General features: G+C 42.8%; 2 protein-coding genes and 3 pseudogenes across 2 annotated transcripts; all 5 read right to left on the reverse strand.

The window, feature by feature from the left end:
* Positions 1–18,723: 18,723 nt before the first annotated feature.
* On the reverse strand, positions 18,724–226,034 carry ARHGAP28 (Rho GTPase activating protein 28). The gene is made up of 18 exons (XM_053571840.1): positions 225,816–226,034; positions 92,615–92,817; positions 85,930–86,147; positions 75,346–75,438; positions 66,620–66,709; positions 61,199–61,283; positions 58,850–58,992; positions 55,417–55,582; positions 55,216–55,307; positions 52,386–52,463; positions 46,752–46,914; positions 41,635–41,717; positions 38,463–38,660; positions 38,001–38,114; positions 35,522–35,578; positions 33,166–33,290; positions 24,458–24,522; positions 18,724–22,232 (listed from the first exon to the last, which is right to left on the reverse strand). The coding sequence occupies exons 1-18, from the start codon at positions 225,989–225,991 to the stop codon at positions 22,138–22,140; spliced, it is 2,244 nt and encodes a 747-aa protein (XP_053427815.1). The 5' UTR covers positions 225,992–226,034; the 3' UTR covers positions 18,724–22,137.
* LOC128572210 (uncharacterized) lies at positions 197,597–197,710 on the reverse strand (annotated as a pseudogene).
* A 32,987-nt stretch (positions 226,035–259,021) lies between the features above and the next one.
* Positions 259,022–261,193, reverse strand: LOC128571951 (death domain-associated protein 6-like). Its single transcript, XM_053571818.1, has one exon. The coding sequence runs from the start codon at positions 261,191–261,193 to the stop codon at positions 259,022–259,024; it is 2,172 nt and encodes a 723-aa protein (XP_053427793.1).
* A 6,192-nt stretch (positions 261,194–267,385) lies between these two features.
* LOC128571905 (peptidyl-prolyl cis-trans isomerase A-like) lies at positions 267,386–267,721 on the reverse strand (annotated as a pseudogene).
* A 7,702-nt stretch (positions 267,722–275,423) lies between these two features.
* Positions 275,424–276,907, reverse strand: LOC128572122 (kinesin-like protein KIF2C; annotated as a pseudogene).
* Between the last annotated feature and the right edge of the window lie 11,451 nt (positions 276,908–288,358).

Here is a 288,358-nt window from a genome sequence, read left to right on the forward strand (position 1 = left end):
TACTGGGCATATACCCAGAAGACCAAAAATCACACCATAACAAAGATATTTGTATCAGAATATTTATTGCAGCCCTATTCATAATTGCTAAGTCATGGAAAAAGCCCAAGTGTCCATCGGTCCACTAATGGATTAATAAATTGTGGTATATGTACACCATGGAATACTATGCAGCCTTAAAGAAAGATGGAGACTTTACCTCTTTCATGTTTACATGGATGGAGCTGCAACATATTCTTCTTAGTAAAGTGTCTCAAGAATGGAAGAAAAAGTACCCAATGTACTCACCCTTATTATGAAACTAATGTAGGACCTTCACATGAAAGCTATAACCCAGTTACAACCTAAGAATAGGGAGAAGGGGGAAAGGGAGGGGAGGGAGGGGGGAGGTAGGTGGAGGGAGGGGGATTAATGGGATTACACCTGTGGTGCATCTTACAAGGGTATATGTGAATCCTAGTAAATGTGGAATGTAAAGTTCTTAGCAAAATAACTAAGAAAATGCTACGAAAGCTATGTTAACTAGTGTGATCAAAATGTGTCAAATGATCTATGAACCAAGTGTATGGTGCCCCATGATCATACTAATGTACACAGCTATGATTTAAAAATAAATAAATAAATAAAAACAAAATTGCAAGCAACCCTTATGATTCCCGCTGGTTCCCACCTCTCACTACCCATCCTGCTACTCCAACCTCCCCCAACAACCCCTCCATTCTCTCAATCTGACCTCCCTGTAGATCCTATTGTAACACTACACCCTTTTCCAAATATTTCTCTTTTTCCCTTGCCTAATCCTGAAGACACCTAGTTTATTGATGACAGTTCTTTTAAGCCCACTGCTTATTCCATTGCCAAGTCTGGTTTTGCTATTCTGTCTTCTTCCCACATTATCACCTCTGTTACTCTGCTCCCAGGCACTTCCTCACAACAAACAGAGCTCTTGGTCCTCACTAAAGCCTTACAACTCCACCATGCAGCCATACAGCAAGAAAGGGGATTCATGACCACCCAAGGCTCCTCTGTCATCAATGCCACACTCATTAAAGACCTCCTAAATGGAGCTACACTTCCAAAGGAAATTGCCATTATTCACTGTAAAGGTCACCACAGTATTCCTAGATTCAGTCGCCCCAGCTCTATTCAGAGTGACAATGGCCCAGCTTCCATTAGCCACATCACTTCCAAAATCTCACAAGCCCTACGAGTTCAGTGGTGTCTACATGTGCCTTACAGACCCAATCATCAGGAAAAGCAGAACAGATGAACAGCGTCCTTAAACAGCATCTCACAGAATTAGTACTCCAGCACAAACAAGATTGGATTAAGCTCCTCCCCATCTCTTTATTCTGCATTCGCTCCACCCTTCACAAACCCTTCTTTCATACCCCTTCTGAAATAATGTATGGTGGAACTATTATTCTAGACTCTGGCCACCCCCAGACTCTACCATAGGAGACAATTTTCCCATCCTCCAGGAAACTAGAGATGAACTTAGAAAAGCAATCAATCAGCAGAGAAAGTCACAGACCAATTGGCAGGGCAGCAAGTTCTCCTCAAATCTCCCTTGCCCCACAAGACTTTATCCCTTCCTGGACAGGCCCTCACATGGTTCTTTACAGCACCCCCACAGCTGTTCACCTTGTGGACCCCCAGTTTGGATTCACCCATCCTGAATAAAAATGTGTCCTACAGAAAAACTTCCAACGCTGAAGACCAATCACCTTCATTCTTTTAATGTCTCCGACAGATGCAGGGCAGAGTGGGGGAGGGCTCTTTTGCCTATTGCTTCAAGGTTCATTCTCACTTTCAATGATTTAAGGTTGGCTTCTGTGACTTCTTAAAGAACGTTGAAGTTGCGATTTCAGATCCATTCAGAGTTCATAAGGAGGACGGTGGCCAAGACGATGCGTTCATCTGTAACCCCAGGGGAGTCTAAAGGAAAGCCTTTTTTCCCCTCAAAATGTCCCTGTTGCATATCCAACAGGAAAGGCTGAAGTGAAGCCTACTTTGAAGGTTGTATGTCCAGGGTCCGAGGGATCTAAAATCATTTCTGTTGTCACTACCATCTGGTGGTAACTGTAACCTGGCACCTGTGATCCAAATAACTCTTGTCGTACATACTGAAGAAGCATCGTGAAGGTGGCACGCTTCTCCTGTCATACCAGCTTTGAAGTCGTTAGCTGGAGGAAACTTGGAGATCCTCCAGAGAGATCCAGGTCCTTTCCTGTAATTTTTCCACTGGAAATTGTCATTCTGCACATTCTGAGTGTCCTTCTCAATAGTCTGCATACCTTAATGCTTTCCCCATGACCACCTTCCTGATGTTTGGTTCTCAGGCAATGGCAGGGGTCAGAGAATGATTCTCTCCGCAGGTCCCCATGGGCATGGGGAGTCAGGGTACTGCCACCAAATATCAAAGCCCAAGCACAGACCCCAAAACTAAGTTGTGAGGTTTTTCTAAAAACAGCTTTATTGAAGTATAATTGACATACAATAAACTTTGCATATGTAAAGTGTGCACTTTGATGAGTTTGGGCATTATATACATTACTGCAACCGTCAACCACAGTCAAGGTAGAGGACATTCCCTTCACTCTCAAAATTTCCTCATGCTCCTTGGCAGCCCCTTCCTTCTACCTATCAAAAATTTAATGTACTTTTCCAAAAAGACAAAAATTCAGAAAGCTACCCCGCCTATCTAAACACAGCTGGCTGATAGAACTTTGATTCCAAAAAAAAAACAAGGTAAGGAAATCACAAGGCAATTTTATGTGACTTTTACTCTTGGGCTTTGATGTGAAAATTCTCGATAAACTAAAAAGTAACCAATTAGCTAGTTAATCAAGTATGCAAAAACATATGGCCAATTACCATTGAACCCAATAGACTCCCCTTTTTGTGGTCTAATGTGTTGTATTTTTCACTAAATCTCTGTCCGTCTTGCTGCTTTCCTTTCCATTTCCCTGTAGCTTTCACTTTGGTTGATGTGTTTGAATATTTGACCTTTCACACCTCATTTTGAAACTTAATCCCCAGGGTTGGAGATGGTGCCTGGTGGGAGGCATTTGGGTCATGAGGGTGGATCCCTTATGAGTGGCTTGATACTATTCTCAGGTAATGAATGATTTCTTTGTTTCTTGGAGAGGTGGCTGTTAAAAGGAGCCTGGCACCGCCTGTCTGTTGCTTCCCCTCTGGCTGTGCAGTCTGTGCACACGCCAGCTCCCCTTCCCCTCCCACCAGGAGTGGCAGCATCACCAGAAGCAGATGCTGGTGCCCAGTTTCCTGTGTAGCCTGCAGAACCATGAACCAAACTTCTTTATAAGTTACCCAGCCTCAGGTATTCCTTTGTAGTAATACAGATGGACTAATACATTTGATATTCTCACGTTATCCTGACATTGCAAGCAGGCTGGCTGTCTTCTCACAGGCTCCTGGAGTGGAACTGTGTGCTAGATGAAATGAGGGTGCTAAGAGCTCCTCCCTCACTTTTTTTTTTTAGGGCCCTCAGTAGAGTGCCGTGGTGTCACAGCTTATAGCAACCTCCAGCTCCTGGGCTTAAGCGATTCTCTTGCCTCAGCCTCCCGAGCAGCTGGGACCACAGGCGCCCGCCACAATGCCTGGCTATTTTTTGTTGCAGTTTGGCCGGGGCGGGGTTTGAATCCGCCACCCTGGGTACATGGGGCGGTGCCCTACTCATTGAGCCACAAGTGCCTCCCCCACATTTTTAAAGGAAAGGAGCAGAGCAACAACAAAAAGAAGTTGTATTTAATTATGGTTTTTTAGTCCCTCCCATTCTGTGTCAACCACTTGAATAGGTCCAGAGAAATAGCACAGGAGGGCCAGGAGTAACTGCACTTCATTTCAAAGCTCCTGAAAACAAAGACTCCTTCTTGGACTTGGAGGATAGGGCCCAATAAATGGGTCTTCTACAGTAAGGCATTCATTTTCCATTTGGTCTCCCTAACATGATTCATGGTCTTTAGGAATGATGCATGACTAGATGTTGAGGTGACAATGGAAAACATACCTTATAAAAATTGCTAGGGTTGGCTCAGCGCCTGTGGTTCAAGTGGCTAAGGAGCCAGCCACATACACCTGAGCTGGTGGGTTCGAATCCAGCTCGGGCCCGCCAAACAACAATGACGGCTCAACCAAAAAAAATAATAATAAATAACGGGCGTTGTGGCGGGCACCTGTAGTCCCAGCTACTTGGGAGGCAGAATTGCTTGAGCCCAGGAGATGGAGGTTGCTGTGAGCTGTGATGCCATGGCACTCTACCCAGGGGGACAGCTTGAGGCTCTGTCTGGAAAAAAAAAATGGCTAGGGTCCACAGGCATATGTGTTTTTACCTTAAAGCATTATAAAATTAAGGGCTAACATGGGTTACACTGGAGGAGAGTGGTATGGACTGATGTTAAGAAGGCCACTGTACAACTTGGATGGGTCTCGATCATTACCTTAAGAGAAGTAACTTAGGAATAGAAAAACAGTGTGTATGTCCTCAGTTACAAGTGGGAGCTAAGCTATTGCTATGCAAGGACGCCCAGAGGTTGTGATGGGTGCTGGAGACTTAAATGGGGAGAGGTTGGGAGGGGCGAGAGATGAACTAATTACCTGTGGGGTACAGTGTACACTATTGAGCTGATGTGTACACCGAAGCCCAGACCTCACCACTGTGGAGTAAATATATCCACGTAGCAGAATTCAACTTATACCCCCAAATATGTTGAAATAATTTTTAAGAACCATGCTCTGCAGAATGTGTAATGGCAGCACTTGTGGAATAAAAATAGCCCGGTGGGCACAGTGCTGGCATGTGGGGAGAGCACTCTGGGCGATGGAGATTGAGCTGGGCACATTGTAGATCTGATCTGCCTGGCTGAGGCACAGGACCCTGCTGTGGTGTGATGGGAGAGGGAAGGGAACGGTGATGGCTGGGTCTGACCAGGGTGCCCTGTGGGGTCATTGCCTGCCACACCCAGTCCCTTCTCCAAGGGGCCCAACTGTCTGACATCTATCTCCATAGATTAGTTTTGAATTTCTTATAGGTGGTAGCATTTTTATAGAAAAATTATTCATGACACTCATTGCAGATAGTGAGGCAGACTTTCAGCAGGGGGACTACTGTACTGGGCTTTGCAGTAGGGGAGAAAGACGGAACTCAACTCCAAAACAAGGGCAAGTGAGGATTTATAGCCACTAAGCAAGGCGGGGCTCAGTGGATGGAAAGTCACTATGGCAGAACGGCAGGCTAGGAAGACTCTTGTTAGAGGGACCCCCAGGATCATTGCTGATGGCAGGCCAGGTGATATGACCTGGAGGGTGGGGAATGAGGAATTTGATCAGATATCAGTGGTGGGGGATTTTTGCTTAACTGACCTAGCAGAATTCTTGCCAAAATTGGACCAAATGGGCCAGTAACATAGTCTAAAATTAGGGGTTTGAGGGCTTAGAAGAGCTTTGCTAGAGTCAGGTTAAGAAGAGCCTTTGTCAGTATGGACTGTTTCATGTTTGACTTTTTTCATGCAGCATGTTTTTGAAATTCATATTGTTGCATGTATTTTTTAATTTATTTTTATTTACATATTTTTTGAGACAGAGTCTTATTGAGTCACCCTCGGTAGAGTGCTACGGCATCATAGCTCACAGCAACCTCAAACTCCTGGGCTTAAGCAATTCTCTTGCCTCAGCCTCCCAGTAGCTGGGACTACAGGTGCCCGCCACAACGCCCGCCTATTTTGCTGTTGTTGTTGCAGTTGGCCCCGGCCGGGTTAAAACCCGCCAGCCTTAGTGTATGTGGCTGGCGCCTTAACCACTGTGCTATGGGTGCCAAGCCAGTTGTATGTATTTTAAATTCATTCCTTTATACTGTTGAGTAGTACTCTATCATATGAATTAACTACATGTGTTTAAATCTTCTCCAAGTTTTGTCTACTATGGATAAAACTGCCATGAACATTCTTGTGCAAGTATTTGTGTAGGTATGTGTTTTAATTTCTCTTGGGCAACACCCTAGAAGTTGAATTGCTAGGTTGTAGGATGGATATATATACCTTTTATTGCCTATATTGCCAGTTTTCCAAAGTGGTTCTACTATGTTACACTCCCACCAGCAGTGTATGAGACTGCCAGCTGCTCCAAATCCTTGCCAAAATTTAGTATTATATTTCTTTTCAATGTTGAGTATTCTTACTATTATGTAGTGTTTAATTCATTTTTCCCTGATTACTGAAAACTGTCAAGTACCTTTTTATTTATGTTGATTACTTTTGCACTTTTACAAAGTGTTAATTCAAGTCTTTTGCCCATTAAAAAAATTGAGTTGTCTTTTTAATCATTGAGTTGTTAGTTCTTTAAATATTCTGGGTATTATACACACACACAGACTTTTCTCCCAATCTGTAGCTTTCCTTTCTCTTAACAATTTTATTTGCTGAGTGTAAATCTTAACTTGTATGGATCCAATTTATCAATTACTATTATTTCCGGTCATGACAAAGGTTTTTGTTGTCCTTTTGAAGTGTGACACAGGGAGGGCTATGAGGTAGAGAAAACTGTTTCCAATCTGCCATCTAAGGGAATGGAGCTAAGGACAACAGCAAAGTTCACTGCTGTGCAGTGATTAAAATTTTATACAAATGCAGAGCAACTACTGAGAATGCGCTATATTTGTTGTATGTTATAACAAAAAAATTCATAAATAATAACAGTATCTGTAAGAGCATGCAATGACGTGATTGTTAGTTAATAAAATTCATACGAATCTTTCCAGAGTGTCCTCTCCCTAAACACCCCGTCCTAAATTCTGCCTGATGGTTAGGAAAGATGAGATTTACTGCGGGAAGAAGAGAGAAGGTGTCTTACAAGGGCCCTGGCATCCCTGGAGTGCCAGATTCTTTCCCATCTGCGGTGGGCTGTGCTGTCAAACCACAGTTTGCAGAGGTCTTTGGAATTGAGATAATGCCTGCCTTGCTTTGTTTGGTACAGTGAAAAGGGTTCCAGGTTGATCCAGTGGAAGAGACTGCAATCCAGCTCAGGGTCAGAACCTTCCAGTATGGCCAGAAGGTAACAGCAGGCATTTCCTGGTCAAAAACCCGGGAATAGGCAACCTAAGTATGCCCTTGAAGCTATTAACTAGGCACCTGGGAATGACAGTTTCTCTAGCCATGAAACAGAAAAAATACCATATTGCAACAGGGCAGGAAAGTGTGTCAGGGGGTGACAATTTCCATGACCCCCCAAACCTAGTAATTGGATCCACCAAGAAAGAGAAAGGATGAGGATGGGGTACCAGCTTAATTATCATTCAGCGTCCATTCTCTGTGCCAAAGCCAGGAAGTAAATTAACAGTATGAGAGTCATTTTTGTGGTGGCGGAGCGTGTGAACAAAATTTCTCTGCAAAGGAATTTGGAGGAAAGAGACATTATTCCAGTGAACAGTTTTCAAACAGGGAGACACAGCTTTGAAGGTGTGTTCCAAAGAACACATTTATAGTGACGGTGCCAGCCCAGGTTCCCAGTCAGGTCTGTTCACGCAATTGAATGATTCAAACTCTGTTTGATTGGTTCAGGTGAGTTCTGAAAGTCCCAAAGTCGACAGAGGTGAGGCGTCCCTGGGAAGTCCGAGTCCATGGTCACCTCTATGGTGACACAAATGGCTGTGTGCCTACATTAAAATGGAAGCCGTTAGCCACTCGGGATCTGTCTTGAAGCACTGATTCTATCAGGTTCTCCTTTGTGTGCAGGTGCAAGAAAGGAAGAGACCCAAAAAGAGATGCCCTGCCCAGCTCACCTTGGTGAAGACCAGGAGACACTTGGGCTGCAAAAGACACATGTGCCCCAGATGAGCTCAGCGCCCACATTTAGGACCGAGTCTAGGCAGTGAGGACTCAGACACGGTGCCCACCCCGCGGGCTCCCAGCCACCAGGGAGGCGAAAGCAGCCCCCGGGGGTGCCCCAGGTGCGGGGGAAGGAAGCCCGGGGCGCGGGCGCCTCCACTCCCTGTGGTCCCCACCGCCGCCCAGGTAGGGGGACGATCGGAAGCGCTTGTTCCCCTCTGTCCGCCAGAGAGTTCCAACAACAAAACTGCAGCAGCGACGCGGGATAACACACCACCCCCACCAGGCCTCCGCGCAGCTCAAACCGCTTTAATCAAAGGCTTTAGAATTGAGTCAAATCCTCTGCTGCCTTCTAGTGGCAAACACTGAGAAAGCCGAATACGTTTTCTCATAATTAAAGGCAAGCTGTTAAAGAGGGAAAAAGCGACAGAGCCTAAATGTTTTAAAGTGCCAGCGAAGAACGCCTCCGCGCCTGCGCCCTCTGTGAGTGTGCGTCCAGACTTCCCAGTGGGCTGGTGTGTGTGTGTGTGTGACATGTGTGCCTGTGCCCTCTGTGAGTGTGCGTCCAGACTTCCCAGTGGGCTGAGGGGTGTGTGTGTGTGTGTGCGCCTGTGCTCTCTGTGTGTGTTCAGACTTCCCAGTGGGCTGAGGGTGTGTGTGTGTGTGTGTGCGCCTGTGCTCTCTGTGTGTGTTCAGACTTCCCAGTGGGCTGAGGGTGTGTGTGTGTGTGTGTGCGCGCGCGCGCGCCGTGTGCGCCTGTGCTCTCTGTGTGTGTTCAGACTTCCCAGTGGGCTGTGTGTGTGTGTGTGACACGTGTGCCTGTGCCGTCTGTGAGTGTGCGTCCAGACTTCCCAGTGGGCTGAGGGGGCTGTGTGTGTGTGCGCGCGCGCCGTGTGCGCCTGTGCTCTCTGTGAGTGTGTGTTCAGACTTCCCAGTGGGCTGGAGGGGTGTGTGTGTGTGTGTGCGCGCGCGCGCGTGTGTGTCTGCACCTGTGCCCTCTGTGAGTGTGCTTCCAGACTTCCCAGTGGGCTGGGTGTGTGTGTGTGTGCGCGCCATGTGCGCCTGCGCCCTCTGTGAGTGTGCGCGCCATGTGCGCCTGCGCCCTCGGTGAGTGTGCGTCCAGACTTCCCAGTGGGCTGAGGGGGTGTGTGTGTGTGCGCGCGCGCGCCGTGTGCGCCTGTGCTCTCTGTGTGTGTTCAGACTTCCCAGTGGGCTGAGGGGTGTGTGTGTGTGTGTGTGTGTGTGCGCGCGCGCGCGCACCGTGTGCGCCTGTGCTGTGTGTGTTCAGACTTCCCAGTGGGCTGAGTGTGTGTGTGTGTGTGTGTGCGCGCGCGCTCCATGTGCGCCTGTGCTCTCTGTGTGTGTTCAGACTTCCCAGTGGGCTGAGGGTGTGTGTGTGTGTGTGCGCGCGCGCGCGCGCGCCATGTGCGCCTGCGCCCTCTGTAAGTGTGCGTCCAGACTTCCCAGTGGGCTGGTGTGTGTGTGTGTGTGTGACACGTGTGCCTGTGCCGTCTGTGAGTGTGCGTCCAGACTTCCCAGTGGGCTGAGGGGTGTGTGTGTGTGTGTGCGCGCGCCGTGTGCGCCTGTGCTCTCTGTGAGTGTGTGTTCAGACTTCCCAGTGGGCTGGAGGTGTGTGTGTGTGTGTGTGCGCGCGCGCGCGTGTGTGTCTGCACCTGTGCCCTCTGTGAGTGTGCTTCCAGACTTCCCAGTGGGCTGGGTGTGTGTGTGTGTGTGTGTGCGCGCGCCATGTGCGCCTGCGCCCTCTGTGAGTGCGTGCGCCATGTGCGCCTGCGCCCTCTGTGAGTGTGCGTCCAGACTTCCCAGTGGGCTGGAGGTGTGTGTGTGTGTGTGTGACATGTGTGCCTGCGCTCTCTGTGAATGTGAGTCCAGACTTCCCAGGGGGCTGAGGGGCATGGGTGGGTGGGTCGGTGGTGTGGTGGGGGGTCAAGTCAAAGGTGTCAAGGGGACTCCAAGATTGTTGACTTGAGGAACTAAAAAGACAGAGTTGCTATTAACTGAGATTTTATTTTAAAATATGGATGGAATGGGTTTTGGCATAAGAATTTTAAAATCCAGTTTGAAGCATACCAAGTTTGGAATGTTTAAAATAGGACAGAAACCTGTGCTAACCCGTTTAGAAGGGTTTCATTGATTCCCACGTACATTGGTATCAAAATATATTCATGCGAGGATTCTTATAACAATAAAAATTGGACACTGTGATTGTAATCTGTGGCTCTTTCTTTAGCAGAGAGAGAGTTCAGGAAGTCAACAGACATGACGTTTTTTAAGATTTTGACCCATGCTGCTATTTTGCCAAAAGATCTGTCACAACGAATTATTATTATTATTATTTTTTTTTTTTTTGTAGAGACAGAGTCTCACTTTATGGCCCTCGGTAGAGTGCCGTGGCCTCACACAGCTCACAGCAACCTCCAACTCCTGGGCTTAGGCGATTCTCTTGCCTCAGCCTCCCGAGCAGCTGGGACTACAGGCTCACAATGAATTATTTACACTCTCAAAAAAAAAAAAAATAGAAGGGTTTTATTATTATTATTTTTTTAGGCGGAAGGGAACAAACTAACAAGTGCGGGGGGACAAGTCTGGAGATGGAATGGCAAGGGGAGGCCTACAGTAAGTTACATGATACTGTATTCAGCAGTTCTGCCAAATGACTAGATTATAGCCACTCTTGCAATGAGAAAGGAGTAATGTGAGATGGTGGATATGTTAATTTGTTCCACTACAGTGACTATTTTACTATATATATATATATTTTAACATCATGTGGTACACCTTATATATACACTATAAAATTTATTTTTTTGTTTTTATTTTTTTGAGACAGAGTCTCCCTTGGTCACCCTCAGAAGAGTGCTGTGGAGTCTTAGCTCACAGCAACCTCAAACTTGGGTTCAAGCGATCCTCTTGCCTCAGCCTCCCAAGTAGCTGGGACTACAGGCACTGCTGCAAGGTCCGGCTATTTTTAGAGGCAGAGTCTTGCTCTGGCTCAGGGTGGTCTAGAACCTGTGAGCTCAGGCAATCCACTTGCCTCCACCTCCCAAGTGCTGGGATTACAGGTGTGAGCCACTGTGCCCTGCCTTAAAATTTATTTATTTATTTTTTTAAATAAATGGAGCATGACTTGAAAGTCATGGGAGGAACATAAAAATTGTGCTGAACTATGATGTGATGTGTTAAACATTGTTGTGTACTAGTATTTGGTGTGAATATGTCTGTAACTTCCAAGATAAAAATACTAGAGTCCGATTAAGATTAGCTGGGCATAAGGTAATTAGATTGGTCAAGAGCTGAAAGGGAAATTACCATCCCTTGGGGAAAAACACAGCCTGATGCATATTTATATATTTCTTGGAATGTTTGTATGTTGAATAGATTGTGATGTAAATAGGGCTTTACCACAACCCCTTCTCCATCTCTATGGAAATCTGACTTTAGGCTTTCTAGCTCCTTTGCCCTGTGAACCTGGTAAGACAGAATGTTAGCTGGAGAGCATTGCTTTTAGTAAATAAATGGCAGATCTTGTGATTCACGTGTATGCTTTTAAACTATGGTTTTTGTAACTGCTTCCACCTGAAATGTATCTTTTCCTCAACTTGATGGGTAGTACAATGTATTGACATGAGGTTCTGGTTCTAGTGGGCACAGAAAGACCGTTGACAATGATTTCCCCAACTTGTCCCTCTGTACAAATTGCTGAGGAAGACAGAAACTGCCCCTGGCCCTGCAGGCTCTAGCACAGGCCTGCAGGTGCACAGTGATAAACAAACAAACAAGCTACTAGATGGGAGAGCAAATGCTCAGAATGCATTGTGGTTAGGTGCAAGTCCATCAACACATGGGAAGAGTATGTCTGTGCTAGAGAGTTAATAAACCTCAGGCCAGACTTCAAAAGAATCCCCCTCATGTTCTTCTGGCTTCTCACCTCCATCCAATTTTTAATCTGAAAATAGTCAGAGAAAATTTAATTTACTGTGAGGAAGAATAAAAAGAAAATAATCCAAGAGGAACCCCAGCACCGCCCAAACTCATGACTCTCTTCAATCGGCTTCTACAGGTTGTCATTAAACAAATTATAGTTTGAAGAGACCTTTGGAACTGAGAAAATGTCCTATAACGTTGTCTGAAAAATATTGCGTATCTAAAGATATTCTCCAAAGTTTCTTCCACAAGACTTGTATTATACTTTTAGCTTTCATAGTTAGGTCTGTGATCCAACTTGCATACTATGTTTTTTTTGAAATAGGGGTCAAGTTTCTTTTTTTTCATGGAAGGGATATCCCAGTGTATTAGGCTTCTCCAGAGAGATAGAACCAATAGGGTATATAAGAGGGGATTTATGGGTGCAGGGGCAGAGAAAAGCGGGCTCACAGGATCACTGAGGGGGAGAGGCTCCAAGACAGGCTGTCTGCAAACTGGAGCAGCAGAGAAGCCCACAGGCTCAGTTGGGTGTCCCAGAACCAGGGAAGCCACAGTGGAGCCAAAGTCTGAGAGTCCCAGGAGGCCACTGGTGCAAATCCCAGAGTTCAAAAGCTGAAGAACCTGGAGCCTGGTGTCCAAGGACAAGAGTAGAAACACCCTGCTCTAGAAGGGAGAGGGAGCAGAGAGAGAAGATCCCAGGGCTGGATGGTGCCTGCCCACACAGTGAAGGCAGGTCTTCCTCTCTCAGCCCACTGGCTCACAGGCCAACCTCCTCTAGAAACACCCTCACAGCTACACCCAGAAACAATACTTCAACAGCCATCTAGTTGTCCTGCAACCCAGTCAAGCTGACACCTAAAATTAACCATCAAACCTGGTAATTACATCATTGTATTTTAAAGACTTCCGAGTCCCCACTGAATTGCCTTGACAGTTTGTGAAAAATCAACTGACTGCTCATGTGTGTCTCTGTTCCTCCGTTCTTTTCTGTTTCATCGGTGTTTCTGCTTATCTTTACACCAATACCACACTGTACTGATTACTGTCGCTTTGTAGTAAGTCTTGCAACAAGTAATGTAAGTCCTCCCACTTTATTGTTCTTTCTCAAGAGTGCTTGACTATACAAATCTTTTGAATTTTCATATAAATTTTAAATCAGCATCATAATTCCTACAAAAAAAAAAAAAAAAGACTTCTAGCATTTTGATTAGGATTTCATTGTCTCTATAGGTTCATTTGAGGAGAATTCTCATCTTACCAGTGTTGAGTCTTCCAATCCATGAACATGGACTGTTCATTTATTTGTCCTTATTTAACTTCTCTTGGAAATGTTTATAGTTTTTAGTAATTAGGCCCTACATATCTTTCATTAAATTTATTTTTAGATATTTTATATTTGTTGCTATATTGTGACTGGTGTTGCTTTTTACAATTTTATTTCCCAGTGGTCCTTGGCTGATATGCAGAATTAAATTAATTTTTGTGATTGACCGATCCTCTCATCTTGCTAAATGTACTCATTAACTCTAGTAATTTTAACTTTCGATTCCTTAGGATTTGCTTTACAGAATTATATAGTCAGAGTGCCTGCAAAAATTTAAGAGCTTTTCTTCTTCCTTTCAACATTTTTTTGCCTTTTCTTTTTCTGGATTTGCTACAATAGCTAGGATACTCTGTACAGTGTTGAATAGAAGTAGAAAAAGCAGCTACTCTTGCCTTGTTTGTGATTTTATGGCAAGGTTTATTGACGTTGGCACTACAGACATTTCAGGCACGACGGTTCTCTGCTGTGTGGCGGTCCCGTGTCGCAGCTTGTTAAGCGGCATCTCCGCTTCCCGCCCACTAGAGACTGGTAGTGTCCTCTCGTCCCCCAGTGGCAGAAACTCTTTCAGAACAAGAATATCTGGAGATAATATCCGTTTGTAGGAATTTCCAAATATCTCCATGAGGCAAAAATCATCCTTAGTTGATGAAAATCATCCTTTGTCTTAGGATAAAATGTTTAATACGTTATGATTAAGTATAATATTCATTGTAAGGATTCTATTTTAAAAATTCTATTATGGGGCGGCGCCTATGGCTCAATGAGTAGGGCGCTGGCCCCATATGCCGAGGGTGGCGGGTTCAAACCCAGCCCTGGCCAAACTGCAACAAAAAAATAGCCGGGCATTGTGACGGGCGCCCAGCTACTCGGGAGGCTGAGGCAAGAGAATCGCTTAAGCCCAGGAGTTGGAGGTTGCTGTGAGCTGGGTGAGGCCACGGCACTCTACCAAGGGCCATAAAGTGAGACTCTGTCTCTACAAAAAAAAAAAAAAAAAAATTCTATTATGAAAAATTTCAAGGATAGAGAATATTACATTGAACATTACTATACCCACCACCATTCTACCATAAATATTTTACTATTTCTTTTTTTTTTTCTTGTTTTTTTTTTTTTTTTTTTTGGCCAGGGCTAGGTTTGAACCCGCCACCTCCAGCATATGGGACCGGCACCCTACTCCTTGAGCCACAGGCGCCACCCTACTATTTCTGATCTGGTACATATCTGTCCGTCTATCCTTCTGCCCATTCATCAAACGATTTTATTTTTAAACACATTTCAAATTAAGTTCTGGGCACCAGTATTTAAATACTTTAAAATACCGTAGCATGCATATTATTCCATAAAGTTCAATATTTATATATTATTTGCAGATTTTTTTCTTTTTAGGTAACATTTACATATAGTGAAATGCATAAATTTTAAGTGAATATTCTCATGTCTTTTTTAAAAAATTGATACGTAATAGTTGTGCATATTTATGGGGTGTATATGTTTTTTTTTTTTTTGGTTTTTTTTTTTTTTTGTAGAGACAGAGTCTCACTTTATGGCCCTCGGTAGAGTGCCGTGGCCTCACACAGCTCACAGCAACCTCCAACTCCTGGGCTTAAGCGATTCTCTTGCCTCAGCCTCCCAAGTAGCTGGGACTACAGGCGCCCGCCACAACGCCCGGCTATTTTTTGGTTGCAGTTTGGCCGGGGCCGGGTTTGAACCCGCCACCCTCGGTATATGGGGCCGGCGCCTTACCGACTGAGCCACAGGCGCCGCCCGGGGTGTATATGTTTTTTATACATGTATACAATTTATAATGATCAAAGCAGGGTAATTGGGATATCCATCACCTCAAACATTTATAATTTCTATGTGTTGGAAATATTCCAAGTCTTCTCCTTTAGTTACTTTGAAATATACTATAAATTCTTATTAACCATGGTCCCACTACTGTACTATTGAACACTATTCCTTCTATCTAACTGTATTTTTGTGAACATTAACCAAACTCTTAATATCCACCCTACCCTCTACCCTCTGGTAACCTCCAGCCTCTGGTAACCATCATTCTACTCTCTACCATGAGGTCAATTGCTTTTTAGCTTCCACAGGTGAGTGAAACATGCAATATTTGTCTTTCTGTGTTGGCTTATTTCACTTAACATAATGGCCTACAGTTCCATCTATGTGGCTGCAAATGACAGGATTCCATTTTTTTATGGCTGAGTATTATTCCATTGTGGATGTGTACCTCAGCATTCATCCATCAATGGACGTTTAGGTTGATTCCTTATCTTGGCTATTGTGTATAGTGCCATGATAAACATAAGAGTGCAGATCTATTCAACATACTGATTTCCTTTCTTTTGAACATATAGTCAGCAGTGGGATTATTGAGTCAAATGCTAGATCTATTCTTAGCTTTTTGAGGAACCGCCATGCTGTTTTCTGTAGTGGCAGTATTTATATTTCCACCAACAGGATATGAATGTTTCCTTTTCTCTGCATCATCACCAGCATCTATTATTTTTTGTCTTTTTTATTTTTTTGACAGTGTCTCACTATGTTGCCCTTGGTAGAGTGCTGTGGTGTCACAGCTCACAGCAACCTCCAACTCTCGGGCTTAAGTGATTCTCTTGCCGCAGCCTCCCAAGTAGCTGGGACTACAGGTGCCCACCACAACACCCGGCTATTTTTGTTGCAGTTGTTCTTGTTGTTTGGGCTGTTATTGCTGTTTGTGCATGTGGCTGGTGCCATAATCACTATGCTATAGGCACTGAGCCGATTTTTCGTCTTTTTGATAACGGCAATTTTAACTAGGGTGAGGTGATCTCATTGTGGTTTTGATTTGCATTTTTATGATGATTAGTGATGTTGAGCGTTTTTCACATTCCTGTTGGCCATTTTTATGTCTTTTGAGAAATGTATATTCGTATCCTTTGCCTCTTTTTTCCTGTTGAGTTCCTCATCTTTTCTGGTCGTTAATCCCTTGTTGGATGGACATTTGCAGATGTTTTCCGTCATTCTGTAGATCGTCTCTCCACTCTGCTGATTATTCGCTTTGTTGTTCAGAAGCTTGTTCACTTGACATAATTCCATTTGTCAATTTTTGCTTTTGTTAGCTATGCTTTTGAAATCTTATTCAAAAAATCTTTGCCCAGACCAATGTCCTGTAGTATTTCACCAATGTTTTCTTCTAGTAGTTTCAGGTCTTACATTTAAGTCTTTAATCTATTTGTTCTTTGATTTTTACACAGGGTGAGAGATGGAGATTTAGTTTCATTCTTCTGCATATGGGTATCTAGTTTTCCCAGCACTGTTCATTGAAGAGGTGTCCTTTCACCGGGTATGTTCTTAGCACCTTTGTCACAAATGAATTGGCTATAAATGCATGGATTTATTTCTGGGTTTTCTATTCTGTTTCACTGGTCTAGGATCATTCATTGAGTTTTGACAGATGTATACGTCTGTATAACCCAAACGCCTACCAAAATATAGAACAGTACTTTCCCACAGACATATCATGCAAGCCTCATACATCATTTCAAATTTTATAGTAGCCACATTAAAAATAGAAAAAGAACTGCTCGAATTTATTTTACTAATATGTTAGTTAAGTGAGTTTTCTAAAATATCTTAACAGGTAATCAATAGTAAAATAATATTAGATATTTTACATTCTCTTTTCCCTAGTAAGTCTTCAGAATCTAGGACTCATCTTAACTCAAACTAGTCATATTTCAAGTGCTCAGGCCCATGTGGCCCATGGACCTGTACTGGACAGTGCATCCATAGGACATTTCCAATTCCCCAGAAAGGTCATTTTGAAAGAACCAGACCAGCGCCATCATAGGAGTTAAGTTTTGCTCCCCCCCCAACTCCCATTTCACTCAGTAAGTTAACTTTCCAGGCAAGCCCAGGCAATTCCCCGAAATCATGAGACAACTACCCACCAATCAGGGACCCCCCCCACCTGACCAATCCAGAAGCGCCCCCTTTGTTGCAAGCTGTGCACGCCCACCTGCTGCGCAGGACCACAAGAACCCTCTGCTCCAGAGCTTGGGGCTCCTGGCTTGGATCCGTTGTAGCAGAGACCCTGGGAGCCCAAGTTCAAACTTGCAATAAACGGCCCTTTTGCTTTTGCATTGGACTCGGCTCCCTGGTGGTCTTTGTGGGGGATTTCAAGATCTGGGCACAACAATTTGAGCACCTTCCAATCAGTCTCCAAACGAACCCCGCAGCACCTGTTGCTCTGGTTGCCCCTCCTGTTAACTGTCTAGCTTTTCCTGCCTAAGCATTCCATACAGATGGAACAGTGCAGTAGGGAAACTTTTGCTCTGATTTCTTTCACTCAGCACATTTCTGAGATTCATTCACATCTTTGCCTTCTTACTGCTGAGTCATGTTGCATTATATAAATATAGTGCAAGATATACTTAACATATTTAACATTTAACGTCAAAATTCATAAAGGGTATTGAATTTTGTTGAATGACCTTTCCGTATTTATTTTTAAAATCTTTGATTTATTCTACCTCTAAGCAAGAGATATGAACAGAAGACTGTCTTCCCGTGAAGACAGACGAATGGCTAACAAGCATGTGAAAAAATGCTCATCGTCCCTGATCATCAGAGAAATACAAATCATAACCGCCTTGAGATATTACCTAACCCCAGTTGAGAATAGGCCCACATCAGAGTCTCAAAGCTGCAGAAGCTTGTGGAGAGAAGGGAACACTTTTACACTGCTGGGGGACTGCAAACTACCTTCTGGAAGGAAGTTTAGAGAATCCTCAAAGAGCTCAACTTAGACCTCCCATTTGATCCTGCAATCCCATTACTAGGCACCTACCCAGAAGAAAAAAAAAACATCATTTTATCATAAGGATATTTGCTCTAGACTCTATGGCAGCTCAATTTACAATTACCAAAATGTGGAAACAGCCTAAATGCCCACCAACCCAGGAATATTTACAAGCTGTGGTACATGTATACCATGGAATACTATTCAGCCGTTAAAAGAGGGAGACTTTACATCTTCTGTATTAAGCTGGATTGAGTGGAACACATTCTTCTCAGTAAAGCAGCACAAGAATGGAGAAGCAAGAATCCAATGTACTCAATTCTGATGTGATGGCAGTAGGTGATCTAATACATAACCTCACAAAAGAAAAACTCAATTCAAGGTGGGGGGCAGAAGAATGAGGGAGAGGGGAGGAAGGAGGAAGATGGGGGTTTACGGTGTATGCACACCTCTTGGGTGTGGGACACGATTCTAAGAGGGACTTTAACAAATGCAATCAGTGTAACATAATTCTTTGTACTCTCAGTGAATCCTAAACAATAAAAAAAAAATACTTTGGCTTATTTACATATATTTTTTAGAGCATGGTCAAAACAACAACTCAAAACAAATTTAGGAGTCTTTGCTTATTTGCTCTATCCTTCCCCACAGCCATCACCATGGCACCAAATGGTTTTTGCACAAGGTCACCATCTGGCTCATAAGTGGCACAGACGGGCTCAGCCACAGACTTTTTACTTTAAAGCTCCTATTCTTTGACCAGCACCCCTGTCTCCTTGGACTAGTCAAATAGAAGAATTCTCACACGTTTTTAGTTTTTTTTTCTCTTTATTTTTATGGATAAAATGCAACATACATATTCTACTTAACAATACAAGATGATGGGACAGACCGACCAATATTAACTTTTGAGACTGGATAAAACATAAAACAATGACATTTTCTAGTAACATGATTTTTCAATCAAATTAGTTTAAACAAATAGTTGGAAAACGCTGTTAATTTTAAATTATGTGTGTGTCAAACTGTTGAAAATGCTTGAAGAAACATTTGAATTTCATGTCATTATTTTTTATTAAGTGACATTTTACAGCAAGCAGTTAAAAACTGCCTATCAGAGGAATTATCTAATCCCACAACATATAGTCTGTTAAGGCAAGTGAACCGTTTGTGAAGAACAGTTGAAATATGCCTGCTAGGAAGAAGGGACATTTTAACCTCATGTGACTTTCCAGTCAAGTGAATCACATGGACAGCAGTGGGAAATACCCAAATGAGAAGATGAGTTTTAATTTCTACTCCTAAAAACCTGCATCTCCACATGGTTAGAAACACATCACAACGACTAAGGGACGTGAATTCTATCAGCATATATACCACAGATCACAGTGTCGGAGTATTTTTGGTTTTGAAGCTTTGGCTAAAAATATTTTACATCATTAAATGTATATTATTAAATGTACATTGAAAGCTAACTTAAATGACTTAAATAAGACTCAGGGACAGTTTGTAACAAAAATTGTTAAAGTCTATTAATTTTTTTTTTTCCCAAGAAGAGCAAGTGAGGTAGTTTAGACTGTGTATGTGTTGTAAAGTGTTGGTATTCCAGTCTGTTCAAGGAGTGTTGACTCCAAGAATCATATTCCCAAGTGAGCTGCTTAACAAAGGGGTCCTCTTCTGCAGAACAGAGGTAAAAATGAGCCAGCTCTAGGACTTTTTATGAATAAATGTTTCTGAATACTTCCTCCAATACTTCCCTAGGCACTATTTTCCCAGTTGTCTACGAAGAGCACTAGAGATGAGAGAACGAGAAATTCTAGAATAGCATGCGGAAATACGGCATCTGCCCTTCTGTTTGCAAATGTATGATTCATTTTTGTGGATTATCGAACTTTCAAAAAATAAATCTTGAGAAGGCAAAAATTCATTCAACATCTAGGTGATGGGCATTTAAAGTTTTTTATTTCAGGAGTTTGTTTATTCTTAAGAATGAAGTTAGTAAAAATAGCTTCTTTAACCACACTGATGAGTCTGTGTGTCTATTAATTTTTTTTCTCTAATCAATTAGGTAACCCCTATGACTGAGTAGTTACATCCAATATTGGTACTGACATAGCCTTCCATATTTTATAGTTATTTGAAAGCTGTCACACATTCTTGAATAAACCAAAGTGATTATAGTTACTGACTCAGTTAAGTCAGTGGAAAAGAAACTGTATTTTTACCTGTAACCTATTATCCATTTATTTGAAAATGGTGATAAGTTGCAGTAAATCTTAAAGCCTTTAGAACTTATGAATAAATTCTAACATATTTTCAGTCAATAGAAATAAAAACCCTCAAATAAAGGAAACAGATCTATGAAATTTTGATATGAATGCAAAAATATTTTACTGTTTGAATGAAATGATACATGAGAAAAATTCGTTGGTTTTTACATAGAAGTATAAGGTGGCTATTCGAAGAATTTCTTCCACATATGGGCATAAATTACTGCCATCATATAGGATTGGCAACTACATAAAGTAAAATGTTTATGTTGTTTAAATGGAAAAAATGATAAAATCATTCTTTTCAGACTCCAGAAATTCATTATGTAAACCTCACATGCCACCAATTAGCCATTTATTAAGAAGTGATGAAATGTAAGAAATAAATAGAAACCTTTTAATGAGTTTTCAGGCGAAGAAATAAAAATAATCAAATAAACAAATCCAATAAATGGATCTTTGTGTTTTCTATAAAAAATATAACAAACTCCTAGAGGCCAAAACCACAATTATCTACATGTTGAATATAAGCAATGTTTGTATAGACATCAAAGCATAATCTAGCATAGAAGAGATTTTTTTGCTACATATAGACTTAAAATGTTATCACATTATGTTTTGAGACTGGCTAAGTAGGCAAAAGATGTATTCTGGATTTGTGAGCAACTTTGTTATTTGAATTACGAGAGAATCATTTGGGCCTTGGATCTCATTAAATGTGACATAAATTTATCGACATCTCAATCTGTGGATTCCAAGCTGAAGTATACATAAAGGGTAAATGAGAGCTCTGTCCTTACTTCTAACTATCTGTATCTGTAGTCTCAATCGCTCAGTACATTTTGGATTTGCTCTACATTAGAATATGAGGGCTATGTGTTCTGGCTAATTGCAGGTCTAGAGAATGTCTCTGCAGGCTTTGACAGTGACCTGGTTTCAGCTTATCCAATATGCATCTGATTTTAAAGCCAGACACTAATCCACAGGGGCTAGCCATGTGGATTTATGGACAAAAGCTTGGATAGAACAGTATTTTTCAGCACTCTTGGATAAAAACAGTTTTGCTTTTTTAAATTGGGGCTGAAGAAGTAAATATTCTACAGTTATGAAATACACAAAAAATGACACATTTGATAGAAAGGACATCTGTGCCTGGTAGATGGAAGGACAGTCACTGAGCACCACAGCCGTGATGAGAAAATAGAAGCTGTGTGAATGCTGACTGCAGCGGAGGTCAGGAGGACGCAGGGACCCTTTGTCAAACTGAGCTTCACTGGAGGGACCTGTGAGAATAGGTTTTTAAAAATACCAGTTGTCAATGGGTGACAGAGACAAGTCCATTTGCAGCAGAACGCGCATAGTCCTAACACAGCATAATGCACACCGTTTTCTTTACACAGAAATTCTTGCTCCTCTAGTTCAGGAGTGAGAGAGTAAATGCCGTCCGTTTCATTCTAGAAACCGTCTGATTCTCTTTGGAAAGCAGATCCAGATTGTTCTGCAGGGGAGAAGTTAAGGCTATTCTGGCATTCTTGCTCAAAAAGGTCAATATATGCATATAACATAAGCATAAAAAAAGGGCCTCTTTCACCTCTAGTGTTCACAGCATTGGCTATAGAAAGAAGCGTTGCTGATCCCCATGTATATGGGGCCAAGTTCATTTCTGCTATGAAGTCAAAATACTAGAAATGATTAGAGTTCCATGTCCTAGACTGGCCTTTCTTTTGGAACGACCAAATCCTCTTTCCTTTTCTCTTATCAAAGAAATGTCACGAGGAAACTTCAGTTGAAATGGAGAACCACGGTGTTCCCATTCCATAGTTCACATTGGCGATGCCACCACGAAGGGTCAGAAACAGGGAGAGGGCCTTGGGGACAAACAGGCCAAAGCAGTGCTGTCTTCTCCCCACTAAACGGAGGAGCGGTGGGTGAGCGATCCATGACAGCTGCCATTGTGAGGGTGTTTCAAAGACTTGCTTGGGGCTTAATCACCCACTCTGCCTGAGGATTTACATGATATACGTCCAATATATAAGCGTCGGGATCCAAGCAATGCTGTCCTAAAAGAAAGACAAAAATCATTATTTTGAAGAATGTACGTCACTTTGTGTTTGCACGTGAGCACACAAGTTTCTTTAAAAATGTTGTTTTGTTTTGTTTTGTTTTAGTTTTTTATTTCAAAAAATAAGGGGTACAAGTGTTTTTTGTTGCCTGGATAAACAGATCATGCTGAACTCTGAGCTTTCAGGGTACCCATCATCAGAATAGCGTACATTGTACTCTTAAGTTTTCCTCCCCTCACTCCCCTCCTTCCCCTCTCTATCTTTAGGACTGTGAAGTAGAGGCACTTCAAATAAATCTTGTGTAAATGTGAGAAAAAAACAAAACACAACAACAAAACAGACATACTAACCACAGGCAAATTGCTTCCCTAGCTTCATTATGTCAATTAGAAAAATATGGCAAGAACTGTTTTGGGTACAAACTCATCACATCAATGCAAACACATCCTCGAATGGTTTTACAGACAGTCACCTGACTGGGGCTTAGAGATGACCCAAGTCAAGCTCGTTTTAGGAATGGTCATTTGGTTTTTTTGTTTACTTTGGTTTTTTTGTTTACATCTAGGCAGGAGATCCAAAATGTTAACAACAAAAAGACCGTTCCACAGGACAAGTGTATTTTGAAAGCCTTCGTGTGCAAGCGCACTTGAAATGTAAAGTCGCAAACAAAACTACCAAGGTTTGCTTGCTTGATTTATTAATTTATTTGCTTGCTTGATTTATTAATTTATCGGAAATAAACTTTGTAACTTACTATATGCCAGGCCCTACAGCAATGTATCAGACAGTCAAAAACATTCTACAGGGGCTAAAGGCAAGTCACAAATAACACAAGTACAATATAAAGTTAAGTCCAGCAGTTGCATAAGGATGGTAGAAAAAGCAAAGGGAGGTCTCACCAAGAAGGTGACCTACTGACAAAGACCTAGAAGAGGAGTGAGAAATGGGGCTATCTGGAGGCAGAGCATTCTGGGAAAAAGAGCACATGCAAAGGCCCTGAGGCCTAATGTGCCTAGTGGCTGGATCCGGAAGTGTGGGGTCTGAGAACACCAAACATGCTTGGTTGGGTGTGGATGTGGGATCTGAGAGAGGCAAACAGGCCTGGTGGCTGGGTGTGGATGTGGGGTCTCAGAGAGGCAAACGTGCCCATTGGCTGAGTCTGGAGGTGTGGGGTCTGAGAGAGGCATCAGTGCTCAGGAGGATTTAGGAAGAGCAGTGAGATGCACTGAACCCACCGTGGGAGCTAAGTGTAAAAAGGAGGGAGGTCCACAGACTCAACCCTGCAGCTGCCCAGCTGTGAGAGGCTGAGAGGACAAGAAGCAGTGGGTGTGAATGGCTCCCAGGGAGCAGCAGTGAAGTGGAGCGAAGGCAGAGCTCAGGATGTCCCCGAAACCAGAGAGAAGGAAGTTGTTTCCTAAAGAGGGATACGATCTACTCAGGCAGCTCTAAAGACACATGAATGACAGGATTTCACAACGTGGGAGCCTGGTGACCTCAACGAGAGAGATTCCAGTCAAGTGTGAAGGGGCAAATCTCGGCTGGAGTGATTTCCGGAGAGAAAGCCCAGAAAGTGCAATGTAGACAACTGAGTCAAGTTTCTGCTTCAGAGTGAAACAGAGAATTGGGAGTAGACTGGAAGAGGGGGTTAGGAGAGAGTTTTGTAAAGATGGCAGAAATTACCAGAATTTTTTTGCAGATGAAAACACTGCAGTTGAGAGAGCAATGGAGGGAGCAGAGGCCCTGTCTGGGCAGGGGAGGTGTGAGGGGAGGCAGGGCCCTGGGAGGGCTTCCACGGATGGGAGAGCTATCTCGCACTCCTACCCCCATCCCTCGTCAGGGATACACGAAGAATGAACTTGGGTAAAACTAGACAGTAAAACTAGAGAAAGTAAAAAAAAGACTGCCACACTTCTGGAAGTTCTCCTAATGTCCTCTGCTTTGCTTTGCGTGTGTCTCTGGGAAGAGCCTTTCCAACTTAACGGTCACACTGAAAAGGCCCCATCGTCCACTCCATTACACTAAAATATTCTCATTTAAGTTTTGAAAATATTTTAGAATAGTCATGTTACTGTTCTTATCTCAAATTAAAAATATCTGAAATGTATTGATTTTGAATTATCTAAGAAATGTGCAAAATATATACAGTATTTTTAATAATAGAAGCATATTTATTTTAGGGTAAGCAGAAACTTTAGGAGTAGAAGCTACCACAGAAAGCTTACCTATATTTCCTCCAATCTCATAGAGCCTGTGGTTCTGAATCTTAATACAGTCTGATGGACCATGACTAGAACAAAAGAGAAAGCATATAATTTTAATCCTCTTTCATGATCTGACAACAATTCATTCTGCCTTGACAAAATACCCTCCACAAAACCTTTTTATGACTGAAGTTAGGATAAACACAATTGTCTTGTTTGCCACAGCTAAGAAGCTGAGGTCCAGAGAGAACGGAACTGTTCCATGTGACCTGGGTTGCTGCAGTGGTCCGTGACAACCTAGGGCCCGTTCAGGCCATGCCATCAGCTCCGTCTGGGGAGGTAATTGTTACTTACCCATTAAGGCCAGCCGAGGAGCAGCTGGGTGTTTTTTGTTTATTTGTTTTCTTTTTTAAAGAGACGAGGTCTCACTCTGTTACCCAGGCTGGAGTGCATTGGCCTAATGATAATTCATTACTGTTTCCAATTCCTAGGCTCATGTGATCCTCTGCCTCAGCCTCCCACGTAGCTAGTGCTACAGGTACCTACAGGTACGTGGCACCATGCTTGGCAAACTTTTCCTTAACTTTTTTGTAGAGACAGGGTTTTGCTATGCTGTCCAGGCTGGTCTCGAACTCCTGGCTTCAAACAACCCTCCAGCCTCAGCCTCCCAAGTGTCAGGATTACAGGCTGAGCCACCGCACCTGGCCAACAGCTGCATATTTAATATTGCTTTGTCATTGGACACATTACCCTTAGGTTTCATTTCTGCATTTGCCAAAAAATTGAATGTAATTCTCTCTTCAGCCCCTGCCACATTTCAAAGCTTGCCTAATGCTTTGCAAACTGGCCAAGACTGACTTCATCTCAAGTCTATGTTCTACAATAAAAGCCAAGTCAGAGAAAACAATTGGCCAATTGAATTTGTCCACTCCAGACTAGAACGCTGGGGCAGGAGAGGCCGTCACTGATTTCCATTCCAATTCAGGAATGACTTTCAGCGTGGGTCTTCAAAAAGATTGTCGGGAAGAGGCATGTGTGCCTCGCCTTTTTAAATTCTTTTTTTAAATGTTTGCCATTATTTTATTAGTTTTTAAGTTCAAATATGCAAATATCCATTGCATACCATTAATAATTAGAGAAAGTTAACATACAACACAAAATATGAAATACAGATACAGTATTTTATAGGGTGAGTAACCTATTTTAAGTTTTTTGAACCAGATTATATTGCATGCATTTGTTAGGTAAAGCCTCTCTTATAACTGTGTCCCTGTGACCCCCAGCCCCCCCTCCCTTTCTCTGCTCTCCCCCACCACGTACTAGGTCATTAATTGTCCTCATATCAGAATTGAGCGCATAGGATTCATGCTTCTCCATTCTTGTGATGCTTTACTAAGAATAATGTCTTCCACTTCCATCTAGGTTAATACAAAGGCTGTAAAGTCTCCATCTTTTTTAATGGCTGAATAGTATTCCATGGTGTACATATACCACAGCTTGTTAATCTGTTATGGTTTGGTGGGCATTTAGGCTGTTTCCAGATTTTGGCGATTGTAAATTGAGCAGCAATAAACAGTCTAGTGTAAGTGTCCTTATGGTAAAAGGATTTTTTTCCTTCTGGGTAGATGCCCAGCAATGGAATTGCAGGATCAAATGGGAGGTCTAGCTTCAGTTCTTTGAGGGTTCACTGTACTTCCTTCCCAAAAGGTTCTATTAGTTTGCAGTCCCACCAGCAGTGTAAAAGTGTTCCCTTCCCTCCACATCCGTGCCACCTTTTTTTGTTTAGTTAAGCTTCTTATTTTACATAACTGTCGATTCACAGGTACTTGTAAGAAATAATACATGCAGGAAATGTGTGTCCCGTCTTGCAAAGCTCTAGTGTCAGGACCAGAAGGTTGTCACAGATTCAGTCAAGACACAAAGTGCTTCCATCACAAGGGTCCCCCGTGGTTCTCAGGTAGCCACATCCACCTCCCCTCGTCCACCCTGGCCCCATCCTTTAGCCCTGGCAACCATTACCCTTTTCTGAGGCTTTTCCCCAACTCAGCATAAATCCGTAGAGATTCAGGGGCATTGATGCATTTTTATTGCTGAGTCGTATTCCACAGTACGGATGGACCACAGCTGATTTAGTCCCTGACCTGTTGATGAGCACCTGGGGTTTTTCCTCCCCAATTTTTGACTCTGTAAATAAAGCCACCATAATCGTTTGTGTACAGGTTTTGTGAGAACCCAGTCTTCACTGTTCTTTGGATAAATACCCAGGAGTATGAATGTCATATGGTAGCTGGATATTTAGTTTTATAAAAGAAACTTCTGGCCTGTTTTATGGAGTGACTGTGCTATTTTCCATTCCCGCCAGCAACAGGGGTTCTGGTTTCTCTACGCCTTCACCAGCACGTGGTATCTTGTAAGTTTTTCTTAATAACAGCCACCCTAACAAGTGTGAGAATTCTCCTTCAGTTCCTTGGATACAAATCACACTAGTTAAAGGAGGACCAGTGATGCATGTATAGATTTCATTTTTAGCGTAGAAAAATAATCCTGATATTTTAGTGTAACTACAACTTATCTATTTTTCTCTAAAATTATTCTTTTCCCATTAAAAAGTGATGATTTTTTTAAAAAAATTGTGGGACCCTAGAAAAATGTTTTAAACACACTTTTAATTTTAGAATGCTTTTAGATGTACAGAAAAATTATGAAGTTCATGCAGGTAGTTTCCATACACCCCACACCTTGTTCCTCCTATTATAAACATCTAACATTAATGTGGTTAGAATTAATGAACCAATATTGTTAACAGTATTAAGTAAAGTCTGCATGTTATTTGATTACTTTCATTTTTACCTAATGTCCATATTCTGCCTAAGGGCTCCATCCAGGGATTCCACATTTAGTAATTAAAGCAGGTTGAACAGTAACCCCTGAAATTACACTTGCCTGGAAGTTCATAACTTGGCTATAGTTTGAAAAGGGGTATTTGTCATTTGTTAAGTATTCTGAGATGAAATCATCCTGGATTTAGGGGGTACCTGAGTACAGGTGATGATAAGGTGTAGGGAGAGATTGGAGTGATGGGTCTTTAAGTCACGGCAAATGCCAAGGTCACCAGCAACCACCAGAAGCTACAAGACAGCCACAGAGATCCTCCCTCAGAGCTTCCAGAGGGAACCCACCGTGCCAACACCGCTATTTCAATCTTCCGGACCCTGAACTGTGAGAGAACACATTTCCATGGGTTTCAGCTGCCCAGTTTGTGGGGAAACTAACACCGTAGTCGTGTGTCCTGAGACTGCTCTTGGCTGCCACCGTGTCTCACACTGACCTTGGTTTGGGTGACCTGGATAGTTCTGAAGAGCATTGCTCAGGTATTCTGTAAGAAGGTTCCTCATCTGGGGGTTGTCTGCTGTTCTTCTCATGTTTAGGTTGGAGTTATGTGCCCTTGGGAGGAGGATCATAGAGACAATTTTCATCATGTCTTATCAAAGGCACCACCTATCATCATGACTTGCCATTGGGAATGTTAACCCTGATCACCAGGCTGAGGTTAGAATTCTTTAATAGAAAGTTATGTTTCCCCTTTTTACATACTGTGCCATAGAAGGATGTCACTCTGCATAGGCCACCTGTTAGGACTGGGGGCCCCACCACCATTTAAAAATGTAATTGTCAAGCCTACAATCCTAGCATTTGGGTGCCAAGGCAGGAGGCTTGCTTGAGGCCAAGAGACTAAGACCAGTCGGAGCAACATGGTGAGACTTTGTTCCCATAAAAACGTAAAATGGAAAACAGTAGCTGGGTGTGGCGGCTTGTGCCCGTAGCCCCGGCTACTTGGGTAGCTGAGGCAGCAGGATTGCTCAAGCCCAGGACTTTGAGGTTGTGTTGAGCTGTATGACAAAGCCACTGCAGTCTAGACCAGGCAACACAGCAAGGCCTTGTCTCAGCAAAAAGGCAGTTGTCTCAAGTGTGTCTTCATAGACATTGAGTTCCAAATATTACTAAGATGGTACAATTTTTGCTCTACCATCAAATGTGATTTAAGATATGAATGCAAAGTAAGATAGTTTGTTGTATTTAGACCTATGTTCACCCATTCTGAAATTCTTTTCTTTTTTTAAAATAGTACCTTGAGTTCCTGTTTTACTCCGTTTTCCCTGATGTTCCAAGGCTTGCTGTCCTCCCTTTCTCTTTAGGGAACTTTCTTCCCCCATTCTCTGCAGGTAGTTTTGTTAGCAGCAAATTTTCTTCGTTTTCCTTCATCTGAGAATGTCTTTATCTTCCTTCCATTCTTGAAAAATTATTTCCGCTGAACACAGAATTCACAGTTGACAGTTCTTTTCTCTCAGTACTTGAAAAATGTTGTATTATTTCCTTCTGCTGTTCATGGTTCCAAATGGGAAATTCACTGTAATCGGAATTTCTCTGAATACTGTCTTTGTCTTTAATATTTACAAGTCTAATGATACTATTTTGGGCATGGATTTCCCATGTGGGTTTGCTTAGCTTCTCGATGATGTCGGTTTATGTATTTTCCTGACCTGGTTAAGTTTTCAGTCATTAGTTATTTGAATTGGTCTTCAGTTTCACTCCGAGTTTCCTCTCCTTTGGGGGCTCTGATATGAAATGTAGCTCCCTTGTTACTGCCCCACAGACCCCTGAGGCTGTGTCCACTGTTCAAGTGTAGGTTGTTTCTGTTGTTCAGGATATTCCATTGACATATCTGAAATTTGCTAATTTTGTCCTTTGTTCTCTCTACCCCACTACCATGCCTATTTAGCAAGCTTTGTATTTTGATTTCTGCATTTTTTCAGTTCTATGGTTTCCGTTGGGTTCTTTTTTATACTACTATGAGATTGTGCACTTTTTCGTTTGTTTCAGAATTCATAATTGCTTATGGAAACTTCTTTTGTGTCAGATAATTCTAACATCTGATTGAGATGACTGTTGGCATCTGTGGATTGTCTGGTCTCATTCATATTGTGATTACTCTGCCGTGAGGGACTGTACATTGTACCGTGGACAGACATCTTAGCTATCATGAGACTGTGGGTTTTATTTCCTCTGCATTTCAGGGCATGTGGGGCTCCTGCTGAGGCTAAGCACATGGGTCATGTATGTTTAGCTTCTTGTGGGGCTCTGGTGAATAGGGGCACCAGCTGGTGCTGCCTCACTGCCTTCAGCTGGGGCATGACATCAGCTCCCTGCTGGGCTCTGCTGCCACCAGGTTGGGGAAATAGAGGCTGATTGTCACTGTTGTGTGGCTGCAGGGTGAGGATGAAGCTCATCTCCTCACTGGGTCCCACTGATCACAGAAGAGAGGAGGGAAGGAAGCAGCATCAGCTGTTACTGCCTCCTGCCACCACTTCTAAGAGGTAGTGTTAGGAGTTAACTGGATACTCGACTCCCTGCTGAGCCTGACTGATCCCAGGGGGAGGGCGGGAAGCTCCACCTTGTTCAGTTTTGCTCCTGAGGGTGGAAGCTCAGCTTGCAGTAATAGCCTGCCCCGTGCTGCCTCTCTGCTGCTAAGTGTCACTGCTGCTGTGTAGAGGTGGAGACTCAGCTCACTGAGTGGGACCCTGCAGTCACCACCCAGGTTGGGGATCAGATCACCACCTGGTTCTGCTGGGAGCCAGGAGGCAGATCCATTCCCTGCTTGCCCCCGCTGAAAACATGGGGGTATTTTTTTTCTGTTGGTATTTGGCTGGAGCAAGGAAGTAATTGTCACAAAGGTTTGTATGGTTGGGCCACCCCCTTTTCTAATCCTTTGGCTGGTGGGAATAGACTTTTCCAGAGCTCTTTTTCATCTATGTCTGTTGTAATCCCATCAGGGATAAACGGGAAGTGACAAGGAGGCTCTGGGGGCTCACCTGCATGGGGGAGGTGACAAGGAGGCTCCCAGGGCTCACCCGCATCGGGGAGGTGACAAGGAGGCTCCCAGGTCTCACCCGCATCATCTTTTAAGGTCTCTTCTTCCTCTCAGTCTCCCTGGGCTTTTTGTTGTGTCAGCTCGAGGGTTTTTAGGTTGTAAGAGGGAGGACCAAGAAAGACCAGGACTCTCACACCCTTTCTTTTTCTTTTTTTTTGAGACAGAGTCTCAATCTGTCACCCAGGGTAGAGTGCTGTGGCGTCACATTTCACAGCAACCTCCACCTCTTGGACTTCAGCGATTCTCTTGCCTCAGCCTCCCAAGTAGCTGGGACCATGGGCGCCCACCACAATGCCCAGCTATTTTGGCAGGCCCGGGCTGGATTCGAATCTGCCAGCTCCTGTGTATGTGGCTGGTGCCCTAGCCTCATGAGCTACAGGCACCGAGCCACCGTTTTTTGTTTTTTTTTTTAACTTAAACTCAAGGAGCTATGAGCAGGTGGCCAGAGAACAAGCACCTGGTGAAATAGGTAAACTTGGGAGCAGTTTACATTTTAACTGAAGTGGGCCACAGTTCTAACGAGTAAAGGGAACGGGCAGGGCCAGATCTCTCTCACTGTTATAAAGGATTTGGGTCTATCTGCCAAGTCATTGGTTCTAATTTACTTTTACTGGAAACAATTTCTTTCAACAAAAGGTCTACTAGAGAGTACAGAGCCAGCTTCACAGCACATGTAACTAAGAAGCTACTGGATGCCCAAATCCCTCAAATGGTATTTCAAGGCCTTCCAGGACTGCCTGTGGTAAGTGTACACACATGTGCAGTATCGCAGGCGACCAGGCCGGCAGCAGAAGAGGCACGTGCAGAGCCCCTGCTGGCCGCTGTTCTCGGTTTACGCTCCTTGTCCTTCATAAAGGGAAGAGATATGTAAACACCCACATATACACATCTACAGCACACAGGAAGTGCACAAATCATAAGTCTACAACTTGATGAATTTTACCAAAGTGAACATGCTATGTAAACCAGCCCCTGCATCTAAAAATACAATAATAATGATCACCTCAGGAATTAGACACCATGCTTTCAGTTCCTACGAGAAAAATTAATATAATATTATATTTTTATTATATATAAAGAATAGAATAACAATGATCACCTCAGGAATTAGACACCATGCTTTCCATTCCTATGAGAAAAATTAATATAATATTATATTTTTATTATATATAAAAAATAGAATAATAATGATCACCTCAGGAATTAGACACCATGCTTTCCATTCCTACGAGAAAAATTAAGAATTATCCTAAATTCTAACACTGTAGATTAATTTTACTGGCTATTCTTGTTTTTTCCTTTAATTCAGGCGATTGTAGATTTACACATAGTTGCTATAAGAAATAATACAAAGAGATTCTTTGAGGCTGGGCACAGTGGCTCACGCCTGTAATCGTAGCACTCTGGGAGGCTGAGGTGGGTGGACTACCTGAGCTCAGGAGTTTGAGACCAGCCTAAGCAAGAGCGAGACTCTGTCTCTAAAAATCAGCTGGGCATCGTGGTGGGTACCTGTAGTCTCAGCTACTTAGGAGGCTGAGACAAGAGGATGTCTTGAGTCCAAGAGTTTGAGATTGCTGTGAGCTATGACGCCATAGCACTCTACTGGGGGCAACAAAGTGAGACTCTGTCTCAAAAAAAAAAAGAAAGAAAGAAACTCTTTGCCCAGCTTTCCCTCATGGTTAACATTTTGCAGAACTATAGCATAATGTCACAATCAGGTTATTGACACTGAGACCGTCACAGTCCACTTACCTTCTTCAGATTTTCCCAGATTTGTTTGCACTCACAGGTGTGGAATTCAACATGGTCACAAAGAAGTTCATTCATCCACCACCACGGTCACGATTCCAACACCCCAAGTTCTACCATCTCCAAGGTCCTTTTGTAATCAACACCTGTCTCCTTTCTGAATAATCCCTCGCAACCCCTGGCAGCCGGTCTATTCTCCGTTTATACCAAGTTGCCACTTCAGAGATGGTATGTGAATGGAATCATGCAAGGTGTGAATCTGAATAATCCCTCCCAACCCCTGGCAGCTGGTCTATTCTCCGTTTATACCAAGTTGCCACTTCAGAGATGGTATGGAAATGGAATCATGCAAGGTGTGAACTTCCATTTGTTTTCATGCTCAACAAGGCTTCTCTCTCTTCATATGATTAGAAAGCTTCTTTGAAAGGCTGTCCATCAGAGTTGTACTAAAGACCAAACTATACCTGTTCTTCAATGATTAAATCTAAATAAGCACTTCTCATCTTTTAAAAACCTCAAAGCAAATGTTCATCCTTAGACAAAATTATTATGATTCATGCTCTTCTAAGGTAACTATGGCAGATATGCGAAGAGAATTTTTGCATATCCTGAGAATGGTTAAAGGGAAGCAATAATTATTTGTTCCCTTAACTACATAAACTCTATCTGATAGCAGAATGGTAAAGCCCAAGGAAGCCCAAGGAATGAGGATATTCCTGGAAGTCCATCAAGATATCTACAAAATTAACTTGTTATATCCTTTGTTCTAGTAAAAGGTAAGATTCTTTTATTGAGTAAAATAACTTCCCAAGACATACAAAACCTATTAAAATTTCCACTTGTAGAAATTCCTTTAAAAAAACAGCTTTTGTTGTTGGTAATTCTATTTCTGCTAATTTCTTTCTCTACTTTTTACTCTAGTAATTTACTGATAAAGTCTCCAAAGTAACAGGCTTTAACTTTCCGAAGTCCAAATTTGTAAACTCCTGGAAAGTTACTGGTCTGCAAGGTGCATCTTCCCCTGCAGAGATGTCCACTCCCACGTGCTCACCTGTTCTCACACTGAAACTTGGCCAGAATGTCTTTGGCTTTGGTTTGACTGGTGAGCTGAATGGCCATGGACACCTTGGAGAGAAGCGGAGCATGGACGCGTATGACTCCCTCCGGCACGTCAGACTGCCAATGAGGAGAAAGTTGGTACATTCTGTCAAACTGGGATGAATGTCAGCTCAGTGATGCACTTAAGAGATACAAAAATCAGTGGTGCTCTGAATTAGGGAATCGCATAAACATGACCCGTATTTACCCAGAACAAAACACTGCTTTCTTCCTTTTGTTCCTGGAGACTCACTTATGGCTGGACCAGCCTGGGATTTCACTGTTGCTACATGATTAGGCTTTGCTAGAATGCCTTGGAATCATGAAAGGGATAAAACTAGGTTATGACAGAAATCAAATGTTTCTGTCAATGTACTTATTGAACCAAGTCCTAAATGAGTTTACTTTAAGCAGAATTCTTTATTATATTTATAATACTTTATGATATTTTAAGAAGCTCAACTTTCTGAATGATCAATTAGAAGGCAGGGCTTCTCTAATACCCTCTTTCTTTTTTTTTTTAGACAGAGACTCAAGTTGTTGCCCTGGGTAGAGTGCCGTAGCGTCACAGCTCACAGCAACCTCTAACTCCCTGGGCTTAAGCAATTCGCTTGTCTCAGCCTCCCAAGTAGCTGGGACTACAGGTGCCCACGACAATGCTTGGCTATTTTTTAGTTGTAGTTGTCATTCTTATTTGGCAGGCCCGGGCTGGATTCAACCCCACCAGCTCTGGTGTATGTGGCTGGTGCCCTAGCCGCTTGAGCTACAGGCGCTGAGCCAAATAACCTCTTTCTTTAGTTAGTGGCCGTCAATATCCAGCCCAGATTGAATTCCACATGGGTACCTGAAACATGGTCCCTCAAAATGTGACAAGACTGAGCAGAGCCCAGCGTGGGCCACTGTTGGGAAGATAGTGACTTTGCTTTTCCAAAACTTGACTCGCCTGGGGACCTCCAACCATGCTTTCACCTAAATGGAATATTCACTTTTTTTCTTTTTAGTCTAATTGGGATAAAACTAAGTGGGATATTTAAAGAATGATGCTGTCTAATTAATAGAAATTTCGGTTTTGTTAGGATTGATTGGAAAATTCCTTTCTCTCAAAATTTTGAATATATTAATCTTTTAATTCATTCTGAATTTAGGAGGAGAACAGACAAATTTCTATTTGAGAATGTGGTTACTCCTCAGGCAATCATTTTAAATCTGTACCCTCTCAAAGAATAATGCTGTCGTGATGTAAGGATTATGTTAATTGACGCCACGCACGGCCTAGAATGACTGCGTCTCCCCAAGAAGAGGTTGTGACCTTATTTGGAAATAAGGTCATTGAAGGTGTAATTAGCTAAGAGGAGGTCAAACTGGAGGTCAAGGGGAGGGCCCGTCAGCCAGTGTGGCTGGAGTCCTTTTAAGAGAAATGACATAGACACAGACACACAGAGAGACAACCACGTGACAATGGAGGCAGAGATCCGGTTGACACATCCACCTGCTGAGAAACGCCCAGGACCATGGGCATCCCCCCCAGGCTCTGAGAGAGGCGAGAAACAGGCCCTTCTCTCAGCCCTAGGAAGGACCCAACCCTGCAGACACCTTGAGTTCAGATTTTAGCCTCCAGAGTGGTGAGGGAATAACTTTTTTTTTTTTTTTTTTGCAGTTTTGGCTGGGCTGGGTTTGAACCCACCACCTCTGGCATATGGGCCAGTGCCCTATTCCACTGCCCGGGGGAATAACTTCGTTGTTTTAAGCCACTCTTTATGTCAGCCCTAATACAAAATTTTTGAAAAGCATCATTTCTTATAGCACTTTCCTAATATTACCAGAACCACGAGAAGCCATAAGGGGGGAGATCCTGAGGGGCTTGGGTTTGGGAGGAGGCGGAGCTCCTGGTTCATTGCAGTCAAGACTGTACTCCTAAAATACTCCTTTGATCATGTCATGTCCCTCCCCTCCTAGAAGTTTCTAGAACAGTGGTTCTCAACCTTCCTTCTGCCGCGGCCCTTTAATGTAGTTCCTGTGGGTTGAGAACCGCTGTTCGAGAAGGTCAATTCCATGCTCTTAACATTATTGGACCTATGATTGTAATAATCACTTTCACCCTAAAACTTTCTATGGCTGTGTGCAGGATTCCTGAGCACACGTTTGGAGTCATCCCTCATCGAGTCCCTGTACCACTGATTCCTTCATGTGCCATGCTGAAAATGTCACATGTGCAGGGTAGATGGTGACCCAAGTTGTACACGAGCATGTGGATGGAGACCCTGAAGAGTACCGTGTGGGGAGTCAACAGGTATGAGAGGTTTTCTTACCATTCTTCTTGAGGAGTGTGATTTTTGTAGTACCTTTGAAGTCTTGGGGCTTGTGATCTAAAGGAAACACATTTAGTCTTTAGGATTAACGTTGAGAAGAACAAGTGTATTCTGCTTTCGGAAGTGCAAACTGGTGCAATTTTTATGGAAAACACTGTATGGGGATATTTATCAAATTATATTTATGCACTTTGACCCAACAATTTCATATCTATAAATTTATGCTAGAAATATATTCATTCATTTGTTAAAAATTATATATATATGTTATTTATTCCTTGAAGCAGACATTGTAATAGCACAAGATTGCACACAATCTAACTATTGGACACTATGAGATTACTCAAACAAATTATTGGGATGGAATATCATAAATAAGCCGGTTTTATAGACCTCTATGGAATAATCCCTATGATTTCTTGTGTCAGGAAAGCAGGACGGAGGACAGTGTCTTCTGTACGCTACATTCCTGTGAAAAGGGGAGGAGCATAGATTGCTTGTATGTGCGCAGAGCCTGTCTGAGGGTCCTGTGCACACAGCCCTGTTATGGGTGACATTACTGTCCCCAAAAGAGGAAGACAGAGTTGTTTCATTTTTATTCTGCAGTCTTTCCTAACTTTTGAATTTCTAACTTGTTAATGAACTATTACAATTAACATTAAGAATGAAAACCATGGGCGGCGCCTGTGGCTCAGTCAGTAAGGTGCCGGCCCCATATACCGAGGGTGGCGGGTTCAAACCCAACCCTGGCTGAACTGCAACCAAAAAATGGACGGGCATTGTGGTGGGCACCTGTAGTCCCAGCTACTCGGGAGGCTGAGGCAAGAGAATCGCTTAAGCCCAGGAGTTGGAGGTTGCTGTGAACTGTGTGAGGCCACGGCACTCTACCGAGGGCCATAAAGTGAGACTCTGTCTCTACAAAAAAAGAATGAAAACCACTGTATAGCTCAGTAAAACTAAAGGAAGACTATTTCTGTATCAAGTGTTGCTTCTAGTATTTATAAGCTTTGAATTCTTGTTTCTATTTACAAGTAAAACATTAAAATAAATGGCATTCATATATAGTAGTGTACAGTTTACAGTGTGCAGAAGGTGCTTTATGCTTACCTGATGTGATTCAATCCAAATGACAACTCTGTGAAATAGATATATCATTACTTTCCCCCTCAAACTTACAAAATAAGAACACAGAGGCTCAAAGAAAGAAATCTAATTTGCCCAGGCTCATATGGCTAGTCACTGGCAAAGGCAGACCTGACCTGGGTTCCAGCTTCAACTCAGGCCATTGAGGTTTTCTAGGAGAAAGTAACAGTAAGATACTCCACAGGTCTGCCCCTCCATGAAAGATACAAAGTGGCAAAAACTATCAGTATTGATTTCTTTAGAGAATTCTGGTTACTAACTCAGAGGCTGCAAGCAGGGGAATGCACAGGTAAAACAAACAGCTAAGTGGTGTTATCACTTTAACCTATGTTTTACCCATCCAGTGATAGCCTTGAAAATCACAGCCCGAATTCCCAGCACAGGCACTACAGGGAGGGAGCAGAACAGACCTTACTTACAAAGAATTCTCATCTACCCGATGGCTTGCCTTCATCTTGCCTAACTTGGAATTTGACCAGAGCTAATGGTGTGTTAAAAATACTCATAGGAAAGGCTGGGCAGGTGGCTCACACCTGTAATGCTAGCACTCTGGGAGGCTGGGCAGGTGGCTCACTTGAGCTCAGTTTGAGACCAGCCTGAGCAAGAGAGACCCATCTCTACTAAAAATAGAAAAACTAGCTGGTGTAGTGGTGGGTGCCTAGAGTCCTAGCTCCTTGGGAGGCCGAGGCAGGAGGATCTCTAGAGCCAAAGAGTTTGAGGTTGCTATGAGCTATGATGCCATGACACTCCACCCAGGCCGATAGAGTGAGATTCTGTCTCAAAAAAAAAAAAAAAAGGAAAAAGGAAAGAAAAGAACAAAGTGAATCTCAGGTATCTCTGCATCCTGTTCCAGTTTGAATGCAAGGCCTGGCATTTGAGGTCATCCTTAAGTTAAATAAAAGCAATAAAGACAATTCTTCTAAAATCTATTTCCGTTATGTACCTTCACACAAATAACAAAATTCCAAATTCTTTGGAGTGTGATGAATTTCCACTAAACAACCCGAGGATAAGCTATTCCATTAATCTTCCTTATGTACGAGACATTCTGGGTACTAGACTGCCCAGCTTTTGTGAGGCCTTCAGGTGAGGACTCAACAGAATCTCAATCTTCATGATACAGATATTCCAAGAACTTTAGCCAAAAAGCACGTAACTCAACAACACGGAAGGACCACGGTCATCAGACCCACTTTCACACTGTTGAAAGTCCCAAGACGATCTGATACTTCGTGATTATACAAACGTTTTGGTTCTAAACTACAAACTCTTTGTGTCTCCCTTTGAGAAGTGGCCGTCTGGGCAGGGAGGGTCCTGCTGCCCTCGCTGTCCTCACCTCACGTTCTATGGTCTTCCTCCGGAGCAGCTTCCGTACACTTGGCAGCTGTTTCTTTAACAACATGGTGGCTTCATTCATCCTTCTCACTTGAGTGATTAAGAAAGATGGAACCTGGAGAAGGAAAATAGCTTTGACTAGAGGGAACACTTGAATTAAACCTCCCTGGTGGATTCTGTCCTTAGTTATGACAACGCCTTCCCGCCACTCAATATCCTGGAACCAGGACGGTGGCATGTGCCCTTGTAAAGCCTAGAAAAAACTGAGAGGAATTCTGTTTGAAACGGAAAGCATGTTAGAGAGCGGCCCTTACAGACCGAGTAAGGATGCAGCAGCACCCTGGGAGTCTCTTCCCACATGTCCTCCCAGCGACTAAGGGAACTGCTTGAGCGTGGAGTCTTCCCGGTTCCCGGGGCTCTGGACGTCCCAGGAGAGCCTGACAGTCATCACACTGCCACTCACCTTCCACAGAATTTTCTGGTACTTAAGCATTAGGCGGATGATGTGGGCTGCAGTGTTTGCTAACAGTAATTCTTCGTAATCGGAATGTTTGTTTCTACTGAAGAAGAGGTTTGGTGCCATGACCGTAGAAATGTTCCACAAACTCATCCGGTTTTTGGATTCATTGGCAATCACTTTACTGAAGAATGTCATGAGGGCCTAACAGAAAACAGTATTGTGTCACATGCTCGTAATTGATCAAAAAATACCACTAATCACTGTCTGCGTTTTATACTCAGTCGCTGTGCCCCTGGAGAACCGTGGGAAGTACAGAACGGTCATAGGTGCCGTATTTCTCCTTTAATGGCTTAAAAGTGGTTAGAAGAAATATGAGCAGTTTATTCAACTGCTTCGTAAAAGTAATAGCTTCATTTTTATGGGGTTTATTACATTAGAGTCTTTATAAATAATACTTTTCACTTTCCTATTTTCTTTATCCTAAACAAGTTTGGCAAATATTAAATATAAACCAGAAAGAGAAAGCACTGCAGCTCAATGAACACAAAAGGTTTTGTTGTGAAGAAATAAAAGTAATTATGAAAAACACCCCCAACTTAAAGCATTACTGTTGAAAACTATTTACTGTTTCCAAGGGAAAGGGAAAACCATTTAAATAACATGAGTATCTCTTCACTCCTCAGCCCCAATGTAAACTCAATTGAAATATCAAAAAATGTACTTTTTGAGTGCTATTTTTCTACTGCTTTTCAATTTTGAAATCTTGAGCTGGCCAAAGGCAAATGTTTGTATGCAGCTTTTCTAAGCATTAAAAAAAAGAAGAAGAAGAAAGAAAGAAAACCAGATTTGAGAAAGTTTAATAAAAGTTTTCTGAGCCATGATAGTAAGATACTTATCAAAATCTTCTGAAATTAACCAAGAGGACTGAAATCTCAAAAGGAAGGACTCTGGTTTTCCAAGTTTAAACTCTACTATATAGTATCTGTAATGAGAAAATGTATAGCACAGAACAGTAACAGTTAATACTTATTTGAGGGTTAAGAGCCAGGCATTATTCTTAGTCATATATACAGTCACCCATTATCCTGCCAAACCCTGTGTGGTGGGTGCTATTGTTATTTTGCAGATAAGGAAACTGAGGTAGAGAGGGACTGAGTAACTTTGACCAATACCAATTAATTAAGTGGCAGGGCCAGATTCTGAGCAAGGAGACCAACCTTGAGCTAGAGTTCTTGACCTCTACCCTATGCCAGCTTCAATTTTAAGTCCAGTCCTAATATAAAATGGAAAAAGAAGTATGCGTGTAACATGTTTGTCAGTCCTGTGATGTGTTGGGGGCATCTTTTTTTAGAAATGTACTGGGGGAGGGCGGCGCCTGTGGCTCAGTCGGTAGGGCGCCGGCCCCATATGCCGAGGGTGGCGGGTTCAAACCCGGCCCTGGCCAAACTGCAACCAAAAAATAGCCGGGCGTTGTGGCGGGCGCCTGTAGTCCCAGCTACTCGGGAGGCTGAGGCAAGAGAATCGCTTAAGCCCAGGAGTTGGAGGTTGCTGTGAGCTGTGTGAGGCCACGGCACTCTACCGAGGGCCATAAAGTGAGACTCTGTCTCTACAAAAAAAAAAAAAGAAGAAATGTACTGGGGGGAGGGGAACGGGAGTCATGGTGTATGGTACACCTCTTTGAGGTGGGACACGATTATAAGAGGGACTTTATGTAACAAATGCAATCATTGTAACCTAATTCTCTGTACCCTCAATGAATCCCCAAACAATAAAAATTGTATTTGATACTAAAAAAAAAAGAAATATATTCAATTATTTAATAATTTCTGTATTCTCAGTTATATGGCAGAGTAGATGACATTTCTGACTCAGATATTTGATACCGGATGGGTTTTTTTTTGACAAAAGAATATTGTTTAGACAAAGGCAAAAAACACACTAATAAATTTCTAGCTTTTAGAATTACATTAGACATTTTGATGCCATGGCTAATCCTCATCTTTGCCTGGAGGACAGAACATAATTGACATCTATTAATATTGACATAGGTCTTCTCACTGTGTAGAAGGAAAGATCCTCCCCACCCTGAACTGTCTGATGAGAGGTGGCGCTGGGAACCGTCTTTGCTTTCAGCATTGTTTACCAGCCTCCAAATTACAGGCTCTTTCCAATGCAGCCTCATCTCAATTTCATTTCAAAGACTCCAAATACCTGGCTCTACTTGTAACAAATTTCCTATTCCTTATATAATGATTATCCAAATGGCAAGAGAACCTTCGACACAGCAAAGATATGAATTGAAAATAAACAAAGGGCTGGGTGGCATCTGTGGCTCAAAGGAGTAAGGCACCAGCCCCGTATGCCGGAGGTGGTGGGTTCAAACCCAGCCCCCACCAAAAACTGCAAAAAAAAAAAAGAAAGAAAGAAAGAAAATAAACAAAGGGGTATTTGGGATGAAGAACTGTGGAACTTGAGTCTATGAGATGTTCTATTACATATTATAGTGGAGAAACCACTTGTCTGAGCTGCATGTTTCCATTCTGTAAAATGATCAGATTCTATAGGGTGATTGCTAAAATTCTGAAATTCTAGAATTATTTAAATTATCTTCATAAATTTTAAAGCACAAACATGTTAGAAATTTCATTTATATTAGTGATTTCAGTTTTTGGCAGGGGCTGGGTTTGAACCCGCCACCTCCAGCGTATGGGGCTGGCTCCCTACTCCTTTGAGCCACAAGCACTGCCCCTATATTAGTGATTTCAATGGACGCTCATCAGACTACTTTCTTTCACCTTCCTACACCAGACTGAAGCAAGCAGCGGAGGACCAACAGTCACAGAGTGTTTTATTTTCCAGGTCACCAAGGTCCCCTTTCCTGTGACATTGTTTAGGCCTCTCCTCCTGCTAACATTTCACCCAGTGCCTGGCACAGGGCAGACACTTAGTATTTCTTGAATGAATGGAATGCACTGAACGGTAACATTTGAAGAAGACTCCCGGATCCTCATTCTTCTTGTCTAGGGGAGTGGCAGGGGGAGCTTCCAAAGGCAGTGCGTCTGCAGCCTGCACGGGTGGCTCGGTGAGGGGCCGTCTCTGTTTCCGTTTTTCCACGTGAGCCATTTCCTCTGAGCAGTAAGAGCCAGTGACAGAGCGTGGGAGCGGCAGGACGTACCTGGGCTGTGTCCCTGTTGGCATCAGGCAGCGCCATGACCATGAGGTGCAAGGCTTGAAACTGCACTTTGACGTGAGGCCCTCCTAAAGGGAAAACACAAATAATCATACATTTTAAATAATGCTGATGCCTTCTGACAGCATTCCTTGCTAGCATCTGGTAGCACAGGAGGGCTCCTGACAGCTTTCAGTGGTAAGGACTCGGGTTTTGTGCCCAACAATGTCAATTTGTTCACTTGGACAGGAGCCTCCATCTCTCAGCTCCCCCCTCACATCCCACAGTGCCACAGTCAAGGCAGGTGGCCGGCGAGGAGCTCCGACTAATTCTGAATCTGTATCGCATTTCCCTTTTTGAAGTACTTTCACAAACCCTGCCTTCAGTTTTATACTATAAAGAGAAGAGAAAACAAGTTCAACTCAAGAGAAAATAAACTTTGCTTCTACATAACGAGGCAGCAAAGTATAATTGTTGGAGCATGGATGCTAGAACCAGGTTCAAATCCTGCGTTCACCACTTAGTCACGGGGTAGCCTTAGGCAGGTTATTTAAACCCTTGTGGCTTCTACTTTATTATCTGTAAAGTGGGAACGGTCATCAGAGAAACCTCGCAGGAGTGTTGTGAAGATAAGAGGAATACATATATGCAGGCCGTTTAAGGCAGTATCCATACATCCTCATCCTTCTGTGTTGGTTCTTGGTTTTGTTTTGTTTTTTGCAGTTTTTGGCTGGGGTCAGGTTTGAACCCGCCACCTCCAGTATATGGGGCCGGCGCCCTACTCCTTTGAGCCACAGGCGCCGCCTGGCTGTTGTTTTATTCTAGGTCTTCTGTGGACATTTAGGGAAGGTGACTAGTTTGGTCTTTGGGAGACTGTTAACTATTTCATTCCTCAGTGATGACACAAGATGGCGCCAGAGGGCTGGCGGTTATTCTGAGGGCTTCCCTGCACAGCCCCAGGATTCACAATCAGCTGTGCTGGAAACTTAGGAATAGCCAGAGAATCCAGACTTTCCTTTGTATCTGTGTTCTCCTTAAAATGGTTTCTTGGCGGGGAATTCCTGGAGGAAAGTGTGATGTTCTGGAATCCCTGGAGAGTTCTCAAGTTGACGGAAAATCTATTTACATTCAATGACTGGAAGGCAGCTAGCCACCTGCAAAGTTATTATAACAGAGCTTGAAAGTAGTGGGAACACGCCTGTGACAGGCTGCCAGGTCAGGGAGGTTGTGTGCACCAGAGTTAGGGGGTAGAGGACAAGTGTATACAACCATGCGATGAAGCACCAGTGGGAGGAGCATTTATAGGATGGGATCCTGATGCCTCAAAAAAAATCCACATGTAGATTTTTAGATACTCATGTGTCGAATCTGTAAACAAAAATGGCACAGGTCCTAGGTTTACTGAAAATGCTAATACACCTAGACAAGAGCTTGCCTGAATAACAGGACCCATTAAGAGCATGTCTCAGTGCAAAGTACTGAGGAGTAGAAGGCACAATATTTTATCTGTAAACAGCAGGCTGAGCACTGTCTCTGATCTTCCAATGCAACCCAAAAAAACCTCTGGAAGAAAAAACAAGAGATGTAGATGTAGGTTTGGTACCTTTTTATTTCCATCAACTTAAGAGAATTATGAAGTTCCCTACAATGAAAAACCTAATTTGGAAAATAATCCATTTTCACTGCACTCAGAAAACTGGCCCTATGCTGTTTTGTGGTTGATCGTTTTGCAGTTAATTCATTTACTGCATCCTACTTCAGAGTATTCTCTTTTTTTTGCAGTCATTATTTTCCCAGAAAAGTGTTAAGCTTTTCGTGAAAGTATCTAAGGCCTGACTGATAAACCATTAGTCCTTTACTTTTATGGACAATTTTTTAGACCAGGGTTGAAAAGGGAAAGTAATTACACTAGCAGGAAAGACAGTACGTTCTCCGAGCTCCATTTTAGACTATGAAGGGAGACAGCTTCAACACACAAGTGCATGTGTGCACAGTTTCCCCCTTCAGAAAATCTCGTTACAGGTAGAGCTTACTGTAGGTGGCAAAAAGGCAATTATTTCCTACTGGTAGCAGGCCAGAACCTTGGGCTTCCTGCAGAGTTGGCTGGTATCAAATCAATCACCTGCAATATAGTATTTTTTCGCTTTCAAAGTCATGCAAAGAACAAGGACTCCTTGTGAACCCTTTCTCCTTTCACTGAAGGGTACTGACCACAGTCTGGAGGGGTCAGGCATGGTAAGGAAAGCTAGTATTCCTATAGCTGTCTTACATATGAGTCTCTGAAGAGGCCTGGCGATGGAGGTTTGAATCCTCGTCTAATAGCTAATACCAATGAAACAAAACTGGAAACACCTCTGTGGCAGCAGTTCATTTTGATAAGACTGTTTAGCATATAAATCACAGATCAATTGAAATTAATAATTCTGTAGCATATTTTCCAGAGAGCAAACTTCACAGAAAATCCTGGAGTTTTTTTTTTTTTTTTTAACTTCAAAAAAAAAAAAGGAATTCTGTTTCTGGTACTGCTGAGTAAGCTCCTACCAGATCAACCAGGCCGAAGATGACAACAATCTCTGGACAAAGCACAGAACACAACTCCCTGGGGCTGTGGAGAGTGAGCAAAAGCAGGCATGCTTAGGAAAGGATGGACATTTGAAACTAGGAAATGGCACTGGGAGAGTGTCCCAGTTTATGGTTTTCACTCTGAGGTCAGGACACAGTGCTGCACAAGGCAGTTAAACTCAAAAAAGAAAACCCCAGTCTTTCTGGTCTGAACAACCAGAAGAGAGGGCTCATGGTAACCACGCCCCATTGGAAAGTTACGGGGAGAATTCCAGAAAGGAAAGCTCCAAAGACAGAAGGCCCTAATTCTGGTGTAAACCCCACCCAAACCTCTGGCTAACCCACAGACCACGCATGTGGGGGCAACACAGCCAAGGATTTAATAACTGAGCTGCTGTCCAAAAGACACTGGCAATTTCTTTTTTTTTTTTTTTTTGTAGAGACAGAGTCTCACTTTATGGCCCTCGGTAGAGTGCCGTGGCCTCACACAGCTCACAGCAACCTCCAACTCCTGGGCTTAAGCGATTCTCTTGCCTCAGCCTCCCGAGTAGCTGGGACTACAGGCGCCCACCACAACGCCCAGCTATTTTTTGGTTGCAGTTCAGCCGGGGCCGGGTTTGAACCCGCCACCCTCGGTATATGGGGCCGGCGCCTTACCGACTGAGCCACAGGCGCTGCCCATAGACCACTGGCAATTTCAGTCCAGCCAAGCAAACTGCCTGCTTGAAACAGCAACCACAATAAAAGAAACCAAACAGCACTCTTTGGAGAAATATTACAGAATCCAGAGTCTCCAACATAATATCCATAATGTTCAAAATAGACCTGAGATGTACTTGACATACAAAGTAACAGAGAAGTGTAACCCATTGTCAAAGACAGAGAGCAAACCTGAGATGCCCCAGGGGTGGGAACTCGCGGATAAGGACTCTGAAGCAGCTATTAGGACTATGCTCAGTGACGTGTTTCCTTCACCTTAGTCCTTTACTAACAGGACTATTAGTAGGTAAATAGAAAATATTTTAAAAGCACCAACTGAAAATTCTAGAACTGAAAAAAATATTAATACAGTATTATAAGAAATGAATGAAGGGAATTTGTAGCTCTTCTCTTTTTCTCAGTAAGTTTTCCTCATAAAATGAAAACACTCGATCTTACAAAGAAAGGAGATCCTGTCACAGCATCAGGAGAATTAAGGCTTAGAAAATGACAGCCTTGCTACCATCTTCTCTTCTTTGAAAGCATACAACATTATTTTATGAATCCGATTTAGTTAAAAATTTAGAACCCACTAATTTTTAGGGATGATTTTGCCATTCAACTGAGGATCTACTGTGGTCTTCCGTTTTGGTTTTAATGAGTTTATACTTCTTGCTAACCTGCAGCAGTTGTCAACTGGCAGGTACAGACAGCACTTATTAACCTCGCACAGCACTTTACAATTTAAATCTGTGGCTGACATTTTCAAATAGACGGGCACAGTTGCAGATGCCTGCAGATCCACCTCCTCGGAAGGCTAAGGCAGGAGGATCCCTTGAGCCCAGGATTTTGAGGTTGTGTTGCAATGTGACTTTACCTATAAACAGGTACTGTACCCAGCCTGGGCATAGTGAGACTTCACTTCTCTAAAAAATAGACAAATCAAGAAAAATTATCTCAAAGAGTCCATTAATGCCAGGATTTAGTTGTCAGTCCTACATGGCAACCATTATCTAGAGCTGGGCAGTGGGGATCTCTCTAGACAGGACACGTCCTCTCAGTTTGGCTACAGCCCTTTCCTCTCCGTGTAGAATCACCGTTTACTCAACAGGCTTGTACATACTTAGGTTTGTGACCCCTGAACTTCCTGGGTTAGTAGTTAAGACCCCCGCTATCTAGGCTCCCTCTACTTCTCTGCATTTTTTTCTTGCCATATCCTCTACAATATTCAACCCTTATGCTCAAACCACACCAAAACAGTCCTTGACTGCCAAATACAACACATGCTTTAAAGTCTCTCTGCTTTTACCCAGCACCTCACTTAAAACCTAATCTACGTGACTTTGTAATTTCAGAAACCATGTGATACTGTTATTTTCAGGGACAAAGAATCTTCTGTGTAACATTTATTCCACACTGCATCATCAGACTCAGGGGCTCAGATTTAAGGAAGGGAGAGAGAGAGACCTCATATTTTTTGATGGATGATTACACACCAGGCACTCTTCTAGATGACTTTATCCAATACCCACAGCAGCCCTGACAAGTAATTATTTTCTGTAATTTACAGATGCAGCAATTGAAGCTCAGAAAGTTTGATTGCATGGCTAACAGATGGTCATGCAGGAATTCAAATCTCAAGAGCCTGGTCTTTCTGTAAATCCCTCCGCCTTTTAATGATTATAAAACCACCTACATCATATCTCCCAGACTTAAATATAGAAGCATGTAAATATAGGTGACTGAATATTTCACTAGCCATTGTTAGGAAGTGCAGATCTATATGTGACCACACTCAATCCCATCTCTGTTCTGCTGTCACTTAGATCTTAGTCCATCCACCTTCAACTCCTTCCACTTACTTTCCATTAGAGCGATGAAGGCAGGTATATATTCCACAGGGAAGAGAGATGTGGGCAGTTCTCGGAAAAATGCTTTCAACATTACTGCAGCTTCTCTATGGCACATTTTGTCCCATCTAAATTTATCAGCATTAAACTTGGCATCCAGTTCTTCACGGTATTGCTGCAAATCAACGAAAACAGTTAAGATTCAGGGAGTTTCCACCACCTTAACCCTTTTCCCCTTTGAAAACTATCATCACACAAACTATTTTTGCAAATAGACTAAGGCAGTATCTTCTGAGAGTTTTTCTTTTTCTTCCCCCCCAACATGATTTGGGGGATTGAAATAGCTATTTGCAGAGGAATTTTTTAAAGTTATTTTCTAAAATATTTTTAGAGTAACGTTAATCTTGAAATAATTTTCTAATTCTGCACAAATATAAAAGTTCTCTGCTCGGATCATAGTTTCCTTTCTGTGGTTTTGGCAAAATCCCTCTATTCCCACATGACACATGCGCTGCTAGATTTTCGCAAAGCCTCCAATTCCCCCTCTTTTTCATAATCCCTTCTGCCGTCCTCTCTTCTATTTATAAAGTCCATCAAGAAGGCTTGCCTCTCAGCTATGCACATACAGAATGAGGAATAATCTCACTCAAGTAACAGACCTTGCTGCAACACGCAGCCCACCGACATCTTCCTGGAACAGTGACAACCAGGTTTGATTCCAGGACACACACATGTCTCCCACATGTTTGCAGGCCTGCCCAGTCCTCCGTAAGGTTTGGAACACTGCGCAAATACTTAAGAAAAATCACTAAGCCTCTGCAAGTTCTACTTGGCTTACAAATCTTACATTATTAATTCATCTGATTATCAATGCCACCCACATTCCCTCTTTCTTTTTCAAAGTGAAAGTCATTTTCTGCTGCTCCTTTGAACTAAAAAGTTTACCTACAATACTGGGCAGGGGGCAGTTAAGTCCCCTGACTGGCACCACGTACCCCACAAAGGATATTGAGGAAGGTATCTCTGAAGACCCTCAGATTCTTTAAAGGGCTCAGATACACTCTCATGAGAAGCCTAATTCTTCTGGCCTTTAGCCCGCACAGCCAGAGTCAGTTTGTACATCTGACCTTTTCCTAACGAGGGTCAGCTCATTAACCAGCCAAACACAAATGCTGTCATGGCCTGCAGAGCTTGTGAGATGCAGGGCCCTGGCAGAGACGCACGTGATTCTGATCCACGCTCTGGTCCCTCCGGACAACATTAAAGGAGATTTCCTTGTTAACTGGAGAAGCTGTCAATGTTACAGGGCAATCCTTGGCTGATAAACACACTTTCTGAAGCTGTAAGCATATATATGAAGTTCTTCCTCGAATAAAAGAGACAGCCCCAGACTGGGCTCTTCAAAGAGGCAGTGCCTGAGATCCCTCCCCCGCCTGGAGCATCCAGCAGTCTAGTGGATGGGACAATTTAATGACCGGACAATACTAATTCAGGGAGCAAAGGCTATCAGGCCAAGCACTGGTGCTGTGAAGCCATGAAAAGGGGGCACTAAGCCCAGCTCGGGCCAAGTCTTGAGGGCTGCGGAGGAGTGTTCCAGGAAAGAGGAGAAAGAAGGACATCCTGGAGAGAAGACACTGCTCACGTGATCAAAAGCCCAGCGATCCCACGGTCTGCCGATAGCCCTGCTGGAGCACCGGGCAGGGAGGAAGCCTGCGGGCAGCCCTGCCGCCTCGGGGACCACACCTCACCCTGCAGGCAGCGAGGCAACCTGGAACATAGCCAAGCACGGGGCCTGAATGGCAGATCTATCTTTCCCGCAGCCAGATGGAAAAGTGATTTGAGGGTGTGTGGAGCTCGGCCCCGGCTGGGCGGGGGTAGATAAGAGGCACCGTTTCTGGTGAAATTGTCCCATCCACTAGACTGCTGGCACCAGGGAGTGAGAGCTGGATAAGCATCTGGAGGAAGGAAAGAAGAGGAGGCCTTTAAGAAATGCTGAGGAGGGAAAATGCTCACGAATCAGCGACGGGCTGAACAGGAGACGGGGGAGAGGTACGTCCAAGGTGAGTCCCCAGTGGTACTGGCCAACGGAGGCGCTGTTGACAGGGAACACAGGAGGAGCCCCACCATTTCCTATCCACTGCCCAGTGCCACGGTGGCAAAGCAAAGGGGAAAACATCCTCTAAATGGGCACGGAGAACGGACAAAAGAATTCAAATTCAATCCCACATAACTCCGCCAAAGGAACGCATCTGAATCACGAATGTGACTGTCTTTCTAACCTGTGAGTGGTCTCCGGTCACCCAAGGCAGCAGTCCTCGACCATTTTTGGCACTAGGGGCCAGTTTTTCCATGGGGGGTAGATGTCAGATGCTCGTAAGGAGCACACAACCCAGATCTCTCGAATAAGAATCTAGTGCGCTGCCTACCTGACAGCAGCTGACGCAGTGATAAGAGCCCTGGGAGCAGCTTCGCTCGCTCATCCCACACTCACCTCCTGCCGCGCGCCCTGGCTCCTAACAGGCCACTGACGGGTACCCGGACCACAGACCTAAGGGACAACACGGTGCCAGAGCCAAGGGCAGGCACTATAACTGGATGCCTTACACTTTTGTCCCCACGCTACACCTGACTAGTGGCATGGTGTGTGCCTCAACCTTCTCAGTGTACAAGGGGGGATGTGGAAACGACCCTTCCTGAGATTAAATCAGTAACACCATGTAAAGCTCCCAGAGCAGGGTGGCCACTCAGGCCGCACTCAATGAATGCTGTGCTCTCCCTCCTCCGGGTCATTACTATGGGGACCCCATGCCTATGTGGTGTGACGATCTGGGTAATAACACCACATCATCTTGTCCGGATGGCTGGTATAGAACAACACTCAGAGAAAGATTGTCTTCTTTTGGGTTTGAGGTGAGCTGACATTTCCTCGGTAGTTCTAAACGCAAAACCATGTCCCCAGGTGTGACCTTACCTTGCCAAAGACCAGGAGCACTTAGAGGTTAAGAAAGTTGTGTTTTTCTGTTTATTGTTAATGAGAACGCTAAGTAAGGGTCAGGAACCAATGTCAAGAAGGTTCCTTCAGTTTCCAGATGGCTTTATACACATGCAAACCAGCAGCTTCCACTGGGCTCAGGGAGGGAAAAAGCCAGGTAATGTAATTACAGAACACAGCAGCCTGAGGATGACTGAAACCATGGAGAAGAGAAAACCTCGCATGTCAGTCGGCCTCCTTCCATAAAATAGATCCCCTAGTGTTGGGTTCAAGTTTCTGTCATTTTTGAAAAGAAAATCATTGGGAACATGAAAGCATTAAATTGGTTCCAGATGAGCTGAGGCCACAGATGCAGGACTTGGCTCTGGAGTTGTGTGTCCCCTGCTCGGCTAAGCCAGCGGCTTCCTCACGGGGCTGTCCTACCGAGCGCTGAAAGCACACAGCCAGGCCAGCTGTTCCAATTGTGATAACGGCGGAGCCACAGCCTTGATGTCATCAACTGGCACAATTTGAGGATAATTATAACAGAATTTTTAGTAGTCTAGCAGATGAATTACTCCCCACCCCAAAGAAAAGGATGGTTTAAAGTTTGAATAAAGGAGACAGAGAAAGCCCCCTCTAACATCTCACGTTTCCAGGCCTTTCCAACTACATATTTCTCTCTCTCTCTTCGCTGGCCCAGCCTTCTTTCACATTAGCTTTCTTGGAGCTCAAACCATGAGAACATCTGGTTTACATTTTCCAGACTAATAAGCAATGAAATAAATCGGCTGAAACTACATGCAACTGATTAAGGGATGAAGAGACTTTGACCTAAATGTGGTTCAGGAATGCACGTGCCTATAAGGACATTTTGAAGGAATTTCTAGCCTTTGATATGCATTTTTTTCAGCCAAAAATGAGCTAATGAAAAGTAACTTTTGCTATGACATTAAACGTCGTGCCCTCAAGATATGTTCTATGATGATGTCTCCTTTTGGTGATTTAGGAAAAGTGGTTTTAAGTCAGACACATCATACTTTCCACGTATATACACACACACACACACAGGAATCAGTAAGAATATGTTCAGATATGGCTTTCCAACCACGGAGGCAGGTTTCAGGACATAGAATCTGAGTAGGAAATTCACTTCTCTGATTTCACTTTTGTTCTCAACTCTACTGGTATAACCAAAGATTTAACCAAAATAAGTGATGGTTTTTATCCTCAGATTTAGTATACATTTATTCAGAAGTATATATAAGAATCAAACATATGAGAGACCACAACAAAAAGCTGATTCAATTTGGAAATTTAGAGCCATTAGAAATCTGCCTACCTTCCAGATGAACTTGTGCCAGGATTTAGCCAACTCTGTTCTCTGGTAAGTCATAAATAACTCTCCCATATGCCCTAATCCCTGATGCCCCTGGGAACGTCTCTGATCTACCCTCTCAAAAGAAGACTTGGCATTCAGAAGCAAAAAGCCCAGGTGGCTGATTCTCCAGCTGTTCACCACCTCTGGACCTGCCTCAGCCTTGCTCTTGGCAGGAAGCGGCAGCGGAGCGCCAGGTGCGGCATGGTGCTGGGCCCTGGGCCCTCCACGCCAGGAACTGCAGACTTGCCCCTTGTCCTGCGCTCACCCTGCCCAAGCCCACTGCCTGCCCCTTTATATTTCAGAAGCACTATCCCATTAACCCTCATCTGTCTCAGCATCTGCTCTCTGGAAGATCCAATAGACACAGCCTATTTATTCTCAGTTTCCACTGAGAAGAACTCCTCGCACTTCTATCTAAAAGCCCCAAGTTCTGATACAAACAGAATTTCCCCAAACATGTACCAAAGGAATTAATGAAGAGATGCTTTTCTGCCTCTATGTATTTCTGTTTTGTAGTTCTGAACACTACCAAATTCATTTTTCCCTCACCTCTCACCTTGAGACTTTTTTCTCAGGGATTCATCATTTAAAACAGGTTCAACAGGCCAAGGAGTGATTCCGCAGCAGGAATGAACCTGCCATTGTGTAGGCTGCCAGTACGCACAGTGCGATATTTCACTGGCAACTTAGGAGCAAAGCCTTCCTTTTCTATGAGTCTTTCCTTTGTTGTATTGTAGGGTTTGCCACCTTACAGAAGTAAGAAGGCAAAGGGAAAGCATTCATACTGCACAGATGTTTCTGTGGACACCAACAGCACCGTAAATGGAGCTGGGGTTTAGAACGGCTGTGTGAGTGTTCTAGTGGTTACAACCACGACAAATTCCTGCAGAACTTCCACTGTAAGGAGAGCCAAAGATTGCTTCTAAGTTTAAAGCAACTGATGCTCAAAATATAAGGGCTTATGCACATGTAATATTGATTCAGTGAGTTACAAACTTAAGTATTTAAGCTTCAAAACAGTGATGGGATGTCTCCTATTTTCCAAACTAAAGGCAAGTAGCAATTTTTGATGGTGAATTGATGAGTTGTTTCACTGTTGTTAGTTTATTATTGTTGTAGTTTTATTTTAAACAACCTGGGATCATGGAACAAATACTTCATCATAGGTACCAAGGAATATCAGGTAGTGAAAGTATCAAATAAACAAAAACAAACAGCTACCCACCTGACATTCATATGCACTGGGTCTGGCTAGCTTAGAACTCTAACTGGGAAGGGAGAAAACATTCAGTACCTTGACTTTGGCAGTACATCCTGAAAGTCGAAAAATTCCTTCAGATTCCAGACCCGATTCCTCAACTTTCTCAAAAAACTAGAAAGCAATGACATGTTACAAAATAAGTACCTCCATAGGATGAAAAACATCTGAAATAATAATGATGACATCAACCAATAAATCGCCAAGCGTGTACGTGCCTGGCCCTTGCATGCTTTGTGAAGTGTTCCCAACTGCCCTATGAGGTCAACATTGTTCTCCAATTTGCCAATGAGGAAATAGAGACTAAGGGCAGTGATATAACTTTCCCAGATCAACCTCAAAAGTAACAGCACTGACGCTCTCAAGGTCATGTTCTTAACCACTTTCATATGCTGCCACTTAACAATGTTAAGATCTGATTGGTACATCTCTTTCTGCAGAATGATCAGTAAGAAAAGATTCTGAATCTACTGTCAGTGGTTGCAACCACCCTGGCTAAGAGATTGTAGGAATTCTAGAGTCTTGACAGTTTAGAAATAGTAAAGGTTAATGACCTTCATGAGTTCTCCCGGTGGAGATGGGAGTTAAATGTAACAACAACAACAATAATAAACACTGCCATTTATTGGGCCTTCGTGGTGTTTCAGATCTGATTCCTCGTGCTTTACCTGTATTAACTCATTTACACTTCACAATCATCATACAAGGTGGGTGTACTATTATCCATCCCCATTGTACTTCTGAGGGAACTGAGGCACACAGTCTGATTCACTGCAATAAAGCAGCTAAAATGCATCTCTGGAAAGGGTACAGAACTTCCCCAAGTTCACACAGTAAGAAGGGGACTCAGGGTCTCTGCCATTTTCCTTGCAAGAAATAATGGTTCCTAGAACTTATGTAGTTCTCATAGGTATGGAGAGAAATAGATATTTAGGGAGAGTATCCACAGGGGAGTCCATAAGAAAAGACGGATGTAGGATGGAAGGGGACTGCCTCCAACTGTCTTAAACGAGGAACATTAGCTTTAATAGTAGTAACAGCTAACAGTTATTTTATTTATTTATTTCTTTTTTTGAGACAGAGTTTCACTCCTTTGCCCTGAAGTAGAGGGTTGTGGCATCATCACAGTTCACAGCAACCCCAAACTCTTGGGCTCAAGCGATCCTCCTGCCCCAGCCTCCTGAGTAGCTGGGACTACGGACATCCCCACCACAATGCCCAACTGGTTTTCCCGTTTTTAGTAGAGATGGGGTCTCACTCTTGCTCAGGCTGGTCTTGAACTCCTGAGCTCAGCTAACAGTTACTGAGTTGCTTCTTTTCGTGACGTTCTGTGCTAGGTTTTTACACCTACGATATAATACAAACTCATGTGTTGAATCTCTGTCTTTGACTTTTTATGGATTTTTGTCAACCTGTCTTTTACTTAGAGGACAAAGGGCATAATTTTGGTTTTAAATTAAAGAAGGAAAGAAAGTCTGAGTCATCGGGGACTCTGGACTTGGATCCGAGCCCTGTCCCCTCTCTCCCCTCTGCCTGGTGTATGTTCCTGCTAAGTTATCTCACCCTCCCGTCCTTCAGCTGCCTCATCAGTAAAAGGGAGATGATGGCACCAGTGGCCTCAGGCTGCTGATCAGATGTGATACTGTATGGATGGCATCAGTGTGCCCTGCCTGGGAAGGGGCCCCACAGAAGTCCTGCACAGAAGCGTCCCCGGCATCCTCTGGCTATCTGGCTGCCATTCCCCCTGCTCCCTTCGCCAGGCCATCAGTCAACCTGATCTAGGAGTGGCTCAATTTGATGCATTGGTAACAAAAAAAACAGATGTAGAATTGTGTGAGTAAAGTAGCATATCTTTCCTTAGTCAGTAGTCCTGTATATAATTTTGAAACTCATTTTAAAATTCATTAGGATCTGTGTTAAAGGCTTGGAATTTTAATTGTGCCACTGGATGTCACTGTTGACTAAATGCACATGTAGGTAAAGCAGTGTAAATTGTTGGCTAAAAAAAAAAAAAAAAAAAAACATGACTTAAAAGCAAATCAGCTATTCAGCAGCTGTTCAACTCAGTGAGAGCTGCTGAGATATTCTCATTTCATAGTCGAGGTAATAACATTTCCAAAACTCCCTTCCAGCAAAATTTTTCTGTTTGTCTAAATGTATTCTATCTGCTCAGTCACACCTGAAAAACCACCTCTGATTTTTAGACTTTATTAATCTTTGTTTGGAACATTCCTAACATGGTTACACACACATACACATTTTAAAAAACTAGCCTAAGATACAGCTCAGCAAATAGTTGGATGACCGTCTATGTGTACTGTTCTTCATCCACACAGAGTAACTGAATACTTACACAATCACAAATAACATTTGAATAAAAGTAGTAGAACCTCTGCAAGTTGAACACTCAAGGGACTGTAACAAACTGGTCAAGACACGGAGGTGCTCAACATAAGGAACTAGGTCTACTCTACTGATACATACATGTGGTGCATGGCTGGTTTATGAAAATTAGGTCAACTTAAGGTGATGGTCAATGTGGGAAGGTGGTCAGCTATGGGGATTCTACTGTGTTAGGAAAAAAAATAACTGGAGGACACCATGGGTCAGAGCATCTGTGTTCATCCTCTGATGTGCTACAGTCAAATGATGAAACGGGCTCTAAATGCTGCTTCAAGGCTGGTTAGCCTGATTGCACATGGGCTATCACAGGATGCGGGAATGAAGCTGGAAATCACTGCTAAAGGCCTAACAGGGCTTTGGTGTCTTTAAATCCAAAAGAAAATTCATTCATTCATGGCTTTACAAAGTATCACATCACAAGCACAAAGTCCTATGAAGCGGTCATTCTCTGCCAACTACTCACTTTTTGCAACACAAGGGGAACTTTGATGTCAGGGTCTTTCCTGCGGTCATTTTCCAGGAGGACTGTGAGTGGAACTCCAAAAATCCCACTGTCTTCATCGTAGAATCATCAGCAGGGAAGAAAAAAGAAGCAGAAAAGCACAACTTTATCCCAATGTGTCAGAAAGCGTGAAGACAAGAAGCAAGCAGCCCCTTTGGTTACCTCGCCCTTTCACTTTCTCTGTTTTGTTTCTTTTCAGTTGAATTCCAAAGGCATCAAAGAAGGCAGTCAGTTCAATCAGAGAGAGGTGGCGGATTTTCTTCATGTCTTCAGCAGACAGATCTCTTGCTTCGGTTAAGCCAAATCTGGTTTTCTGAACAATGAGTTTCTGAAATGCAGAATGAAAGTATTTATGTTTTACAGCAAAGGAAAATTGTTATACTTTTATTCAACTGCCACTTGGATGTTCTAAATGTATATAGCAAAACATGCCATTTGTGAAAAATCTCTAAGGAGCATACTGAGTCATAGAAATATTACAAATATGTTTTTTAGAACATTTGCAGATCAGTACTGTTCTAATTAGAAACAAAACAATAGTCTGCAGTATACAATAACACCGCCGTCAAAACTGTGGAAACTACCTTGTTGCAAGGAACATCCTGTATTGTCAAACAACATACATGCCAGGTACCATATGGAATGGACACATGCAGCCTGACAATTAAGTGCATGAACTTGTCCTAGAAAAAGTGCTCCATACCTCACTGCTGAATATCATTACCGTCACCTTCGAAGTACTTCCCTTGGGAAGCTATACACTCGCGCTGAAGCTATACATTCACTCTGGCACCTAGTCCACCCCTCAAAGCAATTTTAGAACTCTTTTTTTTCTGGAATGGCCATCAGAGCTGTCTTGGTATGAGGTCTGACAATTAAGTTCATGAATTTACCACTGTGTTCTTACACTGGAAGCACCATACAAACAACTTGGTAAGGTATCATAACCTTGATATATCAGTGTCTCACTGCTATGTTCATGTTGACCTGTGGTGGTGTCTTGTTGAGTGGTGTTCATTATTGTTGTTGTGGGTTTTATGTATCATTTGAGGACGGCTCTGATGGTTATTCCAGAAGAAGAGTTCCAGAAGACCTTTGAAGGGTGGACTATGCACTGGCATTGGTGCATAGTTTTCCAGGGGAAGTGCTTTCACAAACTTAATTGTCAGATCTCATAGCCTGGCCCTTAATCTGGATCACACATGACACAACCATACCAGGCAACATTTCTAGTTACATCTCAGGACAGCTTTAGACACATCTGTTTGTTTGTTTTTGAAGGTCAATCCTTAAATCAGGCTTCATCTATTTCATTTCTCAGACCTGAAGACTTTACTAATCTCCCAATTTAAACTGATCACACCTCCTTACTGAGACAGTTATTCTACATTATGGATCAAATTCAGATAATTCCAAAATCTTTAAAAAGCAAAAATGTATATATCTGCAAATAATTTTATGTTTTTTGAGGACAAAGATACCATGACATTCTCCATTTCCACACTAAGAAACAAAATATAAAAACAATAACAATAAACCCTTCAACAATCCAGAAATATCAGGAAGAATCTGAAGAAGCAGCAAAGCAAAAGATTTTTCTTATCTAATATCCACAAGTACCTTTGCTAAAGGAAATGCTGAAGTAGGAAATAGCCCATAGCTATTCACATTACAAAGCTTTACACAGACATTCTCCACAGGGTTTCCTAAGTTAGAGCTTCCTTGGAGCTTCTGAACAATCTACTCATTCATTCATCCATCCAAGAATTGTTCCTTGGAACCCCAAGCATTTAAAAGTAAAAGCACAAAATGTAGAATATAGTTTGGGGAATACCTTGTGTAATTAAACATGTATTTTACCTTCCTTCTGACACCAACGCCCCACAATACATAACAATATAAGCAAGAACTGCAATCATTTGTTGAGCAATTGCTGTTGAGTCCTCTGAGCAGCCTTCCTAGGAGGCTGACCTGCATCCTGGGTGAGCTGGACCTCAGGAGGTGACAGCTTTGGCAGGCAGACCCGGGGGCCAGGACCTGTTCTTGATCGATTCTCTCTAGAGACAAGGAGGGCTCTGATTCCTGAAATCAGAATCCTCCTGGCTTCCCTCTTTGCCTTAGAATACCACTTTGCCCTCTAACCTGGAAACTGCTTAGGGACCAGGAGGGGTTTTGGAGTTTGACACACTTAGGTCTAAATCCTCTTTCTACCTCTTACCATCTACGAAGGAATGTTACCTAGCCTCCCTGGGGCTCAGCTGTCAAATGTGAACATTCACTAGAGCCCAACCCATAATTAGAGCCCCTCGCACAGTGTCAGGACCACCCAAGGTGCATCTTTAGAGACTCCGTCCCTATCCTTTTCCTCTCCCCTGTCAAGGGCTGGTTGCCCGGGAATAGTCCAGGTCCCCTGATGCCAAGAGTCTGTTTCTAGATGACTCATTCCTTTAGCTCTGAAACTGCCTGGGCCCTGCTCATCGTGCCTCCGGCCCTGTTCAGCACTGAGTATTTGGGATTCTACAGAAGAAACTATTCATACATGCTTTACTGAACAGCAAAAAGATCAGTGTAACCTTGTTCTCTATGAGGCTTCCAGGATTATAATATCCTGAATAAATATAATGAGGCTTTGAGGCTAATGTTGTAGAGGGCTCCCTCTGCCAATTGCATAATAGTATCAGTTCTTGAATTGGTTTGTGAGTTTTTAGTATCTGTCTATGAGCTCTAACTTCTTGAGAGAGGCACAAGTGCAGAAAGTTAGGGTCTGTATCAACTTATAAATGAGGTAAGCATGCAAAGCTCAAGAAAGCTCACAAGCCAGGTGGAAATCCTATTATAAGACAGTATTTAAGCACATGCCCTCACAACTTCTCCTAACCATGACTACCAGGCACAGCTGGGTAGGCTATGCACTGCACAAAAAATGATACTCCAAACAACAGCCCAAATGGTGGTGCCCAGCTTCTCTAACCCCCTTTGTACATACACAGAAATACTTAGAAAAAAGAAATCATGAAGAAGTCTCAGGAAGTTAATGGAATAATCTTGAAAGTTTTAGAGTCTCGGCTCAGCACCTGTGGCTCAAGTGGCTAAGGTGCCAACCACATACACCTGAGCTGACGGGTTTGAATCCAGCCTGGGCCCACCAAACAACAATGACGGCTACAACCAAAAAATAGCTAGGCGTTGTGGTGGGCACCTGCAGTCCCAGTTACTTGGGAGGCAGAGGCAGGAGAATCGCTTGAGCCCAAGAGTTGGAGGTTGCTGTGAGCTGTGATGCTATGGCACTCTACCCAGAGCAACAGCTTGAGGATCTGTCTCAAAAAAAAAAAAAAAGAAAAAGAAAAATACATAAGAGTCTCAAGCTGTTGCCCTGGGTAGAGTGCCTCGGCATCACAGCTCACAGCAACCTCCCACTTGGACTCAAGTGATCCTCTTGCCTCAGTTTTTCTATTTTTAGTAGAGATGGGGTCTCACTTTTGCTCAGGTGGGTCTCGAACTCATGAGATCAGCAATCTACCCACTCTGTCCTCCCAGAGTGCTAGGATTATAGCTGAGTCACCTCGCCCGGCCATCTTGAAAAGGTTTGACTCACAGTTAAAGCATAGTCTTCTTTCTTAATTTCTGACTTCTTAAGTTTATGTCTTTTTGGAGCCTCTGTAACCATTTCTGAATAAGATACTTCAAAAGACAGTTCTTCAGCCTCTGGTGGAATGTTCTTTTCCAGATAGTCACCATCTAAATAAATAAACAATATAGACCATTTGATATGCCATTTAATTGATCAATACCATTTTCTGTAAAAGAAACACAAACAATTTACAAGTTAATCCACAAACATGTTGGAATGTTCCTATCCAAGGAAAAGCCAAATACTTGCCCATGGAAGTTTAAACAATAACATGGTATCATCAGAATTTCAATGAACATCTTACCATCATTATCCATACAAACATTCTATTTAATCTGATTTTTTAAATTTCAGATTTTTACGTCTCATGAAAGTCACTGAGGAAAGCATAATAAAAGAACATGTATTTGTATTATTATGTTATTAAAATTAAGCCCATCTAGTATCGCAATGTCATTTTCATTTCCTGGTAACAATGACAGAATTCCTTTCCACCCCGAACTATGGAATATTTGCCTCTTAAGATTTGTTGAAATTTAATTTAGGTTTCACTGGTTTGTTTGCTCAGGTGAATTACTTTGAATTTCTATAATTTGATATGGGTTACCTGACCTTCTGTGACCTGAATTAAGAAAAAACTGAATGGGTTACAAGTAATGCCCCTTACAAATTCCTTTCCTTGAGGCTATTCTGAAAATTAAGACAAAAGATGGTTTGACCAAAAACAAGTGAACCCAATAAGTTATTTAAGCAATTCAAAGCTGATTTCTGACTAAGATTTTGGCTTGTCATCTTGTTTCACTGCCTGGCAAAACTGTTCCTATGCAAAGAATTATTTGATTACTGGAACCCTCTCTTCTGTGTTCTTGTATAGTCACAGACTAAAGGACAACTAAACAGAACGAAAGGGCTCGGCGTCCCTAGCACAGTGGTTACAGCACCAGCCAAAGACACCGAAGGTGGCGGGTTTGAGCCCGCCCCGGCCAGCTAAACAACTGCAACAAAAAAAATAGCCGGGCGTTGTGGCGGGCGCCTGCAGTCCCAGCGACTTGGGAGGCTAAGGCAAGAGAATCGCTTAAGCCCAAGAGTTGGAGTTTACTGTGAGCTGTGACGCCACAGCACTCTCTATCAAGGGTGACATAGTGAGACTCTGTCCAAAAAATAAATAAATAAATAAATAAATAAAATAAAATAAATAGAACAAAAGGAACCAAAGTCAGAATTAATAAAACCTAACTCATTTTACATTAAAAAGCAGATGGAGAGCCAACAGATTCAAAAATTATGAACAGTTATCCTAACAAACACTAACACGTGGGGTAAGAGCTCAGAGAATGGCCCTGGGCACACGGAGGCTCGCCTTCCCAACAGGGGAGGCTGACTGTTCATAGCACTCTAACTTCTCACAGTCTACTAACATGCCTATGCTCCAAACCACCAGGCCTCTCCGTGTAGAATCCTGCCATTTAGTGCCCTGGTCTGAACTAAATTAGAATATGGCAGCCAACTGAATGATGTGGAGTATCAATGTCTAGCAAGTCTCATCTCTTTGACTTTTGCTTTTGATGTCACTTTTTTTTTTAGTATTCAATTTATAATCCACTCCTTTAAAGTATACAAGTCAGTGATTTTTAGTGTATTCAGAGTTGTGCAACCATCACCACAATCAATTTTAGAACATTTCCATCACCTCAACTTACTCGACTTTTTAAGCTAATGCTGAAAAGTACAGACTCTGCTGTTTACAAGAGGAGTGCATATATTTCAGGAAAAGTTTGAGGATGATCCCAGAAGTATGGCCCGAGGGGGCCGGCTTCGTACAAGGAGTTGAGATTCCGCACTGAGCCTATTCATGCAGCCCAGCTCTCAAGTGGAAGAGGCCCAGGTAAAAGCCACTCCTGTAACCTTGTCGCTCACAAGCTGCTCTGGCACTGCACACACCTGAGCAGTAACCAGGGATTCCTGGACGTGGCCTGTTTCCTGGCCTACTGGGCAACTGTTAAGCAGATCAGACTGCCTGAGAAAGGGCTTCAAACCAAAGACCCCACTCAAGTGAGCAGTTTCTAAATGATGTGGTGCTGGTGAAGGAGGAAAAGATTCTGCTTCCAGTTTGGCCCAATTAATCTCCTCTAGTGCGACAGGATGGGGTGTTGAGAGGTGGGTGGGAGGAGTGAGTCCTGGAAGTGACAAAATCCTAATGCGGAGAAAAACACACTTACATTTTGCTTTTAGAAACTCAGTGCTAACTGTACACAGTGCCAGAACAAAACCAAGATGACACAGCTTCCGTTCAACAGGAGACATGCCACTCACCACTCACGGGACTCTGAACTGACTGCTCCGGGTCTGCTGATCCATTGGAATGAACTGGTATGTCTGGAATGCTCTCAAGTATAGACTGCCAGGCATGGGAAGATGAACACAAAACATTTTACCAACAATACAGCCCACACCACGTTTCAATGTGACCTGTGTTCTGCAGTATATAAAAGTTACCATCAGGGAGGCACCTGTGGCTCAAAGGAGTAGGGCGCTGGCCCCATATGCCAGAGGTGGTGGGTTCAAACCCAGCCCCGGCCAAAAAAAAAAAAAAAGTTACTATCACAAGAAGCAATTCTTGATGTTATAGAGGGCCTGCATCTGATTGCCTTTGCTTCCGCATTCAGTTCCCATGTGCACAGCTCACACAGGGGTCTCCAAAAGGAACAATGTCAAGGTTAATATTACCGCATCTCCTAAGCTTTTAAATATTTGCTGCTTGTACCTTTCTTAAGATGCAGTAATAATCTGATAATTACAACATCGTTTGCTAATTAATCTTCATGCATCTGTCTTAATTACATTAATTATTCTAATATAACAGTAACATTAATTCCCTCACTGCAAAATACAGTGTGAGGATAACTAAAAAAATATTAACTATCTCTTCTAACTCAGTTTCTCTTCTTAATTAATTTGGTACTTTTTTTTCACTGAGGTCTCGCCAAAACTCTGAACTCCCAAGCAATATTATCAGAATTCAAGCGTCCATCTGTGGCAGGGGTCCTCAAACTTTTTTTTTTTTTTGTAGAGACAGAGTCTCACTTTCTGGCCCTCGGTAGAGTGCCGTGGCCTCACACAGCTCACAGCAACCTCCAACTCCCGGGCTTAAGCGATTCTCTTGCCTCAGCCTCCCGAGTAGCTGGAACTACAGGCGCCCGCCACAACGCCCGGCTAGGTCCTCAAACTTTTTAAACAGGGGGCCAGTTCACTGTCCCTCAGACCGTTGGAGGGCCAGACTATAGTTAAAAAACAAAAGAAAACAAAAAAAAAAACTATGAACACATTCCTATGCACACTGCACATATCTTATTTTGAAGCAAAAAAACAAACCGGGAACAAATACAATCACACTGCCTCATGTGGCCCGCGGGCCGCAGTTTGAGGACCCCGAGTCCTGAGTAGAGAGTGACTGCTCAGGTCGCAATGAGTATCAGTAAAAACTTATACCTCCCAAACTTGACATGCAAATCCTATAAATTTTTAGGTAGGAGGTATTACCCATGAATATACCTGATGGTGACAATCAGCTATTCCATCGAGAATCTTTTTGGTACTCTTCAAACATAAAATCTGTTCTTCCCCCCCCCAGGCTGATATTGTTTCTTTTATTCTCATATTTACTAAGCAATAACTGAACACCTGCTTCATCATGTGCTACAAATTACACAAGGGAGTCTGAAATTCTGAGCTTCATGTTCTCTTTTCATTCCTATTTTATTTCAAAGAAGATGATACACTTCTAATTGTGTAAACAGCATGTGAATAGATGGCCAATTATCACATAGATGCCCAATTACTGTAATTGGTGGAAGAATGAAAAAACAAACAAAAAGAAGGTCTAGGGCCACGTAGCTCATTGTCAGTCAGATTTCTGGTGGGTTTAAAAACTAACACTGCAGAGTAAAGATACCCACACAGTAAAATCCTTCTTTTTTTTTTTTTGAGACAGAGTTTCACTCTGTCATCCTGGGTAGAGTGCTATGCTGTCATAGCTCACAGCAACCTCAAACTCATGGGCATGAGCATTCCTCTTGCCTCAGCCTCCCAAGTAGCTGGGACTACAGGTGCCTGCCACACGCCCGGCTAATTTTTAGAGACCAGGCAGGTCTCACTCTGGCTCAGGCTGGTTTCAAATCTGTGAGCTCAGGCAATCGACCCTCTTTGGCCTCCCAGAGATCACAGGTGTGAGCCACCACGCCACCTGAATATCATTTCCTTATCTTCTCAATGGGGTTGACTGGCCTCTAGCCAGCCCGTTGTATGGAGGGAGTGCCTGGTCTTTGTAATGCAAATTATTGTTGCAATTTCTTGGGGGAAGAAGTTTGAGCCCTAATCCTGCTCTTACTACTTACATTAAGAACAGAACAACATTTATGGAACATTATTAAAAGATAATCGATCCACCATTAAGGGGTAATGTCTAGAATACGAACTGTAAATGTTACTGGGGATCTATAAAAAGGGGAGAGGTGGCACCCCAGCCGGTTTTCACTAATGAGGCAGTTAATCTCGAGCTAGAATCTAAGCAATGATGAAAAGAATTTCGGGAGGCAGGACTCAGGCAGAAGCATTCGGGCCAGAAATGGAAGCAGGGATTTGGGGTATGGAATTATCTGAAGCATTTCAGCATAAGCATTCATAAAAAGACCGGGATGGCAGGAGTTGGGTAACGGTATTAGAAAAATATAAGAAAATATAAGGCCAGGTGCAGTAACTCATGCCTGTAATCCTAGGGAGGCCAAGGAAGGTGGACTGCTTGAGCTTGGGAGTTTGAGAACAGTCTGAGCAAAGTGAGACCTCATCTCTACTAAAAAATTGAAAAACTAGCTGGGCGTCATGGCGGGTGCCTGTAGTCCCTACTACTAGGGAGACAGGGACAAGAGGATTGCTTGAGTCCAGGAGTTTAAGGTTGCTGTAAGCTATGGTGCCAGGCTACTCTATGCAGGGCTTCAGAGTGAGACTCTTTCAAGAAAGAAAGAAAGAGAGAAAGGGAGGGAGAGAGAGACAGAAAGAGATAGATAGATAGATAGATAGATATGGAAGAAAGAAAGAAAGACCGCGACCAGCCAGAGCGAGACCAGTAGTCTCAGTTACTTGGGAGACTGAGGCAAGAGAATTGCTTGAGCCCTAGAGTTAGAGGTTTCTGTGAGCTGTGACACCACAGCACTCTACCGAGGGCAACAAATAAGAAAGAAAGAAAAAAGAAAAATATTCATCAAGAGAGTCAGCTCAAATTCTGGAAGGGTTTGAAAGCTGGGTAGATAAGTTGAGACTTAGAATCCCAAGGGTTAGAGACATAACAAAGCAAAACAAACAAAGGAGGACTGACTTGTTAAACCCGGAGAATGATGTGGTAAAAATGAACAAGGAAGACTGTCCTGCGGATAAGGCCTCTTTGGGTTTTGATATAGGTTGAGTTCCAAGGCCAGATCCTTGGCAAACACAGCTTTAAAACATCCAGCACACCTTAACATAACACATTAAGACTAGCATCGTTTTTTACTGGTACTAGTAATTTTAATGAATTCCAAATACAATGGTCACCTTTGTTTAGAACGACCTTCTCTGTTAGTTCATAACTGCCCCTAACATTTCCCTAATGTGCTCAACCACAAGCTTTGTCCCGCACTAGGGCTTCCAGGCTGAGGAAAGACAGCGTTTGCCTCCCCTGAAACTTGCTCTGCTACCCAAGTTGCACCAAGCTAGGGCAGAGTATAGTATGAGGGGTTACTGTTTTAACTTCGAAAGTTTCCAACTCTGTAAAATAATTTAAAGAGGTTTATTCTGAGCCAAATATGTGTACCCCTGGCGGGAGAGCCACGCCCAAGAAGCCCTGAGTAAGTGGTCTTTTCACTGCTGGGTTATAGTTCACTGTTGTTTGTATCACAGAGACAGGAATAACCCATAAAAAAGCAGGGACTACAGTACAGGTTGTAGTGGGTTTGAAGATTCTTGGAATTGTGATTGATTAAAGAAACAAAGCTTTGTCTAAAGGCTTGGAGCAGCGATTGTCACCCGGTGTGCTGTGGCACGTTCATATGCCATGAGAGGATCTTAGGTGTGCCTGGAAAATTCTTAGAGAATATTAATTAAATTATTTCCAAAACAAGTTCAAAGCATAGTAAGTATATATTTTTTTACTCTTTTTTTTGGGGGGGGGGGATTAACATCATTTAAGTGTGCCGTGGAAGTTTAACTATAGGTTCAAGTGTGCCATGAGATGAAAAAAAAAAAAGGTTGAAAAACACTCTTCTGAAATGTTTTAAATTAGAAATAATTGAGACAGGCTTCCCCCACCCACGGGTGGCAGGGCCCTTCTGTTCTTTAGGGCTGGGTGAGCTGAGAAATCAGACCCTCTCCCCCAGTCTGCAGGCACAAGCAGGCCGTCCTTTCTAGGCCACCCTATCTGGGCTTTAGCAAAGTCATCAACAAAGCTGCCTGAAAAGTTTTGAGTGGCTCTTCCTTGAGTAGAAAGCATTCCCCCTAATTCCTTGACTGAGGTAAAAACTACACAGATCTAGTCCTATGCTAATTTTACATACTCCCCCAGACTTCTTCCCCACAGGATAGGAAAAGCAGCTTTAAACCCCCTAGACTAAAGACTCCTGGGGATTCCTACTTGGACTTCTAGCACTCTGGGAGGGCAAGGCTGGTAGATCACTTGAGCTCAGGAGTTCCAGACCAGACTGAGCAAGAGTGAGACCCTGTCTCTACTAAAAATAAAAAACCTTGTCGGTGTCATGGCAGGTGCCTATAGTCCCAGATACTTGGGAGGCTGAGGCAGGGGGACTGCTCGAGCCCAGGAGTTTGAGGCTGCTGTGAGCTATGATGCCATGGCACTCTCCCCAGGGCAACAGGGTCTCAAAGAAAAAAATATAGCATCGCCTCCCTGAACAAGGGGGATATCCCAGGAGTGTGTCATGCACATGAACGTCTGTCGGCTGCCCCTCAAGATGGACAACGATTAAGACACAGCTTCCCCAGAGGAAGCTCTGTATCACATCCACCTGTCTACTGTGCCACCGCGGCCTTCTACCAACCTGTCATTAGAGAACTACAGGGTCTTTCAGGGTCTTCTAGGGAGGGGGCTCCCCATCCTGTCATCCCCTCCCAGAGCACCAGCTCAGACACACCAAGTGGGAATTCTCAGCGGGAGTAAGAAGAGGCGGTGATGAGAAAGTTTGACAAAGAAAAGTACAAGTTCTGTCGCTCAAGGCCAAGTGAGCGATTTTGTCTTAAGAGACAAGCTATGCATGGTTGAGTCCTGAGAACAAAGGCTGGGAACACAGGCAACAGTGGGGAGCCTTTGATGTCCTGTTGAAAGTTTTTAAATGTCTCCTGTGGGTAAAAGGGACTTCTGGGTTAAGATGGCAGAGATGACCAGATTATCAAACCTGATATTTTTCTGTGTGAACTCAGCCAAGAGGACCACAGTCCACAAATTCCTCCATTCATGTGATTTCTGGTGGCAGTGGTATTCATTCATGGAGGCCTCTTTTCAACTGAGATCTATTCATTCTTGAGTTTGGGGACTCCTTTTTCCTAATTTTCTAAGGCCACTGGGTCTACCATCAGCTGTGGTTTCTTTGAAATATTAGTACAAGTTTTAAAAATATCTGAAAGCGATCTCTTCTTCTTGCCTTCCTACAGCAGTTGCCCTGACTTGCAAATAAGCCAACACCAGTGACTTACCCTGGAGCCACTGCTGGGGACGGTGAAACTCCCTTCCTCATCCTGGGATGCATCAGACAGCGTAGTACTGTTGGGAGAAGCACCATCTGGCTAAATGGAGAAATAAAAGCACCATTCTTACTCAGGCAATACTCTGACACATGCCGTGTGTGTGGCAGTACGTGCAGCTGTGACCGTCTTGCTTGGACAACAGCACCCAACCACTAGAGCAGTGCTACTGGGAGTGACCTCCAGGCCGGGCCCTGGAGCCCTGGCCTCTGCGGAGACGCTGCTCTGCTTGGCTCAAACTCCACTTGTCTTAACAATATCTTGATTTAGTTCCAGGGAGGTGTTAAGTGGAATTTACCAAGAAAAAGAATACAGCCAGCTGCTATTTGCTCATGACAGGACCACAGATGACAGCCCGAAGCTGCCAGGCGTCATACAAATAGGTACAGCGGGCAGAGGGAAGGAAGGCAGGGACACTGTCCACGTTGCCACCCTATCCGACTTGGACCTTGCATCTTACAGGTCTGCACAAGAAGCAAAATGATGCCCACTTTTTGATCACATGCACACATGTTCAATTTGTCTTATCTTATTCTATTGTTTCCCCAGCAGATTCTATGACTATCTTTCCTAGTGAACAGAATTCAGTACCCACTTGTTTCTTCTTTTATAAACCCAGAACTAAGAGATTTTTGCTGTACTGTAGAATTGGTACTGTTGAAATTAAGACAGGAAGGCCAGGTGTGGCTGCTCACACCAGTAATCCTGGCACTTTAAGAGACAAAGTGGGAGATCACTTGAGATCAGGAATTCAAGACCAGCCGTGGCAAGAGTGAGACCCAGTCTCTATAAAACAAAGTCAAAACCAAGCTGTGGTGGCATGCACCTGTAATCCCAGCTACTTGGGAGGCTGAGGCAGAGGGATCACTTGAACCCAGGAGTTTGAGGTTACAGTGATCTGGATGACACCACTGCACTTTAGTCTGGGCAACAGAGCAAGACCCTGTCTTAAAAAAAGGAAAGACATGAATAGTATTTTCTTTACTAAAGGAATTGAAATTTTACTGCAAAACTGAATACATTTGATGCTTATAAAAACATGGTATCTTTTTAAAAATTGTCTTTCTTCATATTTCTTGGCCATATATTCTCAATTTCCTAGAGATAGAATACATTGCTTTGTAAAATGAACAAACAACTTTTTTTCACAAAGAAGGAAAATATAAGAAATAGTACGAGAAATTTAAGACAAGATAATGACTGATAATCATCTACCTCCCCTCCCACTCCAAAAACTGCATTTGGGGACAGTCCGTGTAAGCTACCTACTCCCTCCACACACCTTAAAGCAAAGCCCATCCCACTCACTTACATGAATGTGATCATGTAATCAACAATTTGGCCTTATGGGAAAACATATCTACTCAACTGTAAAGGAAACATACAACAATTTCCTATAAGAAACAATCAGGAGAATCAATGAAATCCAGTGCTATGTCTCTGCAGGAAACTTTAGGGGCCCAGAGAGCTGTTCTTTCCACCTGCTGACAGCTTTCGCCATGTAGATCCCCTTTGCTGGGTGTGTGTGTGGGGGAGGATCATCCCCTCCAGCTGTGATAGGATTCTGATAGTGAAGGGAAGGAGGAGAGACAGGAGCTGGAGGAGAGGACGCCAAGGACAGACCGTCTTGGTCAGAAGCTCTCTCTCCACTGGAGGCTCAATCTAAAATCTTAAGTCCTGTGGCTGGTGTGGTGGCTCATACCTGTAATCTTAACACCCTGGGAGGATGAGGTAGATGGATTGTTTGAGCTCACAAGCTAGAGGCCAGCCTGAGCCACAGTGAGACCTTGCCTCTAAAAATAGCCAGGCGTTGTGGCAGGTGCCTGTAGTCCCAGCTACTTGGGAGGCTGAGGCAAGGGAATCGCTAGAGCCCAAGAGTTTGAGGTTGCTGTGAGCTGTGATGATGCCATGGCACTCTACCAAGGGTGACAAAGTGAGACTCTGTTTCCAAATAAGTAAGTAAAAAATAAAAAAGGTGGTGGCGCCTGTGGCTCAAAGGAGTAGGGCACTGGCCCCATATGCCGGAGGTGGCGGGTTCAAATCCAGCCCCGGCCAAACACTGCCCCCCACAAAATATAAATAAATAAATATAAATAAAAATAAAAAGGCTCGGCACCTGTAGCTCAGCGGCTAGGGCGCCAGCCACATACACCAGAGCTGGTGGGTTCGAATCCAGCCCGGGCCTGCCAAACAACGACAACTATAACCAAAAAATTGCGGATATTATGATGGGCGCTTGTAATCCCAGCTACTTGGGAGGCTCAGGCAGGAGAATCACTGAAGCCCAAGAGTTTGAGGTTGATTGAGCTGTGATGCCACAGCACTCTACCAAGGGTGACAAAGTGAGACTCTGCCTCAAAATAAATAAATAAATAAATAAATATAAAAAATCAAATCAAATCTAACGTCCCAAATGCAGAGGCCACACAGTTGCACCCGGGAAGCGTGTGGCCGCCTCAACGGACGGGGCTCCCTCTCCACAGTTTGCATTGCGTGGTGTTGCACATCTGCAAAGCTAACATGTTCACCACATGAGATGTTTGCCTTTGGAAAATAACTGGAAAAAAATAAACATTTATATCAATGTCAATACCGAAAATACTAAAAAGAATTTACATGATAGTTTGCTATTTTTCTTTGTGAGCGTGCCCATAAAAACCAAGCTTTAGTTGACAAAATCCTCCATGCAAGAGATGTGATAAAAAACTGTTTTGTTGGGCGGCGCCTGTGGCTCAGTGAGTAGGGCGCCGGCCCCATATGCCGAGGGTGGTGGGTTCAAACCCAGCCCCGGCCAAACTGCAATAAAAAAAGAAATAGCCGGGCGTTGTGGCGGGCGCCTGTAGTCCCAGCTGCTCGGGAGGCTGAGGCAAGAGAATCGCGGAAGCCCAAGAGTTAGAGGTTGCTGTGAGCCATGTGACGCCACGGCACTCTACCCGAGGGCGGTACAGTGAGACTCTGTCTCTACAAAAAAAAAAAAACTGTTTTGTTAATGTGTTTCTGCCTGTAGATTTATAAAAGAAATAGAATTCAGTTGTTTTGAATTTACTATGAAATCATTTCTTGCAGAGTTTAAGAGCTATAAGGGATGGGGCTGTGTGGGGCTGTGTTTGCCAACAATCTGAATTATGGGCCATCTTTACCTAAGAGAAATGAGAACACAGGCCCTTTATACGACATGAGTGCCGACGCTAGCACCGTCCATAAGAGTCCAAACTGGAAATAATCCAAATGTCCATCCATCAGGAGACAAGATATGCCAATAGCGGTATATTTATACAGCGCAATGTTACTAGTAATAAAAGCACCAAACTTTTAATACTATGTACATGGACAAATGGATAAATCTCAAAATTATTATGAGGAATATAAGGAGCCAGATACAAAAGACCGCGTTGTATTTGTAGTATATAAAAGGTGAAACCAAGGTAAACTGCTAGAAATCACAGCAGGGTGTGTGTCTGTGGGCTGGGGAACCACTCACTGACAGGGGCCTGCGAAAAGTTCCTGGGGCAATGTAAATACCCTATACACCTAAAATATATGCCTTTATTGTTAGCTAAGTTATACCTCAATAAGAAAACATAAAAGTTATTTTTATTCTTTAAAAATAATTTATCTTCTAAGAGACTTAAGGCACTATTGCTACTTTGGATGAAGAACACACTGCTAGGCTTGGTGCAGTAACTCATGTCTATAATCCCAGCACTCTGGGAGGTCAAGGTGTGTGGATTACTTGAGCTCACGAGTTCAAGACCAGCCTCACCATAACAAGACCCAGTCTCTACTAAAAACAGAAAAACAGGCCAGTTGTCCTGGTGGTCACCTATAGTCCCAACTACTCTCTAGAGCCTCAGGCGAATAGCTTGAGCCCAGGAGTTTGAGGTTGCTGTGAGCTGTGAGCTGTGGACAGGGCACTTTGGCCTGGGCAACAGAGTGAGAATGTCTCAAAATGAGGAAAAAAAAAAAAAAGAAAGAAAAAAAGTTGCTCTCAGGAAATAAGAATGTGTTTACTAAAATTTACAAAAAGAGACGAGCTAAATAATCTTAGCCAAAAAAGATAAGAAAAAAAGTCTAATCTGAAACATAAGAGTTGGCGACATCTGGAACACAGAGCTATCAGACCAACAGGAGAGAACATGCAGAAGGCCCTGAAATTCAATGTACGCCAGGCCCCCGACTACCCAATGTGTGCTCTAGAAGAGCGGGGCCTAGGAAATGGGGAGAGAAAGGAAATCTAAGACAAGCAGAAGAGAATCTCCAGAAACTGAAGGAAGAAAACCGTTCTTAGATGGAAAGGACTCACTGAGGGCTGATCAGCATGAATAAAATAAAAGCAGATCCTTGTGAAAGCTCAGAAGTCTAGCAATACATTTAAAATAAATTCAACATTCACAAAGTTTCAGAGAGGATAAACAAACAAAAAAACCAGAAAAGCTTATTTATAAAGGAATGCCTTTCAGGCAACTAAAATAAGTAAAGAAAAAATAAGCCCATAATGTCATACTCATGGTATAACAGTCTGTAAATGAAAAATAAGAGATAGTCCCAGCTACTCGGGAGGCTGAGGCAAGAGAATCGCTTAAGCCCGACAGTTTGGGGTTGCTGTGATGCCACGGCAGTCTACCGAGGGCTCCATAGTGAGACTGTGTTGAAAGAAACAAGGAAAACAAAAGAAAGAGAAAAAAAGAAAGAAAGGAAAGAAATTAAGAAAGAAAAGAGAAATTCTACTGTAAGAATTTTCCAGGACACCTAAGGTTTTCTGCAAAACCTGATCGTCAGTTGGCACACGTTGCTAACAGGGATATCAATACAGTTTCCAGAGTGTCTTCACACTTCACACTTACATCCACAAGCTAAGTCAGTAACACGAAAAGGAAAAAGCTGGACATCCATGCGAGGGCTGCACTGTCCCTGCAGTCCAGCCAAATGCAGTGCGCCCACCGTCAATTTCTTGTCCTGTGACTAAAACTACTACTTGTTTAAATCAAGGTTCCTTAGATTTTCTTTTGTATGAAGCAAACACAGATGTAACTGATGATTTTTAATAGATGGTGTGATTATATTTTGCAGTGAATTATAAATCAATATCAAGTATAGGTATTGGATTTTCATTTAAGACACTGGAAATAAACTACAGCGATTACACTGAGTTTTTATTCTTTTTTTTTTTTTATTTTTTTGTAGAGACAGAGTCTCACGGTACCGCCCTCGGGTAGAGTGCCGTGGCGTCACACGGCTCACAGCAACCTCTAACTCTTGGGCTTACGCAATTCTCCTGCCTCAGCCTCCCGAGCAGCTGGGACTACAGGTGCCCGCCACAACACCCGGCTATTTTTCTGTTGCAGTTTGGCCAGGGCTAGGGTTTGAACCCACCACCCTCGGCATATGGGGCCGGCACCCTACTCACTGAGCCACAGGCGCCGCCCTACACTGAGTTTTTAATAAACTAATATAACCGAATATTTCATTTACATCAACTGCACATAAGGAAATGTATTTGTTAATCTATATAAAAATGATTTCTGATAATTGTCGAATGAACTATAAAATGTTTATAAATTCTTGGGTTTAGTGGCATTTGTGAGTTGGAGCCAAGGGCCAATCACATGTAATAATACATAATAGACTGTTATAAGTAGCTTATTGCAAAATAAATACATAGGCTATTACAGAAATCATAAAACATTAAATAGACTTATTTTTAACAGGTTTATAGAGATAAATACAATGAATACATATGAAGTACAATCTGAAGAGTTTCAGTAAGTTTTCGCAAACATACATACACACACACATACTGTGAAACCGTCACAACATCAAGATAATGAACCAAAATCAGCATCTCCAAAAGTGTCCTCCTTAGTTGGGTGTTGTGGGGAACCTTGTAATCCCAGCTACTTGGTAGACTGAGGCAAGAGGATCACTTCAGCCTAAGAGTCTGAGGTTGCTGTGAGCTGTGACAGCACAGTACTCGACACAGGGTGACTGAGTGAGACTGTCTCAAAAACAAAACCCCCCTCGTGCCTCTTTGGAATCTCTTCTTCCCTCCCCTTCCTGACCCACCCTCCGGACCCCAGGCAAGCACTATTCATCTGTCGCCCACTGTAGGTCAGTTTACGTTTTCTATCATTTTCTGTAAACTGAATCTTTTTCTGGGCTCCTTTACACGGCGTCATTGTTTCCATACCCACTGTGTTGTATCAGTAGTTTGTTTACTTGTATTTCATGCCACTGTGTGGCTACACCACAATCTGTTCATCCACTTATCTGAGGAGGGCCATCTGGGTTGCTGTCAGTTTGGGCCTATTACAAATAAAGCTGGTATAAATATTTGTGGATACGTCTTTGTGTGGATGTATATTACTTACGGTGGAAAGGCTGGGTCTTACGGTACGCATATTCTTCACAATTTAAGAAGATGCCACGCAGATGAAATATTTTACATGCCCACCAACAATCTAGGAAAGGTCTAGTTGCTGCACATCCTGGGCAATACCTGGTACAGTCCATCTTTTTTAATTTTAGCCATTTTACAGGATACGGAGACATTAGTTGCATTTCCGTAATGATTACTGATACTGAGCACCTTTCCCAGAATTATTTGCCATCCAGATATCTTCCTTGGTGAACTATTTGTTCAAATCTTCTCTCCATTGTAAAAAACAAGAAAAGATCCAACAAAATTTTGACACCAGGAAACTCAGAATATGTTCCTAACAGAGAAAGCTGATTTATTTTCAAAAGTTGGGGGTCTGTGTAGTTAATCCAAGAGAACTAAGGGTTAGAAATGCCAGGAGCAATTGTAGAGAATTTTTAATATGAAAGGGTAAGTTTTACCTATTTCTATAAATAACAGGGACTATAGTCTGGGACAGAAAGGCAGAGGTGAGTCAGGCGACCAAGGCTCTCTCTCCTAAAATCCAGTAGAATCAACAAAATGTAACTAAGAAATAGGAGAAATCATTCCAACCGGGTTCACACGTGTGGTGGTGACAGAGAGAGATTCCAGGAATAATGTAGATTATTTTCTAAAATCCCTCAGTGCCTCATTGAAACAACACCAAGGCAGAACCCAAAGGGAGAAACCTCTGGAGGTGACTATGACCATGTCCTCAAATTATGGAGGAAATTGACTGCAAGTGTGGGGAGCGGCACTTGCAATCAGCATCCCAGGGCCCTTTCAAAGTTCAAGTCTCTTCTCAGCAGCCATCACAGAAGGGAAGAGAGACCCTATTACTGGGAGAGGAACTCTGAGGACAGATAGATAACACAGAAAATAAATTCCATAAACTCCACCAGGGGAGAGAAGATAGCCTGGGTTAGGACTTCAAGTAGAAACAGACTCAAGAAAAGACCCTGGATGAACCCAAACTAAAGCAACCCTTCTCTGCTGCCCGTTGATGGAGGCTTGGTCACTGTCCTCCGGCTTGCCTGGCTTTAGCCCCCTCTTGGTAAATGAGGGAGCAGAGGCTGCCCTGGGGAAAGGGGAGAGAGTAGAAGGGGGCTGGGATGCCTGCTGTTCAGGGCAACAACAGAACCCAAGCTGTGACTCAGTGCCACTAACACTCCCAAAGGAATTCTTTTTTTGAGACAGAGGCTTCCTGTGTTGCCCAGGCTAAGAGTGCTGTGGTGTCAGCCTAGCTCACAGCAACTTCAGACTCCTGAGTTCAAGTGATCCACCCACCTCAGCCTCCCAGATTGCCAGGATTCTAGGCATGAGCCACTGTGCCTAGCCCTAAGAGAATTTTTAAAAATTAAAGATAAAGAATAATGTGTGTCTAGAACTCTGAGGTCTAACACAAAGATTAAAAAAAATTACATAAAAAATTTGAAGATGAAAATGTTAGGATACTAAATCTGTCAGAAAAAGAAACCCTGGGCCGGGTGCCTTGGCTCACATCTATAATCCTAGCACTCTGAAAGGCTGAGGTGTGCAGATCTTCTGAGCTCAGGACTTTTAGACTAGCCTGAGCAAAAGTTAGACCCTGTCTTTAAAAACTAGCCCATCATTGTGACAAGCACCTGTAGTCCCAGCTACTTGGGAGGCTGAGGCTGGAGGATCACTTGGGCCCAAGGGTTTGAGATTGCTGTGAGCTATGATACCACAGCACTCTACCTAGAGTGACAGAGTAAGATTGTCTAAGAAAAAAAAAAAAAAAAGAAATGCTAACAGTCAGTGGTTTTCTGACTATGTATCTGTTCTTTATAGAATACATAGCTTTTTTTGAGACAGAGTCCCATCACCCTCGAATGAGTGCCATGGCATCACAGCTCATAGCAACCTCAAACTCTTGGGCTTAAGTGATTCTCTTGCCTCAGCCTCCCAAGTAGCTGGGACTACAGGCACCTGCCACAATGCTCGGCTATTTTTTGTTGTTATTGTTTAGCAGGCCCTGGCCGGGTTCAAACCCACCAGTCCCAGTGCATGTGGCTGGCGCCCTAACCATTGAGCAACAGGCACTAAGCCAGGATACACAGGTCTTTGTAGATTCACCTATTAAACGTGGGCTTGTTTATGCTTAGTATTTTTCTTACAAATTGATAAAAGGTAGACAGGTATGTTGACAGCTCTGCCTGTCCAACCATCTTAATTATGCTGAATTCTTTTCAAGCTCTGAACAACTGCTTAAAGGAATGGCTTCTTTCATGATTACCTCCAATTCCCCTCTGTAACTTACCATGGGGCCGCTTGTCTTGGTAACTCGTGGCAGCTCTTTTTCTTCCTGGGTATCATCCAGCTGAGTAGTATGGTTGTCACAGGTATCACCTGGCTAAAGGAAGACATTAAAGTCAAGTTTTTCTAGCCACTTCTTTCCAAATGTGAATATTCAGTTACACATCATGCTAGAGTTCACATGTGTATGTGTATATACATATAGGTACAGCTGCCTAGAGAAAGGGAGTTAATCCAATCTGTGCATTGATAATCGTACTTCACAGCTCATCCATAATTATACTGATCTTCACAAAATGTGGCTCACTATAATAGAACTGGTCTCAGATGTGACTCTGCTAGTGCGGCCAAAATCCACTTTTCTTTTCTTCCTTAACTCATGTCATGATTTTGCTCCAAAATGCTGTACCTAACAGGAAGACCAAATGTGATCATGTGATGGTTACATACCATGAGATGTAAATGGAATTCTACCTTGTGGAGCATCCAGGAAGGTTAAGGTGGATGGAATCAGGACCGATGCTTCTTTTAGGAACATGAACATGGCGCCTGGAATGCCCACACATACTGTAAGTATTAACTATTAGCCCCTCCCCGAAGGAGGAGCAGAATGCAAGGATGAGAAAGTTGACAGATCCACGCCAGGGCAGTCACACCATCCTTGACTTCTTGTTTTGTAAGAAAAGTAAACCTCAGATCATCTAAGTCATGCAGCTTACTGATACAACCATGTATTTTAAAACCATATTGTTATGACTTTATTTGCATTGGTTTATAAACCAGGAGTTGAAGAAAATCAACCTCATGAAGAAGTAGAGTGATAAAACATTTTTTGAGAAGCAGATAATTAAGGAAAGAGAAGAATACTTGCAATTATTCAATAATTTCAGAGGGATTTGAGCAGTTAGTGCGCCCATAAATCAGAAAGTAACAACGCCAATGGGGGGAAATCAGAGAAAACAGACTCATTCTTGTGACCTATGAGTGCTGAATTAAAAATTTTATAGAGGCCAAATGATAACCACTCGTAGCAGGAAGTAGAATCAAGAACTACGAGATGATGGTGACTAAATCGACTGACTGAAAAAGAGACGTGGAAAATACAAGACAAAGAGTAAGACCCGTGAGTTTAATCTGAGGAACGAAAGGCAGAAGAGGGAAAATGAAAAGAATAATTACAGGAATAGTGAGAAGAGGATGTTCAGAATTTAAAGGAAAGAAACAATTTTCAGAAACAAGAAGCTGAGTTTCGCTCATGACGAAAAAAGAAGAAAAGATTTCATATCCTGATGAAATCAAGGGATTTCAGTTCCCCAACAATCAAGATAAACCTAAAATGCTTCCAGAAATACAAAGATGAAAGAAAGCGGGATATAAATAAAATAGTAAGTTTTAGGGAGGCGTCAGACTTCTCGGCATTAACACTGCATGAAAAAGCAGTGATTTAGGGTCTAGCACCTTGATACTCACTGATTTAGAATTTAAGTGTTTTGGATATACAAATTTAGTATCCAGAGACATCACTTGCCAGATCTGCTCAAAGAGTAAAAGGTACAATCTGGTAGGAAGCTGTGACATTTTGCAATATACATAATTATGTAAGTTGGTATTTTTACTATTCTCCATAGTCACTTTATTATGCTGTCCTTCGTCACCACCTCCTGTGACAGAGGACAGCACCTGCTCCTTCCTTCTACACACTGGGTCGGCTGCAGTAACTTAATGAACACCCCTGCCCACCTCAGCGAGAAGCTTCTTTCTGTGTCTGGTACCATGCTTGCCCCCTTATTAACCTTTAAAAGGTCATTTCAAGGATTTTCAATGAAAGGGACAATCAAAGCCAAGCTGTAGAACGTTTTGGCAGCAGGGAGACTGGGAAGGAGAGATAGCCCAGCCTCGCTGTAATTCTGCTCCCATCTGTCCGCCCTGAGCACATCTTAGCATCCTTCAGCACTGTAATTATTTGTTCTCTCAAATGAGGCTCAAAACAAAACCGCCCCACTTACACTGGAGCCAACAGGTCAGCGCAGCTCAGCTGGGTGAGGGTGGGTGGTGGCCGAGGGGAGACGAACACTGGGTGGGTTAATGTAAAATTATTTCCCAAACATTCCACTCACAGGCCACCTGTTATCTCACCCAGTAACTGTGAAGCACCGTGCCTCACCTTCTATCTGCTGCTCCTGCTTTTGTATGCACATGAAATTCATTGAAGCCAACGCGTGAGAACCCTGCTCTTGTCTCAGTCTTGTTGCCATTGACTCTGGTGCTAGGCATTTCGTGGGTGTTCAATAAATACCTGCAATTGTTTTCATTCTATCACTCTAGAATAAAAGCTGACTCAATCATCACTTTTTAAGAGGAAAAAAGAAAATAAAAGCAGATGAAAAAAGTTTTACTCTCCTACACCTAGAAGGATATCACACTGGGAGCTCTGCGGAAATGAGGTACTATAACAGGTCTGACACGCTGTCCCTAGGAAGGCCTGTCTGCAAGGCTGGCTCTTGGCTGGCATGGGGAACTTGAATCTCAGGAGGTTCCCGCCATTCCCTAATGTTAACCCAGCTGACCAGTCACTACCCTGTTTCCCCAAAAATAAGACAGTGTCTTATTTTAAGGTGTGCTCCCAAAGATGCGCTAGGTCTTATTTTCAGGGGACGTCTCATCTTTCCTGTAAGTAGGTCTTATTTTTTGAGGATGTCTTATTTTCGGGGAAACGGGGTAGTTACCCAGTAAGATGGATAGTTTCTGCGTAAAGCTGTTTGGTCGGCAATGTGTTAACACAGCAGCTGTTCCCTGATTCATTTCTCCCAGTCTCCATGCCCAGTTGTCCCAAATTCAGGCTATTTTATTCTTTCTCCCCTCCTCATCTCTCAGCTGCTTATCGTATGGAATCACTTAGCACCTCTAACATCTTAACACACTGTTGACAGCAATTTTATGCAGAAACTATCTATGTTACTGGGTAACTTGTGACCAGTGAGCGATGTTACGGCTCCTAAACTGTTCACAAATATGACTTACACTGAATACCTGATTTCCTTCTGGGAATCTGCAATTTTGTTACATGCTAGGTGGGGGTGCCTCTGTGATCAGACTCCCATAAAAGCCTGTGGCTCCTGGGCTTAAGCAAGCTTCTCTGGGAGACAGAATTTTGCTGCAGGAGGAACGAACCTCCTGTAAGACTCTTGGAAGCCTGCACTGGGATTCCCTGGACGTTATCCCACAAACCTTTTCCCTTTGCAAATTTTCCTCTGTATCCTTCTCCTATAGCAAATAACGCTGGGGGCCTGTGAGTCCTCTAAATCACTGAACCTGGATGTGGTTTGGGAACCCCCAACACAGCAGCAAACCAGGATGTAAAGGTTTTTGTTTTTTTTTTTAAGAGACAGAGTCTCACTATGTCTTCCTCAGTTGAGTGCCGTGGTGTCACAGCTCACAGTAACCTCAAGCTCTTGGGCTTAAGCCAGTGGTTCTCAACCTTCCTAATGCCATGGCCCTTTAATACAGTTCCTGTGGGTTTTGATATTTAAATGGATATATTTAAAAATTCAGTTTATAAGTGTTTGAAAACCAGAGCTTGTCTAATCTACATCTATCTATCTATCCATCCATCCATCTATCTACCCATCCATCTATCTATCATCCATCCATCCATCCATCTATCCATCAATCATAGTTATCTACATTGTCTCATGCTTCAGATGGTCAGGTCTGAAAAAGGTTAAGACAGATTTTCCACACTTTATAGGCCTCTGCTCACCTGCTACAAAGCCTGTAGTCCAGTTAAAACATCTGCTCACAGAGGAAAGCCCACAAAAAACCCTCTGACAACAGAAGTCACGCTGCTCCAATATTGTATTGAGAGGGGGAGTCTAACATTAGCAACAACAAAAAGCCACTATTGTGCTTTTTCTAGTTTGGAAGAAGGTAAAAGGTAAGACATGAGGATGAAAAGATAACAGAGAAAAGAAATAAAATAAGCCCAGACTAGTGAGTGACCACAGCGAGGGGTGGAGTGCAGGTATCATCCAAGACCTAAACACAGGCCTCAGTCACCTTTAAAAGGTCACTTCAAGGATTTTCGATGAAGGGACAGTGAAAGCCAAGTGGGAAAGGAACATTTTGGCAGTGGGGAGACTGGGAAGGAGAGACAGCCCAGCCTTGTGCCCATCTGAGTCCATCTCAGCGTCCTTCTAGGACTGTCATTATTCACTCTCTGAAGTGAGGCTCAAGACAGAACTGCCCCACTCACACTGGCGTGATAGCCAACAGGTCAGCATAGCTCAGCCAAGTGGGGGCGGGTGGTGGCCAAGGGGAGATGAACAGGGTCACAGGCTGTCCTGGCATCTGGGATGACCAGATGTTCTCCTCAAGAGGATAGGTCCTGCAGGTAGGGTCCTGCAACCAAACAGTCCTCCTTACCCAGAGGACTGTTCATTCTTCTGTGTAGGGGGCTTCAGTTCCCTGCCAGCCCATGAAATTATTCAAAAAATCCACTCACACCCTCCTGTGGGGACCAGGAGACACCCCACCCTCCTGATACTGCAGAGCCTGAAGCCCCACTCTGTTCCCAAGAGCACCCCGGAGTGACACTGTGGCAGGCGGGGTCCTTCTCCCTGGACTGCGAGTGTGTGTGACTACTGAACTACTGTCACTTTCATGTAGTTCAGCGTCCAGTGCTGAACTACAGCGTCCAGTGCTGTGTGTTCAGCCACCTTCAGAACCCTTGGGTATGAGCCCCTCCCTCACCCGACGGGGTAAAGAAGACGGCAGGCGACGGCAGGTCCATGGTAAAGGCCCGCAGACACCAGTCACATGAAGACTCACAGCACCAGCTGACCACCTGCACTCCACAACCAGACTTCAGTCCATCCCAGGCGACAGCAGAGCAGCCACAACAACACCGGCCACATCCAAACCACTCAATAGAATCCTGGGAGGGCCCAAGAGCTGGCTCCTGTTAGGATGATCAGAAGACGTGGACGGAGCTGCCCCAGGACACGCATGTAAGATAAAAGCAAGCTGTGCAGACGCTAAACACCATCACCAGCTTCATCAGAACAAGGCTGGCACAGGAGCTATTCTCAGAACAGCAAAGGGTCCCAGTGGAAAAAGTGAAGTTCAAGAGAAGAAAACATCGCAAAACTTAAGGAGGAAAGTCCCTCGCTGGGAACCGTCTGCAGCCGTGGAGCCAGGTGTCCTCCATGGCCCCTGCTCAGGGTGTGCCGCTGCACCAGGAGGACCCAGCCTCGCACCGGGTGAGGCAGACTGGGGCCTGGGTCTCACCATGTAAAAATACAGCCTTCCACTGAAATGGCTCCATTGGCAGTTATAAACTCAGATGAACATTCTTTGAAACGTTGTGCTAAAATGGACAAGGTGACCTCTAAGGAGATGTGTGTACTTCCTGTACTAGACAGAGTTACTTTACCCCACTTCTCACTGCTCCCCACAAGATGTTTGGGAAATAACTGAAATGTCAAACTATTTCCTGTGGTGAGAATTAAATGAATACTGGAAGATACGTGGAGGGCAGCATAAGATTTTCCATTAGGAGCTCAGCCAAGAGAACAAAAGTTTGAACTGATTTTGCAGCTGAAGCCACAGCTGTTATTTTTTTATTGTAGGTACAGGTAGGGCATGTAGTTACTTGTGGATTTAACTATTTAATTATTCACTCTTGAGCTTAAGAGTCTCCTGTTTCTTCATTGTTTCAAGCTACGTGGACATTTTCCCCCTACATGTTTTCCCGCCTGTCTTGAAATAATTATGTTTTTCTAGCTTCCTCACACTCCGTTTCCCTTGCTTTTTCTTAGCAGATGATCATTTCTGCAGGAATTGTTGCTATCCCTTCTTCATGCCTGGGCACACACAAAAGAGGAGTTGGGATACGAAAATCATCTGGCTTGGAGGTGGCGGGTTCAAACCCAGCCCCGGCCAAAAAAACCACACACACACACATACACAAAATAAAGAAAATCATCTGGCTACTGAGAAAAAGGAAAGTGCATTTTTATTCAGAAATTGCCTCCCAAATTTAATTGTGCAATGTATCACTCATTAAGCACAATCTGCACACATTCATACAGACTGTGGAGACGGCCATCGCTATCACTCCCATGCACTAGGATTGCATTTCCCAATTTGTCAGCCCATGCTGAGAGCCCAGTGATGGCCGGGGGCATTAATAGGCACTATTCTCTGGGGAAGATACTGCCAACTGCACACCCCAATCCAGTCTGCTGTCTTCAGTAACAGTGCCCTGATTTTCTTTCAGAAAGTTATGTGTCCAATTTAAAAAGAAATCAGTATTTCAGGCTCCCTTGAGGCTAAGGATAAGCTAAGTCTGGACATTGAGAGGTAACTGGAATTCTACTGAGTGGAATTTCCAGGAAGGTAAGGGCAGAGGGACAAAATCCACTGGTACAAGTCCCAGGAACTGATGGGTACATGGATATGGTCCCTGGTGCCTGGCCCAGCCAACCTATAAGCAAAAAGATGAAGGCTACAAGGACAGAGAAAAAGGAAGGAAAAAAGGAAGCTGGGTTCATGTTAAGGAAAGGAACCACCTACTCCAGCCTCTTAAGAGAGGAAAAACAAAGACATATTTATATAACTTAAGACTTCCTGGGTTTTCTGTTACATGCAGCCAACTATATACATAAGTTATATAATCATATTTTAAAGCATATTGTATGACTATATTTACAACAGTCAATTATAAATCAACTCCATCTCTAGCTGGTTGCTTGTCAAGTATGAAACCGGAGATAACTTAGATTGACTATTTTCCCAATTAAGTGTGTTACTGAAAAAAACATTTGGTATTTCCAGAGATTGATTTAGCATTTCGGAGTTAACGTATAATGACTCTGCTAACACAGGGTCAACTGTTCCAATCCTTTATGTAAAAACTCCCCTGAAAAAATAAAATCTACTGGATATTTAATGAAATCGTAAAATTTCTTTAGGCCCATAGAAATTGTCATTTTTCTCCTCGCCTGTCCGTATTTTCAAAGTTTCCAGTAAAGATTATACATTACTTTCATCATAAGAGAAAAAAAAAAAACCACGTTTATTTTTTGAAAGGAACAAATAGCACTGAAAAATCAGCACAAGAAAATTGGATCAAGATAGCAAAATGCACAAACCACTTTTTCCTTCCCCAGCAATCACTCCAACTGTCAAAGGAGATATCTTTGAAAGGAGTAGCTAGAAACCACTAAATATTTCCATTAACAGAACAGAAATTGTTGGAAGCTCCTGGCAGATAAAAAGCAGGGAAGAATGGTTTGATAAGGGTCGAGGAAAACTTCAGCCTGCAAAAAGGCACAAGAGAAATATGCGTAGACAGTAAACACTGATCCAGAAAAAGCCATTTTCAGAATGAAAATAGAAAGACCAGGCAGGCGCTCCCCACTCGGAAGGCAACAGGGTTTTCTGCAGAGAGGCCAAGCCACATGCTCGCCTGGCCTGTACACGGAGGAGGGGGCAGCGCCTGGCCCTGAGTGACGAGTGACCACCTGCTTCTGGTGATATTGGTGCCTGTCCTAGGAACAGTGTGGTGGCTGTGGACAGAAGGAAGGTTGAATGGCATGTCCCTTGGGGGGTCTTCAAAAAGGATAAGGACAGGAACCCGAACAAGGACGTTCACTTTGCTTATAATGAAATAAACTGCTGTTCTTCAGGACTCCTGTTACTTTGGCAGGGATGCCGTATGTATATTTGAAAGTGAAATGTGACAACTGATGTGCTCTACCACTCACACAGCCCCAGACCCCTATTCACAGGAGAGTTCTTGGGAGGAAGCAGGTCTACACAGCTGCCGTAACCTGTACTAACCCAATCAATCTAGCCCTCCAGTACGCGTTGTAAATCCACACACGCGTATCCAAGTCAACTGAACGACCAATGGAAAAGGAAAACAATGAAGCAATGAAGCATTTAGAAATGAGCACGTGACTCTGAAGGAAAAGAAGACATCTCTGGAATTGAGGGTTGCATCTGTTCAGTCAGAGCGCTGGGAGGCTACTGCTGCCAAGAAACAAAAACAAATAGCTGGGAAGGGCAGTCAGAGGCGGGCTGGGCTCAGTAGATTAGCTGTATGAAGGCCTGGCATGGTGGCTCAGCCTGTAATCCTAGCACTCTGGGAGGCCTCGGCAGGTGGATTGCTTGAGCTCACGAGTTTGAGACCAGCGTGACCAAGAGTGAGATCCCGTCTCTACTAAAAACAGAAAAGCTAGCCAGGCGTTGTGGTGAGTGCCTCAAGTCCCATGTGCTGGTACTGGGGAGTTTAAGGCAAAAGGATCACTTCAGCCCAAGAGACTGAGGTTGTTGTGAGCTATGATACCACAGCACTCTACCCAGGGCGCAGAGTGAGACTCTATAAATAAATAAATAAATCTATTGAAAGGCATAATAACCATAGCCATATGACCAGTATGATAAATAAAGTTCAAGAGATATCCAAACATGCAGAGCACACACACACACACACACACGCTCCCAAACCACAGGAGCATTTACCAGACACAGAAGCTCAAAGCAAGCAATGTTACAACCCGTTCAACCTGAAGGAAGTTTCAGAAGGAAGCATCTAAGAAAATGAAAGAAATCATGAATACTTGTTTTAAATGTTAGAACACATAGACCCTGAAGAATGAAATAGCTCTTAGATTGAAAGAGCTCACTTAGCACTGACCAGAATTAATTTTTTCAAAAGCTAAAGCAGTAACATTTCAAGTTTCCAACAATAAAAATAAATCCATAAAATTTCCCTATCTGTTATACAAAGGAATGAGCTATAGACATTGTGCTTTGCCACGGCAACGGGACACAAGGGGAGAAAATAGACAAATCTGTTCCAGATTCTGAAGGAGAGGGGCTTGGAGCATGGGGAATTCTATGCATTAAAAAATTAAGAAAAGAAATAGCATTCTCTACAGTATCTATTTTCTCAATGACTAAATTTATAGTCGCACTAGGTTAAGGACTACGTATACTCGATCACATTCATACATCTTGAGATTAAACAAAATCTCCTATGAAACTTAGAATGTTACATCTCCACTAAGAAAAGTAAATGGGAAAAGAAAGAAAGAAAGAGGGGAAGAGACAGGGAGGGGTCAGAAAGATAGGAAGAGAGTGACGGAGGAAGAGAGGAAGGAGGAAGAGGAAGAGGAAGATGGGCGAAGAGAGAAGAAAACACAACAACGCCGCTCCCATAAAAAGAGAGAGAGAGAGAACTGAAAAAGTTCAGGTACGTTCCCAAGAAGCTTCCAAGGCTCTTTACTTGCAGGAACAGATAGGCCTTATATATTGCAAATACATAAGAGAAGTAGATCATTTCCACCCCTGTAGACTTTTTTCTTTTTTTATATTATTTCAGATTAACATGAGGGTACAAACGATTAGGTTAAATGTTTGTGCTTGTCAGGTGAGATCCCTGGTGTAGCCGTGCCCCTCACCCAGAAGGTGTGCCATGTACCCTTACACCGTGCTCATTAGGCGAGAGCACTGTAGAAGGTCTGCAGGGCCAGTGTTGCTCTAGGACACTGCTGTCACAAACGCAAAGGTTAACTGGGCCTGGAGGAGCTTCCCTGGCAACTACCTAATGTAACTAATATATCTAAGCGAAGATAGGACTGACAGACAACCTAAAGTAACTCCAAGTGGACACTGTCTTCAATCATGACTTCTGCTTCATATCCTTGAAGTTTTAATTCATGTCATTATTGATATTATAATTAATCAGACGAGAAACCTAACTCAGAGTAATCAATCTGCCCCAGGCAACTTATCTGTAACTGCAGGGGAGTATCAAGTTTCCTTTTTTCTATATACTCATTATTCCCCACGTCCCACAGGACCTTACACAGAGAATGTATTTAATAAATATTGGTTGCAACGCAACACTGCAATGATGCAACAAATGAATGTACAAATACATCGCAGGGCAGAGCTGAAACAAATGTAGCCACAGCAGGACATGACCAACAACCTCAGAAGCAAAATCACGGCCCTGAAATTGCTGGGGTAAGCTGGGACTTCAACCAACCAATTCTCATAAAACATGATGTTTCCCTTATGGTTCTCTGAATCATTCTCTTGCCCACTTAATTAATGCTGGCATCTTTCTTCTTCTTTTTTTTACCATCTTAATTTATCTGAACGTAAAGGCTAACCTACTCACTGTCTCATCTCTACAGCTATTTAAACCAAACCACCTGGACTGACTTACGACACTTACGCCCACTTCTCTGGACTTCTCTACCTAACCACAGTTTCCATTCAGTGCTTGATTCAAGTAAAGGCTCTGTGTATTGTAGCCCCAAAGATTTGCTCTCTTGCCCCAAAGTCACCCTTCAACAAAGAAGGGAATGAATTGATGAATACAGCAGTATGGGAGATAAGGATTCATCACTAAAGTTCAAGATTGTAAAACTTTGTGCTGTGATGTCTGCTTAGTTTGCTCTAGAAGCCATGATGGAGAAAGCCAACCCACCTTTCTGATATTATTTCTTTTATCTCCCTGCCCCACCACGCCCCAAACAAACCAAACCCCTTGCGAGCCATGTTTAGTACTGACAGGAGATTCGCTGGCTCCAAAGATGTCCCTGACATCCCGGACAGACTTCTTGTTCTTCTTCCTCAGGGTTTGAGTATAGGTGTTGTATCTCTTTTTCACTGCAGCTGCTTGAGTTCGAGTCAATGTGGAGAGCAAGGCTTTGCCATCTTCCTCTTCATCACCTGAGATCAGAGTTGACAAACCCACATCTTGCAACCACTCTGCTTCAAGTTCGCCTTCTGCAACGGAACATTACCAAGAGGAGGTGAGAGCCTGTTCCTTGTGGCTGGATGACCTAGGCATCTACAGGTCTCCGCAATATCAGACAAGAAATATCAGTGAACAAGATAGCTGTCTTTTTTACACAGTTATTATGGTAAAGAATATTAGGATGGATTCTAATTTTGCCTTGTATTTTTAAAGTAAGTCAAACTTTAAAACATTTTGTAGTAAAGTAAGAGAACTGGCCAACTTGACAAGGTCATTTTCCTTGCAGGGGGTTAAATATAAGCTGCATCTAGATTATTTTTTTTTTAAAAAATGATAAAATGTCATAGAAAAAACAAAGTTTAATGGAACACAAAAGGGTTTTTTTAATTACTCAAATGCAAGTTCAAATCCCAGCATCACCATTTACTAGCTGAATGATTCTGGTTAAGTTTTAAAGTATCTCTAGGTCTCCTGTCCTCTCACCAAAATGAGTGTAGTAAATTCCTATAATTCTATGTTGCCTCGTATCCATTTTGAATACAGGTTTAAGTTGTGCCAGAAGTAAGGCTCTTCTGACAGTGTCCAGTTCTCTAACTCCAAATGTGACCACCTCCATATAGGACAGCTAGATACATCCTCCTTGACTCTCCCCATGGACCCCACAGCCCGCATGGCCTACACAGAGATGCTGCAGTGACCACCTCTTGGTCACAGGGCGACTCCGTGGAACTTGTGCCTGCTTGCTTAAATCCACCAATTAGAACTTCCCATTGGACATTTGCTTGGGTAACACCCTAGGACCCAACAGAAGCTTGGCCTTCCCCTGCCCCGCATCCGCTGGTCGAGTGTGAGTGTCCCAGACAGCTCCCCTTTCCTGTTGACCCTGGGAGGGGTTCTGCTGTCTTCTCTCTGGGATCTTTGAGTCAGATGCTGCTTTGGATATTTCATGGTTTGGTTGAGTTGCCTCTTCTGAGTTCCCTCCCAGACTGGGCTCTCCTAAAGACTAGCTATCTTGGTAGGAATAAACTGATCACAGGTCAAACAAGAGCCACAAGTGTGTCTACCTGTAAAAATAAATTTTCTTTGGAGGGATTCCTGGTCATGGGTCACCCCTCTGGACATTAGGCTGTCTGCCAGGATCAAGAGGAATCCTGCGAAAGGCATAAAGTAAACATCCAGTGCCTATGAACGCAGCAGGGCAGGGCTACGGTTCATAGCCACTCTCCTGAGAAAGACCTCAGGACTAAATCTGGGTCTCAGGGAAAAAAATACAATAATGGGGGTAATCATAACAATAGTATGAGGTAGTTATGAGAATTAGTTTTGTTTCTTTGCTTTTTCATCAATGGATTTACGACAGATGGCCAACAACCAGGTGTCCAACGGACCTTCATTCTCTTACTGTTTTCCTTATTCTGAACATTATAAAATCATTCCCTTTTTAGGAGAAATAAGTTCAAAAACCTAGAATTCATCCAAAAGAATCAATTGCTACTAAACTAGATACACAGAAATATAAGGAATTTAGAACAACAATGTCCTGTAACAGAAAACCCACAGCATTCACTTGTAATTTCTGGGAACTATGAAGGACAGGCAATCCCCAAATGAGGGATGTTTAAAGAGCAGATTAGACCAATTTGTAAACAGCATGTCAAAGCATTGGTCTAGGAACACCAGACTTTGCTTACATTATTGCATCACTGGTACACAAACAAAGCCTTCTAATGGACTCTCCTGTCCAATTTCCAGCTAGGCAAACATTTTATTTGCCATCTTGTTTTTATTATTCATTTGTTCTGTGAACTGTCCCTGTATCAGAAAATAAAAGGTGAATTTATAATTGGTGACTATAATCTAAAATGGCAAACCTATTAGATTTGTAAATTATGACTTGGAAGTCTTCCTTTATTTACACCTGAGATAAGATTTTCATTTTTGGCTGGGCACAGTGGCCTGTAGCCCTAGCACCCTGAGAGGCCAAGGCAAGTGGATTGCTTGAGCTCAAGCATTGGGAGACCAGCCTGAGCAAGAGCAAGACCTGTCTCTACTAAAAATAAAACAACTAGCTGTGTGTAGTGAAGGGTGCCTGCAGTCCCAGCTACTCGGGAGGCTGAGGGAAGAGGAACTCCAGAGCCCAAGAGTTTGAGGTTGCTGTGAGTTATGACACCACAGCTATCTACCCAGGGTGACAGAGTGAGACTCTGAGAAAAAAAATTTTTTTTCATCATTTTTGAAGATAACATTTACAATTAATGTTAAAGTTTTAAAAATTGGATTTTTTCCCTCCACCTCTATAAGGAATTACCAGAGTGCGAGGGAGAAGTCATTGGTAGGACTAGAGTAGGGGTGAGAATGGCCTAAACCCTGGGACGCAGACCTAAACCCTGGGATGCAGAATTTGTTTTCTGTAGGTGAAAAATGTCCATGGCAGATACCCGTGTTGGTCCTGTTTGCTGAATTAAGTACATACAGCACAGTCCCACGCCTGGCACTCTGGTGGCCGACTGTGGAACTTCCACACAGCGTGAGGTTCTGTGTTCCAGTTCCACATGTCCACATCTATGTGGCTCTATCAATCATATGACATAGTCAACATGTTCAAACCGGAACTCATATTCTTCATTTCCATGTAGCTGATGGGGTGGGGCCCACAGACATTTCGGAATCTTTAAAGGCTTCTTTAAAGATTTCACATTTCAATAAGAGAAACCTACCATCCATGTAATTAGGGAAGAAAGTAACCCAGGTGACATTCTTGACAACTCCCTGTTCTACATGTCAACAGACTACCAAGACCTTTGGTATTACCTCCTCATTATTTCTCAGACTTGTCAACCTTCCTTGATTTCTTCTGCTATGACCCTGGTCAGAGCCACCGTCATCTCTCGCCCAGATTAATAGTAGCGATTAATAATAGCGAAACTCCCAACACTACTTCCCATGGCCATTCTTGACTCCCTTGCCAACAAGCTATTTTCCATACTGCAACTAAACTAGTAGGATTAAGAATAAAACTCTGGACGTGGTTGCTGACCCTTCCGGACACACCATCCCTGCCCTTCTCACTGTCCTGCGGGGTGCCTGGAATAGTCTTTTTAAGTACACATGGTTCCTTGTCTATCACTGACCACATTCTGGGCCATAAGATAAATCTAAATAAATTTCGAAGATCGACACTTTGGTGCTATGTTACTTAACTATAACACAATTTATTTAGAAATCATTAAGAATGAGATTTTGAATTTAAGAAAAACACAAGAAAAATGAGAAAACATTTAAAACTAAATGATAACTAAGAGATATCAAAACTTCTGGGATGGAATGAAAGCAATGCTTTCTTATTGAAAAAGATCAAAGATTTAGAATCAATGGTAATTGTTTTATAACACAGGGAAAAATGTCCCTCATCAATAATCATCAGTGAAATGTAATTAGAACCATAATGAGCTACCTCCACGTATCCACTAAAGTAGCTCACATTAAGAAGACTGATAAACCCAGTTACAACCTAAGAATAGGGAGAAGGGGGAAAGGGAGGGGAGGGAGGGGAGGGAGGGGGAAGGGAGGTGGATTAATGGGATTACACCTGCAGTGCATCTTACAAGGGTATATGTGAATCCTAGTACATGTGGAATGTAAAGGTCTTAGGAGAATAATTAAGAAAATGCTACAAAAGCTATGTTAACTAGTGTGATGAAAATGTGTCAAATGATCTATGAACCAAGTGTATGGTACCCCATGATCATACTAATATACACAGCTATGATTTAATAAAAATAAAGAAAGAAAGAAAGAAAGAAAGAAGACTGATAACACCAAACGTTGCAAGAACGTGGTAATACAACTGACCTGACTGCTGCATGGGTGTGAAATGGGACAGCTACTTTGGAAACATGCTAGCTGTTTCTCAGGTGGTTAAAACACACTCTAGGAAAAGCACATATCTCCAAAAGAAATAAAAACATCTCCACAAAAAGATTTTCACACGACTGCTCACAGGAGTGTTATTCATCACGATCAGAATCATGAACCCCTAAGTCCATTTAAAGGTACATGGATAAAAAAATCCTATTTATCATGAATAAATGAATTGTGGTATATTTATATTAGGGTATATTACTTTTTAAGGGTTGAATTGTGTCTCCCTAAAAGATACGTTGAAGTCTTAAATGCTGGTATCTGTGACTATAACCTTATTTGGAAATATGGTCTTGGCAGATGTAATTAAGACGTGAGTGGAGAGGAGGTAATACTGGAATGGAATGGGCCCTTATTCCAGTAAGGTGCCTTTTAAGAGGAGGAGCAGAGACAAAACCAGAGACGTCACTATGTAACCACGGAGGCAGAGAGCTCCACGGTGCAGCGACAATAGCTGAGGAACACCAAGGGACGGCCAACAACAGCAGAAGCTCATTTCTGGATCATATTGTAATCTACCAAATAGAAGTCACGTAAAATAGTCTGGGTTTCAATGAAACTAAATAGAAGGTTGGAGACGGGGGGAAAAAACCCATAAAACTCCAAAGACAATGTAATTGTCCTTAGTTCTCAAAAAGAGCAAAACTACTGGTGTTAAAAAGCATTTCATTTCTTCCAAGCCCCCGCTGTTAACAAGCAGATGTGTATCAGACAACCAGGAGGGACAAAAAGGAGAGCAGAGCCCTGCTGACACCTTGCCTTTGGACTTGTAGCCACCAGAACTGTGAGAGGATAAATTTCTATCGTTTTGGACCACTCAGCTTTGTGGTTCTTTGTTATGGCAACTAGTAAACTTATACAAACTGCTGAATAAAAAAAGGAATGAACAGCTGGTACGTTATGAATCTCAGAAAGATTATATTTAGTGAAAGAAGCCAAACCCCAAACTACTCTGCGGCACCCGGACACCAGGACCATGGCTGCCTCTGGCCAGCAGCCCATCTATGTGAGAGGAGCCTGGGAGAGGCATGAGATTTTGTGGATTGATTGAAATGTGATCCATGTTGATCAGCGTGAGGTTGTAAGAGTTTATGCATTTGTCAAAGCTCATTGAATTGTACACTTAATATCTGTTCAAATACTTCAAGAAAAATATCTGTAAATACATAATAAACTCTAGTTAGTAGGTCTGGATTTTTGGTATCAGTGTAGGCTAACCTGAAAATACAGTAAATCCTCCATAGCTGACCACTTCCCTACACTGACCACCGCCTAAAGTTGACCTGATTTTCACAGACGGCGCATGACCACATGTACATATCAGTATAGCAGGCCTAGTTCCTCATGTTGACCACCTCTGTATGTTAACCAGTTTGTTACAGTCCCTTGGAAGGTGAACTTACTATTTCTGTATATTCTAGGTGTGAGCAAATGAATAAATATGTGGTAAATGGTAGAAGCTGGGTTGCTCTTTCTTGGAGAAGGTAATTAGGGTAAGACAGCACCAAAGCCCGTGGTGTTGGATCAGAATTGGAGGTCATCCGTGTGAGCTCCTGGTTTTTAACATGGGTGCCTAGCTGGTTAGATGGTAAGGGGCATTTTCTTTTATGTGTTTTCCTGTCTTTCTGTATCTGTAAAGGTAAAGTGTGAGGAGCAAGTAACGAAGGTCAGAATACACTTCACCGACGGAAGACGGTTCCCTTGAATGGACTCTCAGGGATAGCAGGGCGGGCTTTTTATTTCAGGTAGTGTGCGACGTACACTAATTGTGGCACACATTCTAAATGATTACTTCTTAGTCCTGAGAAAGACAGACTCACAGAATGAAGAATGGGCAGCTGGATGCAAGATTCAGACTGTCTTAGCAGCTGTCTTTAGTAATCATTGTGGAATGGAAGCATTCTCGGGTGTACACATAGTGAACACCTTTAGCCTTCCCCATGTCGGACACATCTGCTCGTTAACAGTGGGGCCTGGAGGAAATGATGTATGCTTTTTAATACCAGGTGAGTAGTTCTGCTCCTTTTGAGAACTAAGGATAATTTACTGCTTTTTTTGTTTTATGGGGTTCGTTTTCCTAGTCTTCAACCTTCTGTTTAGTTTCACTGAAAACCAAATTATTTCGTATGGCTTTTATTTGGTAGAATACAATACAGTGTAACGATGCTACCAATAAATGGTTTAAAGTCAAAATTTTTTTCTCCAAAATTATACTGGCAAAATTTATGTCTCATTTTCTCTGTCTCTTTTTGGTAATTAACAGTCAAGTGTGCATATATAGAATCCGTCAAAATGATAAGACTGAATCTGTTCGGTGACAAAGCATCAGCATCAAACAGACAGGCACAGTATCCCTAAGCAGTGACGTGAAGGGATCAGTCTGGATTTTGTGGGGTCCAGCCCTCCGGGGGGTCATGTCGCCTTGGATAAAAGTCACCCTGATCCAGGATGGTAGATATTAATCAGTGGTTGGACGTGCGATATGCTGAGTCCTGAGGATTTGTGATTTCTGCCTACCAGGAGCGAGGGACAACAGGCACAGACAACACACAGGATGGGAAACCTAGCACCTCACCATCCACAGGCTTGGCCTCGGCGGGCGGCTGCTCGTCTTGCCCCACCCGGCTGCTCTCTTTAATACTCTCTATCTCCCGCCAGAAGTCCTCCATGGAGGCGCTGTCCACCGAGGCTTGTGAGTTGGAGCGGCTGAATGCAGGCGAATGCAGGGATTCGTTGGAGAGCATCCTGTTAATTCTTCGGCAGCGAGGAATAGATTTTCTAGGAAAGAAAAATATCTGTGAATGAAAATTGGTGTCTTTATATTATTAAGTCAGAAAATTAAACTTAAGCTTAAAATCAATGAAGTGATGTTAACATGGCAGAGAGGGATTGGAGGGAATAATCTCCATTCATTGGTGGCCCTTTTAAAAAAAATTCTCAGCCAGGCATGCCTGTAATCCCAGCACTCTGGGAGGCTGAGGCTGGAGGACTGCTTGAGCTCAGAAGTTCAAGACCAGCCTGACCAAGAGCAAGACCCCATTTCTACTAAAAATAGAAAAACCAGCTTGGTCTTGTGGTGGGCCCTTGTAGTCCAACTACTTGGGAGGCTGAGGCAAGAGGATCGAGTGAGCCCAGAGGTTTGAGGTTGCTGTGAGCTATGATGATGCCACAGCACTCTACCCAGCGTGACAGAGTGAAATTGTGTCTCAAAAAAAAATTTTTTTCCTACATTTCATAATGACTCTGTGGCTATCAAGATACTTGTAAGTTTTACACACGCATAACATGCAAAGCTGTTTGAATTAGTCAAAGTGTGTAGGGTGAAGGTTTGCTTCTATATAGTATATAAGATGACAACAGTTAAGGTGTGAACGCTGACTGCTCACACCCATTCCGGTGGTTACAGTGTTTTAAAAAGAAGAAGATAACAAATGCTGGTAAGGATGTGGAAAAACACTTGTCTACTCGTGGTGGGGATCTAAGATGGTACAGCCTGATCCATAGAAATAGTATGGTGGTTCCTCAACAATTTGAAAAGAGAACTGTCATAAGACCCAGCAATCCCACTTCTGGATATATACCCAGAATCACTGAAAGCAAAGTCTCAAAGCAACATTTGTATTCCCATGTTCACTGCAGCATTATTCACAGTAGTCAAAAGATAGAAGCAAGCCAGCTGTGCACCAAGGACAAATGGAAAAGCAAAATGGGCTGCGCACAAGGAAATACCATGCAGCCCTCAAAAGGAAATTCTGACACGTGCTACAACAGGCATCAGCCTCGAGGGCATCAGGCTTAGTGATTGAGCCGCTCGTAATAACGACTGTACGATTCCACTTATACAAGGGACTGAGAGTGGTCAAATTCAGAGACAGAAAGCATAAGAGTGGCTGCCAGGGGCCAGGGGTGTGGGGAGTAACAGAGGGGTGGAATTTCAGTTTTGCAAGAGTAAAAGAATGCTGGAAATGGGATGGCGACGGCTGTTGCAACATCATTAATAAATACCACTGAACTGTGCCCTTAAAAATGGTTAAGATGGTAAATTTTGTTACACCTATTTATCTCAATTTTTGAAACGGAAACAGATAAATCTTTAAAGATTAGCCGCTGAGAGTATGAGACAGTGAGGAGAAATGCAGCATCTGTAACATTAAGTGGAAAACCCACTGGCAGTGGGGGAATTGACCGTCGACCAGCAGCCAGGAGACCCATGCTGAGCTGTGGGAGAAATGGATGGCCACAGAGAGTAGGGTCCGGCCACCGTCAGGGAGAGCCAGCTCCTGCGCCACGCACCACAGCACCGCCACCAGTCTAGGAGGCAGAGCAAAGCCTGCAGCAGCTTTGGGGCACTGTCCCCCAGGTGGGGGCTGGGGGGCTGCTACAGGGGCTGAGTGAATGAGCTCACATAACACATACAGGACAAAAAAAAAAAAAAAAAATTCCATAAATGTTTGTTTAAAACAGCAAGAGACCCAGTAGAGCAGACAGATGCCAGAATGTTGCGATTCCGAAAGATTTAGATCTCTTATTGTCACAAAAACAATAGAAATGAAAGAAAATCTCTAACTTCCACAACATAGAACAGACAAGTGTTTATTTGATTAACTGGAACTCTCAGGTCTCCAACCATGGAGATTAAATTGCAGTAAAAGTTTCTTGTTCTTACACGATTTTTTTCTTCCTTTTTAATTTTCAATCTGGTGTGGGTTGAACCGTTTCAAGGAAACTCTTCCAAGCTTGCCTCTTTCTCTGTGGGCTTGGGTGGAATTGAACAAAAACTCTGAGACCAACTCTTCACTAACGCGTGGTCTGATCTGTTTCACTCAAAACGAGAATTCCCAGGTAGAAAGAGGTCATCGGAGTAACAGCCCGACTAACTTAGGACAACCATATTTTAACATGCAGAGCAGCAGTGGAGTGTCATGGACCACCGCCTGTGTCGTACGTAAAGCACACTTCATGTACTAGAGGGAAATAACACTTCTGCGAGTAAGGCCAGAAACATTCCATGGACTCATATGCTCTACACTGCTAAATCCTTCTCCATTTCTAAATCACCCTTAGTAGCAATTTCTGGAGTTTTCTGATCCTTTCATGATAACTGACTGTAAGTAGTTCTACATGGTTTTGAATATTAACTAAGGGCAAGATAGCCAATTTTTTGTTTGAGACAGTTTCACTGTGTTGGCCCAGGCTACAGTGCCATGGTGTCAGGCTAGCTCACAGCAACCTCAGACTCCTGAGCTCAAGTGATCCTCCTGCTTCAGCCTCCGAGTAGCTGGGACTACAGATTCCTGCCACAATTCCAGACTAATGTTTCTGATTTTAGCAGAGACGGGGGTCTCTCCCTTGCTCAGGCTGGTCTTGAACTACTGAGCTCAAGTGATCTTTCTGCCTTGGCCTCCCAGAGAGCTAGGATTATAGGCATGAGACACCCCACCCACCCCAATTTATTATTTTTTCTTAAATCAAACCCTTTCAGAAAAATCTGAAATATGCACCTTTTTAAATGTGTTGTATGATAAAAGAGAATTTTAAGCTGCTTTATCTAATAATTGGGTGATAAAGAGTTTTCACTGAATTCTTTGTATTTCAACAAGACAGACACATTCTAGGGGTCCAAACTCTATGAAATTGACAAAATATTAAGATAATTATTGCTCCTTTTATTATTTTTAGATTTCCAATTTTCTTTTTTTTTTTGCTTTTGCAATAAGACTAATACTGAAAACCACTAACAAATTCATGAAGTACTAGTATATAAATACCTACTTCATGTAAAACTGAAATCAGCTATTACTTCTCACTTGGCCTACTGCCCTCCATGTACTGTATTAAGAAAAAGTATATGGATTTACAAAACTTCTTCCAGTTCTAGATTTTTTAGGTTAATTTCTTTAAAAAATTAATATGCTTGACTTGTTTAAAAAAATAAACAAGAAAGTTTTTACAGCAAGCATGGATCAAATTTTTACAAAATTATAATATAGTATAAGTGTAAATGTTTAATATAAATTGTATAAAGAAAAACAGAAGGGCTTTTTCTTCCATCTGTATCTAATCAATCGTGTTCTATAAACTGCTTTGTTTATAGAACATACACAGACATTTTTTCCTGCCAGCAGTGAAACCACCTCAATGGCTTCGAAGAGCCGTATAATTTATCTTACAAATTAGGGAAACAGTTATAGCCAAGTGCTGAAAATGTGAAGTGAGAAATTTGTGAAATAATAAGTGAATTGTAGAGAACAAGGAGAAGATACGTTTAGGTCTAATAACGACAACTTAAATTACAGCATGTCAAGGACATATTGATGGAATCTCAAAGAGACTTTTCATAAAACTCTCCTGAGGGAAGAGAGAACAGAGGTGAAATACATTGTCATGAGCGGATGCATAACACACTGGTTTCATCTTAGACAATCCACCCAAAGAATTTTTTAACTGCAATGATAAAAAAAAAAAACTTTTGTTGGCAAAGAATTCAACATTTCCAAGCACACTTGGAAGAGCTCTTACATATTTAGCTAGGGGTGAAAATATTCCCAGCTCCCAACACCCTAGGGTGGAGCATGGACCAGGACCTTCCATTCTTGAAACGTTACATAATTTTGACCCTTAGGCCTATTTAACAGTTTGGTGAGCCTTAATCTGCAGCTTCACTCCTTACCGTATTAGGAGAAAATAGAGTTTAGGCTTCATTAGCTGTTTGTTATTGTTTTTTTCTCCCTCCAAAAAACAATACCAGGATATATTACATGAAAAACAGAATGTTACACAGCAAGACCACATTTAAAATTAAATTGTATATGTATGATAATTAACATACATTCAAAATGGCATTAAAAATGTTTTGTTACTCCATTTTTTAAGATATAACTTATACTATTTTTAGTAGAATTCCAGAGATCTATAACTTATTACTATCCATACTGAATTCGTATTTCACAACAATGTAAAGTGTAAATTACACATACACAGAATAATTCTCCCTCCACCCTTAATATTACTATTGTCATGTGTGCGCTGCTGCTTCACGTGCTGGTATCCCCCAAACTTTATAATTGTTGTTGATTTAAAATAGTCAATACTCAATAACAACAAAAAAGAGCAAACTATCCCATTTGTCATGGGGCAAGAGACATGAACAGACCTTTCTCCTAATGAAGACAAATACGCTAAACCACATGAAAAGATGCTCATCTTTAATCATCAGAGAAATGATCAAAACCACTGTAATGTAAATGATCAAATCAAAACCACTGTAAGGTATCGCTCAACCCCAGAAAGAAAAGCCACATCATAACGTTCCAAAGTAGCAGATGTTCACACAGTTGTGAAGAAAAGGCAACACTGTTATGTGGCTGGCAGGATTGTAAACTAGAGCAGCCTCTTTGGAAAGAAGTATGAAGAGTCCTCCAAGAGCTAAAAGCACACCTGCCATTTGACCCTGCAATCCCATTACGAGGTATCCACCCAGAGGAAAAAAAAAAATACTTCACCATAATGACATTTGTCCCAGAATGTTTACTGCAGCTCAATTCACAATTGCCAAGAGGTGGAATCAACTCAAGTGCCCATTAATCCATGAATGGTTAAATAAACTGTGGTATATGTATACAATGGAATACTATTCAGCCATGAAAAGATGGAGAGTTTGCACCTTTTGTACTTACAGAGATCTGGAGAGCATCCTCCTAAGTAAGGTATCATAAGCACAGTAAAGCAAAAATCTAGTGTACTCAAAAGGAGAAAGTGAGAGGAGAGAAAAAAAGAACTTGATGCTATCATGTATACCGTTTTAGTTACCTATGTCACATCACAAATAAATAAAAATTCTAAATTTAACAGCTGAAAATAACCCCAGCTACTTATTTCTCAAAAAAAAAAAAAAAATCTAGTGCACTCAAAACAATATGAAGCCAACAGATGAACAACTACACTCATGTGAGAGAAAAACACAATTACATCCAAAAGGCAGGGTGCAGAGGGGAAGAGGAAGGGGTTTGCTGTGCAATCACCCAATGGGCACAATGTAAGGGTACATGGCACATCCCCTGGGTGAAGGGCTCAACTACAACTTGACTCTACCCAACTAATGCAAACAATGTAACCTAATGCTTTGTACCCCTATATCAATCTGAAATTAATATAAAATAAAAGTCAATCCTCTTTTAAAAACTAAGTAAGTAGTCTTTTGCATTTACTCTTTCTGGTGTTCTTCATTGCTTCCTATATGTCTGTGTGTCTACAATGGGTCATTTCCCTTCATCTTTGAAAGCTTCCTTGAATATTTCTCTCTTATTCTTGTGCTGTGGAACTGCCAGCAACAAACTGCCTCAGGTTTGATTCTGAATATGTCTTTACTTTCATTTTTTACAAATATTTTTACTGGACATATTTAAACTGTATTTAAATCCTTTTAAAGAAGTCCGTCAGTACCACCCAGACCTCAGAAAGAGCTGCGCCATTACCACGATCAGCGCCTGCCTAGACCTCGGTAAGAGCTGCGCCATGACCCCCAACCTGCGACCCGCACCCACCTGGGCCTCCGCACGCCCTGACCAGGAACTGCAGGAGCCATGCAACCCCGCGTCCTCCCTCCTGTACCCTCCTCCCTGCATCCACACTGGCCCGCTCATCCATCCAGGGACTCTGGTAGCCACGTGCTCTCTGGAGCCCTCCCTGCCACTGCAAGGAGCCCTTCTCCTGGCCAGGGACTGCTGGAGCCTTCGGCCCTCTGTGCCAAAGCCACTGGGCACCAGGGACTCCCAGAACCGTGTGCACCACCCCCTGCCCTGTTGCTGGATTGGGGTGTGTCACACTCCAGAGCTGCTTCCACAACCAGAACTCATTGGCTGGGGCAGCCCCAGAGAAACTACACAGGGTCACTCCGTACAAAGATCCAGCAACAATAGAGTGATCCCCCTGGGGACAAAACTTGGACAGACACCTCCACAGCTCTGAGAACAGCCAAAGGCAACGGTGAAAAACAATCATGACGCGAAATCAACAGGAAAAACTTGGCAATATGAATAATCAGAGTAGATCCACTCCCCCAAGGATCAATGGGGCAGACACAGCACAAGATCCAAAGCACAAATAGCTGAGATGTCAGAAATTGAATTCAGAATCTGGATAGCAAATAAGATGAAACTAGAATTCCAAGCAGTAACCTGAAAGACAGCTCAAGAATTCAACGAATTCAAAGACCAAATGACCAAAGATTTTGACACACTGACACAAGAAGTTGCAGCCCTCAAAGATCTGAGAAACACAGTAGAATCCCTCAGTAACAGAATGGAGTAAGCAGAAGAAAGGATTTCTGACATCGAAGACAAAGCTTTCAAATACTCCCAAACTCTCAAAGAAGAAGACAAATGAAGGGCAAAAACAGATCACTCTCTCAGAGCTATGGGATAATGTGAAGAAAACCAATATCCGTCTTATAGGGATCCCCGAAAGCGACGAAGTGGCTTCACAAGGCACAGATCTCTACTCCATGAGATTATGAAGGAGAACTTTCCAGACATGCCAAGAGAGTCTGAAATTCAGATAGCAGGCAGTTTCAGAACTCCAGCACGACTCAACCCAAATAAGACATCCCCCAGACACATCATAATCAATTTCATAATCATAAAGTTAATATGAAGTAGAAAATTCTGAAAGCAGCCAGATGAAAGAAAACCATCACCTGCAAGGGCAAGAATCAAGAATATTAGAATAACTGCAGATCTCTCTGCTGAAACCTTTCAAGCTAGAAAAGGACAGTCATCAACTTTTAATCTCCTAAAACAAAATAACTTTCAACCCAGCATCCTGTATCCAGCTAAGCTGAGTTTCATCTATGATGGAGAAATTAAATACTTTAATGACATTCACATGTTGAAGAAATTTGCCACAACTAAACCAGCACTCCAGGATATTCTCAGACCTATCCTCCATAAAGACCAGTGTAACCCTCCACCACAAAAGTAAACCTACCCAGAAAATTTTGATCAAATTCCAACTTCCACAGTTGCAAATGGATTAAAAATGTCCACCGGACTCTCGAAAGGCTTATCAATATTCTCAATTAATGTGAATGGTTTAAATTGTCCTCTATAGAGGCACAGGTTGGCTGATGAATACAAAATCTCAAGCCAGATATCTGCTGCATACAAGAATCTCACCTTACATTAAAAGACAAATATAGACTCAAGGTGAAGGGATGGTCATCTATACTCCAGGCAAATGGAAAGCAGAAAAAAGCAGGCGTTGCAATCCTATTTGCAGACGCAATAGGCTTTAAACCAACCAAAATAAGGAAGGATAAAGATGGACACTTCATATTTGTTAAAGGTAATACTCAATATGATGAGATTTCAATTGTTAATATTTATGCACCCAACCAGAACGCACCTCAATTTATAAGAGAAACTCTAACAGATATGAGCAATTTGATTTCCTCCAGTTCCATAGTAGTTGGAGATTTTAACACCCCTTTAGCAGTGCTGCATAGATCCTCTAAAAAGAAGCTAAGCAAAGAAATTTTAGATTTAAACCACATCTGGAGCTTCTACAAATTCCAATCTGGTGCCATTTACAGCACTGTTGGGGTCTCCTTGTTGCAGTAGAGTCCCTCTATCTATGGGTGTGACTGCCCAGAAGTGCCCAAACTCAGGGAACAGACATTCACAGGGAAGGAAATGAACAATGGGCACTGCTCACCTAGCAAGAGATCTTCTGTCCCAAGAATTTAGCTCCTTTACTCAGGAATGGAAGAAAAAGTATCCAATGTACTCAGCCCTACTATGAAGCTAAATTATAGCTTTCACATGAAGACTATAACCCAACTATAGCACAAGACTATGGGGAAAGGGCCAAGGAAGGGGAAGGGAGGGGGGAGGGTACTGGAGGGAGGGTAATGGGTGGGGCCACATCTATGGTGCATCTTAGAATGGGTACAGGCGATTGCACTAATGTACACAGCTATGATTTAACAATAAAAAAAAAGAAGAGAAAATAAATAAGTAAATATGATTAAAAGTAAAAAATAAATAAATAAAAGAATTTAGCTCCTTTAGATCTCTTTTATCTGTGTATCTAATACAGTTTTAAAAATATATTAATTTTCACATTCATCCTTTTTTCCCCCCTCTAATTATTACAGAAGGAATGAAATTCTGTCACAGACTAGTCTACGTTCTAACTGGAAGAGGATCTCCCACACAACATTGTAAACATATCAGATTTTCTGGAAAAGTTGTATTTGTTTATGCACAACTTGATGTGTTTAATCACAAGTTTAGAGTACATTCCCCCAAATGTTTTTAGCCAGGCACTGTGGCTTGCACCTGCAGTCCCAACTACTCAGGAAGTAGAGGCAAGAGGATCCCTTGAGCACTCCCTTCAAACCTGCAGTGAGCTGTGACCTGTGCCACTGTGCACCAGCCTGGAAAACAGAGCGAGATCTCCCGTCTCCAAACACAAAAATAAAAATAAAGAAAATTTAAAACATCATCTTATGAGGAACTCCTTTATGGGCCTTTATCATCTCTTATTTATGGAGAATATCATATGTAACCATTTACTATCCTGTACATTGCGTCAGTTGTTCTGTACATTAACCCCATGATGTAGTCAAAGCCAGTATTATAATGTCTCATTGTATGATTAGAAAAAGTGTTACTAAGGGTTAAATCCAGACTATCCAGCTTCCCATTGCAATTATAGTTAAGTGTGAATTCTTTTTTATGACTCCAGGCTCAGCACATTCTGTTCTTGAATTTCTTTGCCAATATCACCTTACATCATTCTCCTGGGCATCAGCAGTAGGCATGGTAAACTTTCCTGTTTCTCTAAAAATCCAAGCTCTCTCTTCCCTTAGGAAATTTGCTCTTTCTGTTCTTTCCTGCCTGGAACATGGTTCCCCAGCAATTTCTGCAGCAAGATGCTTCTCACCAGTCAGTTCCCACGCTAAGGGCCACCCCTCAAGCCTCCTTTCCCAGCCCCTGGAATGCAGCGTTCCTCCACTTATCCACCCGTTCAGCTCCCTGTGCTGCCTTCTTCTCACTCATCAGTAATATAACTGGATGTATTTGTTTGCTTACTTTGTCTAGGGGGCTCTAACTTCCCACTAGAATACAGAGCAGTGGTTCTCAACCTTCCTAATGCCGCGAGCCCTTAATACCGCTGATCTAGAGGAACCACGTCTCTTATTTACTGTGTCTGGCAAATAAATAGTAACTCGAAAATAACTGCTGAATAAATGGACTAGTGATGGTGGAGCTAGGATATGAATTCAGCCCTTCTTAATCCTGTTCAAATGTTCTCCATACAATAATATTCCTTAATTTCAAAAGTCTCCCCAAGTATCTGTGTATCTTCTCAGAGCAATGCATATTTTTATAACAAAGAAGGAATATAATGTGGTGCTTTAGGGGAAAACTCTGAAGCCAAATGGCCCAGGTTTAAACGCAGGCTCTGCCACTCCCCAGCTCTATAACCTTGGGTAAACCATTAAACCTGTGTCCCTCCATTTCCTGATCTGCAAAGTGGGGGTATCAATCATACACATTTCATGGGGCTGTTATGAGGATTAAGTTAGTTAATGGCTGGCACATCTTAATTCCATGTGTCAGTAATAACTAAGATTTAACTTGTTTGTTAGCATGCTCAGAGCTAGATTTAGGGTTAGGCTATTGTGGATGCTAATGTATCATAGGAGCAATAAAATATGACCAGAAATATAATGAGGTACATAAAACTCTGTTTAAAAGAACTTTTCTCTCATCCAATGCCATTCCTAACCATTGTTTCCCCAGCTACCTTAGCCCCAAAGTGGCAACAGACACTATTTAGGCCAAAGTCACGTTGTAAAAGTTCCCTCCAGGGTTTCAGTGAAATCTTGTATTTGCCTGATGAAGGTGCTATCCTTTCCTCTTCCTCGTCCCTTCCTGGAATGTGGACAAGATGACTGGCGCTACAGCAGCCATCTTGCAGCTAAGAGAGAAAAGCCAACAAGTTACGCCAACCAACCTTGATGTCAGTGAGTTTCAGGAATAATGCCACAGAGGACTTCCAGAAATATGAGGAAAATAAATGCCTATTTTTAAAAACTACTCTAATCTTAGTTGTTTTTGTTGTTATTTGCAGCCCAAATCATTGCTAACAGAGGTAAGTGGAAGGAATACTTTAATAAGTCATTTACAGTGGGGTGAGACAAGACATCCTCTTCACCTATTAAGGGGAATATTCAAGTAACAATGTGCAATTAATAACCTGCCTCCTAAGAGAGGTGGCATTTAGCAATGATTCTTAATTGTGAAGGCTGCCAAATTATTAGCCTAACCCCATGTCTTGGATCTATCCTTGATCAGTATATCATGGAGTTAAACTTCATTACTATTGAAAACATCCCTGTCTAAATGTACAGGGACTATATTCACTGCTCTCAAACTGAACATACTCCAAGAGTTTTAGGAAGAATGTACAAAATCAAAGCTTTTGCCTTCCCTCCCCTAAAGAAAAGGAGGACTGAATTCCCCTTACTTGTTGCTGTCTTTGAAAGAGGATGGTAGCAGGACAGTGTGGACATCTTGAGAAGTGATCTTGGACATGGACTGCAGGGGAGCCTCGGAAGCAGGATTCCTGTGAAAGGCATTGCTCGCCTTTGGGGTGCACCCTGGCACTGTCCCAGCTACACAGTTGTCTGCTATCGTAGCTTTTTTGGGAGGCTTTTCAGATCAAGTAAGAGGACAACTCCTTTCTTTTTTCACACTTTGGCTTCTTGGTAAAGTGTGAGTTCTAGCATGCTTATAAACAAGCTCAACTTGCAGGTGTTAGAAAAAGCATTTGAAAGGCAATGATGATTTAAAAAAAAAAGAGCTACAGTTTCAGAGTAATAGAAGCAAGAACACCAAGGAGGCTTGTGCTTTCCCCTTTTTTTTTTTTTTTGCAGTTTTTGTACGGGGCTGGGTTTGAACACACTACCTCGGGCATGTGGGGCTGGGGCCCTACTCCTTTGAGCCACAGGCACCACCCGGCTTGTGCTTCCTTTCACAGGCTTCCGGCCTCTGCCATCCCAGTCTTCTCAGTCTATCATTTTCCCGGCCTCCTCATCCCTCTTAGGGAAAACAGGTCTCTCTGCACCTCTCTGTTGGTAGTAAAAGATATGGAAAAGGTGTGTCTGTAGATTAAGGGGGTGCTTAAAACTACAAACAAATCCTTACTTACACAGCAGGGACTATTCGAAGGTTAGATTCACAACCAGTGAGATTCCCATCAGCATGTAAACTCTTAGGCATTTATGGATCACCAGGAATGAGAACAGGGTCAATAAGAAAGTGATCAACTTCAAACCATTATACCCTGAACTCCAGTGATCCACAAAGGAAGAGGCTCAAAGGGGACAACAAGCTCTTTTGTAAGAGAGAGTAACAGAGATTTTTTTTTTTAGGGGGGGCACATATTTCTCTATACTTCTAGCCATGATAAAGCAATTCAACACTCTGGACTTGGAAAGTGACCTATGATGTGTTTTATCTACGGCTCTGCCAAGGATACAGAGAAAGCTACTCAACAGAATGTTTTGTATAGTTACCAAATACTTGAAATACAGGCATACTTGGTTTTATTGTTGTTCATTTTATTGTATTTCACAGACACTGCAACATTTTTAAATCGAAGATCCATGGCAGCCCTGTGCTGAGTGGGTCTGTTGGCTCAACAGCTCGGTGCTCACTTCACTTTTCTGCGCACGTTTTGGTGATTCTTCCAATATTTCACGTGTCTACATTGCTAATGTACCTGTTACAGGGCCCACAAACTGTACCCACACCCACAGAGTTGACAGCAAGTGTTTAGTGTGTTTTGACTGTACCACCCAGCTGCCTCTCTATTGCTGAGATACAAGATCAAAATGAGGCCAATTAATAACCCCACAATGCCTTCTAACTATTCAAGTGAAATGCAGAGTCCCATGTCCCTCACTTTAACTCAAAAGCTGAAAATGATTAGGCTTAGGAGGAAGGCAGGTATAAATGTTGCCCCAGGCTAGAGTTCAGTGGCCTCAGCAGAGCTCACAGCAACCTCAAACTCCTGGGCTAAACCCACCTTCCTGCCTCGGCTTCCTATGTAACTGAACAGCAGGCATGCACTAGCATGCATAGCTAATTTTGCATAGAGAAAAATACTATTTTGGGTCGGCTGCAACTGCACCAACACCGCCAGGAGGCGGCAGTTCCAGCTCTGCTCTACCTAGCCAGCTGGGGAAGTGCCTCTCGTGTATCAGCGCCTTTTCAGTTACAAATCCTGAATGATTTGTAATAGTGCATTCTATGTGGATTCCTAACAGCCTATACCAGAAAAATGAGCAAAGTTTTAGGTAAGGTCAACAGAGGCGGAGCAAGACGGCAGCCAACTAACAGCTTCCTTGCATCTGGGCACCGTGAGTCTGGGGAGATAGGACTCCAGGCATCTCTGGCTGGTGGGACCTGCCTATCATCACCCCTGAGAGGATACAGGGAGTCAGCGAGAGACTTCTGGACCCCAAGAGGAGGACTAAAACAGTGGAAAACTGGCAAGTGGGCGCGTGTGTTCAATCCGTCTAAACCCGCCCGCAACTGTAAGTTCAGTAGCAGCAACACTGCAAACCAGAAAGGCCTTACCTGTGAACTGTTTTGGTGTCTTTGGACTTGGCACTCAGCTAAACTGCCCTGGGGAGAGCCTGAGCGGGAGTGCGGAGAACTTTGGCCTTTGTCTAGGGCCCCAGTCTGAGCCGCTGAGCCAGACGGAGCTAATAGTGTTTGGCTCTGGGTCACAGGCAGACATTGTGAGCGATCTGCCCTGGCAAGCTCCGCCCTCAGGGTCCAAGAGCTGGAATTGGGTGGGAGCTGGTAACCCAGCCACCAAGTAGCCTAAGGGTGGGGTCTGAGCCGCCTTGCAGCCCTAACCCTCGGGGGCAGAGGGAGACCAGTTTTGACACACAGGGTAAGTGGATAGCCACTTCAGCAGTGATTCCAGCGACAAGCACTTCCCTGAGAAAGCTTCTGCTCAGTAAGTGAACAAGTTCAAAGTGCCGTTAAAGTGGGCTGACGAGAGATTTAGGGTGTCTACCTGCTGGGGTTTGAGAAACTAGCGGCTTCCAGTCGTATCAGAACTGTGATTAACATCTCATACCCCAGAAGACCACGTGTTGCCCAGACAATATTCAATAACATATACATACTGCTTTGTTTTTGGTTGTGTTTTTTTTTTTTTTTTTTTTGGTTTGGTTGTTTTTTTTGTTTATTTTGATGTTGTGGATTGTTGTTTTGTTTTTTAAGTTCAACCTTTTCCATACAGATCCTTTTTCTTTCTCAATTTTTCTAGTTTAATTATAATTTCCCATTGCTGCCTATTTCAATAATTAGAACTTCATTTTTGTTAGTGTTTCTACCGCTACTATTTGGTTTTTCCAGCCAATTTTATCCCGTAAAGTTTTCTGTTTGCTTGTTTTGGTTTGATTTATACCATTTTTGTCTTTCCTCTCTACTTGGTGGAGGTGAGGTACTGTGTCTGATCAGGTTAGCAAAGAGCTGCTGACCTCAAGGGAACCACCCCACTAGGCACCACCAGAAGGTGGTTTTTTTTTTTTAGGTTGTAACAAAGTACCCTACTGTACACCTATATTGCTCTGTCTCCCTCTTTCTGTGCCTGTCTTCTTTTTCTCAATATTCCTTTCACCCACCCCCTCTCCTTTCTCTATTTTTCTTTTTTTTTTTCTTATCACTCGGTCCTCCTTTCTTTCATCCCTTTTTTGCTCTTCAACCTTCTCACCCTTCTGGTCCTGTAACCCTTAGTACACAGGCACGAGAACTTAAAGAGCAAGAGGAAGTGAAAGGAAAATTAGGGCAAGGAAACAGATAAAAGAAATCACCCATGAGGAAGAATCAGCAGAAAACTCCAGGCAACATGAAGAACCAGTCCAGAACAACCCCGCCAAGGGACCATGAGGTAGCTACTGCAGAGGATTCCACCTATACAGAAATGTTAGGAATGACAGAAAGGGAATTTAGAATACACATGTTGAAAACAATGAAAGAAATGATGGAAACAATGAAGGAAACTGCTAATAAAGTGGAAAATAACCAAAAGGAAATCCAAAAACAGAATCAAATCAGAGATGAACGATATGAAGAATATAAAAAGGATATACCAGAGCTGAAGGAAATGAAACAGTCAATCAGGGAACTTAAAGATGCAATGGAAAGTATCAGCAACAGATTAGACCATGCAGAAGAAAGAATTTCAGAGGTAGAAGACAAAGTTTTTGAGATAACTCAGATAGTAAAAGAGGCAGAAAAGAAGAGAGAGAAAGCAGAACGTTCACTGTCAGAATTATGGGACTTTATGAATCGTTCCAACATACGAGTTATAGGAATTCCAGAAGGGGAAGAAGAATGCCCCAGAGGAATGGAAGCCATACTAGAGAATATTATAAAAGAAAATTTCCCAAATATCACCAAAGATTCTGACACACTGCTTTCAGAGGGCTATCGGACCCCAGGTCGCCTCAACTCTAACCGAGCTTCTCCAAGACACATTGTGATGAACCTGTCCAAAGTCAAGACAAAAGAAAAGCTTCTGCAAGCTGCCAGGAGTAAGCGCCAGTTGACCTACAGGGGCAAATCCATCAGATTGACCGCAGACTTCTCTAATGAAACGTTCCAAGCAAGAAGACAATGGTCATCTACCTTTAATCTACTTAAACAGAACAATTTTCAGCCCAGAATTCTGTACCCTGCTAAGCTAAGCTTCAAACTTGACGGAGAAATCAAATCATTTATGGATATACAAACATTGAGGAAATTCGCCACAACAAGACCAGCTCTACAGGAAATACTTCAACCTGTTCTGCACACTGACCACCACAATGGATCAGCAGCAAAGTAAGAACTCAGAAATTAAAGGACAGAACCAAACCTCCACACTGATGCAAAAGATAAAACTAAGCAATGGACGCTCACAAAATAAGACGAATAGAATACTACCACACTTATCAATTATCTCAATAAATGTTAATGGCTTGAATTCCCCACTGAAGAGACATAGATTGGTTGACTGGATTAAAAAACACAAGCCATCCATTTGCTGTCTGCAAGAAACACACCTGGCTTCAAAAGACAAATTAAAGCTCCGAGTCAAGGGTTGGAAGACAATTTTTCAGGCAAATGGAATTCAGAAGAAAAGGGGAGTTGCAATCTTATTTTCAGATACATGTGGATTTAAAGCAACTAAAGTCAAAAAAGACAAAGATGGTCACTTTATATTGGTCAAGGGAAAAATACAACAAGAAGACATTTCACTTCTAAATATCTATGCACCCAATTTAAATGCTCCCAGATTCTTGAAACAGACCTTACTCAGTCTGAGCAATATGATATCTGATAATACCATAATAACAGGGGACCTTAACACTCCTCTTACAGAGCTGGACAGATCCTCTAAACAGAAATTAAACAAGGATATAAGAGACTTAAATGAGACCCTAGAACAACTGTGCTTGATAGACACATATAGAACACTCCATCCCAAAGATAAAGAATATACATTCTTCTCATCACCCCATGGAACATTCTTCAAAATTGATCATATCCTGGGACACAAAACAAATATCAACGGAATCAAAAGAATTGAAATTTTACCTTGTATCTTCTCAGACCATAAGGCACTAAAGGTGGAACTCAACTCTAACAAAAATGCCCGACCCCCCCCCCCAAAGGAACGGAAACTAAACAATCTTCTGTTGAATAACAGATGGGTGAAGGAAGAAATAAAACAGGAAATCATTAACTTCCTTGAGCATAACAACAATGAAGACACAAGCTACCAAAACCTGTGGGATACTGCAAAAGCAGTTTTGAGAGGAAAATTCATCGCTTTAGATGCCTACATTCAAAAAACAGAAAGAGATCACATCAACAATCTCACAAGAGATCTTATGGAATTGGAAAAAGAAGAACAATCTAAGCCTAAACTCAGTAGAAGAAAAGAAATATCCAAAATCAAATCAGAGATCAATGAAATTGAAAAGAAAAGAATCATTCAGAAAATTAATGAAACAAGGAGTTGGTTTTTTGAAAAAATAAATAAAATAGATAAACCATTGGCCAGACTAACGAGGAATAGAAAAGTAAAATCTCTAGTAACCTCAATCAGAAATGATAAAGGGGAAATAACAACTGACCCCACAGAGATACAAGAGATCATCTCTGAATACTACCAGAAACTCTATGCCCAGAAATTTGACAATGTGAAAGAAATGGATCAATATTTGGAATCACACCCTCTCCCTAGACTCAGCCAGGAAGAAATAGAGCTCCTGAACAGACCAATTTCAAGCACTGAGATCAAAGAAACAATAAAAAAGCTTCCAACCAAAAAATGCCCTGGTCCAGATGGCTTCACTCCAGAATTCTATCAAACCTTCAAGGAAGAGCTTATTCCTGTACTGCAGAAATTATTCCAAAAAATTGAGGAAGAAGGAATCTTCCCCAACACATTCTATGAAGCAAACATCACCCTGATACCAAAACCAGGAAAAGACCCAAACAAAAAGGAGAATTTCACACCAATCTCACTCATGAACATAGACGCAAAAATTCTCAATAAAATCCTAGCCAATAGATTACAGCTTATCATCAAAAAAGTTATTCATCATGATCAAGTAGGCTTCATCCCAGGGATGCAAGGCTGGTTTAACATACACAAGTCTATAAACGTTATCCACCATATTAACAGAGGCAAAAATAAAGATCACATGATCCTCTCAATAGATGCAGAAAAAGCATTTGATAAAATCCAGCATCCTTTTCTAATTAGAACACTGAAGAGTATAGGCATAGGTGGCACATTTCTAAAACTGATTGAAGCTATCTATGACAAACCCACAGCCAATATTTTACTGAATGGAGTGAAACCGAAAGCTTTTCCTCTTAGAACTGGAACCAGACAAGGTTGTCCTCTGTCACCTTTACTATTCAACGTAGTGCTGGAAGTTCTAGCCAATACAATTAGGCAAGACAAGGAAATAAAGGGAATCCAAATGGGAGCAGAGGAGGTCAAACTCTCCTTCTTTGCTGACGACATGGAGAACCCCAAAGACTCAACCACAAGATTCCTAGAAGTCATCAAAAAATACAGTAATGTTTCAGGATATAAAATCAATGTCCACAAGTCAGTAGCCTTTGTGTACACCAATAACAGTCAAGATGAGTAGCTAATTAAGGACACAACTCCCTTCACCATAGTTTCAAAGAAAATGAAATACCTAGGAATATACCTAACGAAGGAGGTGAAGGACCTCTATAAAGCAAACTATGAACTCCTCAGAAAGGAAATTGCAGAGGATATTAACAAATGGAAGAACATACCATGCTCATGGATGGGAAGAATCAACATTGTTAAAATGTCTCTACTTCCCAAAGCAATCTACCTATTCAATGCCATTCCTATCAAAATACCAACATCGTACTTTCAAGATTTGGAAAAAATGATTCTGTGTTTTGTATGGAACCGGAAAAAAACCCGTATAGCTAAGGCAGTTCTCTGTAACAAAAATAAAGCTGGGGGCATCAGCATACCAGATTTTAGTCTGTACTACAAAGCCATAGTGGTCAAGACAGCATGGTACTGGCACAAAAACAGAGACATAGACACTTGGAATCGAATTGAAAACCAAGAAATGAAACTAACATTTTACAACCAACTAATCTTTGATAAACCAAACAAGAACATACCTTGGGGGAAAGACTCCCTATTCAATAAATGGTGTTGGGAGAACTGGATGTCTACATGTAAAAGACTGAAACTGGACCCACACCTTTCCCCACTCACAAAAATTGATTCAAGATGGATAAAGGACTTAAACTTAAGGCATGAAACAATAAAAATCCTCCAAGAAAGCATAGGAAAAACACTGGAAGATATTGGCCTGGGGAAAGACTTCATGAAGAAGACTGCCATGGCAATTGCAACAACAACAAAAATAAACAAATGGGACTTCATTAAACTCAAAAGCTTCTGTACAGCTAAGGAGACAATAACCAAAGCAAAGAGACAACCTACGCAATGGGAAAGGATATTTGCATATTTTCAATCAGACAAAAGCTTGATAACCAGGATCTATAGAGAACTGAAATTAATCCACATGAAAAAAGCCAACAATCCCATATATCAATGGGCAAGAGACATGAATAGAACTTTTTCTAAAGACGACAGACGAATGGCTAACAAACACATGAAAAAATGTTCATCATCTCTATATATTAGAGAAATGCAAATCAAAACAACCCTGGGATATCATCTAAGCCCAGTGAGAATGGCCCACATCACAAAATCTCAAAACTGCAGATGCTGGCGTGGATGTGGAGAGAAGGGAACACTTTTACACTGCTGGTGGGACTGCAAACTAGTACAACCTTTCTGGAAGGAAGTATGGAGAAACCTCAAAGCACTCAACCTAGACCTCCCATTTGATCCTGCAATCCCATTACTGGGCATCTACCCAGAAGGAAAGAAATCCTTTTATCATAAGGACACTTGTACTAGACTGTTTATTGCAGCTCAATTTACAATCGCCAAAATGTGGAAACAGCCTAAATGCCCACCAACCCAGGAATGGATTAACAAGCTGTGGTATATGTATACCATGGAATACTATTCAGCCATAAAAAAATGGAGACTTTACATCCTTTGTATTAACCTGGATGGACGTGGAAGACATTATTCTTAGTAAAGCATCACAAGAATGGAGAAGCATGAATCCTATGTACTCAATTTTGATATGAGGACAATTAATGACAATTATGGTTATGGGGGGGAAACAGAAAGAGGGATGGAGGGAGGTGGATGGGGCCTTGGTGTGTGTCAGACTTTATGGGGGCAAGACATGATTGCAAGAGGGACTTTACCTAAAAATTGCAATCAGTGTAACCTGGCTTATTGTATCCTCAATGAATCCCCAACAATAAAAAAAAAAAAAAAAAAAAAGAAAAAAGAAAAATACTATTTTGCTTAGGTTGGTCTTCAACTCCTGGCCTCATGCAATCCTTCCACCTGAGCCTCCCAAAGTGATGGGCCACTCTTGCGGCAAATGGCTACCCAATATGTGAATGCAAAGAAAAAGTTCTTAAAGGAAATTAAAAGTGTTATTCCAGTAACACACCAATGATAAGAAACTGAAACAGCCTTATTGCTGACATGGAGAAAGTTTGAGTGGTCTACGTAGAAAACTGACCAGCCACAACATTCCCCTAAGCTGAAGCCTAATCCAGAGCAAGGCCCTAACTCTTTTTAATTCTGTGAAAGCTGAGAGAGGCGAGAAAGCTGCTGAAGGCAAGTTTGACTCTAGCAGAGGTTGGTTCATGAGGCTTAAGGACAGAAGCCGTCTCCAAAACACAGAAGTACAAGATGAAGCAGCCAGTGCAACGAGTTATCCAGGCAAATCTAACTACGTAAACAATGGATTCTCTATTGGAAGATGCCCTCTAAGACTTTCATAGCTAGACAGCTGCAGATAAATGAGTTGAAAGCTTCAGAAGGATGGCTTGTTAGGGGCTAATGCAGCTGGGGACTTGGTTGAAGCCAAAGATCATTTACAATTCCCAAAATGCTGGGGCGCTTAAGTATTCTGCTGAATCTACTTACTTAAATATTGTGCTGAATCTACTCTGTGTGTGCTCCACAGACGAACAACAAGGCCTGGATGACAATACGCCTGTTTACAGCATGATTTACTGAATATTTTAGGCCTACCACTCAAACTTGAGACCTACTGCTCAGAAAAAATGCATTTATTTCAAGATATGACTGCTCAATGACAAGGCACCTGGTCATCTGAGGGCACTATTAGAGATGTACAGGAGAGTGCTGTTATTTTCATGCATGCTCACACAGCATCCATTCTGCAGCCCAAGAATCAAGGAGCAATTTTGACCTTCATGTCTTGTTTTTAAGAAATATATCTTGTGAGCGTATACCTGTCATACACAGCGATTCCTCTGACAGATCCAGATGAGTCAACGGCAAAATCTCTGGAAAGGATTCCCCACCCGAGGTGGCAGTCAGAGCAACCGTGATTCATGAGAAGAGGACAAAATATCAACATTGACAGGAGTTTGGAGGAACGTGAGTCCAACCCTCATGAATGACTGAGGGGGTGCATACCTCAGTGGAGCAAGTCACTACAGACGTGATGGGAAGAGCAGGAGAACCCAAATTAGAGGTGGAGCCTGAAGACATGACTAGGTTGCTGCAGTCTCACGAGAACACTGTTATAGATGAGAAGTTGTTTCTATGGACAAGCAAATGAAGTTGCTTCTTGGGATGACATCTCCTCATGGTGACAGGTTGTCAATGCAGAAAGAATTCAGAACATTATCTACACCTCGTTGATAAAGTGGCAAGGTATGAGAAGACTGACTCCAGTTTTGAAAGAACGACTGTGGGTAAAATGCCAACAGACAGCATTGTATGCTACAGAGAAGGGTTTTATGAAGGGAAGAGTTTAGTCCATGCAGCAAACTTCACTGCTGTCTTATTTCAAGACATTGCCAGAGGCACCACAACTTTCAGCGAGTACCACACAGGTCAGCAGCCATCAGCATGGAGGTAAGACTTTCAATTAGCAAAGAGAGTGCAACTCCCTGAAAGCTCAGATGATCATTTGCATTTTTTAGCTACAAAGTATTTTTTAATTAAGGTAGATAATTGTTTTATAGATGATGCAATGGACTAACAGACATAACGTTAATACGCACTGGGAAACCAAGAATTCATGTGACTCCCTTGATTACTACATTCATTTTGTTGCAGTGGTTTGAAACCAAACCCACAGTATCTCTGAGTTGTGCCTGTACATAAATTTTATAAGTTATTGAAGAGCCAGAGAAACAGTCCCCAAAATTGGAATATTAGCTGTTTCTTAAATGTCTCCTACTTTGGCTAGGAGAGAAAGAGGTGGAGAGTGTCTGCAAACGGGTAGAGGGGTGAAAATTACGTTCTTGAATTAGTGGTGATTATCACAACTTTGTGACCATAATAAAAATGACTCACTTATACACTTAAGTTTAAAAGGGTAATTTTTACGTATATAAATTATATCTTAATAAAAAAGCATTAGAAAAAAATTACACGTTTTAATTGTTTTGTTTTTTTTTTAATTTTTAGAATTAAAAGTGCTTTGAAAACTTTTTAAAAACGCAAAAAAAGATTAAAATTTTCAACCAGGGCTGTGGGTTTAGATAGATTGAAAAACACTTCAAAGGGATACTGGTTGCTTTTCCCTCAAGGATGGGAAATGTCTTGTCCTGCTCAGTTAATAATCACCCACCCAAGTGACAGGCTAGCACGGCCACTTCACAGGCAAAGTAAATCACCCCATGAGAACATCTCATGTTCTGTCTGTTTTAAACTAATGTGCAATTTACAAGCTTGATGTACATATTGATTTTGGTAAAACTCACTCCATCCCACAAGTGCCTCTTGACATTACACTGAAAGATAAATGACAACTATGAATAGAGAATTGACTAGTTCGGTGCCATCTCATCACTGCTTGTAGGCTCGGATTTTTTATTCAGTTAGGAGATACTCAGGAAAAAATCTTTAAGTAGAAGTGAGCAAAAAGCATCTTTCTCTGGCTCTTCAATAACATTCTGCCTTTTTTTCATTCAGCACCACGTCACTACACGGGTCTTGGTAATCCACAGGTTTTGTGCTTCTACTTTGTCAAGTAACCCGGGAAAATACATTTAAAACTTTGGCCTCCTTTGACCAGACTAACTAAAAATAGAAAAGTAAAATCTCTAGTAACCTCAATCAGAAATGATAAAGGGGAAATAACAACTGATGCCACAGAGATACAAGAGATTATCTCTGAATACTACCAGAAACTCTATGCCCAGAAATTTGACAATGGGAAGGAAATGGATCAATATTTGGAATCAAACCCTCTCCCCAGACTTAGCCAGGAAGAAATAGAGCTCCTGAACAGATCAATTTCAAGCACTGAGATTAAAGAAACAATAAAAAGGCTTCCAACCAAAAAATGCCCTGGTCCAGATGGCTTCACACCAGAATTCTATCAAACCTTCAAGGAAGAGCTTATTTCTGTACTGCAGAAATTATTCCAAAAAATTGTGGAGAAAGGAGTCTTCCCCGACACATTCTATGAAGCAAACATCACCCTGATACCAAACCCAGGAAAAGACCCAACTAAAAAGGAGAATTTCAGACCAATTTCATTCATGAATATAGATGCAAAAATTCTCAACAAAATCCTAGCCAATAGATTAAAGCTTATCTTCAAAAAAGTCATACGTCATGATTACGTAGATTTAACATACGCAAGTCCATAAACATTATTTCACTGTATTAACAGAAACAAAAAGAAAGACCATATATTCCTCTCAATAGATGCAGAAAAAGCATTCGATAAAATCCAGCATCCTTTCCTAACTAGAACACTGAAGAGTATAGGCATAGGTGGCACATTTATTAAACTGATCGAAGCTATCTATGACAAACCCACAGCTAATATTTTACTGAATGGAGTAAAACTGAAAGCTTTTCCTCTTAGAACTGGAACCAGACAAGGTTGTCCTCTGTCACCACTCCTATTCAACATAGTGCTGGAAGTTCTAGCCAATAAAATTAGGCAAGACAGGGAAATAAAGGGCATCCAAATGGGAGCAGAGGAGGTCAAACTCATATGATCTTATACTTAGAGAACCCCAAAGACTCAACCACAAATCCTGGAAGTCATCAAAAAATATAGTAATGTCTCAGGATATAAAATCAATGTCCACAAGTCAGTAGCCTTTGTATACACCAATAACAGCCAAGCTGAGAGGCTAATTAAGGTCACAACTCTCTTCACTATAGTTTCAAAGAAAATCAAATACCTAGGAATATATCTAACAAAAGAGGTGAAGGACCTCTATAAAGAAAATTATGAAACCCTAAGAAAGGAAATAGCAGAGGATATTAACAAATGGAAGAACATACCATGCTTATGGCTGGGAAGAATCAACATTGTTAAAATGTCTATACTTCCCAAAGCATTCTAGCTATTCAATGCCATTCCTATCAAAATACAAACATTGTATTTTCAAGATTTGGAAAAAATGATTCTGCATTTTGTATGAAACCAGAAAAAACTCCATATAGCTAAGGCAGTTCTTACTAATAAAAACAAAGCCAGGGGCATCAGCCTACCAGATTTTAGTCTGTACTACAAAGCCATAGTGGTCAAGACAGCATGGTACTGGCACAAAAATAGAGACATAGACATTTGGAATCAAATAGAAAACCAGGAAATGAAACTAACATCTTACAACCACCTAATCTTTGATAAACCAAACAAGAACTTACCTTGGGGGAAAGACTCTCTATTCAACAAATGGTGTTGGGAGAACTGGATGTCTACATGTAAAAGACTGAAACTGGACCCACACCTTTCTCCACTCACAAAAATTGATTCAAGATAGATAAAGGACTTAAATTTAAGGCATGAAACAATAAAAATCCTCAAAGAAAGCATAGAAAAAGCACTGGAAGATATCAGCCTGGGGAAAGACTTCATGAAGAAGACTGCCATGGCAATTGCAACAACAACAAAACAACTGGGACTTCATTAAACTGAAAAACTTCTGTACAGCTAAGGAGACAACAACCAAAGCAAAGAGACAACCTACACAATGGGAAAGGATATTTGCATATTTTGAATCAGATAAAAGCTTGATAACTAGGATCTATAGAGAACTCAAATTAATCCACATGAAAAAAGCCAACAATCCCATATATCAATGGGCAAGAGACATGAAGAGAACCTTCTCTGAAGATGACAGACGAATGGCTAACAAAAATATGAAAAAATGTTCATCATCCCTAATTATTAGAGAAGTGCACATCAAAACCACCCTGAGATACCATCTAACCCCAGCGAGAATGGCCCACATCACATCTCAAAACTGCAGATGCTGGCGTGGATGTGGAGAGAAGGGAACACTTTTACACTGCTGGTGGGACTGCAAACTAGTACAACCTTTTTGGAAGGAACTAGGGAGAACCCTCAAAGCACTCAAGCTAGACCTCCCATTTGATCCTGCAATCCCATTACTGGGCATCTACCCAGAAGGAAAAAAAACCTTTTATCATAAGGACACTCACACTAGACTGTTTATTGCAGTTCAATTTACAATCACTAAAATGTGGAAACAGCCTAAATGCCCAACCCAGGAATGGATTAACAAGCTGTGGTATATGTATACCATGGAATACTATTCAGCTATTACAAAAAATGGAGACTTTACATCCTTCGTATTAACCTGGATGGAAGTGGAAGACATTATTCTTAGTAAAGCATCACAAGAATGGAGAAGCATGAATCATATGTACTCAATTTTGGTATGAGGACAATTAATGACAATTAAGGTCACGGTGGGGGTGGGGGAAGGGGAGAGCAGAGAGAGAGAAGGAGGGAGTGGGGTGGGGCCTTGGTGGGTGCCACACCTTTTGGGGGCAAGACACGATTGTAAGAGGGACTTTACCCAACAAATGCAATCAGTGTAACCTGGTTTCTTGTACCCTCAATGAATCCAACAATAAAAAAAAAGTGATATAAAAAAAAACTTTGCCCTTTTCTTTCAAAAGTAAGTTACATGTTGTCTCTATTGCCTAGCACCAAATTACAGTGTATGCTTTTATTACGTGGTGGGGAGGGCCCTGCTGCAGCTGGCATTTCTCTGTATGACATTCGAAGTAATTTAAAAAGTGAGCCCCGCCCCATTACAGCAAGAGCTAAGGGTTTGCCTTGATTTTCTAGCTCCCTGTCTGCCTGTGCTGTGCTGGGCTGTGTTTGCTGGAATGTAGCCGTGTAACTTCTGTTTTTTCCATATCTCTGGTCTCTGTTGTCAAAATCATCCAATTATTGATACTGATGTGACACTTTGCTCTGTCGTATCCTTGTATCTTTTCATCTGTTGCCCCTCTTCGAATCTGAAATCTTCAGTAATAGCAGGACAGAATCACAAATGAGACCAATCAGACAGTCTCTGTGCCTGCCTGTGTCCCACGTGGACATCCTGGCCATGGCCGGGTTCCACAGAGCTCCACCATCCATCCTGATGATGGTTCGATGGTTCCCCTGAGTGGACCGGCCTTCCAACAGCTCAGCTTCATGCTGTCCAGTAGAAAGTCCAAGAATAATATACATCCAACTTAATAAACGCTGGTGGAGTGAGTTGGCCACCTGAATGAATATACATCAACCTACCTTGATTTCGTTTTTTCCACAGCCAGACTTAACTCCATGACAGTTTTAATACCCCAGGGTCCCATGCCATGGGCGCCATGCCCACCTCACATTCCATTTGCTTTCCCTGTCTAACCTTGGGATGGCTGCATCCTACCTTCCATGTAATCAGCTTGGAATTGGAAAGCCACATCTAGTGTTTCCATGGAAACAGAGGATTCTAGAAGTGGAGAGCTAAGAGGGGACTCCAAAAAATGCCCCCCAATAAACCACCACATTTTATAGATCAGAAAAATGAAGCTCAGAGAGGTTAGTTGCTTGTTCAAGATCACATAGCTAATTTTTGAGAGCTGAAACTACAAACCCGGTCTCCTAATGCCTAATTAATCTCATGCTCTTTTCCCCTAGTTAACAGTTTCCTGATTTATTTGCACTTTATAATCTTCACCCTTAACCAAAAACATTAAACGTCTATCCTTTGATGTTAGAAATTATCCTCTTTGTTCTCTTAATGTATTTCTGGAAAGCCTGTGGTAAGAGAAATTACCAAATTGATTTTTTTTTTACTACAAAATATGTGAGTAATTACGTCCCTGGTCAAAATATTTATTAAAAACCAAAGAAAGCTATATGCAAAAGTGTCACAAAAGATAAAGATATTTAAAAACACAAAGTTCTCTAGAAATGTGCAGGTAAACTAATAAAATTGGCCGGCACAACAAACCAAACGCTCTGGCAAGTTGTATATAAAATACAGAGAGATACTACACATTAAAAGACAGCTGCTTATGTGGGGTACAATGTGTTGATTTTTTTAAATATAATTTAGAGTGCTTATATCAAACTAATTAATATAGCTTTCACCTAATTTACTTGATTATTGTGTTAAGACATTTATGTTCTATCCTTGATAGATCTGACTTGTACCCTTGCAACATGGTCCCACTGTTTACTCTCCTTCTATCAAACCTTCCCCCCAACCCCCGTCCCTCCCTTCTCCTTCTATTTCTCTGCTTCATCCTGGGCTATAGTATCTTTCATAAGAAAGTGTGAGTAAATATAAATTGGTTTTCATCGAAGTACTGAGTACATTGGATACTTTTTCTTCCATTCTCGAGATACTTTTCTAAGGATAATATGTTCCAGCTCCATTCATGTGAACATAAAAGAGGTCAAGTCTCCATCTTTCTTTAAGGCTGCATAGTATTCCATGGTATACATATACCAAAATTTATTAATCCATTCATGGGTCGATGGGCACTTGGGCTTCTTCCATGACTTGGCAATTATGAATTGAGCTGCAATGAATAATCTGGTGCAAATATCTTTGTTGCAAAGTGATTTCTGGTCTTTTGGATATACTCCTAGTAGAGGAATTTCAGGATCAAACAGCAGGTCTATTTTTAGATCCCTGCGTGTTCTCCAAACTTCTTTCCAAAAGGGATGTATGAGCTAGCACTCCCACCAGGAGTGCGGAAGTGTTCCCTTTTCTCCACATCCACGCCAACATCTGTAGTTTTGGGATTTTGTTATGTGGGTTACTCTTACGGGAGTTAGATGATATCTCAAAGTGGTTTTGATTTGCATTTTGACGATTAAAGATGATGAGCATTTTTTCATGTGTCTGTAGACCATGGGCCTGTCTTCTTCAGAGAAGCTTCTGTTCAAGTCTCTTGCCCACAATGAAAAAATGTTGTTTTGCTAGTTGTGCAGCCTAAGACAAGTTGCTCACAATGTTCTCTGTAAAACTGATGTACTAATAGCAGCCTGGCAGGGTTGTCATATCATTAGTAATGATACATAATAAGTTGTCAAACACTAGGTGTGGTATCTAATATGTATCTAACAATCAACTAATAATAATGATACATCTTATCTACTATTAAAAAAATAAAATGATTAAGTGGGGTGGTATTTAAAAAAAAAAAAGACAGCTGCTGCAGATCTGGTCTAAAAGGAATATGTTAGCACTACTCACTATTAAATATTAATCACATTTAAAATTTTTCCCCACTGGTTGATATATGAGAGTTTCCCGAAATAATATCAATAATTCATGTCTCCTATTTTAAAACTATCCAAAGAAACAGAAGCTAAGACTTCCACATTACTCAGCCTTCCTTGTAGTGTGCAGAAACATTCCCCAAAGTATCACAGCCGGGTTAGAATATAATAAATTCTCAGTTCACATTTTTATCATTGACATAGATCATCATCTTCTGCTGCTGGAAGCATCTGACATTAGTTTTCTACCTCACCCTCTCACCCTCTCCAGTTCACTCATCAGGAAAATCCCTGGGCAGACCCTAGGAGCTGGCAGTCAGGGTACTTCTCACTCTCTGAAAATGCCATAAAAACAACTGCTGGAATTAGGGCCTTCAAAATCCCCCTCTCAGGATACCAAAGGAAAGCACAGAGCAGAAATCAAAATGCCCAGGCCACATGTGAACCGTGCAAGGCCTGGCTGACCTTTCTCACGATGGGGGTCTTGTTGCCAGCGTCTCTGAGGCTCTCTCACAGTGGAGGTGAACATGGCCTTAGCAGTATCAAAGTCCCTGACAGCAGGCCAGGCATGGTGGCTCACGCCTGTAATCCTAGCACTCTGGGAGGCTGAGGCAGGTGGACTGCTTGAGCTCAGGAGTTTGAGACCAGCCGATCCCAAACGAGTGAGACCCGGTCTCTACTAAAAATAGAAAAACTAGCCGGGTGTTGTGGCACATGCCCGCAGTCCCAGCTACTCAAGAGGCTGAGGCAAGAGGATCGTGTGAGCCCAAGAGTTTGAAGTTGCTGTGAGCTGTGATGACACCATGGCACTCCACCCAGGGTGCCAAAAGTAAAACTCTGGCTCAAGAACTCCCTGACAGCAGACAAGAAACGAGGAATATAAATCCCTGATCTGTGTACCATGAGGGACGGAAAGGAGCTGCCGTCCACTCAGCTTAGTCAGGGGAGGTTTTCTCTTCCTAAGAAACCTGACCCAGCTCAGAAAGCTCCGTCCTCCAAGCATCCTCTCCACTCATGTTCCTATTATGTTGCTGTTCCTATTATGTTGCGTCTTTCTTTCCCACTGGCCAGGGTTCATTAGAATAGTAATTCCTGGATTCCGCAGCGGGTTGGTCGGGGACTCACTTTCCCTTTCAATTGGGCTCGTTCTCTGAGATGTGCTGAAGAGGCCAAATGTGACTCCATTTTGTAAGTAAGTCTCCATTTTGGAACCCAGGCCCATTACAGGGAAAAGGCCACAGTGACACCTCTTCTGGGCAGGACCGATAAGCCCAGCCCTGGTGGGGCCAACCTTTCAGAAGTGGACAAGCATCCCTTCCCAGATAGATTCTGACACAAACTCACCCTATGGCACCTCCAGTGTATCAGGTGGCGCCAAGCACCCCTAGACAACAGCTCAGCCAATGGCAACCCCTCCCTATAAATGCCTGATGGAATTCCCCTATGCGCCTTTAAAAACATTTGCCCGCTTCAGTTCGGGGTTGCCCTCTGCGGCCACGCTGTAGAGTGGAGTGACCCAGGCATATGCTTGAATAAAGACACTCCTTTGCTTTTACATGTGAAAAAAAAAAAATAGTAATTCCTTGAATGGGCTGTTCTGAGCAAATCTGTTGAGCTTTCATCCTATTTTTTATAAAGACACATGACATACTTTCATTTACTTTTTAAAAAAGAAGCTGCTGCTTAGTCTTTCGGTTTTGATAAATGGGAAAATGATGGTGGCAGAGAGTTGCCATTTTTGCTGTCATTTTCTGTGCTAAAGCGCCCTCTCAGAACAAAAGCGAACCATATTCTGCTTATCAGAGTATCTACATTCCAGTAGAGGTGTAAGATGAAATTCCACTATGGCTCTCCTGGCCCACGTAGCTGCTCCGTGTGAATTCAGTAAAGAACATCTCCCCCAGAAAATGCGGCTTGGCCATTAGAGCAAGGCTGAATCTCAGTCCCCCCCTACCCCATGGCATCCACAGTCAGAAAACACCATGAACGGCTTTGCACAGCGGCAGTATCGTAGCCAATGAGGTTTATCCAAGGCGTGATTATTGTTCATTGAAGAAAACGTTCTGTGCTATGATCGTTATTGACCCTGACTTCTACTAAATGACTCACAGTTTCCCATTTATTTCCTTTACAGAACTCTTAGAAATAACGTGTCTCCTGCAAAACTTTTGGAATCCTAAGTTTAAGAAAAAAATAGTCTTCTTAACAGTATAGAGATTTCTTAAAAAACCAAAAAATGCCAGGTGAGATGGTTCTTGCCTGTAATCTTACCACTCTGGGTGGCCGAGGTGGTAAATTGCTTCAGTTCAGGAGTTTGAGATCAGCCTGAACAAAAATGAGATCCGTCTCTACTAAAACTCTATTAAAAATAGAAAAACTAGCAAGCATGGTGCTGGGCTCCTGTAGTCCCAGCTACTTGGGAGGCTGAGGCAGGAGGATCACTTGAGCCCACACGTTTAATGTTGCTGTGAGTTCTGATGATGCGACCACCCTCTACCAAGAAACTGTCATTTGACAGCAATCCCAGGACTGGGCATCCATCCAAAGGAAAAAAACACAGCAAAAATATACTTGTCTGAATGTTGACTGCAGCACAATTCACAATAGCAAAGATACAGAATAATCCTAAGTATGCATCAACAGATGACTAGATTAAAAAAACGTGATATACGCACACGATAGAATACTATTCAGCCATAAGAAGAATAAAAGTCTGTCCTTTGAAGCAACATGGATGGAACTGGAGGCCATTATCTTAAGTGAAACAAGGCACAGAAAGACGAATACCACATGTTCTCCATGGAGTGTGGAGTGATGGACAAGAGGCTTGGAAGGGTCAGGGGGGTGGAGGATGAGAGATTATTTACGAGGTACAATGTGCATTCTTTGGGTAATAGTAATCTAGCTATCTTTTTTTTTTTTTTTAATTTTTTTTTTTTTTTTGTAGAGACAGAGTCTCACATACCACCCTCAGGTAGAGTGCCGTGGCATCACACAGCTCACAGCAACCTCTAACTCTTGGGCTTAAGCGATTCTCTTGCCTCAGCCTCCCGAGCAGCTGGGACTACAGGCGCCCGCCACAACGCCCGGCTATTTTTTTGTTGCAATTTGGCCGGGGCTGGGTTTGAACCCGCCACCCTCGGCATATGGGGCCGGCGCCCTACTCACTGAGCCACAGGCGCCGCCCGTAATCTAGCTATCTTAAACCCCCCACCTTTACCACTATACAATCTATGCAGGTAACAAAATTATGCTTATACACCACAAATAAAAAAATAAACTTCAAATAAAATAAAAACTTTAATTCAAAAAGTTTTCTGCCAAAAAGTATCCAATGTACTCAGCTCTACTATGAAGCTAAATTATAGCTTTCACATGAAGGCTATAACCCAACTATAGCACAAGACTATGGGGAAAGGGCCAAGGAAGGGGAAGGGAGGGGGGAGGTTGGGGTGGAGGGAGGGTAATGGGTGGAGCCTCATCTATGGTGCATCTTAGAATGGGTAGAGGCGAAACTTACTAAATGCAGAATACAAATGTCTACATAACTAAGAAAATGCCATGAAGGCTACGTTGAACAGTTTGATGAGAATATTTCTGATTGTATATGAAACCCGCACATCGTACCCCTTGATTGCACTAATGTACACAGCTATGATTTAACAATAAAAACAAATAAATTAAAAAAAAGTTTTCTTCCATGGTAAACAGATAATAATTCATTGATGAAAAATTGGTTGTGAAATATGAGTTATGGCTATCTGAGTAAACTTTTGAGAAATATACTATTTCACAAAAGAGTTTTTGCTTTTATTATCAAAGGTAAATAAAAAGAAATCGAAGCACTATGTATTTCTCAAAAGAAAGCAGCAAAATTAATACATTACAACAGAAAAATGTAGGTCTTTAGTGTTACAAGCTCTAGGAGAAAACAAATGAAAAGCTTCTGGAGCCCTCCCTGACCATTCTACTTCTGAACATTGTGAACACCATTAGTTACGGTCCGTTGTACCTGGAAATACGTTTGGATGTAGGAACAGACACACAGTAGGTGACAGACAGACACAGTAGGTGCCATATTCAGCAAATCCTTACAGAATGTGTACCGAGCTCTGAATAGACTTTGGGTGCATGTGCTTGGAGGAGTGAATGTGTGTTAACCTGCAAATTCACCGCGAGTTCAGTGAAGATTCTCTCCCTTCTCCTCCATCCTTTTCTTCTCTCTCATCTACCAAATTAGTTAATAACGTTTATATCAATACTATTTTAAATCCTTTATTCAATGAACATGTACTATACTAACATACCAGCAAGTTGTACAGAAACTTGGCAAAGGGTGGGTGACCTCAGTTGCAGCAGTGAAAAGATCAGGATTCAGGACTATCCTCTGAATGGGCAGGTACTGCAGACACTCTTACAGTCCTACTGACTAGAACGTCACGTTGTATTTGACTCAGGTGATGGACCCTCCTTCTTGAAACTCTACTCAAGTGGCTCATACTATCCATTTTGCTTAAAAAAAAAATATTAAAAAACTTTATAAAACACAGATCTTTGGGCCCTACTCACAGAAACTTCAATTTAGAGGATGGGGAGAGAGGCTCAAATATATTTATTTTTATAAGCACTTCATCCCCATGCCCACCCTCCATAATTCTAGTGCCCATTATTTGTGAGTCAGACCTTGAGAAGCACAGATCTGTTCTGCAGGAGATCACTCTCTTTAGATTCTCATTCAACCTCTCTGAACAGTGCTCCTCTGTCTACTTTCTGAGTTCTCTTTACCCGATCAGTCTTCATACATTAGTGTCTCTCAAGGTTCTGCCTCTAGCACACAGCTCTTCATATTCTGTATAAACACCCCTCCCAAAAGCTCTTCCTACCTTAGAGGTTAACTTTAACCTGTATCCTGATACCTCCGCAGTCCCTAACCCCATCCTTGACTCACAGCTCACTGCTCATCTCCTTCTGAAGGCTGCAATGAGACTTCAGGGTAATGACATGTCGGTCTTCAACATCACATCTTGCAGATTGATGACTGGGTACCTTTGATCATGCCTTCTCTGCACTTGAACTTCTCTGCCACTTCTATCTGACTTAAGATTCATATTGAGTCCCTCTCCTGAAGAAAAGAACTCCTCAAACCCATCCTACATTCCTCTAAATATGGGCTGATGAAATTTCAGGCATACTTCTGTCAATGTATTTACTGACATCTTATGAAAAACAAAAATTTTGTATGTGAATGCTTTAGAATTCGTACAGAGATACAGACCAAAATACTTCCTTTATGTAGCTCCAACTTCCTCAATAATCAGCTGAACTTGGGCTGGGTAGCAGAAAAGAGAAAACTAGATTTTTGTAAAGTATGCACCCTAATTTCAAAGTTAAGTGACTTAAATAATATATGTAAAAAGAAGAATCAAAATTTACTTCTGGCTAGGCATCCTAGCTCACGCCTATAATCTTAGAACTTTGGGAGGCCAAGCTAGGAGGATCACTTAACGCCGGAGGTTGGAGATTAGCCTGGGCAACCTCTACAAAAAATTTTAAAAATTACCCAAGCATAGTGGTATGCACCTGTAGTCTCAGCTACTCAAGAGGCTGAGGTAGGAAGATCCCTTAAGCCCAAGAGTTTGAGGTTACAGTGAGCTGTGGTGGTGCCACCATATACTCCAGCCTGGTGACACAGAAAGACCCTGTCTCAAAAAAAAAAAAAAAAAAAATATTTCTGAAGGAATTTATTGACTACAAAGTGATAATGATGATGAATAGTTTCACAAATCTTTACTGATTACCTGTGAATACTAGGTACGAGATTTGATACCAGACACTACTTCAGGTATAGCAAGAATACAAAGGACAAGGGAGGGTGATCGGCACATGTGAAACTTACTAAATGTAGAATATAAATGTCTTAACGCAATAACTAAGAAAACACCAGGAAGGCTACGGTAACCAGTGTGATGAAAATGTGTCAAATGGTCTATAAAACCAGTGTATGGTGCCCCGTGATTGTATTAATGTACACAGCTATGATTTAATAATAATAATAAAAAAGAACCAAAAGGACTGGCCACCACTGATTTTCACTCTAATAAAAAATAAATACTGTTTACAGTCATAATGTGCAGATGTGCATGTTAAAAACATCAAGTAAAGTTCTATTTCTAACCATAACGGAGCAATGGGGATCAGAATAACCCCCCCACTGTACATGATTAAGAGACTGAGCATAGGGCGGCGCCTGTGGCTCAGTGAGTAGGGCACCGGCCCCATATGCCGAGGGTGGCGGGTTCAAACCCAGCCCCGGCCAAATTGCAACAAAAAATAGCTGGGCGTTGTGGCGGGCGCCTGTAGTCCCAGCTGCTCGGGAGGCTGAGGCAACAGAATCGCGTAAGCCCAAGAGTTAGAGGTTGCTGTGAGCTGTGTGACGCCACGGCACTCTACCCGAGGGCGGTACAGTGAGACTCTGTCTCTACAAAAAAAAGAAATAAAAAAAAAAAAGAGACTGAGCATATAAGGGAAGTAACTGTTCTAGAACGTGATAACAAGAAGTATAGGACTGGCTTGGCACCCGTAGCATAGTGGTTTCGGTGCCCGCCACATACACCGAAGCTAGCGGGTTTGAGCCCAGCCCAGGCCAGCTAAACAGCAATGACAACTGCAACAAAAAATAGCTGGGCATTATGGCGGGCACCTGTAGTCCCAGCGTTGGGAGGCTGAGACAAGAGAATCACTTAAGTCCAAGTATTTGAGGTTGCTGTGAGCTGTGATGCCACAGGGTGACATAGTGATACTCGGTCTCAAAAAAAAAAAAAAATTAAAAAGTATAAGACTATGATGCCAGGGACAAAGGAAACAAATTAAGGCTTCCAATCAGCATGGCTTTCTACTTGGAGGCAATTTCTAAGCTAGGGCACAGGGAAGGAATTCCTGCACAGAGTCCAACAGATTCATTGAGGTGAAAAGCAGAGATGAAAGTTCAGGAAAGCTGAGTCAGCTAGAACGTGCCAGACAAAGCACCAGAACTATGAGATTAATGAAGAGAAGCAGCTCCAGGAATTGGCACAGACGTCCCCTTGACTCTGGCTGAATTCCCGTCACAGCTGTGTAAGTTGAACCTTCTCGAGATGAGTCAAAAATTCATTTCTGGGTAAAGCACCATGGAACTATAATCCAAAAAAATTCTTACAGCTCATACAAGGATAGGAAAGTGTGTGTACACTGGTGTGTATATTAAAAATATACCAAGTGGACATCTGCTTTCAACCATGACAGAACAATAAACTTCATACCAGTCAGAGTAAAGAGAGATGGTCAAATGGGTGAGATATACCATGGAAAACTTAGAAGACTCCTAGCTCACTAGCAGGCTAAATTTGCCCTAAAGGCTCCTATAGAATCTATGGTCCCCCCACCGATAAAATTCACCAAAAACAATCTGCCAACATAAAGCTGTACACTCTTTGAAAAAATGCAACAACTTTTTTTAAGGCTGCATAATATTCCATGGTGTACATATACCACAATTTATTAATCCATTCATGGATCGATGGGCACTTGAGATTTTTCCATGACTTAGCAATTATGAATAGGGTTGCAATAAATATTCTGATACAAATATCTTTGTTATGATGTGATTTTTGGTCTTCTGGGTATATGCCCAGTAGAGGGATTACAGGATTGAATGGCAGATCTGTTTTTAGATCTCTAAGTGTTCTCCATATCTCTTTCCAAAAGGAATGTATTAATTTGCATTCCCACCAGCAGTGCAAAAGTGTTCCCTTTTCTCCACATCCACGCCAACCTCTTTCATGTTTACATGGATGGAGCTGGAACATATTCTTCTTAGTAAAGTGTCTCAAGAATGGAAGAAAAAGTACCCAATGTACTCACCCTTGTTATGAAACTAATGTAGGACCTCCACATGAAAGCTATAACCCAGTTACAACCTAAGAATAGGGAGAAGAGGGAAAGGGAGGGGAGGGAGAGGGAGGGTGGGTGGAGGGAGGGGGATTAATGGGATTACACCTGCGGTGCATCTTACAAGGGTATATGTGAATCTTAGTAAATGTGGAATGTAAAGGTCTTAGCAAAATAACTATGAAAATGCCACGAAAGCTATGTTAACTAGTGTGATGAAAATGTGTCAAACGGTCTATGAACCAAGTGTATGGTGCCCCATGATCATACTAATGTACACAGCTATGATTTAATAAAAATAAAAAAAACCTCAAAACTAAAAAAAAAAAAAGAAAGAAAAAATGCAACAAAATCTAGCATACAACCACCTGGAACTCACCAATAAAAACTACCTGACCTGAAGAATGACGAAACAGTGACCCATAAACAGAAGAAAAGTCAGACAACAGAAAGACACAGAGATGATGGAATTAGCAGGAAAAAATGTTACAACAGCTACAGTAAAAATATAATACTTAAGGATATGAAATACAATGTTAACATCATAAGGAAAAAAGAAGAGATAAAAAGATGAAAATTATATATGTAAAAAACAGGTTAAATAAAACATTTAAAAAAAAGAAAAAACAAACAACCAAATAAATAAAACATTTACTGGGTGGAATTAACAATAGATCAGATACCATAGGAAAAAAAATCCATAAACTTAAAGACCCATCAATAGAAACAACATAAACTCAAGCACACAGAGAAAAACCAAGTACAAAAATAGAGCCCCTGCGACCAACAGGAAGGTGCCAAGTGGCTTCATAAATGTGTCAACTTCCAGCCAAGATGGAGTAACAGGAACCAGATTTATTTCCCCTTCAAAATAAAGAGCACCACCACCACCAACACACACAAAATATGAAATTATTCTCAAGATACTGAATGTCAGGATAGACTAAAAACAGTGATTCTTGAGAGGCGGGGAACAAGCTGAGCCCTACCATAGCTCCAGCTTATTGCTTAGGGAGAGCTTCTAGGCGGCGATGCAAAAATAGGGAACCTAGCTGAGACTGTTGGTCCAAGTTTACGAAACGGAGCTGGGAGCCAAGGAAGCCTTGGAGCTCACAGAACTGGGTACTGGTGAGGAGCAAATATATGCTGCTTACAAGAAGTGCAGAGGATCCCCCTCAAGTCTTTGGCTGAGTACTTAGTCATCAGCAAATTCATATATGGAAACCCTAGGCCAGGGAAAAATCACCAGAGGATTAGATAACAGGATCCCCAGTAATCACAGACAGGCAGGAATAGTTTGTGTTCCAAGCACCCAAAGTAGAAAAGCTTATAACTTATAGGACCTTGAATAGAGTACCCAGAAAGTTATGCCTCTAGAGTGGGGGAAAACTTTTCCTCAGCCTGAAAGCAGCTCTGGTCCCAACTTCAAATTTTATAAGCAAGACACAGAAGGATCAAACAGTTGTTGTTGTTTTTCTTGGGGGGGGGAAAGGGGGTTATGTTTATTTCTTTGTTTTTAAGACAGAGTTTCACTGTGTCACCCTGGGTAGAGTGCTGTGGTGTCCTAGCTCACCGAAACCTCAAACTCCTGGGTTTGAACAATCCTGTTGCCTCAGCCTCCCAAGTAGCTGGGACTATAGTGCCCACCACAATGCCTGGCCAGTTGTTCTATTTTTAGTAAAGATAGGGGTCTTGCTCATGTTCAGGCTGGTCTCTGAACTCTTTAGTTCAGGCGATCTACCCACCTCAGTCTCCCGGAGTCCTAGGATTACAGGCACAGGCCACCACGCTCACCCCAGGATCAGTTTTCAAATGCCAGAACAAAACTTAAAAATATTTATGGAAATATAAAAACATCCAGCTCCTAAAAGATAAAATCTACACTGTGAATTCCAATAAAAAAAATCACTAGGCATGCAAAGAAACAAGAAAATATGAACCATAATGAGTAGAAAACTCAATCCATACAAATAGACTTAGAAATGACAGATGACAGAATTAGTAGCCAAGGATATTAAAGTTATTCTAACTTTATTCTGCATGTTTAAGAAGCTAGCAGAAACACCGACATCTTAAGTAAATACAGAAGAACCTCTACTGTTGACCATCTTCTATGTTGCCCACCTCTATATCTTGACCGGTTTGTTACAGTCCCTTGTATGGTCAACTTACAGAGGTTTCTATTGTATATGGAAGATTTTTTAAAAATCTAAATAGAATGTTGCAATTTGATGAAAACTCAAGAGCTACAGATCCAAGGAGCTAAATAAACTCTAAGTGTAAGAAACAAAGAAAATTATACCATGACACATCATAATAAAATTATTTTATATTAATTAGTTAGAGGAAACACAAAACATGTGTAAGAGGAATAAAGAAAAGGCCACTAGCAGTTTCTCTTAGTCAGAAACAATGCAATCCGAAGAACAGGAAAATGACTTGTGCTAAGTACTTAAAGAAAATACTATCAACCCAGAATTACATATGCAATAAAAATCTTTCAAAACTAAAAATGAGGCCAGTGTGGTGGCTCACACCTATAATCCTAGCACTCTGGGAGGCCTAGGCGAGTTGAGTAGCTGGAGCTCGGGAGTTTGAGACCAGCCTGCGCAAGAGTGAGAACCTGTCTCTACTAGAAAAAAATTAACTGAGGATTGTAGCAGAGACCTGTAGTCCTAGCTATGCAAGAGGCTGAGGCAAGTGAAACACTAGAGCCCAAAAGTTTGAGGTTGTTATAAGTTAAGTCTCCATGGCATTCTACTCAGGGTTACATAATGAGACTCTGTCTGAAAAAAAAAATAAAATAAAATAAGTAATTTTTTTCAGACATAAAAATGATAAAACATTCATCAGCAGCAAATCTTCCCCTAACAAAAATGTTAAAAGAAAATCCTTTTAGGCTGGTGCCAGTAGCACAGTGGTTGCGGCACCAGCCACATACACTAAGGGTGGTGGGTTCGAACCTGGCCCAGGCCACCTACACAACAATGACAACTGCAACAAAAAACAGCTGGGCATTGTGGCTGGTGCCTGTAGTCCCAGCTACTTGGGAGGCTGAGGCAGGAGAATCGCTTTAAGCCCAAGAGTTTGAGGTTGCTGTGAGTTGTGATGCCATAGCACTCTACCAAGGGCGACACAGTGAGACTCTGTCTCAAAAAAAAAAAAGAAAATACTTTTAGAAGGAAAATGATATCAGATGAAAATATGGGTATGCTCAAAGGAATGATGAGTGTAAGAAACAGTAACTTAAGGTTAAATATGAACTTTTTTCTTATTATTTAAATCTTCTTGAAGGAAAATTGACTATTTAAAGCAAAAAGAATAAAAATGTATGACAATAGCGCAAAGGCCTGAAAGGGAGATATAGAAATACTGTTGTTTTTTTATTATATATGTGTACATATTTGTGTGTGCATGTGTGTAAATTTCAGTCTTTCTCTCTGTTTCATTTTGTATAGTTTCCATTGCTTTTGCCTTGAAGTTCACTCATCATTTCTCCTCTGCTATCTACTATACCATTATTTCCACTCAGTTTATTTTTAAACTCAAGACATTTAAGTTAAAAATTATAATGTATAACTTAAAGGAATCACTAAAATAATACAACAAAGAGCTATTAAGCAAAAAATCCTCAAATTAATCCAAAATAAACCCCCAAAAGAAAAAAAAGGAGAACAAAAAAGAGTACAAATACAAAACAACTTAAAAATAGTAGGTTTAGGCTAGACACTGGCTCACACCTATAACCCCAGCACTTTGGGAGACGGAGGTGGGAGGATGGTTTGAGGCCAGAAGTTCAAGACCAGCTTAGAAAATAGCAAGACCCTATCTCTAGATAAAATTAGAAAATTAGTCGTGTGTGGTGACAGACATCTGCACTTCCAGCTAATTGGAAGGCTGAGGTAGGAGGATCACTTAAGCCTAGGAAACTGAGGTTGCAGTGAGCTGCTGCTGCTGAACGCTAACCCACACAAGAGAGAAAGATCCTATCTGAAAAAAAATTGTAAATATAGACCCAACTATATCAATAATCACATTAAATATAAATGGTCTAAAGCTCCTAACTAAAAGGCAGAGGATCTCATATTACATAAAAATGCAAGAGACCATAATATGCTGCTCACAAGAAACTCACTTCAAATGTAAAGACACAATAGGTTAAGAATAGAAAAACATACCATGCTAAAACAAATCAAATGGAAGTGTAGTGGCTATATTAACAGCAGAAAAAATTCATTAAGGAGTAAAAAATATTACCATAGATTAAGATGATTATTTTATAATAAAAAGATCAATCAATAAGAAATAACAACCTTCAACTTTTTACACCCAGTAACAGAGCTTCAAATAAACAAAAACCACAACTACAGTAAAAAGTTTCAAAACCTCTCTTTTAATAATTTATATATATTTTTTGGTTGCAGCCATCATTGTTGTTTGGCAGGCCTGGGTTGCATTCGAACCCCCCAGCTCAGGTATATGTGGCTGGTGCCTTAGCCACTTAAGCCACAGGCACCGAGCTCTTTTAATAATTTATAGAACAAGTAGATAATCAATCAATTAGTATATAAAAGGCAACTTAATTAACTAACATTTGTAAAACACTCTATCCTTTAATTGCAAAATATACATTCTTTTTAAGTATGCACATTACATTTACTAATATATACATGATTTGGTCCATATAAAAAGTGCTAATAGGGCCAGACATGGTGGCTCATGCCTATAATCCTAGCACTCTGGGAGGGCAACTTGGTGGATTGCTTAAGCTCAAGAGTTGAGACCAGCCTGAGCAAGAACAAGACCTCCTCTCTACTAAAAACAGAAAAACTAGCTGGGGTTGGTGGCGCATGCTTATAAAACCAGCTATTCAGGAGGCTGAGGCAAAAGGATGGCTTGAGCCCAAGAGTTTGAGGTGCTGTGAGCTATGATGCCACCACAGCACTCTATCCAGGGCAACAGAGTGAGACTCTGTCTCAAAAAAAAATGCCAATAACTTTTAAAAAATTCAAATTGTATAAATTTGTTCATTGATGGAACTTCACCCTAGAAATGAGAGCAATGTAACCTAAAAATTGTACCCTCATATTAATTTGAAAAATAAAAAAAACTCAAAAAACAAAAATAAAATTAGCATATAAAACAAAATGCCTCCCTCATACATAGAGGCAAACATTCTTAACAAAATTTTAGTAAATCAAATCTAATCTAACAATATATGAAAGGATAATACATCATGACCAAATAGGGTTCTTCCTGACAGCACAAGGATGATTTAACATTTGAAAACTAATCAATGTAATTCATCACATTAACAGACTAAAAATATAAAAAATACATGATCATTGCAATAGATGCAAACAAACTGCAACATTCATTGTACAAACTACAACATTCAGCGTTCATTCTTGTTAAAAGAAAAAAAAGAAAGCCTGGCAAGTTAAGAGTAGAAGGGTACAGGGCACCTACGAAAACCAGCTAGTATCTTACGTACTGGTGAAAGGCAGAATGCTGTCTCCCTACGATCAAAAATAAGCCTGTTGGCTCAGCACCTATAGCTCAGTGGCTAGGGTGCTGGCCACATACACCAGGGTTGGTTGGTTTGAACGGACCCAGGCCTGCCAAACAACAATAACAACAACAACAAAAATAGCCAGGCATTGGGTCAGGTGCCTGTAGTCCCAGCTACTTGGGAGGCTGAGGCAAGAGAATCACTTAAGCCCAAGAGTTTGAGGTTGCTGTGAGCTATGACACCATAGTACTCTACCAAGGGTGACATAGTGAGACTCTGTCTCAAAACAAAAACAAAGCTGCCTGACAGCTTTTACCATTTCTACTCAGCAAATACAGCAAGTCTAACCAGTGCAATTAGGCAAGATTATAAGACAGAAAGGGCATCCCAATTGTGAAGAAAAAAGTAAACTATCTTTATATGCAGCCAATGGGATTATCTACTTAGAAAACCTTACAAAATATAGAAAAAACTACTAAAGCTAATAAGTAAGTTTAGTAAGACAGTAAGATACAAGATTAATATACAAAAAGCAGTTGTAAGTCTTTATAGTAATAGTGAACAATCAGAAAAAAAATTTTAAACAATACCATTTACAACAGCATCAAAAATATGAACTACTTAGGAGAATAAGTCAAAAAAAAGATGTGTAAGATCTGTGCATTCCAAACTAAAAACACTCCTGAGAGAAATTAAAAAAAATTTAAATTACTGGAGATATAGAATTCTGAATTGGAAGAGTCAATATTTTCAGTTGTCGTGTAGTAGTACAGCTCCTTTGGAAAACTGCATAACAGTTGAGATATACCAGAAAAAAAAAAAAAATCAAGAAACATAAAATCAGCCTAGATGGAAACAAATAAAGCCCTCCCAGCAATACTGATGAGCTGAACAAGCTGAAACCTGCCTGGGTAAATCAGAAAGGACACTGTCTGTTATGTTTCTTAGAAGTAAAATAATGCACCATATGGTCTGTCTCAAAACTTTCATAGTGATCTGTGTCCATCCAAAAGAAAGGAAATTAATATATTGAAGAGATGCCCGTGTTTATTGCCACATTGTTCACAATCGAAAAAATATGGAACCAAACTAAGTGCTCATAAATGAATGAATGTATAAAGAAAATGTAGAACCTATACACAGTGGAACATCCGTTAGTCATAAAAAGTAAGAGATCTCATCATTTCTAGCAACACGTTATCAAATTGGAGGTCATTATGGTAAGTGAAATAAGCCAAGACCTAGGGCGTGGTAGTTTACAACAATCTATCGTACATTTCAAAATAGCTGGGAGAGATTAATTTGAATATTTCTACAATAAAGAAAAGACAAATATTTAAGGCAATGAATATCTCAATTATAATGCGTGATCCTTCACAAGTTACATGAATGTATTAAATTATAACATGTACCCCCTCAAATATGCACATCTATAATGCATGAATTTAAAAAGTCATTATTAAAAAAAGATGTCAATTATCCCCAATTGACCACAGATTCAGGCAACCCAATCAAAATCCCAGCAGGTTTTCGTCACAGAAATGGACAGGCTGTCTAAGGTTCCTATGGACATGGAATGAACCTAGTATAGCCAAAATAACTAAAAAAGAAGAACGCCCGAACATCTGTGCTACAGTAACAAAGTAATGTGGTATTGTCATTAAATCAATTCATAGATCAATAAAACAGAATGGAGTCTAGAAATACATCCACAAATACGTTGTCAATCTGTTTTCAGCAAAGGTGCAAAGACAATTCACTGGGGAAAAGATTATCTTTTCAATAAACAGTGCTGGAACAATTGGAGATTCATGTGCAAAAAAATTTTATAACCCTTCCATCCATACTTCACCCCATACACTGTACACAAAAATGAACTCAAAATAGATGTTAGGGGCGGTGCCTGTGGCTCAAGAACTAGTGCGCCGGTCCCATATGCCGGAGGTGGCGGGTTCAAACCCAGCCCTGGCCAAAAACCACACACACACACACAAAAAAATAGATGTTAGACCTGGACGTAAACTCTAAAACCTTTTAAAATTTCTAGGAGAAAATTTCTGTGACCTTGAGTTTGGCAAAGATTTCAGATAGGACAGCAAAAGCACCATGTGTAAAGGAAACATTTATAAAATGGACTTACAACCCTCCTGCTCTTCAAAAAAAAATGTCTAAAGAATGAAAAGATAAGACACATATTTCAAGAAAAATTTCCAAATCATATATCTGATAAAATACTTGTAACTATAATACATAAAGAACTTACAAATTCAATAATAATAAAACAAACGAATTTTTTTAATGGGATAAACATTTGAACAGACAAGTCACCCAAGAAGTAAACACATTGCTAAGAGAAAAATGGGATGTTGTATAAACCGAGAACGGAAGAACCATTTTCTGCAAGATACAGTCCTTAATATTATCTTTTTTTTTTTGAGACAGAGACTTAGTCTGGTGCCCTGAGTAGAGTGCCATGGCATCATAGCTCCAGCAACTTTCAAGAGCAATCCTCTTGCCTCAGTTTTTCTCAACCAATTCTTTTGCCTCAATTTTTCTATTTTTGGTAGACATGGAGTCTTGCTTTTGCTCAGGCTGTTCTCAAACTCCTGAGCTCCGCAATCTACCTGCCTCGGCCTCCCTGGCGGCTAGGGTTACAGGCGTGAGCCACGTGGCCCAGCCGGTCCTTAACACTATCAGGTGAAAATAATCTGTCACGTATGCCATTTATCTTTTAAATCTGCTGACTTAAATGATATGAAGACATGACCCATCTTAGCTATTCAATTTTAAACTAGACGAGAATTAGAAATGACATCACTGTCTACCAGAGGGGCTGGCATGATGTTGCTTCCTATGAGTAAATGTTAAATCCAAGACCACGGATGAACTGTAGGTATATATGGAAACACCTCATAAAGTGAATTGTTGTATTGAAAAATTGCGGGAAAGTATTGCAGAAAATTATTTTAAAAGTTTACTAATTTACCCTTCATTCCCTTTTTATGTGTTCTAAAAATTTTTGGATTTTATTAAACTAAATACTTATCTCCTTCCTCCTTTCAAATGTCATGCTTTTTCCTTGAAATTTAAGCTTTCATTTTTTTTTCAAAAAAACTTGTTTTTGAAACACTACCTAAAGTTAATCACTATTCTCTAGTTTCCCTCGTCATAGGCCTCCAAATTGTAGAAATCTGTTCCAGACAGTGCCTGCTCCAAAAAGATAAGGAGGCTATGCTGTTAGGGAAGAAAAAAAGCGAGAGAAATACCACATGTGTGTTCATGGAAATTCAGTGTCCTTACATTGTTTGTATTGTCCAAGAGAGAACTTCCAGAACAATTCCAGCAGCAAGCAACACTAGGCTGCCGAGGCACTCGGAAGGCAGACATCTTTCAGTTGGTGCCATTGGTTCCTTCCCAGTCTCCAAGTGACAGAGAAGAAACTCCAGGAAGCAACAGTCTAGTTTTTTTTTTTTCCATTTCTAAAGTCTTGGTGGGGAGTTACTGATGCCAAAGGGAAAAGAAAAAGCTCTTTCCAGGAAGCAGGGCAGTGTTAGAAGTGGACACACAGCAAGTTAGCCTTGCATGACACTTGAATGGCCACGAACAGCCCGGGAGCAATCAGTGCCCCCTGCCAAGTCTATTTTCTTTCAGTAACTATGTACTGGTCTATACACATAAATTTCCCCTCTGTGAGCTCTCACCTGGACCCTATTTCACTGTCACTCCCAGTTTACGGGACCTCCACCTACCAGACACCTGGCCAGTGTGTTTCGCATTTTCCATTTATTTGTTAATTTAAGAAAAATTTTAAGCTTTTCAATTACTTTTGAATAAAATATAAAACCACAGAAGGGGGGAGGGAGTAGAAAGAGAGAGAAGAAAGAGAATACAGACAAAAATGTCTTTTCGGTCGGAGAAGATACTTTGTTCTCTTAATTCACCAAAGGCACAGTGGGACTTTGCCGAAGAGGCTAACTTGCCAACCTCATTATTTACAAGACCCGTAGAATGTGGTGATAATATATCTTGGGAAAGAAACAACCAGAATTCAGAGGGAAAGAAGGTGTTAAAGAAAGACATTAACTACAAAATGCGTGCGGTGAATTGGTTGCCTCTGAATTTTTCAGCATGCGAGACAATCTACCCTTTCTGAAGAAAATGACTAATGCGTGGAACAGAAAATACTGCGTTTAATACAATGGTTATTGGTACAGAATGAGCAAGATCTGGGCATTTCTGAAAGCAGCAGGCAGGAAGTTTTTAGAAAAGGAGAGCATGATGTGCATGGCGAGACCGAGGCAGGTGGGTACGTATTCCAGCTCACCAGAGGCGGGTGTTCTCAGCCAGGAACAAAGAAAGGGATGATGAAGATTTGTAATGTAGAAATGTGAGGTGGGGGCCCTCGTATGGTCTCAATATTATCTGAAAAAAATAAATGTATGTATGTCCATATACTTCTTTATATATGTACATATACATGTTTATACTCCCCACACAGGAAAATACTCAATGTGTGTATATATATACATATAAGCTTGTGTGTGTGTGTGTCTGCATGCACACATGTGTACTCTGTTAACATCCCTGACAACTTCTTTTCAGCGAGTGCTTATCAGGACAGCAAACATGCTGGTCCTCTCCCTGTAAGGCCTCTTACTCTTGGTAGTTACCTGGGCCTTATTAAGGGTTAGTAGGCCATGGCTCTGTGCCCACACTTTCATTCATCCATTGGTCAGACAGTCCCCAAACACAGCAGAAGCCCACAAGCTTTAGATATAAGCCTGGCTTCTGTCACATGCTCTCATTTGAATTTAGACTCCGACATGACAGGTGAAAGGTAAGGTCTCTCTAGTGTGTAGCTGTATGTTTGAAAACTTTTTTTGGGAAATCTCAGGAGGTCACCTGGATACCGCAAGCACATAGGGGAGGCCAGCCTCTTGTTATCTAGTCACCCTTCCATGAATGGATCTTGGCCATTTACCGGAGGGGCTGCAACCAGAGGGGCCCATGAGAAAATGTGGCATGATCTAAGGCCAGGGCCAGCGAACTGCAACCTGTAGACAAACCCAGCCTGCTGCTGGCTTTTTGAAACGTCAGCTTTAGTGACACACAGCTACTCCCACTTGTTAGGTACAGGCAGGTCTGGCTGTATTGGTGCTAACATGGCCCACAAAGAGAGATGCTTACAACTGGCCTTTCAAAGGAAAAGTCTGCACAGCAAAATAATGTGCGCAGGGCCCAGACTGCTACTATACACCTGGCGAGGGTTCCCTTCCCCAGCCACAGAAAGACCACTTCCCCCCAGGAGTCATGGCTATAGACCAACCCCCTCCCAAGGTGATCACTCCATCTATCAGCGCAGGCCACGCCCACCCCCACCCCCCACTGAGACGTGACTCTTCTTTCTGGCAAGGATCACGCACATTTTGTTCCTTGCTGCTGAAATCTAGTTTAAAAATGAGATCACCATTTGGCAATTGTAAGTTCAGCTACAATGAACAACTTAACACCCACCCATCCAGGAATGGATTAATAAGCTGTGATATATGTATATGATGGAATACTATTCAGCCACTAAAAAAGATGGTGACTTTACATCTTTTGTGGTCATTTGGGTGGAGTTGAAATACATTCTTCTTAGCTATGCGTCACAAGAACAGAGAAGCAAGAATCCAATGTGCTCAATTCTGATATGAGGACAAGTGATGCTAGGACACGGTGGGTGGTGAGGAATGGGGGAGTGGAGAGAGGGAAGGAGGGCGGTGTGGGGTCCCGGTGTGTGACACACATCTTGGGGACGGAACACTATTATTAGAGGGCCTTTACCCAGCAAATGCAAACAGTGTAACCTGGCTCTTGGTACCCTCAATGATTCCCCAACAACAAAAAAAAAAAGAAAAATCAGTTAAAACAATGGGATCTGTTAAAACGTGTTGATTTTCCGTGCGTGCGCCAATTCTGAATCCGTGTAAAGGGCTGTTCACCTAGAGAGAAAAGTGCTCCAAGATCCACTTGTGGATTTAGAAAATTCATTTTTAGTGAAACAAGCACCCAGGAAAAAACTCTAATAGAAATCTGTGAAAAAAATTCCAGTGTTGCGGGTGATTTCTCCAAAAGTCTATTTAAATCTGTTTAATTTTTCTTCATCTAGGGAAAACAGCGTTTAAAAAAAATTAAGCTGACCATGTGATTTGAGAATTCCGAGGCTCAAGTTCTGTTGAACAAACAGCAAACTCTAAAATAAAGGCTTTAAATCCTAAAAACGAATCTAAAAGAATTAATAAGAAAAACAGAAAAATCACTGAGAGGTTTTTTTTTTTTTTTTGCAGTTTTTGGCCGGGCCGGCACCCTAGTCCTTTGAGCCACAGGCGCCACCCAATCACTGAGAGTTTTTTAAAATACCATTTAAAAAGATGATGCAGGGCGGCTCCTGTGGCTCAGCGAGTAGGGTGCAGGCCCCAAACCCGCCCCAGCCAAATTGCAACAATAACAACAAAAAAAAAGAGGATGCATGCTGAAACAAAATTAGAGGAGCCTCCCTGCCCTGCAGGGGACAGAGCAATCTCACCCATGGTGACTTGCTGGTAGAGGCTCAGGGTCCTCCTGGTGGGACTGGCCAGTTCCAAGACCCCTCTGCAATTCACAGGCCTGTCTCCCCATTTTCCTATTATATCTTGAAGGTCAAAGAGCCTGTTTTTAAAAGTAACAATTTCTTTAGTGTTTTTGAAGTCAAGCGAAAAACATAAATCAAAAGCCACTGCAGCCAAATGTGGCAGCTCAACCCTGTAATTCCGGTACTTTGGAAGGTTGAGACAGGATTTCTTGAGCCCAGGAGTTAGAGATCAGCCTGGGTAACAAAGAGAGGCCCCATTTCTTAAAAAACAAACCAAAAAAAAAAAAAAATAGCTCAGCACAGTGGTGCACACCTGCACTCCCAGTTACTCCAGAGGGTAAGGCAGGAGGATTGCTTGAGCCCAGGAGTTCAAGGTTACATAGAGCTATGATCACGCTACTGCACTTTGACCTGGACAACACAGTGAGACCCTCATCCTTAAAAAAAAAAAAAAATAAGACTAAAGTTACTGTAATTTACTTACTGCATTATGAAGGTGCAAAAGAATGAACTAGCACGAAAAACACTTGTTAGTCTGTTATGAAACTTAACTGGGAAAGAAGTATCCACCGTGTTGAATGAGACATGTTGTCGTTGTCGTTGTCGTCGTTGTCGGAAACACAGAACAAACTTGGCAACTATTTTAAGCACCACCAATGTTCTGTGTATCTATTTTACAACACCTTAATTTAAGAACTACTCATCACACACATTCTCTCAGAAAACAAATATTGGGTTTTGGGGGGTGGGGCGTTGAGACAGAGTCTCACTCTGTCACCACGGCTGGAGTGCCAAGCCATCATAGCCCACAGCAACCTCAAACTCCTGGATTGAGACAATTCTCCTGCCTCTGCCTCCCAAGTAGCTGGGACTACAGGCACTCACCATAACGCCCCTTGTTTTTCTATTTTTAGTAGAGACTGGGTCTTGCTCTTGTTCTGGGTCTCGAACTCCTGAGCTCCAGCAATCCACCCACCTCAGCCTCCCAGAGTGCTGGCATTCCAGGCCTGAGCCACCACATCTGGCCAAAACTGGTTACTTTTAACTGGAAAAACAGCTTAAAAGTGTTCATTATTTAATATTTTCATTTCTTCTGGCCTAAAATAAACCATTAACTCTGTCATCATATAGAATTTAGAAAGTATAGCTGCTCTCTCTCCCTCCCTTGTGTGAATGACATAACAGCCCCTTTAGCAAGTCCCCCAGGACACTCGACACTAATGAAGGAGACGGAATACAAAACTTTCCATCCACGTTGCACATTTTCCAGTATCTCTCTTGACTACCCTTCGCCTTCAGGCGTCCCTCCGAAGGAATGACCTCCGCTTACTGGAGGCTGATTAGCATCCGTGACCAATGAAAGCAAAGAGGGTAACCCACCGTCTTTTAAATGTCGCTGTCAAGAAACTTTCCCCCATTCTCATTATGGCTTCACATGCGTATGAAGGCGGGGGTAAAAGGGGAAGCAGAGAAAGACATGGAAATAGTTTCTTGAAGAATCAGCTGCAGCTCTTGCGTTCTCTTCTACTTGGAACATTACCTCTAAGTTTGATTCCCTCTTCCACACTATCACTGTCCACCTCACACCTGACCATTCCCTTTAGCTGAGGGCAAAATGCAGAAGGGAAAAGAAACATGGAAGTATAAAATGTGTAGATAAATAAGGGTATGCATGGCCTGAAAACTTAAAAATAACCACTCAAGGCATTACTGAAGGACTAATGCTCCTCATCTGTCCTCACTTCGCGCATTTATAGACCTTACTCACTCTCGTATGCCAAGGTCTTCTATATTTAGTCATGGGTCGTGGCCTTGCACTTGTGCAGCATTTTAAGGTTTCACATTTACCATGAAGTCTCATGAGTATTTCCATTATGAAGAAACAGAAGCTCTCCAAGTCAAGTGACTTGTCCAAGTAATGACTTAAAGAAAAATGGTCTGTCAGGAAGAAACGTGGAAAGCTTTTGCTACCAATAGTATCAGTATAAATGCCACACAAATCACTCAGAATAATAAAAGTGTTTCTTGCAAGGTCCTTGTTAGGTTTTGCTTAATGTCGTAAAGCAATGGTGGAGAGGAGGGGTCAGGGACATGTGAAAACAAACCATCCCTGACTCCCCCCATGCCACCATTGGCATGCAACTGATAAAATATCATATAAACCAGGTAAATTTTAATATCATATTGGAAGCAGCTATGGGGAACAGATTTTATTACTCAGTGGCCTGCAACTGGCTAGCTGAAAGCCATCGCTAAAGAGAAGGGCAACGCTTATGTGTCTCGGGAGCTAACCTAACAGCCTACACTTCCAGCCGGGTGTGGTGGCTCATGCCTACAATCCCAGCACTCTCGGAGGCTGAGGCAGGAGGGCAGCCTGCGCTCAGGAGCTGGAGACCGGCCTGAGCAAGAGTAAGCCCCTGTCTCTACTAAAAATAGAAAAACTAGCCAGGTGTCACAGAGAGCATCTGTCATCCCAGCTACTCAGAAGGCTGAGGCAGAAGGGTTGCTTGGGCCCAGGAGTTTGAGGCTGCTGTGAGCTATGATGCCACGGCACCTCTACCCAGGGTGAGTGAGTGAGACTCTGTCCCCCCCCCCCCCAAAAAAAAAGAACCCACAGTTCAGAGGAAAGAAGGGATGAGAGCAATTTATGGACACACATGGAAAAACTCTGTCACCCAACTGGGGGGGAGAACTACAGTTCCACAGAGGTCACTATGTTATTTTTTGCAAGAATTAAGGAGGAGTATTTGACACTATGAACCTTGACTCTGCTGCTTCACAGGGAGTGTTCTGGAATGTGAAGGGAGAGCTTTACGGTAGTTGCAATGACCAGCATTTAACCAGCAGGCCCAGGAATGCCAACAGCTCTACCGTGAAGCAGATGGTCCCACAAGAGAAAGAAATGCTCTGTGTCACACAAGACTTTCAAGTCCCTGCAGGACATTCACCATAGTTGTGAAACACCTGTTCGTAACTGTCTGAACCTAGAGCTTGATTCTGTTTTGGACATAAACACAAAGTCTTTTTCTTTTTTTTTTGCTTAGTTTTGTGAAAAATATATTGGAAAATTTTACTGACATACTGGTGAATAAAGTGCATATATTTTAAATGTACAATCTGATGGTTTCTGACCACCGTGTCATTCGGTCAGTCCCCAAGGTTTCCTTACGCCTCTTTGTTATTCCATTCCTTCCTCCACGTAACCATGATTGACGTTCTGGAACTAGAAATTAATCTGTGCTTTATAAAATTCCAAATAAATGGAATCATACAATAAGTATTTGCCAAGTTTTTTTTTTTTTGATACACAGAATCAATGTGACCATAGTATAAATTGAGAGAAAATGTGCTTTGTTTTGCTCAAATATTCACCAGTCTGTAAATGCAGGTCCTCTGACACAACACAGCAAAACAGCTCCTGCAGGCTGCTCTCCTGCAGCCTCAGGTAATTCTACACACCACAGCAACCATCTCTGAGTCCTTCAAGGTAAGTTAGTCATTTCTAGTCACATCCCAGGTTGAAATCGCATATTAAAATTATGATGATATAAAATACACTTTCTTTTTTCCTTTACATGCAGATTATGCTTGGGACGTTATATTGATTTTTAAAGTTTTGTGCATAGGTTTATTATATTACCTATAAATCTCATTATGGGATGAAAAGGCAACAATGTGTGCGCTAGAGCAGAGTATAGGTCTGTAGACCACTTATTCTTTCTTTTCCTTTTTTTTTGCAGTTTTTGGCCGGGGCCGGGTTTGAACCCGCCACCTCCCGTATATAGGGCACCCTATTCCTTTGAGCCATAGGCACCGCCCTCTACTTATTCTTTCTTTTCTGGAAAATCTCTCACTCCTTCACTTCTGTGACTGTGTGACTGAGCTATGTCCTGGTTTTCCCAGGATCGCTCTGTCTTGTTTACAGTCAGAAAAGCAGCACCGTTCCCCAGAGTTCTATCCCTCACCCCTCTGTCCTACAACTTCTCTCTCCCACGTACTTCATGACTTTTACTAACCGTCACTTGTCAAGTGGGAATGGGCAGATTTCCGGCCTCTTTTGTTGGCTACACAGCACGTTTCCATTGGTCTCCTCTATAAGACTTGGATTCTCTGCCGGTGCAGTGTTTCAAATGCAGCCAGTTTATTATCTTTACAAAATCTGCTCTTCTGTCCTGTGCTCTTCTGTTCCTCCTGGTCAATGATGACGCCACTGACAAGTTTGCCAAGTTAGAAAACTAAAAGCATTTTGGTCTAATTCATCATTTTTGGTGCTTCCAAAGCATGTGTTCATACTATCTTTCAAAAATCGAAAGCACAAGCTGTGTACTTTTAGTGAAAAGCAATAAATGAACATTTAAGTCTTAACCTTAACGTATTGTGTCTACTATGGTATCTAGCCAATGAAAATAATAATTGTAGACAACTTTATGCAGAAAAATGTTAAATAAAACGTTACTTATGAAAATTCAGAAACAACCCATTATGTAAGGGAACAAATTAATACCTTTATTTTGCACCCATACGAAAGTGATTTTGAAGCCATAAAAATGACACTCAACTAATGGGGTGCTTTGTTATAACAAATGCTTTTCACAGTGTTAAATAAATATTGAAATCCGCATTTCCCTAAGGCTAGAAAACATGCAGGAAAAAAGGACTGGAATGAATTGCTAATGGCGGCTGTGCCTGGTGAAAGGACGTTATTTGTATTTTCCCCTTCATATATCTTTGTTTTCTTCTAGATTTGCTATGCCACTCATGCTTTTCCTACAAGCGATTATAAGAAGTTCTTTTCAGGTCCACAACAGCCTCCCGGTGCTCTGTCCTTGGTGGCTCTGTCTTTTCTGGCCAGTTCTCCCCACAAGCTGCCAGGAGGTCAGTCTGTTCCAAGTGCGAATCTGTTCGTGGAGTTGCCTCCTGCTGGCTCCCTGCTGGGCACGGCTGAGCCACAGACCATCAGAGAAAGCTCTTCCACCCTCTCCCCAGTCGTCTCTTCAGCCTCACCCCCTGCAGTTTCTCAGCAACAAACAGACCTTCCCACCTCTCCAGAAGAAGCCACTGTCCTCTTTTGATAGGGCTGTTTTCTTTGACAAGAATGTCATCTTCTTCCCCCGTGTGACCAGGCCGCGACCGGGCCACGTTACTTATTTATCCTTTAAGACTCAATTGAATTGTCACTGCCTGTGTGAAGCCTTTGCTGACAGAGTTAGGAGCCACCCGCACCCTCCCCCCAAGCTCTGCTATGGACTTTGTTTGACACTCATCTCTTGGAGTAGGAGTGAGGTGGTCACAGGAGTTCCTCCTCCTGGGCAAATACTGGGTCTTGGTCACCTTCGTGTCTCTCCTTGCCCTTGATCCAAAGTCTGGCACTCAAAAGGCACTCAGCAAGTGTTCGGTGAGGGACCAAGTTGATTTGCATAGCCAAAAGCTGCAGGAAGATCAGTAAACACCCCAGGCGGGCAGTTGACCCAAGGTCAGGAGAAACTGACACCAAGCTGTAGTTTCTGATTGGACAAAGGGCGGAACCCACCAGAATATGTCAAAAGAAGCAGCGAAAACTCCTCAAGTTACAGAGGAAGTGACAGTTGAACTAAGCCGTAGCTGATAAAGCAGTTATCAGCCTTTTAAAAAGTTATCAGACTATTAAAAAAGATGGAATTCAACTTTTACATTAAGAAATCTCTGGTGCTTGTATAATGTAAGTACAGAAAAGCCTTTAAGAGCTGTGCTTAGCACTTTTAATACAGAATTGTTCTGGTTAAAACTGTGTTTTTGAGTAGTAAAACAAAACACCGGTGGAAAGTCAAGCCATCAGATCACTATTCAGGATACCATCACTTTGCACATGACAACTTTTTTAAGTCTTGATTTCTGAGCCACATTTTACATAAAAGTGAATCATAAAGTGAATCAGAATTTCAGGGGTTATCAGTATATTTTAAAAGTTCCTCCCACAGTTAAGAACCACTAATCTACATGAAAGAAATCTTCCCCGGGAACTAGGATCTTAACGACCATGTTCATGGATAAACTCACTTCTAAAAAGCGAGAGCAAATGCTACATCCTTAGTATAAAGTAAAAGTAAGAAATAATGATGTGGCTTAAAGTACTTTCTTCACTAGTGGGATGCTAGGTTTTATTGAGTTGATATTTTTTTCCTATTCTAAAAATATTTACAATACAAATTTAGATTCTGAAAAAATAAGCACATGGGAATGTTTAAAAATTCTTAGGCCAAAGGAAAAGGCCTATGGAATAAAAGACTTTGATGGTAAGAAACTGAGTTCTGAAAAGAAAACTTGCTATTTTATGGATTTTTTCCCCCATAGCAAATAGTTACTAATATCAATATATTAATGGCCATAGCAAATAGCTTTCATGACTTTGAACGGCAGTTCTTGCTCTGGAGAGAATTCGTTTTGATCCTTTTCATTATGTTTTAAACAGTACAATGTTGCCGTGTGTGGTGGCTCATGCCTATAATCACAGCACTCTGGGAGGCCAAGGTAGGCAGGTTGCCCGAGCTCACAGGTTCGAGACTAGCCTGAGCAAGAGAGAGACCCAGTCTCTAAAAATACCAAGGCATTTTGGTGGGGCCTGTACTCCCAGCTACTTGGGAGGCTGAAGCAAGAGAATCGCTTGAGCCCAGGAGTTTGAGGTCACTGTGAGCTATGACCCCACAGTACTCCACCGAGAGCAACAAAAGAAAAAAAAAAAAAGATAAATGAATAGTACAATGTTAAGTCATTTTTCTTCCTTAGTTTTCCAGGGGGACAGAAGCTCACTCTGTCACCCTGGGTAGAGTGCCCTGGCATAAGCCTACCTCACAGCAACCTCAAACTCACGGGCTCAAGTGATCTTCTTGCCTCAGCCTCCCAAGTAGCTGGAACTACAGGCCTCTGCCACCATGCCTGACTACTTTTTTTTTTTTTTCCTGTTTTTAGTAGAGATGGGGTGTTGCTCTTATTCAGGCTAGTCTCAAACTCCCGAGCCCAAGCAATCCACCTGCTTGACCTCCCAGAGTGCTGGGATTACGGGTGTCAGCCATGCCCAGCCTCAAGTAATTTTTTCAGGAACTCTCCTGTCAACAACAAGGACACTTGCAATAATGGTTTCAATGAATGAAATGGTCAACGCACCCCAAGGTGCACCTGGGAGGCAGGTGGCAGGAAGGTCACGGTGGCACAGTGGTATAGATGTGGGGCTGGGAGATGAGACTGGTAAAACACATCTGTTAGACACTCACTTCCCGGAGGCAGCGTCCCTCTTTGGAGTTCTCACACTTTGCTATTTGTCGTCACCAAATAATCCTAACCTGTGAATATGTTTATCCCTTTTAGATTCAGGCAGAGTAAAGAAAATTAGAATTTTCTCAAAGTATATATGATTGGATATGTTTTAAAAAAAAAAATCTTTACTGTAAAGAAAGGAAGAGAAAATAAAATGAAATAAACAAAACCAGGAAATTTATAATATACAAGCCTGTGACCTAATAGTGTGGCTATGGGTAGTTGCAGTTTAGCTGGTATAAATTAACAAGTCTAGAAATCATTATCTTGGTCACCGAAGGTCAAAATACTGTTTTACTCAAGTGGCTTTTTTTCTCCCATTTAAAGCCAAGCAGCTCCCTCCCAATCATGCCCCCTCAATAAAACCCCTTGTTTGTTTTTTTACAAAAAATAGTTTAATTTCAGCCTATATCAAAAAATAAAATTTCTATCTCTATTCAAGATATGCAGACCTCATATGTAACAAATAAAACTTCCATGAAACTGTCTCATGATGTGCAATGTCCTCAGATCTATTTCTTTTCTGTTATCTTTGTTCAAATGTGCATTGTGACCAACTAAATCAATGTCATAAGCTACTACTGGGCAGGACTAGTTAGCTGATAATTAAGCAAGACTCATTAATGCCCACTGCAGTCCAGTGAGGTCAGTAAATGTCCAGAACAGGCCACTGAGGCCCGTAAATGCCCACTGCCATCCAGTGAAGCCCGTTAATGCCCACTGTAGCCCAGTGAGGCCCATAAATGTCCAGGGCAGTCCAGTGAGGCCCGTACATACCCACTGCAGTCCAGTCAGGCCCATAAATGCCCACTGTAGCCCAGTGAGGCCCGTAAATGTCCAGGGCAGTCCAGGGAGGCCTGTAGACGCCCACTGCAGTCCAGGGCTCGCAGCCAGATGGGAACGGACTCAAACACCACAGACACAGGGACACCCTTTCTCAGTCTCTTAACTTCACCCACTTCTTTGGAACTTGCAGGTTCAGTCATTTTTCATACAATGAGGACTACAACATACCAGGGGGTGTGAGAACAACCGGGCATCAACTCCCGCAAGTATGCACAGAGCTCACAGAGAGGCAGAAAGAAGGAAGCGGCGTGTGCTAGTGTAGGTATCATGTACCCAAAGCAGGGAGAAAAGAAGTGCAAGAATCCAGAAGGATGGAGGGATCTTTTACCAGTGAGTTCTAGAGTCAGGAAGAGGTGAGAAAAAGAGTTAAATTCTGCGTAACACATCTGGTCCTCATGAATGAATGAATGAATGGTTAAATCAACATCAGAAGCCCTAAGCCAATGTTTCTTTTTAAGAAGACATGGTGATATGAAAAAGCATTTCTCCATTTTGGCTTGGGTAATGTGGAATCTGTGTTATTTCATTTATGTGAATTATCTGAGACTCGAATGGGAGTGTTGCTTCCGGGTGGTATGAGAAGAGGGTCTAATTAGGAACTTCATGGAAGAACCCTTTTGAGAGAGGGATTTTGTTCTTTAACAAGCACTGAAATTAATTCCAAAGATAGCTTATGAAGCAATCATTTGGATTTTTTCCTCTATGATTTCCTTTTGGGAAAAAAAAAAAAAACTTCTTAGTTTTTTAGGCTTTGGCTATCCATAGACATTTGCTGTTCTGCAGCTGCCTTGATACAAACAACTTTGACCCCACGGGTTGCTGAATGTTCCTGCAAGAGATAAGTTATTTGCCAAATGTGACATTTAAAATGAAGTTTGAGGACAGGGGATTATAATCCGTTATCGTCAGTCAAAATTTTCAAAATATGATATTTTTCAAAGGATTTTACAGATGGACTGCCTCACATTCACCAAGCCGTCACTTCAGGCAACTTTGGGCTTTGTTTCCGCATCATTTTCTCCCTGTCCTTGTTATGGCGCAGGCCTCCTACGAAACTAGAGTTCACTGTGGACACGTCTTCACGCCATCACTAAATTCAGCTGAAGACAGCGGTGTGTCACCTTACCCTTCTTTGTATCCATAACACCTACCACAGGGACGCGATCTCTGCTCTGCAGTGGAGGGTAAGAAAGAGGTTGGAAGCAAGAGAAGCTGTGAGCCTCCCCCAGCAATGAAAGTGACGAAATTCAGAACAGGAAGCTTAATCTTAACTACTTAATCCAGACTACTTTCCCCTAGAGCAGTGGTTCTCAACCTTCCTAACACCGTGACCCTTTAATACAGTTCCTCATGTTGTGGTGACCCACAACCATAAAATTATTTTCATTGCTACTTCGTAAGGGTAATTTTGCTACTGTTATAAATCTTAAGGTAAATATCTGATATGGAGGATGATCTTAGGCGACCCCTGTGATAGGGGTCACGACCCACAGGTTGAGAACCGCTGCCCTAGACCAAGGCTTCTTAATCATTAGGTACATATAAACTGGCTGGAAATCTTATTAAAGCAAGAAGTCTAGAGCAGAACCCAAGATTCTGCATTTCCAACAAAGCTCCAGGGTTTACAAATACTGCAGGAATGCAATTGAGACACCCCCCAGGAGCAGGGCAGCCCAGAGCTTCTGCACCTGCAGAGGCTTGACTGGGGTCCTGGGAGGAAGTAGACAGTAAACTCGCACAGGTCACTGAGGGGCTTTCTAAGAGGCTGCCTAGCTATTTGCAAAATGTAAGCAGCATGAGGGAAAGCCAAGGAGAACAAAAGAGGACCTTCAGGTGGCCACAGGGAGGATGAAGCATCACCTGCCTTAGCCTAGAAAACCAAAGGGAGATCAAAGAACTGTGAAGCTGGCACAGGGGGAGGAGGACAGGGCCCCGAAGCCGGCTGTGCTCCTGGGGTCTTGGGCAGAGGAACACAGGCACCCCTAGCAGGGGAGAGGGGAATGAGCGCCCCAGGCTCACTCTTCCACTCTCTGATCTCCAGTGCTTCTCATTGGCCAGACCCAGCTGGAACTAGAGGCCAAGGCAGCTAGTACACGAGCTCTCCAGGCCCCCAGGACCCCAGAGAGCAGAGTGCAGGCTTCTGAACACGTACAATAAAATAGGATTAAAAATGTACAGATGGAGTATACTGTTGTAAAGTCCTTGCATTATATAAGAGCTAGTATAATACCATTGGAAGGTAAACTGAGATAAATTAATACGTATTTGTTTACTATCAGACATATGAAAAGATGTTTACGGTCAAGGATACACAGTGTAAAGCAATGAGACACAATTTTTCACCTGTTAAATTGATAAAAAAAAATGACAGACAATGGATAGCATTCGCTGTTAGGGGGACTGTGAATTACTACATTTTGGATAATAATGTGGCATAATGCATTACAGTGAAAAAGTTCATACCCTTTGATTCAACAAACCACATGTGAGATTCTTTACACACAAATAAAAGCACATATATTTGTAAAAAGAAAAAAAACAGCAAAAAAAAAATAAAAGTGAACTTCTGACTACGGCAGCAATTTATTTTTTCATGTGGCTGAAAGTAAATATCCTTAAAACAGACGCAGGACTTCTCCACAGGGTCTGAGTTCATTTCTACAGGCAATCTTCCGAAAGAAAAGAGGTGGGGGGAGCTTGGTAAGTAGGCACAGCTTTAAAGACAAAAGAAAAACCAGCTGAGTGCCGGAGGCAAAGCCACAGAGGAAGTGCCGGGAAGTTAGGAATATAGAGGCCTCTGAGGTCCTCAGGGAGAACAGGACCCGCAGGCCAGGCTGGACAGGTCAAGGAGACCAGCCCTACCTGAAACCCTTCAACTCCTTTTCAGGACTTAGATGCAATGTCACCAGTGGATTTCCCTGATTTGGGAAAGAAAGCAGACCCCAGGAAAACAAGAAAGAGTAAAAACCACGATTAAATAGCCAGCTCCTAAAAAGACTCAACCAGAAGTTTGATAGAGAAATGTATATTATATGCACACATCTCTCTCTCATACACACACGTACATGGTAAAGTGTACAGATTTTTTTTTTTTTTGAGTCACCCCGGGTAGAGTGCCGTAGCATCACAGTTCACAGCAACCTCCAACTCTTGGGCTCAAGCAATTCTCCTGCCCCCGCCTCCCAAGTAGCTGGGACTATGGGCACCGGCCACAATGACTGGCTATTTTTTGGTTGCAGCCATCGTTGTTGTTTGCCTGGGCTGGATTCAAACCCTCCAGCTCCGGTGTATGTGGCTGGCTGGTGCCTTAGCCGCTTCAGCCACAGGTGACGAGCCTGTATAGGCATTTTAAGAAAGGAAGAAACTATTACACTTGGTACACTCAATATATACTGATAACAAAAGATGGGTACAAGTCAATTTCAGCACCACCTGTAATAGCAGCAGCCAAACAGGACTTGAGTATTATAAATTAAATACAGTTTTTTTCTTAGATTAATATGTGTATACGTTTTTTGGCACCCTCCATATGTATGGGTGTGTGTGTGTGTATACACACACCCTCACACGCAGCCTCACAATTAAGTTTGCAAACTTGCCACAATGCACTTGTATAGGCAGCACTACACAAAAATCTCAGTACAGTTTCATAACCTTGGTATGTCAGTCTCTCAACATTTGGCTTCGGTTTATGTGGTGGTGTCTTGATGAGTGGCTTTCACTATTGTTGCCTATTTTTGTGTGCTGTGGTGAGAATGTTGGAGCCTGCACTAAAGCAATGAACAAACATTAAATTCCTTGTTAAACTTGGCAAGAGTGGAAGTGAAATCAGGCACAAGTTATTTCACGTTTATGGGGATAATGCCATAAAGCAACTGGCGGTATGTCTGAAGGGAGAGGAAGTGTCACTGACGAAGAGAGGTCAGGGCGGCCAGGAACGAGCAGAACTGATGAAAACATTGCAAAAATTTATCTAACTATGCATCAAAACTGTCAGCTGACCAAGAAGCATAGTAAACATCAATAGAAAAATAGGAAAATCTCAACTGAAAATCGTGGCCAACAACTTACGGCTCTTGCATCAAGAGGATGCACTAGTCCACACAGCACTGTTTATGAGGGAGGCTTTAGCCAGTGAACAAATAATTGTATTGGAATACTCCCTACTCACCTGATCTGGCCCCCAGTGACTTTTTTTCTTTACCCCAAAATAAAGGAAATATTGGAATGAACATGCAGAACATCAAGAGTGATACAATGATAGCTTGGATGGCCAGTCCCTGGGCGTACTTTGAAGGCGACTGGAGTGAAATTCAGCAAAGGTATTAGCACTTTTTCTAGGATGAGTTCACGAACTTATGAACTATCAGACTTCATATACATGTTATATACAAATATTGTATATAAACACTTGATAATAATAATAGAAATCTCTTGATAGAGACACATATGTATATTTCAAGGTATTCCTCATTAATGCTCTAATCAAGGCTCCCAGGAAAACAAACAAACAAAAAACAGAAAGACCAACATCTTCATATTTTGATTTCCGACATGTCATCGAACAGTGACCACTCTTCTGCCCGGTCACCCCACTGTTATCTCAGATGCCTGAAGGTTGTGACGTGCTCCTCTCCTCCGCAGTGCAGGCAGCTGAGCACAGCCGACCTTCCCAAGGTGGGGAGCTAAAAATGGCTGCCATCTCCAGGAAGGAGAAGCTGATGTGGACCTTGACTGAGGAGTTAGATTTGAGCGCTCTCTGCCAGGATGGTATCGCAGAATGTTGACTGATGTCCCTGTTCCCCCTTCATCACCCTACCCGCCTCCCTAAGTCCCTCTTCCAATAGGAGATACAGGGAGCCCAGTTCACATCTGCCCTAGGGGAAATGTCAGGAGAAAAAATAAAAATGGCAAACGAAGATTCCAAATTCTTGGCTCTAGTTCAAATGAGATGAAAATAGTTTGAAAAGAGATATGAACTGGCAGAACAAGTTTTGTTTTTTTTTTTCACCACTTCACTCCAAACTGGGGAAAAGGGAAAACTTAAGAAGAAGATCAAGAGGAACTATTAGAGGTCCACGTTGGCTCAGGGTCCCAGCCCAGAGCAAAGCCTGGGTGCAGCAGGGTGGGGGCTGGGGTCCCCATGGCTTCCCCAGGGGGTGGGGAGGCTCTGGGAGGACGTATGATTCCCTCTTCCTTCTTTCATGAGTCAGGAGCACCGTATGAGACACATCCCATGTCACAGGTGCAAAATAAAAGGGGGGGGGGGGCAGCAGCTACGGCTAAGTCCGGATAGGGTCAGGAGTTCTCTGCATTGTTTTTCTTTCTTTCTTTTTTTTTTTTTTGAGACAGAATCTCACTCTGTTGTTCCAGGCTATAGTGCTGTAACGTCATAGCTCACAGCAACCTCAAACTCCCGGGTTCAGGCAATTTTCCTTCCACAGCCTCCCAAGTAGCTGAGACTACAGGCGCCTGCCACAACGCCTGACAAAGTTTTCTATTTGTGGTAGAGATGGGTTCTCATTCTTGCTCAGGCTGGTCTAGAACTTCCGAGCTCAAGGGATCCTCCTGGCTCAGCCTTCCAGAAGACTAGGATTACAGGCATGAGCCACCGCACCTGGCCCATTCTCTGCATTGTTGACACAGACTTGGAGAAAGAGGCGAGACTGTTTCTCAGAGGTTGGCAGATGCCTGGCTGGAGGTAAGGGTCCCCACGGCAGAGGCTACAGAGTGGACAGTTCCTGCCAAAACCCGGGGAGAGCTGAAGGCTCAGTTCCTAACAGGGAAGAAGGTGGGTGCCAAGGCCCCTGCCACACATCTACACTTGGGCTCCGGTTTTGCTGGGGCCAGGACTCAGAGCTGGCAGAGGAAGGCTAAGTCAAGGACCCAGGTCTCCCCAGCTACCTCCACAGAGGCCGTGGCTTCCAGCAGCAATAGAAGAGAAAGGAGAGAAAGGAAGGGGAAAGATTCTGAATATTCCTGAATTTTAACCAGAAGCAACTTAGAAAGCACTCATTTGGATCAAGCTGACTGGCTGTGGTTGTAACTAGATTAAGTTTTTCTGCAATCGGTCAGAAATGTGGGCTTAGAATATAAATGTTATTACCAAAAACAGAGAAAATGACATTCTGTGACTGTGAAATTCATGGGCATTACAAGACTAATTGATTTCTCTTAGCCTCCACTGCTTACATGTTATAGTCATCCCTCAGCATCCACTGGGGATTGGGCCCAGGACTCCCGCGATACCGAAATCGACAGATACTCAAAGCTCCGTTATAAATGACGTATTGTTTGCAGACAGCCTATGCACGCCGCCTGCACGTGGTAAGTCACCTGTAGATCACTTATATTACCTGATTCAGGGTGAGGAACACGTGAATACAGCAGGACCTCCGCAGCTGACCACCTCCTTCCGCTGACCTGATACGCACCACATGTACCTCAGCACAGCAGGCCTAGTTCCCTCTGCTGACGGCCTCTGTATGTTGACCAGTTGGTTACAGTCCCATGGGCGGTCAACTTACAGAGGTTCCAGTGTACTTGTTACACTGGATTGTTTTTAAATGTGTATTTTTATTGGTTTTTTAATTTTCTTTTTTTTAAAATTTTTCCCTAATATTTCGATCCATAGTTGGTTGAACCTGCCAATGCAGAACCCGCAGAGGCTGAGGCTTCCTGTGGCTGTGTTTGACTTGCTCGGGGTTAAATGCTATCCAGAAGCAGCAGCGGGTGGTCTGCCTTCCACCCAGAGCCATCTGGCCTTGTCATTGTGCTTACCTGAGCACCGACTGGGAGCCAGGATGGCCTTGCAGGAGCAGCCCAAGTCGACAAGTGGCAGCCCTGCCTGGAAGGACGGGGACCTCTTCTGCTTTCCCCTCCTTTCCAATGTCTTGCTGCAGTCCCAGATTTTTCCTTAAGTTTCCCTCAACTATTCCAGTTCATGGAGATCTCTCCAAAAGCTAAGGATTCCAAAGTTCAAGGTTAGTAATGTTTTAAAGTCACTCTAATTTACTTTTGCAGCAGGACGGTCCAGTTTATGCCAGAAGCTTGCTAGAACCATGCACACAAGTCAGAGTAACTTTAAAGCAACAAAGAACTGTCAGAGGCCTGACAGAGAGTCTCGACAAGTGGATCTTCACCACTGTCTAACACATCTTTCCTGCTAATGAGGCAGATATTTCAGCTGTCCATAAAGACTGGCCAAGCACTGAACGTGACCTCTGCCGCAGAACCAGGGCAGAGTGTTCATAAAATGCCTGCTGAGATATGAGAAAGTCAGTCTCCCGGCATCCTGAAAGTAACACACTGAAACTTGAAAGCATTCTGACAAAAACGAAATATAAAACCTGTTGCTTGATGACTTGGGATATTAAAAAAAGAAAAGAAAATGGAAATCCTGGAATATAAACACAGTGTTCATATTCAGCTTGCGAAAACCAAGTAGACGCAAGGATTAAGGCTGCTGCAATCTTGTCTCGCCCAAGGAAATGTAATAAATGTATGCAATTCCTGAAAATGTCTATTTTGCAAGCACTATTATTCATTTTTTATCATGTAAATTCCACAACTATAATCAGCAGATGGAGGAAGATTCCACTGCTTACTTTGCAATATCTAGCTTAACACTGCAATGTGGGGATTTCCCAGATAACACTATAGAATTATTTTCGTATGAGGTACACACACAGTGCACACTCCAGTAGTATCTGGGCTCAGACTAAATTTGATAAGTATCATGGCCTCCTTTTAAAAGGCCCTCATGTCTGCAGAATGTCTGTCATGGACATCAAAGGGACAACGTCTACTACAATATGAGGCAGGAATGCTTGTGACCTGGTCTGAAGAACAAAGAAAATGAACATTCCAGTGTATCTGCAGATCACTCCAGATGTTATGACCCTGCTTATGCTGCAAAATTAGCCAGTGCTCTGCTTACAGATGGGAAGTGGTGATTCTGTAAGAAGAATCTTCAAGGAGGGATACCCTCCAAAAGTATAGTCTTCCAAAACATCAGAATGAATTGCCATGATAGTCCAAGATCCCCTAAGACCAGACAATCTTTATCCACAGTACCATCTAGCTAGGAACTGTGATACAGCTAGCAAAGTCAGACAAAACATCTCCAGAGAGTATAGCACTCACAGAGATGAGTTTAAACTTATGGTTTAAACAAACCAGAATAAAAGAGAGAAACGGACTCCAGTCAAGGTGTATCAAGGCTCGGTAAATTTATGTGATATGCACTAGTGCCCAATAGTGAGTAAAATACCTGTTGAATGTCCTCAGTGATTCTATAAGAAATCCTATAGGTACTATTATAATTTCTTTTACAGCTAAAGAAATAAAGATTAAAAAAAAAAAAAAAAGTCTGCCACTGGCCTGAAGACACACTCCTGGTTAAGAGAAAGAGTCAGGAGCCCAACTCAGGCCGTGGGACCTCAGAGCCAGGACTCTGCCTGCCCATGGGGGCTCTCACGGGCCACTTGCAATGTTATCGCCTCTCACGTTGAGGCTACTGCTATACAGCTGCCCAGTGCTGCAAGACGGCAGACACCACCATAGAGTCAAGAAGCTCACACATTTTTAGGACATAGGAAGCTGCCAGTAATTTCCAAAACACTGCACAAGAAAATTGAAGCTCATTAAGGGACTGTCAATCATGTCATGTGGATTCCATCCCTGCACTAATTTGCTTCAAACTCATAAATGTAATATGCCAACTTTATAAAAAAATATCTTAGAGAAAAGCTGAGCCATCGAATCAAACAAGTGATTAATGAACGAGTTATACCTAACTCCAGATTCCACCAATCCTTAGCCCATTCGTAAGGAGTAATCCTTTCCCAAAATTGAAGTTAATCTTCTGAGAATGACAATAGCAATAATCTAGAGCCAAAGGGTCAGGGCGGCAGCTCGGGCTTGTCATCCCACCACTCTGGGAGGCTAAGGAGAGAGGATTGCTTGAGACCAGGAGTTTGAGACCATTCTGACCAATGATGAGACCCTGTGTACACAAAAAATAGAAAAATTACCTGGGCCTGGTGATGGGCGAGGATAGTCCCAGCTACTTGGGAGGCTGAGGCAGGAGGTTTGCTTGAGCTGGGGAATTCAAGGTTGCAGTTAGCTATGATGGCACCACTGTGCTCTAGCCAGAACAAGAGTGAGGACCTTATCTCTTAAAAAAAAAAAAAAATGCTTGGGCGGCGCCTGTGGCTCAGTTGGTAAGGCGCCGGCCCCATATACCGAGGGTGGCGGGTTCAAACCCAGCCCCGGCCAAACTGCCAAAAAATAGCCGGGCGTTGTGGCGGGCGCCTGTAGTCCCAGCTGCTAGGGAGGCTGAGGGAAGAGAATCGCTTAAGCCCAGGAGTTGGAGGTTGCTGTGAGCTGTGTGAGGCCACGGCACTCTACAGAGGGCCATAAAGTGAGACTCTGTCTCTACAAAAAGAAAAAAGAGCAGCGGTTTATGCTTAGCTATTGCCTAAGGGAATACTCGAAAGGATGGCGGGTGCAATCCTGTTGAAGGCTTGGGAGATGCCTACATCCAATGAGATCACCAGTGCAACCACCAGATTGGGCAAAACTAAGGAGGGTCGTACCTGCAACCCTGGTGGCTTTCTGGGTTTTTCCTTTATCCTCTGTCACTATTCCTCTACTTGCAGCAGACCCAGCACCCCTTCCTCCATGACGTCGTCCATCCCCATGGCTTCATTTATAAGCTGAGGATTAGCAAATCTTTGAGCTGATCACTCTTGAGTTCTGACTCTTCCGGATGGCAAACTGCCTCCCCCAACTGTAAGCACTCCTTTCCCCCCAATCTTAGTAGTGACATCATTTTATACCCACAAGTGCTTACCCCTTTTTTCCTCTTTTCCCTCCATAATGTACAGAAATCTAGGTGCATTTCTTAAATCCACCTCTTTTTTCTATTTTCTTCTATATGTAGTGTTCAAGTTTATGATTTATCTAGGCAATTGCACCACCTAACTCATCTCCCAATCTTATCTCCTTCCATTTTAACACCCTTTACATGCGCTTGGCAAAAGCCATGTTGCTAAAATAAAAATTTTACATTATCATTCCCTTATTAGTAATCACTTGACGAGGACTCTCCAGTTGTTGGGAGATGTTCCAAACTCATTAGCTCATATGAAAATTTCTTTACAACCCACCTTAGTTTCCTCTCTACCCCCATCCCAATTATACATGCTCAAATTCACCCACCACAATCTAATCACAGAAAGCTGCTGAGTAGGGGTCAACGGGAGCAAAGACATTAGAGCAGTAAAGAAAAAGGGCTTTGCAGGTGAAGTGACGTGAGCTGAATCTCTACCACTTCCAGATGGAATAACCTATGTAACACTCTGAGACCCAAATTCCCCTTGTCTCGAAATGGGATGTGAGAAATGGAATGATGTGAGTTTGTCATCAGAACTAAACAAGCTATTTCTCCAAGAATTTATAGAGAAAAACAGAAGAATTCAATAAGATAATATGTAACCTCTCAGGTGTGCTTATATCCACTATTTAGCATAGAGCAAATTGTCAAAGAAGAAACAGTTGCACAAGTATGTTACTGTTAGTTAATCGGTGATGTCCTCAAGGCTTGAATCTTTGGTCTCCAGAGCTCTTTGAAATGATAAGTTTGGGAAGAGAACTAAATAGGTTTGTGGCAATTAAGAACTGTTCCGTTGACCTGCACTTTGGGAGGCCACTGTCATGGGAAGATTGCTAGAGGCCAGGAGTTTGAGACTAGCCTGTGTGACATATTGAGACATTTCCACAAAAGATTTAAAGAAAACATTTAGCTGAGTGTGGTGGCAAGTGCCTGTAGTCCCAGCTACTTGGGAGGCTGAAGCAGGAGGATGGCTTGAGCCCAGGAGTTCAAGACTGCAGTGAGCTACAATGACGCCACTGCACTCCAGTGTGGGCAACAGCGTGAGACCTTGCACCTGTGGCTCAATGGGTAGGGCGCTGGCCCCATATACCGAGGGTCACAGGTTCGAACCCAGCCCCAGCCAGCTAAAACAGCAGAGGCAACTCCAACAAAAATAGCCAGGTGTTGTGGTGGGCGCTGCAGTCCCAGCAACTTGGGAGGCTGAGGCAAGAGAATTGCCCTAGCCCAGGAGCTAAAGGTTGCTGTGAGCTGTGATGCCACAGCACTCTACCGAGGGTGACAAAATAAGACTGTCTCAACTGTCTAAAAAAAAAAAAAAAAAAAGAACTGTCCTTTTAAGGTTTCACTGTGCCTTTTCTACACACCTGACTTAGTAATTAATTGAGTATGGAACTTCTTTATAATATACCTTACCATTTTATTTACTATGTTATATCTGTAAGTAAGCTTTTGAGTATAGAAATTTCACCTCACCCTTCTCAACATTTCTATCCTCACTGGCTGAACACAAAATTCTCTGTAGACCTTCAATAAATACTGAGCTCGCAGTCTGCCAACTGGCAAAAGACTATTTCCATGATAAAACCTCAGTACACATTCAGGGGGGAGGCTTCCTGGTCGGAGAACAGTTCACGTGAAGGAGAGATAGGGGTTTTGGCCAACTGCGAGGTCAGTGCAAGCCAACAGCATTACATGAAAGCAAGCAAAAACAAATTTGATCCTAAATGGCATAGAAGTACAAGATATATCACACGGAACGGGGAGCTGACTGCCCTAAATCCAGGAGAACGGGCATTCAGCGCTGGGTACCGTATTTAAGGAAAATTCTAACAGGATTGACTTCAGAGCAGGTGGTCAAGGACAGACTGTCAAGAAGCCACGCTTCATGGGAAAATGTAGAAAACACTGGAGAAATCTAGAAGGCTCCAGGGAAGCAATCACTGTCTTCAAACATTTCCAGGATTCTCTCAGAGAAGAACAATCTGTATAGACTCACAAAACAAAAATAGAGCCAATGGGAGGGTAATATCACCAAAGTATCAACCAATACTAAAGGCTATGGGGAGGCAGAATGTAGGCCAGCCAAAGGGACAAAAGAATGCACTCAGAAGGGATCCTCGTGTGTAGCTACGGGAGAGAGAGCTCGCCCTGAAGGGAGATTCTGACGCTGTCTTTAGGAGTTTGGAGATGTCAGTGTGAGGGGTGGTCAGATGGGGCTTGAAGGAGGAGGAGGGTGTGGAATTTGAGCTGGACTTTGTCAGATGAATCAGTTTACAAATCCAAAGTGGTCAAGTAACAGCCAAAAAGCCAAATCTTCAGTGAACAGATAGAATTGTAAGCAGATTACTGAAAATGCTCAGTGAATCCACTTATGGCTTAGGAACACAGTAATTCTCTGTAATAAATTCCTTCTCAAACTTTTGAAGTTCATAAGGGTAATGTGATTCCTTTCCTCTCTTTTCTCCTAAGAGTACCCCTTCACACACATGCCAGATTTACACATTAGTGGGAAGGGGAATAAACACCGTCCTCTGCTCTTAGAGAGTAGTTGGGAAGGGAGGTGAAAACGGTCCCAGAACAGAGAACTGGGGAGCTCCCTGGACGGCTGTGAGTCCTGCAGCTGCTGCCTCTACCGTGACCTCAGAGAATTTTTCTGTTACTTCCAGACTGAAAAATACGGACAGGTAAGATATTCTGTCATTCGCTGAATATTGTGTGGGAGAAAAAGCCCAGACTCAGAGTCAAACACACTTTGGCTCTCATTTTTGCCCTGACACTTAGCTGTCAACTAAGTGAACTTGCACAAGACACTGGACCTCACTTGTGCCTCAATTTCCTCATCAGGGAGCTGTGGATAACCACTTCTGCGTGGAGTTTTTGGGAGGATTCATAACTATATTTGTAAAATACCGTGCATAGAAGGGTACTAAATAAATAGCAGTGCTTATAGTGTGTAAGTATGGTGGTGTTTTTCAGCCTTTTTATCTCATAGCAGACTTGAACCTGTATTTAAACTTTCGCAGCACACTTAAATTATGTTGATCAAAACAAAAAAAAAGAGTAAAAAAAAGAATATACTTATCGTGCTTTGAACTTCTTTAGAAAATAATGATCTTCAGAAATTTTGCAGGACACCAGTGTGCCACGGAACAGCAGTTGACAATCACTGAGGAACGTTTTCTGTATGAATTGGCCCCAAAAATGAGTGCCCTGCCCAGGCAGGAGCTAATTCTTCTTTATGAGTATAAACAAGCAGGAACCAAGCCCTCAGCTCTCAGGGATAGGCAAAGGTGGGCAGGCAGATTTATTCAGTCAGGAGTTTCAAACTTTGTTAAATTATGAAACTTAGTCAAATAAAAATGTGGATCAAAAAACCAGGATGTCAAAGGGATCTGTGCAGAGCGGCGCTGGCTGAGTCCTGGAGGGAGCTGTCGTTTCTCCTTCCACCCCATGTCCCCACCACCAGAGCTTCCCTGAGCTGAGTCTGAAAACTCCTAAACCAAGTTTTGTACCTCACAGTTGTCTTGTCACTCCAGCATTCTATAATTCCACTTCTACTCTCACCAGAAAAGTCTACAGATTTCTAGCGATAACGTGTTGATACCAGAGTCCTCTGGTAACTTTGAACATGACACCACCCTTTGAAACGCTCCAAGATGGGCTTGCCGAATAATGAGTTCTTGAAGGCAGTTTTGAAAGAGCCAAAACTCCTGACTGGTAAAAGATACCCACAGACTCATCTAATTAAAAGACATTATCTTTAGGTATTTTATTTTTCTTTTTTAAAAAGAAGCTGTCAAGGATGGATCTAATGTGGTATTTATTTTAACAAAATATATTGGAAGGTTCACACCCTCTGAATAATTCAGGGTTGGTAAAGCATAAAATGAAAGATGATGTGTAATATGCTATTATTATTATTTTGTTTGTTTACAGTTTTTGGCCGGGGCCGGGTTTTGAACCTACCACCTCCAGTATTTGGGGCCAGTGCCCTACTCCTTGAGCCACAGGCGCTGCCCAATATGCTATTATTTTAAAAGAATCTCTTTCCTAGCACTCTGGGAGGCCAAGATGGGTGGATTGAGCTCGGGAGTTCAAGACCAGTCCAAGCAAGAGAAAGCTTGTCTCTACTAAAAATAGAAAAACTAGTCAGGCGTCTCGGCGGTCACCTGTAGTCCCAGCTACTTGGGAGGCTGAGGAAAGAGGATTGAGTGAGCCCAAAAGTTTGAGGTTGCTGTGAGCTATGATGCCACGGCCCTCTACCCAGGGTGACAGGGTAAGACTATGTCTCCAAAAAAAAAAAAATCTTTTGACATGAACTCTTTCAGGAGGCTCCACTTTATTGACATTTACTACAAAGCACCCTGTCTTGAACATTCACCAGGTTAATGCAGATGCTCCACCCACACGCTGCAGGTCAGCTCTTAGGGGGCTCTCCCTTAAACTCCGCCTTCCTTGGGGGAGGACTGCCCTGCTCCCACATCACCACCATTCCTTTCCAAGTTCATGGAAACACTATTTGACCCGAACTCCCCAAGCTGTGGAACAGGAAGTAAAACAGAGCAAAAACAACTGGGTTATCATCTCCCTATGGAGGAAATTAAATAGCACGTTAGCACACAAATAACTGCAGAGTTATGCCTCCTAGCCATCTTTTAAGGCAAAACAATAGTGAGTTTTGTGAAACACCCAGTTGGATTCTTGGAAAGTCTAAACTAGTGTGACTTACAGCTAAGCAGGAAATATGCTTTCTATGTGTGGCCCCAATTTTACCCTGTATGTTCTTGATAAAAAGAAAGTTTAAAACTTTGTATTTAATTAACTACATGTGACGAGCTGAGACTTGCTTACGCTAATCTTCACAGCTACCAGAGACAAGACCTGTTTACTCTGCTTATTCCCTACATTTGTTTGGTAAACGAGCTTTGTAAACCCATCATTTATTTGTCACTAAAGTCACCCAACAATGAATGGCTTGCCCAAACACTCCTCTGAATACCCTTTTCCCTCCAACCTGGAATGATCCACAGGCTTCTAAGATCACTAAGAAACCATCCCCTTTTTCTCAGTCTCCTTCATCTGTTTAGATGAGGAGATTGTTCCTGGTGCAACCCTCCCGAGAGGGTGCTGAGTATCTCTGCGTCTTTACCATAATAACCCTGTGCATCCTGGCTGAACTGCTTTCGCCCTCTACATCTGGAAACTTTCCAGGTTAGGTCTGCGTTTACGTCAGCAAGACTGATTCAAAACACCACCTCTGGGACTTAAAACAGACATTAAAACACATTCCTGCCCTGGCTCACTGGCTCACGGGAATCTCGAGGCCTTCCAGTGAGCTCCACTTCACCTTGTCTTTTCACTCCCTGCAGAGAGGCACTGGTTTACCTTCTAGCTTATCCCACAGGCTATTTTGTCCTGTTTTCCTAAAATTTCTGGGTGAAATTTGTCTTTAGAGCTGTGTGTTTTCTCGCGCCCATTGTCTTCAGAATTCCTTATCTGTAAAGGATTCTGCTCACTGAGGTAGGCTAAGTGCTCTTTTGTTTTCTATCTGATTTTTCCCCCCTTGGCTTTAAGATCATAAAAATAGAGCCCTTTGTTTACATATTCAAGTCTAAACATCAGTTTTATCTTGTTACACTTGCCTTTGATGAGCACAGCTGCTATTCAATTAATCCCTGGGCTTAAGAGTTTAACAAGGGCTTTACAAACTGACAGGCTGCAGGAATAAAAAGGAGGCAGAGGGAGGGAGATGTGATCACATTCAAAACTACAAAGGCTACCCGAAAGAAATCCTGGAATGGAACACTTAGAAACAATTTCTAAATAGAATGGAAATCCGTTGTTACTTGGGAGATTTAAAATTTAAAAAGTCTCCCTACTTAGTAATAATCATCAAAGCATGTGTTAAATTGTAATTTTCGCAAATGAACACATTCAGCTAGTTTTCTGAGCACCATGCTGGAAATTTACACTCTGTCAAGGGCCTGGGTTTTGCCTACACCACCTGAAGGCTGAAGTAAAACCGAAACAGCAGCAGCAGCAACACCCTTCCTTCCCCCACCCTGCACAGACTGTGCAAACGGGCAGTATTTCCTGGGAATGGGCTTCCCCCCCACACTCCAACCCAACCTGAAGAGGGACTCCATGGGGTCAAGCAGGCTTGACTGTATGATTATAAAATACACTAGTGAGACAATCTAAAAACAATAAAGCAGCTGCAAACAGTTTTTTTTCTTTTTTTTAATTTTTATTAAATCATAGCTGTGTACATTATAGTTTTGTAAATATAAATGATGCTACTTAAGTAAAAGGAACTCATCATGCTCTGACACAGATGATGGTTGTTTCATCTTTTATGAAAATGAAATTCAAACAAACAAGACCACCTCTCCTGTCACTCCTCCTTCCCCGACAAGCCCAACACAAATGACAAGAACAAGAGTGAAATAAAAAACAAAATGAGGAGTCTTTGACAAGGAGGTGGATGGAGGACGTGCTCTAAAATTTAAACTTTGAAAAGAGGTTAATCAATCCTATGAAAGCCTTTCTGGGAAGAGCATTCATTTGTATTTCCTGAAGTAGAGTCTCTGTCTGCTATTGATCAGACTAATTAGGTCATGGCTTCGAGAATACACCTTAACACAGGTACTAATTAGTCTCAAAGAAGGAGCAGGGGAGGAGGAGGCAGATGCCAGGGAGAACTCAGAGGTCAGGTGGAAATCACAGGACTCCCTGCCTGGCAGACTCGGCCCACAGGGAGAACTCCCTGCACGGTCACCTGGCTTGTCCAGGACCCCAGCAACACATGGCCACTTCTGGTCTGTGCCCCTTGTCCGACAGCAGAGATCAAGAAACAGGAAAGGCTTGGGAGCCTGACCAGAGAAATGCATGAATTCCATTAAAGAGTGAAATAGCTTGCTAGGGTAATAAACTCCACCCTGGTAGACGTTTCTAAAATTAGATAATTATCTGCAGAGATTGGATTAGATAAAGGCTCCAGCACAAAAACAGGAATTGGAATCTAAAGACTTCCTAGCCACTCATCTTACTAGCCTCCCCAAATCAGGACTAGGACTTACCTATTTTCCTTCAATATTTGAGCTCTAAGAACTCACATCCATACCACAACAAAAACCCGGTTTCTTTCAAACATCGTACTTCATTATCACTTAAGAAGACGCACCTACAAATAACTAATAAAGCTACAAGCCCCTAAAAATGGAAAAGACTACAGCAATGATCTGCGCTCTTCCTTTCTCTTTTAAATGAGAGGAAGCACCATTCTGAAGAAAGAACTCTGCAGCCCCAGTTACTGAACTGGGAAGCATCGGGAACCTTACCTTGCAGTAGGTTAAACATCCCAGGGAGGACATTCTTAAGACAGAAGCACAGTTTTGCACCTCTGGGAGGGTGTCTCCGCATGGCCCAGAGGCAGGAGGCTATTCCCAGCCGCCACCACCCCAGGCTGGCTGAGCCCTGCCTAGACTCAGACAGCCCTGCAGGCCCAGAAACAAAGGGCAGTGAAGTTTCTAGTCCGACTGAACTAATTCCCACCTCGGGCAGCTATTTACAGAGGTGGTGCCTGCTGGACAAATGCTGCCCTGGAGCCTTCCTGTTTGCGTCTCAGCTCAAACTTCCCTCCATTTCCTGGGAAGACTGCAGCGTCATCGGCCTGGAGAGGCCCCAGTGGATGAGGGCCCATGCGGCGTGTCAGGACAATTTTAGAAACGGTTTCCCCTCTCTTCTTTTCTCCACTAAACAGATCTGGGGCCTTATAAAAAATAATTATTTTTTACATCAAAAGCAAAAAACGGCGTCTGGGTGATTGGGTAAAAATTTTCCCATTCCTGAAAGATTTTTAACCTGAAATGTAGAAAGGAAAGAATTCATGGATGATTAATCCAATCTACAGAGGAGGCCAAAAAAATGTATACGCATTTGAAGCAAGGGGAAAAAACTATTAAAACTGTAATAGTCAATATATATGGATAACGTTTGTCATCTTGTGTATTATATCTCTTGCGATTGCAGAAGTCAAACCTGAGTGGAGTATTACAATTTTAATAAAACTTTTTCCTTTTTTGAAATGTGTATAATACACATTTTGGTCACCCTTTGTATCTCAAGTAACAATACAAGAAAAAAAATCTTGCAACTTGGCGGTCAGAAAGCCCATGTTTGATTTTTAAAAGCTTTGCCGTTTATCAGCTTGGGAACTTAGACTCTCTCTGGGCCTCAGTTTCGTCTGAATAAATGGGATTAATAAAACTTACTTTACACAGCTATTGTGAAAACTGCTTCAGATGACTATAAAGTCCCTACACAGGCTGTCTGTAAAAGCCAGATCATGCTATCATTACATCACAGCATCTGATTTCCCAGATCCTGTTACACAGTGTCAGACATTAGTGTCTGGGAAAAGGTAGCTAATCCGTCTCCTCTCTTCTCTCCAAAATTACGTTATATATGCATCTGTTTGCTCGTATAGGTTCCGACTTCATCATTGGTATCTAGGTTACAGGTGGGGCAGAAACGTCATTTGTTATGCTGATTTAATATTTCCAGGGCCAGAAACAGCTCTTGGCATATATTAAACATACAAATTTTTTGTTAAATAAATGATTTCAGACAAAGTCAAGCACAATGTTCTAGAAATAATAAGTCTGAAAAAATACTTATTTAATTAGTGAATGAATACAGATGCTCCTCAGCCTACAATGGAGTTACTGGAGTGACGTCCAAAAAGACCCAGTGTAAGTTGAAACTATGATTGAAACAAGTCGAATAAGCTGGAAACGCATTCCATACACCCAACCTGCCAGACACCCTTGCTTAGCTAGCCTACTTTACATGTGCTCGGAATACAGCTGGACAAACACAAAGCCTGCTTTACAGTAAACTAGTGAATATCTCATGAAATTCCTTGAACACCGTACTAAAAATGAAAAACAGAACAGTCGGATGCCGTGGTTCCCAACCTTCCTAATGCTGCAGCCCTTTAACACAGTTCCTGTGGGTCTTGACCCACAGGTTGAGAACCACTGGTCACGGGTACTTGGGTTTCTATTGAATGTATACTGCTTTGTCAAAAGATCGTAAGTAAAACCATCATAAGTCAAGGACCTCCTATATACCTTTTACTTTTTTTTTTTTTTGAAACAATCTCACTTGGTCACTTGAGGTAGAGTACCATGGCGTCTTAGCTCACAGCAACCTCAACCTTTTGGGCTTAAGCAATCCTCTTGCCTCAGCCTCCCGAGTAGCTGGGATTACAAGCACCCAGCTATTTTTTAGAGACAGAATCTCACTCTTGCTCAGGCTGGTCTCAAACTCGTCAGCTCAGGCAATCCACCTTCCTAGGCCTCCCAAGTGCTGGTATTATTATAGGCGTGAGCCACTGCACCCAACCTTGTATATCTTTTTCTATAGAGAACCATCCCAGGGAAAATGCAGTGAAATTGAATTTTAAGACAAGTTGGAGCTCTTGAAAATAGTTGTGATAAACGTGGCAATATGTTCTGTTAGATCACCCTAGTCATATACATTCAGATGATGAATGTACAAACTTCATACAGCATGAATACTGGGTCCAATACCGGAGACCCTCCATAGCTGACCACCTTCCTACACTGATCGCCTCAAGTTGAGCTAATTTTCATAGATGGAACATGCACCACGTGGACAGGTGTGTCAGTACAGCAGGCCTAGTTCCTCATGCTGACCACCTCCGCATGTTGACCAGTTTGCTTGGGTGGTCAACGTACAGAGGGTCTAACGTATTTAATATAAATTAATTGCTGGAACAAGTTTAGCTTAGAATATACCTAAAATCCTTTCTTGGGCTTGTTTCTCTTAAAAATGGAAAAACTCTGTCCCCCCGTAAGATGTAGCTTGGTGGCCCTGGGACTCATTGTTTTTTTTTTTTAATTGATACATAATAGTTTACATGTTTATGGGGTACGTGTGATAATTTGTTACATGCATATAATGTGTAATAAACAAGTTCTGGTATTTGAGGTATCCATTGTTTTGAGTATATCATTTCTTTTTCTAATTTTTGTTTCAGATTAATACGAGGGTACGAATGATTAGGCTACATACATGGTTTGCATTGCTAAAGTAAAGTTCAAGTTGTAGTTGAGCCCGTCACCCAGGGGTGTGCTGTAGACCCTTACATTGGGCATCAATGCCCCTCTCCTCCTTCTCCCCACTCCCCGCCACTTGAATATAATTGTGTGTTTTTCTCTTGTGTGGGTGTGTAGTTGTTTATCTGTTGGTTTCATATTAGTAATGAGAACAGTGGATGCTTGCTTTTCCATTCTTGTAATAATTTACTAAGAACATGGTTCACCTTCATCCAGGTAAATACAAAAGAGGTAGCATCTTCACCTTTTTATGGCTGAAGAATATTCCATGGTATACACGTGCCATAATTTATATACTATTCATGAGCTGATGGACACTTGGGTTGATTCCATGTCTCGGCAATTGTGAAGTTAGCTTCAATAAACATTCTAGTGCAAGCGTCGTGGTAAAATGATTTTTTCTTTTCCTTCTGGGTAGATACCTAGTAATGGGATTGTGGGACCAAGTGGAAGGCGTACTTTCATCTCTGAGGATTCTCCATACTTCTTCCCATAGAGGCATCATTTCTATGCGTTAAGGAACAATTCAAGATCGTTCTTTGAAAGATACAACATGCTATTATTGGCTGTAATTATCCTATTTTGCAGCCAAATACTAGAATTTAGAAATCTTACCTAACTGTAGGAAGAGCATTACCCAGACAAGGATAAAAGGAAGTGTTCTGTTGTTGTTCTTAAGATCCTTGAGATCTTTTGTGGTCCAGCACATCCTCTCAAGGATCTTAAGTAAAACACGGTATAAGACAACCTCCATAGTTGACCACTTCCCTAAGTTGACCTAATTTTCAAGTATCAGTATAGCAGGCTTAGTTACTTATGTTGACCAGATTGTTACAGTCCCTTGGGTGTAACAACGTACTGTATCCAGTGTTTGGCCTTCCCATTATTGCTTGAGTCCAGTTCAGGTTATTAGGAACTACAAATCAATGCCTTCCCTACTGTTCGTTAATCTATTTTGTGTAAGGAAGAAAGTGACATTAGGGGATATTTGCCCGTTTAATAAAATCACTATGAGAGGAAAGATCTTGAATCTCAAAAGATCACGTGAAACTTAATTCCCTCTCACTTCTAAGGAGCTCTCTTGCTTTGCTTGAAACATAGCAACTTCCACATCTCTCTTCCTTTCCTCTCTACAGTCCCTGGGCTCCCACTTTTTAACTGCAGATCTTTTTGCCAATGTTAATAATGGAAAATAAAGATTTAAAGTTACTCACTGAATAAAATACGATTTTAGTTCCAAAATACAGAAGAGTTACATAATCACTGGACCTGAAAGTTCTATAGAATTTGGTCAGTGAAAAACACTCTCTGAAGAACAGAGCATGGTCATTAAACAAAAACAGAGCTGACTGCCTTTAATACGTCTCTGTTCTCTTTATGCTTTTCTGAATTCAAGGTTTCAGATGCTGGGACAATGTGGCTCCCCAATTCCCTCCTCTTCCTTGATCTCTCGCTCACTCCCCAAGTTCTGGCAGAATTTTTCTATTCAAATAATTAAACATTTTAGGCCAGGCACGGTGGCTCATGCCTGTAATCCTAGCACTCTGGGAGGTCGAGGCTAGTGGATCCCTGGAGCTCAGGAGTTCAAGACCAGCGTGAGGAAGAGTGAGACCCTATCTCTACTGAAAATAGAAAAATTAACCAAGCATTGTGGCAGGTGCCCATAGTCCCAGCTACTAGGGAGACTGAGGCAAGAGGATCACTTGAAACTAAGAGTTTGAGGTTGCTGTGAGCTATGATGGCACCACTGCACTCTACCCAGGGCTACAGAGTGGGATTCTGTCTTTAAAAAAAAAAAATTTTTTTAAAGTTTTGAAATAGATTTTTAACAGTGTGATGCAGGCAAGCTATCTCACCTTGAATTTAGCCTTGGGACTGAGAAATAACACTCTACACAGAGGCTATGAGTTCATCTATGGAAGATTATTGGGGCCTGAATGCCTCCTGGAACATGCACATTTGACCCTGGGAAGCTGTTAAAACTGCCAATCAATAATTGAGTTTTCTTTCCTTCATCTAATGTAAGAAGGTCTGTTGGACGCTCCCACAAGCTCCTGGGGGACGCTGATGCACCTGCCAGCTATTTCCTGTGGAATAGCTGTACTGTCCCAAATACTGACAGACTTCATCAGGACGGCACTGTGTATTTGGTCAGCAAATAAAAAGAAACTTGAAGTTACTGATTACAGAATCTCTTTGTGCTATTTCTATCATTGTTTGATCTCATACATCTTAATTTAATGAATATTTGTCTAAGGCTACAAAAACCACAAGAATCAATCTTGTAAGAGAAGATCATTTAATCTTGTAAAAGAAGATCATGAGTAAAAAGAGCAAACATCACAGAACATGCTATCCCAGAGTCTGCAATCGCTGGGTGTGTACACTTCACAACAGAAAAAGACAGAAGTTTTCCTTGTTGCCATCTGTTGTTTTATAGAAGGATAGCTATTTCCTATCAGCTGACTCCAGTAACTTTGATTTATTAGGAATAAAGTAAGTAACACAAAGTCACATGAAAAGGCTACTCTTCTTGATGAGAAAGTCTTTTGATAGCAAGTTAATTCTAAGAGTTTAGGGTTATTTCTTTCCTAAAATGAATAATAAAGGAACATTTCTCCCTCTCAACTTGCTGTGGGCAAGGCCCCTGCTAGATGCTGTTAAGACACAAGGTGTCTGTAGGCCGGGCAGCCCAGTGGCTCACTCCTGTAATCCTAGCACTCTGGGATGCAGAGGTGGGGGGAATTGGTTCAGTTCAGCAGTTGGAGACCAGCCTGAGCCAGAGTAAGACCCCATCTCTAAAAATGGCCAGGAGTTGTGGTAGACGCCTGTAGTCCCAGCTACTTGGGTGGCTGAGGCAGGAGGATCACTTGGGCCCAAGACTTTGAGGCTGCTGTGAGGTAAGATGCCACAGCACTCTACCCAGGGCGACAATGTGGGACTCTGTCTCAAAAAAAAAAAAAAAGAAAAGACTCAGGTGTGTAAGTACAGGGTTCCTACCCTGAATCAATTCATAGACTGATGAGAGAAGCACAGAAAGACCTATCGTGCAGAGGCAGTGTGTAGTGAAGCTCTAATATCAAGTGTGCAAAACAAGCAATGAGAAGAACATAGGTTTAAATCCCTGCTTTGCCTCTTCCAAGCTGTGTGATCTTGGGCAAAATTTTTAATCTTTCCAAGCCTTGCTTTCCTCATGGGTAAAAGAGAAATCATACTAGTCCTGACCTCATAGGGTCATGGTGAAAAGTTAAATGAGTTTATGAATGCAAAGCCCTTAACAGAGTGCCTGGGTTTTTGGAAGTCCTCAATTAACAGTACTGATGCAGAAGGAAAAGATTAAATATATATATATATATATACGTCAAGCATCACAGACATTCAAAGGGGATAGAAAATTCACATCCATAGATAAGCTAACAGGTATGAAGTTTCGCAGCCATAGGATTGCTTTCTTGGAATAGTTGGGACATACAGGCTGCTACTGATGTGATCCCTTAGGCGTGGAAAGGGACTGAGAAAAAAGTCCTCTGAGAGCACAGGAGCCACAGCCACCTCTTATCTCTCAGGTGTCAGGTCCCCTTTCCTTCTGGGACATCCATCCACAATCTCACCTTGTGCCAATTCAGGGCACAGTCAATGGCCTTGGGGTCGCATCTCTCCAAAGCCCATCTTAATGTCTAGAGAAAACACCCAGAACATTCATAACAACTGAAACTGCTGTTGGCCATGATGGATTAACCAGGACTGGATTAGCCTGCTCGCCATAAACAACCAGAGAACTGTATAAACTGTCTGAAAAACTGTTTACAGATGACAGACAGGAGGAAGCACAAGACGTGGTCCGGAGGAGGAGTCCTTGGTCAGCCCGCTCTCTGCCTGGCTGCCCAGTCCAGACTAGCAGGAGAATGAGGAGGAGTCCTTGGTCAGCCCGCTCTCTGCCCGGCTGCCCAGTCCAGACTAGCAGGAGAATGAGGAGGAGGCCACGGTCAGCCCACTCTCTGCCCGGCTGCCCAGTCCAGACTAGCAGCACAGTGACAGGAAGCCCAAGAATGCTGGGGTCTCACGGAGTTAAGGGGACAAAAAAAAGATTCAGTGAGGCTATAGCAGATGGAATGTGTTATAAAAGCTCAAGAAATCCGTATAGAGTCTTCCTTTTTTTTTTTTTTTTTTTTTTTGAGACAGTCTCATTTTGTCGCCCTTGGTAGAGTGTCGTGGCGTCATATCTCACAGCAACCTACACCTCTTAGGCTCAAGCGATTCTCTTGCCCCAGCCTCTCAAGTAGCTGGATGACAGATACCCACCACAACGCCCGGCTATTTTTAGAGAGGGGGATCTCGCTTTTGCTCAGGCTGGTCTCGAACTCCTGAGGTCACATGATTCACCGGCCTCGGCATCCCAGAGGACTAGGATTACAGGTCTGAGCCACTGTGCTCGGTCCACTTTATTCATTTCTAAAAAAGGAAATTCACCGGGGCTTGTGACATTATGGATATATAAACCAAAACAGAATTTGAAGCTCCAGTTATTTATTTATCCAAAATATTTTCTAACTAAGAACAATTTCACTTCTTCTTCATCCTCAGTTCTGTTATCATGAAAGTTTCTGCATACTCAACAAGCAGAGGAAACAGAGAGACGCGTTGGGATTCAGATCCGTCAAGAGTTAAGAGTCGCCCTTAAACCGGGAGAGTCCCCATTTAATCATCCACAAACACACACATGCAGTGTATGTGACAGGGTCCCTGCGAAGTGACAAAAAATAATGCATTTCATAGAATTTCCAACAATTAGCAAAGCCAAAAAAAAGTTAAGTTCATAAATGCCAATTTAACTTTCTACACAATGGGCATTTTAAGAAGAAAAATGATAAAAGAGACTAATATTTGAGTATCAAGGTAAAAAGCAGTCACAACCCCAACTATTTTTATACACCAGCTGGATGCTTTCATGCAAATGAGAAATCTTCCTGTAGTGGCAACCATTCAGAAGACAATGGTTTAATAATCTGCAGCCATTGTAGGTAATAGGTAATTCCCACACCACAGAGATTTTATCTTGGGAGTGCATTTTTGTTGTTGTTGGTTTTGTTTTTTTTTTTTTTTTGGCCGGGGCTGGGTTTGAACCCCGCCACCTCTAGTATATGGTGCCAGCGCCCTACTCCTTGAGCCACAGGTGCCGCACAGAGGTTTTATCTGGATATCAAGGTATTACACTTGTCTTGTCCAATAAGGCTAAGGCTCTTATTTCTTTAAACACAAAGCAAAGCAAGTCTTGTACTTATAAAGTGCCTTTCTTCTGAAATACTGATGATTTCTATATTCTTTTGTTCCCTCTATTTTTATTAACTGGTAACAATAGCCACATAACTGATAATAAAGACAAATACACACACACACATAGATATATATATGTATATATATTTTTTTTTTCTGTAGAGGCAGAGTTTCACTTTATGGCCCTTGGTAGAGTGCCGTGGCATCACAGCTCACAGCAACCTCCAGCTCCTGGGCTTAGGCAATTCTCTTGCCTCAGCCTCCCGAGCAGCTGGGACTACAGGCGCCCGCCACAATGCCCGGCTATTGTTTTGTTGCAGTTTGGCCGGCGCCGGGTTTGAACCTGCCACCCTCGGCATATGGGGCCGGCGCCCTATCCACTGAGCCACAGGCACCGCCTATATTTTTTTTTTTTAAGACAAATATTCAGAAAGTTTTATGCAATATGTGATAGGAGTAGAAATGGTAGGGGGCCAGAGGGAAGACACAGAGGAAGAAACTGGAAGAATAAACTCACTCTAAGGCCCGGTGGAACCTCGGCATCACACGGCATGTGTCCCTGTAAGGAGGCAGCAGGCCTATAGCCAGATGAAGGATTTCCTCTCTATCCCTAAGCAATGGGAAGCCACTGAAGATGGTTTTGGTGTTTTTTTTTTTTTTTTGTAGAGACAGAGTCTCACTTTATGGCCCTCGGTAGAGTGCCACGGCGTCACACAGCTCACAGCAACCTCCAACTCCTGGGCTTAAGCGATTCTCCTGCCTCAGCCTCCCGAGCAGCTGGGACTACAGGCGCCCGCCACAACGCCCGGCTATTTTTTGGTTGCAGTTCAGCCCGGGCTGGGTTTGAACCCGCCATCCTCGGCATATGGGGCCGGCGCCCTACTCACTGAGCCACAGGCGCCGCCCTCAAAATTTTATTTATACAAAGCATATTAGGAGAAAGCATGGAAAACTTAGTGAAAATAATTCCAGGGAGTCTTCCAAGAATGCATAACATCTGACATAGTCTCTTCTTCCCCGCAGTTAAAGCAGCCTGACTTGTTGTAAAGAGAAAACAGTCACAGTTTTCCTTCATTAAATACGCACGGAGTCCTGGACAGTAGGCCAGATATGATTCTAGGCACTTGAGATTCTTCAGAGAACAAAACAAAGACCCCTACCCTCATGAAGATTAATTCTAGTGGCCAACGAAATACTGTATAATAAAGGCGATACTTAAAGGTAAGTAAATCAGGCCAGACTCGGTGGCTCACTGCTATTATCCTAGTGACACAGGGTTCCCCCAGGGTTCAAGGCTGGACCAGGGACCCCAGTTTTCCTAGACTTGAGCAATTTCATGAAAGGAATGCCCTGACTTTTTGCCCTGAGCTGCAGACTGCATTCATTTGTTTGTCAATAAGACTCATTCACATTGAAAATATGTTTCCATCGGCCAAGTCCTGGCCAAGTGTATTTCTCAAGACCTACCACTCCTAGACCAGTGGTTCTCAACCTTCCTAATGCTACAGCCCTTTAATACAGTTCAGGTGGGTCTCGACCCACAGGTTGAGAACCACTGCCTTAGACAAAACGGCTCCCACCTGGGTCTTTCCCTCGACCAGAAGTTCTGGGGCTTTTTAGTCCTTCTGTCCAGAAGCTCTGGTGCTTTTTCACCCCTTCTGTGTTCCTTCCTGTCTAATAAATCCTATCTTACCACTCATCTGTGGTCCACGGGTTCATTCTTTGAATTCCCGAGACCAAGGACCTACCAAAGAAAAAAATTCCGAGAACATATTTTGGGGCCATCATCCAGGATTAAAGATCCGTGGTAATAAGCAGTGGGACCTCTTACCTCTATCCTGTTTTTCTCTTTAATCGTAACAATGGAGACTAATAATTCAGATGCCCGTCAGCCCCTAAAAGTGTGCAGTGGTGCCATTGCCAACCTCCAGGTCATGGGCAAGAGGTTGTTGGGGAGCTCACTTTCTAATTCCCCTTGGCTCTGAAGGAGGGGAGTTGAGGGGGATGTTGGAAGACTTCTGAACCCATTCTGTATCCACTCCTTTTCTCTGGCTCAGAGTCCAGCAAACAGAAGTAGCACCCAGAGGTCCTGGGGTCCCCAGCAATGGTTCTGACCCCAGGGCACTGGAGGTCCTTCTGAAAAACGTGCTCTCCCAGATCTTTTCCTATCTGCTTGCTCTTGTCTTCCTGGGTCCCAGATTTCTACTTATCTCTACAGACCCTGCCGCTTTCTCCCTGTCTCTCCTTGTAGTTTGCATGCTTTGTTAGAACGTAGGAAAAGGATTGCTTTATGTATTTAGTTAAGTTTGTACTGACTCTTTCTGGTATTTTTCAGATGTTATAAGTGGGTTTCCAAAAAGGTGCTTTTCATTGCCTTTCACTGCAAAATTAAATTCATGCATGTTTGAGAAAAGACATTGAGCTATGTTAACAGTGAGAAGCCAAGAAGTTGGCTCCAAACAAAGGGCAAAATGATTCCCCTGCAGTGTTTCCCTGGGTGGCCAGGAGCCTAGGAAGGGAAGCCCAGGGCAGCCCCTCAAGGCAAAAATTGTCGTAAATCCCAGGCTACAGTTCAATCTCTTCTTTAAAGGAAAAAAGGAAAGAAAGAAAATCTTTAAAAATTAAGAAAGGCAAAGAAAATGACTCTGGGTATTTGATTTTTTTCTAGTCTATTAGTGTAAATGGAAAGGTTCAAAGTCATTCCAGGTTTCCCTAAGACAGTGGTTCTCAACCTTCCAAATGTCTCCTAATGCTGCAACCCTTTAATACAGTTCCTCATGCTGTGCTGACCCCCAAGCATAAAATTGTTTTTGTTGCTACTTCATAACTGTAATTTCGCTACTGTTATGAATCTTAATGTAAATATCTGATATGCAGGATGCATTTTCATTGTCACAAAGGGGTCGCAACCCACAGGTTGAGAACCACTGGCTGCTCTAAGACTTCAGCTAGTTGTGACTAATTCTAATGCAAACTTTTAAAATGTCTCTCAACCCTGATTTTTTTTACTGAGTTATCGTATTGTTACCTTCTAACTTTGGGGGAAGAAAGGAAGGGGAAAACATAGCATTTAAGACCTGCGCATAATAAAAAGCCTATTTTCCTGTGTCACTGGAATTTGGAAAAAGCTTTTAAAAATTATAAAGCATTACGCGTGTGAGCACCGTGCAGCCATTTTCTCCAGGCTGGGGCTCATCCCAACTGTGATTGACAGGCATATATTCAAGGGCAGGTGCAATAAAGGAGAAGTTGCATCAGGTGGGACGAGGTTCCCGGATGTGCTGCTGGCAAGTAATAAGCCCGGGGGAGAGCCCAGTGGCATAAAGAGCTACAGACGGGTAATTGTGGCTAAATCCAGACAAGCCCAGGGGCTGCGGAGGCCACTCTCCTCGGGGATTCTTTCTTAAGCATTGGAAGGACACTTCCTTTTATTTAGCTGGAAGGCTTCCTAGGTTGGTCCCAGGATGCAGTGACAATTCAGGGACACAGAGGGTGGGATTGGGACAGTAGTTCTTTCTACGGATGGGTAATATTCTCTCTCTAAGAGAACACCCTGGTAACATGTTCTCTTGCCAAGAAAACATTCATCAGGTGGGACCATTATGGCTCCCGGATACATGATTTTTTGGCCTGCGCTGCTGGAACACCCCACTGGGATGTATTCTGAAACATTGGGACATGTTTTATCCCCAGACACTGAAAAAAGAATATATGGTTTTCTTCTGCACCCAGGCCTGTCCTCTGTATCAACTCTCCAAGGGTGAATAAAAACCAGCAGAGGATACTCTAAATTATAGTACACAAGAGGGAAAATAGTCTAAATAACCTCTAAGCAAGCTTGCTTTCTTCTCAGAGACAAACCCCAACTGTGTAAAACCTGTCAGATAGATGGAGCTCTCTGGGCTGTAGTAACTTCCCCAAATGGCAAGGGATTCTTGAGAAAGATTCTGTTACCGCCGAGTTCAAACCCGCCAGCTACTTCCCCAACACCTTCTTTCCTACCTTTAGAAAACCCCAAGAAAGAATCTGTTTCAAGAGTTTCTTGTGGTCCTGTTGGGACCTCCAGAAAACAACTGTATCCTTCTTAGTGTCCCTTGGCTGAAACCATGGGTGGTAAGAGGGGACATTCATGAGTATTCATTTTCTCTGGCAGATTTAAAACAATTAAGGTTGATTTAGGAAGATTTTCTGATGACCTAGATAGGTACACAAATGTTCTCCCACGGTTAGGACAAAGGTTGACCTCTCTTGGAGAGATGTAATCCTACCACTAGAGCAAACTACAACTCTGAGTGAACAAATGACGTCTTGGAGGAAGGAGAAAGTAAGGGGATTTGTGGTTCATGTTTAATATTAACAGTAGTATGTCTTCTGCAGAAAGGGACAAATGCTCCGTGGGAAGACAGGCAGCTCCCTTTGAGGATCTTGAATGGGACCCTAAACTACAAGGTGACTTGTGACATAAACATTTTCTAACATGTATCCTGGAAGGTTTATGTCGGTCCAAGAAAAAGCCCATGAATTATTCTAAGTTGTCTACTATTTAACAGGACCAAAATGAGAAAACACACTCAGTTCCACCTGACTCCTTAGAGGGCCAAATTATTTTACAAGATAAATTTATCATTCTGGCAACCCCAGACATTTGAAGAAAACTCCAGAAACTGGCACTAGGCCCCAATCATAACCTGGAGAATCTTCTTGAAATGGCCACAGCCATCTTTTATAATCGAGATCAGGAGGAAAAGGAGAAAAAAAAAGAAAGATGGGATAAAAAGGGAATGACAGCTCTGGTCAGCACTCCAACAAACAGGGGCAGAGAGAACCCAGAGGAGCTAAGAACCAGGGCTTCCAACGTGGTCAGACTGGACACTTTCAGAGACTGCCCCTGGCAGCACCACCTGCTGGGCAAGCCAGCTGGCCCCTGTCCAGAAGGCAAGGGTGACCACTGGAGAGCAGCCTGTCCCCAGAGGTGAAGGTCTCCTGGGACAGTGACCCCATCAGCCCCCAAACTGGACAGAGGGTGCCTGGGGCAGTTTCTCATGGCTCCAGCTTATGTCATCACCACTCAAGAGCCCCAGGTCTGCCTCACAGTGGAGGGCCAGGAAACAGAATTTCTCCTGGACACTGGAGCAACCTTTTCTGTACTCCTCTCTAACCCTGGTCTTCTATCCCCCAAATCTGTAATTATACGGGAGGTGTCTGTACAGCCATGTACCAAACTATACTTTCCTCATTTTACTTGCGCATGCTGCCATTTGGAAGGAAAGACAATACTTAACTTGCAATGGTTCCCCCATAAAATATCACCATGTAACAGGTTGTTACAAGCTGTTCATGCTCCACAAAAAGAAGCAGTTATTCATTGTAAGAGACATATTACATATTTAGACATATTTCTAAAAGTAACCAACTTGCTGATAAAGAGGCTAAAATGGCAGCACAGAAGGAAAAAATCCCCTTGTGGCACCCCTGATTTGGGAGGGATCACTTGACAATCATGCATCTCAATATACCCCCCCCCCACACACACACACACACACGAAAGGAATGAGCTTTATCCAAAGACTATTCACTACTTCCTTCAGGCTGGCTACAAAATAAAAGTGGACTTTTGCTATTACCTGCCGCAAGCCAATGGAAAATACTTAAAACTTTACATCAGTCTTTTCATTTTGGTACTGGAAGTACCTATCAAATGGCTAACGCTCTCTTTAATGGAAAAAAAACTTATTTAAAACTATAAAACAGATAGTAAGGACTTGTGATGTATGTCAGAGAAACAATCCTTTAAATCACTATCTAGCTCCCCCAGGTATACAAAAACAAGGTAAATATCCAGGGGAAGACTGACGAATAGATTTTACTCATCTCCCTAAGGTACGTGATATATAATATTTACTGATATCTGTGGATACTTTTTCTAATTGGGTTGAATCATTCCCCTATAGGACAGAAAACGCCCGGGAAGTTGTAAAGGCTTTAGTACCTAAGATTATCCCCAGGTTTGTTTCCAAAATGATAATGGGCCTGCCTTCAAAGCAGCTGTTACACAGGGAGTATCTAAACCCTGGGCATAAAATATCATTTACACTGTTCCTGGAGGACACAAACCTCTGGGAAGGTAGGAAAAAAATGAATGATAAAATCAAAGGACAGTTACGAAAGCTAACTCAAGAGACTCATCTCTCTTGGACTAAATTACTTCCCACTGTTCTCCTTAGAATAAGAAATTTACCTCAGAGACTAGGTTGTAGCCCATTTGAAGTCTTATATAGAAGACCCTGTTTAACTAATGATTTATTACTAGATCAAGAAACTACAGAATTAGTAAAACAGAATTAGCCGAACTTCAGCAAATCCTTAAAAACCTCCCAACCACATTTTCCCATTCAACACAAAAGGAGATTTTTCCTCCTGGAGACCCAGTTATGATAAAAACTCCACCAATTCACCTGCCCTAACCCCAAGTTGGGAGGTTTCCTTTCCTGTCATCTGTCTTCTACAGGTGTTAAAGTGATGGGAATAGATTCCTGGACACATCATTCATGAGTAAAATCCTGGAACCCACCACTTCCTACAGAAACTGACCAACCACAGTCCACCTACATTTGTGAGCCTAATAAAAATTGGAAATTATCTAAAAACAAGCAAGGAAAGTGTTAATGTAGTTTTCTATTGAAAGCACTGACTTTGTCATTTCCAACCTGACACCAACAGCATTGTAATTAACCTCCCCTCCCCCTGCTACCCGTGCCTTTTAATATGCTAATCAGATTTGCGTCTTCCAGAGATGATGTCACCAGGCCACAAACAGTAAAGATGGATGGGGAGGAAGGAAAGGAGGGAGGGGAGGAGGGCGTCATGATGGGTGACACACCTTTCAGGGACAGGACACACTTATAAGAGGGACTTTACCTAACCAATGCAATCAACATAACCTGATTCTTTGTACCCTCAATGAATCCTCAACAATAAAAAATAAAAATAAAAAACAGCGAAGATGGTTCCAGTCCAAGGCCCAATTCTGTTGCAGACCCTGAGATTTCCCTCCCTCCGGAGAAACCCTAACTGTCCCCTTCTGTCATTGTCCGGTTCAGGAGGAAACAGTTAGATCGAGTCTTCATCCTTTCTCCCTCTCTACTCAGAGAGGGAGAATTGATACAGGGTTCCTCCATTCAGGGCTAGACAGGGGACCCCAATTTCCCTAGGCATGGACAATTTCATGAAGGGAACACCCTGATCTTTTGCCTGGAGCTGGGTGGACTGCATTCATTAGTTTGTCAATAACCCTCATTAACACTGAAAACATGTTTCCACCTGCCAAGTCCTGGCCAAGTGTAATTCTCAAGACCTACTACTCCTAGACAAAGAGCACAAGTAAAGACTCCCAATTGGGTCTTTCCTCTGCCAAGTGGAAAAAAGCTCTGGGGCTTTTTTAGTCCTTCTGTCCAGAAGCTCTGGTGCTTTTAACCCGTTCCATGTTCCTTTCCATTTAACAAATCCTATCTTAACATTGATCTGTGGTCCATAGGTTCATTCTTTGAATCCTTGAGATCAAGGACCTACTGAAGACAGAAATTCCTGCAACACTCACCGTGGGAGGCCAAGACAGGTAGACTGCTTGAGCTCAGGAATTTGAGACCAGCCTGAGCAAGAGCAAGACTCTACTAAAAATAGAAAAACAAGCAGGCGTGGTAGTGGTGCCTGTAGTCCCAGCTACTCAGGGAGGCTGAGGCAAGAGGATCACTTCAGCCCAGGAGTTTGAAGTTGCTGTAAGCTCTGATACCACAGCTCTCTACCCAGGTGACAAGGTGAGACTCTGTTTCAAAAAAGTACATCATATAGTATTTAAAAAGATAGTAAGTAGGGTGAGTGCGGTGGCTCATGCCTGTAATCCTAGCACTCTAGGAGGCAGAGGTGGGTGGATTGCTTGAGCTCACAGGTTCAAGACCAGCCTGAGCAAGAGTGTAACCCCATCTCTAAAAATAGCTGGGCATTGTAGTGGGCACCTATAGTTGCAGCTACTTGGGAGATTGAGCAAGAGGATGGCTTGAGCCCAGGAGTTTGAGGTTGCTGTGGACTATGACACCATGGGCACTAACCAAGGGTGCCAAAGGGAGACTCCGTCTCAAAGGAAAAAAAGGAGCGAGAATAAGTGTCATGGAACTAAGAAAAAACAAAGATGGTTAAGGATGATCAGGAAGGTAGGGGACCAGGAAAGGGATAATGAGTTACAGTCAAATGCCCTCGTTATGGCCTCAATTAGAAGATGACATTTTTACAATTTTTGTAGTTTGTAAAGCCTTGACAATTTCTGCTGAAATAAAAGAATTATTCTATTGCCACATCCAGACACACTTCCAATTTAATGTCTGACACAAAGAGATCAAAGGGAATATTAGCCACGGTTCAGCTCACTGCTTCTATTATTTTCTGCCTCCTTGTGATTGGTCCTATTAACAAAAACATTTTGAATATTGATGGATGATTTTCTTGTACTCGCCACATGGTAATGATTAATCCATGAACAAAAGGAACCCAGCCTCACAAGTATTAAAACTTTAGCTTCTTTCAGCTGAAAAATACCAACAGAATTTGATTTTCAAAAGTCCTTCAAAAGGGTAAAAATACAGGGAGTTATCTCACAGTACCAGATATAGCAGGAGGGGTAAGTGAAGGGTGAATATTCATCACTAAATTATTGGTGGCACCTGTAGCTCAAGCGGCTAAGGCACCAACCACACACACCAGAGCTGGCAGGTTCGAATCCAGCCCAGGCCTGCCAGACAGTGACAACTACAACCAAAAAATAGCCGGACGTTGTGGCGGGTGCCTGTAATCCCAGCTACTTGTGAGGCTGAGGCAAGAGAATCGCTTAAGCCCAGGAGTTTGAGGTTGCTGTGAGCTGTGACGCTACAGCACTCTACCCAGGGCGACAGCTTGAGGCTCTGTCTCAAAAAAAAAATTCATCACTAAATCATTAACTAATACCTCTAACAAGAAAGTTTTTTTTTCTTTTTGCAGTTTTTGGCCAGGGCTAGGTTTGAACCCGCCACCTCTGGCATATGGGGCCAGCACCCTACACCTTTGAGCCACAGGCACCACCCAACAAGAAAGTTTTAAATAGGTTTTAATACAAATGTCAAGATCTTAACCCACTTCTTCTTTGGAATAAAAAAGTCTGTAATGAAACTACAGCCATACCAAATAATTATTGGGAATAACGCTGTCCAAACACAAGACCTACCAAAATGATTACTGGGAACAAAACCAGCAAAGTGATTGCTAGGAAGAAATGTGCTCTGAATCCAGGCTAGCAAAAAGTTCTTGTTCACAGTAAACTATGAACAGCCCGCTCTGATCATTAGCTCATTACCTGTTCCGTGCCAAAGACCATAAACGCAGCTGCTAGTACTAAGAGCCTTAAGTCACAGGATGACTGCTACTTTTATGTTTTATTTCTATATTTCTTGATTCTATTACCCATTTTCATTTTTTTTTTTTTGAGACAGAGTCTCACGCTGTTGCTCAGGCTACAGTACTGTGACCTCAGCCCAGCTCACAGTAACCTCAAACTCCTGGGTTTAAACGATCCTCCTGCCTCAGCCTCCCGAGTAGCTGGGAGTATAGGCACCTGCCATAGCATTCGGCCAATTTTTTCTATTTTTAGTAGATACAGGGCCTCATTCTTGCTGAGATTGGTCTTGAACTCCTGAACTCAAGGGCTCCTCCCACCTTGGCCTTCTAGAGTGCTCGGATTACACGTGTGAGCCACCACACCCAGCCTCTATTACCCATTTTCAACAGCTTAGGTGTGTAAAAAACAACAGCCTGTAGTAATCCTTCTATAGAAAAAAAAAAAATACAGTCCAAGAGTGATTATAAACCTTCATTACATAATCACATTTGCATCCAACAAAGAAGAACAAATAGCAAGATCAAGTCAATCAAATTATCTGCCTTACCTGATGGGTTAGGTCTTTAATTTTGACCATTAGTGACCATCAATAAATGACACCATTTTTATTTTCCTCAAGTGTTGACGTCTCATACATCACAACGCCCAGGCATAGTCTAGGGGGACATATACAATCAAGGTGTCATGCCAGGCTCAAAATAATAACAACAGCAATAATAATAATAAAACTTTAGGCATTAACTAGGTGCTAAGTAGTGTTCTGAGTGTTCTGCGTACACCAAGTATCCTCACTACCACCCTCCCAGATTGGACTGTCACTATCATCATTTTATAGACGAGGAAATGGAGGCCCAGAGAAGGGAAGTCATTTGTCCTGGATCACACAACTAGCCTGACAGTGTCTGAGCTGGAGAGGAAGGTGTGCGGTTATTACCTCTGCTTTTACGTTGCAGGAATTTACAGTTTTTTACAAGCCTTCTGCTTCTGGGAATGACATTTTATATCTGTATGGCTTTTGTTCAATTTTGGTGTGTGTGGTTATGAGCTGAACTGGGAAAAAACACGGCATAAAGCACAGTGGAAATCACACTTGGTTCTCCTGTGAGCACATTTGCAAACGGAGGTGCTGGGTGGACAGGTAAGCCAGGAAGAGCTGTGCCTGTGCAGAGGCCCGGCTGCCACTCACCCAGAGGGAAAAGCAAGCAATTCAGATTTGAAAACAAAACTTAACTCACCCCCAGATCTTGGAATGAAAAAAGGATGCTACGTCTATTTGTGGAAACTGGCCCGGTCAGTGCATTTCGCAAGACAAGAGGAATCACATTTGCCCATCTATTCTCTCTAAATAGAAGATCTGGAAGGAACATGTCATCACTGGACAGTATTTATGTGACTTGTGGGAAGAGAAGCGGGGGCGGGAATGAACATTTATTGAGCACCCAGGTTAGGCCAAGCACTGTGCTAAGTTGTTCCCAGGTCACGTAATGAAACCTTGGTGACACATCTCCAAGATGTCCTTCTCCCCATTTCTTTCTTTTTTTTTTTTTTTTGAAACAAAGAATCTTACTATGTCACCCTGGGTAGAGTGCCGTGGAGTCCCAGCTCACAGCAACCTCAAACTCTTGGGTTTAAGCGATTCTCTTGCCTCAGCCTTCCAAGTAGCTGGGACTATAGGCACCCACCACAACACCCGGCCATTTTTTTTTTTTTGCTGTTGTAGTTGTCATTGTTGTTTAGCAGGCCCAGGCTGGGTTTGAACTTGCCAGCCCTGGTGTATGTGGTTGGCGCCCTAACCACTTATCTATGGGCGCCGAGCCCATTCTCCCCATTTCTAACTATTAGAAAACCTGAGGTTAAAAGAGATTATGTCAAGTGCCTGAGTAAACATGAGGGGAGGTCAGAGTCCCACCCCATGACCCCATAGCTGTGTCACACAGCCCCCAATACTCTCTCTCCCCAGAGGGCTGGCTTTGTAAGAGGCCATCTGCTGCTTTAGAGGCCAGATTGCATCAGCCTAGAGAGCCGCTGCTGGGTGACACTGCTGGGTTTGAGGCCTAGTTCTGCTGACGACCGCAACACGCTACTTGACCTTGTCAGGCCTCAGTTCCCTGGCTATGGGTGGCAACTGTACCTGTCTCAGTAACACTCTGAAAACTAAATGAGTTAATATATAAGAAGACCTTAGCGTAATACTTGGCACATACGTGCTCAATACCTGTTCTTTCTTACTTTCCTCTAAAATTCTAAAAACGTGGCAACATGCAGTATTTTTTCCCTATAATCAAACAGTTTGATAATTGAGCTATTTGCCCTTCATTTCACTGAAATTATTTAGTCTCATTCTTTTATGTTTATGAGAATCCTTTTGTGAACAACTTAAAGTGTGAAGAATTAGATTTTATCATCGATATCGTAAACGTCTGAAGAAAATTATCTTTATTCAAAGTTTTCCAAAAGCAAAGCAGCCAAGAGAGGACCAACCAGATTGAAAGAATAAAGATCATTTACAGTTTATGTCTTGATAATCATTTATCTGCTTTAATACTTTCCAAGCCTAACCCTAAATAAAGAAAACTGCAAACACTGTGAGGAGAGAAGAGGAAGGAGCTGAGAACAGGTCCCCACTGAGCCCTCTCGGCAGCCCTGTGGCTGCATCTGCTCTACTTAGAGAGCGACACGGATGTTCCTCCCCAAGTGCAGACCGGCCCGGCAGCTCCAGAAGCTCACCTGTCCCAACACCCAGCAACTATTTGTGGGCTGGACATTGTGTAAGGGGGCTGGGAAAAAAATTCAGACACAGGCTTTGGGCTCCTGGAACTTAAGAGACCAGAAGAGATGAAAATTAAAGAAGTGTTTGCAAAAAAGTAGAATGAGTGTAACAGCATGGTATTATAAATAAGGCTAGTCTGAAGGTGAACTCCAGTATAATACCTTGACATCTAAGAACCGAGGAAGAGAGGCTGTGTCTTCTGCACATCATCTCATAATTGGCAGCTCCTCTTTTTTATTATTTTCATTCATTTTTGTTTTTTTTTAATGCAGAGTGTCACTATTGGCCTGGGTAGACTAGGTAGAGTGCCATGACGTCATCAGCGCTCACAGCAACCTCAAACTCTTGGGCTTGAGCAACCCCCTTGCCTCAGCTTCCCAAGTAGGTGGAACTACAGGTATGCACTAAACTCCTGGCTAGTTTTTTTTTTTTTTGGCCGGGGCCAGGTTTGAACCTACTACTACCTCCGGTATATGGGGCCGGTGCCCTACTCCTTTAAGCCACAGGCACTGCCCACTCCTGGCTAGTTTTTTAGTAGAGATGGGGTTTTGCTCTTGCTCAGGCTGGTCTCGAACTCCTGAGCTCAAGCAATCCCCCCACCTCAGACTCCAAGAGTGCTAAGATTACAGGCAAGAGCCACCACACCCGGCCCCTCATCTTTTCTTACAAAGACACCAGGACTGGAGACTGGATTAGACACCATTTTAACTTAATCACCTCTGGTAAGGGCCTGTCGCCAAACAGGGTCGCATTCTGAGGCATGGGGGTTAAAGCTCCAACACAGGAATTCTGGAAGACAGGGCTCATTTCAGAAAGGTACACAGAGGACTGGTTCTAACAGAATGAATAATGTGTGTGAATCAAAAGGGGGGCGGTGTAGCCTGCTGAAGAGAAACTGGATGGAATGAAACCCTTTTTCAGTGCAGCTTGTAAAAGGAGCAATAGTGAGATCTGAAGCTGGAGAGGGAAGTCGAGGCAAATCAGGCTGTGCAAGCCTTATAAAGTAGCATAAAATATGACGCAGTTGGAGTTATCCCAACGGAAAAGAAAACCACTGTAGAATTTCAAGCAGGGTGTTTTGGGGGCATGGCTGAACTCTCATTTTAGAAAACAATCATTCTGCATTATAAGGAATTTAGGGGGGCAAGGTGAGCATTCGGGAGGCTTCAGAACTAAGACAAGTAGGGAAGGCTGGTGGCCCCAGTCACGCACAGATTAGCTGGGAAGCTTATCAATGGGTTTGGTGGCCAGTGAGGGCAGAGGAAGGGAGAACGGTTCCCATGTGACCAGCAGACAAGGGTGGAGGAAGGTGACAAAGTGAAACTGGACCTTGTGAATTCGAGAAACCCAAGGAGCTGCCAGTACACCACTGGCTGTTGACTGCAGCTACCATGGACTAAACCCTCCCTCCACACTGAGTGTGCCCACAACGCCATGCACGCATCACACACCTCTTCACAGAGCGGGACGCTGGGCTTAAATGAGGTAACATAACGTGGGCAAAAGCTCACAGCTGCTAAGTGGCAAAGCTGAAAGCCATCTTCCCAACGGCTGAGTCCAGTTGACAACCACCGCTGCCTTGGTTACAGGGCTCAGGAAGGAGGCTGGGCTGGAGACACATCCTGGGAGGTCATGAGGTCATGAGGAAGGCTTGGCCTGCTTGCTTCCTCACTCCTCCCCCACTGACCTCCAGCCTGCCTGAGCCTGGAGCTCATCCGCACCTTTTAACAGATCATAAAATGGATGGTGGTCCAAGCCCAGGGCCTGGCAGCCCAGACTCATGCTGGGGACAACTGCAGCAGCAAGCTCTGCCTCCCCACACTGTCCTTCTCTTATCACCACAGAAGACTCCAGGATCTGTGAGATTCATGTGCGCAGACACAGCCCCTCCAGCTAGTAGTCGGGTGATGATGCAAGACCCAGACTGAGGAACCCAAATTCAATGTTTACTGATGCACATGCCATTAAAAAAAACCCAATATAATATACACGCAGAAACGTGAACATACCGTAAGTGGAGAGCTTGATGAATTTTCAGACGGAACACACCTATGAACACACCTATGAACGGACGCTGACATCAAGAACAGAATAGCGACCCAGAAGCTCTGCCTTCCCCTCTGCACTCCCTAACAGCCCCGCCCCCACCCCCAAGGCTCCACACCTGTTGTCTGATACCACAGGTTAGTTTCGCCTGTTTCTGCACAGTGTATAAATGGAACCGCACCACATATGTGCTCGTTTGTGTATGTTTTTTACATGCATTTTAAAGACTGACATTCAACTTGGAAAAATCAAAAGGTTGTTATAAACAGAGATGTTGAGTGTCATCCTGCGATGTCATCCTGCCACATTCTAAGGACTCCGGATCTGGATTATGTCACAGTACCCACGTATTTGCATTGTAGATTATACCTAGGTGAAATCAGTCATGTGAAATATGCATCCCGGGAAGTGCGGGCCCCATTTCAGAATTGTGTCCTCTTGAAGAGATTGACTCACTGACCCAGACACTGTTAACAAATCCCTTCCTATGAATTAAAGATGAGAATGTAAAGCAGTGGTAACGGTGATAGAGGTTTTAAAGACAAAGTTCTGTTGCAATAGCTTCACTGAGATAAACTTAGGGGAAAAAATGAAATTGATTCTAATTACTCTTTATAAAATTAATTCATTTTCTTCCATTGCCAAGGAACTGAAATTTCCTTTAGGGAGTGTTTTGGATGTGTTATAAAAACAATAAAACCATCAGTAGGAAACAAACTTTTTTACTAGTTTAAAAAATTGTTTTTCTGAAACAACTTCACAGGGCGGCACCTGTGGCTCAAGGTGTAGGGCGCCGGTCCCATATGCCGGAGGTGGCGGGTTCAAACCTAGCCCCGGCCAAAAACCACAAAAAAAAAAAAAAAAAAAAAACCAACTTCACAGAAGTCATGCTTTTAAATTTTACTGTTTTGCCCCACGTTCACTGCACCACATGTACAATTTGACATTGTATTTTCTGAATTCTGAGTTTATTACCTGGACCTAAGAATTTCTTCTTGGTGGGACAGGGATTATAGTCTTCCTTTAAGATAAGAAGATCTTTTTCTTTTTCAAGACAGAGTCTTACTCTGTCACCCTATGTAGAGTGCCATGGCATCGTCATAGCTCACAGCAACTTCAAACCCTTGGCTCAAATGATCCTCTTGCCTCAGCCTCCCAAGTAGCTGAGACTACAGACACCTGGCTAGTTTCTCTATTTTAGTAGAGACAGGGTCTCTCTCTTGCTTAGCCTGGTATTAAATTGGTGAGCTCAAGCAATCCATCTGCCTCAGCCTCCAAGAGTGCCAGGATCACAGGTATGAGCCACCTCACTCGTGTAAAACAAGAGGATCTGGGCTTTGATGGTTCTCTGACGAATTATACCTACTTTTCCCTTCAATCACAGCATCATAAAACTTACAAAAACGTTTTTTAAATTTGGAAAATTGAAACAATTTTATTTACACATTTCCTTTTTTTTTCTTTTTTTTAAGACAGAGTCTCACTCCGTCACCCAGGAGAGTGCAGAGCCAAGAAACAATTTTATTTACACATTTCCTTTTTTATTCTTTTTTTTTTTTTTTTTGAGACAGAGTCTCACTCCGTCACCCAGTAGAGTGCAGAGCCAAGATCATGGCTCACTTCAGCCTCACACTCCTGCGTTCAAGTGATCTGCCTGCCTCAGCTTCCTGACTAGCTGGGACTATAGGTGTACACAACTGTACCTGGATAATTTTTCTATTTTTAGTAGAAACGGGGTCTCAGTCTTGCTCAGGCTGGTCTGGACTGCCTGAGCAGTGATCCTCCCACTTTAGCCTCCCAGACTAGGGTCACAGGTGTGAGCCACCATGCGGAGCCATACCACCACCAAACTTTTAAAGTTGTCCACAGTGTTTCTAAAAGGGAAAAGATTTACCTATTCACTGAAGTTCTCCAAACGTGTAGTTTGCTTGAATGTGTCTGAATTTACAAAGCTGGGCACAGTTAGGATGCAATCCATTACGGAGAACACTTACTTCCTTATTTTAGCACGGTATTCTTTATGTAAACTCACAAGTTTCAAACCCCTAAAATTCTTTCCTTTTCTTTTTTTTGCAGTTTTTGGCCAGGGCTGGGTTTGAACCCACCACCTCTGGCATACAGGGCCAGTGCCCTACTCCTTTGAGCCACAGGTGCCGCCAATTTCTTTCTTTCTTTTTTCTTTTTTCTTGTGAGACAGTCTCAAGCTGTCGCCCTGAGTAGAGTGCTATGGCGTCTTAGCTCACAGCAACCTGTAACTCTTGGGCTCAAGTGATCCTCTCGCCTCAATTTTTCTATTTTAGTAGAGACAGGGGTCTCACTCTTGCACGGGCTGGTCTCGAACCTGTGAGCTCAAGCAATCCACTAGCCTCAGCCTCCCAGAGTGCTGGGATTACAGGTGTGAGCCGTCTCACTGAGCCCTAAAATTCTTGATTATATTTGTTATTTGTCCCTCTCCAAGAAAATAGCCAGCAATTAGCATAACTTTCTTGTTGAACCAAACAAGTTTCTGATTCTAGTCTTAATGAATTGCCTTTTCAAAAAGGAATTAACCACCTGTGACCACAATTTTGCCTCAAGACCTCATGCCATTAACCAGGCTAAGAAGCAGAAAATCATGGGTAAAATTTAAAGCAGCTTATTTTTTAGCAGGACAACTCTACCGCTGGGTATGACAGCGTAGCATCTCTGTTATTCTTTAATTTTCTTTTTTCGAGATAAGTATCTGAAAGTGTTCAAATTTTAGCTAGGATTTACTTGTTTTTGCTATTGTGATTTTCATAGTTACCTCCTGTCATAGATGAGTTGTAGATTTCAGTTCCTTTACTCATTTAAAAAATGACTGACATTCACATTCCATAAGAATCTCTGGCTCAAGCTCTAAATATATATATATATATATTTAAAAATTAACCAACCATGTTCTATGCAGCCTAAGTCTGGGTAAAATTAGTGACATTTTTAAAACACAGAAAGAATCACAAAAATGAGAGAATCACAAAAATAAAGAGAAGTCAGCAACTTTATATATTAGAGAAAAGATATAAAATGGCAAAGACTATACATACTCTGGGGTCTTTACCGATCATTCATGGGATATTCTAAACAAAAGTGGAATTTTCTCGTTCGCTTTTAAGCTTCACTTTTGTTTTTAAGCTTTGCTTTTTAAAAAGCTCAATTTGTTCCAAATTTCCCTACCAGTTCTTTAATAAAACTTTCTGAAATTTGAGTAATTGTGTCTGAAAGGATTTCGGATTAAGAACTAAACCCTCATTAGCCAGGACATCTGAATTTCTCTCCTTTCAAATTACATGGAAGGTCTCTGTGGTGAGATGATGCCTACAAGAAAACACAGTAAACATTTAAAGAAAAAAGCCATTCATATATACGATTGGATTGATTTTATTTTTTTATTTATTTCTGAGACGGAGTCTCACTTTGTCACCCGCGGTAGAGTGCCGCAGTATCACAGCTCACAGCGACCTCAGACGCCTGGGTTCAAGCAATTCTCTTGCCTCGGCCTCCCAAGTAGCTGGGACTACAGGCACCCGCCACAACGCCCAGCTATTTTTAGAGGCAGAGTCTCCCTCTGCCTCAGGCTGGTCTCAAACCTGTGAGCTCAGGCAATCCACCTGCCTTGGCCTCCTGAGGGCTGAGATTACAAGTGTGAGCCATCACTCCCGGCCTATTGGATTGATTTTAAACTATTATTTTATTCAAACTTACATTTTACTGTGTCATATGTGAAATGAGTATGATTTTTTAAAGCTCATAATAAAAACCCCACTTTACACAGCAACAAGTTCCAAATTACTTTAAAAAAAAAATCCAAAGCAATACTATGTCCTTACTTGACTCTTAAAATAAATAAATCACTATTTCCTACTGTGCCTTTAATCTTGTCTGATTAAAAAGCGCAACTCTCTTGGGCGGTGCCTGTAGCTCAGTGAGTCGGGTGCCGGCCCCATATACCAAGTGTGGTGGGTTCGAACCCAGCCCCAGCCAAACTGCCGGGCGAGAACTGTGTTCTTGGCTGTGCAGAAGCTTTTTAGTTTGATCAGGTCTCAGTAGTGTATTTTTGAAGCTGCTTCAATTGCCCGGGGGGGGGGTCCTCCTCATAAAATATTCGCCCAGACTGATTCCTTCAAGAGTTTTCCCTGCACTTTCTTCAAGTATTTTTATAGTTTCATGTCTTAAGTTTAAATCTTTTATCCAGTGAGAGTCTATCTTAGTTAATGGTAAAAGGTGTGGGTCCAGTTTCAGTCTTCTGCAGGTTGCCAGCCAGTTCACCCAGCACCATTTGTTCGAACCCAGCCCTGGCCAAACTGCCAGCCAAAGAAATAGCCGGGCGTTATGGTGGGTGCCTATAGTCCCAGCTACTCAGGAGGCTGAGGCAAGAGAATCGCCTAAGCCCAAAAGCTGGAGGTTGCTGTGAGCTGTGACGCCAAGGCACTCTACCAAGGTCAACAACTTGAGACTCTGTCTCAAAAAAAAGAAAAGAAAAATTAGCAAGGTGTGGTGGCAGGCTCCCATAGTCCCTGCTACTTGGGAGGCTGAGGCCAGAGAATCGCCTAAGCCCAAGAGCTGGAGGTTGCTGTGAGCTGTGATGCCACGGCACTCTACCAAGAATGATAAAGTGAAACTCTTTCTCTAAAAAAAAAAAAAAAGAAAAGAAAAGAAAAGGAAACCGCAACTCTCAGTTATCTGAGATGGTAAATGAACAGATACAGACAGGGGAAAACCAAAATACTATAAAACCTCACGTGTTTCCCCACAAATCTTTAACTCGACCAACCAGCCAGGGGAACCCTGGGCACCACGAGTCTCCCTGCCTTTCTTTCCTTTCTCTTCCTGCTGGCGCGTGGTTCAAAGAAGAGCAAGCCGAGGGGGCGGCGCCTGTGGCTCAGTCAGTAAGGCGCCGGCCCCATATACCGAGGGTGGCGGGTTCAAACCTGGCCCCGGCTGAACTGCAACCAAAAAATAGCCGGGCGTTGTGGCGGGCGCCTGTAGTCCCAGCTACTCGGGAGGCTGAGGCAGGAGAATGGCTTAAGCCCAGGAGTTGGAGGTTGCTGTGAGCTGTGTGAGGCCACGGCACTCTACTGAGGGCCATAAAGTGAGACTCTGTCTCTACAAAAAAAAAAAAAAAACAAGCAAGCGCACAGTTAAGAGTGGAAAGGGCACCCTAAACCAGGGAGGAGGAGAACAACCTTAGTTACGTCTGTGGATGCGAAGCCCTCTTTGCATTTCTCATCCGACGCTTTGATGACTAAGTTTCCACCCAAATGTCTCTTTACTCTGAATCATCTCCGTCCTGTTGCTAGCCAGCCTGCAGTTCCAAGCACGGACACAGGCACAGAGAAGAGTTTCCCAGGCTTCAGGTTGTGTTCCAACCCACTCCTCAATAAACTCAGGAAATACGTACTTAATAAGCACAATAAAGGACTCAGTGGCATTTGGAAAATGGCTCTCGACATCAAACATTTAGAACCCAGGCTTAGACAACTTCACACATCTGGCTGGGTATGGTGGCTCACACCTGTCATCCATGCACTCTGGGAGGCCCAGGCAGGAGGATCCCTTGAGTTCTGAAGTTCAAGACCAGCTTTGAGCAAGAGTGAGACCCCATTTCTACAAAAAATAGAAAAACGCACTGGGTGTTGTGGTGGCTGCCTGTAGTCCCAGCCACTGGGGAGGCTGAGGCAAGAGGATGACTGGAGCCCAAGAGTTCGAGGTTGCTGTGATCTAGGGTGCTGTCATGGCACTGTAGCCTGGGGCAACAAAGTGAGACTCTGCCTCAAAAAGAAAGAAAGAAAGAAAAAGAAAGGCAGGGAGGGAGGGAGAAAGAAGAAGGAAGGAAAGAAAGAGAGAGACAAAATAAATGTTCCCACAATTCCTAATTCAAATCCATTCCTCCCAGTATGTAATGCTGGTCAACTCTCACTTACCTCTGCCTCTGACCACCATTCTAGAGACATTTTACTTCTCCAGGTTCCACTCCATTTGCTTCCCTTCCTTCTTATTAACACTGTCTCATTTCTCATTCCCCCCACAGATCTCTGTGGAATATGTAATAGGGTTTTCTGCTGTTGCCCAAACTTCACTGTGCTCAAGAAAAACGGCTTATTCCATAATGTTTCAAAAAAATACTGCTGTTGGGGCGGTGCCTGTGGCTCAGTGAGTAGAGTGCCAGCCCCGTATACCAAGGGTGGCAAGTTCAAACCCGAGCCCGGCCAAAATGCAACAAAAAAATAGCTGGGCATTGTGGCGGGCGCCTGTAGTCCCAGCTATTCGGGAGGCTGAGGCAAGAGAATCGCCTAAGCCCAGGAGTTGGAGGTTGCTGTGAGCTGTGATACCAAGGCACTCTACGAAGGGTGACAAAGTGAGACTTTGTGTCTAAAAAAAAAAACAAAAATGCTGTTTGCCATTTATGATAACTATTAAACAGGTCATATTCTCCCCAAAGGATTACAAAGGATTTTTTTTTTTTATTTTTAAGCGATAATTTTCATTGTCCACACTCAAGTAACCAAAATTTTGTTATTTAAATTAAACCATCCTCATCAATCATTTTCATACAAGCTTCTGCATGTTTTAGGTTTGGAAGATCCTCATTCTACGTAACACCTCACTCTTCTAATGTAAGTGGAAGCAGAAAGGATGTTTTCTGATAGGTATTACTCAGATTTGGAGATAGAGCTGGGAGGGAGGGGAGGGAAGGAGGCCAGGAAATGATGACTCTCAGGACTGTAAAAAAAAAAAGAATGGTGTCGCCTGAGACTATGATAATAAGATAATTCACTGTTTCACAGGTCTTGCTACGTGGCAGTCCTCATCCTGAGGTCTTTACTTAGATTGATATTTTTAATCTTCACAATAAATAACCGATGAGATCAGTACTATTATTTATTCCCAGGGAGGAAACTGAGCCACTGAGAGACTGAATCACTTGCCTCTCAGTTTTTGTAGGTCCCACAGTCAACAGAAGAGCCAGGTTGCAATCCATGGTGTCTGGCTTTAGAACTCTTCCCTGTCTCTACTAAAAATAGCTGGGTACTGTGGCAGGCACCTGTAGTCCCAGCTACTCAAGAGGCTGATTCAGGAGGAATGGGTGAGCCCAAGTTTGAGGTGCTGTGAGCTACAATGATGCCACCATACTCTACCCATGGCGACAGAGTGAGATTCTGCCTCTAAAAAAAAAAAAAAAAAAAAAGGGCGGCGCCTGTGGCTCAGCGAGTAGGGCGCCAGCCCCATATGCCGAGGGTGGCGGGTTCAAACCCAGCCCCGGTCAAACTGCAACAACAAAAAAAAAATAGCCGGGTGTTGTGGCGGGCGCCTGTAGTCCCAGCTACTAGGGAGGCTGAGGCAAGAGAATCGCGGAAGCCCAGGAGTTAGAGGTTGCTGTGAGCCGTGTGACGCCACGGCACTCTACCTGAGGGCGGTACAGTGAGACTCTGTCTCTACAAAAAAAAAAAAAAAATTCTCATTCTTTCATTTCTTTCTTTCTTTCATTGAGACAGAGTCTCACTTTGTCATCCTCAGCAGAGTGCTGTGACATCACAGCTCACAGCAATCTCAAACTCTTGGGCGCAAGGGATTCTCTTGCCTCAGCCTCCCAAGTAGCTAGGACTACAGGCACCCGCCACAACGCCTGGCTATTTTTTGTTATTTTTGTCATTGTTGTTTAGCAGGCATGGGCTGGGTTCAAACCCACCAGCCCCAGAGCATGTGGCCGGCACCCTAACCACTGAACACGGGTGCCCAGCCTGACTCTTTCACTTCCTCATTTAGGATGAGGACTAGTAAGAAATAGTAAGAAAAACTAGTTTTCTTACTATTGCTGAGTTTGATGGGGCTTTTCCCCACTGCTTTCTCCTGCCTCTTCCTACCTTCCGACACTTCATTTCCCTCCAGTACTTTTGCCAAATCACTGCTCTCCTCCTCCAATTCTTTCTCATCCATATAACCACCCAAATGACATTTATATCCTTAAGGATTCGGGGATGTCACTTTTTGGAAACGACCACTGTTCAATTTTTGCCTCTGCTCAGCACCAGCCTTAGCAGGCCTAGGCTTTTTTCATATCCCTCAGAATTCTTCTGAAAAAGTACTTTCTCTTAATCCCCTGACACAAGCCCCCTATCCTCCTTACCCTGGGATCAAACCTATCTATTCACTCAGATGTACAGTTTAGCCAGGAAACTCCAGCTGGCAAGTTCAGCTTCCCCAGTCCTGGGCTTCATTTCACCATTTTACTTAGGAAGATCCTTAGGAAACTGATCTGCAGAGGGAAGGAGGAAACTCCCATCCTACTTGTATAAAAGATGAGTTTACGGATGACCTGAAGGGCTGGATATCACTACTTACCCTTATCTGAGTCCTCAGAGCTAAGAATGTGGGAGGACCCCTCATTACTAATCCAAGAAAGTTGCTTAGTGCCACTGGTGAGTTATGGTGAGGGAAACAACTGCCCGCTCTAAGCTGCTTAGTGATTTGAAAACGGTGACAATGTTCTCTCTTTCTTGGCCAGTATGGATTCTTAAGATCTTAGTACTTAAACTTATTCTGATTCTGATACATTGTCATTAGATTCAAGCAAATGTAAGGTAAGTACAGACCTGTATTTATCTTTAATTTCCCTTCTCCTGCCATGATTTAGCAACACCAAATGGCCCTAGTTATCCAAAAATAGTTGAATGGGCTCGGCGCCTGTGGCTCAAGTGGCTAAGACGCCAGCTACATACATCTGAGCTGGCGGGTTTGAATACAGCCCGGGCCCGCCAAACAACGAGGCTGCTACCAAAAAATAGCCGGGCATTGTGGAAGGTGCCTGTAGTCCCAGCTACTTGGAAGGCAGAGGCAGGACAATCGCTTGAGCCCAGGAGTTGGTGGTTGCTGTGAGCTGTGATGCCATGGCACTCCACCCGGGGCAATAGCTTGAGGCTCTGTCTCAAAAAAAAAGTTCAATGTCACTGTGGTAATGACACATCATTAATGGGCTCTCCATGAAAGTTGTCTGGGTATGATGTTCATTTTGGGGAAAAACCACAATAAGGACTGAAAACCACTTTTCTTTTTTCTTTTTAAAAGGATGCCAGTCTTGAGATACTTTGCTAAGAAGAATATTTTAGAAGAATAGCAAAGAATACTTTGCTAAGAAGAAAAAGTATCCAATGTAATCAGCCCCACTATGAAACTAATTTATAGCTTTCATATGAAAGCTATAACCCAACTATAACCTAAGAATATGGGGAAGGGGAACGGGAGGGAAGGGGTGGGAGGATGAGTGGAGGGAGGGTAATTGATGGGACCACACCTACAGTGCATCTTTCAAGGGTACATGTGAAACTTACTAAATGTAGAATATAAATGTTTTAACACAATAACTAAGAAAAAGTCAGAAAGGCTATGTTAACCAGTGTGATGAAAATATTTCAAATCGTATATAAAACCAGCACATGGTACCCCATGATTGCATTAATGTACACAGCTACGATTTAATTAAAAAAAAAAAAAAAAAAGCAGAAAGAAAGAAAGGGATGCCAGGACCAATGATCACTAAAAATCATGCTTCCAAAATCTCTCGACGTCAGTTCTGCACAAAGAGCAATTGAGCTGCCTCACCTGCGCCACTCAGGACAGAAGCCCTTTTTGAAGACCACAGTGAACAGAAAGAAGTGAATTTCATTAACCATAGCTCAACGGCTAGGGAGCTGGCCACATTCACTGAGGCTGGCAGGTTCGAACGTGGCCCAGGCCAGCTAAACAACTGCAACAAGAACAACAAAAAAAATAGCTGGGCATCATGGCAGGCACCTGTAATCCCAGCTACTCGGAGGCTGAGGTCAGAGAATCACTTAAGCCCAAGAGTTTGAAGTTGCTGTGAGCTGTGATGTCACAACACTCTACTGAGGGTGACATAGACTGACTCAAGAAAAAAAAAAGTAAAATAAAATTTGAGAAAAGTAATTACAGCTTCAGAGTCACATGGCCAAAAGTAAATTATAGATTTCACTCTAAGGCTTTAAATAGTCATTTCTTCCTCACAGTCCCTTACTTTGTTCCTTCGTGCAAATGGTGTTATTTGAGATAAGTAGACATCAAGAACAAAGTGAAGTCACTGCAAACAGAGAATCAACTGTACCATCTATTTCAGAGAAATGAACGTACCACTTAAGAACAAACGTACTAATATAGACCACCCAAATCCTAGTTGTAAAAAGTAAGCATAGCTCTGAGTGTCAGCTTTATGATCAGACTCCTAGAAGAATTTGTCACCTTTTTCATCTTTCATGGGCAGAGACCGTATTTACTAAGAAAACATTGCTATGCTTGGGATAAACTGGGTGGAGACGCAGCTCTACTAGAGAATCCGAGACATGCAGTTGCCATGCCTGTGGGAAGACCATCAGAACTCAAACTTTAAAAACAGTTACAAAAATAAGATGCCTCAACCAATTCAATCCAACTTCTCCAAGTGGGGTTTAGAAAAACCCACTGTATATAAAGAACAATTTTTGTTTATTTATTTGACAGAGTTTTACTAGGTTGCCCTCGGCAGAGTGCATAGCATCACAGCTCACAGCAAAACCTCCAACTTCTGGGCTCAAGTGATCCTCTTGTCTCAGCCTCCTGAGTAACCAGGACTACAGGTACCCACCACAATGCCTGGCTAGTTTTTTACAGATGGGGTCTCGCTGTTGCTCAGGCTGGTCTCCAACTCCTGACCTCCAGCAATCCACCCTTCTTGGCCTCCCAGAGTGCTAGGATTACAGGTGTGAGCCACCATGCCCACCTAAAAGAATAATTTTTTATAAATCACTCTCAAACCTCGTACTATCTAGGTTACATATATCATATTATTCAAACTGTGGTCTGTATTTATGCATGGAAGATAAGCTCAAACTTCATTGTTTGATATAGAATAAATCATAAGATACTCTTAACCCCACGAATCATAAATACAGAGAAGAAAAAATATGAGTGATCTTAATTTGGTCTCGTGAAAACCCACTATCTGTCCTTATTGCCACTTTTTTGTTAGAAAAAATGAGAACAGCTAAAAAAAATTTTTAAGGGCTAATTTGAAGGAATTTCTTTTTAGCCATGAGCAGTGGCACTCATCTCAAACTCATTTTCTTACTTTAAGCTTTTGCAATTGGAATATTGTCCTGAAAACAAGCAGACACATTTAGTAGTCTCTCTCAAGGACTCTTCCCTTGGGGGAAAAAAAAAAAAAAATGCAAAATTCACTCGCCAGTACCATTTCAAACTGGGCCCCTAGATAGTAGTAGGCCCTTATTTCTCTGTTCCTTCCCAAGTTACAGCCTAGACTCAGGATCACTTGACTAAGGGACATTCCTGTAACACAGAAGCGACTGATTTATGAGGAAAGGCCTGAGAGTCTATTATTACCTCATCTAACACCCCTCCATCGAGTATTTATAGAGACGACAGAAGAGAGGGAAAAAAGCATCACCCATCAGTGGGTCAAAAGCAAACAGAATGATTGTGAGCCTATGACTATCAAAACCACAGACCCATCAGGTGATGCCATGACACTGACTTCATTTCTTAGAAGCCCAACTCCTGTATGACTGAACGGTGACCAGGAATGACAATGGAGCATTGAGAGGAACAAGAAGTCTCCCTGTTACCTGCCTGTACTCTTTCACTGAAAGGCAGAGAAGCCTGCCGAGCCACCGCACAGCTATTCCAGGAGAATGGAGAGGCTTTAGCTCTCCAGCCCAAGGAGCAGCTTCCAGAGCCCATTTCGTGGAAGTCCTTTCTGAGTAGACGTGGTCCTTCCTGTGCAGAGACAGAGGTGGGCTCAGCAGCTGGGGGGTTTGCTGAGGCAGGAACCTTTGCTACACCACGAGGTATGTTTTGACTGAGGACACAAATGGCCTCAAACACAGGCAGAAAAAAGATCATGCGAGATCAATGCAGATAAAAGAGAATCAATAAAAAGCTCACGAGGAACTTTTAAAGTAAAGTGCCAGACCCCGTCTTGTGATGCCAGGGATGTAATCAGAATGGGCGGGAAGGTCTGTTTTGCTTTGTGGCTTGGATTTGGGTCTGAGGCCCCAATAATCTACCCTTCACATTCTGTTGAAACAGTCCAAGAATGGGGCTATGCTGAACTCAGTAGGGGAAAGAAATCCATTTGGCCCACTGAGACTACTAAATAAAAAACATGTCTGAGTAGGGTGAATAGGCAATGACCGATTTGTAAAGGGAGCTAAAATTAAATTCTTAATATAATTTAATGTCAATTAAATGCATGTAATAAAGAATGACCACCCTGAAAGTTAATCTATTTAATAGCTGAAATAGAATCAGAGCAATGCAACTCTTATCCTTTATAATTCAGCACTGTTTGGTGAAGTTGAATTTTCCAGATGCCTGAGGATTGTTTGTTTAAGTTTTGTAGGCAAGTCTTCAAAAATGGAAGGTACTCTGCTATTTCTTATAACACAAAAATTGGCTTATCTTAGCAGTTACCAATTAAGTTCCTAACACTAGGAAATTTCAAGGACAACAAATCAAACCAGAATCAGAAAGGAAAATCATATGGCCAATATTATGGCTTACACAATTACAAAGAGACAGCACTATTGTATTTTGTGATCTGTGATGCTGCCGGCTGGCACTGCTCTTTCTGGGGCTACTAATTCCCTCGCCAGGAGGACACCACAGGAGAAAAGTCTGGGAGCCTTCTCCTTGCTGGCTGTGTGCCCACCAGCAGGGCGACCTCGTGGACTTAGCCAGCAAAGATCATTGTGCCTTTCTGTGCTCTGGTCCCAGCAATCTCAGCTTCTGTGTATATTCCTCATGGCCATCATTTTCCAGTCCTGAAAATTATGGTCTCTGATCCCTTCTGAATCATCATAAATCACTGAGCCCTAAATTAGATGCTGCACTTGAAGGGAAGATAAGTGATCTCCAAGAAGAGGGATCGCCTCACAGTGAGGTCATGGAAACTCCAGTTTCACAATTTGAAAAACAAAAGCATTTCCTTTCTCTTTCACCTCCCGGGGATTTTTTTTTTTTTCTTTGCAAGAGATAAAAATCTGACAAACTGAAAATATAAGCAGCCGGCCATGTGGAACTTGACCTAGATTAGCATTTCTCTGTGTTTCTTCAGCATATTGTTTTCTATTTTTCATTGCAAAAAAAAAAAAAAATGCCTTCTGTGATAAATTTTAACCAGAGTCAATTATTTTGTTTTCCAATTTTGAAAGAGAAAATTCATACACTGCCTGTCTCTCCATTCCATACACAGCTATTAGAGCACGTTGCTGGGTATTGAGATCCTAAGGATAAACCCAATTCCCGCTCCTAGGGAGGCTGCAGTCCAACATGGGGAGGGGGGTACAGCTACAGAGAAGTAACATCGCAGTTACCACTGGGAATGACAAATTTAGAGCCGCAACTGGCCCCCAGTTCACTGGGAGCATAAAGGAGATAAGTGGAGCCAGACTGGACAACAGTACACGAGGGAAGGCTTTCTAAACAATGTCACTGCTAGGGTTAAATATGTCCCCCAAACTTCATGTCTTGGAAACTTAATCCCCAAATTCATATGCTGATGGTCTTTGGAGGTAGGGTTTTTGGGAGGTAATTACAATAAGATGAGGTCATCAGGATGGGGCTTTCGTCATGAGACTGGTGGCTTTATAAAAAGAACAGAGACACCTCGGCTGGCATGCACCTGCCCTCTCATGGTAACAGTACAAAGGCCCTGTCACATGCAGCACCGTGCTCTTGGACTTTCCAGCCTCTAGAACCATGAAGTAAATACACTTTTCTTTGTAAATCACACCCAGGTGGTGTTATTCTGTCATAGCAACAGAAACACCCTAACCTATGTTAACATAGTAACCTACGAACCAATCTCTGGAAATGACAGGACCTAACTAGGTAAAGACTAGGGACAAGGCTAAGGAAGTAGGATGTCTTTTGAAGGAAGATGGAGGGTGATAGCTAAGAATAATGGGCTCTGTCATGGCATGCATGTTTTACCTTAATTTCTTTTTTTTTCTTAAGCAGCAGCAGCTGGAAATGACAGCTCATGCCTGTGATCTCCTACCTTGGGAGGCCAAGGCAGGCTGATCACTTGAGTCCAGGAGTTCAAGATCAGCCTGAGTGACAGAGTGAGACCTGATCTCTACAAAAATTAGAAAAATTAGCCAGGCATGCAGTACACACCTGTAGCCCCAGTGGTTCCAGAGACTGAGGCAGGAGGATTGCTTGAGCCCAGGAGTTGAAGGCTGCAGCAGCCTATGATGACAGCACTGCAGTCAAGCCCAGGCAACAGAGTAGAAACCATGCCTCAAATAAATAAAAAGGAGCAGCAGCAGCAGGATTTGGGGGCTGAAATGACCACACTTAGCCAGTTACTTACCCTCCATGTCTCAGTTTCTAAATCTTTAAAATGAGAAGCAAAATAGTTCTTACCTCATGGAGTACAGCTCTTGGGGCTTCAGTGCGTGTAACGCACTTGGAACGGCACTTGCTGTATAGGAAGCACTCAGTAAACGTTAGCAGTCGTCACCTGGCACCAGACCCGAGCAAGAGAGTGCAGACCTTAGATGGGCCTAGGAGGTTAAGCTGCAGAAGTCCACTGAAAAGGAAGAAGTCACCCAGAAGAAAGAACTCAGCCTCGGGTCATCAGAAATGCCAATTTGAAGATCACCCTTTGTCCTTACTGGAGTCATCACTGAACTTTAACTGTGCACTGAGGACCTGCATTAACTACGACTTGAGAATAAGCTGTCAATGAACATCAATTACATCTTCACTTTGAATTAAAATAATTAAAATATTCCTTTTCAAATGGCAGTATTAAAACAGTTCCTTTCAAAGGGCAGCCTGATAATAGTAGTACTCTAAATACGTCATCTACACCAAGGCCTGAGAAGCAATGCAGTCCTACATTTTAGGATGCTAAACACTGCCCCCCACACACAAAAAATCCTGTTTTGAGTTATACAGAAGCCAACTTAGCAGTCTGTGGATAGAGGAACATTATATTCTGACGTCACATGGTACATGGGAAAGACTAACAAAAAAACAGTAAGAAAAAACACAGCCATGATTTCTTCCCATTAAAAAAAAAAAAATCGTACAGGCCGGGTGCAGTGGCTGGAGCCTGTAATCCTAGCACTCTGGGAAGCTTAAGTGGGAGGATCCCTGGAGCTCAGGCGTTTGAAATCAGCCAGGAGCAAGAGGGAGACCTTGTCTCTACTAAAAACAGAAAAACTAGCTGGGTTGGGTAGCACAGGCCTGGTAGACCCATCTACTTGGGAGGCAGAGACAAGAGAATTGCTTAAGCCCAAGAGCTTGAGGATACTGTGAGCTATGATGATGCCAGCACTCTATCCAGGGTGACAGAGTGAGACTCTGTCTTAAAAAAAAAAAAAAAAAAAAATTTGTATAGGAACGTTAGAACATTGGAGACTTGAGTTAATGTCTTAGCTTCCTCATTTGAAAAATATAACTAGATGTTTTCTAAGGATCCTTGAGGTTCAAATGTCCTATAAAGTAACTGATGAACAGGCTTTAATGAAGCAGATACTGCCATGCCTAATAGGAAGTATCTCTCCAGTCCAGCAGATTGTCAGACAATACTACCAAGGAATGTAGGAGAGAGTACTATCTGACTTCCCTATAAAAACATGCTACTAACTGGCCACTCAGGACTCTAGGTAACACTTGTTGACGCTCTATTTTCAGTGTGCCTCCACCTACTGAATGCACCGTGTGCAAGCAGCCAAACTGTTGACTGACTTTTAGCTCGAACTGTTTTGTCTCATGTTGTGATGGTTATATTGGTCAGACCTGCTAGAAGCTTGATCTCCATCTCAGAAGGGCTTCATTTGCATACAAAAACTTTTTATTTTTGTCTTGGCACCCAAGACCAGGGGCTGGCAGTCTCGGATGAAGCTTACACTCCTCCTTGGGCATCCATAAGGCAACAATTTGTGTAATTTCCTATAAACGTAGGGACTACTGAAAGCCTTCCTTGAGAAATAACTGGAACTCACAACCTCCTGCGCCCTGGCATTGTTTTTTGTTTTTTTGTAGAGACAGAGTCTCACTTTATGGCCATTGGTAGAGTGCCGTGGCATCACACAGCTCACAGCAACCTCCAACTCCTGGGCTTAGGCGATTCTCCTGCCTCAGCCTCCCGAGTAGCTGGGACTACAGGCGCCCACCACAACGCCCGGCTATTTTTTTTTTTGTTGCAGTTTGGCCGGGGCTGGGTTTGAACCCGCCACCCTCGGCATATGGGGCCAGCGCCCTGCTCACTGAGCCACAGGCGCCGCCCAACCCTGGCATTGTTAAACATTGTTTGCCAACATTTTTCACTACTGAGCATCCTGTCATGTAAGTATCCTCTGGCACGTCCAAGGCCCTCCCAGCCTGTACCATCACCTTTTCCCCACAGACAGAAATGCCCAAGCGAGGGAAGTCACCCATTACAACGCTGCCTGAAGTCATCTTAACACACAGAGACAATCCAGACGGCAGCCCCCAGCTCAGCAGTCACTCCAGCTGGGTCCTATTTCAGCTACGGGCTATTTTTATATCAAACGTGCCCTAGACTTGTTCAAATGAATCTCTAGGTAGTACAGAAATACTCTTAATACTGTAAGAGCTCTCTCCAGGTATAGAATATAGTCATGGCAGCTCTAAGTATAAAGATATCCTGCATGTAAAATCATTTCCGAGAATAGATACCAATGCAGTGAACTGTTCATGTAATTGAATATTTACTGAATTGGAGGCCAACCATGTTTGGGAGTATAGAGAATTCTATTACAGGGGTGGTGTCATTCCAGCAAGGAGGAAAACCTCTAACTGAATCTCTTTTACCACTTTCCCAAAACAATTAAGGGTGCATTCCAAAATCAGTACCCATAGGCCTCACTGCAGCTGACCACATTGGAGATGGCCAGTTTGTTCTGTTGTTAATAATATTAATATTATTGCCTTCATAGAATGATTCAGAATGTCTAGGCCGGGCCAGTGTTTCATCAGCGTTGAGTGAAAGCCTTCTCCCACTGCCTGCCGTTCTGTAACCCACAATACCCAGCTGGGCCATCCAACCACAAGCCAAGTCAAACACAGAGAAAGCTTGAGTCACTGGGGTAAGAGCCACATATGTATCTGCTGACTGTGAAATCCGAAGTCTGGGACTCTGAATCAGTAGGGTTGCAGCATATGTTTACAATTAGGTATGATAGTAGCTATTAAGCCAGCTACTCCCAATGTGTAGAGTTTCTATCAGTTATTTGGGGAGGGGGGGTTGTTTGTTTGTTAAGGTAGAAAGGCATAAACTCTTCCAGAGTTCTAAAAGAATTAAGTTTTTACTTGTCTAATGCTTTATTGATGCTTTGCTTCAGTAGACTACATGGCATCTGCAGAAAGTGAGGTACTTTTATGAATTTGTTTTAATTGCTTTGGCCGGAGCAATTGACATCTCTTTTGACAGCTGCTCTGTTAAGCCAACCCCATCCTGAAAATAAAATGCTGCCAAATCTATCTATGGAATCTACTGCTACTTCCTCACCAATCCCTCAATACATACAACCTGAATTAACTGGCCCCTTCTTTTTTGTTTTTTTTGTAGACAGAGTCTCACTTTACGGCCCTCGGTAGAGTGCCGTGGCCTCACCCAGCTCACGCAACCTCCAACTCCAGGGCTTACGCGATTCTCTTGCCTCAGCCTCCCGAGTAGCTGGGACTACAGGCGCCCGCCACAACACCCGGCTATTTTTTGGTTGCAGTTTGGCCGGGGCTGGGTTTGAACCTGCCACCCTCGGTATATGGGGCCGGCGCCCTACCGACTGAGCCACAGGCGCCGCCCAACTGGCCCCTTCTTAACACCCTTCCCTGTATTCCGCCCCCACCCAGACACCCAAATACACACATCACACCCACATACGCAACTTCAGCATCATGTCCTCCATGAAGCAAGCCCTACTTGTTCATCAGAGGCTGCGATACTCAACAAGACGTGCTGCCCAGTCACCCTGGGCTCCCGCGTAGGCTTCTCAAACCCAGACACTCCATCTTGTTTAGCTTTGATCTTTCATGGTAACTTTGAGAGAAGATACTCAATGAATGTTTGCTAAAAAAAAACTTTTTTAAGAAAGAATAAATGGGTGGGACCGTGGCTCAAAGGAGTAGGGCGCTGGCCCCACATACTGGAGATGGTGGGTTCAAACCCGGCCTAGGCCAAAAAAAAAATGCAAAAAGAAGAAAGAAAAGAAATAATAAATGGATAAGTAAACTGCATATTAGAGAATCTAGAGGTCTCTGTTTTCTTGGTTAAAAATATTGTTTTGTTATTTATTCCTCTCACACGCGTATAATTTTAAAAGAATGATTTGGACAGTGTTTAATATACCGGGCATTTTCCCCATCGATTACTCTGCTTACTAAATGTGAAACTCTCATCCTTTCTTGGCCCACGCTTGGTTAAGTTTTCAGAATGGTGCCACCTGAATTCCTACATCTGTTTGTCTCTATGTGTGTGTCTCTCTCTCTCATTTCTTCCAAAATAAGTGAGCTGAGATCGTCTCCAAACCAAATGTCAACCTGGTACGATGGCAGTACTGAGACTCACATCCGTCACACACTGAATAGGGCTGAGAACATTTGTCAAGTACTCAGGAGGCTGAGTTGTCTGGGCTCCTTCACTGACACTCCGTGACCTGGAAGAGTCTGTACTGTGGGATTCAGTGCCATCCTTTTAAAAAAACGAGCGATCGTAACAGATGCAGCTTTCTGTACTCTGGAAAACTAATATTCTGTATTTTGCTCTGACAGGCTCACTACACAAGGCTCTTGAGTAGGCAGAGCAGGAAGACGTCTAAATCCGGGGTCAGATACGGCCCTACAGGCCAAACCCAACCCACTACCTGTTTCTGTAAAGTTTTATTAGAGCACAATCAGATCTAGCCATTTACATAATGTCATGGCCGATTTCCCACTAACAATAGCAGAGTTAGAGCAGAGACGGTATGACCAGCAAAGCCCAAACATTGACCCTTGGCTGAGAAATTCTGTCAACCCCTGGCCTAAATGCTGTACGTTCAGGCGTGCCGCTAACTGCCTGCAAAACTCTCCTATCGTGAGAAGTTAAAAAAGCTGTATATACCAGTATATTCTTTGTAAGGTAAAATACCTTCAGCGTTAAGCAGATAGCTCCTTGGGAGGAATGCAATGATCCCTACTTGGAGCCCTACAGGAAGACAGGACAGAAGGGCATCAGGAAACCAAAGCAAACTGAGCAGACACAAAAATAAATGTACTCAACAAGCTCCTATCCCGGTCCTGCCCGGGTACACCACGGAGAGATGAGTGTCCAGATCCTGCAGCCTGGGAAGAGAAGCTCACGTTCAGTTTTCTGCCACTGTGATGGGTTTTCCTCTAAACCTGCCTCCTGGCCTAGACCCTCGTACACCCAACAGCCAACACCTGCAAGACAGCAGATGACACAGCAGAAGAAAACCACCACATGGTCTGTCTGTGCACGTCACTGCCGCTCTCGGGCGCTGAGGAAATGATGTCTGAATCTCCGAAAGCATCACAGGGAGTGAAGGATCCAGACACAAAGAATATAGTCTGTGGTTTTCTGTTTAGATGGCTTCCAAGAGCAGGCACTGCTCCTCTGTGGTGACAGCAGTCAGAAGCAAGGTAGCTGGCGGGGAGAACTGAAGGAAAAAAGACAGGAAGGAAATGTCTGGGGCGAGGGAAACGTTCTCCATCTTATTTGGATTGTAGTTCCACGGATCAATAGTCAGCAAACTGAATGTTTAACTATATTTTACTGTAGAGAGAGTGCACCTCAATTAAAAAATAACTGATAGCACTAAATATAGGATTTATTTTGTATTTATTTGTAGGTGTGTCTTCAGAAGTCCTGGAGGTCTTCAAGGTCATGGCCATTTCCTATTCCCCCTCCAGAGCAATGGATAAGAAGGTGAAAAGAAGGGAGAAAGGGAGAATACTTGCTGGAGGGATAGTCCTATCCAGCCCCTGCTTGGTGTCCAATATTTTTTCTTTTCTGCTGCATATTGGAAGAAAAGTTGTTTGGGGCAGCACACTAAATACACAAACACGAAAAAAATCTGATTGGCCAAAAAAATAAAGGTCTCTGCATACTTTTCATGATATCCAATACCACAAATAAGCAAAAAAGGTCCTCACAAAATCAGCATGAGGCTCGCAGGCTGGACACCCCTGCAGTCCCTCCACTTCTCATGCACATTCTTACAATATGTCATCAATATAAGTCAGGGCCAAGTATGTCAGAAAAAATTCCAAAGAAGAAAAGGAGAGAAAAAGAGAAATAGAGTTTTCCCTTGAATTGCAGAGGAGCAACTAGCAGTCTCAAGCAAGAGGCAGGCCACCCAGCCAGAAAAAATCAGAGTTCAAACTTGGTGCACTGTGTGGTCCCTGAGCCTAGTCAGGGCTTTTTTTTTTTTTTTTTGCAGTTTTTGGCCAGGGCCAGGTTTGAACCCGCCACCTCTGGTATATGGGTCTGGCACCCTACTCTTTGAGCCACAGGCGCTGCCCAAGGGCTCTTTTTTTTTTTTTTTGTAGAGACAGAGTCTCACTTTATGGCCCTCGGTAGAGTGCCGTGGCATCACACAGCTCACAGCAACCTCCAACTCCTGGGCTTAAGCGATTCTCTTGCCTCAGCTTCCCAAGTAGCTGGGACTACAGGCGCCCGCCACAACGCCCGGCTATTTTTTGGTTGCAGTTCAGCCGGGGCTGGGTTTGAACCCGCCACCCTCGGTATATGGGGCCGGCACCTTACCGACTGAGCCACGGCGCCGCCCAGGGCTCTTTTTAATAGTAACTCCCAAGCAACAGGAAACCACATTCAGGGACAACCTACCACGCCCTCCAGGTGCTGGATAATGGGGAGGTCACCGTGTGTGTGTGTGTAAGTTTTACTGGACTACTGAAACACACAGGGAAGGACAGGGGACGGCTCAGGCAGGTCATTCCAGCACTTGGGAGGACAAAGTGGAGGACTGCTCGAGGCTAAAAGCTCAAGGCCAGCGTGGGCAACATAGTAAGACCCAATATAAAATTAAAAAAGAAACTACCCTGGCATAGTGGCTTACTTGGAAAGCTAAGGCAGGAGGATCATAAGGGAGTTCAAGGCTTCAGTGAGCTGTGACTGTGCCACTCCACTCCAGCCTCGGTAAACATAGGAGAACCCATTTCAAAAGAAAATTCAGCCATATGGTCACATGTCTCTTAGAAGTCTCTATTTATGTTTTATTACATTTATTCTAATTTTGCGCCAGAATAGAATATAAATTATTTTAATTAAGTTAAATATAAACACAATTAAGATTAAATTAGTTATGAATTAAAGTCTTAAATATAGCACACATGTTAATGAATGCACCTTTCAAAAAAGTTATAGTGAATATTCTCTTTAATGCTAAACAAAAATAAAGTGTCACGGCCCTCTTTAACTCTCCTGGATGTTCTTATGAATTGATCCATCAATTTACAATCATCTGAAAAATAAATATCGGTTCTGCTTTTTTGGACAGGCAACACTCTTCAAAGAAAAGCTTTTAAGACAAGCATCTTACTGATACCTTATCCTGACTTTGATAGCTTAGTTGAAAGGAACCAAACTCTCTTAGAGTAACTGAATGTACTAAAATCAGGTGACAATGCCTGCTACAGCACAGACAGGGTAAGGACTTGAGAGATCAATTGAATAAACAAAGTTAATGTGAGCAGGAAAGGTGTCATTATAAAATTAGTACAGGTCAGGCCAGGTGCTATGGCTCACTGCTGTGATCCAAGCATAGCAGGAGGCCAAGCCAAGTAGATTGCTTGAGCTCAGGAGTTTGAGACCAGCCTGAGCAAGAGGAAGACCCTATCACTACTAAAAATAGAAAAACTAGCCAGGCTATGTAGTTGGCACCTGTAGTCCCAGCTACTTGGGAGGCTGAGGTGGAAGGATCTCTTGAACCTAAGAACTGAGGATGCTGTGAGCTATAATGACACCATAGCATTCAACTCAGGGTGACAGAGTGAGACTTTGTTTCAAACACAAATAAAAATAAAAAATAAAAAGCAGTACACATCCCAAACCATGTTTTGGTTAAAGCTTAAGATTATCTAATTACCTTAATTTCCAACTTAAAAATAGAGGAATATAGAATCTAAGCATTAAATTATCCTGTTTATCCTACAAAAAAAAGAAAAAAAAAGAATTTAGGCTTTAGAATCGACCCTCAACGAACAGAACCTCTTTATTGTCCTAACAAAGAAACGGGCCTGTTACTGACTGCAGTCCTACCCTAATCACGTCGCCCAAAGTGCACATTAAGCTCCCTCCCTCCCCATCTCAGAGTACATGGCCTCAGCAAAACCAGCAACTGTGGCTACATGCCACAATGCCTTTTCCTTGAACTAATTTCTCTGCCAAAAACACCCCTTCAACTCATTATTCCCCCTACTAAGTCATGCTCATTCTTTAGACTTCAGTTACTGACTTCTCCAAGACGCTTTCCTGAGCGCCAAGTATTAGTTACACCTTCTCTGCTCTCCCTGAGTATCCTATGCATTTTTCTTCAATCATCTGTTCATTCATTTTACCAAATACTGAGTGTCCCTTCTGGGCCACTAGGCTAAATGTTGGGGATACAGAAATGAGCGACATAGTTTCTGTCCTCAAGGAGCTCCACCTCTGGATGCAGTTGAAATTGATCATTCACCCACATTACTCGTTTAAGGACCAGCTAACTTCTGCAGCTCCAGCACTCAGTATCACATATGACATGCAGAGGCTCAAGATACATTTGTTCACTTTTATACTGTTGGTGGGACTGCAAAGTAAAACAACTTCTTTGGAAAGAAGTATGGAGACTCCTCAAAGAGCTAAAAATAGACCTTCCATTTGATTCTGCAATCCCATTACTAGGTATCTACCCAGAAGAAAAAAAACTCATTTTATCAGAAGAACATTTGCACTAGATTGTTTATCACATTGTTCAATTTACAATTGTCAAGATGTGAAATCAACCCAAGTGCCATCAACCCAGAAATGGATTAATAAACTATATATATATATATGCACACACACACACACCCATGAAATACTATCCAGCCATAAAAAGAGGGAGATTTTATATCTTTTGTATTAACCTGGATAGAGTTGGAGAATATTCTCTTTAGTAAAGTATCACAAGAACGGAAAAACAATGATCCAATGTATTATTCAATACTAATATGAAGCCAGTAGACAGACTAATACATGTCCACGCAAGAGAAAAACTCAATTTAATTCAAGTTGGGATGGAGAGATGGCAGGAGGGAGCAGGGCCGGTGTGCTCTTCCCTAACAGGCACAATGTAAGGGTATATGGCACATCTCCTGATAAAGGACACATCCACAACAGGGACCTTACCTAACAAACGCAAACAATGTACCCTAATCATTTATACACTCATTTGAATCTGAAATTTAAAACATGTTTGCTCAAGGCTCAGCGCCCATAGCACAGTGGTTACGGCACCAGCCACCTACACTGAGGCTGGTGGGTTCCAACCCGGCCTGGGCCAGCTAAACAACAATTACAACTGCAACCAAAAAATAGCTGGTGTTGTGGCAGGTGCCTGTAGTCCCAGCTACTTGAGAGGCTGAGGCAGGAGAATCACTTAAGCTCAAGAGTTGGAGGTTGTTGTGAGCTGTGACTCTACAGCACTCTATGGAGGGCGAAATAGTGAGACCCTGTCTCAAAAACAAAACAAAAAAAGTTTGCTTAGGGCAGCGCCTGTGGCTCAAAGTTGTAGGGCACTGGCCCCATATGCCAGAGGTGGTGGGTTCAAACCCAGCCCAAGCTAAAAACTGCAAAAAGAAAAAAAAAAAAAGTTTGCTTAATTTCACTTTTATCGTGAGAATCAGAGCTTAAATTTTTCTTATTTTAATGAGTGGTGACTCTTAAGCAAAACTTAATTTTTAATGCAGTTGGGGATACGCCGCACTCAGTTATGATTATTTGCAATTGCTGCAGGCTTTGATTCTTATTAATTATTCTTCCCTTTGAAGTACAATACTAATAGTTTCTATCCTATGAATAAAGGTTAATTTAATGTACCTTCTCTCAAAGAAGACATCACAAAAAAGAAAAAGACTCAGCCCTTCCTTTCCCTGCTGACACTGCTGCTCCGGTCTGCACCCTTGTCCACTCTCCCTACAGACATTACTCTTTCCTGCCAGGTCCCATCCAAGCCCACTGTTAACTATCCCCCCAATGCTGAAGCTTCCCAGGAACAAGGAGCTTTGAACTTTCAGCCCAGACTTCCCTCCCAGGCTTCCCACTTGCAGAGCCAACTGTCTGCTGGGCTTTATGCTCAACTATCTCTGAAGAACCTAAAGCTCAAAAGTTCACCTTAACCTCACCATTTCCCCATCCAAATCTGTGCAACCAGAATTCCCGACTTCAGTTAATAACACTCCAGACAGAAACACAGGTCATTTTGTTCCTGGTTCCCAGCACACATGTAATCACCAAATAATACCAACTTTTTTTTTTTTAAGTGATAGAGTCTCACTTTGTCACCCTCGGTAGACCGCCATGGTGTCACAGCTCACAGCAACCTCCAGCTCTTGGGCTTAGGCAATTCTCTTGCTTCAGCCTCCCAAGTAGCTGGAACTACAGGCGCCTGCCACAACACCCAGCTATTTTTTTTGTCGTAGTTTGGCTGGAGCTGGGTTCGAACCTGCCACCGTTGGTATATGGGGTGGGCGCCTTACTGAGCCACAGGCACCGCCTGGTTGTTTTTGTTTTTTTTTTTTGCAATTTTTGGCCGGGGCCAGGTTTGAATCTGACACCGGCATATGGGGCCAGGGCCCAACTCCTTGAGCCACAGGCTCAGCCTCAGACCAACTTTTTAATTCACTTCCCCCAGAGAATCCATGACTCCCGTGTATGCACATTCCCATAACCCTAGGTCCTCATCATCTTAACTTGAACTACTTTAGTAAGTAGCCTTCTAAACCATTTTTCAACCTCTTCATGGCCTTTTATACTTCAGAGGAATAAAGAGACTGGGGGACTCTGGGGAAAAATAAGCAAAGAGCTACAAGATTACAATTTCGATTTTAGGATTTTAATCTAACAGATTAAACCAGAGTTCAACCAGACTAAAATAATCAGGAGCTGAATTGAGTGTGAGCAGTGAAAGAGAAGAGAGAATGAACTTGGCTAAGATTTGATTAGATGAAGAAAATTCCTTTTGAAGGTATATTTCAAAAGCCCTCTGAGTGGCAAACCACTTACCCAAATTCTAAAGAGAATTGGTGCTAATTTTTTAAACTTCTATAACAAGAACATTTTTTAGCATCTGCCTTAGAGGACTGTCGTGTTTGTTTAGGACTGGTATAATCAAAATCAGTTTCACTTGGGCTTCTTATAAGCAATGACTCATGTTGTTTTAGCTGGAGTTGACTCAGGGCCTCACAAAGGATGACATAGCTTTAAACACGCAGAGCACGGCCTGCTCACTCTGATTACATGCAGTTTTCTGCAACTAAGCACAATTCAAATTTTGCAAAAACAGTTGCAAAGTCGACCTTGTAATCATGAAACTTTATAAATGAGGGAGAGGAGGTAAGCTGATGTTAAAAAAAAAATTACAGGGCCAAGCATCCTCTGTTTTTCAAAACAGAATCTGCGGAAACTTACAGTCAGCTCTTTTCCCCATTAATTGCTTACTTTATTGAGGTCAGTCAATGTTTTTCTTAAGATGCCAATGAAAAGTCACAGCACTTATGTTTTCAAGACTCTCCAAGTTATACTCACTAAGATAATGTGCATGGGAGGCCGTAACAGTGTTTGAAAGGAAGCTAAGGAAATGCCATTCTCTTAATCAACGCCACCTTTTCTCCAGCTCTGTGCCCAGTTGGGGAGCCAGTTTTTCCCTACTCTGTGCTTCCTGCAGCTGGCCTGTCTGCGCCCTGAACACAGTAGACCACGTTGTGGATGGGCCAGAGGGAATGCAGTGGTGATGGGGGGCAGGAGACCAAATTCAGAGCCTGGCTCTACAGGTTGGTTATTCCACATTAGGCTCTAGGCAAGACACTCTTCCATAATTTGCTTCCCAGGTGTGCCACAGAGATTGTTTCCCTCCTGTCCTCACTCATGACCAGTCTTCATAAAGCTGCACACTCTGAGCTCCCTGGCTAGTTAAGAATAGTGAGAAGAGGGCGGCGCCTGTGGCTCAGTGAGTGGGGCACCGGCCCCATATGCCCAGGGTGGTGAGTTCAAACCCAGCCCCAGCCAAACTGCAACAACAAAAAAACAGCCGGGCGTTGTGGCGGGCACCTGTAGCCCAGCTGCTTGGGAGGCTGAGGCAAGAGAATCACATAAGCCCAGGAGTTGGAGGTTGCTGTGAGCCGTGTGACGCCACGGCACTCTACCCAGGGCAGTAAAGTGAGACTCTGTCTCTACAAAAAAAAAAAAAAAAAAGAAGAATAGTGAGAAGATGCTCAAAAGGACATGGCAATTAGAAGAGAAGCCCACACCACCATTAATACAGAATGAAAATGTCCAGTCTCTACTGTTCTGGTGTCCAAGGGACCCAAGTTTTATCGAGGACCTTATAAAATCAACTTAAGTGACCAAGCCTGCAGGCCTATTGATTCTGACCTCTCCAGAAGACTCAAGTCCAGACTAAGATGAGCCCAGGATTAGTTTTCTAAACAGAAATCCTAGAAGCTGATCTTAGGTCAGCACATCCTACAAGGTCACTGGTATGGATAAGGATTGTACTGGCTTACAGGAGACTAGAGAGAGCTCAGGGGTCTGGATTTTCATAACCTGTTTTATCCCAAATTTTTGAGCAAGATTTAGAATAGAAGTGATAGCTACAAAGTCATAGTCTAGGACCCAACTTAGTCTCTTGGTGGGCTTCAAATCAAGATACCGGTAAGTGAAAACTTGACTGAATGAAACTGTGAGGCACGTCAGGAGTGGTGGATGGTACCTGGGAGGATTGCTTGAGCCCAGGAGTTTGGGACTAGCCTGATCAACACAGCAAGACCTCCATATCTACACCCCCCCCCAAAAAAAACAGGCTGGTCAGGCAGCACCTATAGCTCAAAGGAGCAGGGCGCCGGCCCCATATACTGGAGGTGGCAGATTCAAACCTGGCCCCAGCCAAAAAAAAAAAAAAAAAAAAACTGGCTAGGTGTGATGGTGGGTACCTGTCATCTTGACCACTCAGGAGTCTGAGGCAGGAGGATCCCTTGTGCCCAGGTGTTCCAGGCTGCAGTGAGCTAAGATAGTGCCACTTCACTCCAGCCTACATAATAGAGAGAGACCCTGTCTCTAAAATAAATCAATACATTTAAAAAATGAAAAAGAGGAAGGGCTTATTAATTTTCATGGAATGTTGCTTCTCAACTTGCATTAAGAAGTAGTATGTTGGGCGGCGCCTGTGGCTCAGTCAGTAAGGCGCCGGCCCCATATACCGAGGGTGGCGGGTTCAAACCCAGCCCCGGCCGGACTGCAACCAAAAAATAGCCGGGCGTTGTGGCTGGCGCCTGTAGTCCCAGCTGCTCAGGAGGCTGAGGCAGGAGAATCGCTTAAGCCCAGGAGTTGGAGGTTGCTGTGAGCTGGGTGAGGCCATGGCACTCCACCGAGGGCCATAAAGTGAGACTCTGTCTCTACAAAAAAAAAAAAAAAAAAAAAAAAGAAGTAGTATGTTGGGTGGCACCTGTGGCTCAGTGAGTAGGGCGCCAGCCCCCATATACTGAGGGTGGCAGGTTCGAACCCGGCCCCAAACTGCAACAAAAAGTAGCCGGGCGTTGTGGCAGGCACCTGTAGTCCTAGCTACTTGGGAGGCTGAGGTGAGAGAATCACCTATGCCTAGGAGTTTGAGGATGCTGTGAGCTGTGATGCCACTGCGCTCTACAGAGGGCGACAGTGAGATTCTGTCTCAAAAAAAAGTAGTATGTTATAAATCATATTGCAAGAAATTATAAGAAAATACATTTTTATCTAGAGATGGAAATCCTACTAGAATAAAAAAGAAAAAATAAGATTACAAATACATTTAATCTTATTAAATAGAAATCTATTTCAGTAGTTAAAGAGAGCAATTAATAAAACTGAAGTGAAAAATTCTGAGATCTAGTTACCAAGAACTTGAATTTAAGGATTAAAGGATTAAAACGGCCCTCCCTCATCCCAAAAGCCCCAGGAAAACTCCCTGTCACTGATTCCTCAGATCTTACTTTCTTGGTAAATTTTAATAACTTATCTATAACATTTTTGTTTAGTTTTAAATATTGTTACCTAAATAAAACTGAATGAAGGTTAACCACATAGATTTTAAATGGAAAAATAGTCTTATTATGGAACTTCCTTCAAATAACAACAAAACTTAGCAAATAAATCAATTATTTATATCCATTGAAACCCACCTCTCTGCTTACTTCATTAAATCAGAATAAAAATCTTTGCAAAACGAAAAACTAAAGCAAAATTGAATATAGGCAGTCCCTGGATCACAAACAGGGTAGGTTCTGTAGGTCTGTTCTTAAGTTGAATTTGTATGTAAGTTAGAACATGTACATTTACTGGTTACCTGTAATAGCCTCAGTCGGATGTTGTAACCCAAAGACTTCCTGTAATAGCCTCTGTTCCTAAGTGCCAGTTGTATGTAATCAGATGTTTGTAGCTTGGGGACAGCCCGTATTTCTAACATTTACTGTAGGAAAGTTACGATTCCTGGTTGCTAAGTGAGATACGAATGACACTGTCCCTGCTCTCAACAATCACACAGAGGCAGAAAAACAGTGAAGCCATCATATATTAATAATAGTGCGAGACTGAAATAATAGATTAAAAGTACCAATTTTGGAAGGAGACAGGTTGAAATCTGGCCTTGCTAATTCCCTTGCATCATGACCTGGGGCTACTGGTGTTCCTCGGTTTCTTCCTATACTTTAGGGTTGTAAAGATTAAATCAGATAATGCAGCCGTGCTCTTAGCATACTGTTTGCCCCTTAGTATGTGGGCAATAAACCTAGACCTTTTTTTCCGTTAAGAATTAACATCCCAAGACAATAGAGCAAGATTACCAAACAACCATTATCAGTGTGGTGGTAGAATGTGGCCGTTTACGGTAGGTGGGAATTCCTCTGGCTAAGGTTACCAAGGAAACCTCCAGGAAAGATGCGCTGAGTTCTTAGTCTTTGACTACATTTACACTGACGTTCATCTTCATTCTCTTTCTCTCTCTTTTCATCTACTGCCACTTAAATATGGGTCTACTCCCAACCAATGACATCGTAACTTTGGAGTGAGGGGAAGGGGAAAAGTGAAGAGAAAAGGAAGATCAAATATCGTAAGTTGTACCATCATCACATGAGGACGTTCACATTTTTCTTCTAGCACCTGTCAGAATTCTGCACTCATCTTCAAAAACATAAATGTATTGATGGACCTCTGTATAAAGGCAAATACTCTGGTGGCTGTTTGTTTAAAGGCAAATGCATTGGTCAGTGTTTTCCAATACTGAACTAGAATTTTTTTTTTTTTTTTTTAAGACAGAGTCTCACTATGTTGCCCTCGGTAGAGTGCTGGAGCGTCACAGCTCACAGTAACCTCAAACTCTTGGCCTTTGGCAATTCTCTTACCACAACCTCCCAAGTAGCTGGGACTACAGGCGCCTGCCACAACTCTGGTCTTATTTTTTTGGTTGCAGTTGTCGTTGTTTTTGCTGCCCCAGGCCAGGCTCAAACCCACCAGCCTCAGTGGGTGCCGAGGCTGAACTAGAAATTGTCAAAGGGATTCTTTTCCCTACAAATTACTGATGTACAAAAGTAAATTTTGTGGCTAACAAAAGATTTTAACTTGGACATAAAGATTTGTCTTTTGCACGTAAAAGATAATCATTGCCACAACTTACAAATACTAAAATAGCACCAATAAATTTCAAGGGTTTGACAGGGAAGAAATGGTGCATCCTACTCGTGTCAAGGTTTCTAGTTTCTCCTTCCTGTCCTTTGTATTGCGTGTTTGTGTGAAGTCATCACCTATTCATCTAAGAGATCAGGAATGGAATGCAGAGATTTAATTCGTTTTTAAAAGTAACATGAGCTATGCAGCTGGTTCTCAAAGCCATACGTACTGTATGTTCTGCAACCCTTGGAATTACATGGCACTTAAGGCCTGTCAAATAGATAGTTTATCTACACTACCCCTTCACTGAAGAGTGACACAGCATCTGATACTCCAGGAATGTGTCATAAACCACAGGGATGTATAATGAATGCACAGTAAAACAGCACGTGACTTCCTTCCCATTTTAGGGACAAAGGCAACTTGAAGATTTTGCATACATTATTATTTTGTTTTGATGTGCTTTCTCTAGAAATCACAAAGAAATAGATATATGACATTCCAGGTAACAAGAATGTCATACCTCCACTAACCAGAACACAGCAAGAAAATGAAAACACAAACCAGAAAACTCTCAAAGAAAAACAAACACTATCACGTTCTCTAACAAAAGATTGTACCCTTTAGTCCTTGGAACCGCATTTCCTCTGCACAGTTGCAAAGAGCTTAATTATCTAATCAAAAGAAAATTACAGTATTAGAAAGAAGTACCATGGAAGACTTTTAGGCCAACCTGATAATAAGGGGGAAATAATAAGAAACCATAATTTAAATTGTATGACTAATCAAACAGTACACCAATATAGGCTGTTTACTATTAAGGCGAAAAAGCTTACACATCCCAACAGATACCTTTACTTTAGTACAGAGGAGACCTGGTATCACTTCTGCAGAATTCTCATCAAAAATGCATGACCTTCCAGCTACTTTGGGAGGTTGAGGCAAGAGAATCGCTTAAGTCCAAGAGTTTGAGGTTGCTGTGAGCTGTGACGTCATGGTACTCTACCAAAGGTGACATAGTGAGACTCTGCCTTAAAAAAAAAAAAAAAAAAAAGCATGACCTCAAGGGCAGCGCCCATTGCTCAGTGGGTAGGGGTGCCAGCCACATACTCCAAGGCTGGTGGATTTGAAACCAGCCCAGGCCAGCTAACAAAACAACAATGACAACTGCAACAACAACAACAACAAAATAGCCGGGTGTTGTGGCAGGCGCCTGTAGTCCCAGCTACTTGGGAGGCTGAGGCAAGAGAATCGCTTAAGCTCAAGAGTTTGAGGTTACTGTGAGCTGTGATGCCATAGCACTCTACCCAGGGGACAGTTTAAGACTGGTCTCAAAAAGAAAAAAATGCATGGCCTCAGGCAGAGCACAATGGCTCACACCTATAATCCTAGCACTCTGGGAGGTTCAGGAGTTGGAGACCAGCCTGTGCACAAGCAGGACCCTCCCTGTCTCTACTAAAATAAAAAAATTAGCTGTGTGTGGTGGCAGGTGCCTATAGTCCCAGATATTGGGGAAGCTCATGCAAGAGAATCACTTGAGCCCAAGAGTTTACGGTTGCTGTGAGCTCTGATGATACCATGGTACTCTATCCGGGGCCACAGAGTGAGACTGTCTCAGGAAAAAAAAAAAAAGGGAGTGCCTTCAATCTAATCATGAGAAGACCTCCGATCAGCCCTAAATGAAGGATTTCCTACAAAATCATCAACCAGTCCCCCAAAAGTGCCAAGGTCATGAAATTCAAGGACAGATTTGTCTTTGTCACAGATTGGAATTGTCGCAGATTGCAGGAGACTCAGAAGACATAGCTAAATTCAGGGTGGAATATTAGATTCAATTCTATGACAGGAAAATTCCAATTCTAGGAGAAAAACTGGTAAAATCAGAATATAGTTTATAGTTTTGTGAATAGTATTATACCACGATGAATCTGTTCAGTTTGGACAATGGTATTCTGGTTTTCCAAGACATTGACATTTGAGGAATCTGGGTGAAGGTTACATATAGGAACTCTCCGGACTATGTAAGTTTTCCTTAAGTCTAAAATTATATCAAAATTAGAAGTTATAAAAAAGTCATCATCTTCATTTCCATAAAGGTGATTCTACAATACCCAAAATTCCCTGAATTTTTGTGGATATATTAGAGATTAATCACGAAGGAGAAGGGCATGTAAAAATGGAGAGATCAAGTGGCCAAATGTTTAGCCAAATGCCAGGCTCAAAGGAAAGGGGCCAGCCGTGTTGTTTGACAGCTCTGCAGATGGACAGGAGGCATCTAAACTCAGCAGGGAGCCCATGGTACAAAGTAACCAGAGACAGCAACTCTGGTTCCAACCATGAGGTGAAGAATGACTTATAAATACCCATTCTCTCCTAAGAATTCTATTTCCATTAATATTTCTGAATCCTCTAGAAAAAGTATATCCCCTAATCTCCCAGAATTGTGTGTGCCTGTGCATGAGTACGTAAGCTCACACAGACCTACATAAATGTTTAATTTAGCAAGAGCTAAGCACACAAACATCTTGTTGATTAATTAAAATCCCAGAAAGGGATCAATAAATCCACCACTAAGTTGCTAAACTGAGTTTCTTGGATGTGTCAGTAAACTAGTAAGTAAATAAATGGAAGTCGCTAAATTTAGTTTTTCCTCAAAAGAAAAATTTCACTTTCTAATCATTCATTCCATTTTAATCAAACTATTCTCATTATAAAGAATAGTTATGATATGAGAAAATAATACCCCCTTCACAAAAGTGTAAACATATTGTGTAGAGTCAGAATTGCCAGGATAACCTTGGACAGTTGTCCATATTTTTTTTGGAGGAAGAGTTGACTCTTTTCCTTTTCTATTTTTGTCCCCTCTCAGGAAGGTTATGGTATAGCTAGATTAAAATCAGAAATAATCATGGCCATTTTATACTCTCTCTTCACCAAAAAATGCTGAATAACATTATTTCTACATAATTCAGGAAACCCCTGAAAAATAAGACAGCTAGCTTTACCTTCAGCTACCTTTTATTTTTATCACTGAAGTTATTTTGTACATTTGTCCATATTCTCATACTGGACTTGGCACAGAAACTTAACCTCTCTTAAAAAAAATCATACTGCTGGGCGGCCCCTGTGGCTCAAGGAGTAGGGTGCTGGTCCCATATGCTGGAGGTGGCGGATTCAAACCCAGCCCCGGCCAAAAACCACAAAAAAAAAAAATCATACTGCCAAAGAATTTCAAACATTTCTTTTAACAGAACTGACAATTTATAGTTCTTCATTCTCCTTCTTGCTTTACAACAGAAATCTGATACAGAATTTTGTGAAATAAACAATTACCTTCCCTTCCTTTCAATAAGTACTTATGATTCATGGAGTCTTTTTGCTCCAGAAAAAAAATTTGCAGTGATTTGAATCCCTGTGATCTGGACATGAACTAAACACCAGGCCTAGGACTCCTGCCACTTTTGAGTAAATAAAGTTACTAAACACAAAAAATGTTTTGTTTTCCCAATTAAGAATAAGCCTAAAATGTACAGAAATTCAAGCCAAAACTGATGCTTTGGTTTGCTGTAATACCAACATTGATTGACTAAAATGAAAACATAAGTGAGATTGAAATACTTTTGCTAAAATTTCCTTTGAAGGAATTATGCTCTGGCTTTAAACTATTGAAAATTTTGAACAAATAAATATGTAAAATAAAACAGAAAAGTTTATTTTCACTGGAGAGCAGTGCATCTTGATGGTTTTCCTGCCTTTTAGCTCCAAAGCAACAATGTTACAAATAGGCCACATTAGGGAGAAGTTAAAGCAAAAGTAGACTTGGTGGAGTCCTTTAAATTCCTAGGAAAACTTTGAAAGATGAAAATCTAAGAAAATAGAATGAATGATAAAAATTAAAAGCCAAGTATATCCATCCTCGTGGTCTATTCGAATTAAGGAATATGGTGACAGAAATCATATAAAACAAATAAGAAATAGTCCTTAGGTTGGGGATAAGACTGAGTGGGGGAGGGAGATCCCAAACGCTCAAAGGAAATGTTTAACCTTATTCTGAAGGGCACAGCAGACAGCCCTAAGCAAAAACATAACAAAGAGGCATTAACTGCTCTTTTTTACTGGCACAATGTGTATCCTCAGTTTCCTGAACTTCTGATTTTAAAAATGGAATTTAAATCTGAAAATAAATTTATTGTCAATCTATCTGAACTGATTTTAAAAATGGAACTTAAATCTGAGAATAAACTTATTGTCAATCTATTCCAAACTTGAATCTTGTTCATGCATATAACTCCCTCAAATGGCCAATATAGTTGTATAATTTGAGGTGGTTTCATTCACTACGTTCCATATATGGAATACGTAGCTTTAACCCATTTACAAAATGAAATAAGAACAAATGATACCTTAAATCCTTCTAAATTGAGATGGGAGCTATAAAACTGAGATATCTTAGTTTTAAACGGTCCTCTTTTTCTTGAAAAACCAGACCTTTTTTTTTTTTTTTTTTGTAGAGACAGGGTCTCACTTTATGGCCCTCTGCAGAGTGCCGTGGCCTCACACAGCTCACAGCAACCTCAACTCCTGGGTTTAAGTGATTCTCTTGCCTCAGCCTCCCGAGTAGCTGGGACTATAGGCACCCGCCACAACGCCCAGCTATTTTTTGGCTGCAGTTCAGCCGGGGCTGGGTTTGAACCCGCCATCCTCGGTATATGGGGCCAGCGCCTTACCGACTGAGCCACAGGCGCCGCCCGAAAAAACAGATCTTTTTTAAAAATTTAATTTTCTTTTCATTATGGCTACCTAGTCCCAACGTAATTTTTATTTATTTATGTATTTATTTTAGAGACAAGGTCTTGGTCTATTTGCCCAGGCTGGAGTACAGTGGCTCCATCATAGCTCACTGTAGTCTCAAATTCCTGGGCTCAAGTGATCCTCTCACTCTAGCCTCCTCAGTATCTAGGACTACACACACATGCCACCATGCCCTAATTTTTTTTTTTTTTTGTAGAGACAGAGTCTCACTGTACCGCCCTCGGGTAGAGTGCCGTGGCGTCACACGGCTCACAGCAACCTCTAACTCTTGGGCTTACGCGATTCTCTTGCCTCAGCCTCCCGAGCAGCTGGGACTACAGGCGCCCACCACAACGCCCGGCTATTTTTTTGTTGCTGTTTGGCCGGGGCTGGGTTTGAACCCGCCACCCTTGGCATATGGGGCCGGCGCCCTACTCACTGAGCCACAGGCGCCTCCCCATGCCCTAATTTTTTTAATTTGTTGTACAGACAAGGCCTTGCTATGTTGCATAGGCTGGTCTTGAACTCACGTCCTCAAGCGATCCTCCTGACTCAGCCTCCCAAAGTGCTGGAAATACAACTGTGAGCCACTGTGCCCAGACTGTTTATTTATTTTTGTATCCGCAGTGCCTAAGGTGTTACTGATACATAGTACGTGCAAATAAGCTGAGTTTTGCGGTTAAAATTTTATCATAGCCATTTTATAATCTCAGTAGGAATTCATTAATTCAGCAAATATTTATTCAGGTACACAATAAATACTACGGCGTCAGATACTATTCTAGACACTTCGGGTACAATAGTGGAAAAAATGAACAAAATGCAAAGAGAGTGAGAGGGAGAAAGAGAGAGAGATAATTTTATAGTTTAGTGAAATAGACCGCTCCTCCAAAAAAAACCCTCAAAAATCTAAACTCAGATGTAGTGGAGGCCTGAGAAATAAGAAAGAATGGTCTGATTTGAATTGAATCTGTGCAACCAAGAGAATAATGGTACTTAGAAAGTCAGATACAATAGCCCATGCTTTCTAGTGTCATAATGGTCACTACTCCACAAATACGAAGGCAATTGGAAGGAAAGGATATTCTTGAAAAAGAGAGTGCTTTCTTCAGAAGCAGAACAATATGATCTTGCTTCTTAGCTTGAAAGGAAGTATTGATCATTAGTTAGTGAGTCAAAGGTTAATAACTTGGGCCTCATTATTTCTGTTATCAGACTCATGAGTAATGGTGTGGAGTCCTCCGGCTCCTTGTAAATACAGGAACCTCTTTTTGGTTGCTTTTGCTGGGAACCAAGGAATTAAGCTATTTTCTGGTAATTTGGCTGTAGGGGAAGGGATTTCTCTGTCTCTCCTACCTGAGGGAGAGGGCACCAAGGCTCCTACAGAGACACTGCAGGGCAGCCACCAAAAATGCAAATATGGAACAACATAAATCTAATTGGCAAACTGATGGTAAAATTCTAGCTCTGACATGCAGCTCTTTTGCTCTCGTATATTATCGTTCCACAAGACCACATGCTGAGTTAATAGAACTCTCCAGTTTGCTTTGGAAACCCATGTAGTTTCAAATAGCCCAAGTGGCACAATCTGGTTAGTACTTTTAGACAGCTGCTGGGCGTTACAGACAGACAGTTACACCAGAACCATTTAAAAATGCAAACTTGGCCCATGTTTCTCGTCAAACTACTTAATATCTTAGTCACTCATGATCTGAGTAATCACATAGGATGATTATGTTTATAAAATACCCAAAACACAAATGCAAGTTTGTGTCTTCAAGTGGCCTTCAAAAGAACAGGAGTTCCTGAAGCTGGAAGAGATATGTTATTTTGTCATTGTCTTTATACAAAAATGAGATTTCACCCAACCTGATCATTTTGAAAGAAACAATATTTTCTTTGTTAGCTAAGTCCAACACAGACCTCACGCCAAAGGAGTTTGTTCTTGTGGGTAACAGCCAAAAGGAGATTCCTTGAAATAAAGTGAAGGAATCTCAAAGCCTCACAAATCAATTAAATTAAGAAACAGAACTAATAACATCACAGAACTAAAGATGGAAAGTGTGAGAATAACAGAAAATAAACATGACAAAAAAGCACTCAACTCAAATTGTAAAGAATTCATGGATGTAGTAGGTAGTCACATTTAAACAAATAAAACTTCCCCTAAACACAGTAGGTCAGATCTCAAACCATCTCACATATTGTAATACTTTTGTTTACCCACTTAACCATTTTTGTTTTAGCTCAATGAAAGTCCCAAAGGCCTTGATCTCGTATCAAATGCGTGAACAATGACAAGAGTAATTTAACACAGATCCCTGATTTACTAATTCAGAAATGTACTTAGTGACATAGTTATAAATCTCTTTTGACCCAAAGGAAGATAATAAATGCATTTACAACACAGAGTCAACATTACCTATAATCAAATAATGACACCACTGCATTTATAAAATCGAAAGGTTTTAACATCTAGAAAGAAAATTGTTTTTAAAAGTCTGAGATTTCTTTGTACCCAAATCTCTTTACCTATCTGCATGCCCCTGGAGCTAAAGACTGAGTTCTGAGCCCGAGTTCAGCTCCGGTGGCACGCAGGGAGTACAGAAACTCTCAATGGTATCCTAGGAGTGTTCTGAGGATTTAAGGTGAGGTGTTTTTTCCCTTCATTTTCCGCTTGTGTTTCGTTTTAAATATTTTTAAATTCTTCAGTACTTCACAGGCAACTTTGGCAGAATGAGATACACGTCTACTTATCAAATCGTTATCGAGAATAGAATTCCACTGCTAATCTCCACGAGCCAACGATTTCAGCCTTGGCTGGTGGAGACCTCGTGCATTTCCCACTCGCAACCAAGGGCGATACAAAGAGCACCGGGCTTGCTCCTCTGGCCACCAAAACTTGAAGCCAGTGACGGCGGCCGCATGCCAGGCGGAGGGACAGCTGCAGGACGCAGCCGCCCGGCCAGAGTCGGCGCCCTCCCGGGAGCGGTTCTCCGTACCTGCTGAGCGGGTGGCTGGCGGCGGCCCGGGGCGCGCAGCGCGGCTCGGGGCTGGGGGGCTGGGAGCGCGCGTACGAGTGGTAGGCGGTGAGCACCACGCCGCCGGAGTCCTCCACCTCCATCGTCAGCCGCGCATGTCCCGGCACCGGCCCCAGAACAAAGGCCGGGACTAGCATGGGCCAGCGCGCCGGGAGCCTGTCACCAGCCGGGCGGCAGCGCGCGTCCACCGCCCGGAGCCTCGGCCGCCGCTGTCAGGTGTGCCCCGGGCGGGCGGTCCCGCCCCGGAGGAACATTTGCATACACTGGACCACGCCCATGAGTTTTGCATACACTGGGCCACGCCCACGAGTGCGGGCTGGGGGCGGGCTGGGGGAGTATCGCGGGGTGCGGAGTCATGTCCTTGCCTCCGGAGAAGAAACTGGAAACCCGCTGGTGTCTTCCCCGCTTGCTGCTGTCGTTAAGTTTTTGTCTTCCTCTCTTTGTTTCTTTTCTTTTTTTCCTTTTTCTTTTCAGGCCCCCTCCCCCCCCCCATTCCGCCCCCTTACGCGGGAGGCTTATCCCGGGGCCGGAACATTTCCTGCCCGGCAGCTAGGAGGGAGGCAGAGAAACCAAGCCTGAGGCTGAGCGGGAGGGGGGCCAGGTCTGCAAAGTGTATGCTCTGGGGAGGAAAGGAGAAAAATGTGACAGTCTCCTTTAAAGCGTCCACATCAAAAATTGAAGAACCGGATTACATTGCTGTTTACTTAGTCAAGTTGCAATAAACTTGATTTTTTTTCAGGTCAGGTAATTCCCTCTCGCAGCAGTGAACGCCTCCCTCCCACACCCTCTACACTCCACAACCAGACTCTCTTACCTCACTCCTACATCTCTTTCCTGCCCCCAATCCTGATCAAATTAACAGATACTGTTTCCAGCTTATCTGAAAATTACACTTTACTATTATGCACTAAATGGATGTTATTTCCAGAGCTCTTTTTTTTTTAGGGGTAGGGGAAGAGTAAGACTGGTGGAGAGACAGATAGAATGGAGCATAATTAGAAAATTTGAGACTGAATTATGTCTTTATATGAGACTAATAACACAACTGGAGAAACAATAGTCTTAGAACTGATTTAAAAGGTAGGCAGAGGCCCACATGGCAGGCACATGGCTGTTTCACACACATGCAGTCCGATTAATCTATTGCCTCTTGCACAAGTCTTCCCAAGCTAGGTGAAGAAGAAACAGAAGTTTATCTTCCCATTACTAGAAGTGCCCTGGATCTTGGTACTCAACATCTGGGAGTCTGTTTATGCATCTGTGAAATGGGAAAAATAATATTCCTTAAAAGTATGAAATATGAAGTTGCCGCATGGCCGTGGACACCTGTAATCCTAGTATTCTGGGAGGCCGAGGTGGGTGTATCCCTTGAGCTCAGGAGTTCCAGACCAGTCTGAACAAGAGTAAGACTTGCTCTAAAAATAGCTGGGGATTGTACCAGGTGTCTGTAGTCCCAGCTACTTGGGAAGCTGGGGCAGGAAGATCACTTGAGCCCAAGAGTTTGAGGTTGCTGTGAGCTATGATGATGCCACAACAGTCTACCCAGGGTGAAAAAGAGACTCTGTCTCAAAAAAAAGTATGAAATACATCCTGGGCTCTCATGAAATGTGGCCTCTCAATATTTCTTTCACATTCATGAAGAAAGGAGACATTTCATGGCACTGTCAGAAGTTGGGAAAGCATAAAAATCTTCATCCAAAATATCTTTTGTAAAATGTTTTGTTGATGGTTTAAATCACACCTAACGGTTACAATGCACACTATCTGGGTGGTGGTCACATCTACAACTTTCACTCTACAACTGTACAAAAACAATTCATGTAGCCAAAACATTTGTACCTATGTAATGTGCTGAAATTTAAAAAAAAAAAATTTAAATAACTTTTTGATTAAAATGATGAGATAATGACTAACATTAAAATACTTATTGCATGTTGGGTCCTGTACATTAGCTCTTTAAACAACTCTCTGAGGGAGCTAGTGCTATTATCCCAACTTTATGAATAAAGAAACATCAAGCAGGAGTGTACAGAAAACATACATACAAAAAATGGTTAGTTCTCCAAGAATTTCACATAAAAAGAAGCTCTTGTTTACCTATTGTACTTTATGCAAAATGTGCCAAAACTAAGATAATACTGTCTTAAAATGTGAAGTCAAGAAATAGTATAGGGGCCGGGCATGGTGGCTCACACCTATAATCCTAGCGCTCTGGGAGGCCACGCCAGGAGGATCCCTTGAGCTCAGGAGTTCAAGACCAGCCTGAGCAAAAGAGCAAGACTCAGTCTCTACTAAAAATAGAAAAATTATCTGGGTGTAGCTACTCAGGAGGCTGAGACAGGAGGATCACCTGAACCTAGGAGTTGGAAGCTGCTGAGAGCTAGCCTGGGCAACACAGCGAGACTCTATCTCAACAAAAAAACCCTTGACTGACCCTGTGCTAGAGCAATGCCTATTCTTTTCCTCTACATTGAAAGCCTTTTAAATGTATTCAGAAAGCCAGCACAGTATGTTAAATAAAAGGAAAAAAAAAAGAAAGAGTATAGATATTTATACATGACCACAATGCCTCATCTGAAACCTTAGGGCCAGATGTGTTTCAGAATTTATATATATTTATTTTAAAATATATAATACACACATACATGTGTAATATATATATATATACACACACACATATTACTATAAAACACTCTCTGCTCAATACAATTTGGGATGGTATCCTGTATTCAAAAGCATTATTTCTGCAACAAAAAAGAATGAATATTGACCCTGAGTGGGATAAATAACATCTATAAATAGTCTCACATTTGTTCAGGGTCAGGCTTATCATCCAATAAGTTTTGGCACCAAACTTTTTAAAAACTTGTAATGCGTACAACTTTTTTTTTTTTTTTTTTTGTAGAGACAGAGTCTCACTGTACCGCCCTCGGGTAGAGTGCCGTGGCGTCACACGGCTCACAGCAACCTCTAACTCTCGGGCTTACGCGATTCTCCTGCCTCAGCCTCCCGAGTAGCTGGGACTACAGGCGCCCGCCATAACGCCCGGCTATTTTTTTGTTGCAGTTTGGCCGGGGCTGGGCTTGAACCCACCACCCTCGGCATATGGGGCCGGCGCCCTACTCACTGAGCCACAGGCGCCGCCCCATAATGCGTACAACTTTTTGAGTTTTGGAACTATAGTAAGAGATGATAGTAGGGGAACTTCTGATGTGGATTTTCTCCCTAGCATTCCTCCCTCCCTACTTCCTCCCCCAACTACAGACTAACAATGTTAAATACCTACAGAGTATTTCCTTGTAAATATTTTGGCCAGAGTGCTGCCTCTGAATGCACAGAGCTGCAGCGCCCCTCCTCCTGGAGGACATTCAGGTTGTAGGCACCTGGGACTCACTTTTGGTTTATCGCTCCAATCAGTTATCAAATCTGCCATCGCTTCCTCAAAATGCCTGCCAAGCATTCTTTCTGTTCCCAGAGCTGATGTCTCTGTTCCCACATCTCCGTCTCTTGCCTAGGTGACAGGCAGTGATTCCTTCACAAAGATAATGTTCCATCAGCTTCCTCTTAAGCCCCACCTCCCTTGCATAATCCTGGTAATGCTGGTAGAGTGATTTTCCTAAGACAGGATGTGCTCTTCTGGAAAGCCCTAGATTGTAATTCATGTGCTATGAAATAAAGTTCAAACTCCTTAGTATACCTCTCATTTATCTGTTTTGATCACCTATACTTGATCACTCCCCAGACCCAGGGTCCTACTTACATAGGCCTGTGATGTGTTTACTCTGTCTTTGTTCCTATCTATCATTGTCTTGTCTGGAATTCCTGAAAAACCCTTTATTTAACTCCCTAAAGCTTCTCAAGTGTTCCTAATCCAAAGTAACTCCTCCTTCTGCTCTTCTATGGAAATTGCTCTTACTTCCAAGATAGGCAAATTTCATCTGCCATGTAATTAAAACACAGTCATCCAAAACTGTGCACGTTGTGTGTTCCCTACTCCTGTGCCCACGGCAGACATTACTAATTGATCAGAGCAGTTTTTCCCTCTGAGCTCAGAGGTGGCCATGAAACCCTCCTTAAAACCAACCCCCAAGGAGCAAGATAGTTGTGAGATGAAAACTACTTGCTAACCCAAGATTGTGTTACTGTTTTCCAACAAATTAGTGTCTTTTACTAAATTGTTAGCTAGTGGGAAGGCTGATATCATGTTTTTGTCTTTAAACCCCCAAACCCATAGTGATTTGCAGAATAGGCATCTAATAAACAAGGCAGCAATTTTTAGTGCAGTAAATTCTCATCTTTCAGGGTAGCCATGGAATTCATATTATAAATGGCTCATAAATCTATATGGCATTAAAACTGCAAACCAGAAATATGTTTTATATGTATGTATTGGTATGTTTCAAATATACCCATATGTTGTTGGCTTAGTAAAATACAACTGTTTTAAGCATTCTTGAGGTGCCAGGTTTCAGAAAGCCAGCAGAGCGCTTATACTGGATATGATAGAATATGCCATGTGAGGTATTTTCATTAGCCCTCCAGATCCACTCGCCACCTTCACCATTCCGGCTGGGGCCCTGGACGGCTACCTTGTGTGGTCTGCATCTTCACGTGAGCCCCCTTGCCTCTGGCTTCAGGCAGGGTGCAACCAAAGAGAGGCACTGATAGGAAATTAGAGGGACGGAGACAAGCAAGGTTGGGTCAGCATCCCAGGCTCCTTTGCTATTTTGTTGCAGGCTGAATCCTTCTATCTACTGCTCCTGGCTGCAACCTCTGCTGCGCTGCTATCCCTGGGTTTGGGTGACTGCCCCCCAGACCTGGTCCTCCCGATCTAGGGGTGGGAGCAGTTCATGGTTTGAATCATCAACTGACTGCTTCTGCATCACGGCCCATTGTTTTCTTGGCAGCAGCCACTCGTTTAGACAGTCCCCTTTATAGACTTTCTTCATCCGTCTGGGCCCGGTGCCCCATCTCTTTCTGCCCAGACCCTGGCTGATAGGTATCTCACTGCCCCAGGATCTTGGGTGGGATCCTGCACCCTTTAAGGGACAGATACTAACAACAAATAGCCTCCTGTCACTTCAGGTGTTTTGTCACTAAGTTCAGATCTGAACGGGGTTTGGAGTCAGACGGGTTATGACAAAGCTTTCAGGTTTGAGGTTTTTGAATTTCAGAAATACAGATATGGGATTGCAGACCTGATAGAATGTGTTAACATTTTTGGCCTTTCAAGCAATTCTGGGAACCACTGTGCTAGGGGATGATAGCACAAGGCTGTGACAGCAGACCAGGCAGCAGAGTAACCGGGGACCCTGGGAAAGAAAAGCTTGCCCAGCGATGGACAGTGGACACTCAGAGCACAGAAATAGCATTTTCAGTTTATTAGCAGGAAGGGTAAAGATAGAGGGAAAATTCTAGTTTCCCATGCTGTCCTGCTGTGGGTGTCACTGGGGCACTCAGCACGGCACTGAGAAAGGGAGACCTGGGAGCCAACACCAGCTCTGCCGCCGACGGGACACCGAGCAAGTCGTTGAGCTACAGACCTGTTCCTGTACACGTGAAAGAAATAAAAGACCTGCCAGGTACTGATCACTTGGCGTGTGTCTGGTTCTGTTCTAGGCATCAGAACATCGGTTCATGAGCTGCTGTAGCAACCTTCAGAGGTGAGATAAGTATCACCATTAGCATCTCTGTGTTATAGTTGAAGAAAGTGGCTGTACTAACTTTCCCAGGGCCACCAGGCTAGGACAGGCAGAGCTGGGATTCAAACCCAGGGAGCCTGGCTTGTGAATCTGGATTGTTAAGTGTTATATTTCTGTTTTATAAAAGATCTGGTGAGATTCAAAAGACAGTCCTCCTTACATAATGTAATGAAATGGGTAGGATTTGATTTACGTTTCTTCATTGTAGTGTTTCATAAACTCTCTTAGCACATTGGAGGATAAATATCACTAGCATATCATAAAGATGAAAATAATAATAAGAAAATTCCATATCTTCCATGACAACACTAAAGTCATTCAAAGTTACTTGCTTCTTTTTTTTTTTGTAGAGACAGAGTCTCACTTTATGGCCCTCGGTAGAGTGCCGTGGCCTCACACGGCTCACAGCAACCTCCAACTCCTGGGCTTAAGCGATTCTCTTGCCTCAGCCTCCCGAGTAGCTGGGACTACAGGCGCCCGCCACAACGCCCGGCTATTTTTTGGTTGCAGTTTGGCCGGGGCCGGGTTTGAACCCGCCACCCTCGATATATGGGGCCGGGGCCCTTCCGACAGAGCCACAGGCGCCGCCCCTTGCTTCTTAACATTTATATATGTATAATTATTTTCATTAACTGCTCTAAAATTTGTTGAAGGCTAATTTAATATTTCATTTGCCTTGTAAATTTGTCGATGGATACCCCAAAAGTAAGGCGTTAGAGAGTAATAAAATACATGAAGCACAGGAGTGCAAAGACTGCACTTTCTAAATAGACAGAGGGCAAGATAGAGTTCCGTTTCAGTTTGAATTGTGCGTTTGCCGCTTACTGGTTGTGTTACCTTAATTTCTCCCTGTCTCCATTTCCTAATTTGAGAATTGGAGACCAATAACATGTCCTGAAAGAGTTGATGGGAAGATAAAATGAGATCACACCCTTAGAACACCTGTCATGAAGCGGAGCCTTTCACAGGGCTCCACAGTGGCTGGTTTTCTGCTCTTTCTCCACCTTCCCTTATTACCTGTCCCTCTATCTCTGCCTAGAAGCATCATTTGAGTTCAACCCTCAAGAAGTGAGGGATTCCAAAGGTGTTTCACAGCCTGTACTGAGAGATGAGGGTGACTTGCAAACTCTGGCCCCCCAACTGCCACCAACTGAGAGGATTACGAAGTATGGAGCTGTTCCTACGTATCCCACCCGACCAGGAAAGGCAAGAAAACAGGACATTCACGTAGAACCTCAACTTGGAACCTCCCAAAAAGTGCTTTTGTGCCTCTGTGGCCTTGACTGCTTATCTGGCAAAACTGCTGCAGGGAACCATTTAATACCAGAACAGGAAAACAGGGGCAGCTGCGGGAGTCTTTGTTCCCTGAGCAGGAGTCACAGTCACTGGCCCTATCTCATAGGAAATGAAGGCCCGGTTCTTACCTACCAAGAGGGGCACGCAAATTCTGCTAAAACGCCACCTTACACACATTTACCACCACCCCAAATCCTCTGGAAAGATTGGATACAATTAGAAGGAATTAATACAAAATTGTATTTATATCAAGAGGAAAATCTTAAAAAAAAAAATGTTTATAGCCCTCCATTTGTCCCTGAAAAAGGAAATTTCTTAATGAGACAAATATTTTAAAAGTATAAATCCTTCATCACTGGTTTGCTGATAAATCTTGAATTGCTACCTGAAATATTTTTTTTTAATTTTAATAAGACTATAATTAGTCTTTGGATTGAAAAAGTTCAGTGAACCCCAAGCAGAATAAACAAAGTTTAAAATCATACAAAACCAGTCACTATATTATTTAGGAACAGAGCCACGTATGGTAAAAACAATAAATAGCACAGGCAGGATTAACCACAACTCAGGACAGTGGTTACCTCTGGGGAGGAGGATGGAGGATGCGAAGGCTTCAAACGTATTAGTAAACTCTCCTCTTCAAGTGATCCAAAGGGTAATAAGTAGTTATTATTATTATTATTATTTATACATATGCAAAATATTTTTGCATATATGATGGATGCCACAAGAAACAGAAAATAAAGTAATGAAGTTCATCCATCCTTCTGTGTTACTTATAATAACACAAGTCAGAAACCTGGCAGTCACAGAAACCACGTCCTCACTCGCCTAATCCAATTAACTCTCATGGTCTACTTTTCTCTTGGTCCACTGTCGCACCCTGGCTCAACTCTCCCCTGAAACATGGAAATCCCTTCTGTTCCCTTAAACTCCCAGTCTCATCCGATATCCATACAGCACCCAAAGAAAACACTTTAAAATGTGATTAACCTTGTCTCCCTTCAACTTGAACTGATCTCACCACCGCCCCTTGCTATCAGAAGCAACAGAGAGACAAGTAAACTGCCAAGGCCACACAGCCAGGAAGTGGCCGAGGCAGGATTCAGACTCTGCTAGTCTGACTTGGGAGACTCCATGTTTTATCCACCCACTATCCTGCCTCCGTGATTCTGGAGAGGCTCAAGTAATCTCTGGACGAAGAACAGATTTACTTCTCCTCCAGTCACCACCTTACCCCCTTTCTCTGCCTAGTTATCCCCAATTCTGAGCTCAAACCAAATGCCTTCCTAACGCTTTGCCCTGTGACAGCAACTCCCCCAGGTATGTCTTCCTAGCGCTTTGTACATTTTTTTTTTTTTGCAATAGAGTTTCACTCTTGCCGTGGCTAGAGTCAAGGTGTCACAGCTTACAGCAACTTCAAACTCCTGGGCTCAAGTGATCCTCCAGCCTCAGCCTCCTGAGTGGCTGGGACTATAGGTGCCCACCAAGATACCTGGCTAGTTTTTCTATTTTAAGTAGCAACAGGGTCTTGCTCTTGCTCAGGCTGGTCTCAAACTCCTGAGCTCAAGGGATGCTCCTGGGCTGGGCCTCCCATAGTGCTAGGATTACAGGCGTGAGCCAACGCACCCGGCCTGTACATTTCTGACATCAAACACCCGTCCCACACTAGGTTACGGCCCCCACCGGAGCAGGGACAACCTGCAACACCCTTGTCCATGCTGGTTCTCTTTCTCAGCAAAAGTGACAGTCACCACTCACTTCGCTCATCTTGCATTCCAGCAACTGCAGTCTGCCTGCTAACCTGGGGCATGTAGTGTGTGAGTAGGGGCAGAAACCACCCTGGGCCATGGAACCTGGGATGGAGCAGACCCAGTGACCACATGGGAATGAACGAAATGTTGGGCTCCCAAGACCTCAATCACTGGAGCCAGTGATTGTGTCACAAATGAGCCCCTCTTGTGCCTGTTGTTTTAAATCATGGCCTCTCCCCTCACTCACAGTTTGTGTGGAGGAAATCTGGATGTCAGCTCCATGCTGGGGCCATTAGCAGCACAGACCAAGGAGGCCAAGCAATTTGGGGTCTGGATGAGAGGCCCGTCAGGAATACGCACAGCCAAGGCTGCGGGGCTTCCCCGGGGGCCCAGAATAAGCTCAAACCTGCCGAAGTCTGGGTTTTCCATGGTCTGACACATTCAGAATTTTTTGTACATAGACTTTCTGCTCTGCAACAGAAGCAGGGCGCCTACATGTGTCTCTGAATTCTCAGTGTCCAGCACAGGGAGAAGTATCTTTCCAAGACTTGGGTAATAAATAAGTAGTAAGTAAACCACACGAGTCCTTTGAGTTTGACTTGGGCACCTCCTGGTGTTACCAAAAGTTCAACACTTGTCCCTTTGGCCACGTCACAAAAACAAGGACAAGTGGTTTGTGAAGGAGGAAAGATAAGTCTATTAATTTGCTGGTAATAAATGGGGAGGTTGGTAGACTCCTGTCTTGAACTACCAGCATCCTCCCTGTGAGCAGAAATATAGAGATTTTAAATGGGAGGTTTTCAGCTACAGGCCATTGCTTATATGAAGTAGTTGATAGTTCTGATTCATCCCTCTTTGGTTACCACGATCTTTGTAACCTCTGCACAGCCAATTTCCTTGAGCTATGTCCTGTGATACAAAGAACAAAGGACAATCTCCTGTACTTCTTAACCACTGGCCTAAGGCAAGGGTACAAATTTTAATTCCCCGGAACAGTTTGAGGGGTTTTGGAGAGACAGAAAACACTTTTACCCTTTTTCAGGCCATCCCCCCTGTTACACTGGAGAGGTCTGTCTTCCCTGACACAGCCTTTAGTTGTCTCTGTGCTTGGAAGTTTGCAGGCTCACTCCCCTCTGAGCAGTTGCCAGGTCCAGGGTTCTCTTCAGGGAATCCTCTCCTTCTTAATTCACCTTTCTTTCAACATTTGAGGGATTACCAGATGTTACACTCTCTGCAGGCTGCAGGGTCACCTTCCCCATCCCCTGGGGGGACTCCTTTTCCCCTGGGCCACTGCAACTCAGGGAACATCTCAGCCCCTAGACTGACATGGTCCCTTGAGCACAGAAACCAGACCTGATTTGTCTCTCTGTGGCAATGCTTCCCACTGGACTGAGCTTAGGAAACACCAACCTGGGTCACTATGAAAGTTTTGAGACAGACTGTGTTATGGTCCATTATTTCACTTCTGAGAAGCATCTTCCACAGCATCCTCTCCGATTCATCTGTGCCAGTTTCAATTTGCTCAGCTTATTGGTGTTCCTGGTTATTTCCATCCATATAGATTTTGCATTTCTTGGTTTTTTTCTATATCAACGCTTTCATAATGACCCATATAGACGTGTATAATACAGAAAGTACTATCTCTTGGGGACAGACCCACCTGTGGAGCAGACAGAGCCTGGTTGGGCTCCCACCTCTGAACTCCATAGCTAGGCCAAGTCCTTTTCTCACCATTAGCTTGATACTCAATAAAATGGCTTGCTGGGTCCAGAAATGAGGTTCTGAACTTCCTGGCTGAGTTATCAGGACAGTCATTACCCCCTGGCTCCAGGGGTGATCAGGGCAGCATATGCCCCTTAATGTCTGGTACTTGGTGGCCCAGGTACCTGGGGCAGGTGGAGGGAGGAGAAGTTACAGTGGGGGCCATTCTTATCTTGTCTCCCTCCACCCTCAAGTCACCTAAAAAACAGAGCTGAAAAATAAGAACTAAATACTGATGTTTTATTTGTGAGCTATAAACCCAGGGCCTTGGGAGTGAGAAGATGGAAGCGTAACAGGGAAGAACAGGAGGCGCCCCAGTGGTGTGCGAGCGGCTGGGCACGGTTTAGTGGCAACTGGGGGAAGCCTCCCACAGGAAGGAGAAATGCTCCCTTGCAGCCATTCACAGAAGCGACAAAAGAAGGGGGAACTTACCTGCCTCACTCTCTCCCGTCTGCCATTGCCTCTTGGTCAAGTTAATTCTAGGTTGCTCGGGGCAACCTGGGATGCTGGCTACCATGCCCTTGGTGGCCAAGAGACAGAAGCTGTATGCATGTGGCGAGAGTGCCAGGGAGAACCCACCACAGTGTATATGCCACATTCCTGCTTTCCAGAAGAGGAAAGGACACATAGTGATCAAAGACCTTTCCCAAGGTCACATGGAAACATAATCTGGAAACTGTGGAAGACCCAGAGAGAGAACTTGGATTTTATGTAGCAAGCAAAGGAGTCACTAAACGCTTCTAAGCTGGGGAATGGCGTCCAATAAAGAGCTTTTTAATAAAGCTGCTAATCTCTGCTGTGCTTCTTCTTCCCGTCTGGCTGAAGCAAGTGGCCCCAAGAGGGTGGGGGATCCAAGGCAGTTTCTGAGGGTTTGGAGGACTGGAGCAGAGCTTGACTGGGGCTTCGGGTGGGAGTGCTTGGTGGATGCTTTCCCACAGCGCTCCCACTGGCCGAGGCTGTCCTCCACGTCCCCTGGCTGGTGCTCTGCTCTGCTCTCTGGGCAGCAGGGAGGGGCTGCTCAGGTGGGAAGGGGGCTACCTGGGAGCCCGGCTGGCCCACAAGAGAGTCCTGGGATTCTAACACCGGCAGTAACTGGGACCCAGCTTGGGACATCCCAGGATGGTGGAGATCTCTGGGGGATGTCTGAGGGCAGCACAGCCTGGCCCGGGTAGAAGGCATAGCTAGGGGAGTAACAACCGAGGTGTGAAAGAGGCTCCTTTAGAAGGTGCTTTCAACTGGTGCTTTTGGGGGCCAGAGTAAGGCCTTGTTGTGCCTGGCAGGGGACATCACTGGGATTCCACTGGACGCTGAGACTGGCAGCCCACTGGGAAGGGGGGGGTCATTAGATTCCCACTAAAGGTCATGGCCACCCCTGTAACACTAGGCTCTTCTAAGGGCATCCTCTGGACCCCCTTGTTTTTTTTTTAATTTTGCTTTCAACTGGCTTTCACTCATCTTCGTTTGAATTTTTTTTTTTTATTATTTTTTCTCTTTTCTTCCTTTAGCGATTCTCTTGCCCTTAGCCTCCCAAGTAGCTGGGACTACAGGTGCCCACCACAATGCCTGGATTTTTTTGGTAGAGATGGGGTCTCACTCTGGCTCACTCCTGCTCAGGATGGTCTTGAACCTCTGAACTCAGGCAATCCACCCACCTTGACCTCCCACAGCTCTAGGACTACAGGCGTGAGCCACCATACCCAGCCTGGACCCCCTTGATAACCATTATCTATTGCTGAGAGGAAACTTCCCCCTCCCGGACACTTGAGAGTAAACCATCTAGGAAGGAGTAACCGTTGCTTGGGGACAGGAGCTCCCCATGCTCAGGCAGTGCCGTCCTGAGCTGTGGCCCCACTTTGTCTGCATTCTGCCAGGTGCCTCCACAGACACCAAGGGGTCGCTGACACCTCTGAGCCCTGAGGAAAGTGTGGAATTCCTGGTGCTTGGAACCTCTGGGTTCCAAGAGGTGTGTCCTCCATTGCTTCCAGAAAATGGAGAAAAGTCCAAGGTGGACATTGACTTTACGTAGGCAGGTTGGTGCACCACCTACCTCTGGCCGGCCCCTCAGCCTCCTGCTCCATCTCAGCCTGGGAGGGCTGCATCAAGAACCTGCGGGCTCCAGACCCTCAGAGGGGAGACCAGACACCACAGAGCCACAGGTGGGTGTCCTGCCACCATCATGCCACAATCGCTGTGCTCGGCTTCTTTTCAGAATTGATTGGCACTACTCAAATCACACAAATTTATTTTATGAATCCTCTCATGATGACATAACATTTTCAGACTATTTTTCCTATTGTTTTATATTCTTAAAAAGAAATCAGGTGCTATTTTTCTTCACTAATTGTTCTGTGCACTGTGATCAATTTGGATAATTGAGTTAAGCAGATTATGTCACCATGAGACCCAGTCAGCCAGGTCAAGACTTGTGTTATTTATGTGGTGGACATAACTGAGTCACTTAAGTGACTTCTGCGAATAAACAGAAGCATGATTGATTTGAAATTAATCACTAATAGACCCAGGCAGGGTGGAGGAAGGGAAGGTAACAGTCCTAGGCATGAACTTCAGTCTAAAAAGACTTATAAGGTTAAATACTTGCCTCAGTACCACAATTTGCAAATTATATAAGGCAGCGGTTCTCAATCCTTTTGGGGGTCTCCTGCATATCAGATATTTGCATTAAGATTCATAACAGTAACAAAATTACAGTTATGAAGTAGCAATGAAAATAATTTTCTGGTTGGGGGTTACCACAACATGAGGAACTGTATTAAAGGGTCGCAGCATTAGGAAGGTTGAGAACCACTGATATAAGGGCTTTATTCATTGATTCTTTATTTCTTTCTTCCCTGTATCCATCTATTCATCCATCTACCCATCCCAAGAATCTACAATTATTGTAGTATCTACGATGCTAAACATGAAGGATGCAAAAACGAACATGAATTTGAAAACACTAGGAAATTTTCAAAGAACGCACTTCCCGGAAGAGGCATGTTAGAGATACTTTTATTATTATTATTATTTTGAGACAGAGTCTCACTCTGTTGCCATGGTTGAGAAGCACGGTGTCATCATCGCTCACAGCAACCTTAACCTCCTGGATTTAAGCGATCCTCTTGCCTCAGTGCCCCAAGTAGCTGGGACTACAGGCACCCACCACAATGCCCAGCTAATTTTTCTATTTTTAGTAGAGACAGAGTCTGGCTTTTGTTCAAGCTCATCTCAAACTCCTGAGCTCAAGCAATCCTCCCACCTAGGCCTCCCAGAGTGCTGGGATTATAGGCTTGAGCCACTGCACTCAGCCAGAGATACTCTTAAAAGATGAATGGCAGGTGGCTAGCTTAGAAGTAGGTGTGGGTGTTCAGGGACATGAGGGGAGGATCATACAGTGAAATAAGGCACAGAGACAAGAGTCAATGTGGCGTGGACACCTGTAGTTTAGCTTTGCTGCAGAATGAATTATAAAGGAGAGAACACTGGAGACAAAGCTAAAGAGACAGGCAGAAGCCAGGTGCTGGATGGATCTGAACATTGGTGAGGAGTTTAAACTTGACCCTAGACTTCAGATGGGGAATCCACTAAAGGTTTCAAACAAAGAAGCACCAGTACCAGCCTTTGTAGACCATCCATCTCCCTGTACTCATCACTCAGCTCTTTTGACCCACATTTCCTGGGCTTCCAACCTCTTCTGAAGAGTGTACACCAGAGCCTGGGAAAGAAGGAAGCCAGCGAGGCATGTCCAGGTATAAGACTCAGAGAGAATCCTAAGACAAGTCAAAGATGGAGTAAATGGACTCTCAATAGTCGTTACACAGAAGTTTAGCTTGAAGAACCATCCAAGTGTCTCGGAGGGGAGCTGGCAAAGGATCCTGGTGACCTCCTTTCTGCTCCTTTAGCTCATTAATACACATCGGTTGTCTGCTTGGTTGCCAGTCACCCTGGGTGGGACAGACCACCAGGCCTGGCAAGTGATGGGGTGAGCACTGTGGGAGACAGAAGCCTGGGGAGAGTTGCAGCAAGCAGGTCTACCAAAAGGAAGAAAGGTTTATTATGAAAGGTCTTGGGTTGCAAACCAAAGAAGCATTTCTAATTAACTAAAACAGAAAAAACTGTCTTGGAAAGATCTGGAGGACTAGCACAGGACTGAAGGTCAGAGCTGAGGAACAACTCTCAGAGCAGGATTGAGAGCTCCAAAGACAAGCATTTCTACAGAAATGGTCGTGATTGTGTCAAGAGAAGTCGTGCTTTGAAAGTGAGCAGGATCAGGTAGAATACGATCTTGCCAGGGCATTGCTTACAAAACACAAAATTAATGAATTGTGTGACTTTCTCTCTCATCGTTGCTTCTTTCTGGACACAGGGTGCACATATTAGCTGTGCAGGCCTGCACTCAAAGTCTCTGAATGTTAAGAGACGTGGTCTTCAGGCCCCCCTTGCCTGCCATAATGGTAAGGCAGGCCCCAGGACCGCACACCAAGTTAGGGACAGTCCCTAACTTGACACCTGGGTGCCAGCAAATGAACAGTATTTCCTAGAGCAGGACTTAGTAAGACCTCAGGGAGGAAGGCCAGCATCGACACACTGGCTAAGAGGCACCACTCAGGACCCCGATGGCACAGATGTCCAAGATCTGGGAAGGGAAGAGGCGCTTATGGAGAGTGAGATGAAGAAGTGATGTTCAGAGCAAGAATACACTTGCCCACTTTGCAACTTTGCCTATATGTGGCCCTGGATATGGAGGGTGTGAATACCTAATGAAGTATATAAATAAACAGACCTGGCATCTTGGGATGAGAATATCGGCTAACTCAGGCCTGGAATACTGCTCAAACTGCATTACTTAATACGCTGTATAGGACCTGAACCGAGTCACCTGGGTCTGGAGAAGTTGAAAGTCAAATTTTAAAGTAAGTTTATCCCATGGTGGTTAAAATGGTGTGGTAGAAGGAAGGCAGGGGGTGGAGCAGAACAGACCTGGGGATTGTGCTATGTGACCGGGAGCTGAGACTGACTCCTCTGGGACCTAAGTGAGAGGATAATACCCGTTGTATAGAGTTGCAGGCCAGGATTTAAAAGGGTAACGTATAAAATCCCTGTGTACGTAATGCTCACTAAACATAAGTTGTTTGATTATGCTACGCATTTAAGAAAATACTTTACCTTCTCCTTTGTCAACAATACCTATCTGAGGTTTGGGAGGAAGATATTCAATAAACTCTAATCACCATTAGTCAGCCAGTTAAGATACTTTAATATGCTCCAAAGACTAGAAATATTTCTACAGAAATGAACATGATTGTGTTGAGAGAAGTTGTGCTTTGAAAGTGAGCAGGATCAGGTAGACAGCAGGAAAAGGTGTTTGTTTGCCATTATTCAGGGATGTACTTGGTTACTACTGGCTACCCTCAGTTCAGAGAAGCCTGAGGAAGCCGGGATGCCTTGGCATCCCTAGGTTGGGATATTGGCCATGGCCCCAAACAGGCAGTCTCATCCCGCAGCACTGGCATTCCAGATCAGGCATTTACAGTTGGGGTGTGAGAAGGCTACTGGCACAGTTAGTGCGGCGTCTGGTACACAGCGGGCTTAGTAGCAGCTCAGGGAACGGAGGAGCCCTCTTCCACGCAGTCCCATACTTTCGCATCTGTAGATGTGAAGTGCATTGTATGATACTTGCTATGAAATGAAACTATAGGGCTGACACCTACGTGGCTTTCTCAACGAGTGTGAGGACTTGAGTGGCACGATGTTTAGGAAAATGGCGAATTAAAACTAACAGACACACCGCAAATGTAGACGAAGGAAGCTTTAATTGCCGGCCAGAACTCAGGTGCCTCAAGGTGTAAAATGCTGAGTTCTGGGGACCAATTCTTTTCAAACTCTTTTATGCATTTTTTTTTTTCAGTTCAATATCAGCTATGTAGTTATGGCTACAGATGTTAGAAACCAGGGTGTTATTAGTTACAGAGTCTTTTTTTGCTCTTTAAGGTTATTTTGGCTCAGTGTAAAGTTTGTTCTTTTCTTTAGGAGTTCTGCAGCTGCCTGCTGCTTTCTCAGGATCATTAAGAAGTCTAAGATTTATTTCTCCTTCCTCAATGAGAAAGCAGTGCGGATGGGCCTCAATACTAGAGAATGTGGGCTGGTGGCTCACACCTGTAATCCTAGCACTCTGGGAGGCGGAGGCGGATATACCACCTGAGCGCAGGAGTTAGAGACCAGCCGAGAAGAAGCAAGACTCCTTCTCTAAAAACTGCTGGGCATTGTGGTGACTGCCTGCAGGCCCAGCTGCCCAGGGGGCTGAGGCAATAAGATCACTTGAGCCCAAGACTTTGAGGTCTCTGTGTCCTATGACACCAGGACACTCTACCTAGGGTGACTGAGTGAGACTTTGTCTCAAAAAAAAACCCCCCAAAACCCCTAAAGAATGGACACTATATAAATTGGGCCCCTGTGATGTGTCACACAGCCCAGTGAGAATGGCCAACAGAGGAGTGTAAGGCGAAATTTAACAGCTGTCATCACAAAACTTACGTTGGAGGGGAGGACAGTTCTGATCTCTGCTCTGTCACCTGCTGGCCCAGGGACCATGCTGTACTTCTTTTCTCTGCTCGAGGGTTATTTCATTGCATTTGTATCCCCAGAACCCAGAACAGTGTCTGGCATAAGTGTTTGCAAGGGAAGTATAAATTGGGCGGCACCTGTGGCTCGAGGAGTAGGGCGCCGTCCGCATAAAATGGGGGTGGCGGGTTCAGGCCCAGCCCCAGCCAAAAATGCAAGAAAAAAAAAAAGAAAAGTATAAATTTACAAACTTGTTTAATATGTGAATTATGAATGAATAAATACACGCATGAGTAAGACAAAGTGGAGACCTGTATGTAGTATTGTTCCTACCATCATTACCATAGTTTTACATAATACAGGCAGTCCCCAAGTTACAAACATCTGACTGATGTACATCTCACACTTAGAATGGAGGCTGTTACAGGTAATAGGTAGATGTGCCTGTTCCAACTTACATACAAATTCAGAAGAACAAACCTACAGAAGGTATCTTGTTTTTAGTTAGGAAAATAATCAGGGTGGTTTTTCCATTCAGTAGCTACAACCAAATGACTCCACCCAGGAATGTCCCTGCACGGAGCACTTTCCTGGAGTGCCGGGGGATCTGGAGACGCAAACCAGCCTAGGAGAGGGACATGGCTAGTTTGTCCTGGGTCTGCAGAGGATAATAGAGCCAAACAAGAATGGGACAGCTGCAGAAAAAAATAAATCAAAAGAAGTGACTCTAAATGGCTGCAGTGGCCTGAAGGTAAATTGCTACTAATCAAATTACCTTTAGAATTATATTTCATCTGGGACAGACTTGTGATCTGTGGATAAGAGGTATTCATCTAATCTAGGAAATGTACCCTTTTCTATCATAGGCAGCCGAAATGAATTCAGAACAAAGGGATTCTAAATCCTTTGAAGCACTGTGAGGGTCTAACAATTTTTTTTCTCAAGTATCTTATCATCTTAAGCCTCTGTTCAGTCACTTTGAGAGAAATTTTTAAAAATAGTCAAGCCTCAAGTGACCATTTAATCCAACGTGTGATGGTGACAGAGACAAATGCAATCAAGTCATCAGTCCAGACTGTGGTTCCTTTTCCCTTTGTATAAAGGAACAAAACTGTAACTTGTTTTGAGAGAACAAACTATCACGATTCTTAGTATCCAGCTTTCATTCCAAATTCTCAAACCTATTTTTTTTTGTTTGTTTGTTTTTGTTTTGTTTAGCAGTCCCGGGCTGTGTTTGAACCCACCAGCTCCAGTGCATGTGGCCCATGCCCTAACCACTGAGCTATGGGCGCCCCCTCAAAGCTGTTTGTATGTTTTGTTTTTGTGACAGAGCCTCAAGCTGTCGCCCTGGGTAGAGTGCTGTGGTATCACAGTTCACAGCAACCTCCAATTCCTGAGCTCAAGCGATTCTCCTGCCTCCACCTCCCAAGTGGCTGGGACTACGGGCGCCTGCCACAATGCCTGGCTATTTTTTGTTGCAGCCATCATTGTTTGGCAGGCCCAGGCTGGATTTGAACCCACCAGCTCAGGTGTATGTGACTGGCGCCTTAGCCGCTTGAACCACAGGCGCTGATCCTCAAAGCTGTTTATAAACAAAAATTCATTTATTCCTACTCACCAACCACCACACAGAATGAAGGAAATGAAATAAAGTCGTGAAATAATTACAAATATTACCATCGCAACTACTTACTGAGCACCCACCGTGATAAAATGTTATATCATCTACTCATTTCATCAGAGGCTCCAAGATGTTACGTTACTTGCCCAGGTTCACTTGCCCAGTGTTACTTTGGATGATTAAGAGGCAGCATAGTGTAATGATTACGTTTCCAGATCCTAGTCCCAGATGTAGACGGACTGACCTACAAGTTAAGCTCCATGACCTTGGGCAAGTTAACCTCTTCAGATTCCCATTTCCCCTGTGCAGAGTGGGGAGGATGATGGTAATGGTCCCTTCCTCATGGAGCTGTTGTATGAATTAGCCGAGTGCTTAGAACAATACAGTGGCACCTAGGGCGTGCCATTTGAGTGCTGCCTAATTGGTAGTATTCTTGGGGTTGCATGTAGGGAGAGTGTCACTCTACTGGCTTACCCCCAAAGAAGTGCTGGCGATTACTTCAGACATGACTTAGAGAAGACCTTCCCGTCATGCTCTGAGGAGTCACAGCCTCATTTCTCCCTGGTCTCAAGACTCGTTAGACAGGCACAACACGGCCACTTGTAGCCCCAGAGCTACCTTACCCTCAGAGAAAGAAAAAGTTCTTGTTATGACTATGTGGCAGAGATCCCAGGAAAGTGGCCCAGCTTTAATCAAATACCCATTCCTGAACCTTTAATCAAATACCCATTCCTGAACCTTTAATCAAATATCCATTCCTGATGACCCAGGCCAAGTGTCAGATTCGACAGCTCCTCCGCCTCCTCTGAATCTGCCCCTTCCTGGGTTGATGCAGGGTGGTAGGAGAAGAGTACATACCACTCCCACCTGCAGCTCTGGAAGGAGGCAGTGCTGCAGAGAACCCAAGACAGCCTACAGCTCCGACCGTCCCTTGGAGGGGGCCTGCAAGGGATGTGGAACGTCCCACAGCCCCCAGCAAGAACTTCCTGACAAACACTTGGAGGAATCACCATCGTCAGAGATGAAATAACCTTGTGCAGAGAGCTTTGGAGTTGATCGCCCAAGTTGGAAGTCAAAGAGCAGGTCTAGCCCAGTTGACTTTTGTTACTGTTTAATATTTTTAAAGCCTACCAGTGATGGACAGGGCACGCTGACCGTCTCCCGGGGCCCACCAGCCTATAGGACTTATGCTCCAATTGACTTTCAACCCGTGTGCCATGAGAGGATCCTAGGTGTGCTACAAAATTTTTACAGATCATTAAGTTATTTTTGAAAGCACAGTAAGTATATTCTTTTTCCTGATCAACATCATTAAAGTGTGCCACAGAAGTTTAACTACAGGTTCAAGTGTGCCGTCAGATAAAAACGGTTGAAAAACACTAGTCTAGCCAGACCACCTGGGTGGCTCGCTTATGAGCAGGGGAAATGTTGGCACTCTCGGGGAGCAGTGCTGATGCCAGCAGAGGGGATGAGGCGCTCCACCGGCAGGGGCAGTGTGGACAGAGCCCCCGATGCACGTACCACAGGCTACAGCAGATGAGCAAAGCATTATCCCCACAGTGGCACACAGCGTCCCCTGTGCCCAGACGTGATCTCAGAACAAGCAGAAGGCAAGAACCCACCACTGGGGAGAACAACCAGGATAGGAAGTTGAAATTTAAAACCTGAGTTGAGTGATTGCCTGAAGAAGACTGCTTTCCATCAGAAGAGAATGTCTTTGAAGGGGTGGGAATACAGCTAAGCTGAGTTTAAGGCTAGATGACCTTTTTACATACTTGACTTGTGACTGTAGTAGAAATGTAAAAACCATTCCGTGAGGATAACATTCCTGTCTTAAGAAGCTTATAATCTACGGGGTGCATTATATGGTGGGGCATGGAAGCCAGAGTATTCTACCTTATAATTTTGCATATGATTGGTCTTGACAGTTTTTGAATAAATACATTTCATGCTTATACATTGGGACTAAAGTGAGAGTGGGTGAAGCAAAGGCTGGGGGGCTGATGTTCTGCTTGAGAAATGTGATGCAAACAGAAAAACAGAGAGAGCTGGAGGAAAGCTCAGCAAAGAGAAACTTAAATAAGTGGAGAAAGATGCTTATAAAAAATATAAAGATGACAAATCAGTCAAGAAAAGCAGATTCTGAGAGGGGACATTGAACTATTAGTTTTTTAAGAAAAACATCAAAATCATCATGAACCATTATTTGATCACATCCAAAGTTGGATGACTTAGAGGTTTGATTCACTTTTATTTTATTCAATAAATAATATATATATATTATTTTTATTTTTATTTTTTTTGAGACAGAAACTCCGTGGCATGATAGTTCACAGCAACCTCGAACTCTCGGGCTCAAGCAATCCTCTTGCCTCAGTTTTTCTATTTTTAGTAGACCAGCCTGAGCAAGAGTGGAATCCTCTCAACTCCTGAGCTCAGGGAATCCTCCCATCTTAGCCTCCCAGAACACTAGGATTGCAGGAGGTGTGAACCACTGTGCCTGGCCTTTGGCAATGTTTTTTGATCCAATAAAACCCATGTGATTTCAGAAGTGGTATGATCCCAGGTATTTGTACACACTTGTGTGTGCTAGGAAGGTGGGCAAGGTTTATGTTTGTGGGAATTGCCCAAGATAGGTCCCAGCAGTGGAGCATCTGTGATCAGACCCTACTCAAGTCTCCTCCAAAGCACTTTGAAACTAGATGACTAAGAAGGCTCAGATGCAGGGGTACAAGAACACTCATTATCCAGTGAGACCACAGGTATAGCTACACCATCTGCATGGAGCACTCATGACCAAGGCAAGTCCATCTGTGTTGCTATAAAAGGCATATGTGAGGCCTGGTGATTTATTGAGAAAAGAGCTTTATTGGCTCACGGTTCTTTAGGCTTTATAAGAAGCACAGCACCGACATCTGCTTCTGGTGAGGGCCTCAGCCCACTTCCACTCATGGGGGCAGGAGAAGGGGAGCCAGGGTATGCAGAGATTACATGAGGAGGGAGAGAGACAGACAGACAGAGAAAGTGACCGAGGAAGCAAGCGGGGGCGGCGCCGGGCATGTTTTACAGTCAGCTCTCACAGGGGCCAAGGCAGTGAAGTGAGGACACACGCACTCCCTCCCCAGACAGGGCATTGATCTATTCATGGGGATCCACCCCACAACCCTAACACCTCCCATCTCTTCCCTCCACCAACATTGGGGATCACACTTCAACGTGAGGTTTGGAGGGGACAAACAGCCCCACGGCTGCAAGGCTCAAAGACCTACAGACTTGCATATTCAGACTCAGAGTGGGCAAGTGTGTAAGTAATTGCTCGGCTTTGTCCCTGGGACTTTGAGCCAAGAACCAGACATTTCAGGGCAGAGAAGATTTTGAGTTATGGCAGCAATGTGGGTCACGCAGCAGAGAAGGCCGTCCAGTCACTGTGGATGAAGAGCTGTCATCAGGTCCGTGGAGAAGAACTAGGCGCACACCTCTGCTTCGCATATAGTTAATCTTCCGTGTTCTAAATCATACAGTGCTCTTATTACAGAGCATGTGTTTAGTCATTCTCACAGATGCCTTTGATGCTTCCATAAAAATCCAAGTTAAATATCCCTTTCTGTCTGTAATCTGACTGGTTATTAAAATCAAGATTCTGGGGAAGGAGCAGTTGTAGGAATTTTTTTTTTTTTTTTGATGAGTGCACTAAGTGAGCTAGACTCATTTATACCTCCAGAGCTCCCGTCCATTTCAATCATTTCTTCAAGTGTACGGTCTCATGGTGGTTTTGAATCTCTTGCATATCTAGGCTGGAGGATGTGCTTTCGCCACGTACTCCTTTCCAAGCCAACAGGTCAGCTCCCCACACCTGCACCAGTGGCATGCTGGAACTGGTTTATACTGGCTCCTAAGAGTTGATTATTAAATGTTCAGAAATTTTGTGAGCCAGTTGTTAAACACAGCTATTATTAAACATTGACTTATATAAAGGTATGATTAAATAAATTATATTTAAAATAAAAGTAAGAAGTCCTTTTTAATTATGCCTTTGAGGCTATTTCCATCTATTTGGTGGAAATACAACATGATGGTTGCTAATACGCATGTCTCTCTCTCTCTTTCGACTCTTCATTCAGTGATGTCACGTTGGTAGCTTAAGAAGGGCCCTGGTGGGAGTATTTATACCAAGGAAGTCAACAAACTACTTCTGCAAATGGAGTTGATTGTTTTGATGATTGTCTCTACTTTAAAAAATGATGAAGTGTTCACATTGCAGATTAAACCTAGAAGTACGTTCTTGTCTAACCACTACATTGGGAATAGCACAAATAAATGAGGAAATATTCTTCCATTATTCAAAAACAATCTTCCCATTCAGCCACCAGCCTGGCAAGGTCATGAGACAGACCACTTTTCCACAAAAAAATAAAAAAATTAGCCAGGTATCGTGGGCAGCTATGGTCTTGGCTACTTGAGAGGCTGCGGCCGGAGGATCACTGGAGCCCCAGAGTTGGAGGTTGCAGATGCCACTGGAATCCAGCCTGAGGGGCAGAGCTGGGATGTCTTTTAAACATACATCTTCTTTATTTCACTACTGTCTTGACGTAAATGCAAATGTCAACCAATATTCATGTCAGAACTACATTCATCAGTTGCTATCAGAGGCTGGCTACAGATACAAGGGATCAGCAAAGAATCAACAAAAGATTTTTTTTTTTTTTTTTGAGACAGTGTTTTTCTCTGTTGCCCTGGGTACTGTTGAAAACTGATTTGCTTTCTGGCTAACATTCTCAATGACTATCATGCTGTAGAAGTGTCTTCACTGCCTCTCGTGACTTCTAGACATTAACATGTAATAATTCACGAACTTAAACATTCATGTAAAAACCAATAATTACGTAAACATCATTGACTTCCTGATGAAAACTGGCATTTTCATTTTAATAAGTCCTACATTGTTTTCCTTCAGAGATGTAGTTAAAATTTTATCTTTAAGATTAAAAGAATTTTAAAATAACCATCACCCTCAAGCTGTCACGAAAATGGAGAAGCATTGACACAACTAAATTTCTTCATCCTATGGCAGTCAGTAGAAAACATTCTGGTAGGTTCTGTTATTAAGCTGAAGATTATGTGGAATCTGCAAGTCTGGAGAATATTTAGAATGCATCTAATCCACCTTCAGACCCAATTTTGCCAAACCATTCATCAAGAGATTTTCCCCTTTGTTCTGAGATCTAATTCACCTGACTAATACAATGCTTGAATAGTCTTTAAGCTTCCTGTAATTTTAACCATCGAAATGACATCACTTGCTAATTACCTTGCTAATTTGGAATTTTGATTTTTCAAAGCCCAAATTCCTCACTGTGGGAGAGTTCTGGCACAGGGTGGGACTTCGCTGAAACCGGATTGAGACTACCCAAATTTCTGAAGATTTAGCTTTTACTGCTTCCATGTAGGCAAGGCAAAAATGAGACCATTCTTTGCTAATTCCTAACACCCATAAAAGGTCAAGAGGATTCTGAATAAACACTTAGACATTCTTTCTGGAAAGTTTCCTAAGTGGCAGTGGCCATACTAGAAGTCTTAGCTCTTGGATGGTGCTAAAATAAAGGATAATGAAGATACTTTGACCTTTTCCTTTACTTCATCCCCACTTGCCCTCCCATTCTGATCCTTTAAGCAGGAGTTGGAAAATCATGCACATAGGCCGAATCCAGAGTGCCACCTGTTTCATAAATAAACCGTGATAGGAACACAACCATGCTCGTTAGTTTATATATTGTCTGTGGTTGCTGTCCTGGCACAACTGCAAAACTGAGTAATTGTCACAGAGATCATACCATCCGCAAGCCTAAAATATTATAATCTGGTCTTTAAGAAAACACTTCCTGCCATAATTTAGGATAACTCTGAGTCCTCTCTTGCATCTGTTCTTCCCCGAAGCACATATGTGGTGGATGATCCAGCCAGGGAAACGTTTTCACTGTTTCAAGAACATGGCAAGTACTTTCCTGCCATGCCAATTCTCCGTTTGCTAGGAACACCCTTCTCTCTTACTGTCATTTTGATGAGTTTCTACACATCTTTTAAAATTCAGCTATAGTGTCATTTCATTTCAGTCTTCACTATCAGATGAATAACATTTCTTGTGTCATCTTCGATTTTTCGTTTCATTTATTTATTCTTTTGAGACAGAGTTTCACTTTGTCACCCTCAGTAGAGAGCTGTGGCATCATAGCTCACAGCAACCTCAAAATCTTGGGCTCAAACAATCCTCTTGTCTCGGCCTCCCAAGTAGCTGGGATTACAGGTGCCTGCCACAACACCTGGCTATTCTTAGAGACAAGGTCTCGCTCTTGCTCAGGTGAGTCTTGAACCTGTGAGCTCAGGCAATCCACCAGTCTCATCCTCCCAGAGTGCTAGGATTATAGGTGCGACAGACTGTGCCCTGTCTTGTGTTATCTTATTTTATAAATGCACTTATTTCATTCTCTTTCACTCTTTCTCTCTCTACACATACACACGTGTATGTATTTATATAGGGCCCTTGGTGTATGTGCCTGGCGCGTTACCACTATGGGTGCTGCTGAACTGATTTCTTTATTACAGTATCTTTCCATACAGACTCATGATATTCATTTACTCAGTATTTCTTAAGAGCTGATTGGATTCTTCTACTTAAGAGCACTTTCACACAGAGATAGTGTCTTTTACAATTTTATGTCTCTTTGCCCCAAGATTCCCTCTTCCCAATCCAGCCCTGACATTCTGCAGCTGAGTGAAAACACAGTGCCTTGCCTATGGTGTAAGAGATCAATACATTCCAAAAGGATAAGAAATTAGACATGAAAAGTAAACCACGCAAGTCCTTTTTAAAAATGAATACATTTCTTTAAAATTTGGTAGTGGTAAAAACTTTTCTAACCTTAACTTAAAATTCAGAAGCAATAAATAAAAACATTGACAAATTTGATTGCATAAAAATTTTAAAATAAAAACTTTGACACAGGAAAGATATCACAAGGAAAGTAAAAAGGCAAATGACAAACTGAAATAAAAATATTTGTAATTTCTATCACATAAGAACAGATAATGCTTTCAATATAAAAGGAGTTTCTAAACATTGAGAAGAAGCCAGCACTGTATTGAAAGTAAAGTGAAGATATTAAAAGATAAATCGCAGAAATAAATACAAATAGTTCATAACTATATAAAAAGATGTTCAACTTCACTTGTAGTAAGAGAAATGTGAAATAAACTACAGTTATGTATTTCTCACTTAATAGATTAACAAAAATTTAAGTGTCTGAAATATGTTGATGAGGCCTTGGAGAAACAGGTGTCCTCATATCCTGCATGTGGAAATTGATAATGGTACAACTCTTATGGAGGGCAATTTTGCAATTTCTAGCAGACCCACATAAACATTTATCTTTTAACCCAGTAATTTCATATCTAACAATCTAACCAAAGATACATTGGCAAAGATATGAAAAGATATGTAAAAGGCTATTCTTGCAAAAGACAAGAACAACCCAAATGTTCATCAAATAGACTGGTTGATACCACACTGGAGAACTATGTAGCTATGAAAAAGAATGTGGGATACCTCTATATACATGTACTGCTATGAAAAGATCTCCATGAGATATTATTAAATGAAAACAGCAAAGTGGATAAAAGTGCATATGGCATGTGTAGATAGTACACATTTATTGAAGAGAAGCAGAAGACACACACACACACACACACACACGTTTATACATTTGTTTATGTATTTTAAAAAGAAGAAATTTCCACTTCAAGGAAAGATGGAGTAACAGGGACTAAATTTAACCCCTACCTGTAAAACTGGATAAAATACATACGATGACACTTTTCAGATGTTGGAAACAAGTAGTACAGGCTTGTTATCCCCGAGAGAGGGGAAACAAAATGAACAATGGAGGGAGTTTCCAGGTCATGAGAAGAGGGAAACCAAATGCAGCCTGGTAAGTTTGAAGAACTGAAGAAACAGAGATAGGAGTTTGGAAAGGCAAAGCAGCTAGAATTTCCGGGCCAGAATACTAGAGAAGAAACAGCTGCACAGAGAGAAAAGCCTAAAGACTTTTGGAGTGCTCCCCTTCTGTCCTTGGCTGAGTATCGATCTACACATAAGTGAGAAGAATTTACCCAAACCTAGAAGAACAACATTGAAATGACTCCAAAAGTTCACAGAGGACTGGGAACAGTTAACGCTCACACAAGCCAGAGTGGAAAAACCTTGTAGTACATGGACATTTGGATAGAATCCATGGAAGGGTATTGCTTTGATAAAGGGACAATATTAGCTCCAAACTAAAGCTTGCTCTGCACTCACCCTAAAAAAATTCAAAAGCAAACATAAAAAGTGGGTACAACTGATTCTAGGTAAATTAACTGGAACATCAGAACAAATTATAAAACTCATGGAAGGAATACAACAAAATCCAGCAACCAATAGTATAAAATGCACATTTTGGGGGCACACAATCAATAATTATACATATGTATAACACAAAAAGAAACAGTAAAATATAATCCATAACCAGAATAAAAATTAATGCAAATAAACCAGAAATGACAGAGATGATGGAACCAGGGTAACTATTGTAACTACACTCCAGATGCTTAAGAAGACAGTGGATAACAAAAACAAAACAAAAAAAAAAAAAAAAGAAGACAGTGGATAACACCACAATAAAGAAGAGAAATTGAAGGGAATAAAGAAAAACCAAGTAAAACTTCTTAATATGAAAATTATAATGTCTGAAATTTAACATACATTGGATGAGAACATCATCAGATTGTATACCATACAAGAAAAGATCAGTGGACTTGAGACAGTAATAGGAAGTCCCTGAAATGATAGAAGAAGAAAGACTAAAAAAATATTACAGCATCAGTGAATTCTGGGGAAATATCATGTGCACTTGTCCATCAAAGGGGACCTGGTGGACAGAAAAAAAATTCCAAATTTATTGAAAGTACGAGTCAGAAGTTTCATGAAGCTCAGTGCAACTCAAAAGCAAAAGAAATCACATCATACTCACATTTCTGAAAGCCAGTAATAAGGAGAAAAATCTCAGAAGCAGCCAGAGAAAAGAACACATCACATATAGAGGACAAATATAAGAAAGACAGCAGACTTTTCATTACAAGCAATAAGAATGGTTAGACATACTTATAGTAGTGAAAGAAAAAACTATCAACCTAGATTTTTTTAAAGCAAAATATCCAAGAAATGGGAGGTAAATAAACTATTTTCCAGAAAAGCAAAACTTAAAATATTTCCAGTAGACATGTACTATAAGAATTGTTAATGACATTCTCTCAGGCAGAATGACAATGATTCCAGATTATAATTTAAAATCAACAATAACAAAAATAAATGAAGAATATCATAAATGGTATATGTATAAGCAAACATAAAATGTATTTTTCTGTTTTTAATCTCTTTAAGAGGTAAATGCTGAAAGCAAAACAATAAGAATGCATTGAAAAATAAAATGGGAGTATACTGTGGTGAAGTTCTTACACTATACATGAAGTGTTATGTTTTTTGAAGATAGACTATAAGTTAAAAATTGTTTATTGTGAACTACATAGAAAACTTTAAAAACAAAAAAGGGCATGATTAATTGATAAATAACAAAGTGGAATCATTAAAAATAAAATTTAATTGGGCGGTGCCTGTGGCTCAGTGAGTAGGGTGCCGGCCCCATATGCCGAGGGTGGCGGGTTCAAACCCAGCCCCGGCCAAACTGCAACAACAACAACAACAAAAAAATAGCCGGGTGTTGTGGCGGGCGCCTGTAGTCCCAGCTGCTCAGGAGGCTGAGGCAAGAGAATCACGTAAGCCCAAGAGTTAGAGGTTGCTGTGAGCCGTACGACGCCACGACACTCTACCCGAGGGTGGTACGGTGAGACTCTGTCTCTACAAAATAAAAATAAAATAAAATAAAATTTAATTAATCCAAAGGGAAGTAGGAAAGGAGAAAAAACACAGAGGAGAAGAGACAAATTGTGATCACAGAAAAATTAATTACATTAAATGTGAGTAAACACACTATTATAAGACAGAGGTTGTCAAGTTGGATAAAAAGGTAAGAATTAAATATATGTTACCTACAAATAATTCTCTAAATTTTAAAAATAAAATATACATAGTTTAAAAGTAAAATGGCAGGAAGGATTTTCACAATAATATAAAGATTAGTTTACCAAGAAGACATAATCCTAAAGGTGTATACACCTAATAACAGAGCTTCAAAATACACAAAGCCAAAATATATAGAACTACAATGAGAAACAGACCAGTCTATAATTATAATTGGAGAATTAAATGCTGGTCTCTCTGCAATTGACTGAATAAGAAGGTAGAAATCAGTAAGAATATAAAACACTGAAACAATACTATTATCCAACCTGCGCTGACTGACATGTATAGAATATTGTTCTCAACATACATTTTTAAAAGTGTACACAGACCAGCCATCAAGATAGAAAATGTGAGTTCTGACAACTAAGTTCACAAACTTGCCATGGTGTGCTTGTTTTGGCAGCTCTGTACAAACAACTTGGTAGGGTTTAATGACCTTGGTATATCAGTGTCTCCCAGCTGTGTTCATGTCAATGTGTGCTGGCGTCTTGTTGAGTGGCTTCATTATCGTTGTTGCATGTTTTTGTGTGTTATCATAAAAACGTTAGAGTTTGAATTAGAGCAATGAACAAACATTGTATTTCTTATTGAACTTGGCAAGAGTGGAAATCAAATCAGGCACATGTTAGTTCAAGTTAATGGGGATAATGCAATGAAGAAAATGGCAGGGTACAATAGATTAAATATATATATATATTTTTTTTTTTCTGAGAGGAAAGAATCACTGATAAAGAGAGTTCAGAGCAGTGAGTAGTGAGCATAACTGACAAAAACATTGTAAAAATTTATCGAAGTGTGCATTAGAATTTTTGGCTGACTTTCAGAAGTGTAGAAGGCCAAGTAAACATCGATAGAAAAACAGAAAAATATTAATTGAAAAATCTTGACCAACAACTTATGGTTCTTTCATCATGATGATGCTCCAGCTCACACAGCACTGTGAAGGATTTTTTTTTTTTTGTGGTTTTTGGCCGGGCCTGGGTTTGAACCCACCACCTCCAGCATATGGGGCTGGCGCCCTACTCCTTGAGCCACAGGTGCCGCCCTGTGAAGGAGTTTTTAACCAGTAAACAGTGTACTGAAGCATTGTCCCCACTCATCTGATCTGGCTCCCAATGACTTTTTTCTTTTCCTGAAGATAAAGGAAATACCGAAAGGAACGCATTTTGATGACATTCAAGGATAAATACAATGACCAGCTTTGATGGGCCATTTCAGAAAAAGAGCCCCCATGTTTCTTTGAAGGGTCGACTATGACACTGGCATCAGTGTATAGCTTTCCAAGGGGATGACTTTGAATGTGACTGTAGTGATACTCAGCAATGAGGTATGCAGCACTTTTTCTAGAACAAGTTCATTAACTTAATTGTCAGATCTCATATGCTAAGCTATATTTAAAAGGATTGAAGTAATACAAAACAAATTCACTGACCAGAACTAACTTCAATTAAAAAATCAATAACTGAAAGATATCTCACAAAACATCATATATTTTTGAAGTAAAACATTTCAAGAGAACACAGATGGTAAAGAAAAAAAATCACGAGGGAAGTTGAAAATATTTAAATTAAATGGAAAACACAACATATAAATATTTTTAGTATGCATATAAAGGTTTACAAAGAAATTTAGAGCATTAAATGTTTATACTTGAAGAAAAATCTCAAATCAATGATATAAACTTTTATCTTATAAAACTAGAAAAATAAGAGGAAAGTAAGTGAAAAATAAGCAGAAGAATGAAAGTAACAAAGAGTAGAAATAAATGAAATAAAAACTTGAAAAATAATAGTGACATATAAATGAAACCTGGAGCTGTTTCTTTTGTAAAGACCAATAAAATTGACCATCTAGCAAGTTTTATCAGAATAAAAGAGAGAAGACCTAAGTATCAATATCAGGCATGAAGGAGGGAATGAGACATCACTACAGATCTTACAAACATTAAAATCATGACAAAGGAATACCAGACATCATTTTATGGCAATAGGTTTGATGGATTAGATGAAATGGACAAATTCCTTGTGAGACGAAAACTATGAAACTTCATTAAGGAAGCAACAGATAACCTAATTAGCCCCATACAGAGGGTGCCAAAAAATGTATGTACTTTTTTAAAAGGAAAAAATTGCATTAAAATTGTCATACTCAGTATGTACTGACAATGGTTATTATCTTGCATATTGTATCTTGTAACTCTTTTAATTGTAGAAGTAAAATGTGACTTGAGTATCACAATTTTAATACATTGTTTTCCTTTATTAAAATGTGTATACGTTATTTGGTATCCTCTGTATTTATTAAAGATATTAAACTGATAGGTTAAAAACGTTCCCACATAGCAAGTCCCAAACCCAGATAGTTTCATAAGTGAATTCTAAGAAACATTAAAAAAATCTATATATAGCTAACTGAGAGCAAACATCAGAAAACAGAAGGAGGAAAACTTTTTAAAAGTTTTAATGATATAATGACGTCAGCTTTATCATAAAGTGAAGATAAGAAAAAGAAATACAATTTGTAAAATAATACTTATTTTCTTGCAATGCTGTGGAGAGGAAAGCACTTACCAGGTTGCAGTACAAGTGAAGCAAAACACCAAAGCTGAGACAAATGCATGTTGCTGTACAAGGCTGGACAATTAAGTTCATGATCTCATTCTAGAAAAAGGGCTACATACCTTGTTGCTGAGCATCAGTATGGTCGAATTCCTCTTGGGAAGCTCCATGCCAACTCCAGTGTCTAATCCACTCTTCAAAACAATTTTATAACTCTTTTTCTGGAATGGCCAGCAGAGCTGTTGTAGTACTCTTTTTTTTTTTTTTTGGTAGAGACAGAGTCTCCCTTTATCACCCTCAGTAGAGTGAGGTGGCGTCACAGCTCACAGCAACCTCCAACTCCTGGGCTTAGCCGATTCTCTTGTCTCAGCCTCCCGAGTAGCTGGGACTACAGGCGCCTGCCACAATGCCCGGCTATTTTTTGGCTAAAGTTCGGCCAGGGCCAGGCTTGAACCTGCTCTTAAGAGGCTCCAAAGAATGTATTCTAGAGTGAGTATGTTAAATAGAACTTTGCTGGGGAAAGTAACCTGGAATGAATTTATATTGGTAATTGAGAGCTTTCCTATAAAATCCGTGTCACCGGGCGGTGCCTGTGGCTTAGTGAGCAGGGCACTGGCCCCATATACCGAGGGTGGTGGGTTCAAGCCCAGCCCCGGCCAAACTGCAACAAAAAAATAGCCGGGCGTTGTGGCGGGCGCCTGTAGTCCCAGCTACTCGGGAGGCTGAGGCAGGAGAATTGCCTAAGCCCAGGAGTTGGAGGTTGCTGTGAGCTGTGTGACGCCACGGCACTCTACCGAGGGCAATAAAGTGAAACTCTGTCTCTACAAAAAAAAAAAAAAAAAAAAATCCGTGTCACCCTACCGATGTGGGGGGCTGATGTAGTCTCTACCATTATCATGGCTTCTGGTGCTGCACATTCCCAAACATTCAGTCCCCTTTCTCCCTCAAACTGAACAGAGAAGGGAAATTTTGCTGTAATTATACCAGAATAGAATCAGCGATTTAACATCAAAACAAGCATTATAGTTTGCTTCCAAATTTGCTGATTGATTTCCTTATAACCGAACTTGTAGTACATTTTCTGCTATTTTTCAGAAATAGTCGTTTGTCCTGTATCTACTTTCTTACCACCTACTCCCATACACCGACAACAGAACACGATCTAGGGGTGGTTCTGCTTGGTGCCTCCATTTGCTTTGAGTCACAAAAGCAGCCATGCAACGTTCTCATACTACTGCCCCACCATTCAGGGTTCTAAGTAACGCTCAGAAAATTCTCAGGCAACCAGTTTGCACCACTCCACCCTGGCTTGAGACTTGATGTAGGGACTATAAATGGATTGGTTATTTTCATAATCTCCAATTGATCAGGCCCCCAAACAAGGTCTAGAGTTTTTTATAATAAAGACCCCAATGGTAATTGAGTTATTTAATACTTACGCATGCATTTTTTTTTTACAATAAGAAAAGAACTTTATTGTTTATTATTTTTCTGTGTAAAACCTAAGTTTTTTTTTTTTTTTTTCAGTTTTTGGCTGGGGTCATATTTGAACCCGCCACCCCCAGCATATGGGGCTCACGCCCTACTCCTTGAGCCACAGGTGCTGCCCAAAGTTTTGTTTTTTAAAAAGAAAAAGAAATACCACCAAAAGGGGATTACCTCAATTCACCCCTTTCTCAGTCATTTGCTTACCCCATTCTCCAATGCTATCCCAAACATTTTGGAGGTGAAGAAAGGGAGAAGCAGCTAATCAGAGTCTGAGAGCACAATGATCTCCTCGGGATCGCACTGCGTGGCCACACTCACTTTGTAAGTACTGGGACAGGGAGGATGTGACTGGGGGGTTTGGGCCAACCGGACTGGAGAAGGGCTGCAGAGGGAGCTGGTCACCAGGCTACGGCTGGGAGCATCCACTCTTGGGGAGGAATCAGCAACTAGGGCCGTGGAAGCCAAGGGGAATGGTAGGCTGGGCTGGATGTATATCTTTTTTCCATTCTTCATATGCACTCCCTTTTGCCTTTCCACATAGCTGTTTCCTAATGGCCCTGATCCTGTTTGCCACTTTTCCTTTCGAGATTTCTTGCTGGGAGGGCTGGAATCTCCCCAGGTGTGAGGAAAGACATCTCCATTGAAAGAAGTGGAGGTGATGACAGCTGCTCCATTCTCTAAGACAGTGGTGAAGGGGTCCTCTGATTGTTCCCTGGGAGAGGAAATATCTGTTTCCTCAGAAGAGTTTGTTTCCAGGGGCAAAACTTCAATCTCTAGCTCAAAGAGCTGAGATACAGGGTTCTCTTCCTTCAGAGGCAACTCCTCAGGCTGTTTTCCATTGCTTTCAGCATTGATGCTAAAGGGGGCCAGGGGGCCTTTCAACACCAATGATGGTGACACCATGAGTCTTTCATTTTGCTGCTCCCCTGAAGACTTGCTGATCCCTTTGCCAGGTTCCAGGTTCTTTTCAGTGGAGATCTGTGGTAGCATCATGGGGCTCCTGTCTCCATCCTTAACTGCTTCCTCCTCTTCCTCCTCATCCCCCTGACCTTCCAGCGTCTGTTCCAGATCTTCCTCTTCTTCAGAATCTGTGGCCTCTTCCTCTTCCTCCTTTCCCTCATCATCTTCATCATCTGTCTCATCCCTGGAGGTGGTAGGGCACTCCTGGGATGCCATTCCACTAGGACCTTCACCAGAATCCAAGGAGGCCTTGGAGGGATCAGTAGAGTAGGGAGAAGTGCCTTGGAGCCGGGCTCTTCTCTTCTTTCTCTCGCCTTCCTCATTTTTGTCTTGCATCATTGCATATTTGGAGATCACCTCATCCAGCCGGCTCATGGCCAAAGTCCGGTTCTCCCGAAGGCGCTGGGCCAACACAGGATCTGATAATGCAGGGTCAATGCCTGGCTTATAGTCATCTGTGAGGTGACAGCCAAAGTTGTAGATGAGATCGAGGTGACGTCTCTCCTGTAACCTGATGGCCACATCTCGGAAGGCATCCTGAGCCATAACCTGGAGCTGCTGTCGAGGAAGACCGAGGCTGTGACGAGCAGCTGCCTTCTCCACCGCCCGCAGCACATCTCCATAGTCAGGGAAGGCATCTGGCTTGTTGATGAGCCGCTCAATGCGCCTATTAACCTCTGGGTAGCGAGTGCCACAGTAGGGGATGCGCTGTTCTATGACTCGGCCAGTCAGTGAAGAGCAATCTTTCAGTTCACACAGACGCCCAAAGAGGCGGATCAGCTTACGCTTCAATCGTGCCTCCTGCAGGTAGGTGGAGTCTGGGTCATCCAATTCTGAGAGATCCAGTTCCTTTTCCTGCAGCCGCCGGATCTCTGCCACATAAAGTGTCAGTAGCTGCTCTAAGCGCCGGATCTGCCTCCGGGAACCACCAGCCCTGGAAGCCATAGAAGCGGTGGTTTCAGCATTTGTGGGGCCCATGGAGGAGTCTGTGGGCGGGTGACTCCCGGAGGGCTCACTGGAGGTGGTGGGAGCAGGGGCCAGATTCACCTTCTTTTTGGCTGAGTGGGCCTTGAGAACAGTGCAGAGCTCACTAATGTAGACGTAGAGCTTAGCTGGCTGGCTCCGGGCCCGAGACAGGACCCGGGAGAGGATGTTGCAGAACTCGGCTGACGCCAAAAACAAAGAGTGGGCACGCTGCTGCCGGCGATGGAGGAATGGGACCACCTCCGGGTGGTCTGCCGTGGGCAACTTACACAGTTCCAGGAACTCTTCAAACAGCTTCTCATTCTCCAACTTGTAGCACTTTTTGCCACCAGAACTACTGCGTGCTCCAGCCCCCTGAGGCTCAGAGGAGCCAGGGACTTCTGATCCAGGTGAGGCTGGAGTAGGGGACTGGCGGGAGGGCCCTGGCGGAGCAGCTGCTTCATCTTCATCATCATCCAGCACAATGATGCTGTTAGCGGTGGCCATGGCGGGTCAAATCCCCCGGAGGGAGGAAGTGTTGGGGATTTCGGAATTCCTGTGGAAGGCACAGAGTTTCCGCCTACACGCCCCTCAGCGCGGCCATATTGCCTCCCGGAACTGGGTCTTCCAGCGCCGGAAGTCACTGTAAGCTCCGCCCCCACAAGCTCCTCCCCGAACTTGTAGGGGCGGGGTTTGTCCCAGCCCAGCATCCCAAAGCCCTGGGAGGCAGCCATGCTGCAGTGCAATGCTGGTGACGCCCGGACTTGCATGCATATTGTTAATTATGGGAAGAATTTTACTTAACACTTACTTTGTACCTCCTATGAGCTAGGCACCATTCACAGTGCTTTGTCAATACCAACTAATTTAATCTCAGCAACCTGTGAGATTCCACTAAAGAATTCCTCAGTTAAGATTAAGGAAATTTGTCCCAGGTCACATTGCTAAAAAGTGGCAGAGCTGGGATTTGAACTCAAGTGTGGGCTCAGCCAAACTTCCCATCCCTGACCACTACACTCTGCTGCCTCCCTGTTAAAGACCTCTCCGACTCCTCAGCTGTGCTCTAGACCAAAATAGGCTCCCTTTCTCTCTATAGTTAAATGCCATATTTTAAAAATATCTACCAAGCTAAGCATATGGAGGTTTTAAAAATATCTTTCAACATGGTCTTAAAATCCATCAAAAAGAGAGACAGTCTTCAAATCAAGGGTCAAAGGAAAGTTAATAATAATAAGTAGACTGAGTTATATATACAACTCTTTGCCAATGTCTCACAGTTGGGTCCCTAACTGTTCGTTTACTTAAGAAAAAGAAGGTTTTCTCCCTCTGCTACTCATTGTAATGGCAAAATCTTATCAGCCTCCAAAATAAAAGTTCCAGGTTTATTGGCTTTTTTGTTTCTTAAGGTGATTGTGTTTCATTTTATTCACCAACAGCTTACCTATTCTCAATACAACACACAGGCTGGCTCCTGAAGACTGAAGGAGTGCTGCTCCCAGACTGACTCTCATAAGGGCATAGATGGAAACAAAAGCCCCACTCCTGGCCCACATGAAACATATGCGACAGCCAGTGAATACTGCACAGCTGAAATTCTGTGAAGTGTAACATGAACTATCATATTCTACACATTTGCAGACAGTTTATGTTAGAGACAATTATGCAGCTATATAGTTCATGCTTATGGTGAACCTGCTTTGCAGTGAATTTGAGAAAATGGCCCAGGGATAGGACAGTGTCTTGTACTTCTTTGAGGCTGACCCAAACTTCTACCATCAATAGCCTTCCCTACCCCTAACAACTCCTGATGATTATATATATATATATATATATATATACATTTAAATTTCAGGAATTAGTGGTGAGGATATTATTGTACTAGATGGAAGTGTCCAGTGAAAAACATTTCCTCTATAATCCTGTTCATTTAGACAGGTAGAAGTGAGACAAATTTCTTAGGCTGTGAAGATGGATAGGGGGTTCTCAAGTCACATACCAAAGGGGTTAGGAATGGTTTGTTTTTGTATACCCCTGATTCCCTGCCTATTGGTTTATAACTTTAAGCAAGGTAGAAATTCTCTTTATATTTGGAAAGAATAAAAAGAAATTTTTAAAAATGGTCTTAAAAGGAAACAGTGCAAGAGGGGAAACTTTAAGTGAGGAAAAAAAAAATCCCTTGATGGCTGTGTACAACCAACAATTTGCCTTTTTAAGAAAGAGTAATACACTCTGACTTAAGCATTATACAAGGTATCAATGTAACAAAAACACTTTTAAAATATTTTTGGGGAAAAAAGTAATGTTAATTTTTTTAAAAAATGACAATGGCTAAAGGAAAAGAAACGATGATATAAAATCAATTTGCCTGCTTCCAAGATAAAACCTAATAAAAATATATTTAAGTTTTGCAACCAAGCTGGACAAGGGGGGAAAATGACAGAAGTGAGGAGAAAGAACAGAACATCATCTCAGGCCTACCCCAGTTATCACTTCTATAATGATAATCACCACGTATGGTGGTAATTTGCATGAACCACTCCAGTTTGCAATAGTCTACATTATTACTCAGATATGTTTATTTGCATTTTCCACATGTTCCGATTTTGGGTTTGAAAGCTGTTGTCGACTGACCTACTTCTTCCCTGGCCTCGGGTCCATTCCTGCCTGACTCGTAGCTAGGCAGAAGTAAACCTTAGGTTCCCCTTTTCCTTCATTCTCCTCTTCCCCTCCCCCACACCCAACCCATCTGCAGCCCTAATGCGTTCTGGTATTAATCTTACCTGCTCCTCTCTGTGACGGCTGGGATTCCCAGCCTGGCCCTGAACTGTTCTCAAGGCTGTAAATCCAATCCCATCCTCACTTCACCTGGACACAGTTAGTGTGCTTGGTCTGTGCCCTGGGCTCCTGATATCCCCGGCTGCTGCTTTTTTTGCCCATAATGGCCCTTTACACAAACCTTAACAACGACAAAAGTATCTCTTGAGTACTTACCTGTGTAGTTCCTCCTTTCCTGAAAGATTCTGAGTACAGTGATGATGAGGAGACACTCATGTGAAAATCAGGTCACTTTCTAGCATTTACGGAGCACCCATTCTACGTTCCGAGTGAGCACTGTGCTCCGCATTAGCTGGTGGGCAAGGAATAAGACATTCCTTTGTTTTCAAAACCCTTAGAATTGGCTCAGCGCCTGTGGCTCAAGCAGCTAAGGCACCAGCCACATATGCTTGAGCTGGTGGGTTCGAATCCAGCCTGGGCCCGCCAAACAACAATGACGGCTGCAACCAAAAACTAGCCGGGCATTGTGGCCGGTGCCTGTAGTTGCAGCTATTTGGGAGGCTGAGGCAAGAGAATCGCTTAAGCCCAGGAGTTGGAGGTTGCTGTGAGCTATGATGCTGTGGCACTCTACCCAGGGTGACAGCTTGAGGCTCTGTCTCAAAACAAAACAGAACAAAGTACACCCTTAGAATTGACTGGGTGGTGGCCAGGGGCGAAAAACTAGGGTATAAAAGGCACCTTTTCCAAATATTTATCTGGATGCAATGGCAGAAAGGATTGCATGGGAAAAGGGTGGGCTAGAAAGACACGCTTGTCTCTCTCTCTGTGTTGTGATCACAAAAGAGAGGCGAGTGGTTCTCACCAAAGACTGGAAAGTCCGGCAGTGGAATGGTTCATGGACTAGACCTAGAAGGATGAGCAGGATTTCAGCAGTGGACACCGAGTGAAAGTACAAGGAAATGCCCTTGGCGCCTGCCTATGCTGCTGTGCCCTAGAGTCTGTCTGGCACTCTTGCATATTTTCCAGTGAGGGGGGATTTTAGTTGGCTAACGCTGCCATAACAGAGTTCCACCCAATGAGTGGCTTACACCACAGAGATATATTGTCTCATGGATCTGGAGGCCTGAAGTCCCAGATCAGGTTGTCACCAGGGTGGGCAGTTTGTGTGGGCTGTGACGGAGGCTCTGTTTCTGCCCCTCGTCTGGCTTCTGGTGGCTTGCTGGCAATCCGCCCTTCCTCGGCTTCCAGAAGCATCACCCCGGAGGCCGTCTCAGTCTTCATGTGACAGTGTCCTTGTGTGCACATCATTCTTCAAATCCCCCCCTTTAATAAACATACCGCTCCTACTGGATTAGGCCCAGCAAAAGACCTCATTTTCACTTGATTACCTCTGTCACGGCCGTTTCTCCAACAAAGGGCAGATTCTGAGGCATTGCGTGTTGGGACTCAAGCATATAAAGTTGGTGCTGGTGGTGGGACACAATTCCACCTGTGGCGGGAAGATACTAAAAATGTGTAACAATATATCAATATTATATTACAAACTACCACTAAAATATAATAGATTCATATTATATTAGTTGATGAGATGATATGACTAACATAATTATTAATACTAAAGAAATAATAGATATGTTACAAATAAAATATGTAACATAGACATAATTATAACAGTAATGTTTATGGACCACTTACTATGGGCTACATTATTTTTTCTATCTTTTTTCATTTATTTCTCACAAAATTCCATGAGAAAATTATGTTAATGACCTGCAAATTTGTACAAGCAAAGTTATATCAAGATCTGTATATCACTATGCTTTGTGCTCTAATAACGCCACTAAGTGCAGCATTAATGTGCATTTACAAATGGACAGCCATAAGGTAACGAAGTGGATTCTTCTGCACGGTTTGCGAAAATCATCCTATATTCACTATAGGTCTTTTACTACATATAGACAAATTAGAAAGATTTCTCATAACATTTCCACAGTTACAGCTTTTTTTTTTTAGGTAAAATATTGGCTGTGCTCAACTTCTTCACTTCAGATCCCACAGTGCTTTAAAGAAACACCTCGAGTTTCATGTTTTTAAATACTCCATTTCCGAATAGAAAGGACACATTTTATGTCTGCAGATTCCAGGTCCGCAAATGACTTGTTTCCTTCCCATGAGAGGCAAATGAACAATGAGAAGAGATAATGCCCTCTGGTTCAAACAGGATCCAAATAACAACATTAGGGAGGCTGGCTCCTGAGCAAATGATAAGGCCGAATGCCACCCACCCTTCCTGTAAGCACCCTTCGGAGGACAGCAAGTTTCAAAGGGAGGAAGGCAAATGAGGGCATTTTCCTCTTTCCATTAAGGTAACGGGAGTTGTACTAAGAAGGGATCAGAATGACAATAATAGTTTAGATTTTCACAGTGCTTTAAAATTCTCAAAGTGCTACCGCATTTTATTTCGTTTGACTAAAACAAGCCTGTTCAGTGAGCAAGATAAATGTAATGACCCCCCATGTTATAGATAAGGACACTGAGGCCCATGGACAAAGTTTCTACATCTTTAAAACAGCTTATTCTCAGTCTTCGGGAATAGTGTGTAGCATCTCAACGTGGTGGGACCTCACCTATGGTGTATATTGCAAGGGTACGTGTCAAATGTATTAAGAGTAGAGTATAAATGTCATAACACAATAAGTAAGTGAGGGGAAGGCTACGTTAACCAGTTTGATGGAAGCACTCCAAATTGTATGGAAAATCAGTGCATTGTACCCCATAAATGCATTCATGTATAGTTATGATTTACTAAAAAAAGGAAAAGAATTATGAAACTTAGCACAGAAGATGTTGAATGGTTTGGTCTGTTTTTTAAAAACATTATTGTTTTGAAGAGAAATTTTAGGTTTATAGAAAAATTGAAAGAAAGATACAGAGCTATCCCATGCCCCCCACCCCCCGCCCTGCACGTGCAGAGGCTTCCCCGTTATCAGGATCCCTGATTACAGAGGTGCATTTGTTACAACTGATGGGTCTTCATGGACACATCATTATTACCTAGAGTCCATGGTAACATTTAGGTGCTGTACATTTTACGGATTTGGAAATATGTATAATAACGTGTACCACCATCACAGTATCTTACAGAATAGTTTTCCTTCCCTAAAAACCCTTGGTGCTCCACATTAATTCCTCCTCCCCCATTAAGCTCTGACAACCGCTGCTCTTTTTACTGTCTCCATGTTTTTACCTTTTCCAGAATGTCGTAGAGTTAGAATTCTACAGTATATCACCTTTTTAGTTGCCTTCTTTCACTTAGTAATATGAATTTAGATTTCTTTAGTGACTTTTCATGGTAGAAAAAATCACTGACTAATACTCCATTGCCTGGATGTACCTCAGTATATCCATTTTACTGAAGAACATCTCGATTGCTTCCCAATTCTGGTAATTACAAATAAAGATGCTATAAACGTCCTTGTGAAGTACTTTTTTTCTTAACCAAGTTTTCAACTCCTTTGGGTAAACGCTGAGGAGCGCAGATGCTGCACCATATGGTGGGAGCACCTTTACTTTTGTACGGTGGCTATCCTGTTTTATGTTCCCACCAACAATGAATGAGAGTTTCTGTTGCTCTGTATCCTCATCAGCATTTCATGATGTCAGTGTCTGGGGTTCTGTCCATTGCAGCAACAGGTGTGTAGTAGTGTTTAGATGTTTTATTGTTATTCAGTTTTTATTTCATAATCATAAACTTAACTCTGCAATCCACCTAGACATGGACAGGAATAAGGAAAGTATGGAATCTGAAGAACCACAGCGAGAGCACAAAGATTACAGGTTATTGTGAGCAAATAGGGTGGAGGGATGCTTTGCTGAGCTACAGGAGGAAGGATTTGGTGGTTGAAGCAAAACATGAAGTCAAATTTATTGCAGCTGTCCACAGTCAGTAATGGGATCTTCTTGCTGGTCTTGCCGTTCTTGGGCCCACAGCGCTCCATGGCTTCCACAGCACTCACGCCTTCTTTCACCTGCCAAAGCCCACATGCTGCCATCCAACCACTCGGTCTTGGTCGTGCAGATGAACAACTGGGAACCGTTCACGCTGGGTGCAGCATTTGCCATGGACAGGATGCCAGGACCTGTATGCTTCAGGACCAAGTTCTCCTCTTCAAATTTCTCCCCATAGATAGACTTGCCACCAGCTTCACTATGGCGTGTGAAATCACCTCCCTGGCACATAAACCCTGGAATAACTGTGAAAGCGGGAGCCCTTATAACCAAATTCTTTTTCTCCAGTGCTCACAGCATGAAAGTTTTCTGCTGTCTTTGGAACTTTGTCTGCAAACAGTTCAAAGGAGATGTGGCCCAAGGGCTTGCCAGCCGCAGCAATATTGAAGAACACACGGGGGTAGACCGTGGCTGATACCAGACGACTGTAGGAAACGGGCAGTGTCTGATGGAATATTGGAGCATCTTTCCATCTGTGTATTTACCTTCTATATATCTTCTTCTGCCAGGTCTGTAAGGTCTTTGGCCCATTTCTTTGATCAGGTTCTTTTCTTATTGTTGAGCTTTACGAGTTCTTTGTATATATTGGATAACAGTCCTTTATCAGCTATGTGTTTTGCAAATATTTACTCCTGGTCTGTGGTTTGTCTTTTCATATTCTTTTTGTTGTTGTTGTTGTTGTTTTAGAGACAAGATCTTGCTCTGTTTCCCAGGCTGGACTGCAGTGGCTCAATCATAGCTCACTGCAACCTTGAACTCCTAGGTTCAAGTGATCCTCCTGTTTCAGCTCCCAAAGTAGCTGGGACTACAAGCAGTGTCACCATGCCCAACCAATTTTTTAATTTTTTGGAGAGATGGAGTCTTGCTATGATGCCCCAGCTGGTCTTTTTTTTTTTTGAGAGAGAATCTCACTCTGTTACTCTGGGTAGATTGCCAGGGTGTCATTATAGCTCACAGCAACCTCAAACTCATGGGTTCAAGTGATTGTCTTGCCAGGATTACAGACACACACCACAACACCTAGATAATTTTTCTACTTTTAGTAGAGATGGGGCTCTCGCCCTTGCTCAAGCTGGTCTGAACTTCTGAGCTCAGGCAATTCACCTGCCTAGGCCTCCCAGAATGCTAGGATTATAGGCATGAGCCACTATGCCCACCTAACCTGAGCTAGTCTTGAACTCCTGGACTCAAGCAATCCTCTATCTTGGCCTCCCCAAGTTCTGGGGTACAGGCATGAGCTGCTATGACCAGTTATGTTCTCTTGACAGTGTCTTTCAAAGAACAGAATTTTTAATTTTACTGTTTAGCTTACTAATTCTTTCTTTCATGGATGGTGACTTTGGCACTATATCTACAAAGTTATTGTGGAACTTATAGTCATCTAGGTTTTCTACTACATTATCTTCTAGGAGTTTTACAGTTTTATGATTTGAATTCAGGCCTGTGATCAACACTGGCCAATTTTTGTGAAGTGTGTTAAGGTCTGTGTCTAGATCGATCTTTTGCATGTGGATGTCCGGTTGTTCCAGCACCATTCTGAATTTCTTTTCAGGCCAAAATGATGACTAGCTGTCCACCAAGCTTCTCCTAACAGAGCTTTGTATTATTTCACAAATGGCTGCCAACTATCATATGTAAGCAATGAACTACAGAAAAAATAAAACAATACAAGACCACATCATTCATCCAAGGTGTTCAAAGATAATATTTGTTTATTTTAGAAATGAATGAATATTGAGTAACCCTGTACTAGATGCTTGCTTGTATCCTAGGCCAAAGTGAAATAATTTCATCTTCATGAAGCTCACTATCCAGTATGTATATAGTGTGTGTTTATTGGGGGTGGGAGGGTATATTCCGATACTATATAATTATAAAACATGAAGTGTACGGTGAATGAAAACTGTGTTAGGAAGACCTCTTCTAAGAACATAGATTGGGAGAATCAGGAAATCTCTTTCTCAGGAAAAGATATAAGAGCTTAAATTCAGAGCATGGGGATGAGTTAACCAGGCTCAGTTGTGTGTGGGGGAGGGAGTAGTCAAGAGGACAGAGACGCAAGGCAGAGGGAATAGAGTGGGCAAAGCCTCCAATTAGCGGAGCGCAGCACATTCTAAAATATGGAAGAATGTCAGTAACAGCTATCGCTATCCCCAACTCAATTTTTCTCTTTAACACTCTTCCCCTGGGTTTCAAGTTCCATAACACCCTGCAAACTGTTGTTCTTAAGGTCTAACAGATACTTCTGCAGCATCTCATTCAACCTCTTACTGGCATTCAAACTGCTAATCACTTCCCCCCACCCCTTGGAAAGGCTGGAAACATTCTGTTTTTGCAGCTTTTCTTCTTTTGCTTGACATCTTTTTTTTTTTTTTTTTTTTTTTTTTGAGACAGAGCCTCAAGCTGTAGAATGCTGTGGCATCACAGCTCAGCAACCTCCAATTCCTGGGCTCAAGCGATTCTCCTGCCTCTGCCTCCCAAATAGCCGGGACCACAGGCGCCCGCCACAACGCTTGGCTATTTTTTTTTTTTTTTTTTTGTAGAGACAGAGTCTCACTTTATGGCCCTCGGTAGAGTGCCGTGGCCTCACACAGCTCACAGCAACCTCCAACTCCTGGGCTTAAGCGATTCTCTTGCCTCAGCCTCCCGAGTAGCTGGGACTACAGGCGCCCGCCACAACGCCCAGCTATTTTTTGGTTGCAGTTTGGCCGGGGCCGGGTTTGAACCTGCCACCCTCAGTATCTGGGGCCGGCGCCTTAGCGACTGAGCCACAGGTGCCGCCCTACTTGGCTATTTTTTGGTTGCAGCCGTCATTGTTGTTTGGCAGGCCCAGGCTGGATTCAAACCCGCCAGCTCAGGTGTATGTGGCTGGCGCCTTAGCCGCATGAGCTACAGGCGCCGAGCCTGCTTGACATCTTAATATTGAAGCCTTAGAGTTTGATCCCAGGCCCTTCACTTTTCTCTACTTACATTTTTAAAGAGATGTCACCTAGGCTGATAGCCTTATTAGCACTCTTGTTGAGATATTCAAATACATATTTCTAGACCTGGCCTATGCAGATGCGGACTCAATATGTGTAATTACCTTCTTGACATCTTCACTGAACACCAAATGAGGCTTTTGAAGTTAGTGAGGAAAAAACTGATCCCTATAACCTCAAATTTCATTATCTCCCAGGTTCCCCATCTCAATAAGGGAGGGACTCATCGTCGTTCTTCTTTTCCCTTTTCTCTACCTCCATATAAATATAGTAGTAAATTTTGACCTCCAAAATACATCCTATTCATTCCTTTCTACCTTTATTTCTACTTTTTAATTCAACTAATGAAGCCCAGACAAGCCCACATGTTCTCAAAATAGTTTTCCATCCCTTAAGAGATACTTATTCCCTCTTAAATACAATTCCTTGTGGCAAACAGAATGTTTCTGTTAAAATGAAATTCAGATCACTCCTCTGAATAAAACCCTTCAGTGCATTTTACTTTCATTTGGAATAAACTCAGACTTCTTCACTTGGCCTACAGGCCTTTCATAATGTGGTCCAAACTCACCTGTTTGACTTCACCTGCTTCCGCCCTTTTCTACCTATGGTAGGCAAAATAATACCTTCTCTCCTCATGATATTCACACCCTAATCCCTTGAAACCACAAATATGTTATCTTATAAGGCTAAGAAGAATTGAGGGTGCAGATGAAATGGAGGTCAGCAATCAAATGACCTTAAAATGAAGATATTATCATAGACTATCTTGGTGGTCCAATGTAATCCGAAAGGTTCTGAAAAATGTAAGTGGGAGGCAGAAGAGTCAGAGAAGTTGTGATGATGGAATCAAGGTCAACAAAGTGATGCGATGACCTTGCTAGCTTCAAAGACGGAGGTAGAGGGCCATGAGCCCAGAAATGCAGAATCCTCTAGAAGCTGGAAAGGGCAAGGAAATGTATTCTGTCATAAAGTTTCCAGAAAGGAACAAAGCCCTGTAAACACCTTGGTTATAGCCCAGCGAGACCTGCTCTGTTCCCATATGTTAGCACAGCTGACCTGGCTCTGTCCTATTGTTTGGAGCTCAGCTTCACAGAGAAGTCTTCCATGCCCACTCCGTTTAAAGTTGCTTTCCATCACTTTCTATAACATTATATTTATTTTGTTCATACCATTGTGCTCTATGGAATTATCTTGGACAGTAGGGGTATAGTTGCTTGTAGCCTAGTTCCTGATTCTAGAATAGAATTTCCATGAGAATAAGACCCTCGGCCTTGCTCATCACTATATTATGTACATATGCCTTCCACACAGGGCACGGGTTAAATGCTCACTACAGAAATATTGACCACTGAATGAACAAAACCCACTCTGGGTGGGCTACAGAGTTGTAGGGGAAACTGAGCCCTGATCTTTAGCATAAAACTCACTTCCTTGCGGGCACCTGTAGTCTCAGCTGCTCGGGAAGATGAGGCAAGAGACTCGCGTAAGCCCAAGAGTTAGAGGTTGCTATGAGCTGTGACACCACGGCACTCTACCCGAGGGCGGTACAGTGAGACTCTGTCGCTACCAAAAGCGACACTTCCTGCTTGGAAGACCTAGGGAATCATGAGAATGACTTGTGAGTTGTGTGTGTGCAGGAGATCAGAAAACTGGCTTCCAAGAGAGAATGTGTAGGTGAGGTGTGGCCCTACCAGGCCTAATGGTTATGGTAAAGGTTCTTAGATTCCAAAGGTCTTTTGATGCTGGAGGCAGAGGTTGTGCTCAAGGTCTGCCGTTTTGCAAAAACAGAGGTGGAGACATTGTATCTGACTTCTCCGTGTCCTCCCTAATCAGTGCTAATGTCCAACAAGCAGCTTTTGTGGACTTCTTCCTGTTTTATGATAATAAATATGGACCCGAGGTTTAGTTAGGAGGGCTTTTCCCAGAGTTCTTCAGTCCCCCAGCACAGACTCTGTGTCAAGCCTCTTCGTCCCTCACCTCAAGACCCCTTCATCTAGTGATCCCAACCCCCTTCACAGAGTAATAGGGAAGGGGTGTGGGAAGAGGATGAAGACAGGTGCAAAGCACAAGGTATCTTTCACCTGTGTCAACAACTTGGAGCTTTATCCTATGAATATTGATAAGTCATGGAAAAATTATAGCCAGGAGAGTGATGGCGATGTATTAATATTACTGATTTTTTAAAATTAGTTAAAGCCAAATGGAGAGGAGAAGACATCAGGAGAATAGTTAGGAAGGATGCTAGTGGGTAGTCCAGGCAAAAGATGTGGTAAACTTGGACTAGGAGTGAAAAAAGCTAATGTATTAGAGACAACATTTGGAATTAAAATCAACAGGACTAGGTTATAGATGGGGATATAAATAGATCTCAAAAACAATTTCTGGATTTACAGTCTGAGCAACTTTGAAGATAATCATAATGACAATTTCTAAGGTGAGAAAAATGAATGAATAAGCCTGACTGGGTGTACCAAGGGGAAATGGGGAGTCCGGTGGAGGCGTCACATAGGCAACGAAAATTTCAGCCCAGAACTCAGCAGTGGTGGCAGATGATGTGTTTTGAAGATAAAGACATTAAAATCCATGGGATTGGATGAAATCATGTAGAGAGAGCACAAAAAGAGAGAAGGGCTCAGGAGATTGCAAGTTCTGTACTGAGAAGCCTTATTGTTGTCACTGCAACTCAGAAAGCGGTCCATCATTCAGCAGGAAGGATGCCTGTTTGTGGCTGAGACGTTGCTCAATCCTTCAAACTACTGTGATGCTCCCATTCTACCCGGGTGGGATTCCCTCGCTTTCCCACTCTCCTGCAGGCATTCACAGAGAGGTAAAGAAAATTGAAAAAGAGTAGTCAAGGAGGTTGAGAGAAATCAGGAGACTTTCATGCCAGAAAATCTGCAAGACCCCCCAAAAATGGGCAAGGATTTTTGTTTGATAAACAATTCCTGTCTTACCAGAGTATTGTGAAACCAAAGACTGAATACTAGCCTCTCAGCCTAAATTCTTACACTGGAAGCCAATTTAGGAAGGATGTTCTCTCATGGAAACAATTCTTGTAATTGTATCAAGTTTTCCTGCACTAATATTATCAAAAGGACCATGTCTCAGAAAACCCTCCCCTCTAGCGACTCCTGGGAAGTGGCCAAATTCAAGCATCCCGACTGTTTCATTGAGGAGGTCAGCGTGCTCCTCCAAACCACCTTGTTCAGAGGTTCTCCAGGTGGGGACTCTGGGCTTCCCCAGACCTTTTCAGCTGTCTGCCAAGCCAAAACTATCTCCATAAGAATGGCAACATGTCATTTATCTTTGTCACTCTCATTCTCCCTGAGTGAAGGCTTCTTGAGGCTACATGGCAGGTGATATCACCGACTGAAGGTCAAAAGAGATAAAAGAGTGCATTAAAGAGATTTGCAAAACTGTAAACCAATGCCACTCTTCTGTTTTGGAAAATGCAGTTATTTTTCATGAAAATGTCAACAAGTAAGGGGCTCATTACTATTTTAAATAAACTGATTTTTTAAATTTTTCCTGTTTTAATTTTAAAGACAGTAAATACTGATAGATAAAACTCATATCAACAGAAGTGCCTCAGCAATTTTCATGAGTGATATGTGGTCATGAGACCAATGTTTGCAACTCACTGTCCTAACCCGGCAGAAGTTAGGGACAGTGAACAGCAGGCTCCCCTTCCCTAGTGTTCACAGCCATTCCCTCTCTAGAGGATGCACAGCAAACACACATCTACACTAGAATTTGGGAAATTTCTTCCCAATCTCCAGATGGAGACAGCTGTGCCTCTGCATTGATGTTGAATCTTTTTTTTTTTTTTTTGAGACAAGGTCTCACTCTACAGCTCAGGCTAGGGGGCAGTGACATCATCATAGCTCATTGCAACTTCAAACTCCTGGGCTGAAGTGATCCTCTTGCCTCAGTCTCCCAAAGAGTTAGGATTACAGGCATGAGCTGCCACACCCAGCCTTGAATCTTGATTAAAAACCTTAGTAGCTTCATACCTAGTCTGCCTTTCAGATCCTCAGCTGCACTTACACCCAGGACCTCCACTCAGCCTAAACCTCTGGACACAACTCTGATTATTTTGATGAAAGGAACATGGGTATCTGTTCGCTCTCCGTAGGAATGACACAAATAGGGAAAGGAAACCTTTAGGCCTGGAGTCCTGGTGCCTGGGAGTGGTCAGTGGCTTGGGGCTCACCTGTGGCCAGGACCTGGGGCCCATCAGCACCCTCCCATGGCCAGACCTAGATTCATCACGGACTGAGCCACCTCCTCATGGGCTCTGGGGTCATCTGAGTAGGGCTGTTTGTGTCCAAGGCTGTCTGTGCAATTGCAGGAACAACTTGCTCACACTACAGCCAGCTGCGTGGCTGTCCTCCCGGCTGGCTTTCTTGAGCTCTTTTTTTCTTCTTTCTTTATTGCTACACACAATGTATGAACACATAAGGCAGAAAACCATAAGGATCTCTGGGGCCTCAAGAAACAGCAAGGGAGGAAGAGGTCCCAGAAACATTTCTTAAAGTACAGGACACATCAGTACTCAGACCAGAGGGATTGAAGGCAGGCCAGAGCCAGCAGAGAGACAGACTACAGGCTCCTTCTCACGCCCAGAACCACAACAACAGCAGAGAGCCCTCCATCAGCAGCCAGTCCACATGGCAGGATGCTGCACCATGGGGAAGTCTGCACAGGGAGCACTCCCCTCCAGAGGGAGAGAAGCACAACTAAAGCCTCCTTCCTACTCGTTCCCTTGAGGGTGACAACTGAGGAAAAGGTAAGTAGTTCCCATGTCACTCTGACCACTTCCCCAGCTGCGCTGGATCCAGATGCCTCCATAATGTGGCATCTACCAAAGCCTATCCCAGCTCCGATCTTGACCAGACCATGAGGTGTCCAAAGTTCATAGGAGGAGAGGAAGAGGCTGGTGAAACCAAACAGATCTTTCTTTGCAGTGGTCACTGGGGCTGTGGCTTGCTGCTAATTTGTCTCCAGCCTGCTCTTTCAGCTGCATGGCCAGGTGCAAGGCCTCAGTGACATATCACAGGGCTGAGAAGCGCTTGGCTTGTCGGGCCAGGGCAGATTTTGCTTTGTTCACAAAGGTTTGCAGGTTGCAGTCCAGCTGCCTGGTCATCTCAGACAGCTCAAGCCAGGCTGGTCCATGGTGTATAATTTCCTCAAGCTCTTTCCACAGCCTTCTCCAGCTCCCTGATCTGAGTCATGGATTCACTGAAGCTGGACATCTGGGAAGACCGTTATTCTTCTTCCTTGGAGAAGTTGCCTGTCATCAGGGTCTCACTAGAGCTGGTTTCCCTTCTGTTTCCATCTGAGTTGGCTGCGCTCCACTGGGCCCACTGTGGGGGCTCAGCTCCTTGGCCCTGTCTGCATATCTCCGTGTGTTTAAAGCTTATTCACAGAAGCTTATGTCTGGTGAAATCATGGCAATCATGAGAGTCCTTGAGCTCTCCCTGATACATGAGTCCTTCAACACCTGTGTTGGATTGCTGTCATGGAATGGGTTGTGAGCCTTGCTCTGTCCCAGGGCCCTGATATACTCCTTCGGTTCCAGGAGACTCTTTTGATTTCTGCACCCTCCATTTAGTTCTGCTAGTCAGCACAGGAAGTGTCTGCACCATGCTCATTCCCTGCCAGATCCACCAAAGACAACTTGTCATGCATTTTCCCTTTTGCTTGAAGAAGAATCTGGAAGCAGGCATGGGAACAGGAGGAGTTTGAGTTAGAAAACATCTGCCCAGAGGTTCTGCACGTGCTGTCCATGTTGACCATCTTGATGACGTCACCAGCAAAGTTAACCAGGTGCTCCTGCAGCCTCGCCACCTGCTGCTTGCCATCTTTCAGCACATGAAGCTTGGCCTTCTTGTTGAGTAGGTCAAACAGCTCCCATTGTAGATCTGAAGAAATGTCACACAGACTTACACACACCATTGTTGGTAGCAGGGCTGATTCTTCAGCAGGAAGACCTCCCAGGAGGCCATGGTGTCCCTTTGGACATGTTCTGGGCTTTCCCAGAGAGGTCTCTCTCCATAGTGTGTGTCTTGCTATCTCCAATCCAGCCATATGTAAAACAAGTTGCTTTTGATCCTTCAAATTTGTCTGTACCAGTGTGACCTTGCTGTAAACCTGTAGATGACTTCATTCAAAGCCATTTGATCAAATAAAAAGGCAAAGCAGAAGGCCTGGTTCTTCACATACGTTGTTAAGTCCACTTTTAATACGGTTTAATGTGCAAGAAGAGACACTTGCTAGGAATGGAAATCACATCAATTTTTTTCTTGGCCAAAATGTTCAGTGGGCATTTCCTAACACAGACACGTATCCTGTGCTGTTCAATACTATCAGTCATAGCAAGTGGATGACATTCCAAAGTAGTCTGAAATTATTTAATCATTTAGGCAAATTCCCATATTCCCTTTATTCTCATTTTTGTGTTCGGGGCACTCTTCTTATTTCTTGTCCCCTCCCCCCAACTTCCTCGGAACTGAGTTCCCAGCATTTGCAAAAGAGCTGCCTGGAATGGGGTGCCTGGAATGGGGTGCCTGGAGTGGGGTGCCTGGAATGGGGTGCCTGGAGTGGGGTGCCTGGAGTGGGGTGCCTGGAGTGGGGTGCCCTTGCTCTTCCCGCCTGGTCACCCTCAACAGTATTTCAGGCACTGCTGGGCAGGAGGGTCGGGGATGGGGGCTGAAAAGGGCTGCAGATCCATCTGGTGACACAGAACCGAGACAGTTGACATGCAGGTAGAGTGGCCCAGAAGATCTCTCTCTCTTTCTCCTCTACAAAGTCTTAATGCCCCATACACCAACACAGTTTTCCCTTCAAAGGTTGAACTTGAAGGAATATTCTAACCCCCGGGGTTTTCAGTTTCAGAGTTCTACCTTTCCACCCCCTTATCACACCTGGCAGCAAACAAGTGCCAATGTCCACCTGGTCCAGGATAGGGGCCCCGACCGTCCTGCAGGAGGCATCCAGGCCAGCCTGGCAGAGCCGCAGCCAGCAGTAGCCTCTGAGTCTGTACAGTGCGGCGGCCCAGGCCCTGTGGCACCTCATGTCCTGAGAGGCCGCAAAAGCTATTAGGGTTCCAGCTTTTCTCAGCAATGGGACCTCCGTGGATGGGACAGCGGCCCCTCTGGATAGCTGAGTGCAGGGGTGATGCGAAACTGAAAGGTGGGTGGGGAGTTAAAGGACCCAGCTCGGTGTTTACACTTCGTCTCCAACCCACGGCCAAGCAGTTACCAGCGGCGAAATCCTTCTCCATTACAGGGGAATGGTCTTTTTTTTTTTTTTTTGTAGAGACAGAGTCTCACTTTATGGCCCTCAGTAGAGTGCCGTGGCATCACACAGCTCACAGCAACCTCCAACTCCTGGGCTTAAGCCGATTCTCTTGCCTCAGCCTCCCGAGTAGCTGGGACTACAGGCGCCCGCCACAACGCCCGGCTATTTTTTGGTTGCAGTTCAGCCAGGGCCGGGTTTGAACCCGCCACCCTTGGTATATGGGGCCTGTGCCTTACCGACTGAGCCACAGGCGCCACCCGGGAATGGTCTTGAGTCCAGAGCATCCTGCCCAGGAGAAGAAAATTTAAAAGTCCACGGAAAGACCTTTATTTATTTATGTATTTATTTTAGGAAAGACCTTTAAATTCAAAGGAGCTGGTCGGGGTGAGGCTAAGCTGTCGGGAGTGGGAACTTGACTTTAAAGGCAATGGAAACTTTCAGTAACTCTCAGAGCAAAAGACGCTGTGTCACACACCGAGAAACAACCCTGTGATATCAGTTTTTCTATCCCTAGCCTGCTCTAATAGATATTAGATGTATCTAATAGATACATCTCTGGACTAATTTAAAACGTGGTCCTTGCAACTTGGCTTTTCAACGTCCAGTATAGATTTCATGTACCCATGACCGCTTGTAGTGGTAATCAATGCTAACCATCTTACATTAAATAAAACATTAACCATATCAAAGAGTAATCTTCACATTGTAAAAGCAAGTTCTAGTTAAAAACTCCAAGGACAGCTAATGAAAACCCCATGTGCGTGTTTAAGATCAAGGCGCAGTAGAGTGCGCCTAGGTTTAATCTGCAGGAAATGGGAGGGAAATAGCCTAAGAATCTGTACCGTGCATTCCTAGATCCCATGGAAAACATTTAGAAACCATTAGAACTGTATCCTGGAAACTTTTTAATAAGTTTAGGACTTTCGAGTCTCCAGTTTACCAGCTGAGTCTTAAACTTACCAATTCTTCACGTCCCCTATGAAGTCCACCAACGCCTTATGTTCAATCCTGTTTTACCTTTTTCTATGCGGTTGTGTTTGAGAATGCAATAGGGGCTTTTAAAAGCTACGTCACAGTATATACATGGACATCTGGAAGACTCTCACCTCACCAAATGACTAATGTTTCAGACATCATTGACAAGGACAAAGAAATTGTAGAACGCAGACGGATGGCTGTGCTCTGAAAGAATAGAAGCTGAAAGAGCAGGCAGTTTATCATACGCTGCTTTGCAGGGTCAGCACAGCACTGGGGCCGACAGGGACACTTGAGGAGCCTGAGAGCAGATACCAGTTTACACAAGAGAAACATCGTACCGCGTTCAGGAGGTTTCTTAGAAAATGAAAACCGGCACTGGGTTCTACCTGTTGGATTGAACATTACCCAGCCGTGATTGATGCGTAAAGGAGAGAACTGAACTGAGAAGGGTGCCGGAGGTGAGAAGGCTGTCTATGAACCAGAAGACAAAGTGTCATTCTTATTTAGAGATTCAGATTCACAGATTAACAAAATAGCCAATTGCATGGCTTCAGGGTAGAGACTTAAGGAAAGGGGGGTGATGGTTAAATATCAGGATTTGGGAGACAGACTGATGAGGTCGGATCCTGGCTTGGTCACTTTCCAACTTTATAACCTGGGCAAGTTAATTTCAACCACTTTGATAGGGATAATAGTGATAGTATCATGAGGATTCATTAAGTAGATATCTATAAAACGCTTACCACAGCACATGCTTACGAAGGTGGTTAGCATGGAGTGACAGGACAGACCACTTGGAATGAAGTTCGTGTTCTCTTTTATGTTTTTTTGCAGTTCTTGGCCGGGGCTAGGTTTGAACCTGCCACCTCCAGCATATGGGGCTGGCACCCTACTCCTTGGAGCCACAGGCACCGCCCAGGAATGAAGTTCTAAACTTAGCCCATCTCCAAGTATTAAACTATGCTCAGTTCAGCTTCACCATGGGCTGGACAGGAAAGGAACACAGTCGATATACAGATGAAGGATAATAGTGGAAGTGGCAAGATCACCAACAGAGGAGTATTACAAACCAATGGTGAATTCACTAAAGCACACACTTTAGTGAATTCACTAAAGAAACACAAGTCCGAGTGACAGACTGTCATAGGGTATTTAGACTCTACAAGGACAGGAATGTTAGCTGTACATAATTTTCTCAGTCTTGCCCACAAGCCACTGGCATAGTTCACAGAACCCAGGACGGTATCAGGAGACCTCAACTCTTTTGATATCTGGGCCACCTTTTAGCTCATTTGACCTCACACAAGTCATTTAATCTTCTTCTTCCTCAGCCCTTAAATGAAAATCGTAGGATTTTGATCGCTTGCTTAGTACACTTTGCTAAGAATATAGAGATGAGGATATGAAAGTATTTGGGGGTAATTACAGGATCAGAACTAGACTTCTAAGGTTTATTAAGTGATGAAGAAATATTATTTGAATTGAACTGTATAATTTTCAGAATAAACACAAGTAGAAGTAGATAGTATATACGTATATTTATGTAGCCAGAGCTTCAGATGTAGAAGCAGACAGACCCCCTGGATTCTAGTTCCCCTTCTGACATTAATTAGCTTTGTGACTTTTTAAATAAGTCAGTTAACCCTTTATAGTTTTCTCAGTTGAAGAACACAGATAATAAATTCTTAACCCACTGTGCTATTTTGGGAGTCAAATATACACGAGTGAACAGTTTGTGATACTCTCTAAAGAAATACAAGTGTCATATTACAGGGGTATTTGTGAAACTTGGTAAATGTAGAATATAAATGTTTTGGCACAGTAACTGAGATAACGCCGGAAAGGCTATGTTAACCACTGGGATAAAAATGTGTCAAATGGTTTATGAAGTGAGTGTATGATGCCCCATAATCATATCATTGTATACACTTATGATTTAATAAAAAAATTAAAAAAAAAAAAAAAAAAAGAAATACAAGTGTGAGTTTCCTACTGACCCTGTATTTGCATCAGTAGGATATTAATGTGCAAATGAGTCCCTTTCGTTGCTTGTTTGGAACTCATTTTCCTCCTCCTGGACATTTTTTAAGTTTTACCCTGTACCAACTTTTATATCTTTAAATGTGGTCCCTTGATCAAAACCAGCTTGACAAACATTTCTTTCACAACTCTGCTTTCTTTTGAGAACATCTGGTTAAAAAGAAAAAAGAAAAAAAGGAGGAACACGACAGGAGCTATAATAGGTTAATGCTGTAGCAACCTGACATAAGAAGCAGTTCAACAAATTCAACGTGACTGAGGAGAGTCAGTTAATTTAGCTGTGCAGAGAGAGACGGAAAGGCCGTGGTTGCTGTCACTGTCTTCAAAGAAAAGCCGTTTTTTATAACAGCTATTGTGTCCATTATTATAATTGATAATGTGGTCTACTGCTAAAGTTTAATGTCCCTGTTTTTACAGGGAGAGAAGTTTGCTGAAACTAGAAAGCATGCATTTAACATTTTTTGCAACCATTTATTGAAATGAAATTATCCAAACATGATCCATTTACATCCTCTGTAGGAAATAGTACTCCATAGATATTAGTTACTGAATGTTTTATTTCCAGAGTTTTTAAAAACACATCTTATTTTCCCCTCTTAGTGAAAATACTTTTTTTTTGAGACAGAGTCTTACTTTGTCACCCTCGGTAGAGTGCCGAGGCGTCACAGCTCACAGCAACCTCAAACTCTTGGGCTTAAGGGATTCTCTTGATACAGCCTCCCGAGTAGCTGGGACTACAGGCGCCTGCCACAACATTGGCTATTTTTAGTTGCAATTCTCATTGCTGTTTTAGCTGGCTGGGGCTGGGTTTGAACCGGCTACCCTTGGTACATGGGGCCAGCGCCCTACCCACTGAGCCACAGGCACCGCCCCTGAAAATACTTTTATGTAGCTTTCACTCTTAATGCAGAGAGAAAGTTTAAAGTTTATCTCAAATCCCTCAAAATCATTTCTTAGAATTATTTGAATTTTTAAAAAATTCCAAATAAGGAAATGTCACTATTTCTTTCTCAGTTTTTATTTGCACGCAGTTTGAACTGTTTTCTCAAATGTGAAATGTATCTGTTGACACAGAGGATGAAATGAATTTGAGATGCGTATCAAGGTGCTTCTCAGGAGAAGAGGGGCTCCCTGCTCCCATTGCAGCGTTCTCTCTCAGCCCGAACCAATAATTTTCTCTGCATATTTTAGCAAAGTGGCATGAATGATGCAAAGCACAGCATGGACCAAAGTCTGAAAGAAATCTCTCCTCATGCGTGGTTTCTCCTGCGCTGAGGGTAGAGCAATCATCTCCTGCAGGGTGGGTGCCCAGGCTCTCTCTAGTCTCAGCCAGGGAGGGAGACAGGTCAGTCGTCCACTGGCTACTGCTTTGTTTGGAGATCACGGCTATCAGATGGCCTCTCTTTTCAAGGATGCTTTATCTACTGTGTCACATCATCCCTCCAGGGAGAGCAAAACTCCTCCTTCAGCAGCAGGGCAGAAGGATTCGCCCAGCAATCTCCTGTATTGGAAACAGCCATTATGTATATTTCTCTTCCATGCGACCAAAAAAGATTTTCTCAGCCTACCACCTTTCTACTTTTAGGAAAAGAAAAATGGCCTGGCCAGTGATGTCTGGGATAAGGGAGAGATGGCATATTTCTTCAAAATCTACTGCTGCTAGCCAATGCTTTGGAGGTTTTTTTTTTTTTTTTTTAGAGACAGAGTCTCACTCTATCACCTTGGGTAGAGGGCTGTGCTGTGGCGTCACACCTCACAGCAACCTCCAACTCCTGGGCTTAGGTGATCTCTTGCCTCAGCTTCCTGAGTAGCTGGGACCACAGGCACCCGCCCCCGTGCCCGGCTATTTTTTTTGTTGTGCAGTTTGGCCAGGGGCCAGGTTTGAACCCACCACCGTTGGTATATGGGGCCTGTGCCCTACTCACTGAGCCACAGGCGCCGCCCGCTTTGCAGGCCTTTTTGGACAACTTTTTAATGTAACATATATTTTATATATTCATATTCACAGTATTCACATCCCATTACTTGCCTTCTGTCCCATGGAAAGAATCTGATTAAATATTGGTTAAATATTTATAGATAACTTTATTCATTTTATTACTATTTATAATATCCAAAAAAAACTGGATATAATCTTCATGTTTAGCCACAGGGAAGAATACTATAATATTATGCCTTCATTAAAAAGGGTGTTTTTGGCCAGGCCTGGTGGCTTACACCTGTAATGCCAGTACTGTGGGAGGCTGAGGCGGGTAGATTTCTTGAGCTCAGGAGTTCGAGACCAGTCTGAGCAATAGTGAGACCCTGTCTCTACTAACAATAGAAAAACTAACCAGGCATTGTGGTGTTTTCCTGAAGTCCCAGCTACTTGGGAGGCAGAGGCAGGAGGATCACTTGAACTGAAGACTTTGAGGTTGCTGTGAGCTGTGATGATACCACGGGATTCTATCCTGGGACAACAGAGTGAGGCTCTATCTCAACACAAAAAAACTGCTGTTTTCAATTTTGAGGATGTGCAAAAATGCTTTCCATACAATGTTACATGAAAAATCCAACAAAACAAAATACCTGATGGAACAAAACAATACCTGATGGAACATCCAGAATGAATTCGAGTTTTCCACCTATCCATTCATATCTGGTCCACAGGAAAAATGAAAATGAAATATACCAAAATGTTAACAGTCACTTTCTGTAGGTGATGGAGTGGTAGGATGACCTTTGTTTTCTTTTATACACTTATGTGCATAAATTTCTCTACAATTATCAGGTACTACTTTTATAATCAGGAATAAAAAACTTTCAAAAATGCAATCTTATTACAAACATTTGGAAATTACTAAAAAGTGTGCTATGGTTTAGATATTTGTCTCTGAAAGCTCATGTTCAAGTCTGATCCCGCTGTTGGAAGTGGGGCCTAGTGGGAGGTAGATCCCTCAGGAATAGATGAATATCCTCCCTTACAGGGGAGAGGGTTCTTGTTGTGTTAGCTCCCACAGGAGCTAGTTATTAATGAGAGCCTGGTGCCCACCCCTGCTTCCTCTGGTCTGTGAGCCCTGCGTACTCCCTTCCACCGTTTGCCATGAGTGGGAGCAGCCTGAGGCCCTCACCAGGTGCCCAATCTTGAACCTTCTAGCTATCAGAATTGTGACCCAAATAAACCATTTTTCTTTAAGAAGATACCCAGCCTCAGGTATTCTGTCACAACAGCATAAAACAGACTAAGATAGTGTAATCAAAATAAAATAAAAATTTCCATGCTCTCACTATACAGAATTAATAGTCTTTTAAAAAAAAATGTATTTTCTTCTGATCTCTTTTTCGTGTAAACTGCATTCGCACCGCACAGTTAGTTGACTTTTTTCACGTGACTATAAATTGTCGAGTCCCCCTACCATCGCTGAGCGTGGACCACAGGGTGTGAGATGACAGATGGGGATTTTAGTTCCTCCCACCCATCATGGTTCCTGGGTGCCTGCAGTGCAAGCTTCTCACCTCGCTGCACATGACTCCGGAGTTCAAGATAGAGTTAGTGGCGTGCTGGTGATTATTTTGATACAAGATAGCCCCAGACACAAGCCAACTAATTTAATTGCTCTTCAACTAAGAAATAGCACTAGCTGTTCCAATGCTGGACTTTCTGAGTGATGGTACTACATTTATTTCACAGTAGATTTTAAGTGATAGGGATTTTTCTTTTTCTTTTTTTTTTTTTTTTTGTAGAGACAGAGTCTCACTTTATGGCCCTCGGTAGAGTGCCGTGGCCTCACACAGCTCACAGCAACCTCCAACTACTGGGCTTAAGTGATTCTCTTGCCTCAGCCTCCCTAGTAGCTGGGACTACAGGCGCCCACCACAACGCCTGGCTATTTTTTTTTTTGGTTGCAGTTTGGCCGGGGCCGGGTTTGAACCCGCCACCCTCGGTATATGGGGCCGGCGCCTTACCGACTGAGCCACAGGCGCCACCCAGTGATAGGGATTTTTCAAAGATATTTTGGTTTTAAGCAGTTTTCATCCTGGGCACCGACCCACAGCAGTGGGCTGCAGCAAGGTCTCCTGGAGGTGGCCTTGGACAACAGTCCTGCCAGGAGGCTCTGTGCTCAGGGCAATCTTTGACCTTCACCACAGGTCCAATTCTTAAACACAGTTATGGCTGCAGGCCCTGGATTTCCTGCAGCCTAAAAAAGAGGAGAGGAAAAAAAAAAAAACTGGAACTCTGTTTAGGATTCAGGTTCAAGACACGTACGTGGGGTTGGTGATGGCGGACTTTAGGGAAAGACAGGAGCAGCCTGAGAAAGCCACCGATGAGAAAGACCCAAGACAGGGTAGGTCAGACCAGGGACAAGGCACAGGTGCTGGAGGGAGCTGGGAGGTCTGGGCCAGATATGTTTGTGCACGTGAACATGAGACCTGTGTGTGTGTGTGCACGTACACATGTGCAAAGACTGACGGATTAGGGACTTCCCCCTTCCCCCAGATGACCTGGATTGTTGTGAAGACAAAGGACTCAACACAAAGGAATGAACTGGCTTCCCAGGAGCATAATCTTCTGTAGGACGAGTCTCTCCCTGGGCAGGAGTGATAAAGGAGCACGCAGTTTCCATGCTGACGAAAGAGAGAGAGAGAGAGAGAAGACGACTGACCACCCACCCTGGGGGGAGTGGCAGCCTAGAGGGTGAGGGCCAGGAACAGCAGGTGTGAGAATTCAAGGCAAAGTGGGGCTGCAGGGGCACCTGGGAAGACCACCTGGAGACCCCGGGATGGCAGAAGGCAGGGGGTGGGGCGGGGTCAGCAGCGATGGGCACCCCCAGAGCCATGATAGCTGAGGGGCTGAAGTATGACAGGGCAGGATGCTCCAAAGGGCAGGTGGCAATTCGGATCACACGGCATAGACACCCCCACACCACATTCACTCCCAACATACATCACGTGCTCACACGTTCTCACGTTACACATCACACCTATCCATTCTCTTACACACACTCACACCCCACAGACAACACACACACAAACTCAAAAAGACAGTATGGGGAGACGGTTATATTCCAACAAAGCAAACCTGATATGAACATGCCCGATGGGTCTGGGGCTTCATAGGAAGATAGCAATGAAAACTTTAGAACTGGACTCACGGGTGCAGGCTTATGACATTTCTATTTGGAAAAATTACTGTGAATGCTTCTATATTTACGATCACACACTGAAGATACACTTAGTTCAGGTGTGTCTATATGCACAGATATCCATGCCTGTATCTACACACACACAAGGGGGTCAGTGTGCGACTTCCCTCCACCTTGACTCCCACCCATCTCCAGGTAGGACTGAGTGCTCACTCTCCAGCTGCTGAGCATGTTGGGATCTAACAGCTGTTAGCTGAGTCCCTCTGTGGGTATTACTCTCAGGCTGAAGACAGCCAGTTACCCAAGGTTATTGTGTTTCTCCGAAAATCATATGTTGAGTATTAACCCCCAAGTTGATAGTATTAGGAAGTGGGGGCCTTTGGGAAGTGATGAGGTCATGAGGATGGAGCCCTCATGAAAGGGATTAGTGCCTTTATATAATAAAAGAGGCCAAGGGAGCTTGTTTGCCCTTTCCACCACAGAAGGACACAGCTACATGGTGCTCTCCCTGAGAAATGGGCTCTCAACAGACACTAGGTATGTTGGAGCCTTGATCTTGGACTTCCCAGGCTCCAGAACTGTGAGAAATAAAGTTCTGTTGTTTATAAGCCACCCAGTCTATGGCAGTTTTTTTACGCCATCCAAACAGACTAAGACCCCCCTTTCCCAGTAATTTCTTGGTAGAGAGAGACAAAGACTGGTGTTCCTGTCCCCCTTGGCAACAACTCAGAAGAGCCATTCCATCTGGAGACCACCTCATGGGATCCACTGAGGCTCTTGTTTTTGCTGCATTGTGATTCCATTTCCTTCCCTGCCATCATTAATCCTTGGGCCTCTCCCCAGTGCATTTCACCCTCACAAATCTCTGTCTCAGTATGTTTCCTGCAGAACCTGGTCTGCAACAGTTGCCACCAGAAGTGGTTCAAGGAAGCAGGAACCAAAATGGGATTTGGGAGCTGGAGCATGTGCTGACCAGCCAGCAATGAGGTCCCCGTCACTGCTTGCAGGAGCCCCTGCCATGTGGCAGTGTTAGTTGCTAGTGGTGGTGAACTGGGGTGGGATGTTGGTGGAAGGGAAGGCATCATGGGCTACAAGGTATCAGGCATTTGAGAGGTTGGAAGTACAAACTGGATGGCTTTTGTTGAGGGCAATCAAAGCTAAATTTGCAGAAAAACAGTGAAAAGTGAGCAAATTTGTTTCCTATTGCCCCATAACATGCTGCTCCATACATGGTGGCTGGAAACAACACAAATTTATTATCTTACAGCTATGGAGGTTAGAAGTCTGAAATGGGTTTCAGTGGGCTAAAATCAAGGTGTTGGCAAGGATGTGTCCTTTCTGGAGACTGTGAGATATGGTCCATTCCAATTTCAGAGGCCACAGGTATTTTTTGGCTTGTGGCCCCACCCAGCAATCAGACCCACTCCAGCCTCTGCTCCTCTCATTCAGCCTCCTCCTCTGACTCTGACCCTCCTGCTTCCCCTTCATCAAGACCCCTGGGATTACATTGGGCCCACTCAGATAATCCAGACTAATCTCCCATTTCAAAATCTATAACATCTCAACAGCTGTAATTCTCTTTCCCACAGATTTCGGAGTTTAGGATGTAGACATTTAATTGTTGACTAAGGATCAATCAATTAATTGATGATCATCAATTAAAACTAACAGGGAAAGCCATTGGGCCTTCTTGGTAGTGTAAAAAGAAATTCTCATACCTGTAGTCTCAGCTACTCAGGAGACTGAGGCAAGAGGATCCCTTGAGCACAAGAGTTGGAGGTTGCTGTGAGCTAGGATGCCACAGCTCTACCCAGGATGACAGAGTGAGACTCTGTCTCAAAAAAAATAAAATAAAATAAAATAAAATAAAAATAAGTTCTCATCTCCTGTAGTTGAAAACAGGAAAAACTGAATAGGTTTAGGACCTAACTAGCATCAAATTGTATCAGAGCTCCCAAGGAGGCTGATTCTCAGTCCCGACAGATCTACTATACCCAGGCCATGCTGCAGTTGGGAGGGAGGGTGATATGGTCTAGGGATACCTGAGTTGCAACAGTGGTTAATCCCAAATTCCTTGGTTCCTCTGAGCCCTTTGGGCCTGTATAGGTGGCCACCCTTCTCCTGTTTTAGGCCACTGCTTTATCTCCTTTATTTGAAGAAGACACAGATGCTGTTCCATGTCAGATGGCACATGCTGCTCTTGGTGTCCAGCCCCATCTTTCTCCCTGTCCACCAGTGACCTTCCTAGAGTTAATCACAATATAACCTCCTTGGGGAAGTGCTGCATCTCTTAAGAGAGGAAAAGAATTATACTTCAAAGGAGCTGCAGGATGTAGCCAACACAGATTATTTGGAGCCAAGAGCATATGAATGGCTCTGTGTCCTGAGGGTGATTGATGAAAGGGAGGGGGGAAGCGGATTATAAAAGTTAGATAAGGAAGAGTTTATCCCAAGATGGTGCT

This window comes from Nycticebus coucang, chromosome 19 (genome assembly GCF_027406575.1).
Source record: "Nycticebus coucang isolate mNycCou1 chromosome 19, mNycCou1.pri, whole genome shotgun sequence".
Lineage (NCBI taxonomy): Eukaryota > Metazoa > Chordata > Mammalia > Primates > Lorisidae > Nycticebus > Nycticebus coucang.

Excerpts from the sequence above, each read along its gene's own strand:
- ARHGAP28 (XM_053571840.1), bottom strand. The coding sequence starts at position 225,991 with ATGCTAGTCCCGGCCTTTGTTCTGGGGCCGGTGCCGGGACATGCGCGG. Across the intron at positions 92,818-225,815 it reads GCCAGCCACCCGCTCAGCAG|AAAATCTATTCCTCGCTGCC; the intron begins GTACGGAGAACC and ends TTTCTTTCCTAG. Across the intron at positions 38,115-38,462 it reads ACCAGAAAATTCTGTGGAAG|GTTCCATCTTTCTTAATCAC; the intron begins GTGAGTGGCAGT and ends TTCCTTCTCCAG.
- LOC128571951 (XM_053571818.1), bottom strand. The coding sequence starts at position 261,193 with ATGGCCACCGCTAACAGCATCATTGTGCTGGATGATGATGAAGATGAA.